The sequence below is a fragment of the Melospiza melodia genome, chromosome 3, assembly GCF_035770615.1.
Source record: "Melospiza melodia melodia isolate bMelMel2 chromosome 3, bMelMel2.pri, whole genome shotgun sequence".
Lineage (NCBI taxonomy): Eukaryota > Metazoa > Chordata > Aves > Passeriformes > Passerellidae > Melospiza > Melospiza melodia.
Window position 1 is genome coordinate 103,450,582 of NC_086196.1, and position 284,074 is coordinate 103,734,655.

A 284,074-nucleotide genomic window follows, 5' to 3' on the forward strand; every position below is an offset into this window, starting at 1 on the left:
TGTCCCGGCTGCGAGGGCCACGGCAGCCGCGAGTTAGCAAGGTCACGGAGGCCTCGGTGAGCCGTGGGACCGCTCCTCAGCACCCACACCTGCCCTCGGCCCCGAGCAAGGAGCCGGTGCCGGTTCACGTGGGCCGATGGGGGCCGGCGTCCAGCGGGTGAGAAGCAGCCGCGGCCTCGGTGCGGCCCCTGCGAGCTCGGTGGGCTGGAGCCCTGTCTGCACAGCTGGCACTGTAGTGCATGCACGTCTGCTTGCTGGCAAATGGTGGGGCTGGGCTGGTTCCTTCCTCAGGGCGATGTTGGTGAAGGTGGCCACAGGAGCCCCTGTCTGTCTGCACAGAATCATGGAACCATGGAACAGCCCGGGCTGGAAGGGAGCTGGCGAGATCATTGGCCCGACTTTTGTGGGAGGAAGACTAGATGGGATTATAGAGCACCCTGGCTGCTTGGAAACCTCCCTAGGGTGGCAGGGACCATACCAGCACATCCCCGTGTTTCAGTCATTGGTTGTTCTCACCATAAGAAAATTTATATTGTGCCTTGTTTTCTCCATGTGGTCCTTTGTGAGGAGAGCCTCCACCCTTTTGTAGCACGCTGGTATATTGAGATTAGCCTCCAGTCTCCAAGCCTTCTCTCCTCCAGGGAGATAAGATGTAACTCCTTCAGCCTTTCCTCACAGGGCAGGTTGTCCTCACCACCCTGTTTATTGGTATCAGCAACCTGGGTGAAGGTGCTTTCAAATCCATCACCCAAATCCTTGTGAAGATAGATAGTGTGGAGCCCAGTGGCAATCTCAGGGAGACCCCACTAGCAACAGGCTGCCACCCTGAGTTATAAAAACATTGGTCACGACCCTCTGAGTGCAGCCTCTTGGCCAATCTTCTACCCATCTTGGCCAATTTTCTACCCAAGCCACCTTGCAAAACACAGTCTGTGTGTTGCCACTTAGTCCAAGAGAAGGAAGGCTTCCTCTTTGGTGGAAGCAGAGTGAGAAGACTTACAGTGTAGTAAGTGGCTTACAGGACTTCCTAGCTGAATTCATTTCTGTGGCTGCCAAAGCCAGAGGGATGTGGAGTGGAGCCCTGCTGGAAGTAGATCAATGGAGAATGGGTATAGGATTGCTTTTTCAGTCGAGCAGCCAAATAAGAGGGAGGGAAATAATTCAGAATACAGCCAAAAAAAATATTATTTTCTTCTTCCTTTGCTGTGTGTGTGGGGAAAAAGTAAACCCTCCCCACTTGTATCAGGTATAACGTTGTTCAATCTGAAATGGTGCTTGTAAGTTTTCTGAGCTAGGAAGGAAAGCAAATGGTGTGCTGTTTACTCATTTTCAGTTATCCTGAAACACAGTAATAAAGGCACTTCTCCAAGAAGTTGGAGGAGGTTCAGTTTCCCATTTCTGCCTGGCGTGATCTGAATTTACATCTCTCAGATAGCTCATCTCATCCTGTCCTCTGCAAGCACATACATCTGATTTAACTCAGCTTGCTGTGTTTCTCACCTTGTTTTCTCTTTGGTCTTTGTTTTTTAGTTTGTATTTTCCTTTCAGTAGTTCTTATACTTGTACCTATTTTTATTTTTAACAAAAAAAACCCAACAAAAAAAAACACAAACCCTTGCAACTCTGAGAGCACACAGCCCACAGGGCTGGAGCTGTGCACACATCTCTTGTGGTTGAAACAGTCAATGAGGAACATGCCATCTGTGAGCACGAAGCTTTCTTTTCTTGGCACTTCTTTCCAAATACACCACTGAAATTTCTGCTATGGACAAAAATGCTTACGTGCCAGATGACATTTCTAGTAAATTAGTTTTGTGTGATAGGGCCCTGGGATTTTAGCAGACAGTTTCACCATAACACTGCAAAAAATAACAGCCTGAGAAATCACAGAATGTACCAGAGTCAGAAAATTGCATTGGAGCACTGCAATAATCAGATTTTCTTGAATAATTAAATTTTCTTTCCTGCGTGTTTTTAGAACTGCTTTTCTGAAAATGAGGAGATGACCTACAGTTTGACCAAATTCTCATTTACTCAGTGTTCCCTGGAACACAGAAAGGTTTCACCTGCTCCTGTGCAGGGCTCCAGTGTCACTGGGCAGCAGATCCTGCTGTGCTGACTTAGTGCAGTGTTCAGTTATCCTGCTGTGGATATGTTAGGATATTTTAAATATTTAAGTTGAAACATTGAGGTTTCCACTCTCAGCTGCTTGGAGCAGACATTCCCTCTGTCTGTGCCTCGAGCACAGCAAAGGAGGGGAGGAATATGGAAATACACCCCAATTATGTAAGTTTGAAACTGAGCAGCAGACTCAGCAGAAGGTTTCACTGTCATGTTGCTTGTCAGACCTGCTTCTTTTGTGTAAAAAGAGAGAGAGAAGAAAGATGCTAAAGCTGCCTGAAATAGATCTTTTCATACAATTTTTATTACCTGGAGCTGATAAACAGAATTCATGCTTTCAGTCCACTACCCTCCAATAAGAATAACAATTAGTGCTATTTGCTTACCACTATGCAGTCAAATACAACCACATAATTGCAGAAAGAGGAGAACAATGACATGAAAAAAATGCCCCAAATCTGGTAGAAATTTAAATCACATGATTATGCTCATAGTTTGGAAGAACATGTTGTTACTAGGACATTTTTATCTCCTCTTCCTTTTGTGCCTGTAATTTAAATTACATTATTAATTCACTGTGGCAGGGAATGTGTCTTTCAACGCTGAAGCATTACACATGCAGAGTTTTTGTTCCTTCTTTGGAATTTAGTCTCAGCAGTTTAAAAAAGCACTGCACTGATCATCCTACCTATTGGAAGGTAACACTGCCTCATTTGCAGAGGGATGCTGAAAACACCAGCATGCCTGGACAAACAATGTGAAAAATGCCAATAATTTGTTTTTAAAATTTTAAAAGTTTAATAGTAATGAAATGGTTGTGAAAACAGTAATAGAATTAGAGTAACAATAATTTGGACAATATGAGACAATAAATACAAAGAGTTACAGACTGGTACCTTTTCCTGGGCAGCCCAAAAAAGGACCCACATTAACAGAGGATTAACCCTTAAAAACAACAACCTGTTGCATATTCATACAGTTCATACATGATACATAAATTCCATTCAAACACAGGATTCTGTCTGGTCAGTGTCAGCTTCTTCCTCTGAATCCTGACAGCACCTTCCAGGCGGGAAGAAGTTCATTTCTTCTGATAAGAGGGCAATAAACTCTCTTTTTCTGAAAGATTTAGGTGTCCTGTGGCTGCTATCTTGCTGCAAGTCCTTTCTTTAAAAAAAGTATCCTACATAGCATAGTTTCTATTTTAGCATTTTTTATAACCTAAAACTATATTTACCACACTACTTAAGAGAATTAATACAGCATAACTTTCTAACAAAACACATATAATATTAATTTCAATATTTGCGAAAAACCAATCATAAAGTGCACATTTTTCACACTGAACTAGAAATTTTTTCTCAGTTTCAATTTTTTTTATTTTATTTTCTTTTCAGTTTGTCCATGCTCTCCTCTAGGTTGGACAGCACTTACTGCTCCTTGCCACTTGGCATCAGACTCCAAATAACTCTGAGTTTAATTCTCTAAGTAAATTTAGTCTAGTGAGTACTTCTGGGGAAAAAAAATTCCTATGATTACAACTGAAAAACATGATTTTTAAATGCTCCCCTGCCAGGGGAAACCCTACTGCAATCAGTCCAAGTACACGATCCATAAATTCCCAAAACCAGAACCGAGTGCCAAATAAAATTGCATTACCTGTGAAATGAGGCCGTAAGCATTCTAAATGGTCCCTAAATAAGCACATGGCTGGGACAGATCTGGCCAAAAGCTGTGTGCACATCGCTGCTCTGCCCCTGCAGCACAGCACGGCAGCTGCTCACCTCACATGCCAGAGCTGCCCTTTCCCCGAGGCAATGAAAAGTACTCAAAAGGAAACAAGGCAGCTCTGCCCGAGGAGGGAAGAGCTGAGGAGCCGCTGGCTGAGTGGGAGGAAAGCAGAGCCTGAGCTCCTCTTTGCTACCTGGGCCCAGCCTGCTCAGCACACCCAGGGAGGCTGAGGCCCCACCAGAAAATGAACCAATGGCTGTAAAATGAAAGTCCTTGTCACACCAAGTGAGGTACGAGGGGACAAAATCAGTCTGCTTTTGCAACTTTCATCTTGGCATTTTCCATTATGTATATTTTTTTACTTTGCATGCTCTGTTCTTTTTCTTTGTTACATACGGGGTGTGTGATTAACCTCTATTAAAAGGATAAAAGGGCAACCTGGCGGGTTATCCTGTGGGATTTTTCAGATGTGAATGCAGCAGAGATACAGCAGCAGATAAGAGCCACTACACTTGTTTGCCCTAGTGCAGCCACAGCAGAGATAAAAGTCCCTCTGTCACAGCTTTACCCAGGTATGGGGCCCCTCGGTGGGGGGTGGCTGGTTTTTATCTTTATGGTTTCTTTGGTTATGGCATTCCTGCTTGGATGGGCAGTGCAACCACTCAGTCTAGTCAGTACTTCCTCTCTCTGGTTTGTGCCACTTCTCTCTGCATAAACACTAGACACCCTTTGTTGCTCAAGACACTGCAATAGCACTTTCACTTCTCCATCCAGGGATGGCTTTGCTTCTTTGGAGCTGTAGAACAGAATTACTGCAGTTCTGAAATGCCTTCCTTTTGCTGGCAGGTAGGTTGCTGAATTGTCAGCATCTTTGGAAGAGTTGGACACCTCCAGTGACATGGATGTGCTGCACACGTTGCCTGTGCCCTCTGCAAGGTCAAGTGCTTGGAAAGGAGCCCAAACAGCTTGCTGGCTCAGGAAATGTGGACACAGAGTGAGCAGGACAATGGGGTGAGGAGAGAAAAGAGGACTGACCCACATGGCCTGCAGGGGTACCTGTCAGTGTAATGGTCTCAGGACTGCTCACACAAAATAACCCTGGGGCACCTTGTCTTGCTGAGGAAGCCAAAATCCTTTTTGTCCCATGGACACAAACCATGCCCTTCACCAGCTCTGACCTTTGCTTACACCCTGAACTGTCATCTGTGGGGACACTTGTATGCAGACACCCAGACTGTCCTCCCTATCTTAAAACAGCTGCTCCATTTTAAAGAGATTTTGGAAACATTTTTTTGTTCCTTAGTGTGGCATCCCCAGAGGAGGAAGGGGTAACAAATCTGTATCTACATTAGGCAACATTATCAGTGCTCAATTATCAGTGCTCAATTAGTGAAGCAGGGGTTGCTTCTCAGAATCACCATTTGGTAAGCATCTGTGAAGAGCTACCTGAAAGGATATGATAGACTAAAATAGTAAATTAATTGATGTCTTTGTCTTTTAATTTTGGTCTTTGATGGTGAAAAGTTAACAAGCGTAAAGCTCAGTGTCAAAGCAAGAGAATTTCTGGGACCCAGATGCTTTCCTATGAGTTTTTCATATTTCTAGTCTTGATTTCCTTTGTCTCTTTCCATTCAGGATGAAGCAGCAGCACTGGACTACTTTGTTTGCTGTGGTAGGAACACAACCTGGTGATGGATTTTGATCTGACTGGTACACAAGGATGTCTACAGGGTGAGGCTGGGTACAATACAGGGGTTTCCCCACTTTTGTGCTGGCTGGAGATGCACCACCACAGAGCACAAACTTGTCTTTGCCTGGGTTCCCAGAATGATTTAATGCACATTACACAGCATGAATCCTTTGTAAGACCAAAGCAGCTCTGCTTACTGATGTCCTTGATGTGCTGCATGAGGATTGGTTCTATTGATTAGCACTAAAATGTTGTCTCTGCCTATTTTTGCCTATACCAAAGAAGGTTCTGCTGACTAAAGCCAAACAAAACATTTTGTACCATTCCACCCAGGTAGCTGCAATAGCCTTGATGTAAATCCCTTGTGATTTCCCTATGGCATTACTTTTGCCATGTTCCTGGACTGCCTGAGCCTGACACTAAGCACAGGGATTTTGACTGTAACAAAAGGGGTGAGTTCACCAAGTATTGCTTCACAAGGAGGAGATAAAAAAATAAAAAAAAAAATAAAATAAAATAAAATAAATTCCCACTTGTGCTTTGCCCTAACTGACAGCATCTAAACCTGTGACAATGACGTGGCTGCTGCTGGCAGCCACAGCTGACAGTGCTCTGGCGGGGGTGGAGCATCAGGCTCAGTGAGTTCATGGCAGGTATCTCTGTGCACTCAGCTTTCTCTTGTGCAATTGCAACGAAATTCACCACCTGAGCTGTGCAGGACTACTCATTCAGCTGGCACAACCTCCCTGCCTGAGGAAGTGCTGTTTATATGAATAAGGGCTGTGGAGCATCTTTGCTGCCCCTTCAGAGCTCCAGTGACTTGGCTAGGAAGTTGCATTTGATGAAGCATGTCCCTAAGGTGCCATTGACACACTTACTTGGGTGACACTTGAGCTTTTCACACTCCAGGAGTATTCAGGCATTGTCCAGCTGTTGCCACGCATTTAGACAGGCTACCTGCCAAAGATAAGTCATTTTAATGATATATGAGAGAGCAAACTTTTGTGATATTTTTTTAATCTTTTGGTGTCTTCTTTGCTGAAGAAGAGTTGCTGCTGAGAAGAAATCCTTACTATGCCAGCAATAATACTTGTCTAGCACAGTTTCTCCAGTAGTGAAAAGTTTTTGCAGCCTTTGTGAATTTTTAATGTAGCTACAGCTTTGCTCTTAATATAACAAAACTTCCTGAAGTACATGTTCTAAGTCACTAGCAGCTCATTGCAAATGCCAAATATCAAATAATTAATAACAAAATTTACTCCCAAATTAAAGAAAAATGTAATGGTCCAGAAATACTCTCATTAATCATTCTGTAGGCCAGAAGAAATCAAAAGTCATGAATCAGCCCTGTCCTGTTCCTCCTCTAAGCCACAGCTTAAGAATCAGAAGTCATATTTTTGTGGTTAAATAATTCTGAATTATTTTGTTCACTTTGTGGTAACTTGAGTCTGTATCTCATAGTTGGATCATGTTTTCAATTATGATTTGAAGTCCCCACAACAGATGAATATTTCCTGTTTAAGGAAAGCCAAGATTCTCCCACACCTGACCCATTGTGGGTAAAGAAATGAATTTTGTTACTTTGCTAAAAGTGCAGGTGTTGGCTGCTGCGAATACAGGTGGTATGTTTCAAAGACAAACAGAATCAAGTAATACACTGGACTGATTGTGAAATTTTATCTTCATGTGCTTTTGAGTTACTTTTTTGTTTCCTAAAGCATTTTGCCAGATAAATACTCTCTTTTCCCCCTTTGCGTTTCAGATTTTGCATCTTAAATATTTTTTCTACCGCTGTGCTTCAGGAAAAATTTAAGTTCTTGTATGCCACAATCCACCAGGACTAAAGATGAAGCTAAAATTTCTGATACAAAAGCAGAAAACAGCCCAAGAGGTTTATGAAAAGGCCATAGGAAACCCAGCTTTAGTTGCAGCAGTATTATTAAATTCAAGCCTCAAGCAGAAGAAACAGGTGGGCATGGCAAAGGGTCCTTTATCCAGCATTACCTGGGGAGGGTGAGGATGCTCGTGTAGCTCCCTGCTGCTTGAGCTCTTTTGGAACACCACTGTGCTTCAGCTGCAAAGCTGTGCAGGCACAAACCTGGGTGTGTGCTGTGCCTAAATTGGGGAGGGGGTGGGGGGCAGATCTGCACATCTACACGTGGGAAGCAAGTTCTTATCACCTGCAGCCTGCAAGCCAAGCACATCCCCCTCACACATGAAGGCCCAGTTTTGCCCTGTGGTTTCCCCAAACACCCCCCTCCCTGCATCTCTGTGTAGCTGTTGCTCAAACAGGAACTGTTTTGCCTTCACAGCCTTTAGCAGATGATGCTTTAATCTCCCTTTGGCATCTCCCTGCCAGTTGCCAATGCAGCCATGTGCACATCTGAGAGCAAATTTTCTAGGACAGCACTGGGAGGTAAAATGCTTTCCCTATTTGTTTTCTGCTTCCATCCTAGCTCCTCCTGCTCCCTTCTCTGACCACTTTTTATACCCTCTCCGCCTTTTGCTGGCCTCTGACTGCAAAAGCAAGCTGGTACTTGTTGCTGGTGCTGGGTGCTTATATAGGTCAGCCCCTGTGAGTCAAGAGTCTGAGCTGCAGTCAGCCTGCAGCTGCTCCGTGATGCAGGAGGGCAATCAGGCTTACCACTTCTTGTGCCACTTGCCCTGCCTCTCTTCTGCTTCCTTGGCAGATCCAGAAGGGCCATGCTGTGCCAGCCCACCTGGCTGCAAGCTGCACAGAAATCCCTGATTTGTCAGTCCAGGAGCCCAAAGACACTGAAAGACCTTTCCAGAGCCACCAGCATGGGGCTTGTCCTACTGCTGGGAAATGCTTCTGCACAGTGTCCTTTCAAGCAGACATCCAGAGCTGCAGTTTGAAATGTCACTCAGAAATGCTCTGTGCCTGCAGATGGAAGGGGGGAGGTGGCATCTGCCAGCTGCTGGTTGCCCTGAAAGGCTGTTTTGTCCACTGTGAGACCTCCTTGCCCTCTCCAGAGATTCAGGTCCATACAGGAGTTGCCTCACCAGAGAGAAAAACGTTGAATGATATAGAGCTGCTCTCCTTGTCACATTCCTTCTTGGCTTGCTTAAACATTTTTGAAACTCCTCTGAGCCCCCCACACAGTGTTTTGTAGGGTCCTTAGCACTGAAAATCAGTCTCAGCATGAGCCTCAGTCCCTCTCCTATCAGCTTTCAGTAACAATAAATTGAAAGCAAATCCAAATCTTTGCCCCATCAGAAACCGCAGCTGCAAAGCTGTCCTATTGTTTCATGAGCTACTTTTATTTTTGAGCCTTCAGACCTGTGGCACATCCTCTGCAAAGGTTAAATTCAAAATTTGCTGCACAGGCATAGTGAGGAAAGTCTGTTTCTCAGCATACTTGAGAGTCCCCAGCCCCCTCCAAAACGAAATGGAAGTGTCTCTGGTTCAAGGCAGCCTCCACGGCAGCGAGCTGCAGGAGCTCTAAGCTATTATTTTAGTTCCCAAGAAAAGTAATTACTATAGCAACCAACAGATCCGAATGGCTCTTTGGCTGCTGCCGAGACACAAACAACTTGCTCACAAAGGCACATCAGAAACATGCTGTGTCAAATGTTCTCGAGTAGCTCTGTGTTTTCCAGAGCTCTGTAAACTGTGCGTAACAGGCTTCTGAGAAATGACTGCCAGAACGACAGCAAGCAATTGTGCCGTGCCACAATCCCAAAATAACCTGATCAATGGCTCAGTATATTTGCCCCTGAAGAGATGAAGCAAAAAAAAAGCAGAGGCTCCATTTTAAGCCTGTGTGCCGGGAAGTTCCCAGCAGAGCTGAAGAAACATTCAACAAACAGACAATAAAATGGTGGGGGAACGTCTCTGCTTTTGTTCTGCCCGCTGATTGCTGATTCCAATTCCCTGCAGGCTTCACGTGCCAGCTCATCCCCTCGAGCTTGTGCAGAGAGTGTTGGAAAAAGGGATTTAATTACAGCCTTGTAATACTGGAGGGTGTGAGAAGCAATGTCTGTGTTCCTCTCTGTGTCTGTGCAGCAACCAGCCCCCACGGATCACATCTCCAGCTGCAGTGCTGGGCACTGCTGCTCTTACTGAACAAGGAAGTTTCTTGAGCAACAGCAAGCTGTAACCATTGGCATTGCTTAAGTATTACAGTGTTTGGAGTGTCCCTGTCACATTCAAATCAAAATGCCACTGGTGTGATAACAGCTGAAGAGCTCCTGGCCTCTGCCTGCAAAGCTGCACCCCTTTGTGGCGCCGAGACAAACACCGTGAGTTCCCCAAAACAAGAGATCTGGTCCAAAAAACCTGGTCTAGGAGAATTGTCAAAGTTTCCTCACAGGACACACACCCTGTCACCTGTCTCAAAGATAGTGAGTGGCATTAACATCCCTCTCCTGTTCCATTGCAGCAGGCAGCTATGATGAAAATGGAGGTTATGGGTCTGGGTAATTCAGAACAGAGTTGGATCCTATAAGTGAGCATAACACATCAGAAACCTGAAATGTCCTTTAAAATTATTTTCTTAGTCAGTTGAGTCCTCAAGTCTCGCTCTGTGTCCAGAATAAACTGAAAATCACAGCTGGATTTAACATAAAGGCAAAATGAAGGAAGGAAATGTAGTGATGTAATTTATTACAGAAGTGCCTGATGACCAAATAAAAAGAGATCTCATAGAGACAGAGTTTCGGTTGACTGTAGCTCTTTAAGCAAAGTTACTTTATTTTGGATTAAAGAAAATCATGGGGGAAGAAAGCAAAGTATTTTGAAAAATATATTGAAAAAATAAACTATTCCTACAAAAATAGCATAAGTATGTATAATATCCAATGCTTCACTTTTGTTGTGCAAAATGGTAGCTGCCCTGCAGGCACCTGGAATTTCCAGGCTTCTGATCCCAGGTAAATAAATTCTCCTCTGTAATTTTTCTCATAACTATTTTGTCATAGGAGTTGACTGTATGTTAAATGGCTCCATTAAAAAAAAAAAAAAAAAAAAAAACCAAAAAAACCCAACACAAACAACAACAATAACAAATTTCCTTTTCACAGTGTACCTTTTTACCAGCTTTGTGGTGGGGGAAAGGCAGGATCACTCACAGGCTGACTTCCCAGCTTGCCTTTTGTAAAAACAGAAATGTCTTGCCTGGTGTAGACGAGCTGGGAGCAGTGGGACCAGGCACATAACCTGCCTTCATGTCACTCTTTTTCTATACCTGCTGTGATAGAGCAGATAAATCCTTGTTCCTCACCAGCATTTTGCATTTTGGCTTGGGAAAGGCTGCTGCATTTCCAAGTGTGAGAGAGGGCAGATAAGGACTGGAGAGCTGATGCACTTCCCAGCTGTTTGTGCAGAGCTGCAAGACAGAGAAGTGAAAGCAAAGTCTGAGAGATGAATAGCGAGCTCTTCTGAGCACTCCCTGGCTGTGGAAGTGCCCTGCTGCCAATGCCAGGTGTGTTCAGCCCCAGTACTGCAGTTTTCTTCTGGAAAGAAAGAGGAGAAAATGAAAGGAGCTTGCATTTGACCATCAGTCTAAGCAAAACTCAGTGTCACAGTGAACAAGGCCCCAAAACCCCACTTTTTTAAAAGTAGGTATGACTAAAAAGAAAATCCAGTGCGGTGAGATGTTGAATACGACTTGCTTGTATCCTGCCCTCCCCCTTGCTCACCTCCCCCAGTCACCAGGGGCAGAGGGGCAGGATGAATGTGAAGGTCAGCCAGGAGAAATCCTCAAAGTCATGAAGCAGGATTCTTGGAATACCTTGCTCAGATCCTGAAGCTGACATTGCTCCTTACTGTTCCCTGCAGGATTCAGGCTTATGCAAGCTGGTTTCAACTTTATCTGCCAGCCTGAAAATCGTGTGACTGGTTCATGAACAGATTGGTCTCTGGTATTTCTTTTGCAAGCACACACTTAGATGGTCACTGGGGCTCGAGTGGTCTTGCATCTGTGAAAGGAGGTAAAAAAATCAGTGTTCATGACTGTTACATCAGACAAAGAGGTGGATCTGGACTTTTTCTGGTGTGAATCAGAGAAGTAAATCAAAATGGCACCTCCTCTTGTGTTAAAACCCTCACAGCTTAATGAAATATTGTCTTTGCAGAGCAGAAATCCTTCCTGTGTCTGGAGAAGTACATTAAGAGAGAGGTGCTGAGGGAGCTGAAGTGCTAAGGAGTGAACTTCTGGGAATACTCTGCACACGAAAACACTCCATGAATAAGTTATAAATGAGACTGACCTCTCATCCATCCGTACATCCATAGCATTCCTCACTTAAAAATTTGGGCTGCTCCCTATCCTGTCTCATATGGGAGGTGCTGTTGATGTGCAGAAAAAAGGTAGGTTTGCTTCAAATGTTGTTTGTGGATAGAGAGCACGGGTTGTGAAGGTGCAGAAGGAAACACAGGAACTGCCTTTGCTAACAAAGAAATGCAGATTTCCAAACCATCTTTGCCCAGCCCCGCGTGGGAGGTTTGGTTGCTGTGTTTGCTTGGAATTTGTAGATGATCTTGTCAAAAGATGATGGCTGTGTTGGAAATTAATATTTAGCAAAATCTGGTTGACCAATGGAGTTTTTTTGGTGGGAGTTATGGGTTCTTTGAACAAATTTTGAAAATGGGCCCTCATAGAAACACAACCATACCAAATTGTAGTGAAGTGTTCTTGTGCCTTGACCACTAGAGAGGTCAAAAATGTGCACATACATCACTTAAATGTTGCTTGGGTTTTCCCCACAGACTGAAAATACCTGCAAAGACAGGCAGAAGCTGGTATTTCAGAAGATGATGGTTTTTAATGGAGTCTGGGTCAGAGCCACAGCTTTGATAATAACAGCAACCCGGCCAGCAAATGCCCTGAGCCTGATTTCCAGCAGCATCAGCAGGCGCTGCCTTGTGCCTCTTGTGGAGGGGCTAAGGGAGGGCACAAGGGGAGGAAACAGCATTTTGTTGTGCCACGCTTTGCACGGGCCGTGAGAGCCGTGCCGGTGTGATGCAAGTGGGAGAGAAAAGCTGCGGGCAGAGATGCTCCGGCCCCCGAATTTGCGAGGTGGCGGCTGGGCTGCCCGGCCTGGCAGCGCCCGCAGCCTCGCTCCCTCCCTCGGCATCCTTCCCTCTGCCCCTCGGCATCCTTCCCTCTGCCCCTCGGCATCCTTCCCTCTGCTCCTGGGCATCCTTCCCTCTGCTCCCGGCATCATTCCCGCTGCCCCCAGCATCCTTCCCGCTGCCCCCAGCATCCTTCTCTCTGCCCCCTGCATCCTTTCCGCTGTCCCCGGCCCCATCCCGCTGGCCGCTGCCCCGCGGTGACCGGCGTTGAGCGGCCACAACCGATCCGCGCTCGGCTCCGCTCCGCCGGACACGGCGCGGCTCCGCCCCGCACGGGAAGCGAGCAAGGATTGTTCTGGCTGCCCTTTGGAGCTGGGAGTGCTCCTCTCCCGCCGCCATTGCTTCTTCGTCCTGAGCGTCCTTCCCGACGAGCAGGGTTGCGGCTCCCGCCGGAGGTGCCGGTCGCCGGCTTTTAGGGAGCGATGACGACGGTGCGGAAAGAGGCGTTCGGGCGGATGCCCCCGGAGGAGGGAGGCGGAGAGGTGGAGAAGTTCGTCCTACAGTCGGACAGCGTGAGAGTGGAGATCCTGTCTTTTGGGTGCATTATCACCAGGCTGGAGACAAAAGACAAGGATGGGCAGTTTTCAGATATTGTCCTAGGATTTGACACTTTAGAAGGTGGGTCTCAATACGTGTCTTTGGAAAAAAAAAATTAAAAACCCACAATCAGGCAGTTTAACTAGCACTTACTGGTTTATTGCCACACTGCCTGACCTGCTTGTAAGGCGCCCTGCGCCTCCAATCATGGGCTGAAGAGATACAATTTCTGCTGCCTCTCCTGGGCTCTGTGGTGGGTGTGGAACAGGGACACTGGTGGCAGTGTTCCACTCTGTTGGGGCAGCTCTGGGTCGTTCCTTAACTGGCAGTGACAGAGACCTTTTCTTCAAATCTGCAGAGAATACAAGGTCCCATCAGGCTGCGTTAATCAAAGATGCTCACGACTAATGAGCTGTGTGTCCTGTGAAACGCTGGGACTGCAGTCACCTATTTGGCACTGGAGACTGCCCATTCTGTTCCAGTGGTTCTGTTTAACCGTGTGCTGTTTCTCTGGCCAGGTTACACGGCGAAGCACCCGTACTTCGGTACTGTCGTGGGCCGTGTTGCCAACAGGATTGCAAACGGGAAGTTCGGTGTGGACGGGAAGCAGTATCAGCTGTTCACTAACAACGGGCCCAACAGCCTGCACGGAGGAGCCAAGGGGTTTGACAAGGTGGGGCTGTGGCAAGATGTGTGATGTCTGCACCCCTGAACCCTGTAGCATTTTCTGTTGGTTATTGAGTTAATCAGCTGAGAAAGTGCTGTGAGTGCAGAAACAGGGGGAAGTGAGACAGATCCTGAGAGCTGCTGGGTTGGCTTGTCTTTGCCTGAGTTTGCAGGACTCACTTATGTCATCCTTGGATGCTGAGCAGAGGGTTGCTGTTCTTCCTCTGTGTGACTGCAGCCCTGAGCTTCATGAGCCCCTGAGTTCTGACAGGGTTGTTCTGAGCAAGTGCTGCTTCTGCATAGCCTAGGTTGGGACATAGCAGTGAGAACCTACCCTCAGGAGCAATGGAGGCTCCCCAGGCACCAGCTGCACCACCTGGAGTACATCATGGAGTTGTGCAAGCGCCCAAAGAAAGTTTCCAGGGGAACAGGGTCTGTCCATGCAGACGCATTTCCACCTGCAGTTTCTCGGCTGTTACCTGCCCATAGCTCCTCCCAGAGTCAGAAGTACCATGAGTCTGTAGAAACTTATCGTTGTTACTTGCCTGTGACAACACTCCCAAGTAAGGTGAGAGCAGGGTGGTGCTGCAGGTTCAGTCACTGCACTGCCCCCTTTGGTGCTGCTTTCATCCTGCAACAGGTCCCCCAGGCTCTCACTGACTCACAGCAGAGGGGGATTAGCTCAGGCCTGCAAAATGCCCCAGGATCCAGGATCACTGTCTCTCCTTCCCAGCCCTCCCCTATGACCTCCTGAGATGAAACAACCTTTCCTGGGCCCCAGGGCACTCAGCTTTTTCTCTGTCCTCCCAAGAGCTGCTGCTCAAGTCAGGTATTTGTGTGCAGATGATAAGAGCAGTGGAGGATCTCTTCTCTTGAAAGCCTTGCTGATAACCCTGCTCCATTGCAGAGCAGGCTCAGAAGTCGCTGCTTTCCTGAAGCCTTGGGTTTTGTTGGATCAAATGCATTTGTAACCAGCAAGTAGATCATCCACCATTTCCCCCAAAGAGCACATGAATGTGCTGGTGCAACTGCTTTCATGGGGTTAATGGGATTTTTTTTTTTTGTGAAAGGAATCCAGGCTGATGAGAAAAAAGCCAGGGTCCCTAAAAAAAAAAATCACAGTGTGAACTGGCATCAGGTTGGGATGAAATGCTCCTCAGCAGCCTTAGGAAAAAGGGAGTACTGGGGATAGCTTGGCTGTTGTACCCCCAAAGAAGACAGTTTGGTTGGTTTAAAGTTTCTTTCTGCGCCCTGCCACCTGTGATCTGCAGCTGAAAGCATGCATTTCCTCACACCCAGGGCTTCCAGGCTGTCTTCTGCAGGCAGGGGATGTGGTCTCTTCTTCTGCTTCTTCACCTTGCTTGCTTGCTTGCTTGCTGAAGTCTCACCAGCTTGCTGGGGACAGGGTAGTGACATCTCCCAGCTGGAGCTTTGTGTCCTCTGGCCCACAGGGCACACTTGGACACCTGCCCAAGACCCCCTCCAGCCAGGAAACAGTCACTGTTCAGAGACAGTGAGCCCTAACTGGTCAACCTCAACAAAGACCACATACTGGCATTTGGCTGTGATTATCTTGGTCATCTTCTGAGCTTTTCCTGATTTTGCAGACATCAGTGCTGCGGTCAGCGTGTGGTCTGATGAGAGCATCTTGCAGCTGCACGTACAGGGCTGCAGTGTGTGACCACACTGCTGGGGGATTTTTGAAAATAACCCTCTTATCCTTGAGAAAAAATAGTGATACCTGTACATTTCCTGGACTTTAATAGCTTTTTTTTCAAAGGACTTAAATAGAAACTCGTACTTAAAACCCGCAGCATCCTTTCTGTAGCCATGGGAGCTGCAGTCAAACTGCACGCTGTGGAGGAGGGCCTACTCTGCAGCCAGGTGTATTTGTCACCTTCAGGTTCTGTGTTTGGTGAAAATGCTGTCTTTTGACCATGCCCCATGTTGGTGATCTCTGTGTGGGACACAAGAGGGATCAACTCAACAGCATTGAGCTGGCCCCAATTACTAACTCTGTCCCCTTTGATTAGACAGTAGCTATTCCTCAGGGAAATGTGAGGCTTCAGAGAGCCTCTTGTTGCACATCCATCCTCCCAGCATGAGGCCCAGGCCAGGGCCAAACAGGCTGTCTGGGCAGCTGTGTACAGTGGGCGGGCTGGCTTCCCTTCCAGCATGTTTGGCTCCAAGCTGAGCACACTGGTGCTGGGTGCTGGCAGGGACAAGAACCAGAGAGGTCCCAGCTCTCTGGATGTGTCTGACAGCATATCTGGTGCTGTTGAACCCAACCCCAGCCCCTGGGCAGGAGCCCCCAGTGTGTTCTTACACTGTCCTAGTGCCAGTGCTGGGTGGCAGCTTGTTGAAGTGGTGTTGCACATGAGAAAATCTATGGAAAGGGGGATAAGTCCAGCTGCAGGGCAAAAATCAAACATGTGGACTCCCAGGCATGGCATAACACAGGCTGGAACAGACCCCCTCAGACTGCCAAATTGCCTCCTTTGTTTGGCTGCTCAGTGGAAAGCTTGTTCCCTGCTGGTGGTCCTGGCTACCAAGTGCTTGTGTTTTCTTGGGAAAGGTGATTGAAAAAGCCTTTGTTTCAGTGTAGCATCCCTTGTGTGCCTTTTGTCCCTGTTTCTAGCCCAGCCTGGGGCAGGAGGGAAGGGCACTGTGCTCCCATTCCTGTCCCACCAAGGGCAGCCTGGGGCAGGAGGGAAGGGCACTGTGCTCCCATTCCTGTCCCACCAAGGCCATGCTCCGTGCAGGTTCTCTGGAGCGCCGAGGTGCTCCCAAATGGCGTCCGCTTCTTCCGGCTCAGCCCCGACGGCGAGGAAGGCTACCCTGGTGACCTCAAAGTCTGGGTCACCTACACCCTTAATGGCAGGGAGCTGGCCATCAACTACCAGGCCCAGACCAGCAAGACAACCCCCATCAGCCTGACAAACCACTCCTACTTCAACCTGGCAGGGCAGGTAAGTGTGGGGAGATGGGCCCTGTGGAGACGCACTGTACAGGGGAAGACAGCCTGGGGACCTGTGGGATGGTCATTGGTACCAGCATGCTGGTCTGGGGACACATCATGGTTTTGGGGACACAACAATGAAGGTTCTCTCTGTGCATCATGGGCTGCATGCAAGAACAGGACTGAATCACGTGGATCTCAGCTGAGGACACATTGTCTCAGGACTTCTTGAACAGACATCCAGCTGAGCATGTCGGTTCTCCTTTTGTGTGTAACTGGGGAATTTTGCTCTCTCCTTGACCCTTGGGAAGACTGAGGAGGTGCAGAGCTGGCATGCCCCAGTGGTGGCCTGGCATTTCTTAGTTGTGTTCTGTTGGCATTTCAGAACAAGAGAGGGTGATGCAGGTTGAAATCAGGGCCTGGAGTGGCAGCACCAAAATACCCAGGTCAAAATGGGCAGAAGAAACATCACAGAGAGGGGGTGTGAGATAGCCAGGATTGCAGACTAGCAAGGTTGCAGCAGCAGGATGCAGAGGGCTCCCACCTGTACAGGGTCATGTCAACCACATGGACAGTGAATTGCAGCTGTGTTTTAATCTCACAGTTTATAACTGGGCTTGGAGAAAAAGGATCTGAGAAATGAAGTGTTGCTGGGCAGAGCCATAGGATAATACAGTGCAGTCACGCTTGGGTGTGAGATAAAAGCCCTTAAAAGTGTTTGTGAGAGACAACTCAGCCCCTCTGAGCAGGAGCCATGCCCAGGCTGCTGCCCTAAGAATGGCTGTGCAGTTTCTGGTGCTGGTGCTCCCAGGGGTGCAGTAATACCAACACTTGCACCGTGCAACCCAGGCGTGTTCCAGGGGAACAGGAGACCTTTGGGCATGAAATTGCTGCTCAGATTAGTTAGTGACCTGAAGGCTCAGATTTGAGCCTGCTCCCCTTCCAGCCCAGCAGGTTCCCTGCCAGCATTCCTGAGGCTGTGGAAGAGGAGGAGGAGCACACCCCTGCAGTGATGCACATGAGACAGGAGGATGGGTTGCATTTCCCCTTGCTTGCTTCCTTCCCCTTCTCCCTGCAGCTGTGTGCTCAGTACCCAGCATGTTCTGGCTAGTCAGTCTGCAGGGTGGTAGCCCTCAGTGAGGTACAAGTACAGATTGATGGCCTCATCCCTGTGGGATTTACAGCTCCTACGGCCCATGAAGGTTTTTGCCCAGGCTAGTACCTTTGTCCTGTGCCCAAGATCAAGATGGAATGAGGGCCACGAGGTGCTCCAGGCACTACCAGATCAGCTGGGGCACCACTGTGGACTCTCACTTCACAACTGTGCTTAGGGGTGCTTGAACAGGAATCCCAGCGTTTCCTATCCTCCTGCAGGGCTCCCGCGATGTCTATGACCACGAGATCTCCATTGAAGCAGATTCCTACCTGCCTGTGGATGACACCCAGATCCCTACTGGTAGGTGGTGCAGCACTTGTGGCACCAGGTGGAAGAAGTGATCTCTCTGAGCAATGTTGGTGGGTGTGGGGAGCAGCTCTGCCTGGCAAGGGGGACACACCAGCAGCCAGGGGACCCCAGGCACAGCTGGGCCCTCAGTTTGGGTGCAGTCCCACTGCACATGAGCTGGGTGGGCAGAGCCAGGTGCTGGCAGCCAGGTAGGTCCAACACCCACTCCAGGGAGCAGGCAGGAGCAGCTGCAAATGGGGCCAGAGGCACGTGGGATGTGAGGCTGTTTTGTGGGTCTATCCAGGAGACAAGCTCCCTGTGGCACCTGCAGGAGTGGATTCTTTGGTCCAGGTGGCTTCTGCTCAGCTTGGTGTGCCATGCTTGTGGACAAATAGGGCAAGAGCTTAAGGCCATACCCAGTCCTGTGCCCCACTTCTCCCTGCTGCTTTCACCATGGAGCTGTTTCACATCTTAGTTGTGGCTAGCTTGCTACCCCTGCCTTTTGCAGTTCCTTCTTGTGTGGGTAGACTTAGTCTTGGGGTGAAAATAAGACTTGTGCAATTATTAAAGACAGACCCCTTGTGTGCAATATCTGCTGTATTTTATGTAAGTGCCTGAACTAGAACAGTTTCTTTTTTTTTTTCAAGGCGTTTATTCTGCCCTCCATGCAAAACCCCTCACCTTTGGGTTGGGGTGACTGTTTTGCAGTGTGCTTAGTATGTCCTGGGGTTGTTTGTGCTGCTTTATCACAGGACACTGTATGCCCACAGCAGTCTTAACAAGGACAAGGGAGAAAATGCTGGGTTTGTACATATACAAACTTCCATGGTTTTCTTGCTCCTTGGCTGTGCTTTGTCCCTGCTAAGCGCAGCAGTGTCCCCAGGAGCTGTCAGCTATGCTGGGGGACAAATAGTCTTTGCTGGCACGTGGCTGAGTGGCTGAGCCTGCTGTTCCCCTTGCTTAGGGGAGGTGGCCGCAGTGCAGGGCACTGGATTTGATCTCCGGCAGCCTGTGGAGCTGGGCAAGCACTTGCAGAAGTTTCACCTGGGTGGCTTTGACCACAACTTCTGCCTGCACCAGGGGCAGGATCGACGCCTTGTGGCCAGGTAGGCTGGGACCTTGGCAGGATCCCCATCCCTGGACCAGGGGGTGCCCATTCAGCCACTCCCGTGTCATCCTCCACTGGCATCTCCGCAGGGTTTTCCACCCGCCCACTGGCAGGACCATGGAGGTTCACACCACCCAGCCTGGCATCCAGTTTTACACTGGGAACTTCCTGGATGGTTCCCTGAAGGGCAAAGGTGGTGCCACATACCCCAAGCACTCGGCTTTCTGCCTGGAAACCCAGAACTGGCCTGATGCTGTGAACAAGGTGAGCTGTCCATTCCCCTCCCATAAGTTACCTGAGTCCTGTGGCAGGGGACATGGCCCCACCACCCTCCGTGTCTCTGGGGCCCTAAATGTAGGAACAGAGTCTGCTTGTCAAGGGAGCACTGCAGACACCAGAAGTGAGGCAGGCACAGGTCACAGTGGCTTTAAACAGGGGTCAGTCAGTGCAGCAGGGACCCGCCCTGTGCAGCCCAGCTTCTCAAAGGTGTGGGGTCATGAGCAGAGGGCCCCACTGGGGCCTTGCCACATCCTTCATATCTGAGTCATTCCTCACAGCCTGGATTCAACCAGCGGTGGGACTCACCCACTCAGCCTGCTGGCAATGGCGGGTGGTTACACACTGCTGCTGGAAATGGCTGGGGGAGCTGTGGGCATATGCCTTGGGAAGAACAGAGGAGTGCAGCCATGCTTGCTGGTCCCACGGAATGTGTTCACAGTCACTGATGTGCTGCTGCTTCTCCCCAGCCTCACTTCCCCAATGCCCTGCTCCATCCGGGTGAGGAATACAACCACACCACGTGGCTCGTGTTCAACACTGCTTGAGGAGAAGGGCTGCTGACTCCCAGCACTAAGAGGGGTAAGTTCCAGCAGCTGAGCCAGAAATCCTGCCAGGTGCCAAACAGAGCTTTCCAACTACCCTGGGTGAATGCATCTGATATGGGAGCCTTTATCCTCCTCTCTGGTTTTCACACGTGGTTTCTGCTGGCTTTATCTCCTGTCACCACCTCTGCTGCTGTCTGGTCTGTGCAAAAGTCTCACACTCTGTCCAGCCTCTGACCCTGGGCTTTGGGTTTTGTTTTGCAATAAAAATGCGCTGAAAACACCTTTAGGGGCATGACATCACAGCTCCAACCACAGCAGGGGAATATCTAGTAATATTCATGTGGAGCATGTGGGAAGGCTGATGCAGTTGTGGTTGTTTGTTACAACATCTGCTCCTTCCATCAAAGTGCTCTTTCCAAGTGGTGTGTGGTGCTCATGCAGGATAGCTTTGAGGAGGACAGTGGATTATCCCAGCTGGCTGGCCTGGATGCTCTGGTTAAACTCCTACGCTCTGTCTTGGTTGCTGAAGTGGCCACACCCATTTAGTCCTGAATATACAACTGCAGGAAAAAGCCCATCATCCTAACACTGTGTTTCCACATGAAATCTCCAAAATCTTTTATCAGGGAACTATGTGATGAAAACCTCCATGTTTCTGAGGGTTCAGAAAAATTGGCACAAGCCAGGGGATGACAGGACTGTCTTGTTAGGGAGCTGATAGCCCACTCCCCAGGGAAACAGGCACAGTCCTTGCATTAGGCACTGTGTGCCACCTTCTCCTGCCATGCTGCTGCACCCAGGGCCTGCAGCACTTCACCAAGCCTCCTCAGCTGCAGATGCAGGAATGCCCTTGCCCCCGGGGGAAGTGCCTGGCCATGGGGCTTGCAAATGTGGCAGGCTGTCACAGTCAGTTCTGCCACCCTGACACCGAAAGAGGGCCCCACTACCGCCCTGCGTGCACAGGTCACATTGCCTATGAGGGCTGGTATCCCTTGCAGAACAAAGCCCACCAACAGGGAACAGCAGGTTGGAAACCAGGGGAACCCCATTTTCCCTGAGAGTGGGGTTTGCCCACTGCACTGGAGACCTCGGATACACTTCCCTTGTCCCCACCCCCAGCCAGCCTGTGTGGGGTGTGCACAGCCTGCCCAGAGGCACAGGGTCACAGCAGCACCTGTCCCACAATGCACCCCTGTGTCAGGGCATCTTTTCCAACTGCTCACAAACACTGCATGGAATTTGTGGTGAAATCCTTCCAAACTCGGGCTAGAGCTCAGTTTTGGACAGCACAGCTGCACAGAAGCACAGATACCATCTTTGTCACAGCTCCCCCTCTGCACCTTACTCAGTGCTGGCTGTCCTTCAGAGTGTGGCTGCCCGCAGCAGCACAGCCCCACTCCCTGCTCAGGTTCTCACGTGTGGCTTTAGAGGAACCCCAGCCCCCCCAGAGAGACCCCAGGCTCTTCTGCTCAGTCTTCCAGTGTCTCTGGGTACTGAAAAACAGGTACCAGTAGCGCTGTTGTGTCAGTCTGCAGGTTTATTGTGGAGCAGGTTTGCCTTGAGAGTACAGAAAAGAAAGGGTGATGAAATTCCAGAGCAGTGGCGTACGTGTGCCTCTCACCAGGTACATAATGCACAACCAGTAAAATATTCCAAACATGTATCACAGGCTTCAGGCATTTGAGCTAAATCACTGCAGGGTAACATTTGTGTCAGCTCTGCCACAGTGGGATTTGGTGAGTATGGCCACAATCCACCTGGAACACCAATGGCCATGGTCAGCCCCAGAGAGGATCCAGGCACAGTGAGGACCAGGAACGAAGGCCAGAGGATGCTGCAGCAGAACAGCACCTTCAGGATCTGGACTGTTGACTCATCCCCCAGAAAAGCTCCATGCAGTCATTAACAGGAAATCTGTTTCTTGAAAACCATGTGTTACCCAATGTGTAACCAAACCATCTTGTAACTTTATTTAAGCTGTTTTGCTGTGGTTTACACAGTGGAAGCAAACTGCTGGTAGAGTTCATTGGAAGCCCTAACAGGCCTGGCTTTCCATTTCTGTGCTTACTTGCTGCTGAAACTGGCCTTTATTTCTGCTAGATAGCCAATCCCAGCAAGAAGAGCACCCCTCTGCCTACCAGCTTTTTGTTCACAGTCCAACATTGTTGCCAGTCCCTTGCTGTGATCTGTGTTGAAGTGCTTTATCATGCAATTCCTTCATACAGAATGAGGACAATTTGACACCCCTATACACAAACAATGACTCCTGCAGGTTGTGTATTTGCTGTAAGAAATTGGGATCACTAAACAAAGCCATCTCCAGGATAAGGGCTGCTTGACAACCATACCAGATTCTGTGAAGCAGGTTAGAACTCCTGAAGGCAGCTGATAATCTTTAATTTTAAAGATCTTCCCTCAAAAAAGGAAAACACGCCTTGAGGTATTTTAAAGCGTTTTCTTTACATCAATAGCCCAAAGAACTAAAATCTGCAACAAGTGAAAGTAGCAATTGTCAAGTTATTAATAATTTCTATTACCTTTAAAGGTTTCTGCAGATGTCATTTGCTTAGAAGATATGTTTTGGAGGAAGGTTTATCCTTAGATTTTTGAGGCATCTGGTATCAACAGTCTAACACCAGAGAATGAGCTTTGCAGAAAAATGAATGCCCACTAAATATCAAGGAATGAAAAGGGCATATGCAAATTTTTATCCATCTGCAGACAGAGATGGTATTTAAATTCCATTTCAAGGAGAACGGGAACTGATCCTTTCACTGAAGACTATTCAACAGTAGGTGTGAAAAGTGGCTACCTTGAGAAGACACCAGCTGGGATAAGTGGTTCCCATTTTAGACATTTTTCATCCACGTTACATGGCACACAGCTAAAATTACCCAAACGTTAACAGAAGCAGCAGGGTTACTACAGAGAAGTTTTAGTTAAAAATACACATTTTATTTCAATGTGCCAATAAAAAAGTCCCACATTTTCATATCACAGGAAGTTAATTCATACAATAAAAAGAGACCTGTGCTAGTCTATTGGTGTGACTAACTCAGAAGACCCAGATCATGCCAAATTTTAGTTGATATACTCTTCTATCTACATTCTTACATTTACAAAGACACCACAAAATCCCTTATAATAATGTAATCAAAATAACTTTCTTCCTAAAAGATTAACTTCATAACTTTAATCCATTCTTTCAGGACTTGCACTTCGTTGAGGGCTTCCTGATGGTGAACGGCTGAAAGGAAAACAATCCACAATTAACATTTCAGTAGAAATGCTTGGGAATCACAAATCCAGGAAAAAGCAACAGGAGTATACGCAGACTGTGGCTCCCTTGAAGCACTTCTTAAATAAAATAACCAATCACTACTGACAAAAATTAACAGGCTGATGATCTGGAGATAACACTTTTTTTTTTAATGTTATTTTTAAAATGAGATCTCTGTAAGGCCATCCAAAGGGTATTACTTATAGTGACCTCCAAAGGGGCAAGATACTTCTTCACTGTTCTGATACAGCAGCTTGTCAAAACCTATCACGGTGATCACTCAGCATTTAGGAGCACTTTTTCATGCCCTTGTGATTGTTTGACACTTAAGTTGTAAAAATGAACTATTAAAGAATTCTAATTAGGGAAAAAATTGCTGCTGATTCCGTCATTCCACATATTCTACACATTACTCTGTGCATATAAACAGAGAGAGAAAACTATTTACTGACTTATGTGAAAGAAAAATATAATCTAACAGCAGTGAACATAACAGGCCTGATCTTCCATTCCTGACTGCTGTACCAGGGTACTCCACTCTACCTTCCCCAATGTCAATGTAGCTTTTAATGAGACTGAAAGTTGATTTCCTACATTTATTCTATGCTTTAAGCTCATCAGTCCCTGTGCAGTAAAACTGTCAGTGAAACAAAAGGAACAGGGGAGCAGGCAACAAGACACTGCTACATAACCCTGAGCATTTATCACCACATGTACATATTACCATACAGACAGCCATTACCACAACATTATTGCTGTGGAAGAGATCTCAGCAAAATACCTTTCCAGTACTTTCCTACAGCAGCAAACTCCTCAGCAGAGATGAGGGCAGACCCTAAAATGCTCTATGGAGTCTATGCTATTGTTAGGAGACCAACATACCTTCTCTTTGGAGATGCTGACCGGGACTTGGACCGGCTGCCAAAACACAACAGCACCAATGCAGCTTCAATGTCAAATCAACTTTTATGTTAAAAAAACCCCCAACCTATCAGAAAGTGAATTACAGGAATCTAGCCAGGTCTTTCCAATGGTAGCTTTCAGATCAACTTTTACTCTGACAGGGATTCTCCATTTATTTAGCATGGAGATGCATTCTAAGCAAGGGGTGGTACTAAGGTGAGGCTTTGAGAAAAGCAACATCACCAGACTGCTGTTTTATGAAAAGCATTAACAGAGCTCAAGGTCTTTATCTGATGGATAGAAAAATGTAACAGAACTGAGCACAAAGGCACAAAAAATTAGTACTGTGTTGGAAACTACCAAGAGTTAATGAAAACCCAGAGACAGGTAAAGAACACATTCCAAAGAGCTGCAGAGGAAATGCTGTAATTTCTGTTGTATCACAGAGATTAGCTGGGACCCATGTTAGGGGGATATTTTTCTAAAGGACCAGGCTCTGTTAATAATGCAAACCTAAATTTGAGATGCTACTGCAGGCTCTGTGTGTGTGCTCACCTCTTAGCTGGCGAGCCAGACTTTGATCTGCCATGAGACCTAGACCTGCAAGAAAAAACACAGCTCAGCAGGGAAACAGAACATGCAGGTTCCCACATTTGGGACAGCAGGATTCACAGCCAGTGGATGAGCACTGTCATGCTGAGTACACAGAATCCTGCAAGTTTCCAGGGTTTTGCCTGCTAAGTTTCCAAAGAAGTCTTTTTACATGGATGCTGCACATGTTGCTCTGTACTTTGGTTTGGTCCCTAGCTGATGACCAGTGTTTGCTGATGCAGGTGGGGGAACACAGGAACAGCCCAAATCCTGACCAGTATTTTCAGAGCTAATAAAAAGCCATGCTCTAAATTTGCAGGTTTTATTAGATTTGAGCAACATCAGCAGACAGCTCATTCCTAGAAGTATCTTCTCTGTGAATTTCATCTTCTATATCCACTTACTTCAAGTATTTTTTTAATGTTTGAACTTAATCCTTATGAAAAAAATATGGAAAATGTGGACACCTTTGAGGCTGCTGCATCACAGGAACACTAATACTGCCAGAAAGCCTCACTGAAATTTTGAGGTCCCCCAACAAGTGTTCCAATTCCACATCCAAGGCTTTCCACAACACTTTCTAGATATGTGTTGTGGCACTGTCAAACCACAAATGTCATGTACTCATTCAGTCAGTCTCCCTCATGAACCCAGAGCCTGTCTCTGTGTGCAATGCATTCCCTGGGCTCTTCTGTAAAGAAATAATCTTTCAATTACATAAGCACAATTCTTCTGCCACTTCTGGCTGGTTGTACATCTGTAACTCCCTATGCCTCAGTCACTTAATCCCTACTCACAAGTGTCACACAACAGTCCAGAAGTGTCACTACAAGTATCCTTAACCCTGCAGAAATCCAGCATGGTACCAAAAGAGAAAATAACGCTGGTAAAATCAATATGTTTTCCTCTTAGAAAGTCTGCAGACTGTGGCTGTTTCTGGCTCATCACTGACAGTGAACAGTGGTGAGCCATGATTAAGTCATGTTGGAAGAACAGTACTAAGATTCAACATGGTTTAGCCACAGGTGTACCCAGCCAGAGAAAGGCACTGCTCTGCTGCCTTGGGCAACCTTCTTCTCTCTTTAGCAGATTCTGGACTACTTGTGCGAGTTTCTGCTCTTAACTAAGCCATGATGATCTGGTCTTCATCTCTCCTTTCCCTTAAAACTCCCATCACTGCTTGCTGTCCATCCTCAGAAAATGCCACTTTCAGCTGTGGGCTTTTCCACCTGCTCCCTTTATTTGAAGCCATCTTCTATTTTCCTGTGTTTCCTTATGGTTGACCGTTCCTTGTTTCCAAGAGCAGCCATTAAAACCAGGACAGCAGGCACAGGGATAGGCTGGGCCACAAGCAACTCCATATCCAGAGCAGAATTTCCATTTATTCTTGTTCTTGTCGAGGACAGCCAGTCAGCCCTGCTGCCAGGACAAGGCTCCATGAAGCACAGGCTGCTCTTACTATCAAGCAAAGTTTAAGGGAACAAATAACATCCTGTGTTCCTTTAGAACCTGACTGTTATTCTTGTGACACATTTATTGGTACAAAATAATTCTGACAGGTGTTTTTCTCAAAGGAAAATCAGCTCCTGCAGACTGACACTGATATTCAACAGAGCTGGAATTGCAGCTGTAACGCTCAGGACACCAGCAAGCCCTTCCAGACTTGCCTGGCTGCAGACAATAAAAAATTAACACACTACTAAAGGGGCATTCTGCCTTCTCAGAAAAATAATGGGAAGAATCCCAATCCTGTGTGTGCTACACAAAGAAAAAGAAACTTTTGATATTAATTCTACATTTGTTAGCTGTTAATACAACCTGATCAAACGTGATCAAGTATTTCTGATGCAAACTGATCAAGTATTTCTGATTACTATGGTGACCTAGTGGTGTGCAAAAGAATAAAAAGAGGGAGAACAATCTTTTGCACTGTTTTTTAAAACTACAGACCTCTAGGTCAGTGAAGGGAAAACACATCTTTTCCTGGAAAAAAACCTTAACAGTTGTTAGAGAGCCTAAAGAGACTTCTAAGCAACTTTTACCAACTACCCATAGTCACATACCTGCTTCGGGGCCATGTAACAGATCTGGATCTAGATCTGGATCTTGATCTAGACCTGAAATTAAAAATTGAGATAAATTAAAAATAAATAAACTCAAGAAGAAGTGATGACAATCACAGTACTATATAAATTAATGTCTACTTGTGAACCTAAGACATACATGATCATAGACCTACATGACCATTAGACATTTTAGCCAAAGAAATTCAATCGTGGTAGATGCCACTGTCTCAACGTAAGGTCGCAAAACTCATTAGCACTCCAGTGAATTTAACTAGGATTATCAGAAACTTTTAAAAGCATGCTGACTTCTACAGGTCACAGCATCTTTTGCAACCTGCTATACAATACCTTTTGGAATCTAATTAAAACAAGAAAACACCAACAAAAATAAATCACACAGTAAAAATTAGCACTAATTACCTTGATCTCTTCAAGGAACCCGACCGGGACCGGCGGGGAGACACGGACCTAGACCTACGAGGAGACACGGACCTGGACCTACGATAGGAAGCTGACCTGGACCTGCAAAGAAAGCAATTCCAAGAGTTGTTCAAGTGAGGCTTTTTCTAGGCTAAAGAAGGCAACAAGAATAAGACAAACTCAAACACACCTCCTACCACGGCTGCGGCTGCGTGACCGGGAATACCTTCTCCCTCGGGACCTCGAGCGGGATCTAGAGCGGGACCTGGGTTTAGGTTAGAAAAAACAAGTATCAGCAGACAGCTGCAGCAACCCACACGTCTGAGGCCCTGCTGAAGTCAAAACTTTTTTCAGACAACTAAAGAACTAGCATCTGCCAGATGGAAAAATGTCTGGGCCTACTTGTCTTGAGCATTTTTACTACCTAGAAAAATGTTAAAAGCTGAATTACATTGCAGAATTACATTAGAATAGAAAACACTGTAATGCGTATTTAAAATAAACCTTGCAAGTTTGCAGGTCGACCCTCTTTGGCCCAAGGTCTAGCAGATCTAGACGATCTAGAAGTATCTATAGGCGAGCGCTGCATCTAGGTAGGTGTTCTCTTCAATCTAACGACGATCAAACTGACAGCCCAATGAGCCAGGGTGAGGCTTGATTGACGCAAGAAGATTTTTCTAGGTGGGAATGTGGTCAATCTGGTGTTCCTCTTTCTAAACCGGAGGGGGGCCCCAATTGAAAGCCAAATTTACTGTTACGGCGGTCACCGTCTCAAATTTTCTGCCCTTAAAGAATAAGGTGAAGCTACGTGTAGATGGCTCGAGGGGATCTGGCCTCTTATGCTGATCACCTCAAGGTCTAGGAGGATCTTAAGTGTCGGATTTGCAAGGCGCCTCAGCATGAAATCTTAAGGCTCGTGACATTCTGAATCAAGGCGACTGACTCAAACGAAGAAACCTGAAAGGTTTTGACCAGGTTGATTATTAAAATAGTAACATTTGATAGAAATAGCAACAAATTGTAATATACACCTAAACATTTATTCTAGCGTTAAAGTTTAAAGCAAACTGGTGTAACATTGTGTTCTTTGCTAACAAGAACTACACAACAGCGAGCTGGCGAAGCAACGCGGCCGCCCCGGGCCCGCACGTACCTGCTCCTCCTTCGCCGGCTATAGCGGTGACAGTCATAGGCATAGTGGCCTTTCTCACCACACTCGTAGCATCTGTCGTTGGGGTCGAAGGGGCGCCGGGCAGGGGGCCGATCGTAGCGGGAGCGGCGCGGCATCCCTGTGGATACTTCCACTCTGACCCTGGAGCCGCAGATCACCCTGCAACGAGTCCACGAAGGGTCTGGGTTAAACCTTTCAGTCCATGACAGAACTACAGAAACACAGGGACCAGCGAGATAAACCCCGCTTCTCTCTCAGTAGCCTCGGCAAACATGCGGAATGGACACCTACTTCCCGTCAAGTCCACGGACAGCATCTTCAGCATCCCGGGGGTCTTCGAACTCCACGAAGGCGAACCCCGGCGGGTTCCTGGCGATCCACACGGTTCTCAGCGGTCCGTAATAGCTGAAGGCTCTCTCCAGCTCGCCTTTGCCGGCGCCCGTGCCCAGGTTGCCCACGTACACCTTGGTCTCTGCGGGGACAAGCGGGCCGGGGCTCAGCGCGGGGCCGGGAGCGGGCTCGGGCTCGGGCTCAGCCCCCGCCCCGCCCTCCCCCGGCCGCCGCCATCTTGTCCGCGCGGCCGCTTCCCGCCTTCACCGCGAGCGCCGCGCGCCCCGCCGCGCGTCCTCCCCCACGGCCGCTGACGCAAAATGGCGGCGGCGACAACGGCGGCGGCGGCCGCATCGCCTTCCTCTCCTCCCCACCGGCGCCCGCCAGTCGTTAAGCTCCCCGCGGCAATCGCCTCTCTCTCAGACACGTCTCGCCTTCCCGCCCGCGCAGCCGCCCGCCGCCCGCGGCCCCCGGGAGCTCTCACCGCCTCCATAGCGGCCGTAACGCGACATCCCGACGGCTCCGCCGCCCGCGCGCACGCGCCGCCGCACGCGCCTGCCCCCTGGCCTGCTCCCCCGCCTCCCCCGCGCCGCGCGGAGGCGCGCATGCGCCAGGGGCGGGCTTTGAATGGGACTTGGGGCCTGAAATAGGAATCGGAGGCGTGAGTGGGAGCGCTTTTTCCTGAGAAAGCGGGGTCCCCGTCCTGCTCCTGGTGCCGCAGGTGACCATCTGCCCGATGGAAGTAAAGCCAGCAGGGCCTTCCTGTCCTGGCATCTCCTGAGTGGGAGCAATCCTTGGACGCATCCAGTATTGGAGGTGATATCCCCATCAGCTGGTGCGTAGCCGCCGCTGGAGTGCAGGCCAGTGCTTATTCTTAGAGTAAAAACTATTAGATTTGTTCTCCCTGCTTTCTAATAAACGAGCTGTGGCTAAAAGAAAGCAGTAGCTGAATGCAGTGGCACAAGCCATTCATACACAATCTCTGTAGTACTGCAGAGGCTGAATTAAGAGCTCCAAAAAGAAAGGAAACAAAAAAAGAAAATAGCTCCTTTAAGCTTCCAAAATATGACTGTCTCATTTTACACCCTTTATATTATTTTGTGTTAGCACTCGCAAAACCATTGCATGTTTATGTTCACAAATTCCTGACAAATCACAGAATCAGTGACTTGGTTCATCCCCAGGAAGCTCTGCCTGAGTGCTGCTGAAATACAGCAGGCGTGGGGTGGGTGTTGGAATCAAGCTTCCCACCTTCACGGCGGCACGGCAAAGCCTGCTAAAAGCAACCCAACAACCAGGCAGCAAAAATACCTTATTTTTATGTAGCAGATGCACAGAGCGTGCATCTACCCCTGTTAACACACACGGACGAGGCACGGCCTGGCATGTGCAAGCTGCAATCTCCCCGCGCCAGCAGGAGCATCCCAGGAGCAAATCCAGCTCCAGAGGGGCAGAAGGCAGCGGCATTGAAGGGCCACACGCCCCCCGGGCTCCTTGTTTTGCGACCCGGCCTGATGCGTGCAAGCCTCTGTGTCGTTTGTGTGCCCTCCGCAGCTGTGAAATCCCTCAAGGCAGCGTTTGGTGCTAACCCGGGCCGGGGGAAGGCGGCGGCGGCGGCGCCAGGAAGCGGCGGCGCCGCCCGGGGCAGCTCCCGGGAGCCCTCGGCGGGAACACGAACGGGAACTGGGGCCGGTGAGCGGGAAAGCGGGATGGGGAGCGGGGCTCTTCCTGCCGGGAAGGCATTCCCCGGGAACAAAGCGCCCTGCAGGCCTTTGTGCTCCCCGAGCCGCGCTGCGCCCATCGCTCTGCGGCCCCGCTCGGGGGGGTGCTGGGGGGAAAGACTGGAACTGCGCTGCTGGTGCTCCAGCGCAGGGGATCAGGAGGAGAGGGTAGGATAGCGCTTGTCCAAGGCGGTGGAAGGCCTCGGGCGCCAGTACACAAAACAAAGCGCCGAACTCTCACCTCCAAGGTTTTATAACAACGCAGAGCAATAGATGGAGTGTTGGATGCAACGGGAACAGTGGGCTTTGAGGCTTTGCTGTGTGCCTTTGAAAACAAGCGGACTCTGTGGGGAATTACAGAAGTGCAGCTTTATGCAAACCACTAGTGTGAATGTCTGCTTTTAACAAAAAGCAAAATTTGCCTATTTTTTTTTTTAAAGACAAATCTTTACATGGAGGCAAACCCAGTCCTGACGTGAAGAGTATGAAAAATGCATATTTTATGATTGGCTTTTCACAGATATTAAAATGAATATGTGTTATGTTAGAAAGTTATGCTGTATTAATTTTCTTAAGTAGTGTGTTAAATATAGTTTTAGGTTATAACATAAGGTTAAAAAAGAAACTATGCTATGTAGGATACTTTTTTCTAAGGAAAGGAGTTGCACCGAGACAACAGCCACAGGACACCTAAATCTTTCAGAGAAAGAGAATTTATTGCCCCATTATCAGAAAAAACGAAATTCTTCCTGCCTCGTTCATCTATGAAGATGCTGTTAGAATTAAGAGGAAGAAGTTGATGAGGCCAGAGAGAATCCTTTGTTTGAATGGAATTTATGCATCATGTATGAGGTGTATGAATATGCAACAGGCTGTTGTTTTTAAGGGTTAATCCTCTGTTAACATGTGTCCTTTTTCCGGGCTTATGCTACCCAGAAAAGGTACCTGGACCTCCATAACTCTTTTGTTTCTATTGTCTTATATTGTCCTAATCCAAATTGTCAAAAAATTTTATTACTCTAATTATATTGCTATTTTTAGAACCATTTTATTACTATTAAACTTTTAAAATTTTAGAAACAAGTGATTGCTGTTTTTCACAAAGACCAAACCAAAAAGATTGACTGCGTCTGCTGACTGATCTGGTTGTTTTCTAGGTCCTGGATGTAGGAAATATGAATGACTGGCAGAGAAAAAGCCCTCTAGACTGGCAAACGTATGTGAACAAATTGGTCAAAGTTGTTGCAGTTGAGAAACATGAATATGAAGGATGGGTTTTAACAGTTGACCCAGTTTCTGCCACGTAAGTACCAATGCTTTTATGTAAAGCAAGATTTTTAGGAGGAGAAAAGATTCCAAGGCTGAAACAAACTTATTTGGAGCAAAAATTGCATGTTATCTTGTTAATTTACAGTTTCTGGTGATGGCTGCAGCCTCCTTGTCTTCTGGTTTGTACTTCCTGCACACTTCATCTCTGGCTGAGCATGGGAAACTAAAAAGCCCTTGATTTAGAGCAAGCACTGCTTAGCAACAACTAAAATATCAGTGTGCTAGGAATGTTATTCTCACTGTAAATTCAAAACCCACCACTGTGCCAGCTTCTAGGAGAATTGCTCAAAAATCAGCTCTCTACCAGCTGAATGCATGTGCTCAAGGTGAAAGTTCAGAGCTTGCAGCCAAGGCTCCAGCAAACCCAGCTACTCATGCTAAGCAAGTAAAGCTAAGTGAACAGCATATTAAATCACACAGTATTATAATTCCAAGTGACTTACTTTAATTTAAAACTTATGTATTAAGCTATACTATTGCCTTTCAAGAATCTTCAACAATGTGTTAAAGATTGCTTTTGGTCATATACGAAACCCTGCTTTACAAAGAGTGCTGGAGTGTTTTCAGTGCTTTAGGTGTTGAAATCCTTAGCCTTTGTCCAGAGTTCTTGCATTGATGCCTGGCTTTCCACTCCAGCCAGACACCCAGGAAGGTGTTGAGGCTTTTTTGGAGAGCAAGCAGGGAAAATCAGGGGCACTGGACAGAAAGTACCACACATCTCTGATATCCCAAGTGAGTAACTTGAAAACAGGGTTTGAAAGGCAAAATGCACCAGGGAATGGGCAGAAATTTGTCTCCTTGCTGCCAGAGCTCTTTCATACCTTATTGGATGTGAGCTTGTCCCACATGAACACAGGCTGGAGGTTGAAAACTAAAACATTCAGCTTCTGATGTGTTTCAGAAGAATTGGTTGCTGCTTCAGCTCTGAAGTAGCTCCAGTAATCTCCTGAAGTTTCCTATCATTTTGGTAAGGAAGGTGCATGGAGCTGTGAGGGATTCTGGTGATGGTCCAGGCTGAAATCAAGGCATATCTCACTGGACACATCCCCCAAAAAAGGTCATTACTTCCACTAATGGTGGCAATAATAGGCTAGTGAAGTATTGGCACCAAGTTCTGGAATTTTGCTTCCCACAAGAGGAAGAAAATGGTTTCTGATGCTCTTTGTTGATATATGAGGGAGAGATCCTAGAAATAGAACCAGCTGCCTTCCTACTTGCATTTTAGGACTTCTGGGATTCAAGTGCCCTTGGGATAACACCAGGCTTCTACAATGTGAGCCTGAGCCTGTTGTTGTGTGTATTTTCATAAATTGGCACCAGTCATTAAAAAAAATTATTTTGGCAATGATCAATAAATATGACTTTCTTCATTACAAGGTTCTGGTGTTGTTAGCTGCCTTCAGCATTCAAAATGCTCTATGTATGAAGGTATCACTGTTTCTGAATGTTGAAATGTTTTAAGTTCTTCAGCAGTGTTGGAAAGCTGCACAAAAATATTTAGATTTCCAGACTTTATTTTTTTTTGAAGAAAAGTGTACATTAATATTCTGCTTGATAGTTAGTGTCTAGAGTAGTTTCAAATTCAAGACTAGCAATTCCCTGCAGAGCCCCACATTTTTAGTATTTTAAGGATATAGCAGCATGCTTTCCAAAGGAAAATGCTGGGGGCTGGGTATTGCATAAATACCTGGGCTAGGCTGATGCTAATGAGCTCTTATCTCCAAAACCTTGGAGGCTGCTTCTCAGTCCTCGCTCAAGAACAGGAACTTATGCAATCTTCTTTCCTTGACAGCATTGTCCTCGCAACATTCCCGGAGAACGAGAAGGGATCTATATCGTTCATTATGGGCCACGCTGTCCAGGAGGTGGAGGTCCTGCAGGAAGGGGACAGTGACATGGAGCAGCGCCTTGCCCGCATCCTCGCGCCCGAGGAAAGCCAAGCCTACAGCGCGGAGGAGCTGGAGAGGAGGAAGAACGCCTTGAAGACGTGGCTGGAGAGCAACCACATCCCCGTGGGCGAGCAGGGGGAGCTGGGCAGGACGCTGTGCGTGGCGGGGGTGCTGAGCATCGAGCCCCCGTACGGCCCCGAGCAGTGCAGCAGCACCAACGAGATCATCCTGGCCCGCGTGCAGGGCCTGCTGCAGGGCTTCCTGCAACAGCAGCGCTGAGCCAGGGCTGCTCCTTTGGACTCCAGGAGCTCTCCTGGTTTAGGAACCAAGCTCTTTTAGGAGCTCTCCTGGGTGTCAATATTCACTATTTGCAGAAACGCTGCATTTTGGGTACTTTCGTCATGATTTTTTTGTATGTAAAAGAAGGAATAATAATAAACTCAAAGCACAAGCATTTTTTCATTTGCTACTTTTATTAGAAGCGAACTGTTGGATAGTGGTGATGTATTAAACTGATCCGTCAGCTTAGAGTTTTTGTAACAGTATTGTAAAAGATGATATATCATACATTTAAATGTTTTCCCTTTAAATGTATTTAAATGTTTTCCCTTTAAAACCAGTTTAATTATCTAGTGCTGAAGGCATGTTTATTTGAACTGCTTGCCAGATTCTTTCCTTTTTTTCTTTAAGAAAGAGAATTATGACACCTGGACTTCCCAAACCAAATTTAAAAAATGTTCAGAAAGCTGTTTTCTTTTGTTTTCCTGGCTGGTTGGTTGGTTGTTTTTCCCATTACTGTTCTCCTAGTTTAGAATATAAACTACAATGTATGTCCAGGTTTGTAGAATTATTAGGGAAGGTTAGTAGGCAAATAGCAGGTTTTAAAACCATTACCTGTCTATATTTGTTATTTTAGAGCAGCAGTGCTTGGAAAACCAGTGTTCTATAGAAGGAAAATGTGTTGCAATACAGTAAGTTTGTGATTTTTAATGCTCTGTTTCTAGTTTATGCCAACACATGATGCAGGAATCATTATGTGATTATTCCTGAGATTATTAATGTACTGAGGAACATTTAGAGCTTTCATTTATCTCAGTGTATTTGTTCTGCCTTATTAGGAGATAAGCTCATTGGTATGCTCAAATACAGCTGGGAAGTCTGTCTAACCCTTGTTCCTAAAAGGCTCTCCTCATTCGTGCTGGGATTTACCTAGAATTACTTTTCATCTGTCAGGTTTGTGTTGATTTTTTAATCAAAAAATGTCTGCTGGCCATCCATTACTGTGTGTGTCTCCCTGGAAAGGTTGGGAGATGCCATCACACAACAGCTCCAGCTGCGTGTCAGATTCGAAGGGCTAAACCAGGGCCCAAACTCCCAAGGCTGCTTGGGATGGACCCGAGGTGTGAGAGAGATTTGGAGCAACTTGGGGATGCCTTGTTCCAAGGAGGGCACCGCTCCTGGCCGTGGAATAAGGACCATGGATGGTGTCAGCTCCTTCACCCTCAGCACAGGCAGCAGCCATGATGGGTCACACAGGAGGGGTGTAAAACACAAGTAGTTCCCGACCGGTCTGCCCCCTCAGAGCCGGACAGGAGCTCTCCCTGGGGCTGCCGGGGTCGAGCGTGTGCCCGGGAGGAGCGGGGGCGGCCCGTGCCCCCTCACGGCCCCTCAGGCCCGCGGGGCCGCCATGGCCGCTGCGCGCGAACCGCCTCTCGCGAGGCCCGCGCGCTCCGAGGCACGGCCCGCCCCGCCCCGCCCCGCCCCCCGCGCGGCGCGCAGGCGCAGCGGCGGTTCCTCTATATAAGGGTCGCGCCTGCCCGGGCTCGCGCTGTCATCGGGAGGATGTCGCGATACGGGCGATACGGTGGGTACGGCGGGGACCCTGGGGCGTCTCACAGTCGCGTCGGGGCTTCCCCTGTGGGCAAGGGGGCGAGGGGAAATGTGGCGGGAGCGGCGGCGTTCGTGCCCCTCCGGCGGTGGGAGAAGGTGATCGTTCCTTGAGGCGGCCGCGGAGAGGGACGATGGCGGAGGGCCGGGGTAGGCTGGCGGCGGCCGCCGCGGCCGCGGGGTCTGTGTGAGGCGGGCGCGGCCCTGCGGGAGCGCTCTAAGATGGACGCGGTGTCAAAGATGGCGGCGGGGAGGGAGCGGGGGAGGGGCGGCCGCGTGCCCGGCGCCGCGCGCGGCACTGACATGGCGGCCGCTTGTCCCCGCAGAGACCAAGGTGTACGTGGGCAACCTGGGCACGGGCGCCGGTAAAGGCGAGCTGGAGAGAGCCTTCAGCTACTATGGACCGCTGAGAACCGTGTGGATCGCCAGGAACCCGCCGGGGTTCGCCTTCGTGGAGTTCGAAGACCCCCGGGATGCCGAAGATGCTGTGCTTGGCCTCGATGGGAAGTACGTGCATGTCTGGAACTCCTTTGAGGCCCGCAGCCCTCGATCTCCGTACGCCACGCTAATCGGGGATTTCTCATGCTCGTTGCTTGAGCGCGTCAGAGGAAAATATTCCTTTCGTTAATATCTGCTGTGTCTTGCAGGATAATATGCGGCTCCAGGGTCAGAGTGGAAGTATCCACAGGGATGCCGCGCCGCTCCCGCTACGACCGACCCCCAGCCCGGCGCCCCTTCGACCCCAACGACAGATGCTACGAGTGTGGTGAGAAAGGCCACTATGCCTATGACTGTCACCGCTATAGCCGGCGAAGGAGGAGCAGGTACGTGCGGGCCCGGGGCGGCCGCGTTGCTTCGCCAGCTCGCTGTTGTGTAGTTCTTGTTAGCAAAGAGCACAATGTTACACCAGTTTTAACTCTTAACTGTCGTAAGTCAACAGGTGTATATCACGATTTTTTTTTTTGCTAATACATATAAAATGTTACTATTTTAATAATCAACCTGGTCAAAACCTTTCAGGTTTCTTCGTTTGAGTCAGTCGCCTTGATTCAGAATGTCACGAGCCTTAAGATTTCATGCTGAGGCGCCTTGCAAATCCGACACTTAAGATCCTCCTAGACCTTGAGGTGATCAGCATAAGAGGCCAGATCCCCTCGAGCCATCTACACGTAGCTTCACCTTATTCTTTAAGGGCAGAAAATTTGAGACGGTGACCGCCGTAACAGTAAATTTGGCTTTCAATTGGGGCCCCCCTCCGGTTTAGAAAGAGGAACACCAGATTGACCACATTCCCACCTAGAAAAATCTTCTTGCGTCAATCAAGCCTCACCCTGGCTCATTGGGCTGTCAGTTTGATCGTCGTTAGATTGAAGAGAACACCTACCTAGATGCAGCGCTCGCCTATAGATACTTCTAGATCGTCTAGATCTGCTAGACCTTGGGCCAAAGAGGGTCGACCTGCAAACTTGCAAGGTTTATTTTAAATACGCATTACAGTGTTTTCTATTCTAATGTAATTCTGCAATGTAATTCAGCTTTTAACATTTTTCTAGGTAGTAAAAATGCTCAAGACAAGTAGGCCCAGACATTTTTCCAACTGACAGATGCTAGTGGTGTGTTTTTGTTGTTTTGTTTGGTTTGGTTTTTTGGTTTTTCTTTTTTTGATTTATTTTTAAATCCTCTTTTTAGTTGTCTGAAAAAAGTTTTGACTTCAGCAGGGCCTCACACGTTTGGGTTGCTGCAGCTGTCTGCTGATACTTGTTTTTTCTAACCTAAACCCAGGTCCCGCTCTAGATCCCGCTCAAGGTCCCGAGGGAGAAGGTATTCCCGGTCACGCAGCCGCAGCCGTGGTAGGAGGTAGGGCTCTGCCTTCTGTGTTTTCATTCCCACTCCTTCCTCTGTGGGCTTCTTCATTTTCTGTATTTGTTATGAAAAGTGCCTTGCAGTGATGGGTTGGTGTTTGCTTTGTTTTGTAGATCCAGGTCAGCTTCCTACCGCCGGTCCCGGTCGATGTCTCCTCGCAGATACAGATCCTTCTCCCCCCGCAGGTCCCGCTCTGGTTCTCTAAGAAGGTCAAGGTATGTGGTTGCTGTTAAACCCACAGCATTGTTGAAGGGCACATAACGTGGAGCTAAAATATCAAGTATCTATATATATTTATAGCATTTATAATGTAATCAGTAAGTTTGTTTTGCAATCTGTATGTTGGTAGGAACCTTTGTGGTGCATAAGAGCTACTCTGAATACTTTGTTTAAAATTTAAGCAATATAATTTTGGAACTGCTCTTTCTGAGATGTTACTTTTTTCTTTTTAACATTTTACCAAAGTTACAGCCTCGCTCTGTGGTTAAGGTTTCCAAATTCACCTACAAGTGTACAGGGTGTAATTGCTTAGTCCAGTAAGACCGTGGAACTCATTTTACCTGCATGGCAGTACTGACCAAAGGTGCTACAGTCTTCTAATAATAAAAATTACTTCTGCCAAACCAAAAGTCCAACAAAGTTCTCAGTCTTCTGGACATTTACAGTAACTGGTTTCTGTCTCACCTGTATGAAGCATGTGGTACTAGAGCTTCCTTTGTTTTCTTTCCAGATCTAGGTCCAGGTCACGCTCCAGGTCCCGGTCTGTTGTATGGCCTCGAAGCAGGTGAGACACTCGTTTTGATTCAAACCAGTGATGGATTTGGTGTGTTGTTTGGTTGTGGTGGTGTGTTGTTCCTTATTTTTTGTTGTTTTGTTATGTTTTTTTCCTTCCCTGGGGGAATTTGTCTGGAAGCACTTAGCAGGCTGTCCAGCAGAGCAATATTTACACTCAGTAATTTATGCCTTTTCACAGGCAAAAGTAGTGGTGTACAATTTAAGGTCTGTGGAGAGAATTTTTTTAAAAGTTAATTCTTAGGTATGTAGTAAATTGAGGATGGTTTTGTGTGCTGTGCTGCCTTAGCAGTGGAGGAGATGGTCATGCTGCTGAGTACCAGTTCTGGGTGGTTGTGAGCATTCCCATCCTCAATAACTGTGACCCAGTAGGAAGTTGCTTGTTACCAGACAGTGGCTCAGGATAGAGACCAGGAAGGTTTCAAAGCAGTGGCACGTAATGTTTTGTTTAACATGTGCCAGCAGTGTCCTTGTAGTATTTTTGTGAGTTAACAGGCCAGGTAAAGGTGAATTTTGATGACCTTTCAAAAACAGTTCTGAGCAGAAATAGAGCAAAAGTATTCTGCTTTTTTTGCCAAGCGTGTTGAATGGCGCATTCTGATGTCCAGTGATAGCTTGAATTCTGACACTCTAGGAAGATGTTTTTTAAGTAACAACAAATATTTGAGTTGATAAAGTAACATAATAAATGTGGGAGGAAAGTTTCACTGTTCAAGTAGATTTTAATTCCTGAGATAAACTGGGAATAGTTTACTCATTAGTAGCCAGATATTGGTGCAAAATCTCTATTATGCTGAATAAAATTGGCATTGGGAACTTGAGCTGAAGAATGCTACAGCCCTTCAGCACACGCACTTACTTGTGTGTGTAAGGCCCTTAATGTGCTGTTAAAATACTTTCTAAGATGATCCTTGAAACTATTCTTGCCTTTCTAGAAGGGATACCTGCAGGTAGGAAGGAGGTGTGGGAGTCTGCTCTGGTGTTTTGTGGAGCTGGCAGCTGAAGCTTTGCTGGGGAGCTTCCTGTGCTTGCACTGGTGCCTTGTGATGAGTGGGGTCTCTGCAGTGGGAGCTGAGGATTCCCCTGGAAGGTCCTGGGGAGGGCCTGCAGCAGCAGAGCCTTCCCTCTGCCTGGTGCTGCTGCCTGGGGTGAATTTGCTGTTGCTGGCGTAGCTAACTCTCCGTGTGTTGCATGCCCACTGGCTGCTTTGCTGAGCTTTATTTTTCTCCTGTTGTAGGTCTGAGTCTCATGGTAGATCTAAATCTGGCTTACCTGCTAAAAGGTGAGCGTTCAAATACAAGTACCACTCAGTTGGTTTTTGTTTTTGGTTGGTGGGGTTTTTTGTGGGGTTCTTCGGTTTTTTCCCTCATCATTCAAAATCTCTGTTTGGACTGGTATTTCAGTTGCAGGGTTGTTTTTTTTACTTTTATAACTGATTTCAAAAGCATTTTTCATACATTATGGTTTTTTTTTGAACAGCTGATTTTTTTGTGGGACAGTAGGCAATTCTTCCAGGATTTTGCATACAGATGTTATACACTCATCATTACAAAAAATATTTTTGGCAAGATTTGGGGCATGTTTTCTCCTACCTTTGCTCTTAATTAAGTGTCTGTAGTTCTCCCTGTCCCTAACTCTGCTCGATTCACTGCTCCTGCTTTGCAGGGTCACTGTGATTACAGCAGCTTTGGAGCTGTGTGTTGCTCCTTTCCTGAGGGCTCCAGCTTCCAGCATTTTTCCTTCTCACCTGCAGCTTCTTGCTTAAAGTACCTGGGTACACTTGATACCAGCAGTGTCAGTGCATTTAACAACACCAAATTGTTCTGGTTTTAAATGGTCAGAAGTGGGTACTGAGAACAGCCAGGTGTGCCAACCACACTGACTGGTCTGTCTGTCTGTCTTTGTTTTTAAACAGCCGCTCAAAGTCCAGATCACCATCTCCAAAGAGAAGGTAGGAATGTCTTAAAACTGGAGTCTGTCCTGGGGTTCAGTGGCACTTGAGCTGGAGCAGTTCCTAGAGAAATTGGACAAGGATAAAAGCTCAGGATTTTTACTTGCCTAAATCTGAACTATGAGAAGATGAATTGTTCACGGGCATTTCCTGCTGCTGGCAGTCAGAATGTCATGATACAGCTAAGCAATAAGAATGCTGCTGCTAAGGAAACCTCTAATGAAATGTTTCTGAGGAATTTAGAATCTAGGGAACAAGTGAGTAATGTAAGGTGTGGAGCAAGCCAATGAAGTGGTGTGGGATTAAATTCCTGCTGGTGACTCCTGCAGGCCCAGGAGTTGCACTTTTGGCTTTGGGCTTTTATCCTTGCCCATTAATGTGCTCCACAAAGGAAAATGTTTTCCTGTGTTACCAGAGAGAAGTATGTGCTGGAATTGAGATTTCTGAGCAGGCTTGATGTCTCAGCTCTCTTACTTAGTCTTCAGCTTTCAAGCTTAAAGCAGTTTTAAAGTGTAAAATACAACACTTCTTTTATTATTTGAGAACTGTAGAATAGGGGCAGAAGTCCAGAGGAAGCCTGGGGTGGCATGCACAGTTTGTTGGTTTTGCTGTAGGAGTTGTTCTTAATGGTTGTCTTTTTTTTTCCTTTCAGTCACTCACCATCAGGAAGCCCTTGAAGGAATGGAAGCCCTAAAAGAATGGGTTCAAATTTAAGAAGTTTAGTAAAAAAGTTATTTTGTTTACATTATAAGGGATTTTGTGATGTAAGGGCTTAGTCCTAGAAGGCTGTTTCTATTGACTAGCAATTGGCATGAACCTCTATCTTCTAAAAGTCTTGTTAGCAGACTAATACAAAACTCTTCTGTTGTGTTTGTGTTCTGTGATCTGAAAATGTTGGGCTTTTTTTTTTATTATTGGTGCATTGAAATAAACTGCATTTCTAACTAAGAAATCAGTTGTGATAAGCCTGCTGTTCACAGTTGGGATGGGGAAGCAGGCACTGTGCCCCTGGGGTGATAAACAGCAGGCAGGGTGGGACAGGCAGCACTGGCTGGGGGAAAAGGTACCAGTCTGTTGTGTGTATACCTTTTTTAGGAAGTTTGAGGGGTTGTGTGGAGATCACAGGTCCTAAGCACAAACCTGCAGTTTGTGTTCAAGCAGCAGGATCTGTGGGGAATGGAGAGCTCCAGTTCCTTGTGTGTGCCTGGTTCCATCCTGGCAGTGAAGTGTACCCTGGGAAGGGCCTTGCTGCTGTGCTATCTGTGGTTGCTGTGGGAAACCAGACTAACCCCATCTCACCAGGCATAGGGTACTGAAATAATAAAATGGTTCAGGATTTTTGCCAATTTGCTTTATCTTTGCAGTTGATAATGGCTGTTACCAGAATAGCAGGGAAATTTTGGAGTATTGGGTAATTTTAGCAATGTTAGGAAGGACAGTTTTCCTGGAGTGGCTGAACACCTGCCTGCCCAAGGGAAGTGGGAAATAAATTCTTTTGCTTTTGTTTTATTAAACTGTATCTCTGTGTGAATTTCTCATATCCCAAGCTTCTCCCTCCTCCCAGTGCCAGCTCATGGAGGTGGGAAAGAAAAGGGAGTGGAGGCAGCTGGGGCTCATCTATCCCAGCAGAGCTGCAGTGGCCATTCTCTGCACAGGGATGTTGGGCTTGATACTGCTGTCATCTTCCTCACAGGAGCCCGTGTTGTGTGAAACTCCTACAAACAATTGTGTATTTTTTTTTAAAACCAAACTCCTAACAATGTCCCTCCCTCCACTCATCATGCCTCAGACTGAAGGTTGTAGATCAGACTGGTGCTGGAGGTAGTGTTCACTCTGGTGACACAAAGGTGACAGCCCAGTCCTGTCACTTAAAGGCATTTTGGTATTTGAGCAGCTTGGCTGCAGCAATGCTCAGCACTGCAATTAAAAGCAAGGCCAAAGGGAGGAAATAATAATTCATTATTGCTACAGCAGCCCAATCCTCAGAGCAGGAGTTTGGCTGAAAGCTTCCAAAAGTGGGACTTCATTCCAGCTGTGCAGGGTGGCAGAAGGATACCCCATCCCAGAATATGTTAGCAATGGCATCTGCCAAGAATTCATATTAATGCACTACAGCAGTCCCATCTCAGCTGTTTTACTTACTCCCAGTGCAGGAAGGGCTGGAACAGCCTCTGTTCAGGGAAAATGTCCACCCTGTCTTGGAGTTTAATCTTGCCACCAGAGTAACCTGCACTGATCCAAAACCACACTGACTGATCCAGTACATCTCCTTACCACAGGACATTGCAGAGCCTCAATGCAAATCTAAAGGTGCTCACTTGTACAAGGGCTTTGGGTTGAACTGTAAACAGGATTCCTGGTCAGCCAAAACTGCCTCAGTAAAGTCTTAGTTAAAATGTAGACTGAGTTTAAACCAATTTGGGAACAGCTCCCTATGCCACATGCTGCTTCCAGCTGTGACTATTACAAGAAACATCTGGATAGCAGGTGTTTGTGTGACCAGAAAACACTACTACCAGGGCACAGTCCCATAAAAAACACCTAGGTTTCTATTCCTTCTGGAAGAGCTGCCATTTTCCCAGAATATAGTGTAAGCCACCTTAACTTCAACAAGCCAACAAACAAAAACCCAAAACTCAACAGTACAGTTGCCAACTTGTTTTTCCAGAGGTCAGTGCCACAGTTTGGACCAATAAATATGTCAGGACACTGATGTTACTTGGTTTGTTCTCAGGCAGCAGCCATGGGTGATCCTTACAGCAAACTGTTCAGATGTCACTGCGTGGTCACAAGCTTGACAATCATCCCGATGATCCGAGAGCCTCGGGGGCACATGCACAAATCCATGCTGGGGTTCTTGATTTTATCCTGCAGCAGCTGGTCCAGCTCGCAGCGCAGCTCCTTCACCAGCTCAGCCACCTGGCACATGGTAAAGCAGAGACAGGGGTAAGGCTCAGCTGCAGCCCAGCCCTGCAGCTCTCCCGGCACGGCCCCTCCTCCTCCTCCTCCTCCTCACCTGGTGAGAGGCAGCCACGAAGCGGATCCAGCCGTCGTCCAGGGAGATGACAAAGTCGCCCTTGAGCAGCTGCATGTGCACCTGGCCGCCGCCCAGCAGCACCAGCGGGTACACGGACACCATGCTGCAGTCCCGGATGAACACGCGGCTCGTCTTGATCTTCTCGTGGTACACCAGGTACGGGCTCTCAAAGTGCCTGGTCTGGGACAGGGACACAGCAGCCTGGTCAGAGTGACACTGCTCTTCCTGCCTCTGCCACATGGGCCAGCTCTGCCTCTTCTGCAGCACTGACAGACCCTCCTGGAGACCCAAAAGAGCTGCTAACAACTGTTGGCTGCAGTTTAACTCTGTGTCCAGGAGCATACTCCTAACTCAGGAATGCACTGTTACTTACAGTCCTAACGCAGGACTGTTCAATCATTAAGATTTTTTATTTTAAACAATAATTGGGATCCTCACTGTAATTTTAAACATTCAAGCAGAAGTGATTTCTTTGATAAAAAGAGAGCATGCTTTGCAGAAAAAAGCATCCTGACCTGATAATTCACAGAAGAAGGATGAATATGAACATAACCATCATTTTTAGTAACAAACTTCAGCTCTTCTGCTTTTGGTTGCATTTTGACTGCTCCTGTACTGGTCTTCTGGTATTTACCCTCTGGCTTTTTCACCTGTATGGTAAGAAAAAAGGTTATAAAAATCTGCTGCACCAGAAAACATTTTAATTTCACATTTTAAATTTTTCAAAATCAGAAATTCTGTAGTAGCAACATGTCAAGTCACTGGAGACACATGCTGTCCAACCCTGACTTCCTTTGTAACCTCAGCCTTCTAAAAAGGTGTAATTTTAAGTAAATTCACATTTCCTGCTGGCTTCTGTGTGACACTGGAATCAGCCTGTAGGAACAGCAGCAGTCAAGCACTACAGACTGGAGCTCTGACACCATAAGCAGCAAACTGGCAACCTAAGCCAGGCTCAAGGCTGCCACACTGAGCCCAAATGAAAGCAGGGTGTGTGGGTATGCTAGATCAAAGAAGGGAAAATGAAAAAACATTCTTTTACCTGGACAACATTGGGATACAGTGCAGCACACAGCATAGCTGAGATCAGCTTGATGTTATCTGCATTTGAATTTGCCTGTGAAATCAACAGGGGATCATTAGGGATCCTATAGTTCAGTCTGTAAAGGTAAAACCCTGCTCCAGGAATGACAGAATTCCTGAAATTAGTTCACTTTTACTGCTGCACTCCTGTGCTTTGTAGAGGAGGACAAGTCACTGCTCCTGCAGCCTCAGGTTGGACCTGAGCTGTGTTTCACCCACTATCAATGGAACAAATTGGCCACCACTGTCCTGGTGCCCAGCTGAATTGTTCTCTGACATCTGGCTACAAAGTGGCTTGCACCCGAGAGAAAGCAAGCACAATCTGTCCCAAAGCACAGGAATCCTACAATACCAAACCCTGATCACCCTGATCATCATGGAACCCCCGGACATGTCTGGCCCCAGTCTTTCTGAAGGCAGCCCACATGAAAACTGCACGGATGAAATGCTGTGAGTTACCTCCTCTCCTGTGGCATCCAACACGCCATCCCCTCCTTGGGACCACCTCTTCTCAATGTCCCTGGCTCTCAATCCCTCCTTCACAAAGCCAATGTCAGAAAGCAGCTCTGCAAACTGCCTCTTCAGACTGGCAATTTCCTGCAACACACAGAGCACTGTGATGGCTGCCACACCCAGCATGAAGAGTCTTCCCCAGTGGCTCATTTCTGTCACTGGGATTCTGCCAGTCCCTGTGCCAGGGACAAACTGGCCTACCTGAAGGACTCTTCCTGACAGGAAGTTCTCCCTGCAGTAGTTGTAGCTTGCTTGAGAGCCCTCTTTGATACTTAAACGCCATCCCTGATTGAGAGGATGGGAGGAAGGCTTTAATAAAACATTTCTGGTTGGATCTCAAACACATCACAAAGCCCCAAGAGAGGCTACTGAGTTTTAACTCACCTTATAGGCCTGGAGAAGTGCCAGGTAGTCACTGTTTCCTACTGCAAACTCCAGCTTCTTTTTGTTTGCTTCTTCCCTTTTATCCCATGGTGACACCTAGACAGGCAGTAACAGGTTAGTGTGTTCTTCCCCTCACCACTTGGATGAGCCATTCTAGAGCTACATGGCACATTCTCTTTGGTATTTTCACAGCAGCTCACAGGTCAGAATGCAAATTTTCCCTGTGGATAACAGAAAATACGAGGCATTCAAAAGAGCACCTGATTCAATAGTCAAAGTGACAATGAAGACACAGACATCCAAACTGACCTCTGCATTCACAGCTCAGATGTGTCAGCTCCATCCATTATCACTATTTCACAATTTATATTACCAGTAGTTTTCACACCAAATTCAGACAAAATGAGTGCACTTCTTAGCTAAAAGAATTATCAAAAATAATATTCACTGTTTCTACTGTATATAAATACCACTCTTGCTGCTACCACATGGTTTTGAACTTCTGCTTATAACTGGATTATTTTAACAAGCACTGCATTAACACATAAACAATTTAGGCTAAAAAGAAGAATTAAAATATCAAGTGTAGCGTGCTGCAAGTCACAATAGCATTTTGCTGCCACACAAAAACACCCTCAGGTTAAGAATACTTACAAAAGGTGACTTAAAGGCCAGGCTGGCTGCTATGGTCAGTGCAGGATCCAGGCAGCGGAAGATGGTGCCAAACAGCATGAGCTTGCCAATCCTGACATCCACAGGCAGCGAGGCCAGGTGGTATCCCAGAGGAGTGAGCTTTTCCTCTGGAGTTAACGCTCCCAGGTCCCGCAGCCGCACCTTCGATGCCTGCAAGGACTCGGTCCTGGGGGGCTCGATCAGCCGTGACAAGACAGAGTGAAGAGACTGCTCAGAAAACATCTCCAGGATCTTAATTCTTAAGAGGAGAGGAGGGAAAGTTAAAAAGACAAAAGAAAGAAAGAAAAAAAGCAGCTTAGTTCCATAAACAGGATAAAAAACCCAAGCTTTTGTAAAAACAGATTGAAGAAAGCAAAGAGAAAGCATGCAATGAAGCACACACTCCCTAGAAGAGGACCTGTAACACAAAGCTGAATCAGGGAGCAATGTGGAGTAGTGAGTCTGTAAGAACAGATTTCTATTTAGCACACTGAGGTTTGAAATAAAGTTTTTACTGCAACTGTAACTGATGCTGCTCTGTTTCCTTTCAGTACAAAGGGGTGCACAGTGTGCAGCAGGGACAGGAAGGCCTCTTCCTTTAATGTTTGCATGATGAGGGTGCTTGCTGTGGGTTGTGGCAGGTGCTCCCTGCAGCCAAGGAAGGACATTCTGCACGCTGGCTTCTTCAGGAAACACAAGAGCTCACCTCAGACAGAGCTGCTCCAGGGGCACTCTCTGTATTTCTGGCAGCTGTTGCTTTACAAGCTGGTGGTTGTAGTGGTGGCTGCTGAAGAGGTGGAAGCAGACGCCCGAGGCCACACGTCCTGCCCGCCCTTTCCTCTGCAGAGCGTTGGCCTTGGACACAAAGGTGTCCTCCAGACTTTCCATTCCTTTGCTTGGGTCGTATCTACAGGAGAGCAAGACAAAGGCTTGTATCCACACAGCCACAGAATGGTTTGGCTTGGAAGGGATCTTAAAGATCATCACATTTCAACTTCCTCTGGGATATGCAGGGACAGTTCCCACTAGACCAGGTTGCTCAGAGTCCTCTCCAACCTCGCCTTGAACCTTCCAGGGATGGGGCAGACACAGCTTCTCTGGAAAACCTGTGCTAGTGCCTCCCCACAGTGAAGAATTTCTTCCTAATATCCAATCTAAACCTGCCCTCTTTCAGTCTGAAGCCATTTCACTCCTTGTCCTGTCACCCACCTTTGTAAAGAGTGCACAGAGAACAGGCTGGAGGCTGAGCAGGCAGATGCTGCCAACTACTGTATGGATACAATTCCCACCCCTGCACTTGGAGCTGAGCTTAGACTGGCTTTCTCCAACTCATAGCAGCTTTCTACAGCCCAAGTTTCCTTCCAGTTTTTCCCAGCTCTTTGGAAAACTCAAGGCTTGACACAGTTTACCAACCCCCAAGGAATGAATGTCAGTACCTTTTCTCTTTCATTTTTCCAGAGTCAATCACATAGACCACGTCATCGATGGTGACAGACGTCTCTGCAATGTTGGTGGAGATGATGATTTTGGTGACTCCTGCAGGAGGCCTGAGGAACACAGACTGCTGTTCTTCACTGGACAGTGAGGAATGAAGTGGATAAACCACACACCTGCAAGGACAACAGGACAAGATGCTCAGGGCATCTCCAGCCTCTTCCTTCTTGGGAACAATCTGCCTGCACACACTTTTGCCTCACTGGATACTGCCCAGAGTGTTACTTCTCCTTGTAACCATCCAAGGCCAAACACAACCACAACTAAATGTAACTCAGCAAACATTCTGAGATTTCAGCAGCCCGGACCATGCAGAGCACAAAATGGAAACCACTCCTCACTAGGGTCTCTGAGAACTTCAACAAGTGACCCTCCTGAGCTGAGGAGAAAAACAAAAGAAGGGAGCCAACAAGATAGAAAAGGATTTACCCTGACTGGAGTCAGCTCACATATTTAATCAAGCTAATTTATCCCTGCAGGCTTTGTGCAGGAAATGACTCTTTATTTATGGGTAAAGACTAACAGTTTTGGAGCTTTTCTGCCTTACCTCTTGCTGTGCCTGTTATTAAAAAGAGCATTAGTCTGAAGCTGCTCATAAAGCATCTTGATTTCTGCTAGGCCAGGCAAAAATATCAACACAGCACCTATGTATGTAGATAAAAAAAATTAAAAATCACTCAACAAAAAGGACAGCACAATATTTTATTAATGTGCAATTATTGTACTAAAAAAGCACACAGGTTGTAACAGTCCTTCACAAAAGACTTCTCAAGGTAGACAATTTTCTCACCTTCCCCCTCCCATGTACATCACAAGCTTTGGAACTCAACTAGCAATTTATTTTTTTCAAAAATAGTTAGTAGCTACAGAACCTCTGCATGAAAATCATTAGCTTTGGGCTGTCCAAGAAACTTCCAAGAATCTTCTTTCATTTATCTCCCAAGGACAATAAAATTACCTGGGGGGTATGAATGTCTGCCAGCAACTATCCATTCCAGCAAGGCTTCAATTAATTCTAGATTAACTTTGTCCAAGTCCATGACAGACATTGTTTTCAACACTGCCTTGCTAACTCCTGGGAAAAAAGAAAAGATGCAGTAAATCCATGCCTTGGAAAAAACATCTGTGGATGCATGGGAGCAGTTACAGCTTTGTTTAAAGAGCTGAAGAGGGCAGATCCATGCTGTGCCTCAAGCAAAGCTGCTTCAGCAAGAACAGATACAGAGAGTAAAGCGGGACTAACAAAGCATCTGAAAAGGGATGGAAAGAGACAGTAGCTGAAAATTGTCCATTTTCAGATGCTAAGAGCTAGTTTCAGCCAAGATCTTTGCTTGTAGTTTAAGAGAACAATGGGTTCTCTTTTATTTTTTTTTAAACTAGAAGGAAGCTTCTCATCTAGAACTTCACAAGAGCAAAACTCTGAATTGGAGATAAGCATTCAGCCTACAGTGATAATATCCCACGTTGTCTGTGTGTCAATTTATTAAATTTAAGAAGGAGTTCACCTTTATATCGTGTAAGGAGCTGCTTCAGAGTTAATTTCTGGTCTGGGTCTGAATCTCTGACCACGGTGTCAGTGCTTTCCAGAAGGCCAGCACGCCTCAGGTCCTCCTCTACTTCTTCAAATGCAGTTCTTTTGTGCCTCCCACTCTGTTCTTGCTTTACCTTCCTCCTGTAGGGACTGCTGTCCTCTAAAACATACCTGGGCAGCAAAAGAACATTTGGTAGTGTGGAAAGAAGCCTAACAGTCTCCTTCTAATAATTAACTACAGAGATAGGGTATCTAAAATATTTTTAAGTCTAATAGGAACTTTGTCCAAATCATAGATAATATGAAGGTCAAGGTGCTTTAGTAGAGCTCCAAGAGTGCAGGTGATGAGGGAGATCTGAGAGGATTTACATTTAAAATAAATGCCCAGAACTAGTGCAGTCTCAAGGTCAAAAGTGTAACCTCAACCTCACCACCCAAATACATCTGAGAATGTGTGAATTTCACACCTTGTCATTGCAATCACATCTTCCAGAAAAAACTGGTCCACAGGAAACGTTCGCCCTGAAAGAAAACACGAGAATAAATCTATCTACACAATAAATCTATCTACACAATAGCATGGAGAAAAGAGGAAAAATACCAAAGATTATTGTAATTTTATACAGGTTATTATGCCATGCACTGGCTGCACAGCTCTCATCTACACTGCACTCCTCAACACAATTTCTGACAAGGACAAACAGTGGGTGTCTTCCAAGCATGGAGTGTTCAAGGCCAGGTTGGATGGGGCTTTGAGCAACCTGGTGTAGAGACAGGACATCCCTGACCATGGCAGGGGTGAAACTCTAAGGGCCCTTCCATCCCAAACCAATCTAGGATTCCAGGGTAACATGCACAATGCACTCACACAGGTAGAGAATGGCAGATACACCTGGGGGAACACACCCATGTTCCCCTCCAGCTCCACACCATAACTCAGCAATTTAAAAGGCACATTGGGCTAAATGTGTACACATCCAGCTGGACCTTCCCACTGATCCTTTTCTCACAAGGATACAGGAGAGTCTTCAGCTGTGGTGAACCTAACCCAGGAAACCATGTCATGCACACACCATATAACGATTGTCTTCTGAGGAGAGAAATTCTGCTGGTATAGAGACAGCACAAAAATGTCAACATTTCCAAGTCCTTTCTCTCCTAAATCTCATCAGTCTCTCCCTCTAAGTCTTCAGCATCAAATTTCTGGCATACATCCTCATCATGAATTGAGAAACACTTTGCAAAAAGAAATGGTGAAATCAAATCTCTAAAATGATGAATGACAATAAAAATGAATGGTTTTCACCTGGTATGTTGATGATTGGACAGGAGTGGAAGTACTGAGAGAAAAGCTCAGCATTCAGGGTGGCACTCATCAGTATAATGCGCAGGTCTGGCCTCTGAACCATTATATCCTTCAAAACCAGCAGCAGGAAGTCACTGAAGAAAGCAGGCACAAGAACACTTGAGTGTCTTCAGCATTAACTTTCAGGTTATTTTTCTCCCATCTGTCCACCTTCCTGGTGTTTTCAAGAGCAAGGCAACACCACCACAGAAGCATGAGCTTGTTGGAATGGCCCAGTGAAAAGCAATCTGCAAATCTGACTCTTTTCTGGTTGTCCCTTACTGGAGTGTCAGGATTACTCAGCAAAACCATTTAAACAAAAAGCTTTATAAATGACTTACATTAATGACAACACAGGAACATCAGATAAGAAATTAACTCAAAGTAACAGATGAGTCCTTTTTGCTCCTCTTCTTCACTGGAAGAGTTACTCAAACTTACCCACTCTTCCCTGCTCACTTTATTTTTCCTCTATATTTATAGCTTTTGTGGCATGACTAGAAGACTGGCTTGAAGTGATTTTAAATGAGAAGGAAGAGGAGTCCTTGAGAGACACAAGCACTTTTAAGTGGCTAAAATACCACTTGAGCTGCAGAATAATGGGTAAGAGACAAAGCCTCTCAGAAACCCATTGCACTGCAGTGTTTGACAAGGAAAACAAAGAAAAGGATGCTTGCCATTTAATTTACAGAGATACTGACAGACATCATCTTTTGCCTGTGATCAGCAGGAAAGTGAGGTAAAACTGCAGGAGGCTAGAGCAGGATAGGATGAGACTGTCTAGTAAAATCTACAGACTGGAAGGAAATGGGAGCATTTGTCCCTTGCTCTGCTGAAGCCTGCATGTGAAGAATTATGGTATTTGATAAAAGTTGAACCAAGGAAACTGTAAGAAACAGCTTTGGTTAAAAAGTTACTTAACCCTCCAGCCCTATCCAAAACCTCTTTGCAACACTGCTGCAATGTGAGGGTGCTTTGGAGGCACAGCAATTTCTGAGAGACATTCTTTCTCACAAGCTGCTGCAGCACAATTTCCTACTGCCCCCAGACTCCTTCCACCATCCCATACCACTGCCACAGGACCAGCTACTGGCACCTTAGCCACCTTTGACTGTGTTTCTTCATTTTGCTTACAGGATAAGAGATTATTTACCTTTCTTCTGTTCTTTCGTGAACTTCATCAACAATAACATGAGTGACTCCCTGCAAAGTCAGATCTCCTTCCAGCCTTCTCAACAGCACACCAGTAGTGCAGTACAAAAGCCTGGTAGCTGAGGACTTGAAGGGTAAGACAAAGCATTCAGTTCACTCTGGGCAAATTAACACAGTGCAAAGAGAATATGTGCTGCTGTAAAGCATTTGGTTTCAGCTCAGGGCCAGGTTTGAATGAGAGAGAACAAGCAAGCCCTGCTGGAGATGGATTTTTATTTCTTGACTGACACTGACAACACCTGCTCATTACCAAGGGACATTGCTACCTATCAAAAAATATGAACTGCTTTTTCTGTGGATACTGTTTTCTGATAAACAGCTCAGATCTCTCTTCCTAGGAAGATTTGGTGAGTCTCTTTTTTAGCACACATCTTGGAAAAAGCAATCAGCTGCAACACAGACAAAACTTCACTTCCAACACAGCAGTTTCTGTCTGGCTGTAGCTGCACCCTCAGTCTCCATTTGGGAGACACATGAGAATGGCAACAGGCAGAAAAGCAGCCAGCAGCCTTCCAAAGGACAGCAGGATTACTCACACTCTCAAACCCCTTCACCTCCTCAACAAAAAGCAAACCCACAAGCCACAGCACTGCACTCTCATTCTGCAAAGTGAACTGTGCAACTTGAGATGAAATAAAATAGAGAACATGTTTCATAGTATTTTATAAATATAGATGATACAAACTTGCTTATCTCACTGCATGGCAGGTTTAGGGCAGAGATTCTGTACACTAAAGAAGCACTAAGCACATTTTAATAGGAGTAAATGAGAACCAGCAAGCAAAGCATACGTACCTTGACACTTTCCAGACGGATCTGATATCCAACAGTGAGTCCAATCCTTTCTGTTCTTTCCTTGGCTACACGTTCAGCCACAGAAATGGCAGAGATCCTGCGAGGCTGAGTGCAGATGATGTTTGCAACTCTGCTTGGAGAGCCTTGCAATGAAGCATCCAGGATAAACTGAGGAATCTGAGTGGTTTTCCCACATCTACACAACAAAATCAGGAGTTAATTAAAACTCCACAAATGCAACACCTTCCACCCACATAAATTGACAGCATTCCACTGGAAATTTGCTTTATTTTATAAGTGTGATCCTTCACATGCAGTTCACCTAGGACTGCTGTCACTGGTTACACTGGTCACAGATGAGCCACCACCCCAACCTTCCCAGAACATGGATCATATTTCATGTTATTCTGTGTATACTTTGATGTATAAAGTCTGTATGTGCAATCACACTCTTACCCTGTCATGCCACTCACAACAAGAACTTGGTGGCTCTCAAGCAAGCCCAGAATGTTTTCTCTCTCTTGCCATGCAGGGAGCTTCTGCCTTTCATACAGCATGGACTGAAAGTGCCTGGAAGACTGATGGACAAAGACAGCACAGCCGTAAGAACACCACTCGGATGGAACAGAACCATCTGAAACAACAGTTTGTCTCTTGTCTCTGTAATATTTATTTCTCTAAAGTAGGAAACAAAACTGTGTTCTGCACACTGTACCTTTTTCTGCCGAAACTGCGCGCAGATTTTGACATTTTCGTTGTACACAGACTTTGCCTGCACATCATACTTTTTGGAAAGCTTCTTTTTCAAGTTCACATAACTCTCATTCTCCACAACAACTTGTTCAGGCTCTTCCTCCTCCTCTTCTGCCACCACCTCTTCTTCCTGAGGCTCTGACACTGTTGAGGCTTGAGTGTACAGTTAAATATTGTTATTACTAAGGAACAGTCAATGAAGGAAAGAGGGACAAGTTCCAGCAGCATTTCCAACAAAGAACCTTGTTAGACTGGGCCTGAGGGTCTGCAGGACTGTTTCTGACATGCATTTAGTTCAACACCCCCAGCAAACCTCCCCTCACTTCACCAAATCACCCACAGCTTCTCCAGACCCATCCCACTTGTCCCCACCCCTGCACCAGGGTCTGGGTGGCCACACATGGTGACGTGGTTTGCCTTCCTGCAAATTCTCCATGTGCCTCAGCTCAATTCTCCAACACACAACCCTTTCTATGCAGTACCAAATGCTTATAAATTAGGGTAGTTTTAATTAATTAAGTGTTAAGTCACTGACTAATACTTTTAAACCAAAGCTGAAACTGGACCAGGTACTTCAGTGCCTTTGCCTATCAACTGAAGCAGGATTTGTTCAGACTGCCAGCCAGCCCTTGAAAATTTTAAGGCTACTTTTACTAAAAAAAAAAAAAAAAAAAAAAAAAAAAAAAAAAAAAAAAAAAAAAAGAGGTATTTTATAACATAAGGAATATTTTATAACTAAAGAAAATTATTTGGGATCTTAGTTTCTGGAACAAAGCTGTCTTTCTGCAGAGGTGTTCAAAAAATGGAACACTTTGTCTTACTGCAGAAAAACCACAGTTTGTCGCTATTTAAGAGCTCTACAACTCAATGCACTTGAACACTGTCTTGAAAAAAGCCTGCCTTAGATAAAAGTAGGTTTGGAATTGAGAGCTGGAAAGTCACCCTGCCACAAGTGACACAGACTCAACTCTCCCCCTGTGAAATCAACCTGCCTGCACCAGCATAAACAGAAAGGGATGATACTTGAACAACACTCTATAACCACTTTCCACATTTGCTCAGCCTTAAATCCACCTTTGTAAGTTAATTTTGAGGAGCTGCTGGTAATTTTAAATAATCTAAAAAAAGAGGTTTCTGAATTGATGAGTCGCAGATGCAGCAAAGCTTGCAAACAACCTTCCCTGTTCCCTTCCAAGCATACTTCTCTGGTCCATTCTGAGTTCACATCCCTCAGTGCTTTCCATTGAGTGTGTGGCAATGGGCATCTCTCACTCTGCCAAACCAAACTGCTCCCAGAACTCAGTTCTGGGCAGCACAAAACCTTCTGCTGCAGCTTGATTACAGAAGGAACTTCCTGAGGCACAGACAGATCATGGATCTGGCTCACCACATGACTTCAATCTCCAGAAATAGATTTGGAACAGATGGCTGAACTGGGGGCTCTGCCTTATCTCTCTTTTTTCCTTTTAAATCTTTCTGACTGTTCTTAGCCCAGAAACCATAAAGGAGATTTGGTGTACCTTCAGCCTGTTGATTTGAAGCAGGTGCACTCTCTGTCTGTGGCTTTACAGGAGGTGCTGCCAGCAGGGGGACAGGAGGAACACTGAACTTGTGGTGAGTATTGCTCAGGAGCTCACTGATCTCGTGTTCATCTTCCAAACAAGTCACCAAGGTGTACACCACTGGCTCATGAGACTCTGCAGCTGCCAAGGCCTTTCCAAAGAGGAACTCAGCAATGTGCAGACGACAAGCAAGAGGCAGATTCTCATCAGTGGAGTAAAAAGCCACAAGAGGTGCTTGAAGAGGATACTTGTTCTCATCAGGAAATCTCACTTCAAGTTCATAGACGGGACCATCATTATGTCTGAGATGAGCATCGTCTACAGAGTTCTTGGATGTGTTTAGTGGATGGTTTGGAGGGAATTCATGTCTAAATCTGCATTTTGAACCAAACCTGCAGCCTCCTTGGAGATAAAATTTACATATTTCCTTTGAAGTCTGTTTTGCTGTGTCCCTTGTACTTTTTTGTTTAGATTTACTGAACCTGTGTGCCAGGTAGTCCAATTCCAAACTGAAAGTCCAAACACGATTTTTAATCCTTTCTACAAATTTTTCTCCATAAATTGACCGGAGGGCAAAAGCTTCTTCTTGTCTCTGCTCTAAACACTCCTCTTGACTGGCTTCAGCTGCTGCTGCAGAAACCTGCATCTTCTCCCCATACCTCTCAGAGAAACACTGCAATAGCAAATCCTCCAGTGATGCCCCAATATTACCATTGCAGGATCTCAGCACCGCCCTGCAGTGCTCACAGTCAAAACCATACCTGCACCAAAACAGAAAACAGGGCAACAAGTGAGTGAGAGGCTTGTGTGAAGCAAAATAACCACAGCAAGGCAGCATGCATGGCACTGCCTCACACCTCAGAATGCAGCATTTCACAGTTTCAGGGTTTGATTTCCCCACTCCACTACAGAAATTAAACTCTTCAGAAAAAGCTGTCACATATAAAATGCTCCCAAAACAAGCAAAAGTACTGAATAACTATTAACATCTGAGCAAAATGGATGATGAACTCAAGGAGAGCTTACAGAGTACTGAGACCAGGGATCTACCTCTTGATGATACAAACTATTCAGTAAAGCATCACCTGGAGAGTTTGTGCACAGCAAATGAAGACACTTCACTGTCCACAATTCTGTGCTCAGCTGGCTCAGCAGACAACCTTGGCATTGCATCAGAAGCTTCCTGTTCTGTTGACCAGCACTGTTCATCATCCAGGTAGTCAGGCTCATCATCATCTTCTCCAGCTACACTGATAAAAAGAGTTATCAAGTTAAAATGAAACAAAATTAAAATGTTGAGTAGACATAAAACTCTGCCTCTGCAGTTTTAAGTCCTTCATTTAAATGGTAGATTTGGCTACTCCTTTCCCAGAGTTAATATTGTAGAATATTAAGAAAGCAGAGTCAAAACCATAGGATTTGAGATATAATTAAAAGTTAAGGGGAAAAATACTGTTTCTAACAGTATGCCTGCTAAAGCATGCTCATGCAGAGAAGCTGGAAGTAGTGCCTCCACGTAAACTAACTCTGATTCAGGTGCCAGCTCCTGCCCTTGCAGCTCTTGAAGGAGTTCTTTCACTCTTCTCTGGTTCTCTGATGTCATGTGTATGGTCTGCAGAGGCATTCTTGCTTCAGGTCTCTGCTTCATCTGCCCTCCTCTTCTGGCAGGGGCACTTGATCTGAAAATTAAAATAGGACACGATCATGAGTTATCTGCTGGCTCAAATGTTCTTGACTCAATTGGGATGTTGGGGCCCAAATTTATAATTCAAAACAGGAAAATCAAAATAAGATAAATCCATCACCTAAGGATTATTCAGCTGGAGTCACTCTTATGTGATCATGATTTGTGAATCTTTATCTGCACACACATGCACATACATGTATTGTATCCTGTGTTGAATCCAAAATTATTTACTGAACACTTTGCTAGTAAAGCTGTTCTTAGACTACAATACAACCACATATTTCTAAGCTAGATGGGTCAGAACATACACAAGATACTAAAATAATTCTAAATTGCTGATTTTCCGTGGCCCACCTTCTGTTTTGTAATATACAAATATTAATATCCTGTGTTTATTAATGTGTTCTGACCAAAAATGTCCTGAAATTACTTTATGACCAAAGAAGAAAATCAGAGGTTATAATCTTTAAAAAATAAAACACTCAGCTAGGTATCAAATTCATAAAACATTAATAAAACAGTCATGTATTCAAACACGTCCAAAAACCAGCCCCAAATGCCTATGGATGTCAACATACAAAAAGTATCTCAAATGGTCCAGAGTATCCCAAACACCTCTATGCCAACCCCCCCAAACCAACAGAAATACCTGGATTCTAGCCTTGGTTCCTCAAAGAGACAAAAATCATCTCCATCATCCCAAATTTTGGTTGAACATTTCCTACTTCCACCAAGCTGAGGCTTGTTTGAATGGCCACTGCCGCCTCCTCGTTTTCCACCACCTCCTTTGCCTCGTCCTCCTCCTCTGTTGGGCTTTCCTTTTTTCCTTGCTAGCCAACTCATGTTTCCTTGGGGAAGAAGAGGAAAAAACAGTCCTTAGTTGTGAAGGTGATTAAGCCCATCACCATGTGGATGTCTAAGCACACATTATTTGTTTTTCGATGTGAGAAGGCACCCTCTCAAACCACTGTTGATTGTCTGCATGTTGGTGTGTCTGTATGCACCTGGAGCAAAAAGTATTCCTCTGGAACATTGTTTAGTGAGTTCTGTGGCTTTAGAAAACAAAAGTAATATTCCTCAGCCATAAGCTGCAATTTTGACAAAACTCTCTGTCAAAAGCATGAGCCTGTCACTCTGATGGAACCCTCTTGGACACGGAAGCCCACAGGACAAACCTTCAAGGGAGAATTCACAGAAGCCTCTGCCCCATCACTTTTGAACTCAGCAGCGTGTGCAGGGCTGAGACTAAAAGGTGGAAGGGGAGCTAAAGCCCAAGATACAATGTTTTTTTCCACATAATCTCACACTGGGCTCCCTTCTGGAGGGAGCTGCCCATGCTGCAGAGCCTGGCCAGGGGAGGGACTGGACTTGTCTTCCCCTTCTCTCAGCAGCGTCTTTCCCAGCGCTGACAGCCCATCAGCACTGCCCAGCATTAATACATCCTCCTGCGGCACCTCCTGCTAATGGGAAGCTATTGCAGGGGACAGTGAGCAGCTGTGGGCAGCCCGGCAGGAATTTATTCCCTGCATCTTTGCACTGGCACCTCCACAGCCAGGACAAGACCGATGTGGTCGCGCACAAGTAACAGCCCAAAGGAGGGCTTGGGAAAGAAGCAAATTCCCCTTTTGTGGCCGCTCTCCTCACTCCAGCTCCACTGGGGCTGCACAGGAGCTCACAGCCAAGCTGACCCGCCCGGGGCAGTTCGGCAGAAGTGAGGAAGGGAGAAGGGAAACCATGGCAGGTGTCCCGAGGGAGGGAGAAGCGAGACCATGGCAGGTGCCCCGAGGGAGGGAGAAGGGAAACCGTGGCAGGTGCCCTGAGGCCTCTGTCACACACGGTTCCGTCTCCTTCCTCTCAGCTCAGAGCACAGAGCCCCGGGCACGGTGCAGCTCCGTCGGCTCGTCCCGCCCTTCCCCACGGCACCTTTCCCCATCCCGGCTGTCTGGGGACATCCATCCTCTCCCAGCCCCGTTCTCCCCGGACCCCATCCCCTGCCCACCTCCCCGCGCAGCCCCTTGCCCTCCACCCCCGCTCTCCGCGGAACCGTGACACCCACAGAGCTTCACCACTCCTTTTCCCCAGCTTTCCCACCTTCCTGCCCGGTACCTCCCGGACTCCCCGATCCGGATCCGCGGTGTTTCCCTTCCGGGCCACGGCGCCTCCGCCCGCCCCGGCCCGCCCCGCTGCTGCCGCCCCGCCCCGCTCCCCTCGCACAAGGCCCGGCGCTGGGAGTTGCGGCTTTGGGCTGGCGTACGTTTGAATATCTCTGTGTGTGGGGCTGGAACAGTGACACCGCTGTTTGTTCCTCAGCAGGCATGCTGGTTTTTAAAGTAGCTCTCGTATTCTCGAGTGAAGACGAGAACGATGCTTGAAAGTCTTGCTAGGTGCTCGCTGCACCAGCCCACAAGTTCCTGAGGGAGCTGAGGGGGCTCGGCCTGGAGAAAAGGAGGCTCAGGGGGTCTTCATCACTCTCTGCAGTTCCCCGACAGGAGCAGCCAGGTGGGGATCAGCCTCTTCCCCCAGGTTACAAGTGACAGAATGAGAGGAAAGGGCTTCAAGTTGTGCCAGGGAAGGTTTAGATTGTATATTAGGAAATGTATTCATAGAAAGGGTGGCCAAGCATTGGGGCAGGCAGCCCAGGGAAGCACCATCCTTGGAAGCATTAACCCCCGAATGTGGCACTTGGGGACGGCCATGGGTTGTTGGTGGGCCTGGCAGTGTTGGTTGATGGGTGTACTCAGTGATCATGGAGGTCTTCTCCAGCCTTCACTGCAAAACCCAGTGTGTGGGACTAAAAGGGAGGAAAGTGATACCAGTTTCAGGGTGAGGGTGACACAAGTGACAAGAGACCTCAAAGCTGTCACTGAGGTGGGGAAGGCCTCGCTGCAGGGCCCTGCACACACAGGGTCACCCATGACAGCTGCCCTGCATCACATCCTGTCAGGTCTTGACTCCATGGATGGAGACTCCACAACCCTCCCAGGCAACCTGTATCAGGTTGGAGTTTAAAGAAAAAAAACTACCACAAAAATAAAAAGAAAATTTACACACTGGTTTGTCTGTTTAAGAACCACCACAGCCCCCAGCCCAGAGACAACACCTGCCATGAGGATGCTTCCTCAGGATCCTTCTGCAGATGGTGGCCACAGCCACCACTCTGATGGTCCGTTTGGGTCTGCTCTGCCCCAGAGAGGCAGAGCATTCCTTCCCCACCACCCCCACATGGGGAAGAATGGATCATAGCAACGCTGCTGACTCATGTTCTCTGCCACCCAAAAGTGCCTGCTCCAGCAGGGCTTGTGTGCTCCATGGACCCACCTCTGGGAGCAGCCTGTCCACAGGAGATGGAGAGTCAGCTCTGGGAGAAGTGGCTCTCTACAAATGCGTTGCATGGTCTCATGAGGTTTTGCCTCTGAACTAGCCTCTGCCTTCTTGTCTTGAAGTGAAAATACTTCTATTCTCATACAGACATACATCATTCTCCTTTTCTAGAGGTAGACTGCAAAAGGACACCTGAGTTTGTGCTTGAGGGGAACAGTTGATTTTGTCATATTTTCTTCATTTTGCTTCTGAACAAAAACAACAACAACAAAAACCAAAAAAAACACCCCAAAACACAACCAAACAAAAAACCACCAAATTAAAAATACTTAAAAAAGAAATACTGTGTCCTCTGTCCCTAGACCTTGACTTCATAGGTAGCAGCATCTGCCAGAGAGCTTCTGTTAATTTAGGAGCCTGTCCTTTCAGCTCCTTTGCTAGGACTCCACATTTATCTCAGCTGCACAGCAATTATACTGATTTAGGCTGTGCAGTTTCACATTTCACATTTTCTGCCTGGAGGGTATCTTTGAAGCAGATCTTTGCCTTTCAGGGAGAAATTAGTCTGCCTTTTGTTACTGTGCCTCCTCCTTTATGTCTCCCTGTTCTTATGCTTCAGAGTAGCTCGGTGGACTGGCCCAAGCACTGCCCTGGCAGCCCTACTTGCATTCTCCACATGCTCCCTTTGGAGCAAAGAGCCCTCCAGTGAAGGGCTGATCCTCCTTAGGGAAGAAACTGAGCAGGTGTGGAGGGGAGGCTGCTGCTCCCTCCAAGCCCTTAATTATTTTTACTCAAAAGAAAGTTTTTCATCATCTAGCAAGAAACAGAAAATACTCAAGTGCTGGTTCGTGTTGCTGCTCCCCTGCCATGGCTACTTTGGCAGCCTTGCCCTTGGCCCCTGCGCCTTCTTGGCCCTGGCATCCCTAGGAAAGCCAGGGTGCCAACAGGCAGGGAGGACCTGGTCCCATTTCCCTGTCCCCAATTGGAAGTTGTCTTTTTTGGGTGCCACAGGAGGTCCTGAGCCTGGCAAAGCAGCAGGGCCACAGCAGCCAGAGCACGGCCCCACATGGCCCCACATGGCCCCGCTGCCGCTGCCGTCACTTCCCAGGGCTCCTCGCCCTCCCTCCCTCCCCAGCCCTGTGCAGTGCTAATTAAAAAGTCAGAAATTCTGCAACGCCTTCCTCCAAGTGCACAGTCCTGGTTTTCGCATGGGCACATGAGGATGTGACCCGAAGATTATATAATTAGAAGGTTTTTGTTATGCTTGCATCTCAAATCAGTGATTAGCATGTGACAGTCCCATCCTGGGAAACGTCAAGCCACCATTGCTCTCTCTCTCTCTCTCTCTCTCTCTCTCTCTCTCTCTCTCTCTCTCTCTCTCTCTCTCCTTTCTTGCTCACTGCTAATTCCCAACTCTAGCAACCACCAGTGCTGAAGGATCTTCAGCTAGCCTGGGGTAAGTTTAAAATATACTCAGCTTGGGATGAAGAGTGGGGTTAGTTATGCCATTTTCATATTATGGATAAAGCTAGAGCCATAACTAATTATATTGTGTGTGCTACACATAAAATGATATTTAAAGTGTTTTGCATCTTCAGTGCCCACAGTTATTTTCAGCTGATTTCTTCATAGATTCTGAATGGAGTTCTAGCTTCTATAGTGAGGTTTCTAAAACAGTTTAAAAAGGCTTTTTTTTCTCTCACCATTTACAAGCTAAATTGAATTATCATGCTGAATTGACTTATTTGGATGACAGCTGCATTGGAGTTAGTTGGACAAAAAGTGCAAGAATGATGAGAGTAAATAACTGATTTTTTGTTCTCTTTAGAGGACTGGGGGTTGTTCTCCAAGTGGGATATTTAAAACAGCCAGCAATCTCAGCCAGCAGCATTGACACAGTCACCAGGAAGATCCCAAGCATTTATTTAGGAAAACTGTGGATGCTTAATAACTGAAGCAGCAAAAGTGCACATGGATTCCTGCACTGCTACCCATGTCATGATTTCAGAAGCAGAATGAGGCAGGAAGCCAGGCAAACAGTAACAGTTCTGCTCCAAGCTAGGCTGTGAATGCTTTACTGAACCCTGCCTGCTTGCATGCTGAAGCTTGGTGTATCCCTCAGTGTTTTTGATCTGTGATCCTCTGCACAGCTGATTCTCTCCCCCAGCTGTGCCATTCCATGTGGGGGGAGTGCTGGCAGGGGGAGCACAGTCACACAGTTGCAGTTCGGGCTGCAGGAGCTGCCTCCCCTCTCTGCACCGTGCATGGCTTGTGCAGGAACCCCACTGCTGTGCTGCCTCAAGGGCACAACTCACTGGGACCTCATCCATCCATCCATCCATCCATCCATCCATCCATCCATCCATCCATCCATCCATCCATCCATCCATCCATCCATCCATCCATCCATCCATCCATCCATCCATCCATCCATCCATCCATCCATCCATCCCTCCGGGATCTCATGGGAAGTGGGTGCTGGCCCAGGCTCTGTTGACAGGCTGGTTGCAGTGCCAGCTGCTCGTGCAAGGCACCAGGGCAGGGATCTTTGCTGGCCACCAGCAGCATGGCAGTCACAAACAGCAGAAGTTCTTTGGTTCCATCAGATTTGGCTGCTGGAGGGGAGATAGAAACAAAAGGGGAAAATACATCTTTTTGCCATGATGGAGGAAATCTGGTGGCTTTAACACCTTCAAACTATTCTCTGGGCTTTACTCTGGAGATATTATTCTGACTAGATGAGAACTGCAGGAGTGTAAATGAGTTTTAGTGCTCAGCTCTGAAGAAACAATCACATCTTTGCCTTTTCTTGTCCCTAAAGCAGGGGACCTGGGCTTGAAAGGGAGGCCAAGACTGCCTGGGAATGGCTCCCTGTGGCTGGGTACTGAGCCTGGCCAGTGGAGAGCTTGCAGAGGAGCCATAACATCTCCTTGTTGATGAGGGAACTACCCTGTGGTGGCTGGCATGTCAGACAAACCTTGGATTTGCCACAGCTGGAGGCCTGGTAGTGGTTTGGGAAAGGAGCTTCATGGAGGGCTTGCACTTGCTGCTGATGTGTACAGGGAATCATGTCTGTGTGTAGAGGGAGGGACTTGCTCAGGACTGAGACAAAAACACAAAGGGTGGGATCCTCTCCAGCTTTTAACTGCCTCAAGGGGGCTGTAAAAGATGGAGTTCAGAATCTTCCCAGAAGTGCACAGTGAAAGGCACTGGGTACAAGCTGCAGCTAAGGGAAACCCTGACTGGATGTAAGGAAAAATATTCTTCTTCAGGGTACTGGAGGGCCCAGAGAGGCTGTGAGGACTCCAGTGTGGGAACTGTCCAGACCAGAGCTGGACTGAGTCCTGAGGAAATTTGACATTACTCTTGATTTGAGCAGGAAGCTGAACTAGAGCCATGCCAGGGCTCCTGCTCCCCTTGATTCTGTTGTGAGTTTGGGACTTGTCCACTGCCAGCAGAGGCATGGTTTGACCAAGCAGCCCCCATCCAGGGTCTTAGGGCCAAATACCAATCCTATTCTCCAACCCATTTTTGCACCCTTTAGGCACAAGCCAGACACTGTTCAGCCAGCTCAGGCTCCCTGAAATCCTGTCCCTGGTGAGGACAATCTTAACAGCTTCCCCAGCCACAGCTGGGGGGAACAGAGGACAAACCTTCACTGCAAACCAGGGCAAGGCTCAGGTTCTGTTCCAGTGATGAGGAAGGACTGATTAGTTTTGCTTCCAATATTCAGCAATTCAGGAGAACCAGGGAGAGAGAGGCAATGTTTACACATTCACCAGGTACAGCAGTGAGCCCTAAATTCTGGAAAGTAGCCAATGTTAATGCAATTATTTAACATAACAAAGAACCAAGGGGTAACTCAGGAAATTGCAGGCTGCAGATAGAGGACACACAAAGACAGTTACTCTGGTAAAACAGATAAGATTTTCTGGACCCACTTAACCAAGGTCAACCTACTTTACAGTGCAGTCAGATAGCAAAACTCCTGGTTTGTCTGGAGCAGGAGGGGATGGTGGCATCCCCAGTGTCCCAGTTTCGAAGACTCACTCCTGAGCTCTGCAGAGGACACAGACTGTGCTTAAACATGTCCTTAACAGAATAGGCAAAAATATGCAAAAATGAAATCAATTAATTTCCAGCAAAATGCTGTTTTCTTTGTTTTCAGTGAAAACAGAGGAGGTTCATGTTTCTTACATATCTGTTTTGTCTTTCCTACTTGTTCCTCTTCCCCCAGCATTGCAAAAGCAATTCTGAATTTTAAAACTAACAGTTTCTGAATTTTTAAACTAACAGAACTTAACAGTTCTCTGTTAAGCACACTGGTCCTAGTTCAACAGCCCAGTCTCAGGAATTTTCTGTGGTGCTGACGAATTTAAATTGGGACCAAAGTTTTAACAACTTTGCTAGTGAAGTTGAACTTGTCAGTCTGTTTTGCTCAGAGACACAGACTTAAATACCTGGTCCTCAAAACTTCTAGAGAGATTTAGCTACTTTAAAAACAACTCGCAATCTTGTCATTCTCTGGAATAACCTAATACCAAAAAACAATGTTTTTTACCATGGGATTGGCTTGGGCACAGCATCATGCCCTGTTGTCCCTGGCTGCCACAGAGGCCACACCTCTGCACGCTGAGGTGCCTTGCAGCACTCCTGTGTCTCCCAGTCAGGGAGGCTGCGGACAGAGAGCGCAGGTCCAGCAGGACAAGTGCCTCCTAAAGTGCTGGCAGAAACTGTGCAGCAGCATTCTGAAGGCAGTATTTCTGTGGCCCAAACACAGGTCTGAAGCAGATTTTGGGTGACTGGTTGCCTAGCAAAAAGCTGACTCTTGGATGCAGAACACCTGTGCAAGGTGTTCATGTGCTGTTCAAACTAGAGCATATTTTGATTCAGTGTTCATACAGGAAGTACTTTGCTGAGAAAACAGTCTCTGTGGGACTACATAGAACCTTTTAGTCACCTGTCCATGGAAGCACAAATGGCCTTGGGCTGGGAGGGAAGTGTTTGTACCAGCATCCACTCTGTGAACCCAAACAGATCTTTAGGATGCTTCATTCTGTTTCAAATCCCTCCTCCTTTCTCTGTTGCCTGAACTTTGAGCAGCTCTGCTCAATAAACCCTTTCTGCGTTTTCTGCACTCAGGGTTCAGATCAGCCCCAGCCCAGGGCTCCCATGTGGGCAGCTGTAAGCCATGGGATGTTCCCAGTGACCAGCCAGAGCCCTCCCGAGTGAGGACACGAGTCCCTGCGAGGACGCACTCCCCATAGCAGCCATGGACACAAACAAACACGAAGGTAAAGCAGCCTCTTATTTCACTTCTTGCTAGAATGAAAGACAGCAAGAGAGAAACATGCTCTCATAGGAGCTGTCTGCTGGCCACCGGCCAGGCCCCTGAGAGCACCTCTCAACCGTGGCAAATGTTCAGTACTTTCAGTTCTTAGAAATATCTGGGGGTTGACATTTTTATTTCTTATTTTAGAACCATTTCCCTCTCCTCTCTGGAAAATACTCCTGTGGCATATGTAATGTCCAATGTGGGAAGTCATCCTTTTCTTGCCTCGTGCCCCACTTCTGCCTTAGGATGTAGAGAGACTTCTGGCTGTCCAAAGCTGTGTTTTACATGAGGGTGCTGTGATGAGGATCTGCTTCTCTCCCCCATGTGCTTTGTAGAGAGGGGTTCTTGTTCATATTGGTGCCACAACACAGATATCTGCACCAATCCCAGTCTTGCAAGCACCAAGATGTATCCAGGCCACATTGCTTGCATGCAATCAGTCCTTGTAAGGCTGGCTGCATTCTAGAAAGTCTGAAAAGCTCAAATCCAAGGTTTTAGTGGTTACTGACTTCTTTCAGAGGAATGTGGTGCTTGCTTTCCACCCCAAACCCCTTGCATTGTGCTTTGCCTTGCCACCTCAGAGGCACTGTGTCTGTATGGTGAGGAACTCTTGGAACTGTGAGCAGGGGGAGCAGCTCTAGGAGTGTCCACAGCTGTCAGCTCAGGAGGGAGACTGGACCACCTCTTTCCCTCTTAAAAGGTGCTTGGTGGTGCCACTATTCATGGCATAGTTATCAGAAAAGTTAATTTCTCTATTATTATGATGATTATTCTAATTTGATGAAATTAGGTCTATGTACCTAGGGCCTTACACTACAGCAGGCTGAAAAGGAAATTATCTCAGGGATTTTTTCCAATTAATTGTTATGCCCTCATGGGCTGCAGATGTTCAGTGCAGAAACTGGGAGATGCACAAAGTCCCTTGTTTCCCACAGTGAGACTGTGAGGAGCTTCCTCTGCTTCAGCTCTTTGCAGTGACTTTATAGAAATTATCTGGGTTTTGACTGGGTACATTCAAAGAGTGCTCATGGCAAAGGTGGAAGTAAAGTCACAGTAGCAGTGGTCCTCTCCCCAATTCTGGTTTCACTCAGGAGCAATTCCTCACTTTTAGTAAATCCAAGGACATTACAGACTGATGCACAATCAAATCCACATGAAAGATCCCTACAGATCTCTGCAGGACATGGCTCAGGCCCTCTGTATCAGATTGAAAGACACCCAAAGAAAATTTGAGAAGGCTCTTCTTTGCTGTGCTATGCTTCTACCTGACACCTCCCGTCCTTCACAGAGCTCTGCACTCAATACACCCACCCATGTTGTAAAAACAGCATCTCCTTGTCCTGCCAGCACCTGGTTTGTGTTGTACTATTAATTCAGAAACTTGTCCTCTTGCTCTCTTTGAGTCAGTCCTTGCTATCCCACAGCAGGAGCCCAACAGACCTGGCATGGGCCTCAGTTTCCATGATTCAGGAGAGTCACTGTAGACACAGCCCCAGCTCCAGGCATCAGGAGAAACTTCTGGCCAAAGGTCAGTTCCTAATTCATGTGGTTGCAGAGAAAATATGAAAAAAAGAACCAGACAGGCCAAAGCTGAAGATGGAAACAACCTGTAATTTAAAAATTGAAATGTGGGACTTGGTGCAGGCTGGCTGATGAGTTCTGACCCCAAACAGCTGGCAGTTTGCCGTCATAGTCACTTCTCCCAGTCAGCCTGCTGCTTCTTGTTTTCCTAGGAGGGAGCATGAGAGGATATTCCCTAGAGGCTCAGTGTCTGACCCAGCAACTCAGCCCCACAGCTGAGAGAGCCATGAACACAGGCAGGAAGTGGCACATGGGCAGAGAGGAGCACACAGCCTCTCTGTCTCTCCCTTCTGCAATTCATGGGGGAATTTGCTCAAGTTCCTCTGAATCAGGACAAATCCTGGAGACCAGAACAGGGCCATTTCATAGGTGTCCTTGCTGGTAACCCACATTCCCCCTCAGGGGTAAAGAAAATCAGAATGGAGCTATGCCTTGTATAGCTCTGACTTCCAGGCTTCAACTTTCCACTGGCTGACTGTGCAGAGTTCTCTCTGCATGCTTCTCCAGCCTCTGCAGGACTGGATTTCCGTGGTCTTAAAGGCCCAGGTTGGAAAAGCACCAAGCATCTGTAGCCAGCATGGAAAGAAGGAGCTTGGCTTCCCCTGGAGTTGGGCATGGGGTTATTGGTCATGTCTGTGACTTAGCAGAGATGAGTGAGGCAAACACTTGGAGGCAAGAGAAAACCCATCTGGTGAAGTGGCATTCCCAAGGGGAATGAGGAACAAGAGTAGCATGGTGTTTTCTGTGAGTGAGATCCAGCCTGATGGAGGGAATAACACCAAGGCCATTGGACTGCAATTGCCTCAAAGGGCAATGGCAGCACAGCCAGAGGTGATTTCTGTTGGACAACTGAAGGTCTCTGCACAAGACAGTTGGACTACATGACCTCTAAAAGGTCCCTTCCAACTCAAATGATTCCATGATTCTAGGATTAATGCCTAGAGATAATGTCTCTGCAGTGTCCAAATACTTCTGCAAAATAGATATAATCTCTTCCATCAGCTAAGTCTGTTTCAGCAATGTTAAGTTTTACAAGATCAGCTGGGAACACCATACCACAAACCCCAGGAATGACAAAACCAATGAAAAGGTGTACTTTTGGGAGGTTAGAAAAGACATCATTACTGCTTGGATTGCATTGTGACAAAATAAAATTTAAAATATATAGATAAGGTATTTTGCCTTTTGTGGAGGTGATAGAAATACGTACAGATATAGTAGAGGACAAATCTGACTGTTTCAGTAGAGAAACAGATCAGTAATGCTTTAGGACAAAAAAAAAAACAAAACCCAAAAATAGTGTTATCAAGGCTGGTACACAGAACTACACTTCACAGTGTAGTTCTGGGAGCAATTTAGTCCTAATTGCACATACAAGCTTTCTCACTTCCTTGCATGGATCAACTCTGGCCAGACAAAGGACAGCAAATAAGGTGAATTTAACATCTGAATTTAGGTGAGTCATTCCCATTTTATAATTGCAGTTTATTTTACAAAAGATATGGTGTTCAGACCTCCTAAAGTGAGACTTGAGTCCTTTAAAACTGATTTGTTCCTCAAGAGGGACTTCAAACCCTCTGTTCCAGTTATTAATAGCAGCCATTATAAGTCATTTTAATTGACTGAAGTTCTTTATTCCCACAGGAGGGACTGAAAGTGTGCCTGTGAGTACCCCTGCAACACAGATTTCCCAGGTAAAGATGAGCAAAATGCCCTAAATAACTCCAAAAGTTTAAAGAGTTACTAATATATAAACAGTAGTTAAAAGCTAAATTAAGTTGAAGGAAAAATGTAGGCATTTACAAGAAACATGGTGACCAAAACGTGCACACTGCATGAATAAATACCATACATCTTGGGCCTCATGTTAAAATACCTTTCAGTAAAATTTCTCTGCTCACAACCAGTTGTATTTAGACAGGTGATTTGTGAGCTCAGCTAATTAAGCAGCTGACATCATTAGCACCAACTAGAGAATGTCAATTCACTGGGCTGGGGGGAGATTTCATGACTGAGCTTTGATGAGCTTTCAGCAAACCTGCTGAACTGTCCCAGGAGCAATGATCTGTTGACTGACATGGGGCAGGGGTGTCTTACGCAGCTGGGGCCAAGTCTTCTGTGGGGCTTTGGGTTATCCTGGCAGCCTCCCAGCTCCTCAGACCATGGAGTGCTCTTGCCTGATAATCCAGAGCAGCCAGAGTGTTGAGTCTTTCTGCATGTCTTTGTCTGGCCTCCCAGCTAGAAACCCTGGTGATCAGTTCCTCCTGAGCTCTGTGCCTTGTCTTTGGGCTAACATTTTTGCTGCAATTGGACACCATAGATGCTGTAAGGTTGTCTATGACCACAGCCCAAGGAATATCCGTCCTGCAAGATGCAGTTTCAGCCTTTCCATAGTGATGTTTCCTACTCATTTCCAGTCTGCAGGAAATGTGACAGAGTTTTAAGCAGTTTAATCCCTGGTCTGGTTCAATATGGAACCGTAATCTGAGAGAGGAAACATACCCCTGAAGTGGAAATCAGACTATTTGAGACCTCTCTTGCCACCATTGCAACATTAATGTCCATAATTGCTTGCAAGTGCACCATGGCAAGTGGAGAAGGCACTGCTTTCCATGAGCTACCCAGCACTTCTGTCATCTCATCCTCTTTTCCCATCCAGAGAGCTCCAGGGGTCCAGCACAGTGCATCCAACATGCACATGGACTGTGTGCTGGAAACACCAAGCACACATGTTGTTTTCCAGCTGACATGTGGATACCTTCCTGAGTCCTTACATGTCAGTCACCAGCTGGCTCCTCCCTTCTGCTTCAGCAAAGGCCCTCTGGAGGATGCAGTTACCAAAAGGGACTGCACAGATGTGGAGCACGGGCTGATGGGTACTTGCAGCTCCCTTTAAGTCATCCTTCTCTTCTGTACTTTGCTGCTCTGACTGTATGCCTACCATCCTTGCCTAGGAATACATATGCTGGATATACTCCTAGGACCAGCTTCTTTACCACTGTAAACCACTGCAGCTCTGCTGCTCTCCTGCTGTAAGGCCCTGCAAGCCTTCCTAATGCTTGGCTGTAGGAGTGCTGCCCTTAAGCACAGGAGTTAGTAGCTGTTCTAAAAATTAGTTGTTTCCTGGTAAAAGCACACATCATGCAACTGTGAAAAATCAGATCCGGGGCTTGTGTCAAACACTGGATTTTGTGCCTGATTGGTTTCATGCAGTGTCCTCAGGCAGCCCTCTTTTGAGATACAATGTCTGTTTACTTCTTCAGAGCAGCCCCAAAAGATGTGCAGTGCTGGACAGTGGATAAGCTGGGGAAGCACCACAGACAGTACTCCTTCATGGCCACAGAAGGTTCTACTCTTTTCAAGGATATATTTATAACAGCAGAATTGTTCTGTGCAGTATTTCTGTATCATGAGCCTGTTTTCTACTGCCTTTGACAGGCTCCAGCTCAAGGTCCCAGACAGCAGGTCCTGTTCTAGTGTAGGACTGAGGCAGCTGCCACGGGTGCAGGTGCAAATGGCCATCCCTGTGGAATCAGGGCCCTGGACAGCCTGGCCAGTGCTGGGAGAACCTGTGGGGACACAGCTGCTCAGAGAAGGCAGGGCTCCCTCCCATCCCTTCAGTGGCAGCCAGGACAGTGGCCCAGCTCATCAAGGCTCTGCTGTCCTCTTTCCATCCCACTCCCTCCTTCCATAAACCATCCCCATCTGCTGTGCAGAACTATCCTCCCTGGGCTGCCTCAAAGCCTGAACAAATCTTTAGGCTGCCTGTTGTTATATTTTACTAATGTCTCAAATTGCTGGCACCCACCAAGAGAGAGAGGGGAGACTCTGCAGTTTTGCTGCCTCGGCTCCAGGACGCAGCATCAGTCCTGCGCACCCTTTGTGAACAGCATGGCTTTTCCACACAGAGCTGAAAATCATCAGGGCAGCAGGTGAAATAGGAGTCATGGGGCCCAAGAAAGACATACCTACAAACACAAGGCACTGGATACCTCACTGCTCTGCTTTGTCAGGTTTGAGGGCCACAGTCCAAAGGCAGATGAAGTCTGTACCTGGTACTAAATTATTTAGATGCCTAAATGCTTTTTTTGAACAGCTGTTGGACAGATTTGAAGGACTCCCTGTGACTATGCAGATTCATTTATCCTCTAGGCATTAGTTCAATTTAAGTTATTGTTTCTTAAATTCCACAACTTAAATGTTAAATTACATCTTTAGTCCCATGAATAAGTGAGCCAGGGCAACACATTATGGTTTAACTGTTGCTGTATTACACAATCTGTCTTTTTTGGTGTGTGTTGCACTTAGAAACTTTGGAAACACAGAGTTGGCTTGACCTCCAGAGGGTCACAAACCTGTGAAGTACCTCTCTGGTCCTGTAGGCATAGGCCATCCCTGTGGAGACAGAGCCCTGTCACTTGGCCAAGACATGGGCAGGGCCTGATACCTCAGTGGCTTCCATCTGTTCTAACAGTTTATGGGATTAAAGGATGGTTTTCTACAGCTTGCTTTTAGAAATGAGCTCTAACTAAAATCCATAGCTACACCATGCTTGGCAAGAGTTTAAAGATAATGTGCTGTTCCTGTATCACTTCACTTGATTTTGGATCAACTCTGCATCCAATGCAACAAGAATGTATTTCCCTCTATGCTAACCCTGACCTGCTCAGGGTTTCAGCTGTGGCTGGTGGTGTTTCTGGCTGCATTCATCCCTCAAGCAGCAACACAAGGATGCATTTCAGTGTCTGAAACAGCCACTGCAAGCTGCATGGGGCTGAGGAAGGATATATGGGGCAGGACAGACTCAGGCTGGGCTCTGGAGCACTGAGATGGACACACAAAGAAACTAAGCTAGCACTGTCACCACAAAAGCAGAGATTGGCCAAAAGCAAATACCAAAATAACAGGTCACTGTCTGCTCTCAGATGCAGAGGATATTTCATCCAGGCTCTAATCCAAGTCCTTCCTTTTATTGGCTGAACTCTGCTTTCATAGAGTGTTTCAGAACACATGGACACCAAATTCTCTGCAGTGGTCCACTTTTGCTGATGCTCTGCAGCTTTTCTTACTCTGAAACCTCAAGATCAGCAATGATTCCCACCCCAATACCCTTCAAAGGATCTGTGTAGTTTACCCCCTTTCTGGAAGCATCTGAGAAGGAGATGGCCAGGCTTGTAGGCAGAAACATTTCATTCTCAGCTTATTCTCCCCAGACCATGTTATCTCCAGGGCCAGCTCTAAGGACTGCTCCACTGCTAGCAAGACTTGGGGCTGTGATACCTCCATCCTGAAGCAGATTTCTAAAATGGATAGCATAGGTTAGAATGGAATAGCATATTCCAGTTGGAAAGGACAGATCTTGCAAATGAACCCTTGTCACTTGGAGGGCAGTGTGTGATGCCCAGCCCTGATGCAGGCTGGCAGACAGACTGTGCCTTGGCCAGGTCAGCTCAGGGGCAAAGTCTGTCCTTAAGCACCTGCGAGCAGGGATGGGAATATTAACATTTTGCACAGTCACAGTACTTTATAACCCTCCCTTCCTCCCCCTTCTCCAGGCACATATGTTAGGATGTCTGATGATGCCACGACCATCTGGGCTGAGATATCAGAAGCAGTGTGGTCATTGTCTGCCCTAAGCAGCCCCTCTGACCCTTCAGACTACATGCACAGGTCACAGGGTTGACACTGTGACCAGGAGGGGAGGGGGAAAGTGTTCAGCCAAGGAGTCTGGAGCTCCAGCTGGCCTGGGGACTCAGGGTTTCATCCTGATGAAGGAAGATGTCCTCAGCCTCCTGCTCCCCTCTGCATGGTCCCAGTGCCTGTGGTTCCTGTCAGTCCCGCTCCTCCTACCCAGGCACTCTGGAAATGTGTGTCCAGGCTCAGAGTGGGGGCTGTGGGGTGAGTGCTGGGGATGGCAGGCAGACATCCTCTGGAAAGACACTGCCAGCCTTGACCAGAGGAGGCTGGTGCGTGCCAGTGCCCCGAGGTATCGGAAGCCATCTCTGCTCCATTTGCAGGACTCAAGCGCCTGAGTTCCCGGGGTGGCTCTCCGCTTACCAGCAGTGCTCCCGTTTTGGACTCAGTTTATAACCAGATGTTAGGCCGCATTTCTGTTGTAAAGGTAAAAACCTCTGTGCCGAAGCGCCTTGGGCCGCGACCTCGCTGAGGGCTTTGTGCAGGCAGCACGAGCCTCGCTCACAGCACTGGGGCAGAGTCAGGCTCACCAGCCCCAGCTGCTCCCAGAGGGAATTCCCTGCTCTGTGCCAGCTGCTGATCCCCCTCACTGCCCACCTCCACACCCGCCTTGTCTGCTTGCTCTGCCAGCCTGGCTTGCCCCGGTCCATCTCCTGCTTCACCCAGCTATCACTGCCTGCCTCCAGCTTAGGTGGTGAGCACAGGGCATCTAGGGACAGAAAACAGAGAGAGTGGGCACAGTGTCACTGTATGCCAGGGGAAAACCTCCTGTTCCCTCCCCAGCACAAGTTAGAGCTGCCTCCTTCCATGGAAAGAGCCCATGGCAAAGGACAGAGCTTCTCCACAGCCCTTGGAGAGCGAGGGGCTAGATCTGTGTGTGGAGAATTCCAGCCCCACGCGTGGGAGGAGGACTTGCTCAAAACCGGACACGTTCTTGATTGCTCAGCTGCTTTGGAGATTAATAATCTGGCTGCTGTTATTGCAAACCTTCTTGGCATGTTTCAGACTGTCCTCTCCTACTACAGGCTGACAGGCTGCAAACTGCCAGGGAGCCTGGAAAAACTCAAAAAAGTTTTTTTTAAAAAAGTCTGAAAAAGGGCACATTGATTGCCCAAGACAAACACTTCCTACTCTGTACCAAAACTGCAGCAGGGGCCAAACCTCTCCCCATGTTTCCCAGCCATGAAAGGAGGAGGAGAAAGAGGACAGCACCTTACAGGATGGGTTACACCCAGCCTTTGTGACCCTCGGGGACACAAACACCTGATCCTGGGAGGAGGGACTGAACCCCCCTGTTTGTGGTTGCTGTAGTTGCAGGCATTGGCCTCTGAGCTGAAGGCTGGTTTCACAGAAGCAATGCAGGAGCTGTCACGCATCCAGCATGGAGAGTATGCCCTGGAGGAGAAGGTCAAGAGCTGCCGCTGTGCCATGGAAGAGAAGGTGGCCGAGATGAAGAACTCCCTCAACACGTTCAAGGTAGGAGTGTGACCTGTGGGGGGCTGCATGCTTTCCACGTGAGCTTGCCTGGCACAGGGAAGCATTCCCCTGCCTCCATCAATGCTCCCTGTTTGCAAAGAAAATGAGTGAGCAATTGTTTTGGATACACCTGGGGTCCTTCCTTTGGCTTTGGGTGTCCCCTCACTGCTCCAACTCACAAGTATCCCACACTCTGGCCCATTTAGCCTTCTTGACTGGCCATGAGGCAGTGCTGAGGGCACAAAGCAGTCTGGGCACAAAGGCTGCACGTGCCATGGATTTATGGCCTGCTCACAGGCTACTGCTGGGCCACTGTCCCGCACCTCTCCTTGGGTCGGGTCTCCTGCATTTCCTGCAGGAACCAAAGCCACTGGGGAGCAGCAAATTAACATAAAACCCTAAAGCTTTTTGAAGTTGCATTTCCACATGGCTGGGAGGAAGTGCAGCCTGGTTTGATCTGGCCCAAGAGGATAAAGACAAAGGGCTGGAGAGACAGCCTAGCAAGAAGGCTTGATGTACACTTTAGACCAGCCAGTGTCTCCATGCAGAAAGTGGATGATGAGGCAGGCAGAGGAACTTGTTTATAGTTTTTATTCCAAATTTTCCCCAGGGGGGTTTGCTGAGTCAATAAAACCTTGTGAAGCTAAAGAGGGCTGCTTACTGACAAAGTCCATTACTAACCCTGTGACAAGGAGACAGATGGCACCAGGCAAGAGGAGCCCTCGGTGCCAGATGAGCAAGGAAAACAACAAAAAGGGCAAGGGCACATGGGAGAGGTCTCAGAGCAACCAGACAGAGGCTTACCCAGGACATTGTCATAGGGGAAAAGGGGATTTAAAATGCAGACACAAAGAATTATGCAAGCAACAGAAGGGGCGAAGGCTGCTCTCCCTCTGCCTCATGCCCATGTTGGCTATTCAAACACTGAGCTCCCACTAAAGTCACCTCCTTGCCTGGGGGAAATCCTTTGGTTTCCATGAAACTCTTGAGTATTTCTCCTCAATCCTGCTGCTCACACTCATGGAACCTGCAGGAACTTCATGCATCAGAGCTCTACATCTGAGTAAGGCTTGGCTGAAACTGCTTGAGGGAGGATGGACAGGGAAGATATGGAGGGCCTCATTTCCTTAGGAAACCAGGCTAAAAGGGCAGATCCATGACCTGATTGGCAAAAGCTTATACATGTGAGTGCTCACACTGGAATCTCAACCAGGTGCAACATGTGAATACACATGCTGGAAAACTGCAGAGGGAAATGTGCTCCCTAAGGCCCACCTCCAAATGTCATTAAGGGCAGGAGTCCTCCCAGTGCTTTCAGCTGGTGGTGGATGAAGCCCTGAGTCTCATGTCCCACCAGTGCCTTGATCATGGGGCTCTATGCTGGCTTGGGTGAGTGGCCTGTAGGATTAAGGATCACCACATTGTGCACAGCAGGTGTTACACATGCTGGCCTTGCAAAGGAGGAGTGTCTAATCACAGAGCCACTCCCCAGAGCACCCTGCAGCACCTTCTGTGCACACCAGCCAGCACTCAGAGCTGTGCCACGTAGGGTTGATGGGAATGCTGTGCTTTTGCCTGTTTCTCAGGAGGAGCTCAGCGATGCAAAATCAATGATTGAAGAAATCAGTGCCAAGCAGGAGGAAATGCAACAGAAAATTGAGCAGCTGCAGCAAGAGAAGCGGCGGGAATCACGGAAAATGAAAGCTAAGTAAGGGCCCAAACTCCAGGGTCCTGAAAATGCTAATTAGCAGTGGTGTCCATTTTGTTCCTTTCTGTAGAGCATAATTTCTTAATTTTTTTTTCCTGGCTGGAAGTGTGTATCAACACTGTTTATGACTAGAAATGCTTCAGTTCACCCCAGACTCCAAGACACACACCCCACAGAGCAAAGACAGAAGGAAAATGCTAACACCTCACTGTGATTCCAACAGAAAAACAGCCCCCAGCAGCTCCCTGGAGAACCAGGGCCTGGCAGAACAGAGACCCACTAAAGACATGCTGGGGCTGTTAAAAGTCAGAAGCCTCCACCATTCAGACAACAGCACTTCAATTTCCCCTTCCAGGCTTGCAGGACTCAATGGGCTCCTGATGGTACAGTGGGAGCAGGACTCAATGGGCTCCTGCTCTGCTTTCCTGTCACCAGCCTTTTCTTCTCTGAGCAGAGTCAGGGAATGTGCTCACACTGATGCTGTGATGAAGCAGACACTTGTCCAGCTTGGTCCTAATTAGCCTTCTTCTGAAAACAGAGTTTTGATCGTGAGTCTATACAGCTGCCTTGATGCAAACACTTTGCAAATCTAGGCTAGCCCCTCAGCTAATTAAGCTATTTAATTAGATGAAATATGCTCTGCAAAATAATAGATCTGAAATAACCTTCTCCTGTAGCCAGTGGAAGTTATTTCCAGAACATTGTTCATGAACTGCCAATTCCATCAAAGCCAGCTCCTTTCCTGGTCTCTGCTAGAGTTGTCCTATTTCTGACACTGTTGGCCACAAATGTAGTGTAGGAGCTTCACCTGTAGCATTCAGACTTTCCAAGCACCTCATTCTTTGTGTTTGTACAGGAGAGCACAGAAGGATGACCACGGGTCACAGACAGTGCCAACACCTCTCCAGGGCAGCCCGTTCCGATCCATCAACCTCCCAGAACCTGTGCTGATCAATGAAGATTTTACAAGTCTTTTACACAATGTCACTTATGAAAAAGGTAAGAAACAGAATAGGCAAATGCAGTGCCTTCCTCAGGAAAATAATTCAGAAAAAGATCACTGGGGTAACCTGGGTTCAGGAAGTATTTGCTTTGCAAACACTGTCTCAACATCCATTTCTTGCTTCCTCCAAGGAGAGGGATACAGGCTGAATCTTCATTCTGTAGTGCCAGTGGCACTGATACAGAACCAAATGGGGGCTCTTGATAAAAATTCTGGTTTTGTTTCTGTGTGAGGGAGCAGGGCACAGGAAGGAGGATCACACCTTGATGAAGAAAACACTGTCAACTGCCAAACACATGGAAGTTGGAATCAAAAGAAAAGGAGATGGACCAGAGCCTTTGGTTCTATAATTAAGCCTGGGGGTCTAAGTTGGTCTATCACTCTCTTGCTGTTCACATAGGAAGACAATAAAAACATATTCATTAAAAATGTCAACAAAGGCAGAGATTAGATGAAAACCATGTGCTGTTTTCTACTCTGTTTCACTCAGAACCTGTCAATCATAGCCCTCCTCTGCCCCATGCTCTGAGGTGGCATGTCAGCCCTCTCCCTCACATCCCTCTTGCACAATCACCTTTCTCACTCACTTCTCCACTGCTCCTTTCTTTCCAGTCTCATCCCTCTGCTCTTCAATTAGCTCCTTTCCACTCAAAACATCAGTCCTGTCTCTTTGTCAGGTCTCCATCCTCTTTGTTCTGTGTATCAGGAGTATCCTCTACCAAGCTGCACCTGCATGCCAGGAGAAGCCAAGACTGCTCACATTCCTCTGCAGTCACACAGCACTGGGCACAGCAGGGACCCCACATTATCTGTCTGCAGGGGCTACACAGACTGAAGCAAGTCTGGGGCTACACAAGTCTGAAACACAGACTTGTGACAAGAGCCCAGCAGAAAAGATCCTCCTTACAGGAGAGTCCAACAGGGATGTTTTCATAGCAAAACTCTGAAAGATTGGAGGATTTTGCCCTACTGACAGGGCTTGGCAGGAAGAAGCAAGCTCTACAGTTGCCTTCTGTTGCTAAAGTTCCCTTTGTTCCTCAACAGTGTCTGACACCAGGATCATGCCCATGGGAGAAGGAGGTGTGAAGGTCATAGCAGGCCCAGGTAATAAAATATCAAGCATCAAAAGACAGCAAGACAATGATTCTATTAGAGTGCTGCCTTTATTGCTCTGAAGAAATGCTTTCAGGGAAGGCATTTCACAGGGATGTCTTTCACTCTGCCCTGTACCTCCATTTTCCTACTTGCAGTTGAGATATGAGGGCAAACCTGTGTCCCTGAAGTGTCTCTGGTGGTCAGTGCCAAGGATTTGGCAGAGAAAGCCTTTCTGCTGTTGCTTTCTCAGATTCTAAGTGCTTTTGCAGAAAGGAAGAATTGAAGCTTCCTGATGTGACAAAGAATAGTGAGAGCACCACTTTTCCCACTTGGGAAGAGAAGGTGTTTCTGCTTCTCTAACATATGTCTAATTTTGGATCTTATTTGGCTTGAAAATAAACGTTGGCAGAGTGCAAACCTTGTTCTGCTGAAGAGCTCACCAACTGCACTTCCTTTGTAAATTAACTCCACAAGGCTACAGCCCTTGTGAAGCACAAAGAATGCTCCAAATTCACCTTCCAGTGCCTCAAATGGATGGGAACACAGCTGCTTGCTGCAGCATAACCTGTCAGAGAGATGCTGAGATGTCAGAGTCCATAGAGCTGTCTGTCATTGCAGGAGCAGCCATAGAGACAGATGACAGCCTCAAGCCTTCCCTGGCAACAGAGGGACAGTCAAAAATGCATCTGCCATCAACAGTGTGGAAGCAGCCCAAGGACACCAAGGACTGGGGAGATGAATACATTTCCAAAGAGCAACCAGAGAGAGGGAAGGACATGGGCCAAAGCAGATACAGCTCAGCAGACAACATAATATTGGAACCCTCTTTGGCTGGTAAGGAGTAGAAAACTCTGGCTAGAGAGGCTCAAAGCTGGTGTGAGCTGGCTGGTGATTAGCATCCATGGAGGAGACACACAGGCCAGTTTCTGCTGCTGGGGGGAATCTCTCACGGCCTCACACTCCAGGACCTCTGGAGTATTTGCTGGGCTGTGTGACTGACAGAACCACTCTGTACCCAGGACAGCCCTTCTCCTTTCCAAGACCTGCCAGGTTCAGAGTACTGATGGGATTGCAGCAGAGTAGCTGCTTAAGTGGGTGAAAAATACTCTCATTCTGCAGGGTTTCTGCAGCATGGGAAACCCTGATATGAGTTGTTTTGCCCTTGATTGCTTGTTTTGTTATTCTTAGAAAATTTTGTATTCATAGGGGGAAATACATCTGCATTGGAGCTTTCTCAGCAAACTGAGGCACTGGTCATGGCTGGGGCATACTGTAGCATCAGGGTGGAGTTTTACATTTTGGGTAAATAACACAGAAAAAGATGAGGCATTGATATAATTTTTAAAAAAGCTTCTCCTTTCATGATCCCCTCACCAGTCTAACATGCAGCTGTCCTTGAGGTCAGTATTTTCTTATTTTAAAACTTAACCCTTGTCTTCTGGAAGCCAAAAGGCAGAACATCGCCTTGGAGCTGCTGGAGTCAGAAAGGAAGTATGTCATCAACCTTTCCCTCATCCTGAAGATCAAGGCCACACTGCAAGGGCCAGATGTGAAAAGAAGCACCAAAGAGAGAAGGTATTTGATGTAATGTGCTCTCTGTCTTTTGGGGAGTTTTCTTCAGTCGATATTACTTCTGCATTATCACCTCACAAACTTTTCTTACATCCACACAGAGATCTTTGAACACTTAGTTTATTTCTAGTTGAAAACTGGAGGCACTGGGAGGTTTTTGCAGTCATTAAAGACATTCCTACCTGTCCCTTGCATCTTGTCCACCATCTTCTTTCTGATTCTGGGTAAAATCAATGTGAAGTGGCAGAAAGGCAGTAGCACATTTTGACCAGCTCTGCACCAGTGGGTTGTCTTGTGAAAGGGCCTGACAAATGAGACAAGACAGAAAGTTGGGGAGCTCTCCTCCAAGCTCTCAGTGCCTCAGGGCCATGGTCCTGCATCATCAGCCACTGCAGTATTGCCTGGGGCTTTTTAGTGCTGCTAATTCTGGTCAGCTACTCAAGGCATTGCAAGGAAAGCCTAAGGAGCTTTAAAAACACTTCATTAATGGCCAGCTGGAGATATGCATGTACATTGCATGTACACAGCAGCCAAAACAAGACCCCCCCAGTGCAGCCAGGGCTCCAGCCACAGGAGTCAGTAACACCTGTGCTATTGTAGCAATAATAGTGCAGTCAATCTTACACGTGCAAGGCTGTGCTGGCCACTCAGAAATGCCCACCCCAGCAGATTTCACTTATTAGGGATGAGGTTTTGCTCTGAGTAACCAGTCTGGTTTGGTCTCCCATCAGCTTTTTCCCCAACTCTTTGCGGTTCCTGGTGCAGCAGCACGTGGATTTACTGCACGCTCTCCAGGAGAGAGTCCTGAGCTGGCCACGACAAGGGATCCTAGGAGACATCTTTCTGAAGCTGACAAATGATGAGGTATGGTAAAGACCTCTCCAGAATCTTCTGTCATGTTTTATGACATTTTATTGAGGTGCAGGTGGACCAAGACACCTTGAAAAGAGGGGCTGTGCTGTGCAGCTGTGGCCTGAAGGGAAAGGCCTTTCAGAAACCCCCTTGGAGGACAGTCCTGGGGCATGGCAGCCCCTCTGGTGTTCAGGGATCCCACATGCCAGACCCACCTGTGGGCCAGCAGCCCCATAGCACAGCTCCATAAGCTACATGAGACCCAGACCTGCTTGCAGGAGCCACACATGAGCCTTGACACCTTGAATGGCTGTATTTCCAGTGAGGGTGTGAAAAGAGGGGGGTTCTGATGCTCCCCTGCCCCAATACACCTTGCTCAGAGTTCTGACAAGCAGGTGGGCAGGCAGAGGCCCACATGATTTCTTGCATTCACTTCTGTTGCCCTGGTGAGCAGCAGGGATGTGTAAAAACTCATATGATACTTTATAAATTTTAACAATCTTAGATAAGAAGAGCTTTTTACTGCCCAGCCTCTCTACCCCTCCCCACCTGCAGTAAAGCTTTACACACTGTGCTCAACAGCTGAACACATTTTATAAAACAGACTTTCCTGAGAAGTTCCAAGCCCTGAAGGAGTGAAACAGCAGCTCTGCTGCACTGGTGGCCTTCCAGCAGTGATAGTGGGGTATTAACTGTTTGGCTGGCTCTGTGAGCAAAAGCCTCTGTTAAATTTGTGTGTTCTTTTTCTTTTTTTTTTTAGAATAATTTTCTGGACTACTACGTTGCTTACCTGAGGGACCTGCCAGAATGCATCTCTCTGATCCACGTGGTGATCCTGAAGGAGGTAAACATCCTGCCTTCTTCCCAGCATGTAATGGCAACATGCAAGCCTGGATCTCTCCTGTTATGCCTGCCCATGATAGGACTCTCCTGCCAATCCACTTGTTGTGTTTCCTGGAGGTTGCCATGGCTGACTGGCACCTACAAAAGGCAGCTTTGACACTTTCCTCACTGTCTGAAACCAAAGCAGCTTTTCTGCTCTGCCAGGAAACAATGTCTCAGATTAAACCTCCCAAAAGCTTGCCTATGAACATGCTATCCAGATCTTTTCCAGGAACTGTCTCCTGGAAAATGGAGGACTCACCCAAACAGAGGGATTGATTCCTTTAGAGAGAAAAGAGTCTTCACTTTCAGCTTCATCTATTTGGGTCTGGATTCTTGATTTAAACTTAGAAAGTTAAATATAAAGGTAGTTTAAAGTGCAGTAACCTAACCCCATTTGCTTGTCTCCAATATATTTTAATTTAGAAGTCAATCCCATTTTGTTCAATTAATTTGAGCCTAAACTAAGAACTTCATTCTGAGCACACTTTTCTTGGAGTTTCACTGAAACTTAACTAATGCACTTTTAACGTGCCCCCCTACTTTACTAGGCTGAGTGTCCCTAGTAGATAATCCCCAGCCTAAATGCTTGGTGTGCCCCTGTGAACTGTTGTAACTCCTTACAGCACAACTACTCATTAAACCACAGAACCATCTGGAAGGAATTGTGTTTTATGGGTGGAAAAGTCTCTTAAGTCACTTTCTCTATTTCAGGTAGAAGAAGAAATCAAGTCTGATCTCTACATTCTGTTCTTTCATATAGTCCAGCGAATCCCTGAATACCTTATTCATCTACAGGTAGGGCCCCAGGATGGAAACTGTGCTGTTGAGCTCTAATCACATCAGATGACTTTTGACTCAGAGCTGGTATTTGGGCCTGTACAGGTACAGAGACCTGACAAACTCAGCAGGTTCTTTGAAGAAAAAAAAAACCAACAAACTTCTGAAGGGAAAGCCAGCTAACAATAGTTTAAGTTTCATCTTTTTCACATGAGGCTTGCTTATATTTGTGAGTTTCTCCAATTGGCCTGACAGAAACAGCTTTTGTCCCCTGGGAAGCCAAAGGCTCTGCTGTCTGCTGCTCTGGGAAAACAGGAGGTCAGAGATGGGACACATCTGAGAGGGCTCCTAGGGCCCAACAACCTGTCCTACAGAGAGATGGCTGATAAAAAGAGTTCTGGTTCACAGAAGGCTTATCTGAATTGTACTGAAACATTTCAGATAAGGCGAATACACAGAAAGCAAACCCTAGAAAATCAAAACATTGGTTTATTCCCCCTAAGCTAAACTCAACCAGTGCATCCCCCACCCATTCTGTGATTAAATTTACAGTGGTTCCTTGTGCAATTGCACTGGGCTAGTGGGAGGCAGGCCCCATCCAAGTCCCTCAGCAACTCATGGTGCCTAGCAAATCTTCCCCAGGGCACTGCCATGAGCACTCCAGAGCCCTAATCCATGGTTCCAGTAGTGCCTTCTCCCCAGAAAGGGTCAGGACAGCCTCCCAACAGCCTGCTCTCCTCTGTGCCTCAGAATGTCCTGAAGTTCACGGAGCAAGAGCACCCTGACTATTACCTGCTGCTGGTGTGCGTGCAGCGCCTCCGCGTTTTCATCTCACACTACAGCCTCCTCTTCCAGTGCAATGAAGACCTGCTGATACAGAAGAGGAAAAAGCTGAAGAAGTAAGCACAACATCTACTCATTGTCTCTGTCACCAGGGAAAGGAGGGGTGGGGAAAGCCTGGCAAATAGGGGGTTTAGGTCCAGGCAAGATCAACAGGCACATTGCTCTGTTGAAATAAAACAAAGCCCTTTGCATCCAAATGCTGGAGAAGAACCACTATTTGCCCTCCAAACTGAGGTCAGACTTGGGGTGGGCCCTTCTGCCTAACTCTGAGAGCAAAAGAAAAACCACTTCTAAGTCCTTCTAAATAAAGCCACATGTTTCATGGAATAACTTTATTCCTTAAGCTGGTGGCAAAGTCACTCCCCAGTGGGAAAACACATGGGAATTTAGCTCTGGCAGCTCCAGGCCCTGGCGAGGGTGAGGACTGTTTCCCTTATGGGCTGAGACTCCAAAAGAATGATGTTATTTTATTTTTCTGGGGAAGGAGGTAGGAGAAATAAAAGTCTCCCATAACCTGTTTAACTGTGATGGAAATTAACTTGAATGTAGATTCTCAAGTTGTAGTTCAGAATAATTCCTTGAAATCAAGGCTTTTAGTAAAAATCAGAATCTGGTTGCCTTTGCTCTTTGTGATGATTACCTGAGGAGTAGAACAAGATCAAATTTCAAGGGAATCTTACAAGTATGGAGGGTGGTAAAGGGCTGGAGCAGATTGCTGGGGAGGGACTGCAATCAGGAGAGGTGTTAAGAACACCACAGAAAGCAGGATGCCCTGCTGGCTGGAGCAGACTAGGTGGAACAGGCTCTTCCTTGGGGTGGGCAGAGGTGAACAGGAATATTAAGGTCCCTCCCAGTCCTGTTTTCTGTGATTCTACACGCTCGTGCTCATTCCCTGCCTTATTTCTTAGCCCGACGATGGATTTCTCCTCCCTCAGGTCATCCCTGGTGAAGCTGTACAAAGGTCTCACCTCCCAGTGCACAAGCCAGGAGGTTTCTCCAACACCCAGTGCAGCATCAATGCGGGACAGTGGCATCCACACTGAAGAGGCCATCCAGTCATTCCCAGCAGCACCTTCCTCTGGCACAACCACCCCGTAAGCCTGTTGTCCTTGTGGGCAGCTTTCAAAGTAGGCTGAAAATTCTCTCCTCACCCACAGCATGCCAGTGACACTGGGCAGCTACAGGCTGTAATTTCCAAAACCACTCCCTGTCCATGGATAGAGAGATGAAGGGCTGGCTCCATCCTGATATCCCCTACTGTGTGGTTTACAAGCAGGGGATGTTTCAGAGCTCTAGCCAGGGCTGCCTGCTAAGGCAGCATGTCAGGGAGGATGTGAATTTGTTTAGGCCTGACAGTGGTGTGCACAATAACACTCTGCAGTATTCACTGTCAACATTACAAGAGCTGGGAAACAGGACCAAAGTCTCAGAGCAGGGAAAATAATACTCTTCCACACAGCACATAACTGAATGATGTGATTTGCTATCACAAGATACAAGTATGAAATGGGTTCAAAAAGACGCAAGACTAAGTCAAGACAGATAAGGGCTACCTGGAAATCTTCACAGAATCACAAAATATTCTGAGTTGGAAAGGACAAGGATCATTGAGTCCAACTCCTGACCCTGCACAGAACCATTCTCAAAAGTCACAGAGTGTGCCTGAGACCTTTGTGCCCTGTCAGGCTGGTGCTGTGACCACTGCCCTGGGGAGCCTGTTCAGTGCCCAACTACCCCCTGGGTGAAGAAACTTTTCCTCATATCCAGCCTAAACCTCCCCTGACACAACTCCAAGCCATTCCCTCAGGTCCTGTCACTGGTCACCAGAGAGAAGAGATCAGTGCCTGCCCCTCTGCTGTCCCTTATGAGGAAGCTGTAACTGCAGTGAGGTCTCTCCTCAGTCTCCTCCAGGCTGAACAGACCAAGTTCCCTCAGCCACTCCTAATACAGTTCCCCTTTGGCCATTTCCAGCCTAACAGGTGCAAAATGAGATGATGATCAGAGAAGCACTCTAGACTTACATTTATTCTTATGCCAGCAACTTGTGGCTATTGTGCTTTCTTATCTCATTTGATACTAACAAGAGTTTGGCTGCATCATTCCCAGTCCCCCTCTGTTAGCAGTGTTACAGATCAGTCCTTAGCCTCCTTCTCCCCAGACTGCCCAAGCCAATCTCCCCCCTCTCACAGACAGATTGCTCCAGCCTCCACCTTGGCAGCCTCAGCTGGCACCACCCCCACATTGCTCCTGAGCTGAAGACTCAGCTGGAATGCATGGAGGGTAGGAGCCCTCCAAGTATACTCCTAACACATTTTGGGGACAGTCACCTTACCCAAGAGAGAAACCCAGTCCACCTGAAAAGACAACCAGACCACAGGAAAGTGAGGCACAGCTCCTACATTACAGAAAGGGAAGGAAAGTTAGAATCTAAAATGCAGATGAGCAGGAGAGAGATGGAGCAGTTGCCTTCTCATCTCAGTTTCTATTCATTTCATGCTGTAGAATACAAAAGTCAGACAAAGCTACTGGATAAGCAGTTCTGTCTCTCCAAGTTTGGTCCTCCTAACAAGCCAGGCCATTTCTGTAAGAGACACCTCTGTTACTGTTCTCCAAGACAGGAGAGTACCTTTTGGCCATAAAATCAACACAACAGGGCTGGGGGAGTGAAGGGGTGGGGGGAATTTGTCATGCTGTCTGTCATCCTTTAGTATTCCACTTCTGTCTGTTTTTTTGTTTTGTTTTGTTTTTTATTTCTAAGGCATTTGATGCCGCAGATGAAGAAACCGCAACCAACAGTGATGGAGAACATCCAGGCTGTAAAATCCCCTGACTGGGAGATGGAAAGCAGAAAACACGAGAGGCCAGAGAACATCCTTGCCTCTTCTCAGCTGACAGAGCAGGAACTCAAGGCCTTGACAGCCCCCTTGCAATCGATCCCCGAAATGGAGTACGAAGCGCCGCCGGCTGACGCGGTGGGGAACACCGAGAGAGCCATCAGAACCTCCGTGGAGCTGCTGCAGGATGCCAGGAACTTTGCACCAAGCTACGAAGAGTTTGACTACCCTGGGGAGGTTTTCACCATGCCAGGCCCCTACGAAGACGACACCTTCCAAAACCTTGCTCTCTTTGAGAACTGCTCCCCGGCCTCTTCCGAGTCCAGCTTAGATATTTGCTTCCTTAGGCCTGTGAACTTCACCTCAGAACCAGAGAGGACAGACCATGCCTTGCAGCCCCTGCCTAAGAGCTGCACTCCCGTGAGCAGCAGCACCTACAAGCGTGAGATGTTCCACAGCAAAGGGAAGCAGCTGAGCAGGTCCCTGAAGGAGCTGCCGCGCAGCGCGGAGGGCGTGAGCACCAGACTCTACAGCACACGGAGCAGCAGTGGGAGCCGTCTGCAGCAGAAGCAGGACAGGAATGTTCAGCCTCACATGATCTCAGCCTCATCCCGAAGCTCCCAAAGGAGCTACTTCCCCCCACAGAGAGGAGCGGGTGAAAAACCGAGCTTTTTGGAAGTAAGGAGGCTTAAATAGGAGGAGGAAAAAAAAGAGGCACATGGTGGTGCAGCAGGAGCAGCAGCAGGAGAAAGATGTGAGATACAGTTAGAGTAGAACATGCCAAAACAGCTTTCAAGCCCACATATTCCAAGACCTCAACTGCTCGTTTTCACACACATATTCCCCTGGGAAAAGCATGGGTTGAGGTGCACAGCTGGCTGAGCTAGAACACCTTTGAGACAAGGTAGCCTCTTGTGTGTCTCCACTGTCACTGAGCTTCCCCCCCCCAAGGTGAATGTTCTGAGCAGGTCACAAAGTTTACATAAAGCTGTTCAAAATTAGTGCTGTGGTTGGCACCCAGTTAAACAGGTGCCTTTCCACCTGCTGTGAGGAGTGCTGGGTAAGTGCTGGATAAGTCCTGCCAGTGTAAACCAGCATGACTTGGCCAAGCTCAGCCCATTTACACCACCACGGATCTGGTCCATAGGTTTTGTTTCACCTGTATTTTTTGCCTGGATTGTACAGACCTATGCCAAACTCTGTGTCCCTCAGGTGGGACATGTCAGAGCTCTGTAACCTTTCAGGGACACCAGGTCCTGCAGGAGCAATGTTTCTGTAGCTTGCAGTGACTGTTCAGAGTCAGCTTTGGGCTGTCACAGCCAAGGAAGAGGAGGCCAAGGGTGCTCTGAGGTGCTTAGATGCAGATGATGATGGGAGATAGGTTCCAACAGCCTGACTGAAAAGGCAGCAAGGAAACTTCAAAAGAAAAGAAAAAAAATAAGCAAAGCCTAGTGAGTGAAGGAGGTGGTAGAAGGTTGAACAGGGGAGATGAGGCAGAGGGGAGAGCCATAGGGACACAGGCACCCCAGGGAAAGGGGCTGATGAGCTCTTTGGCACTCACCTGCACAGAACTAAGGCCCACAGCCCGGTGCAGATGTGGAGCTTGTCCAGAACTGCAGGACATGTTCTCACCCCAGTGCAAAGGAAATCACCATGGCAGTGGTGGGCAGAATTAGAGAAAAGGGTCTTGTCCAGAGTCTTGCTGAGAGGAGCTTGGCACTCTCCCAAAAGAGGGACAGCTCTTTTAGTGGCACATTTACCACAAGGTGCGTGTGCTAATGAAGCCTTTTGCCCCAGAGATATGAAACCATGCAGCAGCAGAGCCAGTAGAAGAGTTTTTCACATTTCACTGCTCCAAAGCCTGATGCCTCCCTGCTCTAGGGGAGAAAGGAGAGGGTGGGAAGTTCTTCCAACTGCCCAAGCTGGCTTGCTCCCTCACTGGCAAAAGAAGCTAATGAGCTTCCTCTAAACAAAAAGCTTAGCAAGAAAGGCTCCAGTTCCCTCTAACAATGCTTATCCTTCTATTTCTCTGTCCCTGCCTCAGCCCTAGAACCAGGAACAAGCTCTCTGCAGAGGTACCAGTGTTGCTTCCCAGCCTTATCAGCACCTCCTCACCCACCAGGTCCCTCCTAGAACAGAAAGAGAGAAATAGAGAGAAGGGAACAAGAATGTGAGGTTGCAAATGCTGGTTAAATTGTCTTTTCCCTTTTAGGAGCTCCATGCAGAAGACAACACCAGGTTCTGCCAGAAGGATGACAATGAGCAAACATCCTTCAGCGACCACAACCCGCGGCACGAGCCCAAGGGGGGGTTCCGGAGCTCCTTCCGCAAGCTCTTCAAAAAGAAATAAGCAGCCCCAAGAGAGGCAGGCCACAGCCAAAGCACAGCAGTGCTTCCCCAGGTCCCCGGGGGTGGAGACAGACAGCAAGGCCCCAGGATCCCCCTGGCTAACACAGAGGGTGGAGGGTGGGGGAGAGGAGACTCTCACAACTGCCTTACAAATGCATCCTGCTCTTCCTAGCACAGGGCAGGGCCAGGCTTTGGGTTGCAGTGGAGCTCAACCAGCAGGTCCAATAAGCACAGGAACTTGCTAGCTTTCATCTCTACCTGACTGAACTTCCCTCAGTTTTGGAAAGCTTTGGCCGAACCCTTATATCTTCTCCTCCCCCTCATCCCCCAAACTGCTTGATTTGCTGTACATCTTTGCTCTTCCAAACTCAAGGCAGGTCTTATCTGGCCTCAACCACAACAGAAAGGTTACCTTTGCAACCCTGGCATTCTGGCCAGAAGTCAAAAATTCCCTTCTTTCCTCTACTTTCCAAAAAAACCTACCATCAAAGATGCATTCCAGGAGGCCAGCTTGCATTACCCAGGTGGTTTGAGAAGGTCTAAGAAGCATCAGCTGAAGCACCTGAGCATTGCACTGCCTAATCAGCAACATCCTTTCTTTTGGACTTCCATCACTCACCAAAATCCTACTTCACCTTTTATGTGAATGCTGTTTTCCTGAATTGTGTCCTGCTGTGGGAATCACTGCTTCTGCTCTCAGAATGACCCATGTCTCCAGGCAGGCTGGGCCCAGGGCCTGCCACAAGAGAGACTCTTCTCCACCTTATCCCCAGTGTGGATCAGTGCAGACACTGGTAGTGCCAAACAGTGTCCTGGCTCCTGGTCTGTAACACACCTGGAATACACTTTGCTCACTCTTTGGCCTGACACCATCATGTGCAGCTTTGGAAAGGTCCTTCCAGCTAAAAATTGAGGCACTAGGGCAGGAAAGTTGACGGTGCACCATGTTCAGAGCCATGGCCCTCCTTCTTGTGCAAGGACAGATCAACGAGGCCAGGCACAGGCCACCCTCCTCACACCTGGATGTGACAAACCCTCAGCTCCTGATCTCTGCAGAGGACTGAGAGAAGCTCTGCTGTGACACCCGTGTCACACACCAGTAGCAAGAGCACCACGGGCTCAGAGGGTTACAGTGCAGTCCTGGTGACCTCTGGTGTCACCCGAAGCTGGGACCTTCTGAGGGCAGTTTCAAGAGCAACTGTGGTTTTATCACATTGTTTTGACACACCTGTGACTCTGGTCTGTCCAAAGGACAGCTTCACCTTAAAAAGTTGTGAATTGTCTCCATGGGGCCAACAGCAATGCCTTGGGGGAAATCCTGTGAGACTGGGGGCTTGGGACTCCCCACATCAGCGCAAGGGTGGTGGGTTTTGGGGCCAAGAGAAGAGCACCCACCATGCTGCAGGGCTCTCCTGGCTGTGGCAGCAGGACAGGGAGCCCAGAGCAGGTGTCTGTGGATGCAGTGGCCAATACCTGCTGCAGATGCAGGGCCCAGAGCTCTCCAGTGCTGACTGACCTGCACTTACCCCCTACTTTTCCTCCTCTGCTGGAGGCAGAGGGGTGTGTGTGAAAAGGGCTCTCCAGACAGACAAAACCCAACCTTTACTGCAATCAAGGTTTTCCCAACATTTCAAGAATGTGACCAAGCAAAACCCCAAAGATTAAAATGTTTTAGCTGGTCACTCTCTCATGGATTTTAATGAAAAAAATATCCACTTCTCCTCCTTACAAAAAGGAAAGAAGTACCATACTTTCCTCCCCTAGCTTTTGGAAACTACTCTGGGAAGATTTTTTTTAATGTAAGGATTTTAATGGCAAAAAAAATCCCCTTCCATCTCCTTCCCTTTCCCTCACATCCTCATAAAATTACAAATTCCATGTCCCTTTCCAGTCAGGACTGCTTCATGCTGACCAGCCACTGATTCACAAAGACAGTTCCTAAGAGCTGGCAGCTTTTAGTCTGATTGTGCAGGGCCAGGATAGAAATTATGCAGGAAGAGCCAGATACTTGTAACTGAAGCATCAGCAAAGCCTGTTTGTTCTGCACAGGAATCAGCCACAGACAGAACTATTTGTTTGTCCATGGAATGAGAACTGTATCATTATGGACAAGTGTCCATTGTAATGCACTGATGCTGTCAAGGGCTCTGATTTTTGTGGTCTCAAGTATGTAATGACACTTCAATCTCACAAAACAAACCTGCTTTTCATATTTGCCAAGCAAAATACCAGGACAGAAACAGGACAAAGGAAAAAACCCTACCTGCTAACATCTCCTTGGTGAGGAAATCCTTCCAAAGTGGCAGACCCTTGCTTGTAAAATGCATATGGATTTCAGCTTCTATTTTAGTGATTTAAGGCACAGTCAGAACTGATGGTTATTTCTTTTTGATTCTCTATGAGTTCTTACTTCCAGGCCTATACTTACCACTTGAGATGTCCTTATACCTGCTGCAAATGTAAATAGTATGAATGAATGATGCTCAGCACCACACACACACACAACCTGTCACAGGGTCCATTTCAAATCCATCTTAGTGTACCTGTGTGCTCTGGATTATTTTTTTTTCCTTTGCCAAATAAACTTTGCCTTTAAATACTGCTGTTGCCTCTTGCACTGAATCAGCCAGAAAGGTGCATCCATTAAGGTGTTTCTCTGGTCCCTTTCTGAGGCAGCATTACTTACACAATCCTCTATCCCTGCAAGTCCAGCCATGCAAGCAGATTGTTCCCTACACAAAGTTCTAAGGCTCTTATTCAGAACCCAGCTGATTCACTCTCAAGGCTTCTGGTCAAGATCCTGTTGTTGGTGTAGCTCACTGTGACACATCTTCATCTCCTTAAGACTCCTCTAGACCACACCTCTCCGTAGCTACACTCCCTGTTTAAGTCAGCCATCCTAGACTCAAAACAAAAAAAGGCTTACTCTGAAACAGATGCAACAAACTTGTCCAAAGCAATTCCAGTACCATGTGCCCTTGATCACCTACCTTTGGTTACCTTATTTTTAAAAATATTACAGATGTTCTCCACATTTGGCAGCTAAATTGTCATACATCTGGCAAAAGGATTGTTATTTTATTTCTCCCTTTCAACTTTTCCGCCACCCAGTACAGGATTTCACACTTGCTGGCTAGAAAATAAGAAAAAAACCTTACTCTTTACTTCATTTCCCTCATAATGCACTATTTTCCACTGAATACAGAAAGTAAATTTGCTCTCAGTGTGCAGAAAAATGTATTTAAGGGTGGTTTGCTTTTTTTTAAAACAGAAAATAAGGAATGGGATTTATAAAATAAGTTAAGAGCATTTTTGTCTTTACACCTCTATTAGGCCACAGGTTTGTCTCCCAAAGAAAGCCTTCACCTATGCACTGTATGGATTTAGAAAAGACAATTCAACAATCTTTTCAATGAAGCACAATAATCTACTGTGTTCAACAGTGGTACCTCCAGTGATATCACTGGGAAAAACTAATTTAAAACACACAAGAAAGAAAATGATTAAATAATCCCACAATGTCACTCTGAAACACGAAGGATCTAAAATCCAGTGTATTAGCCCGCTCTTACTGAGACAGACCTCTCCCTCCCTGATTTAAGAGAGGCATATTAGAGCAGCAGGTAAGCCCACACTGGAAATGGCTTCTTGAGGATGGAGCACTCCAGTGCTTCCATGGCATCAACCCTGAAGGAGGACAATATTCCCCATTAGATAAGTTTGCTGCAGGGGCTGCTGAATGCCATGACAATAACATGCCACCATGGGGTCCCCAGGCAGCACAACAGTGACTTCCCACACAGCAGCTGGACAGAAGCAAATGCTCAGCACCTGCAAAATCACCACAGAATCATGGAACAGTCTGGGTTGGAAAAGGACCTTAAAAGACCATCTAGTCCAATGAGCAGGGACATCTTCACCTAGATAAAGCTGGCTGCTGAGAGCTCTTCCAGCCTGACCCTGAATGTTGCCAGGGATGGGGCATCCTCCACCTCTGGGCTACCTGTTCCAGTGGTTCACCACACCCACTGTGAAAAACTTCCTCCTTACACTTTGTCTAAATCTACCCTCCTTTACTTTAAAGGCATTACTCTCTGTCCTATTGCAAGAGGCCCTGCCAAAAAAAGGTTGTCCCCAACTTTCTTATAAACCTATGCAGTTCTGCTACATAACCCTGCCTACATAGCCTGCAGTGGTTTTGGATGACTTTTAGCCATATATCAGCTCTCTAGAGTAATACAGCAACTCTCCAGGCCTCCACACCAGCGCATTTCATTGTCCAGGTCACACCAGACCAAATCAGGGTCATTTTACCAAGTAGACAAAGAACATAATTAAAATAGTTTCATTTTTATGTGAAAAGTGTTGTCACTAATGCAAACATGATCCAAGTAAGAAGCCACTCCAGATCAGAAATCACTAACACACAGCTGCCATGACACAAACCAGTGGCTTAGCAGTTGTATTCAACCTCTAAATGCTACAGGTTTGATTCTGACCCTGTCCTTCCTGTTTGCAGCTGAGTCAACACCATGATTTGTGCACCGTGACTGACCCCTGGGCTCCAAAGAATGTTTACTTTAGGTTCTAGCATGATGGCCATTGTCACCTGTTGTCCAAGTATATTACCAGGAAAGCACTTTTATCCTCCCCCACAAACAGGGAGCAGCATTCCCCATTTCACAAAGGAAAGCAGAAACCTACTGACATTTAAGAAATCTGCTGATTAGCGGGAGCCATGTGAAGTCCCTCCTGACCACTGGGTGGCCTGCTCTGCCTTGGCTGCCCAACAGCACAGACAAAAATGTGCTGAAGAAGAAACACAGATCACAAAGTCTCAATTTATGGAGTTGTCCTGGTGACCCACTGAGGAACTAACAATTTAGGTAACACTGCCAACAGTATGCTCATCATAGTGTTTTTATCCAAAGAATCCATAACCCAGACTACACCTCCTGAGGCTGGACAGTTTTTATAAAGCTCCCATATAATGTTGTCCTCTGAAGCCAAGGTTTTGAGATCTTCACTTTTTCTTCTGCCAGAAAAAAAATGTTTCAAAACAACATTGTTAAAGACATCTAAAAAGGAACACAACTGACAATTCCAAGATCTGACTTTGGTGAAAACTGCCATTCCTCTTGATGAAATGCTTTCCCAGTGTAATGACCACACCAAAGGATCAAAGGGCCCTGATCAATGGCACTGCTGACAGCATTAAAAAAGGTGATTTCTGCCATCATTCAACTGACACTATCTGAAAGAGACTCAGCTTTCCAAGATGCTGAGATGTGTTCTTCTTCCAAAGAGGCTATGTGAGGGAATTTTACTTGCCCCATGAGCCACGTGAACTGAAGATGAGACACTTGATGCTTCACATACCTACTGTAGGACATTACAGAGCTCCCTTTCTTCAACAACTGCCATCCATTACTGTCCCAGTCTGGTCTGGAGTCGAAGAGCAGCATGCAGGTTTATGGATAAACCATGTCAGAATACTTACAGCATACCTGTTCTGTCATGTGTATTTTGGACACAAAAAGCCACTGTAAAGATTAATAGAAGTTTGATTTTTGCTAACATACCAGTGTCATACAGGATGTGGGAAACATTTCATAAGGTATAATAATTCACTTTGGGAGTAACCCAGCCTCTCAAAATATTACTGAATTATTATTTGTAACATGCCAGAAACACGGCTTTAGTCTCTCATTACTAAAATACATACACTATTAAGAATTAGGAAAAATATGTACCACAAGATGGGCTTTTATCCCCCTCAGTGCTTAACTGAAAAACTAAGTTGAACATTTGTCCATTAATAATTTAACATATGTCAGCCAAACATATCTTTATCTTTATTTCAATTAAATTAAAAACAATCTGCAAGTATATTTATGCAACATTCACTATATACACACGATTTATGCAACTGCAAGGCAATCCTATGTATGCTGATTAATCTATTGTTAGTAAAACATGACAATAGCTATGGAAGTTGACAAGTGACTGTTTTCATGGCATGACTGAAAAAGAATAGCTACTAGCCATGAAATGGATTATCAGTAAACCTTAAAAAGAACATGACATAACCTAGCAGAGATTAACAGTCTTCTAAATGTAGTATATTTGCTTCAGATGATAGTGCTGCTTTTAAAAAAAAATTTGCTGTCACCTTAATGATGTAAGACTTTCATCAGCTCTATCTAAAGAAAGCAATAATTAGACATTATGCTTCCTGGCAAAAATTTATTTTTGAACTGGCACCACAGTATTTCAGAAAATAATAATAAAGTACCTCTTTGGTGAAGCCTAGGTACCCCCTACTACTCATTGTAACAACTTGTAAACAGGACCGCAATACAGTGCTTTGCCTTAATTCTAGCTCGGTTAGGTACCACAGATCTTCCTCACAGTCCTTCTCATAATTTTAGGAAGGTATTTTAAAGCAGGGAGTAAGTAAAGCAAAGGAAAATTAAGAAGGATATAAAGTTCCCTGTTTGAGATTTAAAAAAAGTGCATAATGTTTTCATTCCGAAAACTGTGCCACTGTATGGAACTGATGGATACAAGACTGTTTTTCCTTCCTGTACTGGACATTATTGATCATTACACAAACACAGTCTCTGCTCATTGGCCAAAGAAGTCTCTCCAGACTGTTTTCTGGTACAATCAGCTGTCCAATTACTTTAGAACAAAGTCCTGCATACTAAAACAAGAATAGCAAGTTAACCGGGTTTTCCACTAGAAAGTCTGTTTTTGCAATTCCATTTCTGTACACTACATTTCCAACGCATGGGAGAGTTCTTAGTGTTTGGCATCCACGTCCCAACTCCTTGACACCACCAGGTTCAGTGCATCCATTGCCAGCAACAGACATAGCACCAGGAAAATGCGACTCCCAGCGCGAGGGACAGTTCAGGAGGAGGGGGCGTTCTCCAGCAAGGGCGGCCCATCCCGATGCATCGAGGGGTGCGTGTGCTCCCTTTTGTAAGTTTTTGGAGGAAGCTTTGGGATATGTTGAGAAGTGCTTTGTCGTGGAGGAATGGGTGGTCCAGCAACAGAAGGGAGGTCCACATCCTGCGGTATCAAAGGCGGCGACGGCAGGTGCCTCCGTGCTACATGTGGAGAAGGTGTCTGGGGGGGAGGGGGCGTGAAGGGAGAGGGGCTGTTTGGGAAGAAGGTGTTACCAAGTTCACTTTTTCTGCCCAGGGGTGGAGGCTGGAGGTGTAGTGGTGAGCTAGAGAAAACATCTGGAGTTCGCACAGGTTCCCGTGGCGGTAACTCGGGGGGGTTGGCAGGGGTAACACAGGAGTCAGAGATGCAGGTCCGATCAGGCACCGAGTACCTTGGAGAATACACTTTAGAGGTTGGTTGCCTAGGAGGGATTGCTGGTGGGTTGTCCAGGTGTGCAGAAGTGATCTGAGGTACACAAACACTTCAGTCAGTAAAACTCCAGAGTGGCAGCAAAGCACAGGACCCTGCTGTCAAACAGAAGCCCCCTCCTGCACTGCAGATTGCTCTTAGCAGGGCTGCAGCAGCACATGAATGAACAGGCAAGGATGGACGGAATGAAGATGCACAGAGAGGGACAAAGGCAAGGCAAAGAAAGGCCAAAGGAACAATTTCCATGCTAGTTCCAGGTCTGCTTGCTGGGGAGGTTTGGATATCTTCCACCACCTCCCCAGTAAAAAGCACTTGGAATGGGTTAACATGCCAGGAATTTCTTCAAGAAAACTAAAAAAAGGGAGAGGCTGATGATGCTGAACAGGGAAAAAAATAAACTACGCTCAGGAGATGGAGTTAAGTAGGCAGAATTATGGAAGTGAACAGTTCCCAAGTTGCAGATCATAGTGATATGATAACTGATCTCCAACACTGTATCATGTACACAATGTTTTCAAATACATTTTGGTAGTATTTCAGATACATTTTGGTGATGTGTCACATTCTGCTGACTGGCAAAACAGTTGCCTGTAGTCTGAAAATAACTGCTGAAGAGCCACTTATAAGCTCTCTTCAAAGACATATCTGCTCTGAAGTAATTTTGTGTGGGATTTTCAAATCTGAAGTCACAAACAAGCTTCCACTGAAATCAGGTGAAATTTCACAGTGTCTGCAACAAAGGCTGGATCAGATCCCAGTTGCCAGACAAATGCAAAAGGAAAATGTAGCAATGGCTTAAGCAGGCAGGCAGACAGGATGGGTAAGCAAGCACTCAAGCATCACAGCATCAGGATCAAATATTCTGGTGAAACTTTCCAGAGGACTGAGTTGTGTACAGCACTTTCCATCATTACTGTTCATCAGTTCTTACTTTTATTCATATTTCCTCAATCAATACTCTGAAACAATTAATCCCAGATGGAAACATCTGCCTGAAGCCCCAAGTTCTCACAGGCAATGCAAGGGGCCAGAGCACAGCACATCAGTAGATGAGACATTTCTAACCCTAGTGTAAATTTAGGTCCCATATATTTTCATTTGTTTGAGATCAAGGCATAGTGAGGTAGAGCTCTGAAGGCCTGAAATACATGGCTGCTTTATCTTTCACATACAGTTCTTCAAAAAATAAATGTACTGTCTTTGAGAGTTACTTTTCTATCATACCCTTCCCTTTTCTCCCAGAAAAACATATGACATTTTTTCTGCTTGCTTACTTTTGATGGGGAGGATTCAGCTGGGGCAGATTCTGGCCTTCTTCGTGGAGGAACAGGAGGAGGGACAGGAGCATCATCTGAAGTTTTGGTAAAGTTTATGGATGACACAGAAGCAGATCCTAAGGGACATTAAAAAAAACCATTGATAATGATGAACTTTTGGCTCAATATTGCTGCCAATAGAGGTGCCATAAATAATAAAGCAATTGCTCATAAAAAGCATAATGAATCAAGGAAGTGGCAAATAATGACAATGAAATAAGCCTCTAACTTGCAGCTGCCAGAGAAACTGCTTTTCTGAACTGCAGAGATCTCTGTGGCCATCAGCTCCTGAACTTTCTTAAGTAATCCTTGAGACCAAAACCACACCACAAACTTGTTCTTATGTCACAACAGCACTAAAATAATATCCTGAACCTGCAGTCAATGGACCAACAACAAAGACATCCTTTCTCCAGAGGCTTTCCAAAGACCTGGCTTGGACACTCAGCAATGGCACAGCTCTGCCAAGGAACTTTTGCCTTTAGGAAGTCATTTCACCTCCTTGTGGCAACCAGCTGAACACAGGAGTAACCTCTGAAAACCCTTGCATGTGAAAGGAGCCTATATCCATTATTAAATACTGAGAGCACACCATAAAATATGAGCTTCCTTTTATGTCAGGAAAGACAGAAGAAGAAGAGGTGTGGATAGGTCCTGATGGATTTAAAGCAAGCAAATACTGAGTTTAAGTTCTGCAGGAAAACCATCCATGTACACTGAAATCAGTTCTGAATTGCAGGCAGCAGAATAAGGCACCTACAAACAAATCATTTTTTATTCTCTGTGTTCACCATCAGACACTCGCCAAATACATTCACACAAATACATATGGCACCAAATCCCACAAGTTTGTTTGGGACATACATGGGCCCTAGACATTACCTCTGCCTTCAGTTTTGACAGGTGTTCCAAAGACTTGTAACAGCCCCTACATAACACATCTAATCCTGTTCAGTTCCTCCTTTACAATAAAAACTTCTTAAAGAAAAAGTAAGAAATATTGAAGGTTTTTGATGAAGTAGACAAAAACAATGATTTTTACAGTCACTAGTGAAGGCTAAACCTCATTTCCCCTGCCTGCCTCCACGACATGTGAGTGGCAGGTGCTGTGTGTGAGCACCTACGTGTATGGAAGGGGCTGGAGGGGTCCGAGTCGAAGACGCTGCAGGCGTCGGTGGTGCTGGAGGTGGCGGAGGCGGGCGGCGGCGTCAGCGGCGTCCGCGGCGAGTTGGGCGCCGACGCCGTCGCCTCCGTCTCGCTCTCGGGGATGCGGCTGTAGCTGATCTTCCTGGGCTCCTGCTGCAGGGGCGTGGGATGCCTCATGGTACCTGGCCTTGGGTTAGAGGGACGAACGCCCGGGGACTTGAGAGGGTAGCTGTACTTCTTGGGCTGAAACGACACAAAATAGCAACCAAAATCAAAAGGCTGGGGGATAACCTAAATGTAGCTTTGTAGTTATAAAGTCAGAGATTTGAAATGACTTCTGCCATCTATGAAAGACAAATGTAAGCACTTTTTGAAAAATAAATGCAAAAATTGAATACTAACAAATCTTGGAGGAGGCTTGACATTTCGTGGCTCTATCTCCAGTGACTTGTTGAAGAGATAATCTGTAAATTCTGTCTCCACGCTGTTTCCCATTGGATTCAGGTTTTCAAAAAATCTCTGCAATACATGAAGGCAGACAACTTGTCAGCTAAGATGCTTTTTAATACTGCTTGTTTCTACAGCACAAATGATCCCAGCTGCTCAAGAGAAGAGAGAGAATGTTGGAGTCTGAGGTAACAACAGACTTAAGCCATTAAATGTGCTTGTCACCAGGCCTTTTCTGGACACTGCTATTGCTATGCTTGGCCTGAAAACCAGCTGTGTAAGTACCCTAAATGCTTTTTGCAGTGCAAAGTCAGACCTGGTTTGTCCAAACACTTCCAGAAAAAGCTGCAAACAATCCATCTTTACACTGATGCAGGGAAGACTGCTCTCACAGTGCATTCTGTCAAAGCCTGAGGAGAACAAATCAAGAAAAACCTTGCAGAATCTCTTAAGATAACCTGTCCTGTGACTCTCTGAAAGCTCAAAAAAAAAACATCTCAAAAGATGGTAAAAAAAAAAAAGAAAAAGGGAAGAAAGAAAAGCAACCAGAGAGGACACTGCTTAGACAACACCTCAGACCAAGGAAAACAAGCATCAGGAGGAAGAAAGATCTAAGTATCACCTCCATCAACACATGATGTAAACACAGTGCTATCAGGTAAACATGGAACATAAAGGCGTGTAACAGAGGAGGAAAAGACAGCTGGGCTCACTGGACAAATAATTGCAACTGAGTGAAGAACAATGAGAATCTGCCAGTTTCAGTTCCTGTCTAACACTGATCAATAAGAAGATCTACCAATGTCCCAACAGCTGAGAAAAAATGAAACAAACCCAAGAAACTGCAAGCATTGAGCTTTCTGCCTTTTCTTACACTGAGACCCAAGACAGGTTTTATGACAGGTCCTCTGCTCACCTCTGATTCAGTTAGACCAAATCTATGTGAATTCAGTCTGTCCTTATGGTTTGTCAGCTGACAGAATCACCACAGAAGGAAATTGTGTCACTTACCCTGATGTCAAATTCCACTCTTAAACAATATGGCTGGTTCTGGTACTGCTGGATCTCCCCTGTTATCTCAGCTACCTTCCTTCTCTTGCTGAAGTTGATAAGGTCTTTCCCATGGCGCTTGAGAAATTCAGGATTGCCTTCTTCTGTTTTCAAAATGTTGGTTAAGTAAATCCCTAAACAGCAACAGAAGAGGTTTTCAACAGAGAGTACAAAACAAGGAGGAAGTCATGACTGGAATACAAGGATTTCTTAAAAAATTTAATTTGTGCACTGCAATTATTTAGAAAACCCTTAGGGTCAACAAGAGAATTGCACCTCAGCTTCCAAGAAGGGCAACAATTTAAATATTTTAACATGCCTTGTTGCATCAATGTCCCAAAGTCTGTGCACCTTTCTGTGGTTTAGGAAGCTCACACAACTGAACACTAAGAGGGGACACTGAACAGGAGTGCTTTCTCTTAACTCCTCCATTAGACACCCCAGCTAAAGTCCAAAAATGATTTTCAAGTTTTATCCTGGCTTCATAATTGCATCAAATAATTTGAAGATTAGGAACTAAAAAGTGCTCTCCACTTCACAGATCATGTGTTTGGAATTGTCATTATGACTTGACAGAAATAACTGAAGCTATTCACATGTGATCCTGCTAACCTCTACTCATCTCTGAAGCAGGACAGAAGGTTTCTTAGTTGATCTTATCTTTCTTTGCAGAGGTCTGGAGTATATCTTTCCCCAATCTGTAAAAGGCCAAAAAAGCCATCAACACTATTTTCTTCCAGTTTTGGCCTGAAGCCTATGTTGGACAAGTGCACTGTCCAGACTTGGAACTGATCAGTAGCAAACATTTAAGTGGATGCTTAAGAAAAGGACTGACATGTGCTTAGCATCACAATCTGCTAAATGTCAGCAATCCACTTCAAAGAAGAACTGTTAAATCTGATGATAAAGAGGATTTTGCTTTCCAAACTCTGTTTCTACAGAAATGAGACTCTAGCTGTATTTCTTGGAACACCTGATGAGGAAGAGGATCTTTCTTTTTCTCCCAGTCAATGGCAATAATATTTCTAATGAGACCACCTTCTATTGAGAGTATATCTGGTTGTAACAGTTCAAACCACACTCAAAGTAAAAATCAGCAAAAATGGATATTGCATAAAAGAGAATATTGCAGATATACTTATTTTTACTCCAAATAATATCTTCCATGAATAGTCACTTTAGGGTTTTTTCATATATTCGTGTCTGGGCACCTGAAATTCCAACCCACCTGTCCTGTTAAAATGGACTTTTCTCTCTATTGTTCATACTCTGTTTAGTCCCTTAGCTCAGTAATTTCCAAATCTTAATGTGGGACATGGCTCATCCAAACCACAGGTACTCACCAAAAAAAGGCACACAAGGAGGATTAATGGACCTGAGTTTTGCCAAATATTTCTTATAATGGTCCTCACTCAGCTCATAAGCTTCTTCTAAGATCTTCTTCTGGCGACTTGGAATTTGCTTAAAAGAGAAATCAAACAGATGATTTGGAAAGAGAAGATAAAGGCATGGCCCAGCAACACTACTGAGAGTAACAGTCTCCCACTGGCACTTGAATTAGGGACCATGAGGACACTGCCCCACCATCCTGAGACACCTTTCTTAAGTGGGGATGGATTTCTTGCTTCTGAAACCAAGGACAAACCCTCTCTCTTACACCATGGTTGATTCATTTCTTGGGGGATTTACTTTCCTTTCTGCTTGGAATCAAATGCCTACTGACAAGACAGGCTTTTAGTGCAGCCAAGGTACCCTGCATGACACTGCCATAGCACAAGTAGAAAATATTTCACTGTACCTCAAATGTGTGATCCAACCTATAAACTGCTGCGGAGTTCATAGCACTGACAATCTCAAGGACACCATTAAAGTTGTTTAGCTCTTGAAAAACTTGCAGGATCTCAATTATCCGGCTCACTACAATTACTCTCTCCTCTAGGTTTTCTGTTTCTACAATGCATCTAAATACACAAGAACATTGGGGTTTGTATTAAAGCACTGATGAGGTTTCCAAAGTCAAATATTAACTTGTAACACAAATAAATACGATTTTATCAAATTACTTGAGGTAGTTCTGAAAATGTCTTGGAGATTTGAAAATATTCTAAGAATACAAAGCTTGAGACCACTATGTTAAATTTCTCACAGGGACCAGTTTTAGCATCTAAACACCAAAACAGGAATTCTCCTAGAAGAGAATTTTTCACAGTATACTTGTGAATGGTCTGTAGATGTCCCAATATGCAATAGGTGCAGATTCAGGAAAGTCACTTACTTTTCAAACCACAGAGTTAGGTTAGTTGTATGCCTTATCATTTTGAGAAGGTTGGGAGAATTAATTTCTTTATCTTCCTTTGTCCACACACTTCCAACTAGTTCTGATGGCTGCACAGCTCTGGAAAAGTAGACGTTTTATCAAAAAATGTAACTAAAAGCAGGAAGGTATTATTTTTCCAAACCCTCTTGATTTTCAATGAATTTGGAATTAATATTTAGAAATAAATTCTTAAGGTATTCCTTCTACAACGTTAGGCTGCCCTGATGACTAAATGATATTTCTACGCTTCTTTTTTAGACTGTAGATATTTCTTAATGTATGTCACTCTTAACCACCTCTGTTCATCTAAATGAAGAATGAAATCTCCATTTCATTCACCATAACAAAACGTGAGCTTCCACTACCTGAATAATTTCTTAGCTGATGAGATCTGACACGTTCCTTAATTTGCTACACAAAACAGGATGTGAAGAAAACTGATTTAATAACTGTTCATACATCTCAAAGGTTCATCTACTCAGAAAATACCAAGAGAAAGCTGGAGCACAAGACAATCAACAGTATGCAACAATCACACATACTGGGGACTGGGGAGGATAAAACAAATATTGTATTTTAGAGAGCTTCCTCTGAAAAATGGAAATTAATACACACCACTAGTAAAGTCCCTTAATTTCTGTGGGGCTTCCCATCAGAGGCCCACAGAAACAATTTCAGGCATGGAGAATATTTTGGTTTGTGCCACGTGTTTCTCAGTGGAGCAAAGTTACCTGTAAAAATCTGACTCCAGCAAAGTGAGCTGCCGAGCGATTTCTATGGGATGCAGAGTGAGCAAGTCAAAAGTCTCTGTGTGGCCTGGTTTGCTGATGTGCCACTCAATTGCTGGAGGGGGGCTCTCAAAAGTGATGTTGTGGCTCGGCCCAATGGCTTGTGCCTGCTTTTTCCTGTTGATTATCTTTGTGATGGATTCAACCCACTTCTTCATGGCTTTGCCTGGCACACAGAGAAAATTACTATTTAGTTAATACTGTTTTTCCTAAGACATCAGTATTATTCAGTAATCAGTAACCCAAAACCTAATAAATTAAAGCAATCATATATTCTTAGGATTGGCATTCTCTACACAAATGTAGAAGTATTCAAAGACAGAAAGAATTCCTCAACAGCCAATGCTGAGCACAACTTTGCCCAAGCACAAACGAGAACACCCAAATTAGACTCCTGCCCTGATTTAGGTGCTTTTCTTTCTTTTCTGAGTTTACAGTGAGTTTTTGGGAACAACCTTGTTTTGCCCAAAATGCACTTCTGCAAACACCTTGAACCTTCTAGTTTGGGCAAGAGCACGTGATTCCCTCAGACAACCTAGAAAGTCAAAATAACAAACAGGGAGAAGCTTCTTCCTGTACTGCATTTGCCATCAAAGCTGAGAATAAAATTGAAAGGCCAAAAGGCTTTTTAGCTCTGCATCATAAGAATTTCATGCACCAGTCCATTGAAAATTTACCAGTAACACCCACTGAATTAGCTACCCATTCTCCCCTCTTTTTAGTGGCTAAATAACTACTAAGTGCTTCTCTGACACAGTCTTTTCCTACAAATTGCTCCTGTGTCTGTCTTGGCTTTATTTAAAAGGAAACAGGAAAAGTCTGTACAATCACAACAGCAAGGTGTTCTACAATTCTAATATGCACTGTGAAGTAGCTGGAAACTCTTGTTTCAAAGAAATAATGGTTTCCACCATCCAACTTTACAAAAATTACCCCTGGGTTAAGTTTAAAATGACAATCAAAGCAATTATTCTGTCCTGATCATGACTCAGTTCTTTTTATTTTTCATTATTTCCTCTACAGCAAAATTCATTTATGTAATCAACATATTTAACATTATGTAAATTTAATTCCAGTCCCTCTACAACAAAACTCAATTTATGGAAATAACAATCATTATTCAGAACAAGAGCCAGATTTTGAATAATAGTGTGTGTGGGGGCTTAATGAAAGTCTATTTCACGCTCTTTATGAAGTATTTAATAAGTATTTAATAATAATAGTATTTATTATTTAATAAGTATTTAATAATGTCCTGTTTTTCCTGAAAGCAAAATTGATCACACTCTGTATCTCTGAAATGGGATGCTTTAGGATAAATGTCAGCACTTAAGGAACTGTAAATACCTCTTACTGTTCCAATGAACTCCTCCAAACGTTTCAGAAGGTCAGCATCTCTTTCAAAGTCATAGAAGTGGTGCTCTACCCAGTGTCGACACACATTTAATACTCTGCAAGAGCAAAGAATAAAGAATCACTCCAGAGTCAGTCTGTCTTCCCTTTCAAAGCAGCTGCAAGAAAGGCCACTGGCAGCACCAGGAGCCAGGGCAGCCAACAGGTGGCACTCCAGAAGGAATTCAGGGTGGCTCCCAGGGATGCAGCACTCACCTCAGCTGCACAGGTTGAATGTACTCTTTCCTAAACCTTTTCAGCTCTGCACTGAGGGGCTGGTCTCCGTTTTCCATGGCAATACGGTCGGCTTCCGTGGGCTCAGGCTCTGGAATTTCAAACCTAGCACAGAAGATGGGCGTAAGCACTAGGCCTCTGTTACACCAGTCTTGGGCACAAGCTTCTGGATATAAACTTGTATACATTTTACTGGCAATCCTTGAATTGGACAACTTTTTAAAAAGGTGTTTGAAGTGACTCAAAACCAACTGGAAAGCCAGGATCTTACACACTCCAAGCAAAAAGAAAAAAAAAATGCACTTCATAAGAACAGTATTTTTAAGTGGCATACCTTTCTATTAGCAAACTCAGCAACTCTTGAGGTCTACAGAAGGATCTATATGTTGTGAGAAAAGTCCGAACAAAGTTGGGATCTAAGACAAAGAATAATTTTACACTTATGTCAGCAATTACCTGTTTTTTTTTTTTTTTCTTTTACAATAACTTCAGTTATCTGTTAAAATTAAGGATGTCACCCTATCAACTTACAGAGAAGATGATGTAAACCAAAATGGCTTTGGTAACAGTTCAAAACCTCCTAAAACAGTAATACAAAGTAGAACTTAAAACCAATTTTCATTCTGTTGAAGGTTCACAACAATAACTTCCTCCTCCCCCAATTGTTAAAAGACAGGAGTCTTCTCCAATGACTTTGAAATTAATGAATAGATGGTTTTATTTATGAGTAAACAACTTTACTTTTGACAGTGACTGGGACATGAGAGCTCAAAAAACACATCAAGTCACTCTGCACTGGATAGAAATGGCCTCTTCCAGGGAAGAATACTTCCCCTAAACAGGCACAACTGATAACTACTCATGGTTAAGGCAGCCTAGATATTTTTTCACCTGACAGCTATGTTAGAGGTTATATTTATTTCACTTCTAGAAAATCAACTGATTTCATTTAAATTGACTAATTACATATCAATTAATTTAAAATATGAAAATGTGTCTTAAAAACAATCAAAACAATCAGAAAACCAAAGTGTCTCTCATAATTACAAAAGCAAACCCATTTGTTTTCAAATATGAGGAAATGCAGTGACAGTTCACTGGCACTGCACAGAGCTGACTAGAAACAAGGCTAACACTGTTATCACTGAACAGAATTAATGAGCACATTGCAACAGCTTTGCATATTAAATCCATATCCAGATTTGAAAACCAAACCCCTACTGGTAATTGTCCTAACATAGAGTGGCTGAAGAGGAGCTCACAGGACTTGAAGCAAGAATTACTGTAGGCTATAACATGTAGGATAAAAAGACTGCATTATTTGACCTAATGCTCTACTGGATTTGTTTCCTGCAATATGGATTTTTAAGAGCTGCTTTTAAATCCTCCTTAACTCTTTACCAGGATCTTGGTCATTTGAATGAACATTCCAACTTCCTTAGATCCCACTGAGTTGTTCATTTGGGCAACAGTTTACTGTGATGTGCTGCACACCTTAACTCTGCCATGTAACACAGCATTTCCTTGCAATTTTGTTGCATGATAATTCTCATTCCTTAAACAATTAGCTATTCTGCTTCTCACATGTCCTCCATTACCCCATTTTCCTAATCATAACCCCTTTCCCACCAGTCCTTGAAACTGTACAGTCCAAAATTATTTTCAAAGGCAGAACTCCCATACTTTTTGCACAAAAAAGGTCATCCCTGTTCACATCATCTTCATCATGAAAATACACAAATTCTGCTGTGCTAAAGAAGCACTCATGCTTTCACAGCTTGCAATCTGTACACAGCATGTACTCTAAATAAGAGATTTTGTCTACATGAAAAAAAGATCTTCCATAGCAATTAAGATCTTCAGATCAATGCAAGCTCTGAGTTGCAGCTATTGTTATTTACAGGTAGGGTCAGCAGATAAATCCACAATACACATTGAATTTCAAACCAAGCAGATCAGAAAATCAAATCTAACTTTGTTATCTTACTAGCAACGACTGTGACTCAAAATAGTGTACAATATATGAGTAAGTGTTAAAAAAATACAGACAACACCAGTTAGCCAGGATGTCTGCTCATGTGATAATTCTCTCTTCAATGCAGCCAATTTGAAAGCTAAAAAAGAACAATAACTGTTCTATGAGGATTTATAAATAATCACCCTTGAATTCCTTAAGAAAGGAAACGGACACTATGATGACGCACAAGCACTCTTAACATATCTAAGCTTTAAAAATAGAAGAGTGCTGCCCTATAGATAAAAAAAATGCCATGACTTTAAAATGTTGGTACCACCTAATCCAGCTGCTCTGAATCAAGAATTGGGCAAGAGGAGATAATGAATGCAAAAACACATTAAAACAAGAAAAACCCACCACAATAAGCAAATAGGGTCAGAACCTGAACTTCTAATTGCAGGGCAATTTCTCTCATGTAAAAATACATGGAAAACTGCTTTTGCAGAGATTTCTCTCTTTTTTTGCTGCTCCACCACAGGATAGTTTGGAGAGTCTGCCACACCTTGCGACCAGGTGGCCATCAGGGCTGTCTCCCTGTCTGAGCTGTTGCAGAAGCTGGATGCCTCCCACCCCTGGCAGAATTGTTTCCTTAGAGCTTTCCCTGATGCACAGCAAAGAAATTCTGGCTGAAAAAATGGTTTCTCATTTGTCAAGAGGGTGAGGGATGACAAATAAAAGGTCCAACATCCGTATCTACAAATGAGGTGGACTGCGTGGATCTTCATATATTACAAAAAATTGAGACCTGATTTGACGACAGCAACAACTAAACTGCAACAGTTTGTATGACCTTTGCAAAGCATATCTGTAATTATTTCTTGCACCACTTGACCTACAAAAATACCTAGAGAAAAGCCACAGCTATAGTAAATACTGTCTTTAAACTGGCAGATCAAGGGCTGCCATAACCAGGCACACTGAATTTCAGAAAAACTGACTCAGAAAGGTACACACTTCCTGTTCTGGCATCTGAATATAAAGCCAATAAAGACTTTAAAGATCATAATTACAGATAGACAATTCTGTGTGGGGCAAGAAAAGCATTTCTAGTCTGTAGCTGTTTGGTTACATATCACCAAGGCACTCATCCTCCCAGGTCTCCAAGCAGAGGAGAAGCCTTGCACTCAGCTGATACATGTGTGAAAGAGCTAACCTGGTACCCTGGTACTTCTGGAGAATTGCTGCCCTTCTCACTGCATCTCACAAGATGCAACAAACCCCTCAATGATTTACATCACCAATGGATCGTGTTTCCTGTACAACAGAGTATTTTTGGTTGAGTCACTCTATCTTTTATTTCTTTGCTGCCCTGGAAAAGACTGCACAGAATGGTGAGAACAATGATGTTTTTCCTCACAGATAACCAATTATAAAACAGAAGGTATAGAAGATAAGAGTGTTGAGAAATTATGCACAATGTAGCAATGCAGCATCACATCCACTAAGATGATTAAGGCTACAAAGACAAGCTACATACATTATAAGACAACTATTTTTATCCTTTTGGTCAAAGTCTTTCAGGCCACCTCTCAGAACCTATATTCTCAGTTTTCTCATACAATACTTTTTGCTAATTCTTTTGCAAAGGCAATACTAGATTTAAAAATAATAATAGAAAAGTGTTTCCCTTTCTCTAAGGCTGAGTTGTTTGATTTAACTTTCAAGAGGTACGACATAAATTATGTCATAAATCATGCCTATAAAATACAAAGCCAAGAGCTAGAAGTTTAAAAAGTTACAAGAAAATGAAGACAGCTACAAAACTGCTCAGATAAAAACTGCCAGCACAAAATTGCATTTGGCTTTATAGTAAACATTAGGAAAATTAAAAGAAGAGTAAGAATAGTAATGAAGAGATTAAATATAAGTATTTTAAAAAGTAAACAGAGTACTAAACTATAGAAATTATATTCTGCTTACTGCTCACTTCTTTCAAACAAATATTCCTGATCTATGCAGGGTATCTAGGACTGAGATGCAGAAGAACAATCTACAATTAAGAGTGTAAAAAGGAAGAAAAAAAATTGTTGAATATGAAAAGCACCAATATCAAGATGCATGAAGTTTCAGAATAACTGACATACAGACAGAATCAGGACAAAAAAAATCCAAACCCCAAACACAAGCCTATGCTTTGCAGCACAGCTTATGAAAATCCTGGGCTACCATCAAGAAGAACCCCACACACTGAGGTCAGCCTGGATAACCACATAAATGTCTAAAGACTTCAACACAAACAGAAACCCTAAGTCTAAAGTCCTTAAATCAAATCCTCACTGAAGTTCTGATCAAGGCAAAGCTCTGAGGACAAAGTATGCAAGTGACTGCATCTGTCAAGTTGATATTGGTCCTTCCATGGCAAGCCAGCATGGACACAGCTGATAGAGTACAACCCTGAACTGAATACACTAAGCCCATAATTCTCTCCCACAATGCTGGCCCTTCCTGTGTCACCCAGCTTTAAAAGTCTGGAGGGAAGGCAGTTCTTGTAGGCTGGGCACAAAGGAAAAAGTATTGTCTGGAGCTCAATTGCTGCAGGCTGCAGGCTCCCACCCCCACCCCTGCATGAGAACAATCTCATGCACATGTAATATCCCATGTGAACTGCCAAACATATTCAGTTTTTACTCATTTTATGTATTTTGCTGCATGTATTTAACACAGAGAGAGAAGCATGAACTAGTTACTACCTTGAGTTTTGGCTGCACAAACCAAGTGCCTCACCTGCATACATGTGGTATGTCAGCCTCTCGATGAGCTTCACAACAGTTCCTGCCTTGATGATGGGGATTCCAGATTTGGGCTGCATGTTTTCTTCAAACACAATATTCTCTTCAGAGTCGGGTTCTGCAAATCTATAAAGCTCAGGATTTGGAAATCTCATCTGCTCCTCTTTTTCTTCCTGTAACATTGTTACATCCAACATCCTTTCCAGCGTGCTTCTATATTGCAAAGATATCAATGCTGCCATCCAGTTGTTTTTCTCTTCAGCTGATTTAGCAGCAAAAATAACACTGTTCTCATCTTTTAAGATGATTTCAAAAGCATGTCTATACTCATTAGTGTCATCTTTATCATTGATTTGTACCTTTCGCATGAAGAACTTCTCCTTGAGTCGATATTCTGCATTGCTAGCACCAGGGAGTCTTGGCTGGCCATGATTTGACTTACAGCAAATCATCAAGCCATCAAAGAGGAATATGTGTCTCTCGTGCTTTGCTCCTACACGTGTGAGTGTTCCTTCCATGATGAACTCGTTACAGCACTGTCCAATGTCTTTACCCTCCCAACCATCAATATTTTTCTGGATTTCATTCATTTTCTTAATTGCTAGCTGCTTCCCCTTCATCTGCTGAGTATAGAACCGGCATGCGGATTCACTTCAGTGGAGGATGGGAAAAAGGCAGCCTGTTAGTACACATGTTTTTAAAAAAACACAACCACCACTAACACAAAAACACCAGATCATCCTTCTGAGAAGTAAGGATTGCACTGAGAATGCAATTTCATAATTCAATATCAGCACCATTGCAAAGTTTTGACTAAAGCATCTCATCTGATAAATTTTCTACTTATCTTCAGCAATAGATGTTTTACCTAAACACAAACAACCAGAGGCAGGCAAGCTGTGAGTGCTCCTTAGCCCAACAAGTCACTCACTTCCATAACCAACAGAACAATTCTAGATGGCATTAATATGAAGCAAGTACATTCAGAAAAAAAAAAAGCTGTTAACTGCATTCATGTTCAAGCCTAAAGGTTACCCTTGGCAGCACAAAAATTGTCTGGCAACAAAAATATTGAAACAATTTTAAGAGTAGTTTCAAATTCAAGAACATTACCTTCTAACCACACAGAAAGTTACTTTTAGAATATTTTGAGGTGGATATTTATTATCTGAGCACAATTAACCCACCAAAGCCGCAACTTTCTACTTACCAGTGAATTCTCAGAACGTCTCAACTACCAGTTTGCAAGGACACATAGAAATTAGAACTGTTTTAAAACAATAACAAATTATCTTGGCTTTGATGTCACTTCCTCTGAAAAAGCAGGCTTGTCACAAACTATTTTGTTCATTGTTTACTAAAAGAGGAAACCGGGAGCCCTGGATTTATAGCAAAGCATTAAGAGCAGAGAGCAGAAAAAGCGGAAACGTTTACCTAAGCCTTCGCTTTGCAAGGCTTTTGGAGCATATCCGTTCCATACTGCTTTGAAGATTTAGCAGGGCAGTTATTGCTTGCTTCAAGCACTCCTTATCCTCTTCATCCTCACTTTTTTCTTCCAATTGCTGTGAACATTGAAAGTCAAAGACAGGAAGTGTTACAAACATTCTGGCGCGAGCAAATCCAGAAGTTTGACCCAGGAAGAAGAAATCTAACATTCTGCTGATTTTCCACGCTCCCGCTTGTTATAAAAGTTAATGGTAATAACCAGGTGTGTTACTGACACAGGTGAGAGACAACTCTCTGCTAAGAGCTTAATCTCATTAAAATCCAGCACAGTCACTAAGGTCCCTCAGATACAAACACACTCAGAGATGCAGTATTTATCTCAAACTGGTCTGATTTCCCTTACGGCTCCTTACTGGAACCCATTTCAGGTGTTAAATCCTGAGAACACGAAATTAAGGAGATCCCCATACACACCATACTACAGGACAAGATCAAATCAGTCCCTAACACACAAACATCCTGGAACAGGCAAGCTGGACCTAAAGCTAAGCAGAATTCCTTCATCGCATCTAAAAATAGAAGATTACAAGGACTCTCACCTCATGAATAACAGCCTAATTAATAAATCAGGTGGAAGGGGACCTTGGAAATCATCTCAAGCCAACCTCCAGCACAACTGCAGAGCCAACACAAATCAAGCTGCCCAGAGCCACAATGAACTTTGAATTTAAAAACGAAACTAAAACTGGCTAAGAAGGGTTAACACTTAATATTTTGTGTCTAACTATTGTTATGACAGGTAAATTTTTAAAACAAGATTTGCCATGCTTAAGATTGCTTAAATTGAAGATTTGCATCTCAAATCTTCATTTAAGCACTAAAATGTTTCACGTGAGAGAAAAAATAAGTGACCACAGTTGTGGCTTAGATGTCAAACTGAAACAACATTTGCAGAATTATTAACAGACTAGCATTCTAGATTATCACACACCAAGAATTAACTCCACACAATTGAAGAATTTGTTTTGGTGGTAGAAGTGAAACAAAGGCCAGTATGAACCAGAATAAGACACCATTGCAAAAAGTAAAATTGTGCTGTTTGATTCCAGTGTAAAATATAGGTATTGTCCTTAAAAATCCAACAGAATACAACAGTCATATTTGATATTTTAATGGGTCAGAGAACAGCACTAATTTTTCCCTAACTCGAGTTAATCATCCAATGCAACAGCTGTCAATGCCAAAGACTATTTTATTTGTTTTCAGCCATAAGGATGACTACAAAGTTTATTCTAGGCAGCTTTGATTCATGTAGTGTCATCTCTTGTGCTCTCAACCTAAGCAGCATTAGGTGGGAGAGCCTACTTGAGTAACAACCACTGAAACAGGTCTGAGAATGCACCACAACAAGCATTACTCCCCAAAAGATCTTAGGGACATGACATCATCCAAGAAGGAGCAGACTACCCTCTTCATATTCCTTTACTCTCCAGATTTAGGGAGGCATCATCTCCCCTTTGCTTCAGTTTTGCAGATCTGGGTTCAGAGAGGATTTCAGACCAAGGAGGGAAGTCCACCACTAGCAGAAGTCTTGAAAGAAATCTTTGAAAAAGCTGTAACTACCTCTAAGACTTTGCATCTTTCCTGCACAAGGATTCAGAGAAGGCTCTTTGCCTTGTGTGCTGCCTTTTTACAAACTTCCATCAAAACAGTCTGGCTGGATTTCCTACAATTTCTGGGTTGCTACACTTCAGCAGTGGAAGAGATTGTTTAAGCCAGGTCTCCTTGAAAATACGCCTTACTAGGTCCTACAATATTCTGTACATTCTCTTCAGAAACAAACTAATAAAGAGTAACATTCATTACTGCAAAGCATTCTGCTCTTATGTTGCTTTTTACAGCAACCTCTCTCCAGTTGCAAAAATGTTGGTATTTATCCATGTCCCATAGCAAAACACATATTTACATATAGAGAAAGCAGTTAATACTTAGAAACTAAATAAAAATCCAGTGAGTGTAATTATGCTCCAGGTTTAACATTTAGAAAGTGCTGTGCAAAAATCTGTGCTGTATTCTGTGTAACACAAACACAAATGGCAAATCAAGCAATAATCTGAATCACTATGGAGACACTTCTCTGGACACAGGAATTTGGAAGTTTATATTCCAGCATGGTACTGTACAGTTACCAAAACCAGACTTAACTAGAACTCAGTGTAAATTACAGCAATGATTCCATCTTACATTGTCCCTGGACAGTTCAGAAAAGGTGGAAAGTGAAATGGCATAACTGGAGGGCATCCAGAAAGTTTCTCTGCAAATCTCACTCATTCTTCTATAGCTGTGCAGTGCCCCCTAATGAAGAAACCAGGGAGATGCTAAGTAAGTGGTGAGGGGGTTTTGTTTTGGGGTTGTTTGCTTTTGTTTGTTGTTTTTTACAGAAAGTGCACTATATACTACAAAAAATATTATAATATTATGTGAAGGAAGTGCAGACTTCTGATTATCAGTAGTATTATAGAGATTGTGGGTTTTAACAATCTTATGAGAAAATATTAGCTTATCACTCATGTGATTCACAATACTCCAGGCACAAGACCCTGTTCATTCAAGGGAAAAAACTTGGAAAATAGACTGCTAGGGAAGTCTTTAACAAAAAGAAAGTAGTCTACATTCTAGACCACAATTTCTGAAGAGATACCAAGAAATGGAAGACAAGGTATTTTGTTCTACCTGTTGCATACCACAAGGATTACATATTTATAAATTCCAAAGAGATAGAAAAGAAATCCTTCTCATGCAATGCACAATTAGACTGTGGTAGTTAACCTCTTATCCTGTCAGAGAAGCATCTCTCTGGAAATACAGTGATAGAAAATACAGAGGAGAACCATAGCAGCAGGTGTCATGACAGATAGGAAGTCTTGTACTTCAGGGTTTGCATCACAACCTAGACTTCTGCCTTCCCAGAAGATGAAGTCCAACCACTGAAATTTGTAAACTGCAAGTTCCCCAGTTCCTCTGGGAATCAAGACCACAGCTTCAATACACAGAAGACAGAGCTATTTTGTAATCAACAATAAAACCAACAGGGTTTCTTCTCTGAGCAAGGCAGGCAGGTCTGCTGGCACTTGGACATAAACCAATACTGGAAGGTGGCTCAACAGCACAGATACTTGAGAGCATCCTCTGACTTTCTGTAATTCCTAAAAAAACCAAAAAAACCTCAGCCCAAAGCAGCAGAGTACTGGGGACAAAAGAAAGTGTTCTCATATCTAGAAACTTTGAATTTTTAGAAAGCATCAGGAAATAATCTGGGACAGTAAATGGGGACAACTGCAGGGAACACTATGCACTTCTGGAAAATGCTAGCAGACTAAAAAGCAACTCACACTTGAACCTTGAAGGAACTCCACATGCCATATTCCTGAACATACGTACACAGCTTCAATACACTGAAATTTGAAAAGTCATTTTGTTCTCATATAAACTCAGACAATCTTGAGCACAGTGCAGTAAAAATATTCATACAGTTATGTTTATTTAGGTCTACATTGCAGCAGGAGTGTTGGTTGCACTGACAGTGGAACAGAACTTAGTATCTTACTGAAGCAATGATAAAAACCTTTTCTCTACTCAAAGTTTAATTATGTCTTCTCAGTTTAATTTTTAAAAGTTACATAAAATAGCACATATCAAATATCAAACCTCAGACATCAGACAATTAGCTACAAAAAGCCTTCATGCATTCTCTTGGAAGTACATTTCAAAAGGCCCTCACCTTTCATTTCATGTTATGTTTAACTCATAATATAAAATATGATCAACTCATCAGGAAGCATACTGGACAAGTAAAGCATCAAAACAGAGGAAAACAAAAAGCATTTCAACTTTTAGTACAAGATTCCTTGTTCCTTCACCTCTTTACTATGTGACTGAAAAAAGATCCTAAATATATGTTGAAAATTCAAGTACATCAAATGTCATCTGAGGCCAAAAAAGGTAAAAACATTTGGGCTAAAGAAAGATATGAATTTAAGGAATTGTTACTTTGATTATCCAATGTGAACATTCTCATTTGGGAAGGAGTGTGTGTGTATGTGTAAAATTAAAATAATTATGTTTCAGAATTGAATTACATTACTCTGAAGTGTCATTTTGAAAATCAGGATGGACACTGAGGAGAAGTCAGGAAGACCCATTGAGAACTGTTCACTACACAAGTCTGTCAGCTGATGTTTCACCAACTCAACAGTTCAAAAGGTTTCTTATGTGGCCAATTTGCCATTAGCATTCCCACAAAGGGGTACAGCCTGTCAGAAGATCATATTCCAAATCTGCTACAAGGCTACAGCACCCTACTAAGTGTTTTACCTGGTGTCTCCTCAGCAGGAAGAGGTGCAATTTTGCTCTCAGTTTCTGCAAGTTTGCTCTCAGTTTCTGCAGCTGAGAAGGGATTCAAGTACGCAATCAATGTTAGGTTACACACTCAGCATCTCCTGCACCAAGGAAGGGATAGAAAAGCAAAGTCTTTTTTTCAAATGTCTTCTCTGAGGCTTTCACAAAACTACTTCCTAAACATTCAGAATTTTTATAGGCTACTAGCAGCCATTTATGCATTCCATTACTGGGAATGGCTACTTTGCCCATAGGAGGGCTTGACTTCTCAAAGTACAGAAAACCCATTTGCTCTGCATTTTTCAGAAATATGGGGTTTGGTTTTTTGGTTTTTTTTTTGCATGTGCTGATGTCTCCTCCACAGCAGCATCATTACCTTTCTGCAACAAATGTACAAGTTCACACAGATCCTTCCAGAGAGTTCATGCTCTGAAACTCTCTTCTCTCTTACTGTCACTTTGGTTTGTCTCATCACTATTAGCAGACCTGCAGAACACATTAGAAATTCAAAACTCATAATTTAGTTTATAACATTTAGTTAGATCAGTATTTGAAATCTCATTTACCTACGTGCTTCCACACTTTAAATTGAGGTCTTCCATTTTCTTCCCCCAAATTTTCCATCAAAGTAAAGATAATGCAATTTAAAAACATCTTCCCTTTCTGTTTTGTAATTCCAAAGTGGATTAAAATCCACTTTTTCTGCTTCAAAACAATTCAAGTCTAATCTTTGCCAGAAAATTTTGCAAGGCTGTAAGCAAAACTGGATGACACCTCTATGTTTGGAGAGAAATGTATGAATTTTTGAACAGAAATGTATGAATATTTCGATGCTATGTAAGGTGAATGTACAATTTCAGAGATCATTCTGAGAAGCAAGGGTAAAATCCTGCCGATTTTAAGAGGAACCCTGGTGGTTAAGTAAAAAAAACCAGCAGGTGAAGTGAAATGAAACAGCAAATGACAAGAACAAACCATAAATGGTGTTTGTTGTTCCACTTGTGTTTGTTATTTCCTTCCTGTTTCCCTTGAATATCTTGAAGTATTGACAGAAAACATAAACCTCCACTGTTATAAGAGAAACAAAAAAAGCTGGCAGTGGGATTAAATCCATAGCTCCATATCCAGAAGTATTCCCAGTGAAGAGATGCAAGCATATGGAAGTCTCAACCACTGCACTACCTCTCTCCAAAGATCTGCCTTTTGTACGCAAGGTGGCAGGAGAAGAGGACAGGGAAATACAAGATGGTTTTAAAAAGATTATGCAACAATGCAAGTGTATCAGAGACTGTATCATGACTGCCATAGTCACAAAAACTAGGAGTTGAAAATCCCAGCTAAAATAAGCTTCTTAACATTCAGTCCTTGATGGATTTTGTCAAAACTTTTATTTAGTAGGGAAAAAAAAAGAACAAATTCGTGTAACACCCATCCATTTTCATGGGAGCTTGGCCTTGGGTGTTCAGCACAAGCTGCTGCCATGAAGTTGAAATGCTCTCCACCATCACTAACAGCAGCCACTGAAAAGTGGGAACAAATCAGTTAATACAGCTCTTCTAGCTCCCACAGGACTATAGAGCATTTGCCATGCAGGTGGTTCTGGAAAATTGATTGGAAAACAGGACTTTGGAACACTACGGTAAACACGCAAGTGAAGCTGTAAGTCTGGAGTTCAGGACATGCTTCATTTGACTTCCCAGAGAAGTCTGGCCCTGTGACATCCTACTCCTGCCTCAAGGGATCAAAGTACAGCCTTTGCTGTTACAGGGCCAGCAGGATTGACTGACACAGCTCAGTGCCACTGAGGACTGGAAGGCAAAGGGTCACAAGGAACATTTTATGCTCACTTTTGTTATATTTTATCCAGGTTTTGCAGAAAAGCAATTTTAGAGAGATAATAGAAAAAATATTCACAGAAGTACCTATTTAGAAAGAAGATTATTAGAAATAATTAGAAAATTTCCTGGAAAGAGACATTTGCTTCTCAAAATCCCAGATACACCTGTGTGTAAGGAAAAAACCCTAAGAAGCAAAACATGCAGCCCCATTACACCTCCACAACAGATGACACAAATCACTGACAAATGAAGTGACACCCACGTGCACAGATTCAGCTGATACAAACACAGGAAACACATCAACGAGTGCCACAGCTAGAAAGAGAATTAAGGACCAATTAATTCAATTAACAATAACCAAATTTCTGGGAAAAGTGCACACACATCCACAAATGTGTGACAAAGTTTTATTTTTCCCTATCAGCTTCTCCCTTTTGGCTGATGAACACACAACTGACTTAAGGCATAAACTCACTAGCACTTAAAGGAGAAAAGAAATAGAAATACTGTCAATGAAACCCCACAAGCAAGAAGTAAATACAGAATCTCATTTCCTCATTTCACCTGGCTGTATCAGCTCTGGCTTCTACCACATGACACAACTCCTGTACCTTTACAACATTCCAGCTGTAATACAAGTCTTCTTAGCTTAACAATATGAAGTTTCTTAAATTTTTTACCTACTGTCACATTCTAGGAAACCTCTTCTTAGACTTCAGTCCAAATTTTACATCATCCCAGCTTTTTCTAAGAAACACCTAAATACACCAGGTAGTCCTTATCACACACTAGCAACAGTTTGGTCAAGCTACACTTTCTTTAACACACAGACCTCCATCTGTTACAGAGACCCAGAACTACACATTATTTCCAGTGGGTCTAATAAATCATTCACATCTGCACCTACATACACAAAGATATGTCAAACTTTAATACTTCTGCTTTTTATTTATTTCAAATGGTGCTGTGCATACATGTTACTGTCCTTGGAAAGAAGCACTGAAGAAAAAAAAAGTGATTTCAGAAAGTAAAATCTTGTGCTGATATTAAGTGAATAGATTCTAGAAATAATTCACAGCTAGTTCAAGTCCATGATTTACTGGTTTTAGCAGTAATTAAAGGATACTTTGCAAATTGACTAAAGCAACAGAACCTGATAATCACAGTGCTCATACTGAAGACAAGCAGCCCAGACAGTGTTGTGAGACAATGATCTATAATTGCAGATATTGTAAAACCATTGCAGACTGACAAAGTTCAACTAATTAAGGCTGTGATTCTCCACCCTGGGCTGGGTTACACCACTTAACAGATGGCATTGCAAACCGAATTCACTCAATTTGTTACAGTCTGGAACACGACACTGGTGAAACAAGGCTGAGAAGCAAAGTGAAGTCAAAGCCCAAAATACTTTGGGATGTGCTGCCCAATAAAACACACAGCAAGAAACTCAGGACATCAAACTCAAGATACTCTAGTCCTAAACTAACACTGTACTACCTTGTGCCTCCTTCAGCAACATGTAACAAATTTAATACCAACAGGTTGGGAAATGGAGAGGTTATCATCTTGAAAGACCTTGCCAAACCAGAATTATTATTTTTACCATTAGCATGGTGGAAGAGGAAGACAAAATGTTCAAGTCAGGAGTATTCCTACTTCAGCTGAATTGCCAGTCAGTAAAATCTGAAAAGTTACTTATCATCTAAGAACAAAGTTTGAGAAAAAATAAATAAACATAATAGATGCTGCTGTGAAATGAAAGTATCCTGAGGTTTTTAGTATACTATAGACAGAATTCCAATTAAAATAGAAATATAAAAAAATATTAGCATTAATTTAAAATATTAAAATATATTAGCAAAGAGACGATAGTTACCATTCCTAAGCCATGGGACACAAGTCTGCACTTGGCTTAAAAAAACCCCAACCATACAAAATCCCTACCAAGTTCTCCTGTTGCCCAAAATATATTGTTTTATATAAGCAAAGTTTATATATGCTTTGCAGCATTTCGACCTGGAAAAAGAAGAATTTTAAAGTAATCTATTCACTCAATGAAAGAGTATCATACATACATACATATGTGCAGCATTTGAAACAGTGCCCAATTCAAAGGTCTTGAAAATCTCATTTTTCAATTACTAAATATCATAATAATGATTCTATGCTCATTTATTATCTGAACATCTGCAGAAAAGTGCAGCTTCACACAAAGCTGCTATTTTATGTAGTTCCTATATAAAAGTTTGAGGACTTTCAGGTTGGTTGAAGGAAAACACAGCTCTTAGTCCTACAGTAATTACCCAACAATGTAACAGCAAGAATATTCAGCTAAAAATAGAACATGCATTTGTGCATTCCTGGTACCCTGTCCAACTTCAGGAAGGCTTCAGTTTCTAAATAGGATAACCTTTAGTGAATAGAAATTTACTTTTTTTGGTAGTCTGGATAGTTAGAAGGTAACTGAAATGCATTTTAAATAGATAACTTCAAAATATGCAACATTATAGAACACATCTCAAAGATAAATGCTAACCTCTCTATCCTTAAGTATATCTATATTCAAGAGGAATCAAATGTTTTTCCACATGCTACTTTGCCAACATTTTGTCTCTTCATAACCAGAGGTCCATTATCATAGCATTTTTGACTTGATTATTCATAGACGTGCTTGCAATCACTAACTCAGGCCTCTCATCACACAAGAGAATTCAGTATCTTGTATCAGTGGAACTGTCAGGATGATATAATTGCACAAATATCCTTCTGTGGCAGATAAAAATCAAGCTGGAATCTGTTCAAAGATTCCAGATATAAGGAAGAAAATATTACTGCTAGCAAAGACTATTTGAGGCAGGGATTCATAATGAACTGCATGCTGATGTACTCATTGACAGCTGAAGATGCTGCAACCTGAGATGACACCTCTCTCTTCATGTGCACCTACTATCCCTCCCTGTGTACATGATGTGTGTGCTGAGACCACACTGACAGGTGTCCAACTAAAATGTGACATGAGCAACATGGTGGGAAGAAAACCTGGGAGCTTGTTATCAGATACAGAATAAAATCCAGCACAACAATATCAGACTGACACAGGGTAGAGGACTGTGTTTCTGTGTGTAGAGCATGAATGTGAAAAGAAGAATTTTTCACACAGCAGAGGTGATGAGTTGCAAAAAGACTGATAAACTTTGGAGGAGAGGGGTCAGCTTAGACTCTAGCCTGCCCTAGAAAAGGCAAACACAGGCTGCTCCCTATTCCATAGGCACACGTGTTCTCCTTTCCCCCCCTAAAATGGCCAGTGGCAAGAAGCAAGGCAGTTGCCTGGGTGTCACACAGCACTAATCCTTCATGCTTTGTCCATTAGGTAATACAGTGCCATGTTCGCATGCAAGTATGCAAAGCCCTCAGTACTGCATTTTGACACTGTGAGATAACAGCATGAGCAGAGACACCTTATGTCTGTCTTTATTGTACAAAACACAAACAAGCTGTGTCAAACCTCACTTCCAATGGACTGCCAGGAAAGGAAATGCTTCGTATTTTAAAGATGTCTGAAGTCAGACCAAACCCATGAATGAGACAAACAGATCAGGCATACATCCCAAAATTTTTCAAAAAACACGTTATACAAGACATGCTATGTGACAAAGATGTACATGTAGATCTAAATCACTAAAACTGAAGTTACAACTGTAGACACTTATGCCCAAAGATCAACTACTGGCTCATCCAAAGACAACCAACCAATTCAAGGAAACACAACACATTTCTTAAAAATTGCTTTGGTTTTTTGTTTGCTAGTTTTTTTGTTTACTTCTGATCCAAATTTTCATAAATAGTGCTTTGGAACACTGTATACCTTATGAATTTCCATTAAGCCCAAAAGAAGCTCCTATGGGAACATTTTCCTCAAAATGCTTTACAATCCTTAAGGATCATTATGCAATACTGAGAAGTGACCCAGAGTAACATTCTGCAGCTATTATATGTGTATGTTATTGTTACCCTATCAATGCAAGGTCTAATTACAAAGAGCCCAAGTATAAATATTAACCAAGCCTTCCCTTTGAAGGAAAGATATCACCTTTACAATCCTGTGGGAAGTGCACTCTGCAAGAACACTGAAGCTTTTATTAAAATAAAATGAAGTCTGAAGGGGAATCCTGCTGTGATTTCAAATTTACGAAGTAATAGCTTGACATTTTCTGTTATACAGCCATGTGCCATCACCTCCTAGCACTGTTGAAACAGTCATTCCAAGAATATGAGTGTGTAGATCTCTACTACTTTCTAGACTGATAGATAATTTAACAGAAATAATTATCAGCTGATATTCAGTTAATTATATCATCCACCTGCAGAGCACACAGCCTGCTTTTCTCCCAACACAGCAGTTTAATTATCCACATTCTAGTAAAAGATTTTACACCTGTGTATCCAAAGCTCTCACTTAACACTGAGAGCCATGAAAAAAAACCCCAAATCCCCAAACACATCAGATTTACACAATATTCTTACTTTTAGCAGTTCAAAATAATGAAGACAGTGGTAAACAGGGGCGAGGAGGAGCCGGGGTAGAACATACTGAACAGCTTCTTTAAAGCCTTCACCTATTGACTAGAAACAAAATAAGTTTCAGTCTTAAAGCAATACATGTACTGAAGCAGTAAGACAATGTAATTAACACAGTAATATCAACAACGTGTCTTATTAAAAGGCAAGTTACCTGTAAATAAAATGCTGCTCCTGGCTTTGATAATTGACTTAGAAAATGATCATGAAACCCGGGTCGTAAAATATCTTGTGCATATGATTCATATGGATCAAATGCTAGCTCCTAAAAAGAGACAGAATAATTTTACCATCACAGAATCCCAGAATGGCTTGGGTTGGAAGGGACCTTAAAGTTCTTCTAGTTCCAACCCCCTCTGCCAGGGGCAGGCATGCCATCAGTTTACAAAATGGTTTAACAGATTAGCTTCCATATTTCTTATAGACAATACATATCCTATATAGGAGAGACTTTTCTGCATACTTTTCCCAAAACATCTATAGAGAAGAATCCATACCTTTACGTGCACAGACTCATGGATTAAATCAGCCTAAAAGAGATTTCTGGAAGTCAACTGGTCCAATTCTTTGTTTAAAGCAGTGCCAACCTCAGAGCCAAAGACAGATCCATCATTCAAGCTGGCTGACAATGCTCAGGGTCTCTCATCCTGCTGAGTTCTAACTCTAAGAACAGAGGCATCAAAACCTCTCTGGACAGCCTATCCCAATGTTCAATTATTCTCATTGCAAATTTCCCCCTCTCCTCCCAGTATCTAATCAGGATTAGTCTTCTTGCCATTTTCATGTTCTCTCACTCATCTCACCGTTCACAACTGAGAAGAATCTGCTTTGGTCATCCTCACACCTTCCCTTCAGGTAACTAAAGACAGCAGTAAGGTCTCCTGCTTCATCCTTCTCAAGAATCAACAACCCCAGCAGTCTCAACCCTTTCTGCATCATGGGCCCCAACTCCTTAATCATCCTGCAACCTTCACTACAAGCCTATCTTGCCCATCCTGTACCAGAAAGCCCAAAACCAGACACAGCACACCAGATTTGGTCTCAAGTTCTACACAGAACTGCCAGTGACACATTCCCTGATACAACCCAGGAGCTAGTTAGCCTTCACATCCAATCTCCAAGGATCTCCCAGCCCTGGCAAGCAGTGCTGCTCCTCAGCTGAGACACTGCATGGGGTTCTTTGTTCTCAGGTGCAGAATTTCATGTTTGCCTTTACTCAACTCTAAGAGGCTCCCAGAGGTCCATTTCTCAGCAGCCTGTCAGGTCCCACAAGCAGCAGCTCTGTCCCCCTGTGTGTCTCCCCACAATTTGGCAGCACCTACCAACTAGATAAGGCTTACCTCCTTCTACAACACCAAGATAGACATTAAACAGTATCAAACCCTGAGGAATGCTGGTGACCTTTGTGCTGCTGATAACAATCCTTTAAAAGCCCGAGAGCTCAGCCAACTGCCCATGCTCTACAATCCAGGCTGCAGCTCCCCCATGCTATGACAGACTGTGCTGAAGGCCCTGCTTGGTTCAGATAAGAGATAATAACTGCTCTTCCCTTTGTCCATGGACACAGCCATCACTCTGAAAGCAGTCAGCTGGACAGCCACAGTTTGTCCTTCAGAAATCTGTGCTGGATTCTGCCAACCACCTTTTAGTCCTTCACATGGCTGGATGTGAAGTCCAGGAAGATGTGCTGATCTTCTCAGGCACTGAGAAGAGGCTGACCAGCTTCTAGTTTTACAGGAACCTCCTCATCATCAATGTTGAGTTTTTTTCACCTCCACTCTGAACTTTAAACTGCCACTCTAAAAACTGAGATTTAGAGACTAAAAAGATAAGAGCACTTTAAAAATTGGACAGTCCCTTCATCACAGTGGGGTTGTAAGAAGAGATCTGAAACCAAAGAAAGCCAGATGGAACAGAGATCTAATTACAAGTATTAAAATATGAATAGCAAAAAACCCCACCAAAACAGACAACACCATTCTCTTACCTCTGCCATATCTTCAAAACAGCTGCCTACTAGTGGGTGAGGACTACCTTCATCTGTCATTTCAACAGTGTCCTCTATATGACCCAGTAACTTCACACTAAGTTCATGGATGTCTGATATACGACTAAATATATTTTCCACATCCTGCAACAAAACAAGACAAAAGTCAAACGTGCAAAGCTACTCTGTTCTGATGTGAAAGTCAAGAACTTCCTTAAATAGAACAAGATTTTACAGTAATTTTACAATATAGTGATTTATGTAAGATCATAAAATGTATTTTTAAAATAATGAATATATAAAAATATATCAAATGTACATTATTGAAACATGACAAAGAGCAGTGACAGATACCAAAATTACAGGCCTGTAAGTGAACATAAGTACATGGGAAGGTTTCTTCCACAGTCCTACAAAACCTGCAAGTGCTCTTTTACTATTTCCATATCAGAACTCAAGAAAAGTGCTTTTTCTACTGCTGATACATTAAACTCAACAACAGTTATGTTTGGGAAGTATCCACCTATATTTATAGATATGATAGTAGGTGCCTTTTGTGTCTGTGGTTTGTACAATACTTACATGAGATGAAAACAGTTTGGAGTTGGAGGCATATGGCTCTCTAAAAACTCGGATAATGAGATTCAGTTCCCTTATATACTGTCGAACTTCTGCCATAAATGACTTCACTAGGTCATAATAGGTTTGTTCCCCTGAGGTGGAGGGTTCTTCATCAGATAATGTTAGTGCACTTAAATCTTCTACATCTTGATGGAACATATCCATTAATACCTAGGCCACAAAGAGAGGGAAATCCACAAAATGAGAATCTTCTCAAGATTGACTAGTTAAGTTGCCAATAAAGACAGCCTATTATTCCCATGAAATCAGACTGATAAGCAATAAGATTGATGTATTATCACTCTGCAATCAGGTGAGCATTACAAAACATCCATTGCTATGAATTAGCAAGTCATTATTTGCAGTGGCAATTTCTGAAGACTCCCAGTCACTTAGACCAATCCAGGCATCTCTCCAAGAACATGGTCCTAAAATCAATTGCAATTTTAAAAGGTGAAGTACACAAAACCAATTAGCATTTAGCTGTGTTCTATTGCTCTGAATCAGCAGTACACAATCTAAGTTTCTGAAGACACTGTCTGAAGTTAAAAGTTGTGTGTATTTTGGCTTTTCAGCTTTAGCTTCACCAGGAACTCACACATGATCGTGCTCAGAACCCTGTGATCTACCTGCAGTGAACACTGGCCCAGTTTCTGTCCTTAACTGCTGAGCTCTCTCGTTAAAATGAACCCTTGAGGAAGGGCAGAGCTTCAGAAAGCAGTCCTGTTGCAGAACTACACTCACAACAGGAACTCTAAACACTGTGACTACCAAACGTCCCAATTCATACCCAAGCAAGATTTACCAAGCAATCAGTAACTTAAAGTTCTCAAGAAAAGTGGATCACTGAACACTTCCTCCAAATGTGGGGTGTGAGCCAGGAGTCATTACAATGACTCTCTGCAAGCAGAAAAATGCAGGACACTTTGCACGAAGCCCTGCTCTGAAGCTCTAAGAACAGAAGATGATTCATGTTTCAGAGTCAGTGACTGTACACAGAACTTGGGTTAAAATGAGAATCCTAACTAATTCTGGGGAAGGGGACATTACAGCATCACCACTGTAGGAAATCACATGGAATAATCCAAGTATTCAAGGAGACCCCATCATTTCTAACTTTCCTTCACAGATACAGTTCTAGCACACTGCTAGGAGATTCCAGGCTGTATTCACCAGGCCCATGTCTCACTACTAAGGAAAATTGGGCTGAGATGCTAAGGAGATGGTGGTTTTGTTTGACCCACTGAAACACCACTTTTTACATGCAATGCAGTCTTAAGTTAGGGCTGCTTCACTGTAATTTTTAAAGTATTCACATGTTGTTGACATTAGGCAGGTACAATCAAAAGAAAGAGAGATTTAACATGCACAAGCAGGAGCTTTATAAGCTCAATTAGCTTTCTGGTAGTTTTGTTCCATTACTGGAACCATATTTTATGACATTAATTTCTTCTTAGAAGATATAATATTCTATGTACTCACTAAGAAAAAGACATTGTCTTCTCAAAATTACCTATAGATTTAGTTGTTTGTTAAGTTGACAAACCAGAGTTGCGCTTACCTTATCAGCACACATTGCTACTTTAATATCTTGTTTTGTAATCTCATAATGTCTTATATTCCGCACATAATTCCCAACCAGCTTTAAGATGTCTGCAGAAATGTATTCTAATACTGCTACTATGTAAACAGACACTTGGTGGTCAATTTTGTAGCCTAGAACTTCCTGAAAAGGAAAAAACAAAAAAGCATTCCACTGTTACTCCATTGATGAAACAGACACTGTAGATTACAACTCAAACCAGTCAGTAAGCTTAAGACCCTGCTCAATAAAGATTCCCACATACCCACAGCCTATTTTAGAAATAGAAACACAGGAGTGTGTAGGCCTAGAGAAGAAACAGAAGTGACATTGGAGATGCTGTTCTATTAAATGTGGAAGTGCCAAGAGCCAACTAACTGTTCCAAAAACCTCACTTAAACATTTAGGGCTATTTCCACGAGTTTCTTGTGTGTTTTCTTAGTCATGGAAAATGAAATACAAAAAAATCAAACTTATACAGTGGGTTCTTGGCCTTGTTTGTCCAAGAGAGAATTGAGTGATTTTTAACTCAGAAATAAATATATTCCATTAACTGGAACACTTAGAACTACACAATAAACACAAATATTCTTAAGTCTTTTAGTTCACAGTTCAGGCAGCACACAGACATTATATAAAACAAAGAGGTTGACCTCTAACTGTGTTCTGAATTCAAGATTCCATCACTGCTTACCTTTAACAAGGGATGGATTTTCTCTACCGGAAGAGATAACGGATTCCTTCGTTTCCTCTTCTCAATAGCAGACTGGGCATCAGCTATTGCCCACTTGTCAATAGGATGGGGGAAACTCTTTTGGACACGATCCTTAAGACAAGAAAACATGACCAAGGAGTAAATGCACCATCTGAATGATCTCAGCAATGTAACTGTGTTATCCAACTGCTTTCTATTATTTAACAAAGAAATGGTTGCTAATATTTGTATTTCAACTATAAAAGCTCATACAAAATGTGTAAATGTTATCATTTTGGTACATGCTGCTCACCATGTGCATAAGGCTGTTTCGGGGTATCGTTATCAGAGAACTATCTACTACTCAAAATTTAAGAATTAAGCTGCAACTGAAGGCACAGTTTGCTCCTCTTGTGCCTATGCCTGGTAACTCGGTATTTGAATACATGACTACATACCTGACACTTTATTCCCTGCACAGGATAATCACTGATTGAAATGATAACAGGCTTTTTGTTTTGCCTTTACTGATCAGCACATGGTCCAGTCTGAACACATGCAAACTGCCCTGATGATGACAATGAACATAAGAGGAGAAGAAAATGTCCACATGTTCTAAACCAGTTTCACGCTACAGGTGGGCCAGACATGGCCCAGTTTATTTACTCCTTCCAGCAGTGCCTCAGGACATCTGCACACTCCCATGCATTGAACAGCTCTCCTGCTGGAACTCACACACAGGTCTCTGGAGGTTTGAAAGCATCACCATTCTTTTTGGTAGCCCTAGTACCCACAGATGCCAGAAATTTATTTTCTCACATAACTTTACATTTTGTTTTTTCAGACCACAGTTCCCACTGACTATTTCAGCTGCAAGTTCTCACTTACGTAAATATGGCTTCTGTTTGAGTAACCATGAAATGAGGAAGACGAAGTTAATGACCACTTACAGAGAGCTGGCACAGGAAAAAGTACACAAACAAAAACTTTCTAACAAAAAAAAAAAAGTGACACAATACTATTCTCTAAAGGTAATACCCAACTTTTCAAAGTGCAGGCTTTTTTTTTTTCCTTCACAACACTTTGGCAGAAGGAAAGCAGAGGTCCTACCAAAAAAAAGTCTGATTCACTATCTAATACCAATTCACACTCCTAGTCTGTTGACTGAACAATGAAGGTGTCCCAGGGGAAAAACAAATGTGTTTGACCATATAATTAAAAACAGCATCACTGTGCATGAACAGCAATGGTGGTTGCTTGATTGTCTCTACTTTTCACATTTCTCCTGCCTTCACAGCCATAAGACTTATAATACAACACTTTGTGCCGAGGTTTTTGTCACTGTTGTTTAAAACAGCATTAAACAACCTTCCCCAAAGCTCTTGTCTCTTGAGCTGCCAGACCAGAATGATGTTGCAAAACAGGTCAGCCATTAAAGAGGACGCTGGAACACCACTGGAGGTGTCAGTGTTCAAAAGGGAAGAGGAAGAATGAAATTCATCAATCTTGAGCTCTAAGACAGCCACATTTTTAAGGGTTTTTTGTGAGTGAGGTTTTATTTGCCATTAGTCCACTTTGCTCAGAACGTGAGGAAGTCACTTGGCACAGGCCCTGGCACCAAGGACTGGAAACCAACAGGCACACAGACTCTGTAGCCTGGCACCAAAATCTTTTAGTCATGGTTAAGCACCAAGTGCTACCAAGGTATTCATGGTCCTACATTTTTAAGTGATCCAGGTTCACTAATTTGTTCCTCAGAACAGCTGGAAAAACTCTTCAGCTCAACCTCTCTTCTTAAACATCAATCTGCTCTGCTCAGCAGCAGAGGTTGCAGATCTTTGAAGAGGCAGTGGTAAGAGATGAGGTCTCTGTACAAAGGAAAGAAGTGCTCCTAAACTCTTTCTGAAAAAGTGACTGAACTGTTTTTGTTTTAATTTCTGGGACAGCAGGGGATACATCAGCCTAAATTACCATGCTGAGAAAGCAGCACAGGGCCCCAGACTAAGCAGCTGCAGTTTGCATACAATATCAGTGGGGAAAAAATGGTTTTTTGAAAGGAACCAGTCAGCTTTTTACACAAAACTTACACTTACCATCTACTGAAAAGTAATACAGCACACAGACAGTTTTGCTGTGTATTGAACAATAAATTAAACTGATATGAAAATGAGCTATTAGGGAACTCAGCAGGCTTTATGCAGAAAGCTGTGCTACATAAAGATACATAATTACTGGTTTCCTTTTTGCATTGTGAAATGGTTAATATAGTAGCTTTCATGCAATAGTTCAAATTATTCGCAATAACATTTGTAATAAGTGTTCTCTATACCTCTACATCCAGAAAACTTCTTGGTTGAGCTTGACACAACATATTTAACAACTGAAGAATTAACTCCTCCACATACTGCAATGCATCTTCAGTAGAGGAAAGCTTAGGATGGACTTGCACCTGAACCTAAAGGAAAGAAGAATTCAAGATTTGAGTTTTGTTCTTCCCCAAACCACATGCTTTACTTGCAGAAAAAAAAAGATGACAAAACCCAAGCCAAACAGCCCAGAAAAACAACAATGTAGCTCTGTTAAGGTCCATCAGACAAACCTGAGTGAAACCCTCACACCTGACAGAGATATAAATCTCAAATGCTTTACATACTCAAATCACTATAAATTGCATTTAATGTCAAGAAAATGGTTAATTAATAACTGTGCTTAACAGTGCAATTAGAAAAACTTTTAAAGCCTTTGCATATACTTATCTCTCTCCACTAGCTCTTTAACCACTGTTTTTGCAAGAAGTTTCAGCACTGGGGGTTTTCCCCCTTTGACACAAACCATAACAACAAAATACAGAACATCTTTCACAGAGCACACTACAGAAACAATGATTTCAATAGCATTTATTATTTCAAATTACTGAATCCATTCTCAGTAAGCACTCATAAGATTCACTCAGAAGTTTGTTTCCATAGTGTTTTTTAAAATATGTCTGACTCTACAGTTAAGAGAAAACCACTTCAAAAAGGTCACAGTGTTGTCCTGGCATTAAGTGGCAGCTGAAAGATTTTGAAAACTTGGTCCCAATATGTTTACCTGTCTGTCCAATTTCTTACTGGTGCAAATTCAACAAGGAACAATCCCCCTTCCTCGTTCAATTTTTTTCCCAGACAGTCATGTAACTTCTGAAACCTGAGGTATACTTTTCCTTTGCACTTCTGTAGTTCACAAATTAGCAGTTTTAACCACCCAAAATTTCAGGTACACAAAGCTCAGTGCTTCAGAGCCTAAACAGACAGTTTAATCTCAGTTCCACACCGACGGCAAATATTATGCCAGAGCAAGCTGACTGCTGACTTTCGCAATGCATCTGTCAAGCCCCAATTTCATCATTTTACTGTTCCCCTGCACTCAACTCAAAATGCCTTCAGTTCTCTCAATCACTAACAGGAGAGCCTAACAACTCTGAAGCAAAACCCAACAATCTGCCTCATCCAAATGTTAAATCCATGTCCACATTTAAATAATGCTGCCATAATTACTTAATTTCACACCTGAGACTTAATTCCTGTTTGCAGTTATAGCAAGAACTAAATGTTATGAAGTTCAAACACACAACAGCCTCAAACAGAAATCCACCTGCCTGCTAAGGCACTCATTAGTCTGAAAGCTTCATGTCTGGGCACGGTCCTGGTGCTCACTTAACTGCTGCTGGGATTCAAATGCGCTGGATCACGCGTTTGGCTTCTTGCAGACTGCACACCCTTATTCAGCAGGTCTTAAAAAACACCTCCAGAAGTCACTGCTTTTTAAACTTAAAAGCAGTCTGGCAAAAATAGAACAGAAGAACTTCTCTCCATTTGACTAGCTAACACAACTATTTTGATTATGCCAACAGTTTCACTTTTCCTAAGAACTTCACTATGCACAGCTAGAGTGTGTTTGTGGAGCTACACGAATAACAGCATGCCAGTCCCAAACATTATTTACAATTCAAACACTGACATCTGAAATACTGTACCAGCTTGGAACACCTTAACACCAGAAATTACAGGCTTGCCAAAGTGTTCTCTTAAAGAGCAGAGCTGATCTGAGCTGTCTGGAAGATGCTGCCTTTAGTGTGTGCTTTTTTTAAAGCAGAACTGAACAGATTTGTATTACAGTGTCCCTATATTATACTCCAGCACTCTGTATTTCAAGAAGTGTTAAATTACCAAGTCAATTCAACAAAAATACTCTATAAATACAGGGCATGATGAACTGGAGTGATGAAGAGATTTTCTCCTTTACTTAGAAAACAGACCAGACTTTAATCACCTCATTACAACTCCTTTGGTCTGTAACACACAGCCTACAAGAATAAGAACAAACAAACAAAAATACCACATCAGGCCATAAACTGAAACATTATCCACAGTCAGCCAAAACAGAGCCAACAATGATAACCTACTCCGAGTTCAGGAGATAAAAGTTTCATTTTCCCTAAGCATTTCTGTCTGGGGACAGTGACAACCTCCTTCCCAAAGGCCACTGCCCAGCTCCACTTTAACAGAACATCCACCTTGGCAGAAGAAAACATCATGAGTTGCCAGTGGCTTGCCAACACAGCTTATCTATATTAAGTAGATGGTAAATAACCTTCATTGCTACGTGACAGTATCAGTTAGGGTTCAAAGTCATGCAAGTGAACAAAAGAAAACAACCAGACTAACAAGGAAAAGTACAGCATGGTTTGGTGCACAGTTATCACAGAAATGTGTCATTTCAGTATCTGCACTACTGTAGTACCCAAAGGCTCAGGCTGAGTGACAGAGTGTTATTTGAGGGTACTCAGTGCAAGTCCCAAGTCCATTATCTAAGACATGATGCAAGACCGGGTAAGATGCAAGATTTAGTAAAAGACAAGAAATGGGAACATCTGTTAGCATAAACCATCACATGATTAGTTTCAAAAAAAAAAAGAGAAGATCGAATTACCAGGGGCTTTCCATCTTTCTCATAAAGTCATCTCAGATTTTAAATTAAAAAACCTGGGCCACCCTGCCTTATCACCCTTGAAAAGGGGGAGTATGGCTACAATCCCACCAGATCCTTCAATCCCACTTAGGAAAACACATGATAAAAACAGACTAACAACTTCTGAAGTGTTGTGATGTTTAGATCAGATTCTTATCTAAACATTTAACCTCTCCCTTAAATAATGACAGAACCATTGCCTTCCCTCCTACACACTTATGATAGGGGAAATTACTAAAAAAGCAGTTTCAAAACTTTTAAAAAAAGCTTCAAATCACCCCATAAATTTCAAAGGGCAAATACAACCTACATCAGCTCCAAATCCCTGCCACCATGGCTGCTTTCACTCAACTCATGTATTCACGTTTTCAAATATCCAATCTTCTCAATCTTTCCTAATTCTCCAAAGAGAAATGGCCAGAGTTTTCTTTATTTAAAGATAAGCAGAGCCAGCATTTCTTGAACAGCCTTTCAGGATCTGCTTAAGAGCATCAGCAGAGACAAACAGTGCCTGCTTAAAAAAAATAAATTATAACACTTAAAGAAAATTCTACAATATGAACACGTGGCATTTTTCCCCCCTGCCTTTTTTGTCCTCTTCCCTTAAAATCCACAAAAGCAAAGGACTTCTACAAGGAACAGCAAGACCTTAAAAATTAGGCAGCCATAAATCTAAACTGGCAGAAAAAGTCAATGAAATCAACAAAGAAGGAAGTGATTAATGTATAGTACAACTATAGCTGATCTTTACTTAATAACCCATGGCAGCTTATTTTACATAAAGTCCTCTCAAACCATTTTTTTCAAACTCTCCATAATAAATTAGAATACAAACATTCCCACAAGCCTCACGGGGAGCAGTAGGGACTTTAACCCAAACCCTGAGAAAGGTTTCATTTCAAGGACTGCAGCTCTAACAGCTTCAGGTCAGACAGAGGCTTGGTCTCCCAACAGGTCCAAGACAGTAACTCCTAGGCTGGTCACAAGATGACCCAAACCCCAGCCCAGAGTGACACTCAACAGCTTGTTCTGCACTAGAAAGAGGTGTTTGATAATAGATAAGGAAGCAAGACACAGTGAATTTAACAATCTGAGTGATACATCCTCAGGAACAGCTTTCAGTCACCTCTTCCTCAGTGGCCATGAGTAAAAGCCTAACAGGTTGCTTGTAGCTGAAAAATTTCAAATCACGATGAAAAATCCTGGCTCAAGACTTCTTAAAGCAACTTCACATTACATAAACATCAGGTTTATGCTCCCAAATCATCACTAACAATCAACACAATCAGGTTCACAGGTGTTCTGCTAAGTACAAAACATACCAGGCAAATCCTGCAGCTTCCAGAAACAATATCAGGCCTGAGCCCATCAGGAGCAGCAGAAGCTCCATCAGCAGCTTCAGAAAACAGCATAACAAAAGGAAACAATTCTAAAGGAAATAATTCTAAAGCCACTTAACAAACTGAAATAAAAATGAAGCATTAACTGCAGGTTACAGATAATTTTTTCTAACTGGGCAAGACTACTCCTGTACTGCAAGCCACATTATAACCAAAAAACAACTCCTGCTAAAGAACAACTGCACTCCACTGCTGAGCATGGGCTGTGCTGCCAGTCTGCCCTGGTGGCAGCTGAAGGGCTTGTAAAAAAGGCTCTAAAGGGAAAAAGCATTGTATTTACCACATCATACTGATCATGGAAGGAGTTCTGTAATGAGACAACATGCCAAACCACCCTCCTAAGCATTACCACAGAAGATAACACTTTACTGACTGCAAGCAGTTTTCTAAACTGAAACTTTTCTAAACCTTTGGAAATGGATTATTAGTAGACATAATCCATTGTAGAAACAAATTTGGCAACAGAGGAGCTCATTCTGGCAAGAATTTTCTTCAATTCAGCATCTTTGAAAGTCTTCACTAATGCTGTACCTCTCATTTTCACTCAACACATCCTTTCTTTACTTTCCCTCAATGACTAAAAAACCACTGACAAGCTTACCACTAAACACTCCAGGACAAAGTACTTTATGTACACCTTGCATGGATGAGTGTTTTTATAGAGTCAGCACTCCTTAAAAAGCTTTTTCTTCTATTCTTGTACATCTCTTCTGATATTTGGTAACCCTGACCATGTTTTGTTACCTTGATCAATTAAAAATACAGGAAATTAAATCAAATACAAATGTCTTGGATACACTCTTCAGCAACAATTCACCAGGACTCAGATTTTTGCTAACATTTCTGCTGATATTTCAAAAGAGCAGCAGTAATACACTGCTCCACTGAGCAGGTGAAAAAAGTCATGCAGTGAAGACTTCAGCTGCAGGAGGTTCTTGGTTTTATCCTCCACAGCCATCAGAAGAACAGATGACCCAGAGTGACCAGAAATTAGGAAAGCTCAACATCTTGTGTGAAGCAATGCTAAGAGTGAGAAGTGCCATTCTGAGTAGCAAGTGGCAACTGGTTTGTCACCAATTTGAAGAGCCAGGTATTTAAAAATCAGGTAGAAATATCTTTGTCAACAGAACTCTGTAGTGACTGAAGCAGCTTTTCCCACGTCTCTTGCTCCATGAGAGGTGCACATGACACATGGAGTCCCTGGAAGCAAATCCCTTCAGCTGCCAAGCCACACCAGTCCAATCATTCTGACCACAACAAATTCCAGCAGAACCCCTGGTTAATTGCTCAACTGATTCAAAACAACTTGGGGTATGCAAAGAGCAGAACATTCTTTTGTTTTTCTCCGTGATCAAATGGCTTAAGGTATCCATCAGCAAGGATGACATGCTTCCTACTAAACCACTGGATCAGGAACAAGTGCATCATACACGTGCAGAGAAATTTTGACTCCATGAACAAGTTATACCCATGAGATGAAGTCATGAAGAATGATGTTCAAGAAAAACTATCCAAAAGGTTATGACCAGAATAAAGTGTGTAAATTCACTAGCAGAGGAACACCAGAGCTGGAAGAGGCATCACATGGCAGGTGTCACTCCTGAGTCTGTTTTCCAAGGTGCAATAAAAGCTGTGTGTCTCTGTCTCCAGGTACCTGAGACCTCTGGTGTTTCAAATGTCTTGAATCCTTCATCTTCAGCATCTCCCAGCATCCCACCTTCTGTCCATCCTTGCAATTACAATTTCAGACACCTGTTGTTATTCTTTCTTCCCTCCTTTTCCTGTACCTCATCACCATGATTACTGCCTTTCACCAGCAAACAAAGATCCCTGCAACACTCCTCTTCTGCAGCTTCAAAATAACTGTGACCAGGCAGAGAAGAATCTCAGTTGACATCATTTTCTTCCTAATTGAGTGCACTGGAGTCTATCTTGACAGCATCTGAAGAAGAATCAGAAGAAAAGGGATTACATTAAGATCTCAGTGTTACAAGAGCTGCTCTTTGCAAGTGCAGCTGTTCAAAGCAAATGCAGCTCTACTGCTAAGGTTCATGTCTAATGAAACACAAGGCATGGTCTCCTCTAAGAACTGCCTGATGTAGGAAGGGACTTATTCTTACTCTATATTCTTGGATAAAAAATAGAATCAAAATAATCCACTGGGAAAAAGAAAGCTATTTGCAATGATTCAACAGCACCCATTTTTAAAGAAAGCAATCCTGGGGCTGTAGTTTGAGGACTGCATTAGAAGCCAACTCACAGTTACAAAAGGGCAATGGCATTTTAATGATTCAGTCCACGTGTGGCAGCTTTCCCTGAGAGCTGCAAACACTCCATCCTGGTATATGTGCTCTTACAACCTTAGCTTAAATGCCACTCTCCTCAACGGACCTATTAACTCAACACAGGTCTCCACAAACTGTTAAGTCTAATTTCCAGCTGTGAAATCATCACAATTCTGCTTCTACAAGCACCTGGTTTCAGGTGGAGTTCAGCTGCTGTCACTACCTGAGAATGAGTGTCAGCATCTGGTCAGCTAAGGGAGAAGTGAAGGAAAGGTTCTCCTCCAAACTAGCTCCCAAACATCTGACTCTCCTGAGACTGCAATGCTCTGGCAATTCAGCAAAGTCACAAGGCACCAGCTGCCCTCCAGGACACTCCTGCCCTTTGACCCCACCGGGAATTGCTGCCACCCTCTGCACTTCACCAGTGCCAGCGCTGGCCTGCAGGTGCAGCTCAGGTCTTTGGAGAGCTCCCCGAGGGGTCACTGACTGCAGTGCTGCACCTGCCTTGTGATCAAGGCCTTCTGCCTCTACAAGCACCAGCCTTCACTACTTTAGGAGCCTTTATCAGGGCAAAACACCCTACTCAAAACTATCTGTACCTCCATCACGTCAGGAAAATACACAATGTGGTTTGTCCATTAATGAAAAACACAGTAAGATAATAATTTAAAATTTTCGTCTGTCATTTAGTTTTGTTGTAACTCAAGTATTTGGCTCCTCAGTGAAGCTGGTGAACAATCTGGACAGATTCTTTACTTCCATCTTTACAAAAACAGCAGTAGTAAGCAGCCCGAGAGAAGGTAAGAAACAGGTGGTGATCTCAGGGAAAGCAGAGGTCAAAAGAGCCAACACCTGCCAGACAGTCACAAGTTTCAGTGTGAAGCCTTCAGAACTAACTCCACCTGCCTCCTGTCACCCCTGTACCCACAAAGAGAAACAGAGCAGACAAAATCAAGACAAACTGTACCTTGCAGGGCCAGCTCATCATCCTTTGTAACTTGTCCTGATTGACCTTGTCCTCAGATTGCAGAATTCCTTTTCCCACTGCAGAATTCATCCAACTCCTTCAGGAAGCATCTTTAAAGCAGGGTGACTTCACAAATGGCTTGTCCACTTGGAAGAAATCTGGCACTTCAGATGTCACAAGTTATCCCAAAGTTTTAATGCTTGCTTGCTTTGAATCCTCACACTGTGTATTCCAGTTGTCAGCACTCAGACTCTTTCCAAATCTGCCAAACATTTGCTGCACCATGGAATAAACCATCCTCCAAAGGAACAAGCTCTCTGTGGCTGGGACCTTGGGTAGCTCCAGTTTCCAAGCAGGCTTCAGCTGGATGGGTGTCCAAGGGCTCACAAGCACCACGAGTGTGGTTAGTGCTGAAGTTTCAAGGAAGCAACTCAGCTATCCAGGGATAAGAAATTAACAGCACGGGCTACGGATGAGACAAGCAAAAAGACTTCCAAGAACTAGACAAAGCCACACAACGCTGGAGAGCTCAAAGAGCATGCCCAGAGAAGAGAGGCAGTACACTGCAAGGGGAAATTAGGAAGAAATACTGCATGGGTACAACTGCAGCGCCCGAGACCTCTCAAGCAGCCCAAGGAAGGAGCCTCTCAGGCAAAAGTTGCAGTTAATCGCTGTAATCAAACAGTAACTCAGAAAGTGTTGCCGTGCAGGCATAAACCATGTGAAGTTCTGCAATCTGAAGCCAGCTCAGGTAACAGTGTCAGAAAACTTGTTTCTTAAGCCTCCTACTTTCTGGGTTCAGGATGGAAGAGGAGCCCTCACAATTTTTTCCTCTCTTCCGAATAAATTCTTTCCACGCCACAGGCACAAGCCTCACCGTCCTGAGGGAGCAAGACTTGCTAGTTTGTCCTGATTAAGCCTTCTCAGCAAAAAGGTATTTAAACTACGAGAAGGTTAACTAAAAGCCATTAGACACGAACACTAATTAACAAAAATTCTCTCAGGAGCTGCTCATAACAATCCCCCCCAATTCCCAGTCGTGTCACCAAGGGAGACCAGCAGCAACCCGCAGCAGCAGCACTCGCGTCCCTCCGGCCCGAAGGGGGACAGGGCTCCGCGTCCATCACACGGCTTTTATCCGCACGGCTCCGTCTGTCAGAGCATCGCCCGGGGCGGCTGCCGGGCCCCTCCGCGCCGGGGCACCCACCGAGGCAGCCGCCTGCGCTGCGGGACGGCGCTCACCGACCCCCGGCAGCCCCGGAGCCGCTTCCGGAGCGCGGGGAGCCCCGCGGTCCGCCCGGCGCCCAGCCCGACCCCGCGGCCGGGCCCCCGGGGCGCGGGCACCCGGCCGCCCCTCACCTTCTTGAGGGCGGGCACCAGCAGCCCCCGCCACTTGGGCGCGTTCTCCTCGCTGAAGAACTCGTAGAGCAGCGCCTGCGCCTGCATGGTGCCGCCGGGGCGGGCCGGGCGGGCCGGGAGCCGCGCGGGAGGGCCGGCGGCGCTCAGCGGGAGCCCCGGCGCTCCCCCGCCGCCGGCGGGGGCGGCAGGCCCGCAGCGGCGGGGGGGGGCGGCGGCTGCCGCATTCCCCGCCCCGGCTCGCGGGGGAGGCCGCGGGGGCGGCGGGGGGAGCGCGCGGCGGGACGGGGGTCGCGCGCGGGCCGCGAGGGGCGGGGTCGGAGCGCGAGCGCCGCCGCCTCCCCGGTCCCGTCCTCGCCCGCTCCGTCGGCGGCCGCGGCGCATGCGCGGAGCGGCGGCGCCCCGCGCCCCCTGCGCCTGCGCCCCGCCACGCGCGGCCGAGGCCTTCCTGGCGGAAGTGACGCCAGGGGCGGGCCGGCCGCGCGCGCCCCCTGCCGGCGGGAGGGCGAATGGGCGATCCTGGAACCGCTGGTGGCCGGGACGGGCGGGGATGGATCGGGCTGGGACACACGGGGATGGATTAGATGTGTGATACGCGGGGATGGATTAGATGTGTGATACACGGGGATGGATTAGATGTGTGATACGCGGGGATGGATTAGATGTGTGATACGCGGGGATGGATCGATGTGGGACACACGGGGATGGATCGGGCTGGGACACACGGGAATGGATTAGGTGTGTGATACGCGGGGATGGATCGATGTGGGACACACGGGGATGGATCGGGCTGGGACACACGGGAATGGATTAGGTGTGTGATACGCGGGGATGGATCGGCGCGGGATACACGGGGATGGATCGGTGTGGGATACATTGGGGGTGGATCGGGCTGGGACACGCGGGGATGGATCGGGCTGGGATACGCGGGGCTGGATTCGTCCGGACAGGCGGGGATGGATCAGTGTGCTGGGACACGAGGGGATGGATTCGGCTGAGACAAGAAATTGGACAAATGTTCCAGAAGGCCTTGTGTGGATAGACAAGGAGCTCTTGGACAAGCTCAGACACCAAAAGTGCACAAGCCTATGGAGCGTGAGAGCTGGAGCTGAAACCTGGCAGGAATACAGAGAGGATGTCCCATCAGCCAGGGATCACGTTAGCGGAGGTAAAGCTCTGAGAGAATTAAACATGGCCAGGGACATCAAGGAGAAGAAGAAAAGCTTCTGCAGGTGTGTGGGTGATAAAAGGAACACTAGGAAAAATGAGGACCCTCTGGAAGGAAAGGGGAGTTGTGATTACCTGAGACGTGGCAAAGGCTGAGGTGCTCAATGGCTTTTTCCCCGTCTCCACCAGGATGTGCTCCAGCCACACTGCCCGAGCTGCAGAAGGGAAAGGCGGGGACTGGGGGACTGAAGTCACCTGCTGGAGAAGATTGGATCCAGAGCTATCTAAAGCACCTGAAGGTGTACAGGCCCACGGGACCTGATGAGATGTATCCACACATCCTAAAGGAACTGGTGTCTGGAACTGGTGACACAGGCCTTCATGTATTTTAGGTGTGTTTCCTTGGAGAGAAGCAAGAGGTTTGGACACATTCCCTATTTTTACCAGCTATTTTTCCCATGCAATCCTTCAAAACCCGACAGGGCTACTGCCAAAGCTGAACCCTGTGGGGTGTAAGGAATGTCCCCTGCCTGGGGGACACATCCACCCCCACAAGTGCTCATGGCATTGCTGGGCTCCCCCAGCCCCACTGCAAGCTCCCCATGGCAAAGCTGCAGGCAGCAGGCACCGTGCTTCACCCTGCACAGCCCTTGCTATCAGTCAGGGGCTGTGGGATGCAGAATTTGAATCTGAACCCACTCTTTTTTATGCCACCACATCCAGTTTCTGACACAGGCAGCATTGCATGGACAGATGGGCAAGAAAAAGATAAAAGCAGTGTTCATTGCCCTGTGATCCCAGCTTCCAGGAGCACTTGTGTAACACACACAGTGCCACTGCTTCCTTTGTTCCCTGTAAAGAGGCTCAGTTTGGGCCAAGGCCCAAGCTCAGCCCCTGCACTGATCAGATTTGGCTGCCAGCCTGGTGAGTGCCTATACTGTGGTCACATCAACCCTCCTGCCTGCCAGCAGCTCCTTGCAGTTGCTAGGAGCCAGCGTGGAAGGGACCAGGAGGGGGAAAAGGGAAGCACAGAGGTGGTTGGAGGAGCTGTGTCCATCATCCATGGCAGAGGCCTTGCTGTAACCTCATGGTGTCTGTGATGGGGTTTCCTGGCTCTGACTGGACTCCCATCAGTCAGCTACACACTGATCCCAATCCTACACCAGGACTCCCATCAGTCAGCCACACACTGATCCCAATCCTACACCAGGATTCCAGTCATGAGCTCCTACCAGGCATGGCTCAGCAGAACTTTAGTTCCAGGCAGCTTTAGGTCTAGTGAAGGCGACCTTTTGATTTACCAGACACCCAGGCTCCTGGGCTCAGCTGTCAGCAGAGTAGGCAAGCAGCTTGAGATGTGGGAAAGGCAGTTTTGTAGCACAAACCCCAAATCCTGCAACAGGACAATTCCTCAAAAAAGCAGGAACTCTTCTTATCTTCAAGGCTGAAGAGCAGCATGGGAAAAGCAAAGCTGTTCTGGTTATACCAATAGACTGGAAACATGCCCTAGCACAATGCTCCCTTTTTCCTATGTGCTGCTGCTCTGTCCTCTATCTTTAGCCCTTCCAGCTGCATCCCTGCATGCATGCTCGTACCAAAAATGCCCAAGCAGAGTAAAAACCAGTAGCCCTTAGCCTCTGGTGGCTATAATTCAGCAATGGCCTGGGGAACCTGGCCCCAGCTGCTGCAGGACCCCCCCAGGAGGAAGCACATTCACAGCACATCAGCTGTAGTGCACTTTGCTAAATCTGAGTGACTTTCTGCATGTCCAAGTGAGGAACAGTCCACAGGAGGCAGGATGGAAATTGCCCTTGGGGATTTCACAAGGGTGCTGTGAAACACACACAACTTCTCAGCTTTTCTGAGAACTCAGCTGCTCAGCAGTGAAGCTTGTGCCACCACGTCTTCCCCCACAGGGTGAGGTGACACTCAGGACAAGGAACAGCCATGATGGGGCTGGCAGAAGCAGTGAGCTTGAGGCCCACAAGCACAAAAATAAACCTGCTGAAAAAAAAAAAAAAGAAAAACATCAGTTTTGCAAGTGGAACAGCAGGAAATGGAGGGAAGAAACCACACAAGGTGGAATTTGGAAAGACTTAGCTCAAATCTAAATGTCTCTACATTTTGCCCAAAGGTCAAAAGGGTATTGATGCCAACCCAAACTGAGTGGAGCTCCAGCAACCTCTGTTCATACATTCAGAGACGCCAGGCTTCTGTGTTTGGCACGACCATTTAATAGCAGAATTGAAAACTCAGTATGTTCCATTTTAGTCTTATGTGGAAAATCAGTGCAGGTGATAATCTAATTGTACAACAACATGTTAAAAAAATTTATTTTACATTATATACATTAGGGAACATATTTCAAAGCATTACCCATCACAACAATAACGCAGGCCATAAATCACTTTTAATTTAGTTTGGTTTTAGTGTATATTATCACAATAAAATATAAAGAACATATACAAAAAAAAGGAGTCAAATGTGTGCATTTTGCTTAAAACTTGGCATTTACACACTCCATTGGAAAATAGCAATCAAAAATACTTCTGATCAAAACTAAGTTCCCGTGATGCGTAGTAACCATTGTATTGTTTCAATGAGGTAGTAACTAAATTTTGGCCATGTGTTAACATCCTAAAATCAAGAAAAGTGTGAAAATGGTTATAAGGCCAAAAAAAAAAAAAGTCAAAATGGCAACATCTCTGAGCCATTTCCACAATGTGGAATGTTGCTCCTTTTCATTGTGATATGAAACTATTTAGTAAGACAAACAGTAATAACTACTTTTTATCATTGTATACACTAATAATTCAAACACCTATTGCAGAATTACAGCCAGGTACCACTAGTCTGGGACTGACACCCATCCATAAGGTATTGTTTTCAAGCATAGAGAAGTAATCATAAGGAAAGTTTTAATTAAATATAAAAATACAGGTGTTTAACTGGTTTGTTTCACAAAGGAATCTACCCAAATAAAAAAAAAAAAGGAACTTTGAAGCCCAAGTCATATCCACAAAGTCACAGCTTACCTTTGTGACTAAATACATCACATCTCAATACATTGTGCAAACATGAACACCAGTGTGTTGTATTGAAATTAAAACAAGATTGTAATCTGATTACAGCCTTGGTTACAATTTCTAAAAGTTAATATTTATTTGTATTAGTAAATTACATATAATAAAATACAATAGTGTTGCTAAATGTACTACATTTGTTGCTAGAATCCCACTTTATAATAAACACATGAGACGTCCTTATAATAGTACCCCGATTTAATTTCTGCATCCTCAGTGACTTTTACATCTGTACAGGTAAGACACTTGTACTTAACAGGAGGACCTCTATCTACAGAAAGTCAGTGTAGGGCTTCAGCAAGAAGTTTCACTGAAAAATACTGCATATGTACAAAGATTACATAACAGTAAATTAAGCACTTCTGTGGTATCATAATGCTTCTGTGTCCATACCACAAACAATTCTCATCTTCCTCTCATGCCACAATAAATTACAAAGTAACTGAAGTGGGGTTACTGCAGCTTTTGTGCAATTCCAGCCAGTCACGAGTGCTGCTGCAGCAGGAGTGTTCTCCTCACAGTGAGCTGTGCCACGTGCTGCTCTCAGTAGCTGTTCTCATGCCCTGCCAGGATGTACAAATTGCTGTTGGCTGTCGGGTTGTCCGTCGGCCTGCTCTCCAGCACCACCACCCTAACATGGAAATTTAAAAAGCCACAGTGTCAAGCGATCCTTCATTTAAAAACAACCCTGGGTTTAATTAAAAATTCTTTCCTAGGATCCATCTGATTGGTTGTTATTTCTCTTTCCCTGGATGCCTTTAGTCCAAAAGCCCCTCAAACCAATGCCAACCTCAAAGCAAGCTCCCAGTCTTATCCAGACAAGGTCTCCAAGGATCTCCCAGAGCCTCTCGGGGCTCCTGCTACAGTGTTAAACCATCCTCACCAACCATGTTTATCCCTTTTATGCAGCTGGAAATTCCCTTGCTGCAATGTATCCCTGTTGCCTTTCATCCTTTTAGTGAGGGTCCATCACTCCCCTACTGGGCTTGTGCTTTCCTGGAACTTTGCAAAGCAAACTCATTCATCAGACTCCAGTTCTGAGAGCTGTTTTTCTGCTTGATTCTTGCCACAGGAATCACAGATGAACAAAGCTGTTTGTTCTGTGAGCACCTCTAGTTAATCTCTGAGGCTGTATAACCTAATCCACAGAAACTTCCTCCAGCTCTGAAAGTTGTAGAAACAAAAATTTGCAGGCAAAGAGAATCCTCAAGGAAATGACTACTATGTGAAGAGTCTTTACTCTTACTTTTTCTTGCCACCCACTTTTGGCCATCACTGGATACAAGAGACTGGGTTACATGGGCCTGCAACTGCAAAGATCATCAGGGGTGTCCTAGACCAGACCTTTCTCTTCAAAGAAGATAAATTAGTTTGTTCCACAAACTATTTATTTTTTTTTTTCATCAGGCAAGAACTGCTAAAACTGCTAAACAGACCAAGATGTTCATGATTGACTTCTCCTCCACAAACACCCTGAAGTGAAGGCAGATTGTGGAAAACTCAAATCCCTCTTGTGGATTCAGACAGGAAAGTTTGCTTGCTGCAAAACTAAAAAACCTGAAAAAAACCTGACCTCTACTCAATGTGCTCCACAAAGGGAATGACACCTCACAAAATGAGGCAATTCCCTGACCGTGAGGAGAAGGCAACACACAAGCTTTTATTAGACTGCCTTCAGGGCTTTTGCTTCTCAGAACACCAGCTCCTATGAGCTGCCTAGGACAGGATTCCTGTTACTGGAAAAAGGCTTCACACTCAACACAAAACAGGACAGAGCTCCAAGGAAAAGTGTATATGAAGAAACTGGAATTAATGTTTGCTGCAGAGTAAACTCTTTAAACATTATCTTACACCTGAAAACTATCAGAGCAAGCCAGAAATAGATGGAAGCATATTTGGGGAAGAGGACATTCTTACAAGGCAATTTTTTGCAATGTCATTCTAAGATGCCACATGGGTTTACTGCAAGCAGTGTAAACAGAGGCAATTCTCAAAAGAAAAGTTAAAGCCTGTCTTTGCAGTTCTTGTGAATTCATTACTGGTGAAACGGTCAGATCAGCATGCACTCCCCTGAAGACAAAACAGCTGCTGCTTCTGTGGCTCTTACAGAAGTACAAAGTTCACCATCAGGGCAGAGAAAGTTGAGGAAGTCAGTGACACTCCTAAAACAGCACTTGGGTCACATAGACAGGTCCCAAAAGCAGATGCCAGAGAACAGCTACACCAGGAGCTATCAAGAGCTCCTACAAGACCTGAACTGTCATGTTGGGAGAAGAACTGGTAAATTTCCTTTCTGGGGTGAAAGTGAGATATTTAAATTTTTAAGTATTTTTTCCACACTTATCTCCAGAAGCAGATTTTGATGAACTACTGCTACAGAACATCTGAAAGCAAAGATTTCACCATGCTAAACAAAAGAATTACAATACAAAAACGAAAACACTTCTGGAGATTGTGACAGCAGCCAAGGAAAAGCTTCTTGCCTGGCTGAGTACTTCTAGCAGTTCACAAACACTTTTAAAGGTTTTTATTTTTTTAAATTTAAGAAAGAGAAAAGTAAAAGAAATGAAGAACTGGAAGGGAGACGTATACAAAGAAATGTCTAAGATGACTAAAAAAGAATTTGCAAGAAACATGCAAAAATAACTTTTACAAGGTAGGAGAACACATATTATTTATTTATTTTAGTATGTCCTGTTTACTTCTCATCTTACCTGTCAGAACCCAGAAGCCTGAATATCCTTGTATTATCAGAAATTTCTTGTGTGATCTAGACAATAAAAAGAAATATTTACATGTTAAGAGAACAAGTGTTTTCATTTTGTTTTTAGCATTAGTCGAGAGAAAAGAATTGACTGTGACTGATGTTAACAAATGACTGCCAATTAAAATCCAACAGATTATAATGCAACTGTCATTTTTAACTAAGATATAAAAGTTTTCTGTAATTCCTCTCACATTACATGAATTCCTCTGGTAGCCACTGCAAGCAGAACAGCAAGGCTCGCTTGGTACTTGAGTTACCAGTGTCACTCTAGAGTGTGTATCCAAAAATGGGTCAGGCAAATCACAAAAAACACATTTTGTTGAAATGCTGAATTATAGTAAGAATGCATTGAATTCATATTCTGAAAATCTCAGCAGAGAAATAATCTAATCTGTGGTACTTATGCCCACTGCAAAAAGAAAACTTTATCTTCTGACATTTCAGATGAGTGCAACAGACCCGTGTGTTCTGTTGGTGAACCGTCCTTGTGTGATACACCTTTATGATCACATGAATATCAAAGCACCCAGAAAATCACCCTGTTCCTTAATGAAGTCAACCAAAGCCTGGTGCATACTCCAAAGGTATTTAGTCACTTTGTGATCAGGCAGCACTGTTTACAAAGCTCCTCTTCTACAAAGCCAGATTTCACACTCTTGGGGAAAGCAGACACTCTTATCTCCTTCCCAGACCCTAGTAATGTTAGTTGACTTAGTGAATTCACTTCTGGTGCAGAGAACTTGCAAGAGAATTTTAACTCACAGCAATGAAATTCTTCACTTTTCTAAGAAAATTAATTTCTACTTTCTGTGAAGCTAAGGCTGTACAATCTTTGCCCAAATTTTGAACTTCTTGTGTCAGAATTCACAGTTCCCTCTTTCATTTTTCACACTTGATCAAACCATGGTGGAAGGTCACAGCTGTGGAAGGAAATAACTTTGCAAGCAGCCCAAGTCATCCCCAATTGGGCCAACTGTATTAGAATAGGGAGTCTGAACTAATTATGCCCTCAAAGAAAGAAATGCTGCAAGTTAAGTCAGTCAGCTTTTTGTCCCATGCTGTGGGACAACAACTTCCTACTTACTATGTAGCACAAAATTTCCCCCAAAGTAACAAATATGGTCAAGACCTGAGCCTGGCACTGAAGGCTTTCCATATTACAGCAGAAAATACATTTATTTCTTTTAGCTGCAGCAAGTGGGACAGCTAGTAGAGATAAGGAATTTTAAAAGGCCCAGAAGCTTACCCTAGATGTGTTATACAGAAATGAAGTTCTAGGTGGCTTGCTTTTCCGTCAACAGCCCAGTTCTGCTTTCAGTTCTTTATTTAGGTTCTGGCTTTGGCTTGACAGCAACAAAGCAAGCCAGTGTCCCTGACATAAACAACAAAATGCATCCATTTGGGCTACAGCACACTGGGACATGGCCTCTCCCAGCTGGAGCAGAGCCACTGAGTGCTCTATCAATGGGCAGAGCAATGCACAAATGCCACAATAAACATCTGCACCTTGGAAATAAGAAGCAGTCTGACTCCAGCCTTTGGTTCACACAGAGCAGGCTCACTGTTAGCACAGACTGGATGTGTGTCTCACAACTGAGGCTTTGTGCAATTCAGTGTAGTGCTGGAACAACATGAGATATCTAAGCCTGGTGTGGTGTGACTGCAGGTGTACCTTAAAATACAATTAGTCATACTGAGCTCAATTTCTCAGCCAATGAAACACTGATGGAACAACTGGTAATATTTGTAAATATTTATTAATAACCAAATGAATTAAATTCCTACAAAGTACAGCATTTTCACCAACAGGTACACAACATTTGCAGCAAGGAAAAATAAAAACTATTGTGGAAGGTAGTTATAATGGTTAAACTCTGTCGAAAAATCACATCAAATGGGCTAAAAAAGTGACTACAAGGAGATTTTAGGAAAAAAACCAAACCAACCATCTTTAGGTCAATTTGGTATTCTTCTACTGAAGATGGAAAAATATTCCTTGTGAAAGCTGGGCAATTCTTTAAAGTATTTGTAAGCCAAGTGAACATGGAAGAGACTAAAAAACATCAGGCAACTCATTTGACACTGTGACAAAAAGTTGAAGTTTAGCAGTGGAACCACTGGCAAAGCCCAGATTTTTGCATCCATATGTGAGAGGCTAAGGAACTGACAGTGGTCTTCAAAGCAATTTAAGGTGAATATTAATATCACCAAGAATTAGACTTGGATATTTTCTGTGGCATCCTGGCCTGGTCCCTTGTTTCTGCTTTGCTTGTCAGATGTGAGGGGGTTCTTGTACAGCTCCATCAATGCCTTATAGCTTATGAAACAAGCTTAGAATGAGAATCCAGCTCCTAGGTCTAACCTAGGAAGTTAGTGAAATGATTGACCCTTTTTAAGACAACAGCATTGTGCATTACTCCTCCATATGGCTTACATTAGAGCCAGAATTTGAAGCAAAATGTAGTACTCACCTCATTTGATCTAAAGCTCCTTCCTTGCATGCCATGCTTCCAGAATGCTAACACACTGTCTTGTAGACAGACTGGTAAGAAAGAACACTGGCATCAGTTTTGAGGCATAAACTCTACCCTTGCTTTTAAGGTCAAAAGCACAAGACTATAGTTTTGAAATCTGTACATGTATGTTCCATTGTATGACATCCACCCACTCAGACACCAGAATGTCTCCCAGAAATCACTGACTCTGCCTCAAAAGTAGCTGCATTTATACATTTATTTGTTTAACGAGCAGGGTTATAAACATTTCCACCTAAGCAGAAAATATTCTAAATGTCTAGTCCTAAATGTGTCATTTTCTTTGAACAGGAAGTCCCTTTAATACTTGTAGACAATATATATGGAATTTTAACACAAAAGTTCCAGGAGTGTCTTTGGAGACACTGCCAGGACAGGAAAGGCCACTGGAAGCTCATTTTGTGATAAGCAGGGTGAGGACCACAGTGCATGCAGAGGTCCAGAGTGTCAAGCTTCCAGTACATTGAATCCTTCCTTGCCCCCATTCCCAATCATCAAAAGCCATAGAAGTAATAATTTCAGCGGCCACGTTTTCTCTTCCTCTTCTCTGTGGGAGGTTATCTTTGGACAGCTTGAAACTTTAAAGGTTCTCCTCAGAAATAAACTCCCTGCAACTTCTGATGATTTTAGAACTCATTGCTCCTCCTCTTCTGCTGCTACCCTTCATGTATGCACACATTCCTCCTACCCCTCTTTCAACAGCAGGTGGTGCAATCCAGGTATGTAACTACTGGAGAATTGCCAAAATAATCTATTCTTTTTGTTTCACAAATTTAACTTATTTAAATTCTACACGAGGAAACAAAATTTATGCAACCTGTGACATATCATATAATTTAGTCTTTGAGCTGCTTTACAAAAATGGACTGCACAAACACCCATGCAAAATGAATTAGGCATGTATGATTCAGAGTTTATGTAGGTTGTGTTAAGGTATTCCCTTGGAGGCTAGAAGTCTTCATCATGCTTCCAAGATATTTAGCTTAATCTAAGACGACTCCAAGATTATTACTCCATTCCAATTGCTTCTAGGAAAGCACATGTTGAACCTTTCAATGAATCTTCTCATACAAAATGAAATGAGTGAGGTAGTGCTCCAAATGCCAAAGACTGGACAAGTAGCATACCTAATTCTTCATTGTAATATCAAACAAGTTATTCATAGAAGATCTCAAGTTGGAAGGGACTCATAAGGATCACTTAGAACATCATCCAGATGTTGCATGAGCTCTAACAGGCTTGGTCCTGCAACCACTTCTCTGGGGAGCTCAGTCTAGTGATCAATCACCCTGAGTGAAATGTATTCTCCTAATATCCAACCTGAGTTTTCTCATATGCAACTTCATATAATTTCCATGTCCTTACTGCTGGTCATGGCCTTTGGCTGCCAGAGCACACTGCTGACTCATCTTCAGCTTGCTATCAATCCCAACCCCCAGATCTCTTTCTGCAGAGCTGCTCTCCAGCCTGTCATCCCCATTTGTATGCATAACTGGGACTACCTATCCCAGATGCAGAATCCACCACTTGCTCTTGTTAAATTTCATCCAGATGGTGATTGCCCAACTCTCTGACCTACAGGGATATTCAAGACTAATAATGAAACCCAGCTTACCTATTGATTCAATCTGAAAGTCAAACGTGAGCTCTGACGACAGTTTGCGGCTGGATTTTAACCTGCCTTGCAGATTCACTATTTTTATGCAGCCTAGACAATAAACAAGGATATGTTAACCAAGCATTATCATCAATACAGAACATAATTTGAAGACAGACAGTATGCATGTATATGTGGGCATATTTAGTTGATATTAAACTTACAATCTAAACACACCAAAATGGTGTCTCTCTCCAGCTGTGTTACATGGACAACACTCGTATCCGTAGTGTCTGTAAAAAAATTACAGCCTTAGTTAATAACAGACAGTATGAAATTTGAAATTCAAGTTCTAGAGACTGAGACATTTTGATGGATTAGTGTGTTTTATCTACTTAAAATCATCATCTTACCAGTGACATTACTCTTCTCTTAGAGATGCATGTCTACTTATCCAACATGTTGGCTGTGACAGGAAAACTGAAGCTACAATACTGAAGTACAAACTTTATTCAGACTTTTCTGAGCCATGCCACAAAAGAAAACTGACATTTACATTGTTCTCCATTTATTCTCTCTTGGTGCAATTGAATATTGCAGTGCAAAAAGCCATATATATGTGACTGTCCACACTATGCTGTTTCACTGCACTTTTCTTCTGTCTTTATTTCTAAATCCTGATAGGGACTTATATACTATTACATAATTCTTACTGCTATTTGCAGATGTTCCATCCCCAGATATTCCAAAACCAGGGGCTTATTTCCTTCTCCAAAACCTCAAAAGAAGGGCTATTTTTTCCTCTTCTGGGTTACAGCTGCAGCAGTCTCCATCACAGCAAATGGGAATTTGACCCACGGGTGATTAGTGGACATGCCAGCTCAAAAGAGAAGTGTAATTTTGGTCCATTTGTTTGTTAACATTAAAGTTACATACAAAGCAACTCTTACTAATTCAACATTACTGCCAGATTCTGTAGGCATCTTTCATATAGCAAAAAGAAACTCAATAAGTCCATTACACATGAGAAATTAGAGCACATCACCTAGAACACAAAAGCAGCTTCCAGTTAAAATTATGAAAAAAAAAAAGAAATCTGTTTGCATCATTGCTCTCCTGCCAGCAGGGGACAGGAATAAGCTGATGCAACAAAAGGGTTTAAATTTGATCTACAAAAATAGGAGGAAACAACAACACAGACACAACATAAGAACACACAAGTAATTTAATGAAATTGTAACCAAGTGTGGAAGGCATAACGCAAAAAAAGAACAGAGAACGGATTAGTACTCTTGTATTCATGCACCAATACAGACAATGTTAAGAGAGAAATGAGAACAGAACATTTCTCTTCAGGGTTCTTCCTTTATGGGCTGTGCTATAAATTCACAGAGTTACAGGTAGGAAGAATGAGAATAAAATGCTTTGTCTGAAGTAGTAAAGTGTGTTAATTGGCCATTCACTGATCACTTTGTTATTCTAACTATGCTTTAAACTGTGTCAAAATCTGATGCATTTTTCAGCAGCAGCAAGATCAGTGGGTCTCTTCCTGGAGGGAACTGTTCTTCCTTGTGAATTCCACAGTACACACTCATTTGGACTCATGCACATGTGTATGCCAGCACAGAGCTATGTATAAATTCACCATGAACCAACAAGGGATCTGTGACAGGCAAAACCAAAGCTATTTAGTGTGCTGAACCTGCCAGCTATGACTAGCAATGGTTCCTTACTGCATCTAGGTTCAGGGGGCAACCCTGTAAGTCTAAAAAAGTAATACTTAGCACACTTCCATGAGAGAATTTCTGCTGTTGCTCAGATGGTGGCCATCTCACTGACAGTGCCCACACTGGTGATGGGCAGGCACTCGGTTTCCTGCTACCAGTGGTCCTAATCCCTTTTGCTTTCCATAAACACCAGAAAAATGCTCTATCTCAGCAAGAGGTGACAACACCATTTTTAACCATAGTGACACAGTAGGAGAGCCAAACACATCTTCCAGAGATGTCAAAAGGAATTGCTCAGAATGCAATTTTACTAAAATCTATTAAATTAACAGAAGTCATGGTGCCAGGGTAGAGCACAAAGCAGCACAGGGAATAATAAAGTGCTGCCTAATTTATGGAAATGCAAGAAACCATAACTCCATCCTCTTAGACCAAAAATCTCAAGGAATCCAATCAGTTCAACAAAGAAACATTAAAAAAAGAAGTGCATGTGCAAACAGGTTCAACCAGATACTCCTTTAAGCAGAGAACTTGCAATTATCACTCAGCCTTAATGATTTAACAATTTGCCTCCTTAGAGAAGCCAGCCTTTTAGTGCTTCAGCTATAACAGAAGAGCAAAGAACATTTTGGAATGCAATGACAGCAGCACACAAACCTGTTTCTGTAAACCACGAAGAGGTAGAATTTGGGTTGACAGTCTCAAACTTCACCACCTGGTTGAAGTCTCTTCCTCTACTGACACCAACACAAACTAAAGGGAATTCCTGCTCGGGGACTACCAGCATTTCAAACAATCTCAGTGGACAAGGTACAGGAAAATCTATGTGCTAGATGAATAAGCAAAAATAGATATTAGAAGGGAACAGATGTAGTCTGAGTTGCTATTAGGTATTCAAACTGCATGGTAAATTTTGTTACATACTTTGTAATGTTAGGTTTACTTCTTCAGGTAACAGGAATTGGTAAACACAAAAGGCCCGAGTTAAGAAGCTTGGAGCATCTCATGCCAATTCAGTCACAATAAAATAGCATGTCTTTTATCATGTGTGTCCTTTGCAGCTGCCCACAGACAAGAGTGCTCACCACTGCTCTCCCTCGCTACTGAGCCTCTAAGCCTCCTCTTCCAGGCTGATAAAGTTATAGCAGCTGCCTTTTTATAAACATGAGCCCACCCTGGCTCTGTCTTCAGGTGGTGTCAGATGGGGAGATAACAAGCATTTCTGGGCACCTCAGTGTCAAAAACCATAGAATAAATGGTCACCTTCTCTCTACTACAGGAGCAAGACCACTGTTAACCCATGTCTCAGCCTGCCAGCCTCAGTTTTCTATTGTGCAACTGAAGGGCAATCTTCATAGAGAAAAGGGCCTGGTTATCTAACTAAAGTGTACCCCAAAACCATGAACATTTATTTTCAGTCAGTTAATATGTGACACATTTAAATAGTTATTTTCACTATAATATAATAGAAACCAAGAGAAAAGTCTAATAAATCAAGAAATGGCTAATACTTATTCTTAACAAGCCACTACAAGATAACTAGAAGACAACGTGAGAGTAATTGTAACTTTACCTTGATTAACATAAATTTTTGCATTGGTTCAACCCATTCTAACAAAACAATGCTAGACTGTAGTGCTCCACAAAGATACTTGTGGCCTGTGTAGGGATTTCTCACTGCCAAGAAAGGATAGAGAATATTAGTGTACTAAGCACATGCAAATTATAAACAATTTCCAACTATGTAACAGTCCCTTTACTTTTGGAAAATACTCACCACCCCCACTCTAATTTTTTATATATTTAAAAAATAGCTGATTGCATACACATTTGGAGTGCTTTGGGTCTCCTGTGATTGTTTGCCTAGGCTATCTCAAAATCACCACAAGCAAGCTGTTAAAGAATGGCTTTTTCTACAACACACAGTTACCGAGCAGGCAGTGAACAGCTCAGCTGCCTTTCAAGACTGTCACAGCCAGTGTGAAATCCAGGAGCTCTGTAATTCTAATTAACAATTCTAGACCATCAGGAAATCCAGTTGAAACTGAGAAACAATAGAAAAGCAGGAAGTGTTGCTCTTCCATTGTCAGAACTCGATTAAAAACTGGCAGAGAACAATACAGTTGCAAAATTGGGCCCTGTGAAGTTTCACAACTTCAATTCTACAATACTGACAGAATTTCACTCCTTAAGCGCTGCCAACATTTCCTTTAAGACAAACAAGTGTTATTTTGCACTTTGTACAAGTACATCTAAAGACCAGATTTTACTGTGCAATAAAGTGACTGTGGGACATCAGGCAATAAACAACACAGCTTAGATAACAAGCTTCTACAATCCAGAACTATCACAGAAGTGAAATATGCTCACACTACCTCATTGCCACAGAAACTCATCAGCAATCCCTTGGCACCTTAAACATCAGTGCTTTATTTCATTAATCCAATTTCTCACTCAACATCAGACTGACTGCAAAGTGCAGCAAATAACGCTTGGTGTGATCCTGAGTAAGGCTGAACTCAGCAGCAGAAACCAAAAAACAATCACCAACACCTGTAAGGTGCAGAAAGAAGACCAGAAGTTCTTGTCTTTTTCTGCCTCCTGTGGCACTCCTGCTGCCCCAAGGCCAAAAGCAGATTTATGTGCCAGCAGGAATGGAGGCTCAAGTCACAAAAAGTAGAATCTTAGAGCCACCCTTGCTGTGTTCACAAATTATCACTCACACCTATCATGCACAAAGGGCTCCAGGCTTAGGAGGTTGAGCGATTTCTGGATGTGAAGACTCCCCTTGTAATGTCAAGTACCACAGCATCCCTGTTAAATTCTGTGCCTGGCAGGACAGCAATCACAGAATCACAGAGGAGCACACCACAAGGTTTAATTTATGAACCTAGAAACATAGGCACTTCTAAAATTAACTTTTCTGTCAGAAAGTCAGAGTATTTACATACTCTGACCCCTATCACTTCACCTCTGTCATCCCATGAGTGTTCCCTGCAGCATTCATTACCAGTCTCAGTGGTTTGGGGTTTTTTTTAACCTATCTGCCTCCCTTTTAGAACATGTCTTAACACACTGCAACTTTGAGACTCTGGTAGCTGGCACATTATTAAACACATTATAAAGGCTTCAGAGACAACACTGTCCTCAAAGAATTAAAAATACTTCTTTGCTTTTTACCACCCAAATCGATAACTGAATCTTCTGCTAAGAATGAAAGTGGCTTAATCATGAGGGCAACTTCCCTAAGTTTCTCCATCCAGGGAGATTAGGTTCTTCTTGAGAACTGGTTTGAATTTTGACATCACCCTGGTTCTCTGCATTTCTTGTAAATTCTCTCCAAATATAAAGAGCTAAACAGGAAAGTTTCTACTGCTTAAACCCAAGGACTAAGCTGAATGAGCTCACCATCTGCAAACTCACAGCTTCACAATAATGACAAAAGTCTCTTCTCCCTTTACTATCTACACTTGACTCAATAATCTTAATATTGCCACCATTTGTGCTGCCCCTTCACATTTATTCTCCAGACCTCCACTTACCAACACAACACTTTTGACACCATTTAGTGTCAGGAATTTTCGTAGATACAGCAAACTTCCTACAAAAGATAAACACAAAATTACCGATCGACTAAAACAACTGAGTGAATTTTCTTTTTAGACATACACTGATAGAAAAACATCTGCCACACAAAAAACCTAAAAAAATACAAGTTTGTATACTTGTTGTGAAAGCATGGAAACAATAATGTGAAAATTTATCAGATAAGCCAAAATGTTATTTGCTGGCAGCAGGACTCAGAGTTTCTACATGCATCAGAAGACAACAGGCACTATTGAGACTGGCCACAGTACTCTTAACAATAAAAATAAGTAATCTGATGCTGTAGAAAAGATGGGAATAAATAGACTGCTAGACAGATGCTGCACTCAAGGGTATGAATTGAGAAAACAGTTGTGTAACATTTCAAATGGAACAATCCAGAAGTGACTGATAATGCAAAAGGACTGAACAGCATGAAAACTGAGTACTGGCCACAAATTTTCGTTGGAACAAGTCATGGGAGGTTTGAAAGGAACTGCTCAAGGACACTATAGGAAAGAAGCTGGAAAGGAGACTTATCCCAGACATATTTTCTGCTACTGAATGTCTGCTCACCAAGTATTATAAATTGAGGTTAGAACATTTTGCAAATGAATATACAAACCTCACAAATTACTTCAAATCCAATTTTGCTTTGTCTTTTCTCTACCAAAACCTCTGCTTTTTCCATTTTATATGTAGCACTCATCATCACAGTATCCAGAAATGTTTAAGAACACTTTATGGTCTGGCAGGAAAAATTATGTTCTCCTACATACTTCAAATGTCTGTCTTCTGCCTGGCTAAATGTGTCTACCCTGACACCCTACAACCAGAGGTAAAACAGGAAAACAGATTATTTAAATTAATCTTTCCTGCCTTTGAATGACTGGCTTGGCATGCACATTCGGGTTGTGCTGCATTTTTCCTGGGAAGTTACATGACTGGACAAGAAATTTTCTGAGTCCTCTGCAACTTAGTAAGGTACCATTCCAGGAAGAATCTAGTATGGTTTTCCTAGCATGATCCTTAAGGTAATTATGGTTATTAGTCCACTGCTGATTCAGTCCTCAAGCCAAAGTCACCCACCAAAGTCAAATTTGGAAGAGAGAAGCAGAACAATAGTGCACGTACACAGAAGGCAATAATTCAAAGCACAAATTTTCTCTTAGTTATTTAGAATTTACCCTCTAGGAAGAAAATAATTTTCAGACAAGTGTTACGCCATTATGTTTGCAGGTAATTGAACAAGAAGAAGCCTTTCCTGAACCCAAGCATTACATGTTAATAGGCCTTTAATAGAACCAAAGATAGCAGAGAATCAAATTTTCTATAATACAATTTCCTGACAGAAATCCTATTCTATTAGAAGAACCAGTGTGTCCCTAGGCACTTTAAAAATCAAAGGTTTTTTTGCAAACTAGATTGGTGTTACTACCTTCTTCTGCTGGGATTTGAATGGGCTACTGCTAAGGCTTGTTTGGCAGTGTCCTGGTTCTGGCCAGGACAGGGTTGCTTTCTGCAGCAGCCAGGAGGGGCATGGCTTTTGTTCAGCATCAAGTACAAGCAGCATCTACCACACTAGACTATACCTGAAAAGAGCTATGCCCAGAAACAAGAAACCTTCATAACCAGAAGGTAAGGTGTACCAAAATCCATTTCTCTAACAAGAGTAATTCACATCCTGATGCGTGTAAATGTAGGGCTCAACCCCTCTGATCAATGCACGAGAGTCATTCACTGCAATCTGAACAGAGCCCCCCACTATCTGGTGTTCCCAGAGCTTCACAAGCATCTCCTGAACTCCCAGAGTTAAGATATTCTGATATATCCGATGATGTGCATTTACCTGGGAAGTATTCGGTCAGGGAGTTTATGTGCTGGAATAGCAACGGGTAACTTTTGCATTTGCCTTGCATAATCAAAGAGTCCTGGTAGATTATGGGAATAAAGCTGAGAAGCTTTACCTGGCAATTAGAAAACAAACCACACTTCAAATACGAAACCAAGTGTTTACCAGTGCTACCACTGAAAGATAGCACAGTAACTTACCAGATATTGATAACAAACAATTGTTCATGACATATAACCAGGTACATCTTCGAGGAAATAGCTGATAAATGGAAGGAAGAACAAAGAAGTAGCATTGAATTTGATATACACAAGACAACTATCAATTAGTATCTGCTTAGATGACAGGATAAAGCTAATATTGACTTGCTTTTTGCAGCAGAAGTAAGTTTAAGCCAAGTAATGTTTACCTGGATTCCAGAGTTAATTCAGAGTAAATCTTAGCATACACACTATATTTAATACATCAATTAACATGTAGACAATTAGCACATTTTATACTCATGTCTTCAGGTATATTATATTCCACAAGATGTCATTATAAAGATCAATCTTTTCCCAAAAAAATCAAAAACCACTGAATTTTCTCCTTCAAAGAAGAAAAGCTCAACAACAAACTTCAGTAAACCAAGTGTGGCCAACAAACCCCGTTCTAAACAAACCACACTGTCCTAAAGCCTGTGACAGTCCAAATCTCTTGAAACAATTAAAACTGGCACTTTGAAGGGATTCTTCACCTTCACCTGCATGATTACATATTTCCCTTAAATAATGAATGAGTGCAACAAATTTTCAAGGTGGAGCTGTTTTTTGTCAAATCTCGCAATTCCTAAAGAGAAGGGGTTGAAAGCAACAAGACATCCTTTAAAAAAACCCAGAAAACCCACAAATACTTTTTTTCCCCCTCTCTCACCTAACTTCTCGAACTTATTGACAGAAGGTGGCATGGAGGTGGGAAAGTACCAACACAAACAAGGGATTAGACCTACTCATGTTCAAGAGGTCCAAAAGGGGACAAAAAATAGGCAGGGATCCTCTAACATGCCTGATTCAATGACTCTAGTGGAGACCAAGCTCATTGACACTTCCCACTGCCACTTCAGGAAAGAGACTACTGGGCTAGATTGACCACTCAGGAGGACAACTGTTTTGTTCTTAAAAAAACCCAACAAAACAACCACAAAAGAAAACAAAACACAACTCTTCCAAAAAAAGAATAAAATATTAACCTTTAAGCTATTCTAACTCCTGGAAATGTATATTATGTCTCCTTTGTCCACTGGTGAAGTGAAATACAGAGAAAAATAATCAAGGACAGTACTTTTGCTTTTATGCTGAGTTGTATCAGAGTGAGAGTAAACAATGACATAAAACACAAAACTTGGAACTGCTATTAAAGCCCTACTGACTGTTATCATAAATAATGATGCAATAAATGGTTAGCACAGACGGTGCACTTCTATTCCTCAAGTCTTCTCACAACGTAAACACACTGTAAGAAACACCTATAGTACCAATCTACCACACTGCTTGTATCAAAATTTAACATGCAAGGTTGATTGACCTTCTGAAGGTACATGAGCATATTGTTACTCAGTAGGTTGGAATCTGAGGATTAAAGAATAGCAATTATTCAAATTAGCTGGTTAATTTACCTGTCAGTCATTCCTTGCTCCACACATGACTGGCTGTGTTAGCAAGCATTTCTTGTCTCTAAGTGCTTATTAAAACATTTCCCTGAAAGTTCACTAGGCAACATACTACATGATTTTCATCACAGCTCTCCTTCCTTGCCAGTAAACCAAACCAAAACCAAACCCCAAACAGTAAAGGAAAAATCCAAACCTTTCCTTGGTCTACCTGGACTATAAAAATTATTATTACATTAGTGATAGTTCTCAGGGTAATTGTTCCAACTGCAGTGCAGCAGCAGAGCGGTACCTGAGCTAAGTTTAAATCAGGTAACTTGAGTGCCAGTATGATTATGGGTTACACTGAGCTCAGTTCAACCAGGCCTCCCTCTCAACAAAACAGACACCTCTAAAATGTCTGGGCCCATGGAGGATGAACAAACACCAGTGCCTCCAGCTTAGAGTGTGAAGGCTGTCCTTGCAAATTTCTCCATCCTGATGGCAGGTGCACAGCTCCCTATGGCAGGGAGAAGGCAAGAAAGAAACAAGTCTTTTAGAGAGTAACAAAAGAGATGGAGAATACAGAAAGGCCTGCACTTGCATCTTCCCCTCCCCAGCATCCCTTCAAAAAAAATACTAATTGTAAGACTTTGCAAGGACAGAGCTTGAGGTGGAATTCAGTAAGCTGAGTTTCATCAGCAAAGCTGCTTTGAAGACCACAAGAATGGACTCCTGTGAATAAAGGATCTCCTTGTTCCCTGCAGCTGAATCACAATGTTTGTTGTAAAAATTCTGCATTGTAATGAAGTTTTAAGGAAAGTACAAACTTTCATCCAAATGCACCAGGGAAATTCCATACTATTTACCTAATCATTTAACTGCAGAACAACACACTATGTTGAAGTTCAAAACACAGATCGATGAAGATCTCCTATATAAACACGGTTCAGCCTACAAACACAAACATGACTAAAAAGTATCCTCAACAGCAAATATTTAAGGTAACTCTCAGTGTAGCCAGTGCCCAGGTAAATATAGTAAGAACCATTTTTACATGGATTATAAAACATTTATCTGAGGGGTTAAAAATGTGACGTATTTTTTTTAAACCAGAAATATACCTGCTCCATTGACGTTTCATGAAGCTCATTGAGGTTCAGTGTGTAAATACCTTCTTCTGCTCCAAATATCAAGTACTGATCTGCAAACAAACAAAAAGAGGTAGAAACCTTGATTCAGGAAGGTATGTACACCTTCACCAAAAAGCAATGTCTTCACACACAGAAACAAATCAAACTATAATAGTTATGGTGTTTGAAAGCATTGAAAATTAATCCTTATAAGGAAGCTTTAAATTATGAATGGGCTGTTTTAAATCATTAGGAAAGCTCAGGGGGTTTTTTGAGTAATAATTTAAATTAAAAACAAAAAGCAATTCAAGCACAAGCAGGAGATCATGTGAATAATTTCAGCATATCTTACTTAGACATTTCCATATATTATAGAAATATCCATTGCCCTCTTTGAGAGTACTTCTACAGCAGTAGTGACTTGAACCTTTTCTCAGTAGCCTGTGGGTGTCTCACCTCTTGAACATAATCAAATCCCAGTACTGTACACAGGCATGCAAACAAGGCAGACATCTTCTATGAGATGATGTCAACTCCTAAGGATTTACCCTTCCCTAATTCCAGTTTCTAAAAAAACCCCAATATTTTCTTGCTGACCAGCTCACTAGTATGTCTACATAGCTTATAATCAAAGGGTGTAATAGCAGGCAAAGTGAGTACAATAGTACCAATTACCCCTTTATATCAGGCTAGATATTAAAGCACTAAAATTTATGCAAAAAACAGCTGCAGAATCCTGCATGGCCAGAAAGATCTCAGCTAAGAAATCAATCTCAGCTCAGACCTCCAAAAGTCAGATTTTTTACAGAAAAATTAGGATTGTCTCCTTTTGGACTAAAATGTTGTGAAGAGTCTTTAACTTCAATATGTAATTTATTCTTTTTAATCAAACCAAAAACTTCATCCAATATATCTTAAAAACAACACACCTTTAGATACCAGTGGCTTAATTAAAGAACGACTCCTGCTTATATGAATATATGTCTGTTTTAAAAGGAATAGTCCAGCTCTTCTAAGCACTCTTGAAATTCAAGGAGAGGATAAAATGGGTAAAATACTCATCATATAGTACCTCTTGTATCTGGATTTATCCAAGATGTTGCACAATGAATTTTTAATGGACAGCCATTGAAAACCTTTGAAAAGCAAGCACCCATCTGTAGAAGTAAAAATATTAAAAACATACATATGAAAAATTAAAAGGTGACCTTCCCAAAAGGATTATTTTTACTTCAAGTAGTAACAAAAAGTTAAGAGTCATACCACTGGCTTAGCATTGCTAAGTCATATAAAGTTTTTAAGTAAAAAAGCAAATACTACAAACATTAAAAAAATGTGCTTTTTCAACCCACCCCCAACATGCATTTGTGAGACTCAGCAATACTCACATGTACTTTAGGTGTGGGAGGAAGGCCATTACTAATTGGTTTCTAGAAAATGAAATTTAAAAGTATGTTTACACTCACACTATGCTTGAATATGTATATTCCCTCCCCACACATAGCATAACCACAAACACTTAGCATAATTTTCTTTTCATTAAAATCTCCACTGTGATTCCCTAATACCTCCTCATTGAATGTTTGCACAGTCTTGTGCAACATTTTCACACTACAGTGGTGCCTGTAAGAATGCCATTTCCAGTACCAGAGAATTTAAGCAATACTGTAACGATTGCTCAACCCTTCAGTATTACAGCATTAAATGTTACCACTCAGTGCTACATGCACTTTCCTGTATCAGTATCAATTTCTCCTAGCACAAATAAGCTTCTGATCAAACCTCTTTCACAGGTAAACTTCAAACACAATTTCAAATGACAAGTTCAAAGCTGTCCAGGTAATCCCACTTTTTGAAGTATTGCCAGTATTACTGGCACTTTCTTAAAACAAAACAAAGACTCATTTCCTCTTCACTTCTCACAAAAAAATTACATTTCCAGCCTCACACTTGGAAGGAGCTCTCAAAGAGGGCAGTCTCATGTTATGTTTAATCAAGTCTAACTACAGCATTTTCCATTCCCTCATTTCCCCATTTGCTTAAACAGTCCAAGCCCTTTTGTACAATTGCTTAGTACAGCCCAAGACATGGCTCTCATTATCTCTCTCAGGTGTGTGAAAGACCAAGAAAATTGCATATATTTGTGATTGTCTGTTTCTAAGGAAAATTAAACACAGACAACTTCAGACTAAGGCTGTTTCACAGCTAGACAATCAAGGAAAACTGTTTCGATTCAAAGTAAGCAAGATGTCATCCAGCGTTAACTTCCTTGGTAAAGAGCACACCTGCTCCTTTTCCTTGCACATGTAGAAAAGTCATGACAACTCTAAAAGGACACCCAGAAGCTTAAATACCTACCAGCATTTCCTTCTTTTCTTTCATTGAAAAGTTAGTGTCTCTAGCTTCATTCTGTTGATATGGCAGTTCCTCTCTTTCACCATTTAATTGCACTGAAGTGACTCCATTACCTAGAAAGACTCATAGTTAAGAATGTGCTCCTCTGCCTTCACCTCAAAGAGTAATCTAGCCTAAGAACTCTTAAGTGGGACAGAACTTCCAATTAAGTCAGAACATATACTATATACAATATAGTGTAAAATACCCTAATTTATTTCTGAAGCATACATGTTCTTACATCTGCACATATCCATCAAGCCACATTCAATCTCAGTCCATGACTTTTGGTATTTAATGTAACAATCCTAACATAATAAATCTAACAACTCTAACAGGAGCACAGAAAGGAATGCAGTCACAGTTATGAGGGAAAAATGTGTTAACTATACCTAAAGAAATACTTGCCAATAGCTAACACTTCAATTACTGATTCATTAGAAACACAGCCTTGTTAGAGTCAAATCTTTAACAAATCAACAGCAGTACTAAGTATGAAGCAAGGAAAAGCTACCAAAGTAACAGCTGAGAGGCAGACATTGAGCTTACTTAAGAGAAGCCAGCCCAAGACAGCTCTCAAGGCATCAGACTGACAAAGGCATAAAATGAACAGTCTGAGCAGGCAGTAAACAAACACAATTACCTCCTATACTACCCAGCCCAGTTCATTACTTACAAAAGCAAACTTTGAAAGCAGAACTCTGTTCTTGACATGACAAATAACAACAGCTGACACACTCAACCTGAAACCTACAAACATACTTCCTTACCAATCTTGATACTCTACATTATAAGCCTGTTGCTTAGGAAAGCAATTGTGTCACCAATGGCATCAGCAGGAATTGTGTCAGTGACTGACAGAAGGTACAACTGACCCTTTTAAGAGTTAAAGCATATTTTTTCCATGAATTTTGGCTTTCATGCACTTTTTGTTACTTGCTCACCATAGAAAAATTGCCTCAATATCTTTTAATGTGTGCACAGCTAAGAACACAGAAATAAAATCCCATTAGATTATTTAAGAAATACTTGTATACTCCCTGGGGTCATGTTTATTACCCAAAGGATTAGATTTCTGTGGAGGTAACCGAGGAGGTGGTGGTCTGGGTGGAACATGAGATGTAGATTTTGCTGGACTCTCTGATGTTGGGCATCTCTTGATTGTCCCTTGGTTTTCATTTTCAGAAGAGTAAGTTTCTTGGGGGATAAATATGGATTTAGGCTGAAAGAGACATAATAATAATCAAAACATAATAAAAAAAGATTCAAAGCACCCATGCCACTTATCAGTGACGAAAAAGACACACATGCAGCATTTTGATTCTGAAATTTTCACAAGTAAAGAGCCACCAATACAGTAATTTAAATATTCTCCATTTATTTGTTTATTTAAAGTGTATTTTTCTGCTGAGCAACCAAATCCCCCTCACTTACCTTTGGTGGTAAGGGAGGCGGCACTTTAGGTTTCATAGTAGCACTATAAAGAAAAGAAACAAAACAAAACAGAGAAAACTCAAATAGCAGTCTTCAAGAAGAGACAGGGTTTTATAAATGCCATACAAATAAATACCATTAACTTGTCAAGAGCAATTATTATATTATTATATCCAAGTAACTGCATCACAAATACTTTCAAACATTTTGTTATACCTCAGATAATATGAAAACAATGATCACATGTTTCCCCCCAGAGAGCAGAGAGTGTCATGAACTGATTTGTTGAAGATGCACAAATTTGTGCAGAACAAAGTAGGAAGAAACAGAACAGGCCTGACATTTGCTCTGTTGAGAGGAGAAAGTTAAGGCTATCAGTGAGCTGAAGGGGAGTAACAAGAAAACTAATGAAAACCACTCCCTGGAAAATTTACACTGATGACTTAAAACAGTCTTACACATAACAATAAAATCCATCTGCAGCAGACAGCTACCCTCATGTTTAGGTTAGTTGGTTGATTTTTGGTTGATGAGTCTCTTTTTTTACGGAAATCTTGGGAAACACAACTTTCCATGCTAGAGCAGTTTGGTCCAACAGTACAAGATATTATCAGAAAACAACATAGCTGAAGCATCACAAACACTCTTTCCCTCCTGGCTCTGTGGTTTAAAAAATATGCTGCATTTAAAAAGACAACACTAAACCCTGAAATTTTACATGTTTTGAAAACCAATTAAAAATTGGTTCCACTGTCCTGTTTCCTAATCTTTCAGGAACAGAAAATTATTTCCACTAATAGGAAACTTGACATTCTCCCACAGTATTTTCCTTATTTTTAAATTATGTTCAAGGTAGTAAGATATCTGCCTGTTTGTTTACAGGCCAACAACCTGTCTGCTTGGCTTCATTCTTTCCAAGAGTTTCTGTCCTGGCATCTTATCTGTTGTTTGTATTTCAGAGAAGCTGGAAGGGGATTTTGAGAACAAGTTCCCCTGTGTCAAGCATTACAGCTGCTTTGGTGGAAGAAATTATCTTCTCTTAGTAATATGGGGTCAAGTTTAAGTCCTCAGTCATGAAGGTTCAAGCTCCATTTCCATTTCTTTTGTGTTCTTCCTGCATTTCAGACAACCAATGTTACTGGGCAGCCAAAGAAAGCAAAAAGGCAACAATCTGGCATGCATGTGACAGATGTGTGTACAAAGGACCGTGTGCCCTTGTCTCAGCAAGAGGGTTTAGGTGCAGTTTGTCACTGCAATTCATGCAGGGCAGTGCCCCAGTAATTGCTGCTTTCCATAACCCAGAAATTCAAGTATTAGCAGCCTTGCTGCACATGAGAGAAACAGCAAAACATCAAAATTATTAAAATGAAGAGTGATAATTTTATACTGTTCTCCGAAACATGGATTCTCTGCTGGTACTATCACTCGATTTCATGCAGTGGCACCAGTTTGGGCTGGAAGAGGTACACTGGATTCACTGGTTTTGTTCTGGATCTGAAGGGAGAAGTAAATGATGTCACATGTGCTCCTCAACTGCAGCTCCACCTCACAGAATATAAATCAAACCAAAGCCTTGAATCTTCAGTGGATTCCACAGAAAGATATTCAAGACCAGGCAGATGAACCAATAATTGCAGCAGATCTTTGGGCTCCAGCAGATACCAAGAGAAAGGCACAGATGCAGAATCTGTCTGACCCAAGGTTGAGGGATTCAAGCTTTTTACACACTGTCAGGCCCCCTCTGTAGGGCAAAAGTACTTAGGATGATTTAGCAGAAGAAACAAACAGTACCAAGACAACTCTGGAAGACAATCAGTGACTACTGGTCCCCAGGGTCAGATGAATTAGAACCTCTCCAAAGCTATCACAGGTTCTTTCTTGCCTAACCTAAAAAAGAAAATCTACAGAAACACAACAGCCACACAGCAGCTGAACCCAATGCTGTTTGAAAGTTCTGATGGAGCTTGTGCATGGAACAAGGATCTCAAAGCTCTCAAAGAAATCAGTGCTAGCACTTCAAGACAGCAGGGATCAAGAGGTTCCAAGTGCTGGAACATTACTGAATTGATGGTTCTGGCTGCAAACAGAGCAAGAAGTTTGGGGGGGAAAGGAAACATTAAACAAAAATGAACAGAGAGCTGGACACAAAAAACCATCCAGAGGTTCATATGGATGGAGGAACCAAGCTGAGGTGGTTCACAAAAGCAGTAAAATGACTCAAAGAAAAAAACAAAGAGAGGCTATAGTTTGGTTCTCTGCAAGAGAGAGATGCCAGCAATAGATAACACATGCTTTAAAGGTTTCTTGTATGAAGCAACAGCTTTCCAAATTACCCATTAACAGAAAGCAAACAAAAATTATGTCTCAATGACATCATTCCTTTTGGTCTTTACACCAGATTTCTTTAGGAATGCAAATCTATATGCACTGGTTTTGCTTTTAAAATTGTTTCAGCTCTCATCCATCAATCAAATAGAGCCCAAGAATATTTAGGCCAGTGGGATTTACTATGAACTCATTAATTTGACACATGCCTTTGCAGTCACATGTGCTCTCTCTGTCACATTTGCTCTCTCTGAGTAAAGGAAGTCAGCTCTATTCCAAAAACCAAGCACCCATAGAAGCTTCCTCCTAGTTGAGAACACATACAGAACAAACTCAATCATCTAAAGAAGCCTGTAATATATATATTTCATCTACTTTTCATGAGCTTTATTTTGATATATAGTTATCAGTTGTAAAGAAGGCACACTAGGACTGTAGTTGGACATATTACTGGCTCAGCATAATGATGCCAAAATTTTGTTCCATAATAGAAAATAAAAAGAAAACTGTATCACTCAAGGAACAAGATTTCCCCCTCCTCCCAATTTATAACAATCAGCAGAATGAGATAACTTATAGTGATGTAATCTAGCAACAACATTAAAATACCTATATTTAAGAATGCCACAGCAAAAAGAATCCTGAGTTGTTACAGAATGTGATTAAACCTTTTTTTTTTTAAATACTCATCTATTCAAGAATCTGACTTTATTTATTTTTACAAGAAGGACTTACTGTTTAGAATCATCGTCTGCATCATCATCATCTTCTAAATGTGCCACATGCCCCCTAAGAAAATGAACAAAGTACTGTGGTTGAGTGAGTTGTATTAAAATTACCTTGACTGTTGTGAAAGATTCTGAGCTCAAAATCTACCTCTTGTATAGAATTTTACTGTCTTTTTAAAAATCGTTATTGTTCTTTAAAGTACAGCTGCAATCTAGACAACTATGCCTCTCTCACAGGCTCTCAGCAAGCACAGGGACAAACAAGAAGCAGTTGGGACAGACAAAAAAAATCAATGCATTAATTACTTTTGAAACACACGAGAGGAAAAAAGAAACAGAATTACCGCTGATGTAGTTCTTCTTCAACTGATTTTAAGAGACTCCTTCAGCATTAAATAAGAACAAGAACATGATTTAATTGTGGTACACAAGCATGATTATCAAAAGCACAAAAGCAACTATGATTCTTTCAGTAAATAATTCAAAGTATGTTATTTCAGCTGGCTTTCAGAATATTCATCCAGTATCCATACAAAAACCAACACAGCTGCAAATTTTTAAAATTTATTGTTCACACAACACCCTTCTATGTGTGTTTATTAATGTATTGCCATTAAGTGCAATGGTCCCTTTTCCTCTTACTGTAAAACAAGGACTGTTACTTTAATCCAATTTCAAAGAAATCTATAAGAAAATCATAATACTAAACATAATAAACAGACTGTCAAGTATGAAACTACTTTTGGGACAAATTAATTCTTCCCCGGTTAATTTTTTGTAACATTCTGGACTTCATACTCATGTTTTTGTCTGAAAACACAGAGAAGAATCACAGGACTAAGGAACAAGAGGATTTCAAAAATTATCAGTACTGATTTTTTCCCATTAAAGACTATGCAAAAATAGCATGCTCTATGCTTAGGTTTTCTGCATTTTTAGTATGATTAAATTTAGCAAATCAAAAGTAGGCATCCTAATTTTGGCATGCATAAATGTAATTAAGTAATTGTGTGCAAAGGGAAAATTACATGGAGAATTATTTCATATGATTAATACATCAAGATGATTGAAGGTATAAGCATGAAGTTTAAGGGCTTGCTAAGAAAAGTAAGTTTTATTTTTTAAAGCATCTATAACTGCATGTTCTAGTGGCCTTCAAGATAAAGAAGGGCATGAAGTAATGTCAAAGAGCAGCACTGGCAGTTCCCAGATGGGGTAAAATTGTGCTCTGTGGGGCCTATCATGCAGAATATTCCATAAACAAGACACCAAGATAACAGCTCTTAAAAGGAAGCCTATACCACCACAAAGACATTATGGTCAATACAGCCTCACATACTGCAAAGTGCTGCAATTCTGTATCATTAGAGTTACTATTATTTTAGAAATAAATAAAATGATTTTGGAATTTTAACTGATAGAAACAAGTTTGACTTATTTTACTACATCCATTTCAGCTAATGAGTCTTTATATTAAAATAGTCTTGAAAGAATTGAAGACAGAAAATGCAGTTGCTTACTCACTTATTTGCACCCAAAAAGTAGCCACACTGAGGACCATGACCATATTCTAGCTGTAGATCCTAAAACATAAGAGAATGAATCTTTTAAGATAAACAGGTGAGCAACCAACACACACCCTCCTGTGCCATGCTGCTGTTATCCCCTCTGCAACACCTGAGATACCAAATAAGCTGAATTCTCTGGCCTTCCTGCCCCCTAACACCACTTTCAGGCCCACTGCACCCAAAAATCTCCTCTCTGCCAGTTTGCTCCACCTGTAATTACTTTTAACTCTGACCTTTGCCCCTTCCTTGCACACAAGAGATTCTCTGCTCAAATAAAGTCAGCTGCATAAAAGTGAAAAAAAAAAAAAACAAAACCCAACAAAACTAACATAACAGTAAGAGAAAAAAAAATTCAGGACTTTGCAATCTACCAAATTCCATAGGAAACCCAGCTACCCCTCACTGGAACATTTAGTAGTCATTTCAGAAGGGGAGTCGCTCTGGCAGGGAGCCTGAAATCCTTTAGCACATGAAAACATTTAAAAAATAAGCAGAGAGGACAGTAAGTGTTTTCATTACTCTGGTTATACCAATATGTGTATATGTTAGGAAGACCTTTTCTTTGGAAAAAAAAGCCAAAACAGAATTAACAAAGTCAAATGCTCCAGCAGTCATGGAGTGCAGGCTACACAGAAAAAGATGTGCTAATAGGCCTTCAACACTATTTTTAAATAAAAACCATAATGGTATAAATATTTAATGCATTAATGGAATACAGGAACCCCACTGAAGCACAATCAAATCTATAACTGCTGGGAGAATACTGCTATAATTGCAGTCTATTTTTTTCTTCAGGTGGATCACAACAGGAGAAATATGAGCATAAATTTGCTCCCAAAATAGTGAGTGTATTCACCAGGAGAAACAAGTTATTGATCACCTAAATTAGTGATAAATGGAGCTACACTCTTCCTTCTCAGGAAACATTTTAAAGGTCTCCCAAACACCTTCTGTTGAAAAGGCCCCTTTCAGCTGCAACCCATATCAAAAAGTGTCACCTGTCAGCAAGAGGCCCAGATATCCAAGCTTTAAGAATAAATCTGGATTAGATGGGGCTAATCTTTCAAAAGGGCATTTTTAAAAATCAGAGGAAAAGTCTCACACCAGATTTGCCAGTCTTCCAAGCTGATGAAGTAGAAACCACTGCAGCCCTCAGTTCCAGGCTGAAGGGCAATCACATTAATACAAAGCTGTAAATATTGTTTTTTGCTTGCCAAGGAGTTTCAGGTTGTTTCCTGCACCCTTTAGTCTGCCCTGCAAAGCTAAGTAGTAGTTTGCACATGGGTGTGTCTACCACAGCTGTCAGTAGCATTTGGTTGCTTCAGTGACTTTGTGTATTTTCCCAACACAAATGAAATACTGTGGAAAAAACACTATGTAACTGATAATTACTTGAGGTAAAAGAATGTATAGATCAGAGGGCTGAATAAAAATTGCAAATGCAAGCCTGGTGCTGGCATTTCCTGACCATGGAGAGACTGACTTTTCAATCTCTGAATCAACTTTATTATACATCTTGATTCTACAATTAAATGATCCCCCCACACCACCAAACTCCATCTATGTCTATTGATCTGACTCCTCACCACCAGTGGATATTCTACAATCCACCAGCAAGAAACAGATTCAACTTTCTTTGCTCCAAGTACTTCTATTACTTCCAAGCAATCTCAGGAACTTCCACCTGCAAGCACAGATATTTTGAGGATTCAGGCTCTAGAGCAGAAAAACACAGGACTGGAAACATAAGGAGTCACCAGAGTCATGAGCAAATAGGTTACACAGGTTGTGTGAGTCCCTGTAAGAGAACAAAGACTGGGAAACTGTTGAGAAAAGTAACCCTGGAACAGTGGGGTTACTGAGAGGTGACAGAAATCAGAGATTTTCACCTTGAAGAGACAAGCCCTCAGTGTTGCAAAATGCTGGGCAGACCCAAAATCTCTGTCCATCTGAATTTACACACAGTAAATGTATGGATACAGATAGACAGATACACTGTACAGCAATGACAAGGAAAATATTACGAGAAAATAAATAAATTCACCTAAAACAAAAGGAGCCCTCCTCTGCTGTCAGACCTTTTAAGAGTTACTAGAATTTTCCTTATCAAAGATGACATCTGCCAGAATTATTTATGTCTAAATGCTTTAAAGGGCAAAATCTATCTTTTGGTTCCATTTACTGTTGTATAGCATAAATTTGACTATGATTTTAATTGGACATGTATACTCTTCCTAATCCCTTTAAATACTCCTGGTTTTCTCTCTAAAGCTAGGGTCAAGTATTTCATTACCAGGGAAATTTCTCCTTTTGATCTCTTGATAAATACTGAGAGCTGGAGAGGTTTTAAAAATAAAATACATTTTTCTTCTACCTTCTATTTCAAATACACACAGAATTTATAATTATATATTAACTAAAACTGTTCTAGCTACATATTTGATACAGAAGCATTCATAAAACTGCATGTATCCAGCAAAGCCTCCAGTGAGCTGTTACACTGCACCAGGACACGCAGTAGAAATAGATTTCTTTAAAGCCACACATAAAGATATCAAATCTTCTAAGTTATGGATTTCTACTGGGAAGAACACATTAGCATTAATTACTAATTTATGCAAAGTTACCCATCACCTTCATCAATCTACATTAATATTGTCACTTAACACACATACATAAATGCTGGTTAGTTAACTCAAATTCTCTGATTTTAGATCAGACAAAATTGACACTGAATAAATCTGAGTGACTAGACAGATATATTCCAATAGATCTTGAGATCTACAGCCAGCAGCAATGAGAAGAGGTCTATGATCTTGGTATTGAATCAAAGATGCAACCCAGGTTACCAACAGCTCATTCCTGAAACAACTCACCCACGTGCAAGACCAGAGTGCTCTTTGCTGGCAGGGATTGCTTTGGAAAAAAGGTAATACAGGGAATAATCACCAGTTCTCCTCAACAGCTTAGGTAACATTAAAGGAAGCTGCCATGTAGAAAGCCACATCATACCCTTAGATAAATCACATGTGCAAAGTAAGCAATGACTAAAAAGAGTATTAAAAACAGTACAGAGATTTCCACAAAATATTTGATGGTAAGGCCATGTCATGAAAAAAAATCCCAAGGAATAATCAAATCTACAATAGCTTCTGTGGCTTAAGTTTAAAAACCTGCTATTTAATGTCTGCAGAATTTCACTGTAAGCTAACTGCTACTGTATCTTTAACAGTCTTATCATCCTAATTTGTTCTATAGGGCTGGGCTGTCCTGGAAATCTGTTTTTCAGTGTTCAGGCCTTCAAAAACAAAATGTATACAGCAAACCAGGAATTCACAGTTACTTCCTATATTTGCTGTTCTTGAAATCTAACAAGACCAATCAAAGTGGCAAAATTAAGACTTGAAATATACAAAATGCTGTGGGAGTAACCCTGAATTTCAAAGAATACAAATCACCTTTGGACTACTAATATATTAAGTAAGAAGGCACATACACATCTCTATCTCAGTAAAATGACAAAGCAATTCCTATCTCATTGCTTCATCAAAGAGGAAGTTAATTTTTAAAAGAGCCTAGCACTACCTAAGGCATATTCTATATTTTAATGTCTTTTTATAAAGTGCATTCTTGAATTTTTCTGGATAGCCTAATGCATCAGAAAAACCAAACTGAATGTATTTTTTTTTTTGAACAGGCTAAATATAATTCTTCCCTGGTGGCTGAGTGAGGTTTTACTGTGCATTACTGCTACACAACCACTGTTCCCCTCTTCCTTTGTATTTCAGTTCTCCATGCATTTTGTCTGTGAACATCCCCTTGCCTCCTAGCAGTAAAACTGAGCATCTCATTTTCTTAATTACTTTTTTCCAAGCAGAAAATACCCAAAACACACAGGGGAGGAAATCAAAAAGTGCAAAAACCACTGGTACTTTTCCAGCATTTCCACTTACTTTCTTCTGATCCAAGAAGCATGCTCCATTTCACTACCTAAAGCTGGAAAAGGTATGAAGACTCTTTGAAATCCAATACTGCTAGCTGCAATATGTTTTTAGAGCTAGGTTAGCTAAAGTAGGACAGGAGTCTTCATGGCTTGCAGCAAAGAAAAAGCATATGTATGTATGTGTAGTGAGGAGAAAAATTACTTAAATTAAAGAAAAATGCTCCTGGGTAAGGTTCTCTGTTATCTATGTCAATCTCTTTAGTTCAGTCATTTCCTACCAATATTTTTGCTTTTCTGCCACAACTAATTAAAAATCACTATGAGAAACAGTAAAAATAGCTATGAGAAACATTACATTCCTAAAAGTAACTGCTACCAACATGATCACAAATTATTAAACCCAGAGCATATCTACGAGGCAAAAGAAAACAAAAAACAACTGTGACAGAAGTATTTACATAGGACCAAATGTGTAAATGCACCTGGCGAGGACAACAGTGCAGACAGCAGGGGAGCTGCAAACCTCTGAATTCTTTGCTAAAGGAGTCCTAAATGAATGTTACACTTGTAACAACTGAAAACAATTACAGGTTGGAACCTGAGATAGCAAAGCCAAGTTTTATTCAACTTCTCTGTCACTTTAACAGTAGAATTGCACACTTTTTACTGTGTGTTATATCCTTCAGGTTAAATTACTCCAGGCCCCTGGTTTAAACAGAAGTCAGCCAGAGATCACCAAGGGTTCCTTTCCACTTCATCTTTTTTTGGGAAATTCTCTGATGGTATTTCTCACCTCAATTGTGCAGAACAGTTCTCCATATATGAACCAGAATTATTTTTCAGCTCACTACAAATGGGAAGAAAAATGCTTTGCCACAGAATTTCACTGTAGACCAGGATAAGCTAAATGAAAATATTTTCATTTGGTTCAATGTGACATTTTGTTTCGAGTCAGAAAAACAATAAGCTTTTGTGACTTGGGTTCAATAGCATGGGTTAAAAATGTCCCAGAAAAAGGAGCACATATTTTTAAAGGTGACTTGGATTTAGACCATTTCCTGAGCTCACTGCAAATGCAATGCTCAGCTCTGCAACTTATTTGAGCTAGGATCCAAACAATTGCTTTTAAAATATACAGAAAGATGGTGAAAAGATCTACCTTATGAAAAGTCTAATGTGCACATAAGACCAAGAAGACAAAATAGGAACATGAAGAACTCTAAATGACAGGAAGTAGCATGTGCAAAAAAATCTCAAAAGATGGAAGGTACCCAAGAAAGTTTCTGAGAAACTTGTTGCCTAGTTGCAGAAGAACGAAAAATATCTATCCTGAAAGAGAGAAGAGCCTGTATCTAGAGTAAAATAGTCTGTTATTTATTCAGCTATGAATCAAAGGAGTATATTTGTGTAAGATGAAAGAGAAGCACTATCCCGTCCTTTCTGATTGCAATTTGCATTAAGGGATACTGGGGATTGGATCCAAAATGTTCCCTGCAAACAAGACCTGTACTCAATTTCTCCATTCTTTTGGCAGATCCAGGTAGGTGCCTCAGAAAAGCACAGGCAGAAGGAGGGGAAGAAGAAAAAGAGAGAAATTATTTTTAAGGGTAGCCACATCATAGGCATCAAATGTTTGAAATGTAATATGCACAAACTGCCATATGATCAATCCAGCTGTACAAAATCCTGTACAACTTTGCTTTCAACATCAACTGTATGTGGCCCAAAATACACCTCCATCTATGGGAATTTTTTTAAATTATCTTAGCTCTGCAACGGACTTGTTACTTAGAAGGTATTTTATAAAACCAGTACAACAGCAGAGAAAGAGCCCCACAGTAGTAGGTGATACATCATGCTTCTGAAAAAGTGTAATTGTTTCCTCTTGATAACATTTGAAAAACTCACATACCAGTTCTCAATGAACATATCTGAAACCAATACTGTCAGAGCAGGAGTGGGGGAAGGAGACAGAGAGAGAATCTCTGATTAATGCATCCTACAGAAGAATGAACCAACTAGTAATTATCTCCTCTAAGGGTTAGATCTTACTGAAGAATTTCACAAATAGGTGATGCACTACCATCAACTTTAAATTCTCCACTTTGATTCAAAATGAGCACAGGAGGATGTGAAGAAAGCAGTGAAACAGAGAAAGTGCTGTTGAGTGACTTTAAAAACACACCTCACGATTGTGACAACAACATTACTTGGTAAGTTTTAGAATAGTCACAAATTTTGAAGAGAATATTGAGCAGTATGGAGTAGAAGAAGGAGGGCAAAGGACAGTCCACTTATGAGACATGTTCTTATTCTGCTCTTAGACCCACAGATACCAGACTAGCAAGATATGTGACAACACTGAAAATAGCCTTAAACAAAAAAAGAAAATTAAGAAGTGTTAAACTGCAAAGAGTAAACCAAAAGCAAACCAATCTGAAAAGCCAAAACCACTCTCAAAACAAGAGGAACTGCACAGGATGGGAGTGTTGCCACCAGGTAGGGAAATCTAAGTTACTCATCTCAAAACAATTTGTGAAACATTCTTATAAGGAAGCAATACACAAATTTCTTTCCAAGAAAGGCAAAGACAGTCTAAGCTTTCACTAACTATGTTTCTGGCAGATTCAAGTCACACCAGGCCAAGAGATGCTGTAACAAACAAACAAAAAACCCCAAGAACAAAAAACATCACAAAAACCCCAAGACATTCTCAAATACCCCAGCCTCCCATCCTCCTCTCAGTGCACTTATATTAAACATCTCACAAATCCAAGAAAGTTAGCAGATTATGCTCTTAATTTACTACAGAATGTTTCTTCCTTTTTCTCAACAGTCTGTGTTTAATTACACAAAGAGCAGAGAAATAAGAAAACTTACTTCCTAGAGTAATTTCCACAGTGTGATGCTAACAAACCAAATTTTTTAGCAGTGCAACAACAGAAAATTTGGACAATTTTATCAGACTTTAAATGATGTCAAATGCCATGGAAAACAGTTATGAGGCCAGTTTCTGTTATTTCTATTAAGTGTATATTCATTTTGTAACACAATTACCATCTGGAGAATTTACAGATTTACATAATTTTATAGTCTTGCATGGATCATTAAAAAAAACAACCCTACCAGACAGAAATAAAAAGAAAATGTTTCTTCTATGTTCAATTAACCTCCAAAAAACTAACAAATTACACACAGTATGGCAGTAAAGAAATTACAATGAATGCATGAATGCATAACACTGAGCCCCTTCTAACAGAGTGATTCAAGTAAATATGAGTACAGGCTAAATACTGTCAATGCTGCAGATAATAAGAATTTCTTTCTGCACTACAGAAATACACATACAGACTAATAGTTACATTTAATGATTTTTACAGATGAAAACAGCATTACTACAACAACAGGACAAAACATGAACTTTGAAAAAGGAAAACAAAGACAAAACTAACACTGACAAAGAAAGGTATAAGACGAAAAATACCAGGTTAGATCTCGCAGTGTAGTATATGTCTTCTGAATTGTCCAAAAAATCGCTACTGTCAGGCTGTTCATTAGATAGAGATCAAGAAAAGCAAATTATTTATATTGTGACTGAAAGCCAGATGCACATAAAGGTAATTTTTCTTGCTAAAAAAAAAGAGATACTGAAAGTTAGTTGGTTGAAATTCAAAACCATGTTAAGACAGTTCTCGCAATGGAGGTAAAACACAGCTAAGGAATGGTCACATCATCAAATACCAAAATGATGAATTACTGTTCATCAGCTGAGCTGTGGTAATATGTGACAAACTGTCCCAGCAAGAGTCCAGTTCAACATCTCAGTGCAGCACTGACAGTAACTTCTCATGCTGCAGGGGTCCAGGGCTTTGTGCACTCACACACCTAAGTAACTGAGTGTAAGTTTAAGCCTGCTTAGTGAGACAGAAGCAAAAGCATCAAAACTGCTTTAGTGAAAACAGATCCACGCTGTTACTGCTGGAGGAAGAGACAGTAATCTCCTGCTCCCATTTCCATTTCAAAGATTTCCTCTGCCAGAGTGGGCAGATTGTTACAAACTTCTCCCATGGGCTGGTTTGTGCTGAGGCCCTTAGCTAAAGCTTTCATTCTTTGAATAGGTCAATTGCAATTTGCCATGCCAATTTAAATTGTCCACTAGTTCTTCAGCTAATCAATAAATTATGTTTTTAATTTGGCCTCTGGACCCAACATCACATTGATATCAGGTCTGCAATCTTCTTTCTGACATAAAGCATGCAGCAGTAAATTTTCCTCTTCAGAAAGATTCAAACTAACAGTTACAGGTGTTCTGCATAGACAGGGAGATGAGGCAAGTTCCTTGGACAGGCTTCACATGTGCAACATCTGACCAGAACAAACAACGCTAAGACATTTTCTTATCGCAGAATTCATCTGGATGGTTCCAGTCCCTTCACCAAGCAGCAAGAACTTCTGAGATTCCAAAGTACAAAGGTCCTGATTCCTAACACACAGTGTAGGAAAAGGCTCAATTCCTCCCTTCCAACAACACCTGTCAAACAACTGCTCTCAAAAGCTGTGCTTTCTACCCCTTAGAAAATCTCTCTTCAGTTTAGCAAGTCAAATTCCTAAGGTGCAATAAAAGCATCACTGCTCCATGGAGTTATCCACTGTATCATCAGTGACTGATAAAAAGAAAGAAATGGGAAAAGTATTTTTAAAACTTCAAGCGCTCCACTAACATCTTTCTACAATTATAACTCTGTATGTGTATAAATAAAACTCTTAATGAGCAAAACCATGACAGTTTCAACTATACAATGCTTCCAATTGTATTTTCTTTACAACAGGGAAGCAAAGACAAAACACCTTGGAATCAGTTCAAAAATAATTTTGAGTTAAATGATGGGTTTCTAGTGGAAGCTCTGCCTTCATTATCATACTTAATAAAAACTTACATAACCAGGGCTCCTAAATAATGCTGCTCTGCAGTTATGCCAAGGTTTAAGTAACACATCTGAAATACTTGTCTAAATCCGATGTCATTTGGTAAGTTGCTCTCCTCCATCTCAAACAGGCACTAGAAACTAAGGCTCCCTGTCCAGCCAGTTCTGAGGACAAGCAAGATTAAATACAACCTCTTACACCCAGAGTCTGCTGACCCACTACCAAAGGGCAAAGCACTTGGAAGGATTATGTCAGTACAACCACAGAGCACCACAAGGAAGTCTGTGTCAGAAATCCAACTCACATGTGGTTTGTAGACTACAGAAGTACATTCCTAAGTACACACCCTTCCAAAAACCAACTCTGAGCAAAGTCAGTGTCCCTCCCACATATTTACTAAGTCAACTTTTTCTCCTTAACACCTGCCTTAGAAAAACAGAGAGAACACATAAGTCTGCAGTGAGGAAGCAAAGGAATGTCTTTTTATCTTGAAGAAATTGCCCAAGTGCACAAATGTGGAAAGCAACAGTCTCCATAGAAGAGAGGAAGCTACTGCAATTGTGAGACTGCACAGACACCTCTTCCCTCACAGCCTGAGTTCTCACACCCCTTGTACTGATGGGTCCACAGGAGAAAACCATTGGCAACACACCTTGACAGAAAATAGCTGCCACACTCAGCATGGCTCAGCTGCAATGCAGGGCCACAGAAAGATTATTCACAGAGGAAAGTCTTTTAAAATGCATCATATCTCCTCCCCAAGCTCTCAATTTTATTATTTCCATTGTCAATACAAGAACAAAGGGGAGAAAGAGATGAGTACACAGAGGAATTCTACAATTAAAAAAATAACTCTGCTAATAAAATAGAATGGTATACTGGGCAGTGAGGGATAAAGGATAGAGGAAAGCTGCAATACAGCTTAGCACATAAAGCACACCTGGCAGAAACTACAAATAAGGATGCTTGCTACCTATAGTGAATGCAATGGCACAAAAATCCCACTATGTTAGAACTTGTCAGTAAAATCACTAAGTTCAGTACTACCAAGGAAACATGCTACACATCTTGGATTTCTCCTCCCCCACAGTTATTTGCAGGGATTAATGCGCAGTGCACAGCCCATGCTGCTTGTTACTCACAAATTCATGATGTGGCTCTGTCTCTTTCCTCAGTGGTGGATCAAACTTTACTTGGCCAACTAAAGAGGAGAAAAGGAAAACAAGAAGTTGGACTCCAGTTAGAAAAGACTTAGCTCCAAACGCTAACAAAAAGAAAAATTCAGTTTAATGAATGCATCACATCCCCACTGACAGAAACTTGTGACACATGGACATACCAAACTTGTGACTGCTAGAAAACCTAATGGGCACAGAAAGTACTCTTTTATCACAAAGGCAGCCCAATCAGCATTTGCCTCACCTTCTCATTAGAAGGAACAGGAAAACCACTGAGCAAAGTGTCCTCTTCAGAGGGGCAATACAGCTGTACTTTACAGAAAAAACTATCCACGATGTGAATTCACTGTTGGATCTGTTCTTCTGAGAGACTCCCTAGCACTAAACAGTGCTGAATGAAGCTGGGTGAAAATTAACCACATCCTCCAGGACAACTCTTTGGCGGGACTTGCTGAACACTCCTACTCTCGATTTTACCTCAAGAAAAGACAGCTAAAGCTCTAAGTATTTAATTCAAGCAAAATAATTACTACAACCTGGGGAATGGAGTCTGCTTTTAATGTCCAATGATCAACATCCTCATCCTCCCTTCCTGACCTCTGTGTGATTGCTTAAGTTCAAAAGCAAATCCAAGATGCTAAATTAAGGAAAAAAGAATAATCCTTTGCCATTCTGTTACCCAGCTGAATCTGGCATTGGTCTGAATATCTTTCCTGGAGTAACATATAAAACAATGTCAATCAGCTCTCACAAGAGCTCAGGCTGTGTCTTGTTCAGTTAAGATGAAACAATAATGAATTCTGCTGAAGTGCTGACAAAAGGTATAAAAATATTTTACACATCTTACATCCTTAAGTGAAACAGTCTAAGCTTTTATTTTCACTAAAAATGTTTCTATGTATGTCAGATACCCAAAACACCAGCTGAAATAATATCAATGATTATATACATCATATTGTCACATTACACATGCTTACAGTTTATTTCAGAGCGTGTCTTTTCTTCTCTCCCATTTCTACTTGTTGAATGAATTCTGTGAGGCACAACGAGAGGCTAGAAGGGAAAAATTAAATATTTAATACCAAAATATATTCACTTATTCACTTGAAACCTTGTATTGTGTAACATTTTTTAGCAGGTTTCTTTAGCATAACATAAAAAAAAATCAAGTGAAAGCTAAATGTAAAGATTGTATGCATTTTTTAATATATTAAGTTAGAATTATTTAGAGACATTTTAACTGTTGAGTGCTTTCAGTATAAGGGATTTTAGAACACTGCATTTGAGCAAGTAAAGCTAATGCTGGCCAACTTTTCTCTTTGCTCACATAGCATTTTCTGTTTTCACCATTCAGTTTAAGGGTATTGGTAGTTTTTAAAATAAGCAGTAAGACAACATCTGACTTACTGGCAGATCGCAGATCTCATTCCATGAGATACTTAAATAATTTTCCCAGCTTTTAACATAAACTGATTTCTAAAATGTCATCAGTTAGGTTATTTAAGCAGATGAGAAATCTACCACAGGTTTTCAAAGCTGACTAGAAAGGAGTATTTCTGGTACTCCAGTGCTGAGTGGCAAGAGATAGCAAAATTTCTACAAATTCACCTTCATATTTATATTCCACTTCTATTTTTTCCCTGAACTTCTATTTACTTCTCTACAGGATTAAGCGTTCTGCACTTTAAGACCTGGCTTTCTTTCTTTGCCTCTGTTGGATTTTCCCTCTTCTTTCTACATTCACCACTGCAAGCTCCCTTAGAAATGTGGGGGCATTCTGCACCCTTGGTCACTGCCTCAGGCTCCATGGTGAGCATCTTTGCATGTGAATCACCCTTTTGTTGCTAATACTATTGTTGCTGTACTTTCACAGAGTCATGAATAGCTCAGAGACTCTATTTATTCCCAAAATACAATCTGCAAACATGATTTCCTTTCTCATCACACACTACTTCCTTGATTCCTGTTAGGAGGCAACACATGTACATGGTGTTTCACCTCCCATTTTTGTTCACTTTGCTCTTCCTTGAAACTGCAGAGATTTACAGACTGTGGATGTGTATTTTCTCCACTCTCACCAGCAGTTTTTTGGTTTTTTTTTTTTTTTTTTTGTTGTTTGTTTGTTTTTTTTTTGTTTCTCACAGCTTGTGTCAATCTTTCCACAGTTCCATTTTGTCTATTGTGTACTCTTTGGGCTTTGAAAATGGTCAGCTACAGCGTGTCAAGGTTTGATCTGATACCATGTCCTGAAAGGTTGCTCATTTATAATCTTTCATTAAGAGGCACTGTCTGGTCATGTCTGATGTGTGTGCATCTGCAATTCCAGTGCCAGGAGCCCAGCTGAAGCAGGGCTAGGAGGGCTAGGAGGTATTTTCACCTTTGCAGCAATACTGTGTGAGCACTTGCACCCTGACACAGATGCCTGTGTTGCACTACAGACAGAGCCTGTCCTCCTATCATCTTCTCCATGACCACAGAATTACATTCAGGATCAAATCTTCATCCCTCAGTCATGAGGACAAAGTCCTCAAGTCACCTTGAAATACCTGCACTGACAACAGGCTGATACAAACACCTGACATCTGAGCTGTGCAGGAGAACAAAGGAATGTAGGTTAACTTCCTGACACAGATGCCATTTGGGCACAATTTTCATCATGGCACAGATCTCAAAAGCATTTTATCCCCAAAATTTGTAGTGTGCTAGGCATAAAACATAAGCACCTTCCTTTTTGCAACCTTTTTAGCTAATATCACATTCATCCTGGGAATCACGGTCATAGAAATAGGGAGAACAGGCAATTGCCAACATCTCCTAGGCCCAGAGTCCCAAAGCAGCAATCCTGCCCATGGCTGAATGGGAAATTAGGGAAGCCCTCCATGACCTGGGGTAGGGAAAAATACTGGAAATGCCAGTTTCAGATACAGTTGCTAAATGAACAACAGCTGCATGAACAGAAGAACCTTTTTAATTATACCCAAATAATGGGATGGGCTTTAGTTTTCACACATTAAACACTTCACCTTTGAGTTTCGAATTATTTAAAAATGTAGCATGATACTCCTCAAAGTGGTGGCAAATTCAGATGTACTTCACAGCTCTGCAGACTATCCTAGCAGTAACAGATTGCATCACCCTAAAAGCAGCACAGGCCAAGTAAAGACCTGTCACCACAGTGGGCAGCAGACCTGCCTTCAAAGACCACTGACAGACAGAAAAGCTCTCTCATCTCCAAAAAAGAAAAAACAAATCACCAAAAAACTTCAAAACATAAACACCACCACCCAAAAAAATCCATAGCTGTAAACAAATTGGGGAGTAGGTTTGAAGCTTTCAATTCTCAACAGTGTTTTGGATATGTTACGCTGTACCACATTTTGTCACTTTTGAATTTTGATGGATGCGTTCAGGCAATTGTGACAAGCAAAGGACTGGCCAATCCCTAAATTAACAGCTCCAGCTGTCTCTGTGAGCAGGTGAGTTTTGAAGAATGGTAAATTGTGCATAAAAGATGCATATACACTTCTTACTTCATTTGTTTTTATTACCAGAAAGACCACAATGCCAAAATTGTCCCGCCTATCATCTGAAATACAAAACTTGCTGAGCTTCTCCTCAGAAAAGGCACAGCTTTTCTCCTGATACCACACTTCATTATGGGATAGTTGATAAATCATACAGCAAACAACAGAAGAGTCTACTTTATGCTAACTCACAAGAGACATATGAGAGTGAACACTAATTTTTAAGCTAAGAAACACCTTTTAAAGGGCCTCACAGCTCTCACTCATCACTGAGCAGAGAGAGAACTAAAGGACAGTAAAGAGCTTATGGCGAGAAGATCCAAGTTACTCAGTCAAACTCCATGGGGAATCAGACACCTTTCTCTTAAGCGACCTGAAAGTCAACCACATTATGGAGTTCTTGTTTGTTTGACTTTTAATTTTTTTTAATCATAAAAACTACTAAATTTTTCTCCCACTCCCACCATGTACATTTGCTTTTGGAAGTACTGACAATTATTTCATCCTTACGTCTTCATCTCTTTCCTCTTTGGAAAATGTGTAAGCACTGCACTCCATAACACAAAAAATTATCTATTTCACTTTGGCTTCTTCCCACACTTTTTATTTTAGCTTTTAAGAAAGACTTGGTGAAAGTCAGCTGGTCTTTGCTGTTCAAGTGGGTAAAAGCTCATTTAACTTGTAAAATCTGAAAATTAGTCCCTTAAAGTAGTTGCCTCTTTTAAGCTTCTTTTCAACTGAAGGCATTTTTAGATTAGTTTACCCATTAAAGAGAACCAAAAATATGTAATTAAAGAATCAATGGCATTTGTGTTAAAAGGATTACATTTTTTCTTTAAAAGCAAAGGCCATCAGGGAACTGTAAACATTTGAAAAGTATTCACTAATGTGCAGGGAAGTATGAAGACAGGATGGAGTAAGAGAATATCTATCTCTTTTATTTATTAAACACTTCAGTCCTGTGCTGTTTATCATCTTACATAAGCAGACTACTTTTTCCCAGCTGTTTGAGCAGAAAATCAGAAACTCTTTGATAAAACTGTAGGTGAAATCAAGTTTCAGAGTATTCTAAGATGGAAAAATACAATCTGCAAAATATACACATCAAACTATTGAACAAAATCAACTACAGGATGATTCACTTTTACACAGGTTAATGACTCAGTTTTATGAATGCTTTCTTTGCAGATGGAAACATAACTTCACAAAGAAACATACAGCAGAATGCATGACAGAACTCAGGACTGGAGAAGCATATCACATAAATGCTTCAAAATTTTGTTCATTGCTGTTCTTCAACAATTTTGAAACAGTAAAATCTCTTTTTCTTCAATCTTCCCTTCCCAAAAATATAATTATTTTTTCTAAGTGCCTCTATGAGTGAAAGAGCAGCACAACTAAAAGTAAAAGCAACCCCTGAGACAATTCCCAGATCACAAAAAGTTCTGGGGCTCAATAAATCACAATAATTTAGTTTTGCTGGCAAACAAAAACGTATTCTGATTCTATGATTAGAAGATATTCCTACCTCAGGATCATCATCATCAAAATCATGGTAAGTGGAATGATCAGGATTATTCATTTTATCCAGAAGTTCAATGGCAAGACTTCGATTTAATGGCTGGGTAACAAAGGGATGCTGAAAGACAGAGGGAAACACAGAGATTAAAATTCCAGCCACTCACACTAAGCATATTTTAATTTTATAACTTTAGAAAAGACCCCTTATACATGAATTTATACCTGTAGCAACTTTTCAGCTGTAGGTCTTTTTTTAGGATTTTTTGTAAGTGCCATTTTCACAAAATGATGGAAACTATTGGACCTGTAAAATGAAGTGCTAAACATTAAAATCAATTTCCAAGTACAGTACATTCACTATCTACTGAAACAAAAAAGCACTTACCATTTCATTTTGTCCTTTAATTTAGGAGGTTGGAAGTTGCTTTTTGTCATTAGAAAAAGTGCTCTGAAAAAAAAGAACAACACCATTTCTGTGGGTATGCTGTAATACATGAGATAAATTATTAAACACTTTATTTAATGGGCAAGAAGAAGCCACATCAGTTTGAGAGACTCAACCAGGACTTTATACATTTATGCACCAGAAGGAGTTGCTACAATTTCTGTCCAATTTCTGTTCGCTCAGAACACTCACGGCCCAGTGCCCTTACAGTACACCCAAAACCCACAAGCACACACAGACATTTCTTCAAATGGATTACTTAATTACCTGCATTTACCCACCAAGCTCTAACCCTTCACTAACCTCATTGGATGTAGGTCAAACATTGGAGGCTGAAGTTCAGCAAGCTCTATTGCAGTTATTCCAACTGCCCACAGATCACACAGTTGGTTATAGCCACCTTTCCTTTCTACTGCAGCAACTTCTGGTGCCATCCTGAACAGTAAGAGATATTTCTAGGTAAACTTCTCACCACAAATCAAACATTCTTTGTACACATAGTATTCTCTTCCTTAAATCTCTCAATTGATAAGGTCACAGTATATTATAGATATACACACACAAGTGAGTGTCTAAAAAAATATGGAATGTACACCTAAAGTTTCCCTCAGTTATCTTCTAATGACTAATAGGCAGTTTCTACAATGGCCATTCAGGAGTAAGTGGATGAAATCAATCTGTCTCAGACTAAATACTACTCAACAACCAAAGAGCTGAAGTATAATTATTCAACTACAATAAAACCCACATAATACTCAAATTTACATATTGCCCAGAAAGTGATCCACTGACTTTGAAGAGAAGAATTCTAACAAGAGGAAAAGCAATAAAATATCAGCTTTCTTGTACCCTGAAAACATAAGACTCATTGTCACCTCTGTATACAGCACTCCCTGTTTGTAAAGTCTGTCTCACTCATGTCAGGTAATCTCTTTATGTCAACAAAGTGGTTTCACATTCTCAGGTGGCAAAAATGAACAAACATAACTGGCACATAAATAGGAATACTTAAAGGAAATTATTCACTTGGAATTGTCACATGTTTTTAATGGCCAAAGTGAATTATGAATTTGATTGTCCTATGTAGCCCTACAAGGTGGCCAACATGTTAGTATTTCTTAGCTTTAAGCTTTATCAGTCCTGATCACCTGCAAAGTAGCACTAAGTAACTCATAAATGTAACACAGATGAAGTCACTTCGAGAGTGCTCCAGGAGATCATCAAGCAGCATCTCAACTGAAGCACTATTGAAATACAGATATCCTGTGGTCACAGCACCGAGCCTGCCAGAGCTCAAAAAGTGTTTGGACAATGCTCTCCCACACATGGTGTGACACCTGGGGATGTCCTGTGCAGGGCTAAGAGTTGGACTCAATGACCCTTGTGGGCCCTTTCCACTCCTTATCTGTAGATCTGAAAGCATCAGCAGGTTTGGTGGTAGAACTCACTTCATGTTTGTATAACTAAACTATATTTAGACCTTTCTTCCAGAGTTCATTAAAATCCCCATCACTCTAAATCAAAAATGAGGGAGTTACCACAGGAGAAGGGGAACATGAGTTAAACATTTAAATGGAAGGGTTACTAACACTGAAGTTCACCTGCTTTGAGACACATGTAGATCTAATGACCACTAAAACCTTCACATGGCCTGTTTCGACTGAATTTTCTTCTCTGCAATCTCAAAAATTTTGCTTCCTTGATTCTGCTCTCAAATCTCTCAGAAGCTTTGCAAAGAACAACGAATGCTTTTCATCAGCATTTAACCTATGTAATACCTGCAAAGTTATTATTTAAGGTCATCTGAGAAGCCTGGCAGGATTTGAAAGTTACAGGACTTTCAAGCACTGAGGTCACCCAGACTTCTTGGGAAAGAGACACAAACCAATCACATAATCATGACTGATGGGTGTTTGTGCTATTCTGAAAGGGAAGTGAAGCCTTGGTGAGAAGAAAAATGCTAAAAATATTATGCTTGGCTATTTCTAGTCAATACTTGAACATAGGGTTTTTTCATTATATGTATTTTTATCTTGCACCTACTATGCTGTCAGACTACAGAATTTTAGTATTTGTCTGTGAAACATATTACAAAAGTGCTGATTTACAGAAGAGAATATATCTGATGTAGTTCAAGGTGAAAGGGGACAATCACTTTCAGCAGGAAAATGATTAAATGAAAGGCAGAACTTCAGATAAGAAAAATTACACACACTAGTTTAATGGGGAAGAATAGAGATGCAGCAGAGGTAGAACTGTATCACAGAATTCAATCAGTTTAGGTAAAAAAGGGAGAAAATGGCTTAGAGAAACAGTCCACAAGTGGCAAAAGTCTGTGGATCTGCGAGGACAAAGCAAACTCATCAAGTAGAAAAGCTGTATCTAGGCTGGAGGGGAAATAACATAAAATACCAAAATGAAAAATCAGGGAATAAAAAATACGTAAAATTAAAAGCAAGATTAAACTTGCTTTAAGTTAAAAGCAAGCAAAATTGCTGTTAGTTTTTAGGTTTTACGAAATGAAGATAAATTAGTCAACAGTGGTGGCACTACAAGGCCTTTCAACTTTTCAGAGCATTAAAGCCTTTTCTCTGACACTCAGCTAATTCAGGGTTTGGAATAAGTAACACAGATATGATCACCAGAAGTCTGACACAGCCTTTAGAGGTTAGTCTACCCAGGAATGACAGAGCATGCCTTTATCACAATTTTTCAACAGCATTATATATGTTACCATTATATTAATGGTCAGGTAAAAAACAATTACCAATATGGGGTGCCAATGAAGGATTTCCTTTTGGCAAGTGTAGCTGTTATCTGTGCAGATACTCCAAAATCAGCTATTAAAAAAAAAGCAAAAACAAAATGACAGTTAACAAATGATTTGATGTAATTAATTGTTAATGAACACAAGTCTGGTTTCCCCACTGTTAAGAGGTCCTTAAATATACTAGAAATATTTAACAAAAAATAAAAAACAAAAGCAAATAACAGAAACCTGGTCTGTCTCAGATACCATTGGTCACCTCCCCTCAGTCACTTGCCAGATATGCACACCAATGTCCCTCATACACACAAGGAAGAGCAGGCTGACACAAAAGAACTAACAGGTACATAAAAGGTTTTGATAAGACAGAGCACCTCATTTTGTGTTACCAAAGAGATTCTTTCAGCTAAGCTTTCAAGGTAGATTTCACATTTAAGGACTCTGGATGGTAGATTTTATTAAAAATTTATAAACCCCTGTGATTTGACTTTTTTTTCCTTTACAATAGCAGGTCTTTTACCTCACTGTTGCAAAATTACTCCAACTAATCCTCAGATACTAACTCGATGGTTTAGTTAGATACCACCAGCAAGATAAAAAGAATTCTGAAATTCAGTAATTCCTTGCATGAACCATCACCTCATTAAACAAAACAGAGCATGCTGCTTCTTAGAGCACATAAAAAGATTAATTTTTAAGCACTAAGGTATATTAACTCACCTAATTTTACATGTCCATTATCCGTTAAAAGAATGTTTGCTCCCTTTAAAAAAAGAAAAGTTTACTTGAATTAAAACATGCCAATTCCTCCAATCCAATATTAAAAAAGTATATATGTGGGATCTTACAGCAAATTAGGGGCTGAAGACAAAGCAAGAATTGCATTCAATAAACCTGTAGCCTTATCAAGGAAATGTTTGTGAAATTATCAAGCTGCCAGTCTGTTATTAAAAAATCTCCTTGTACATGCAATGTTTTTCATTAATTTTTAGTTAAGTCTATAGTACTACAGAGTTTGCATTGCACACAAACCCCTCAATAAACAGTATTTGCCTGTGCTGATTAATTCTTACTTTTTTCTATTTACAATGACTCAAAGGAAACAGGAACTCAAAAGGTCAAAGTGGAAACAATTTCATTTTCTTTTCATAAGTAGGAGCTCATTTTGTCTTGTTTGAGAGCCATGCTTATAATTACAGCCTTAAGGACCTGCCTCAATAATCAAGCATTTAGCAAAGCTACTTCCGTCCTTATGCAACAGAGATTCTGTTCCTGCTGGACTTGGAGAGGTCATTTTTGTGTGGCTGTGTGTTCCACTCAGCTCAATAACCAAAATTAACCCAAAGCAGAAGCTTGCATTACAAAATTTCAAGATAAAAGGACTGAGAAAAACCTGATTTGAAGACTGAATCCAGGTACAGATTGAGCTGAGTGAAGATTAGAGCTGGTTAAACACAGTTCCAAACATCAGCACCGCACTGCCCATCAGGCAGATGGAAAGGCAGCAGAGATGAACATCCCAAGACGTGTGGTTTTACAGATTATGGCTTTTCCCAGAGCAGGAAAAGTCAGGCCTGCAATAAAATGCAGCTAACTTGGCCCACGCTGCACAAGCACAGTTAATGAGCTTGGCAAACAGTGTAACAGCCCTGCTTACATGCTCTTGACCTTGTTCACCTTTCAAGCTAACAGGACAGGTACTCTAAACATGGAATTTAGCTACTGGGGGAAGCAAACACAGTTCAGCAGTCAGGCAATCTGCAGATGAAGACAGTACTTTTCCATGCTCATGAGAACAGATTAAAAAAAAACTCTTTACAATGTAAGCACTGTAAGCATTTATTGGCACAGTTCTGCTCAGAAAAAGTATCTATGGACTGTGTCCTTACAAGCATTCTATAAAGTATAATGGAAAACATTTAATTTTGGTGCCTGAAGTAATCTTTCATTCAGAAATTACTTTTGTGATTGCTCAAAACCCAAATTACTTTTGTGATTGCTCAAAACCCACATATTCTTCTGCAGTCATTGAGAACAACTTGGAATCAGGCTGCATGAAGGCAACTACAGTTAAGGCTGCTGGGGAAAAAAAGAAACCAAAACCAGCCAAAAAACCAGCACACAACACCACAAAAGAATATGATGATTTACTGTCAGATTTCAGGAGGAAGCTTGCCAGGTTTGGAAGGGCTTTGGAAAGACTAGGTAGCAAAACTTCAGGAACAAAAGTCAACAGGAAGCACCAGAAGGAAACTATAACAGAATATAAGAGTCTGAACAAGCCACTTTTGATGTAGCTTTGCTGAGATGGAGATTTAAGTCAGTCAGTACTAATAGCCTGATTTGCAGCACCCTCTCTATTTTTAGCATGCGAGGGAGGGGACAGAAGCAGTCTCCAAGAACCGCACAGAACAGCAGCCTCTGCCCTGCAATCTGCTCACCACCATGCAAGAAGCCAAAGCAAGAGCTCTGCTCACTAGCTAGTTCAAAAAGAAAGATATATGGAGCTCCCTGGAAAAGCAGTGGGAAGAGCAAACTTCTCTTCTGCACAGAGCACACAGCCTGAAGCCATCTGAACACATACTGCTCCGGACACCAGCTTGTGGCTAAATTCCAAAGCCCTGGTCCACATAAACAGTTTGTGTGGTTCCAAGAAAAAGAACAAACTATTTCCTTGCATATATTTTAAAGAAAGATTTTTTTTTTGCCTTGGGCAGAAACTTTTATTTCATTCTAATAGATTAAAAATCCCTACATATTCAGAAATGTACTGAAAACTGATACATAACAGTAAAGACCACTGGAGGTGATGTAACCTATTTTTAAAGCACCAAAGAAACCTTCAGTTATTACTTACCTTTATATCTCTGTGCATTTTTCCTTTACTGTGAAGGTAATATAGTCCCTGCATAAAATATTTAAATAGTAATTTAGTCCAACATTTTTCATTTGACATACAGTTCTTATTTCATTACCACATATATTGAGGATCCAATTTAATCATCTAAATGACTCACTGACTGAAGAACATTTTTATACTTCAGTGTAATATTCTGTAAATTTGCAGATTCAACAGATATAGCAGCATATCTAATATATTTATACAAAGCAGCATTCCTAAGCATCTTTGTATAAAGATATTTAGATATTTATCTAAAACACAGGATAGATGGAAGTAATACCAGTCACCACACCTACTGGAAGAAGAATATTCCCCAAACGAGTTTTTCTCTGGACATGGTAACTGTCACCTTTTTAGACCAAAGTAATTACTGGCAAATGGCCTAGGAGTCTTCTACTCAGCAGTCAGATCACTGGACCACTAGTAAAGCTACCTCCTGTATCATTACATCTTTCAATCAAGTCTAGAAATGCTGGCAGGCAGTGCTTTGGGTTCAACTCTATTTCATGGATTTTTGCAAAAGCATTTGGCCCCTGGGTCTCATACCTAAACATTTTAAGACTTAACACAAGTTAGAAACTAAGTTTAAATTCTGGAAGAATTCTGTAGAACCAAATCCCTGCATGGCAAATCAGAGACTGTGTCACTTTGGACACTCCAGGCTTATCTCTAAAATTCTCTTCCAGAAGTAAAATCACACACAAACATCTTCCTTGCTCTGTGAGCATGAACCTTCACAAGGCTCCATGTTCATGAGAAATACCCATGTGAAAACTCGTTATTTTTTACCAGTTCATGCAAGACATCAAGAGATTTGACTGCAAAATTTAAATTGTAATTAATCAAAGCATCCATCCAACCACTGCAACAACTGGCATTAGGCAGAGTCCCATGTACACTCCTTAAATCTCTGGATGCTACTGGCGTACAAAGGCCATTAATTCACACACTTTTAGTACTGCCCTGGAACAATGTGAAGCCACCATTTTCAAAACTGAATGTCTGGAGACAGTTACTTTAAAGGTCATATTTAAAAGACCCATCTTTTCAGAATCAAATCTCACAGATTCCAGCAAAATGGACAGCAGGTATATTTTGAAAATGGAGGATTCAATGGACTTCTAAATACAGAAACTGAATGTTAACATCAGCATCCAAGTGAGACTCTGGATTCATGGACACTGGTGGCAAAATTAATGTTGGAAAAATTACTTCTGTGGATGGACAACAGCCTATATTCTCAGACTTCTTACTTGAGAAAATGGTGTTCCATTATAAGCTGCAACAAGATATCTGAAACTACATGCATTATATTTGGTCAGAGTATTATAAACATATATTTACATACAATTTAAAATATAGAAAAATGGGTCAATGAATAACATTTAGAAAACACAAAACAGTAAGCTTTTTTCTCACATACAATTTATACATATTAACCAAGATATCTTCCCATACAAATAAATGGCTTCATAAATTCCATTCCAGACTACTCACTCCTCCATATCTAACAAGATTATGGAATTGACTGATGGACTATTTGGTGGGTAATGAATTGCTAAATGATTGTATCCAGAGAGCAGTGGTAAACAAGCTCAATGTCCACAGTGACAAGTGGTGTCCCTCAGGGTCCCACACTAGACTTTTTAGTATCTCCACTGCTGATACAGACAGTGGGATCAAGAGCATCTCAGCCGATGTGCAGAGGTCTCATAAGAAAGATGGGGAGAAATTTTTTAGCAGGAGCTCTTGTGACAGGACATGATGTAATGGTTTTCAAGTAAAGGAGGGTAGATTCAGATTACCTATAAGGAAGAATTCTTTTATTGTGATGCTGATGAACTACTGGAAGAGGCTGCAGAGAGAGGTGGCGGATGCCCCATCTCTGGAAACATTCAGGGTCAGGTTGGACAGGGCTCTGAGCAACATCCTCTAGTTAAAGATGTCCCTGCTCATTGCAGGGGGGTCTCTAAAGGCCCCTTTTAATGCAAACCATTCTACAAGTGACTAAGAACAAAAGGGTTTAAAGACTCAGAGCCCTTAACGCTCTGTCACACAAGCCTGATCTATAAGTGAAAAAAAGTGCCACATCCTGCAAGTGAGAAGGCAGCAGTGTCTGGCATAGCACAGGGAGATGCTAAGTGACAACCAAGGGACATGGCTTGGAACAGAGCCATCCTCAAAGAGTGAGAGGCAGCAGATCAGCTGATGGCATTCAACAGGTTTGCCTTCACTACAATTCAAGAACTGCTCTCTCAGAGGGAAGTAAGACATCCATCAAAAAAGCAGTCTCTGGTTAAGTTTTACTGCTGTATTGAACCTGTAACTTAGGAAAGAAAAATGAAAGCTAGCAAACCCACAAGGAGAGGCTAATGACTTCAACCTCTCAAGCACACAGGCATTTTTTTTCCTATTGGCACAGATCAATTATTAGATATGCAAAATGGAGTGTTGTAATTTTCCTTCAAACATGCAGTATCTAATTTATACCATAAATATAGATTAAGAAAACATGCTGCTTCCCCCCTTTAAAAAAAAATAAAATTAACAGCAGAAAGATGACAAGAGCTTTCTTCAAATGATCCAGGGTAATTGAGGTTATGCAATTATGTAAATTTCTAGGCTTTAATATGGGACCTCCTCAAAAGCCCGAGAAAAGTGCTGTGTCATCCAGTTACCAGATCTCCAAGGCATCACATATTATTTGTAGCTTTTATTCTTAACTTTTAATACTTTTACATTAAAAGGCAACCACAAGAACCTGAGGAGACACTACCTGTAGTGTTTCTCTGCTAACATAGGCAATCTGTTGCTCTGATAGTGGTCCAGTCACTGAAATAGAAGGGAAAAAGAAAAAAAATCTCAAAATTGGGTAAGATACTGCCCATTCAAAATTCATACCTCAATTACTTCCATTCAAACTGACAGGACCTTACACTACTAGTCTCTAAGTTAATGTGCTTAGTCTTTATCCCAGACTGAGCACCCTAAAGATCACAGCATTTTTTAAAGTCAAAAATGTTCAGTACGGTTAGAATGGAAACTACTAATTCTTCTGTATTTAAATCTCCCAGTACTTAGGTAAAAGAAGCACAAGTAATGATTTAAGCCTAACTCTTTCCCCTGAACAAACCCATTGTGTTGTACTATAGAGGGCTGGACTTTCAACTCAGTGACTCAGAGCTGCAGCCAACTCTGTTCAGTCCCCTTTGAGCCCTGGGCAGTTCTTTGTACCATTTGTGACCTGATCTCTCCTTCCATCCTCCCCACTTCCAGAGAAACTGTTCCCTCCAGCTTCTCAGTCCTTCTCTGAAATCAGCTGGCAGCACTGCTGCTCCTGGACCTGCCACACCAAGCACCTTCTCAAACTCCCCCTGTAAGCAGGTTCAGCACTTTCCCAAGGGAAGGAGGAATCTTCTTTGATTCCGTTGAGGGTCCAACTTCACTCAAGTCTCTTAGAGGAAAACAATTAAATTCTGAACAAACACGCAAACAAAACAGCGAGAGGCATGCAAGGAATGGTCTGTGACTCGTTCCAGTCACTGGACTTTGATCCTGAAATTAAAGGGGTTTAAGACCAGGAAATGCAGTCCTGACTGTAAGCTTTTCAGGTTTTGCACTGAAAACAAAGAGAAGGTGGATGGAGTTTCTCAGAGGACACTGCAGGAGTAGAAAGTTAAGAACAAATCTAGATTAAAGAATCTACCTGTTTAGCTTCTACAATATTAGTATCGTGCAACATTATCTTCAAAGTAAGTCTACACCCAACTTCTCTTTTCTGAAAGAAAAGCTCCAAACCCACACAGAACTATATATACTGGCACCCACAGCAGGCAGATCTAGGCACCTATTTCTGCTTTGAGAAATTGCATTCTGATTAACTCAAATGACTCAAGATTACAGAGGCCTATAGTTCAACTGGAATAGGACTCTCTAAAACATAATAAAGAGCAGAAAAGAACCTTCCATTCTAACTACCAGCAGAGAAGCCAAAAATCAGCTGCAACGGGAAGCCACTCCTGTAGACATCTGCTCAGGCATTCATGTGGCATGAGCTCATTTCCTACTCTACAGGTGTTCCACAAAACAAAGCCTATTAAACATGATGCTTTTCTCAAAATTAGCAAAGAGTTAAAGGATCACCAAGGCCACACTCAAATGACTACGACAGGAACATGGCAGGAACTCGTGAATTGGTGCTGCTTTTAATTGCACCCAAGGTAAACATAAAAAGCTGCTTACGCACAAGAGACCCTCACACGTAAAATCTTCACAAGTTAGAATATAGATAGACTTCCTCAATAAAAAACATCACCTGAGAACTCCAAAGCCATTACTCACTTACTGCATACTCCTTTCCTACAAAGGTCTTAATTCCAGGGCAATAAAGTCCTTCAAAACTGATTCTGTCTCTTGAAAAATAGCAAGCAGTTGATTGATCCTGTCTTTATCCAACAGATTCACAGACAGCCCTTGTTTCTTTGACTGCTCACTGAAGCCAAGCCTAAAGCAAATATAGAGACCACCTTTGCTTTTCACATGTCACACATCCAGTCTAAAAAAACCCTGAAAAAATTTAAAAATACCCTCATGGAATAAAATACTGGTTTGCAAACATCCAAACAGTTTACAAAGGACAAGAGCATCCATTCTAATCAATCCACATACCTAGGTTTCTGTAGGAAGTGGTATAGACTACACTAAAATAAACATCAAAAGCTCAGAACAAAATGGCTATGAAGCAAGACAACACATCAAGACAACATTTTATTCTTTTTACAATGTAAGATTGTAAAATATTTTGCAATTATTGTCAAAAATTTTACAGCCTTTGAAAAGCAGTGAGGGGCATATGAGTCCCTGAAGGACGGAAATAACTTCTGCTGTACACCCCCATGCCCCACCCCACTAATGTTATTTACAAAACCCAAAGCAATTAAGTAAAAGATAAGCTAAAATTGACCTTCAATAAATTATTATGGATACTAAAATTCCTCCTCTAATTCCAACACACTTCAATCATTTCAATTTTTGAAACTAAGCTGTACTTAGATTTTAAGGAATAAAGTCTTGACATACCATGATAAATATCCTGTAGAGAGCCACCTCCACAGAACTCCATGCAGATCCATAGCTTGTCTCGTCTAAAGAGTGAATAAAACCATTCATTAGCTGTCAGATTAGCAGAGCACTTGTAAAAGATAAGTCAGAGGACTCAAACACTATAAAGCACAACACAACATGCTCTGTATTATAGAAAGTACAAGTCAAATAATGAGTGTAATTTAGTCCTTATGTGACACTTCACTGTCTAAACAGTAACTAATGAAAAAGTCAAAAATATTCTACTTTAATGAAGCAATAAAAACAGTATTAGTGAAACATTCACACTGATTTTTGTTGAAATACATTTTTTTGAGAGTAGAGACAAAACAGACGTGGGTTCTTATTTCTTCCTTATTTTCACTTCTCCACTTTTTTTCATAGCATAGGAGTTAACACAAACAAGAAAAAAATACAAAACAAAAAGCCCAAGGAGTCTCTCAATTAAATTTCTTTCACAGCAAATTAAGTGAAACTGTAGTGCTTTAGTCAAAGCTAGGCAGCGCACAGCCCATGCTGTGGGTAAGTACCTGCTCAGATAAAGACTTTTTCTTCAAAAAAACCCATGGATATTTTTGGTGGCAGGGTCAGAAGGGAAGTTATTTAGCTCTTCATCCCTTACTAAGGGAATCAATTCAGTGTGATTCACTGTACCTCCACAAAAGGTGTTTTCCAAGAATAGACAACAGGCTGAAGGATTTAAAGCTATCTTCTATCATGGCCATTAACTCTATTTTCACTCAGTAATTTTCATTGGTGAGATGTGGCCACAAAAAGGCACTGTGCAGAGTAAAAAATCTGGGACTTGCCTAGTCATTCCTGGCCAACAAAATACTCAGGTGGAAAAAAAGAATTCCATACATCCACCTCAGAGCAGACAGTAACACAGGAGAACCAAAGGAAGGCCTGATGGTTGTTCTGCAGCTCCCTGATGACCTGGCCTTGCATGTCTTACACACATAAGGCTCTGTTAGAACAGCTGAGACATTTGTGTCAGGGTTTTTGCAAGGCCATGGTGGAAGTGCTGAGCTTATCTCCTGAGCTGCAAACTGCAAGTGCTCTCAGCAGCAGGTGACAGCTAGAATAACTGCTGCTCCAGGGAGAATTCTGTCTGTCTTGGATTTCCTCCCCTTTTATGCCCAGAGTGCACATGGTCCTCACAGCTACATTCCCAGCTGCTTCCTCTAGGGGTGGGAAAGGTATTGTCCAAGCATTACAGGAGTTTTAAGCAGCAGAATTCCCTGGCTGTTAACTCCATACATTTCAAGGGCTCAATTAAAGCCTTGCTTGAAATAATATTAAAACTTTCCACTGAAATAGCTGACCAAAGCCAGGCACAGAAGCACTGTGACAACCCATGGAAGAAAGCTGAGTAAGAAATAATCACCGAAGAGACATCTGCAAGTCCCTTCTTTGCTCCCCACAATGATGCAGGACTCAAGATAGGGACCCTTTTGGGGGCATCATGGGTCCATGTGACTGCGTCCTGTTTGCTGACAAAAGTAGCAGCACTGTGGAAGTGGGAAGAAGCCAGAACTCGCCCAGCAAAGTAAGAGGCATGAAGCACTAAAGTGTTGCAAATTCTCACTTGCTTACTGGGCATTCACTTCCCAGTGTGAAAAAGCCCTACAGAAAACAGAAAAAGAACACAAGAGGATCAGAAGAGGTGACTACATTTCTTAGTTTCAATCTAGCCTTTGATCACTGTGCCTAAGCACTTTGAGACAGGAGAAGATCCCTGTACCAACCAAGAGTAACAGTGCAGAGTCTTTCTACAGAGCATATGGCCTGAGCAGCAAGCAAAACAGAGAGAGACAGGACCAACAGTACCATCGAGGGTCTGCAACTTAACACCCAGGCCAACAGGAAGGCAGAAATGTCACTGTCTGAAAAATCCCTACACAAACAGAAGAAATCCTTGGGGAACAATATGCTGATGACGAGCAATATTGGACAATGGTATTTTTTCTTATCTTCTTAGCATTGAAATATGCTTGGAAAACAAAAGGTCAGGCAGCAAAACATCTGAAAGACAGTGACTTGATTGCCCAGACAAAAAAAAGAAGCACTCTCACCTCCAGCTTGAGCACAGAAGAGGGAGTTTTTCAATAAAAAAATGGTCAAGAAAGTTGAGTGCAACAATAGTAGTTGTTTCTGCATTGTTTTCATATGAAATTTAAAATATCACCAGAAGCAGCTTTTTATTAGTTATGCTAAGCAATCTGTTCCCACTACAACTGGTTAAAAGAAGTAGCTGGTAAGACAACTGAGTACATTTGTCAATGTTTCTACAATGCAAATAACCTCACCTCCAGAAACAAACACAAAACCTTCACATTCTGGTCAGAAGTTCACAAGTTGGAAAAACAGACATTCTACTGAAACAGATTTAAAAGATACTCTATACACAGAAACTTCAGACTTGACATACTTCTGCTTAATTTTCCACTTATATATTAGATTCAAAGCTTTTAAGCATCAACTTATTTGCAAGAAAACATGACTATGTGGTCACTGAACAATTTTACTGGAAGAAAGATTATTTAGAGAGAGACTGTAGTAAATAGAAGAGATTTGAAGGTGAATGAAAAAAAATACACAAGTGGATAATACTTGGTAAATTATATTTTGCCTTGTAAATTATATGTCACCTTATAGATTTGTCCTTTACAAGGGGACAGGGACACATTTTTAAGTGAACAAAAGAAACAAACTGTACCTGAGATAGCTGCCAAAATAAGCAACAATGTTCGGATGTTTACAGTCTTTCATCATAATGATTTCCTGCTGCACAACAGCAAAATCTTCTCCTGAAATGCAGTAGAACAAGTATTTTCTTTGGCCTGGGTTATAGTCACATCTTAACTTTCAGCACATGTTTATAAAATAAACATTCTTAGCAATTAAGACTAATTATCTGCAAGTTTCACAGACATAAATCAGCTGTAAATCAGTATTTATTAGCAAGGGCTTAGCAGTAAGTAACGATATTCTGAAGTTTCATTCTGGGACAGATGGACCTCACATCTGCTGACAGCTCTTACAATACTGGCCACAGCTCTTTCTCAAGTCCTTATTTTCCCTGAGACCCCACTGTGTCCATCTGCATAAGCCCTGCCAATAGCCTGGGTTCCTAAAAACACAACAAAACTTTGCTATTTTTGGTCACATGCCCATTCTCGTTAGCTCATCTTCCTAAACAAAAAAACCCCAAAAACAAACCAACAACCCAAAACCAGTCACTAGTAGACTGCTGCTGCAACATTTCAGCAGACTCCATAAGAATGTAAATTTATGGACTGTAATTTACATCCAAAAAACATTGACACAGGGGTGACATTTACCTGAATCTCACCATTTGCAACCTTGGCTGTCCCAGTCTTTCTATTAAAGGTTCTTACAGATGTGTATACTGAGAAAATCATGTGTGAAACTTAACACACAGCTGAGATGTTTTTCTTTTGGGAATGTTTTATGTTTTTCCCAGAACATTAACATACTGATGACCTATCCATTGAGTTATTTATAACCAGAAACATGATACTCCCATGTATTTTATTTAACTGACAGCAAATTTCAAATCATAAGCTGCAAGTTAACATCTATCTGTGGTGTGTTGCTGATGGCTTCCTGGCTAGACTTTTAAACACACAGACACTAAAGAACAGAGGAATTTATTTTCACATGTGGACCTCCCTGAAAGGACACAATTCCTCCAGTGTGTGATCAGCATTTTCACTGCATTCAAAATAAAAGCAGCATAAAGCCTTAAAACAAGTCCCTAAACATTGCTAACCCCCATTCTGCACACTGTACACTGATCTGCAAAACTTCCAAAACTGGGCAGCTGAAGTCTACTCTCTGAGCACCACTCAGATGTCCAAAGGCTGCCAAAAAATACTGAAGTGCAAGATGCCAATTGTTCACCCATCACCAGAGCATGGGGACAGGTTTCCCCAGGGCATCCCCATGCTCTGCCCACAGCACACCCAGCTGGATTGGTAACTCATATCATGCACAGCCAAGGACTCCAGCAATGGGAACTGACATAAGAAAAACAAAGAAGTAGAACCAGACAGGAGCATGAGATCACACTTTCAGTGTGAGGAAAAGAAGTGGGATTAACACACACTTTTTGAACTACTTAGTAACATACTGTCCTGTCTTGAACTTTTAAATGTGTATGTACTGTGAAAACACAATATTTATAACCCCATCCAGAATGGTAAGGGGAAAAATGGAAAAAACTTAATACCTTCTTTCCCAAACAGACCTTAAGGATCAAACCAGGTAGTTAAAATATTACACACACCCCAACATTAAATCTGGAAATGGAACACCAGCAGTTAGCAAAAAAGTCTGGATGTTTTATTCCCCAGATAAATCCTATTGAACAGGCCTGCTCTTATTAATAGAACAGACTGCAGGCTGAGAACTGATCTGTAGGGCACATGTGCTTTGTGAAATCACCATAGAAGCACAGTGCAAGCATAAATCTAGCAGTGAAGTCCTAATCAGACTCTCCAAAAGATTTTCAGGAAATGTACTCAATCTCCCAGATACTAATGTTCAGCTATTATTTCATCCTTCTTTTTAGTTCTTCCTCTACTCTTTAACAGGCAAGTTTTTTGCCTTGCTGTCTTCTTGTGTTCCAGAAATTTTTATAACACATGGGTCAAACACAGGACAAAAAACCCCACAATTTGCAATGAAATTTTAATCAGCTTTCACTTAACTGTTCTCCAATTACATTTTATCTCTTACATCTTGTTTGCCATGATTTTTTTAGAACAGCATACTTTTTCCTACACCTTCTTTCAATAAGTGGACTTGATTGATTTTGTACAATTGTCATCTTAACTTCAAGAATATTTAGTTTCTGTGTCCTACTTAAGTTAAGAAACCACTTACCTGGTTCTAGTTTTATTACTTTAATTGCTGCAAGCTCACCCGTGTTGACATTTCTAGCCTATAAAAAAACAAAAAAGGAGTATTTAGAGATCAGAATGCAGCACCCACCTCTGCATTCCTGACTTGATGTTCTCTGACAGCAGTAGTCAAAGAGCAACTGAGGCACACAAGGGTTTAACACAGTGGAACCACTTGTTGGAGAACACTAAACAGCTGATTTATACTGAGAGCTGAAGCTTTAAGTCTGCTCAGGAAACTACAATGCCACACAACACTTGAATTATGCAAGCTCTCAACCATGCAGTGCTTAGGTGTGAAAACCCATAAACAAACCAACCACTGAGAGTCTGAAAAGCAGCTGTAACACCGTGGGTCTGTCAGCAGCCAAGGGATGCAGGGCACACCAAGGCCTGTGCTCTGCAGCATGTGGGACCACTTGCAAGTCTCCCAGATGAGCAATGCAACGCTTCTTCTTCATTTTGCTATGTGCAAGACCCCTTGAACCTTCTTCCCCAAAAACAACAGCCTCCCCTGGCTGCAGAGGGTTGAACAAAGCAAGGCAGCAATGAAGGAGTTAGGGAGCATTCCCCTCAAAACATTCCCTTTAGACACACAGCAGCCAACTGCAGCAGCAATGACTCAGGAGCTTCACTGCATTTTCACACATGGAATGTTCTGAACTGGAAGGGATCAAGTCCAAGGAACAAGGATCAAGTCCAGCTCCTAAGTGAATGGTCCATAGGGGGATCAGACCCACAAACCTGATGCCATCAGCACCATGCTCTGACCAACACAGCTCTGTCCTGCTAAGGCCTTGGTTCTACTGAGCAACCAAGGAAGGTACATTTTTGAAAAGCCATTAAGAAGCAACATAAATTACTATAAAAACTATTTATCTTCTACAACTGTACCATTGGACTTTAACTGAAAGCCAAGAAGCAATTTGCCCAGGGCTTTCAGAGCATTTCTGTGCCCCTGCACCCAGCCATGGAGAAAAGGCAGCAAAGTTGCTTCCCACCACTAAAGCAGCAGCAGCAGCTCCCAAAGGATGCCCAGCTACAGCCTCTTCTCTCCCCAGGGGAGGCTTGCTACCTGTAGCAGTACAGAGTGCCCAGGCAATCAGGGCTCAGAGCCTGCTTTTGCAAAGGCCAGAATTACAGAACCTAACACATGGAGCCAGGGATCCACCTTGTAAGCTGCTAATAGTCTCATTTAAGTCACTTCAGGAAGTCAGGACTCAGAGCCTTTATGGACTCACCAAGTATGTGCAAGGTTTGTTACATGGCAGCTTGGGACCTAGTTGTGGAAGCAAAAGTGGAGGGGAAAATATCCCTAAGACTATAAAAAGTAAACCAGAATAAAGTCTGGAAATAACTGCAGAGGGTATTTCTGTGTTTAGAGATTTACTCAGCTCACGCCTTGGACAGCTATCTCAAGCTTCTCACTATTCTTTGGCAGGGCAACATTGTTGCAATGCTGGGAGCCCTGGCATTTGCAAATCATTTGCAGGCAGAGAGATTCTGAGACCAGTGGGAATCCTATGAAATTCAAGGAGTAGTCCCAACCTGATTGACTGTGGAAAAAAACAGTTAACAAATAAATTTTCTCTGGCAGCCTTCCCTGTAAGTCAGTATTTATCCACCCCACCAATGGCAGCAATAGCCCCAACCCTCAATGGTGGAAAAGATGCATAGACATTTAGAACAGCAAAAACATGAGTTCCTTTCATCTGTACCAGAGAATAAAGGCAACACATGAGAAAGTGCCACCACTGAAGCATGAGCTAGGATTTTTACTCCTTACTTCTTTTCCTAACATACTCTGTTCACAGCAAGAAACAAACAGAAGCAAAATGTTCATTAATCAAACATCAGCATTTTTTAACCTCCAAGACAAACAAGAAAAGTTACTGAAGCTTTAACAAAGCTGACCAGCGATCATCAGGGGGGCTTGTTAACACTTACAGACTTGTTTTAGGGCAAACTTGTACTAACAGTATGATCAATGAGATACAACTGTAGTGGATACAAGTGAGAATATCCTGAAGTTACACACTCTGCACAAGCCAGGATGAAAACACTTCACAGGCCTCAGAACCCCTGCTCATGATTTTTTCGTTTTATTTATTTTTGACAATACTATGTCCAGCTGTCAGGAGCTTGTGTCACTAACTATGGCTCCATAGGTCCCTATGGAGACACTGGGACAGAAAGTTTTCCTGGGCTTATGAAAGCCAGAAAGGAGGAAGAAAATCTGATTTAATGCAGGCCACCAACACCTTCAGCAACAGCAGGCTGCCCTGTGCTTAAGGGCATAGATTAAAAAACATGACTCCAAGTTGAGAACCTGTATAAGTTATAATTTTGCATCTTGTTCCATTTGGGTTATCAGCATTGATGGTGTTATCAACAGCAGGAATATGAATTGTCTTTGTTAATCTGAGTAATAAAAAGATTATTCTGATTGTAGTGACACAAGAGCTTCTTGTAAAGGCTAGGGATGGGAATAAGATACCCCTGACAGGTTTTACTAGATCCCAAACACCTTTCAAATAATCAGCTGTGAAGCAATTCCTCCTCCAAGCTCACTTGAATGAGAGACTGAGAATGACTGAAGCACTGTATGCTTTTCACCACCTGTTGGAGCTGGCTGTGACCCTGAATTTGGGGGTGCCTAAGTATGTACCACACAGCACCTCAGAAGGTGGAGGACACTGTCTTAGACTTTTATTTAGGAAAATCCCACTGAAATTGCCAGTTCCTTATGGATTTTGAGACTGGAAAAATCAGTAAGCAGTAGAGTGGGTGAAGAATGATTTCAAACAAGTATTTCTGAGCTGACAAAATGAAACTAAAATTTTTAAGAGGCTCAGGTAAGAAAACCCTGGCTCATTTTTTGTTACCACTCACACTCTTACCTGCTCTAATTCCCAGACTTTCTGATGCTGGGGTTTACAGCACCACCCATTTCCATGAGCAGCATCCTTCAAATGCACATTTCACTGTGTCAATGGAAATTTTTTCCAGAGGCAAAGATAGGCCTAGAATGTCTTCATCTACATGCAGACACTTTACCAAATGTATACAGCATTTACAGAATGTCTGCTCTAGAAAACTATAGATTACCAAATGTATACAGCATTTATAGAATGTCTGTTCTATAGAAACTATAATTCTATCAGCAGCTGAAACATCTTCCAGAGATCTAGACTGCCATCTGAGCAGGAGTTTCAACTGCTAGGTCAAGCTGAAGGAGCACTACCTAATTAAACAGGAAATAATTACGAGTGTACTCTCTAACAACAGCAGGATATCAGAAAAAACTTTTATATAAAAAATCACCACCAACTAGGAAAAAAAGCTAAAAACTGTCAGGCTTTGATTATCCTTCAAATGGAAACTGATAATATAAAGCATATAATGCCGCAACAAAGCCGAAAAAGCAAAAGTCTAAGACAGAGGCTTCTGGTTTTGACCACTTCCTGTGTGAACTATTGAAAAAAATGATTTCTAAACAGGTTACTACTCCATGGGAAAACTGGTCCCAGTGCACAAAGAGGCTTCCTGAGCCTGATTAGCTCCACTCTACAGGAAAATGTACCCAAGCAACTCCCCAGCCCTTAGAGCCCTTCTCTTCAGCCTCTCTCAAACCCTCACACCTCCCCCAGCTAAAAATAATTAGCTTCCACATTCTGGTAGAAAGTGTAATACCACAACCCAACAGAGTGACAATTTTAGACAGCAATGCTTTGATAAAGCTGATGCTAAACAAAAACCTCTGTGCAAGGCACAGATTACTGGTTAAGGAAACCACAGTCCCAGAAATGAAGCCCCATAGCACTTATTCAGTGCAGTAAAAACAGAATGGCAAAACATCCACCTCCTTCTCTGCCTACCTGACAAGCTTCAAACACCAATTAAAGCTGAACAGAAAGATGTCAAAACACAGACATTTATTCCTAACAAAGTGAAGAAGCTTTCAAGAGCTGTAATGTCAATCAGGAAGAATGGAAGACCAAAATGCCTATCAAAAAGCATCGTTTCAACATTTCAGAAGCAGCAAACTGAAGCAGAACTTATGCCCTAGTGGATCACCCCGAGAAAGAAGAGCAAGGGCACACACATGTAGAGAAGAGGACACCAAAAATTTGAAGTTCATCAAAATTCAGGTTCATCTGATCTGGACGTTCTCCTCCAGCAACACACAGAAGCTCCATCAGCAACCAGAAACCCCAAAATATGGATGGCAGCAGAAAGCAGTAACAGTCACCAGCTGCTCCCCAGAGATACCCACAGAACCTGAAGTTTTCAGCATGAGGGAGTTAAGCTGGTGGATACACGACTTCCCTCACCAAAACCAACCTCCCTGCCCAAGGGCTGGTGAACAAAAACCAGGCTTGCCTTCTTGAAAAATGAGATGTGCACCCCAATGAGTTGTGTTGTCTTCATTTGTTATCTGGCTGAAGCCATAAATGCCAAAAAGAACTGAAAGAAGACAAACACAGTATAATATACAACCTCTGCAGGAACAATAATCTCACTAATTATCACAACTGTCCAAAATTCAGCAAAATAAGGGCCTTTTTTGTAGTAAGTTGCTGAAAACCTTTGGAAGGGTTCACCTGCACTAGACAAATGACCTGTGAGATGACAAATGAAGTTCAGCCTTTATTAAACCAAAGTGATGATTTTTTTAAAAAAAGATATGCTGTGATATGAATGAATGACACGAACAAAATGGACCTACGATCACCTCAGCAAATACTTCCAATCTCTGTGCAGTTACTACCAAAATAAAACATACAGGGATAGGGACAAACAGGAAACCTAACAACACAGTCTCTGTCAGAAAACCCTGGGAAAGCTTTTGTGATCCAAACATTAAAATAAAGGCACAACTTACAGAGTATCTGGGACTAGAGATTGTTGGAATGCCAATTTCATAGCAAGAGACAGAAAAGTCTTCCTAAATGTGAGATGGAGAAATGCAGAGCAAACAAAATTAAGCAACTACCTCATCTCACTTTAGGAATATTTCCTGAAACTGAGCAGGACAGGACATTATCTCTGATTCACAATCAATAAACCCTAATTCTTCTCTTACACTTTGCTGACCACTGTATACAACTAAACTCTTTGCAAAAGTTAAATATAGAAATACAAAAACCAGAAACGACCCACACAAGGAATACATGAAGAACTAAGCAATTCCCATACACATCATCTCTTACAACAAATTTGCACTGCTGCTAGCTAGAATATACACATTACTGTTGACTGTGAACATTTGATAGAGAGCTAATGGCAGGACATGCTACCCATTACCTTTCTTGCAATGAATCCATTATGATTTGCTCCAAGGCCCTTTTGAAAGCTGAATTTCGGTGGGAGTGCAGACAACTGTAAAATATTGGCTTGAGCCAAAAATCTGCACTGACAGTGCACTGACATGCCCCTTTCCAGATACCAGCCTAGAGAGCAGGAATCACAGCAGCAAGATTGTATCCATCTGACCACATCCTCCTTTCCTTCCAACCCTTGTAGTTCAGTCCCCACCATCAGCTCTCAGGTCAAATTCAATAAACTCCAAAACAGCAACCAAGCCTCTCTTTAATATATATTTTTTTTTCCTAAAAAGCAAACATTTAATCCATGGCCTGCTATAGCTCAGCTCAACTAGAACAGAGTAAGAGAAGTAGATATCAGCCTGCTCTGCATTCAGCTCCTGAATGCTTTGCCAGGAAATAAGGTTGCAGAAAGTCAGCATTTACCAAGACTCAACATAACAAGACTGTCAGCTTATATTAGGTAATAATCCCTGCTTGCTAACAGCAGAAACACTTTCCTGCGTGGCTCTCTCTGCTAAGGGGGCAAAACCACAAATTACAGCTTGGAGCTGCCCAAGCACTCTGCTGAAACCCCACCACTGATGAGCACTGCTGGCACACAGCTGATTTCAGCTCCACACAATTATTTCATCCACCTCAAAGTTCACCTACAGGTGACAGGTGAAGGCAAAAGAAAGGAGCTTTATGAAACCACTCACAAACAGAAGATAAGGCATTAGTAAGCTCACATGTGGATGACATTTCAGACAATATTACTACTTGCCACAAGTAACTGGCTTTCATTGTTGTTTTTGGGCTACTTTTATGCTTCACTTTGAAGACACCTTGGGCAAGACCTCGGCTCAGAATGAAATAGGCAATAACCCACACAACAGCCAAGCACCTCTCATCTTCCCTACAGGGTCCACAATCTAATCAGAAAACACTTACTTCTCAGCTAGAAGAAATAATTATAATACCAGCCTAGTGCATCCTGGTCCTGCTCTATCACCGTCTATCTCAGCTGGTACAGGCACACTGTAAGCATCAACAAATCCACTCTGTGCCTCGAACAAGAAAAAGTCACAAGCAGTGCCAAACTGAAGGTTACTGCCATCTAAGTGTGATAAACATCAAGGAAACCTTCACAAATCTTTAACAGGTTTCACATGCACAGTGGCATTGCATATGTAAATATTCCAAACTCTGTGGTTGAAGGTAATGTCCTTAAAATGAAACCAAAAAGACAGATGAGTTGGTGAATTCACATCCTTCAGTCACATACAGAACATTGAAAAAAATTCAATTGATAAGGTATCAGGGTCAATATCCCAGCTAAAAACTGCAGCAGAAAGATACACACACAACATAGAACAGTTTGCAGAAAAACAAAAACCCAGAGCATACGGCAAGCAGACCTGGACAAGTAAAAGGTCAGCACATTACACAAATACTCAAAGAAAGCAAGCAAGATGGAGCAAACAACACAAAACACCCTTTCAATTAAACAATTAATAAAGCAGGGAGTTAGCACACCAAGAGTACAGTAGCAAGAGGATTTAGGTCCTGAAACTTCCATGACATTTAAGAGATGAGATTAAACCAAAATCAGCCCAACTCCAACAAGACTTCATTCTAGGCACACTCACATAAAGTGAAAGGCAGCATTAGCACCAGTTCTGCGCACTCAAACTGTGGAATGGCTCTGCATGTTTTCTTACAGTCCTGCCTCCCAAAGCAAGTTTCCTCACACAAACCCTATGATGACTAAAACAGGCCAAGAAGATGCTTGGAAAGTACACAGCTCAAACAATGCTTCCACCAGGCTGCACACGACAAACTTCAGCTCTCCCCTCTGCTCCAAGAGCAGGTTACAACCAGTGTCATCCTATCCCAGGGAGAGCCTGCCACATCCCAACAGCCACAAATAACAACATACACTGGCAGAGCAGAGAAAAACTACAAAATGCATCATACAGCCCCTCCAAAAAAAAAAAGAAAAAACAACCCAAATTATGTTTAGCTGCTTTAGCTTTGATTCTCCTACGTTTGCTGAAAGACTCTCATCCAAATGACAACAGTTCGCCCTCCGCAGGGTCACACTCCCGTCTCCCACCGACACAAACACAATACACCGGCATTCCCACACAAGACGGCGACGGGAGCAGCGACCGGGACTAATACGATGACATTTGGGCTGGAACGGAGCTAGTAAGCTGCCCACATCCCTACAGCCCCCGGCTCGCCCTGGAGGAGACCCGACCCCCAGCTCCGCCCGTGGCAGAGCCGCCCGAGCCGGCACCCAGCAGCAGCGGCCACAGCCGGCCGCCGGGGCGGCTCCACGGCCGCCGGAAGCCGGGACGGGGCCGGTCCCGCGGGTGGCCCCCTCGCCCGGCTCTGCCGCCGGGGGACGCGGCGGGGCGGGGGCGGCAGGGCCGGGCGCCCCCCGGGGCCGTGCCGGTGCGGCGGCGCAGACCCCGCCGGAGCGGGGCGGCCTCGCTGCCCTCGGGAGGGCCAGGGCACGCCGGCGGCCGACGGAAGCCCTCCCAGATTTTGGAGGACCGCGGGCCTGACAGCGGAGAGGGGGACACAGGCGACTACCCCGCCGGGTCGCGGTGCAGCGCCCACCTTGTAAACCTCGCCGTAGGTGCCGCTACCGATGCGCTGGATGAGCTCGAAGTCCTCCTGGGGGTTGCGCCGCGACAGGTCGCACACCCGCCCGCCTCCGCCGCCGCTCATGGTGCCAGGGGAGGCCCCGCTCGGCCGCGACCCCCCGGGCCCCGGGCGGAGACGGGGAGCGAACGCGGCGGCCCCGAGCGCTCACCGCCACCGCGCAGCCCGCCCCGCCAACATGGCGCCCTCCGCCGCACCGCGCAGGCGCGGGGCAGCGCCCGCCCCCCCCTCCTTCTCGGGGCGACGCGTCCTGCGCGTGCGCGCGGCCGGCCCGGGCTGTGGCGGAGCCGGTCCCGTCACGGCGCCGCGGGCCCGCCCGCAACGGGGAGCGGCACCGCGGGCCCGGGACCGCCCGCGCCCCGCCCCAGCAACCCAGCGCGCCCTCCCGCTAAGGCGGAGCCCGAGCGTGCCGCCGCCGCCCCCCCCCCGCAGCCGCGCTCATGGGGCGGGAGCCTGCGGGTGCAGCTGAGGACTCGCAAATTCACCAACCCCCGTGCCCCGGAGCACAACGACACCGCGGTGCTGACCCCGTGCTCCAGGGACCGCCCTCCCTGTTCCCTGGTATCCATCCAGCTTGGGACAGGGCATTTGCCTGCAGCTGGGAGTGAGGGAACCCAGCGCTCCTTGTCCTAGCGCACACCATTGAAATCCCAGCGTTGTCCAGTTGCCCACATCCTCCTGCCCAGGTGGATCCCGCGGGAGATCCAGAGGCCCTTGCTGGCTTTTGGGAGGTATCCGCTTTTCCCCAGTGGAATATGGGAGGCACACGTTACAGATATCCCCACATCTGTGCACGTGCCAGGTCCCTGCCACAGGCTCTTGGACACCCATCCCATGCCCTCAGTCTGGGCGACATCATCCTCTCGTCCATGGGATGGCTTCCTCTGGTTTTGTGACTTTTTGGAGCACTGTGCATGTCCCCATGGGATACAGCATGGGCCCCCTCTCCTCTCAAAGTAGTGATGCCACTGTAAGATTTTCACTCTTGCCTGATTCACTGGCACAGAGCCCAAGAGGTGCCCTAGCACCCACTCACCACACAACTTCAGGGGCTGCACATCTGGGGACAAGGGTTCCCACAGCTGTCTGCGCTCCCGACCCCCTCTGTGTGGAGAACAAGCAGCAGATAGCTGTGGGAACCCTTGTCCCCAGATGTGCAGCCCCTGAAGTTGTGTGGTGAGTGGGTGCTAGGGCACCTCTTGGGCTCTGTGCCAGTGAATGAGGCACAGCTTTTCTCACCACGCTTCTGCTGCCAGTGACTGATGGGTGAAATAAACAGAGAGGGATGAGGGGGAACATTGGACAATACACCATCTGCTCTCTGCCCCTGCTGCCTTGCCAAAGACACTGGTGTGGGGTCTTCCCTCTCTGCTGAAAAGGATTGGGACAGGGGCCTGGGATTGGCCTCATTTCCATGTGTGATTATCAGAGCAGAAACAAAACTGTGAAGAGAGGAGCTTGAGCTCTGGCAGGTGATGCCTGTGAAATTGCATATTGTCTGTCGCTGTGTTTGTCCTTCCAACCACCCTAGGCCATGCATTACTGTCCTTGGCTTGGTTTTATGACCTTTGCTCTCACAAGCAAAATGGTCTCAAACCTGCCAGATTCAGATTCAGGGGTCAGTAATTTTTCCTGGCACGTCACCGAGGTTTTTGCGGCACACTTTGCTGCTTTCTGCAGCGGAAGCACCAGGATAGGCACAGATTAGCTGTGCAGGGCTGCCACAGATGCTCTGAGAGACAGTCCAAGGGGACTGGGCTCTGTGACAAGTTCAGAAGTAGCAGGAGCTCTGACCGAATTACAGAAGGAAATGCCAGGGAATTTGAGCTCCATCCAGAAAGGCTGACAGATATCCTGCTGGGGAAAGCCGATAACCTTGTCACCCTTCTGCTCTTGCCTCTCAGTCTTCATTTTTATCCCATTAGAGGGGAACTGGCTTATAGTTATTCCCATATTATGTTCTTGCCAAGTTCTGCTTTGGTAGAAATGGTTATGAATGAAGAAAGCAGGATTATTTTCCCTCTTAAATCCTGCTTTCTATCCATGGCAGCTGCCTGTTCTTCTCTGCTCTTGTAAAAACACCCACAGGTTTCTCTGGGAGTGTCTGTGTCCCTTCTCTTCAGTAAAAGAGACAGATGGAGCTGAGAGGTGTGTCCTCCACTGCCTTTGGAAACAGGTCAGATCAAATTAGTATCAGGCGTCATTTGCTTTCCCACACTTTGGGAAGACTTCTCCTGCTTTCTCTTTTTCCTCCTATTCCTTGGATGTGGCTGTGGTAGGATAGTCAAGCCATATGCTGCAGAGAGGCAGGCTGGGCTCCTCTTCAATAGCTTTGAGGAAAGTCAAATGAACTCAACAGAACTGCATTTAGGTATTGGACATTATCGTGAGAGTTCAGTCTCTGCCCAGAGCTTGAGGAGTTTTGGTGCCTTTGGGGACCCCAGCTGCACTCAGTGGCATGGCACCCCACAGCCACAGAAAATACCCTGCTGGATGCCTTGTTGTTTCCAGCTGTGCTCACAATCCATCCATCCTGCTGCTGCTGCTCCTGCTTTGATCTGAAATGCTGGTTTGTGCTCTACAGCCCCAGGTCCTGGCCACTGCTTCTAGTGGGAGCTCTGGTTCTTTCACCAGCATGCATTGGCAGACTCCACCTGGCTCCAGCCAGGTGACACCAATGCAATTTGTCACAGTTGAAAGCCTCTTTGCAACTCTCTGGCATCTTTCCATGCCAGACTAAAGGGCAAGGCACTGCATCTGATGGTGCTGCAGAGGGAAAGTGGCCACTGGCCTGCCTGTTCCTTTTGTTTATGGGACTGGAGCTGCTGTGAGAGGGAAGGTGTCCTTAAAGGGTCCTGTTTGAGCCAGGTGGGATCAGACATTGAGGCTAGAAAGTTATTTCTGGAATGCTGAAGGTTGTCTTGGTCAGGAGAAGAACTGCATTTTAGTTAGTGCCAGGGCAGATGGGTTAAAAAAGTGTAGGAAAGAATCAATGTAGAGGAGGGAAGGGAAGGGAAGGGAAGGGAAGGGAAGGGAAGGGAAGGGAAGGGAAGGGAAGGGAAGGGAAGGGAAGGGAAGGGAAGGGAAGGGAAGGGAAGGGAAGGGAAGGGAAGGGAAGGGAAGGGAAGGGAAGGGAAGGGAAGGGAAGGGAAGGGATGAAGGGGGAAGATGGATGTATACAAGTCCTATACTGATATAATCCTGTTGCAGTCACTCCTGATATCCGGAGGGAAGAGCTAAGCCTCACACTCTCAGGGATGACTCTAAGACTGTAAAAAAGCAACAGTACAGCCTGGTAATTTCCCCCCTCTCCTCAAACAAGAGACTTTTATGTTGTACTTCATAGAAAAAAGACAATAAATCTTTCCAGCATGATGCCAACAGTCAGAATATTTGGCTTCTTCTATGCTCTTTTCCTGTTTTAACAGTTCCCAGAGCAGTGTCTGACCCCCAGCCCTTCCTGACCTCAGACAGCATCTCCTCAGTACCTTTTCCTTGCAGCATCCCTTGTCCACTCCCATCTGCTCCCAAATGCCTTTTGCTGGTTGCTTCCAATTCATCTGAGCAAGCTCAGCTCCACTCCCAAAGCACCCAGCACCCTTGCTCCAGGAGGGGCACCCTGCAGGATGGCACCCTTTGCACTGAGTACCTGCTTCATGTGTGAAGTGACTGCACAGCCTTTTAAGAGCCTTTTAAAGAAGCCACCTCCATGGTGTCAAGCTAAGGAGCGAGGTGCCAGCAGTGAGAGCTTATGCTAGCATTTGTTCTGCCAAGAACACGGAGGGCAAAAATGGCTTTTTTGAGGTAAATGGCGCCCCAGGGCAGCAATGGCTGCAGGGACAAGGTAGGTGACATCTCTGTGGCATTTGCCAGATGGTGGCCCTTCGGGGATACCAGCTGGCGGTGCAGCGTGTGGCAGCTGGAATCCAGCCAGACCCCCTGCATCACTTTTCCCTTCTTTTTTTCTTACTCTGTCCTGCTTCCCCTCTTGTAAAAATAAAGCCTGCATGAGGTCCAGCTTGATCCCTGCCTCCTCTCTCTGCTGCAAGTTCATGTTTCAGCCAGCACTGCCAGTGGCCAGCATGGGCTGCTGGAGGGAAGTTAGCAATAGCCAGTTCCCAGCAGGCAGAGCTCCTGCACACGATTTTGCATTAGCCAGAGCCTTGTTTCTCCTGCTGCAGCACAAGCCTTTTCTAGGAAGGTTTTTCTTTACCAGGAGGGGCATAAGTATAGTGTGAGAGGAAACACACTGATCATTTTTGCCCAGAAGCCCAGTAGTAAGCATTTTCCCATGTTTTTACATTTCTGGAAAACACTGGTTTGTGTATTTCAGAGAGAAGCAGTATCCTTTTGGAAAGGACAAGGGGAAGGGAAGAAATCCAGCTCCCATGTAATAGGTTATGTTTTATGAGTGCTGCTGGCCATCTGTGCACTGGCCATTGCTGCTGGTGGATCCAGGGTAACAGCTTGAAGCCCCACATTCTGATTTCCCTGGGAAGGGTCCAGCAGGAGCTATGTCAGAAACTGACAGCAGAAGCCCCATGCTAAAAATAATTATGGCAGGACCTGTCTGTATGGAAACTCCACAGAATTTAGAAACTGGAGCATTTCTTTCCATCCAAACAACTTTAGATTTGGACTCTATAAGGAAAGAGAGAACAAGGAGTGTATCACTGCACAAAACCATGCTGCACCCACATCCTGAAGGTCATATGGCTGAAGCTGTATGATTATGTGGTTCATATGATAGTGGGAAGTTCAGAGCATAACTACAAAACTGCTGGTTTGTAGGAGCATTGCTGCAGCAGCAGCTTCTACTTACAGGTACTCACTCATAGGTGTGGGATCATTCTTACTGCAGGTCAGCCTGGCACTGGCCAGCTGCCCTCATGGCTATTTCTAGATGTTCCTCCACTTCCTCCTGCTTGTCTGCCCACTCTTAATTTCTTGGGTTTGGTAGAAACAGACTGGATAAGGATCATGGCTGGATTTCTGGGCTGCAGCTGTTCTTTGCAGGTGTGTTCTGGCAGCCAACAGCTTCTTTTGAAGCAAATCCTCATCCAGCATGTGGCAGGTCTGCTCTTCCTGACTGTGGTGTTTCTTCTCCTCCTCCTCCTCTAGGCCACTCTAAGATCTCAAGAACTCCCATTAGACTTTGTGTAATATGTTGGACAGTATCCCATGGACCACACCAGGAGCTCTTGATGGCAAAGGTGGAGCTGCACTGACTGTACTAGGAACATCTACTGCCTGACCAAGGTAGGGAGTGTGAGCAGGATAATCAGTCATCCCCTTACAGACTTGGGATATTACTTATCTGAGTTGTTGCCCAAGTGGAGTGGTACAATTTTTGATGGGCTTCAGAAAATTCCATTAACTGCCAACCTGGATTGTGGCCAGGATGGAAATTTGCCAAACTAAAGCAAATCACCTTGTGATCCTATAAACATCAGTCCTAAGTGAGACTCTTTGAGCTGAAAACCCTGCCCCTGCCATGCTGTGGGTGGTATGGAATCAAACAGTTGGTATGGTTAGAAGAAAAAAGGAATAGGGAGGTAAGAACTTCAGTGTTTAGTGTTTAATGTCACCATGTCACAGCTGGAGGATGTGGTTTCCAGCATAAAGCCCCTGGAAGTTCAGGGGCTCTTCCCTCAGAAGCAGAGAGGTGAGGGAGTGTGAGACCTCAGCAATATTGACTTCTTTCAGACAAAAAGAGTTTTTCCAGGTTGTTTTTCCCCCCATTCCCTATTATTTGTTTGTCTGGAGGAGGGAGTTTTTAAACTACAGAGACTCGTTTGCCATATGGCCCAGAGTGGGAACAGTGCCATCCCTTATTTGGGGACAAACTGGAAATACCTTTTCTGCATTTGTGGGTTGAGGCTGAACCATTTACCTTTGTATCTTGTGGTTATTGCTGTTTTCTTTTAGTAAATTGTTATTTTTTCATTTCATATCTCTTTGCACTTGTCTTATTGGTAGAAGGGAGAGAGGTTAAAAACTGTCAGGAGGCAACTTAGTTTGGAGTCTCCACTCCATAAATTGTCTCAAAATGAGACAACAGTGGTAGAGACTCCACTCCTTTTTTCATTACCCAGGACAGGATGTCTCTCAGAGCGAGCAAATCCTCATGTGAAGCTGATAGTAGGACCAAAATCCTTGAGGTTCAGCCCTGGCTCATTGAGAAATGCCAAACATTTCACTGAACACGAGGGGAGGAGATTCTGTCAGAATTCACCCAAGGTTACAATCCCCCTGCCCCCCCCTCCTCCTCCATCACACAAGCACCAGTGTTGCCCATGATGCACAGCAGCCACACATTCATTGCTGGAGCAGTGTTTCACACCTATGGAACACAGGGAAAGAGTAGGACAGGCTCCTGGAAGGTGCCCTGGGCTGCCCTGCAGAGGGCATGAGCTCTGTCAGGAATGGAGCAGGCTCTGTTGATGGAACAGAGAAGTCCATTGAGCAGTAAGGGTGGATGGTACAAGGTGAACATGAAAGGGAATGGCAGAGGAAAAGGGTCAGGTACAGATCACTGTGAGCATAGGACTGGGAAGAAAAGAAGGGAGATGTGAGAGAAAGGTTGGTTGAAGGACAAAGGGGTGGGAGAAGAAAGAAGGGGAGGTGAGAGGCAAGGGTGTTGGAACACTAAAATATTGCCTTAATGCAATAACCATCAATTAAATGGTTATTAGACAACAGCAGAATAAGTCACTGCCAAATGAGGCTAGGAAGCACTACCATACAAAGCAGACTAAAACCCAACAGATCAATTAATTGATCTGGGAACAATCAAGATGCCTGGAAGCAATGGTAGGAGAAACCAGCAACAGCACTAAGCAGAGCTTTGTGGTCAGCCTTCCCTGGACTTCTGTGCTTGGCTTTACCACTGAGCACTGAGCAATATCTTTCAGCAAACAGGTAGGTCCTGTTGGAGTCATCTCATTCCTGTTTATGAGGTTGTCTTGTCCTACTCAGATCAAGACAGAAATACTCCCTCCAGGGGGTTTATAGATTCAGATCAACATGAAGTTTTATCTTGGTTCTACTTTAGGTGAAGAGCACAAACAGCCACGGGTGATATTAAACTGGGAGGGTGGCCACCTAACAAATGGCTGCCCAGAGGGGCCTCAGTCAACATGAGAAGTAGCACCCTGTGGTGTCCAAGGAGGAGAGGAGCAGAGCTCTGCACAAGGGGTGACACAACTCTGTGCATTCAGCCAGGCTGGAAGATTCAAGCTGCTCAACAGCCCTTCTGAGAAGGACTTGGGGTTTCAGCAGACAACAGGCTGACCATTAACCAGAAATATGTTCCCATCACAGATGAGATAAACAGGCTGCACTAGCAGCCACATGTCTAGCACAGCCAGAAGAGTGATTTCTACCCACTCTGTCCAGAGCTGGTGAGGCCTCTCCAGGATTCATCTCCAGCGTTAGGTCCTCCAGTTCAGAAGGGAAGTGGCAAAAGAGTAGAGGAGCCAGCTGAGACTACAAAAATGGTGACAGACCTGGAACACAGTGCCTCTGAGGAGAGAGGGCTGGTCTTGTGTAGTTTGGTGAGAAGAAGGCAGAGGAGACATCTTCCAGGAGCCTGTGACTGCTGGAAAGGCAGTGACAGACATGAGAGCAAAACTCCTGCAGCATCAGGCAATGCAGCAGGGATCACAACCATAGAATGCAGCTTGGGAGGTCCAGAAGTAGATCTCAACAACAGGAAGTTTTAGTCTCCTGAAATACAATTAGCCTTTAAAGTCTCTTCACTTACCCACCCAAAGCACCTTGCCAGAATCAAGGGAAAAAACAAACAAAAGAAAGCAACAAAAACCCAAACAGCCCAAGCCCCAAAACCACTACGAATTGTATCTCCATCCTAATCATAGCAGAGGAACACAGTGCATGAGTCCATCTCAGCTTGCCAAGTTGCAAATGCTTATCCAATGTAGCATCTGAAAGCAATTTGCAGTAATTTTCTATTAAAATACTTCACTGTCAGACCAACAGCAATAGGAAAGCCTTGAATTAGACCACCCCCCTCCTACCCCACAAATACCTTTTGTATAGACAGAAAGAACTGCTAAGAGCTCTCTCTTTTTGGTAGAATTTTTCCAAGTGTTTCTTTGGAGGTAGACATAATTCTTAGTTGTTCATCCACTTGGCAAGTTTTCTGTCTTCCACACTGTGCCCTTGGAGTAACATTACCAAGTGAGGAAAAACATTCTTTTTGCTAGAAGTCTCTTCACATGAAAAAGCTAAAGTATACCCAGTAGACACATGCAAGTGCTGCAAAAAAATAACACAGAAAATAGTTTATTTTCCACTCCAGGAGATCTCAATAACCACATCTCAAACTCACCAGAAATAAGCTTTAAAGTAATGCTGCAAAACACATGGGAAAACATACATCCAGCTCTCAAAAAGAGCAGGAAACTGCATCAGGCTAGATGTGCTTCTAAAAACATTGCTGAAGGTGAAAATACATCTACCTTTAATATTACCACATTTGGTTTTGCAGTTTCATGGAATAATTTTGGTTGGAAAAAAAATATTAAGACCATCCAGCCCAACCATTAATCTAACACTGTCAAGTCCACCACTAAAACATGTTCTTATGTGCCACATCTACACATCTTTTAAACACCCCAGGGCTGGTGACCCAACCACTTCCCTGAGCAGCCTGCTCCAATGCTTGACAAACCTTTTGGCAAAGTCTTTCTTTACCAAAGAATCTCCTCTCAATACCAAGAGGCTTTGACTAAACAAGGATTTTGGGACTCTTATCACATAACACTATTTTACAATACAAAGAATTTAAAGACTTTTAGGCATCTTCCACCTCTCCTTAAAATGAAAGAGAGAAAAGCAGTAGCTTAAGACACCCAAAAAAAGTGAGGTGAGCTAACAAACGGCACATGATTTGTTCCAATCAGCAGGGTTTCACTGGATCACTGGATACTGCTTTTCAAGTGTATCAGGATTTACATTATGAAGGTTAGGTGTTCAGCCTGTTCTGTGTGGCACTGACACTTCAGATGCCAGCTGCAAATAATAAAACACCTAAGCATGTTAAGCATCATGGCTCTACTCAGTAGCCTGAATCTCCAAATGGAATTTAAACTCACCAACTTCATAACTTCCTAAATGGCATAAATGGGCCCTAACCTAACTCCCCAACATTTCTAACCTAAGGAGTTCTTTACATTAGTTTAGCAAGGAATATGGATCCAGCTTTTCCAGCCTTGGTATTCTTCCATGGATCAAAGGCAATATGATACATGGAAGATGGATCACAAAAACCCCATTTTTGGGTTGCTTGAGCCTCCCGCCAGTCTGCAAATTAAAACCCTTCCCACAGCAGAAAAAACTTCTCAGGTTGAAAAGGCAATTCTGAAGCGAGCTTTTCCTTTGGAAACTTTAAAAGGTCTGTCCTTTCCCTGTTCCACTGATTCTTAATGGCTTTCAAACTCAGAAAATGGGAAAATTGACCATTTTTTGCAATCCACTCTTCCTAGTATATGAGGAAGGATTACACTTGGCTTTGAAAGAGGGGAATGAAAAGAAGAGTAGCCTGGCTCAGTTCATGACAAGTGGATTGAACAGTCTTACTGGTGGTACCAGCTATTCATGGTGATGAATTCCCTTCCTCACCTCCAACTTCACAAGGAAATATTTTGCTTAGGATGGCCCAACAGAGTAAATAAGATCAGAAAAGGATGGGCCAAGGGAAGGATGATAAGTGCAAACTGACATAAGATTCTCCTGCCATTCTGTGGGGCTGCCTCACCTTCACCATACTGCCATCACATTCCTGCACTGGGTGAGATTGATCAACACTTACTGAAGACCAGTCCTACAGAAGGGGCTCCTCTTCAGCCAAGAAATGAAATAAAGGAGCAGATGGTTTGAAGTGCCCAATTGAAGCAGCCCACTATTAGCTTGGCTCAACTCTGAGGCAAAATGACAGAGTGAGGGCTGAAAGGAAACACCTAAAAGCAGATCAGGTGGTGAGCTGGATATTCCAAAATACAGGAACAGAAAGGAAAATGCAGACTGCTGTTTTCTGGTCTGAGATCCTTCCTGCCAATGGGGGTTGGTGAAAGCCTGCTAGTAAATCTGCAAGGAAGACCTCTGTAGACCTCAGCCAAGAAAGATTATTGCTTTATTTTCCTGGCCATGCTTTAAGCTTGCCTATGTCATCCTTCCCTCTTTCTCCTTTCTGTTGTTACCTTGCCCTGTAAAGAATATTTGTGAGCGTAGCCCATGCAACAAGCTCATTTCTTGTTACTTTGCACTGCCACTTCCACAGATTGCAAGACAAGCCACAACAACCTCCACGGGACAAGTAAAGGATTCAGACTTCCCCAGCCTGCATAGGATCAGACCATAGAAGCAGAGAATCTTTGGAATAAAGCAAACCTGAAGATGATGAACGTTACAGACCATCATGGCATTTACACAAAACCCCAAGCATGTGAAAGGTGACACTTAATTCTCCATTTCCTGGACAATATGCAGTAGGAGCTGTATGTCTTTTGTGATCTTCAGCTTCTTCCCAATAGAACATTCAAAGTCACAGAGCCAAAGCTTTCTGAAGGCAATGACAATGCTGCAGAATAAAGGCAGGTCTTTACCTGTGACACCCTGAGAAACCAGCAGCAGCTGTGCCCCTGCTCACCTTGCAAAACTGCCTGCCAGCTCTTCCATGGGTTATACAGCCAGGTTCACGTTCCTGTACTTATTCTCACAAACAGCACTATAAAGCAACAAACCCAATGCAGACTGGGAAGTGGAAAATGCATTGAGTGTGGTTTAGCTTGCAGGTTCCCTGTTATTAGTGCTATGAGTATGATTCCTAACAGCGGGCTGCATGGTTGCAAATTAATTGCTGCATTTAGTACATCTTTGCAAGCAAAATGCAAAATGAAGAGCTAATCTTCAGAGCACTTAGCACAGATGTTCAGATACACACTGACAAATGCCTAGGAACTCCATGTTAATTTCTCTTCATCCCCTTTTTCTCCTTCCAAGGATCTGTCTACAGCCCAAATCACTTGGCATCTGCCAGAGCCAGAGTCTCTGATGTATTTCCCAGGAGCTTCTGCATCCTGGGAACTGTCAGTTCTCTTGACAATGGTGCTACACTGCACCCTTGTGATGAGGAAGGCCAGTCACACGCTAGGCTGTACTGGCCAGAGTGTAACCAGCAAGGGAAAGGGCAAGATTAAAGGTGCTGCATCCCTCTGGGTGCTCAAAACTGACTGGACAAGGCCCTGAGCAACCTGATGTAGCTTTGGAGTCAGCCTCACTCCCAGATGACAGGATGAAAAATCTCCAGCAGTCCCTTCTCACCTAAACCCCAATGGGATTCTCTGCCTGCCTTTCCAGAACTAGAGATGCTTCTTGGATCAACACTCGCAACACAACAATTTTATCCACAAGAGGAAGGGCAAATAACCTACAGTTCTTCTCAAAACATACGAAAATAACAGCTTCTGACCAGTGATAGAGACACCAAGTATTTGTTGCATATTAGAAAAGCTTGACATTAAAGTAACTCTCATGATCCTTGACACCAAAGCAAATCACATCTCTAAAGTAAGAAATCAAGTTACACATATTATTATTGTTATTAATAGGATTAATAGGATCCTATTGTTATTAATAGGAAATAATATTTCTTACCATTCCTATAAAAAAATAAATATTGCAACATAGCAAAAAACCCCCCACATACTTCATCATCCATGCACATGAGAAAAACACCTTGCTTTTGTCTGAATTTTGTGAATTTCCTATATAGGACTCACCTAGACACAGGCTTTAAGGTCCAGAATGAGGTAATAAAATGATTTCCTTAAACCCAGCTCATGAAGGAAAAGAGATTCCACCTTTAGGAGAAATGTCTCTTCACTTAAAGTATTCTTACTGCAAAACATCAACAGTTCAACACTGAGCTTTATGAGCTCATGTGGTACATTTAAGTTACAAGCAACATTTTATCTGGGTTTGCCTCGTGTGTGGTCTCATTAGACAGAAAAAAACCCTCTCATTATATGTATTTTTGTGATATTTACAAGTTTACCATTATGGTCTAGGATGAGCGTAAAGCCACACTCAAGATAACTTTAAGTTAATTAACCCCATGAAAACTGAAAGACACAAAATGGGATCACATACCTCACCATTTTACTTGTTCCCCCACAAAGCTGTTAAAATGTCATTCAGAGCCCTCATCTTTCAGCGATGGGTCTTAACCAATGACAACTTCAGCCTATTTACATGGTGAATTTTATGTGAATTTGATTTGGAAATAACTGCTTTTGATACAAACAAGCCAATAAAATAAAATAAAGATTTTGCTTAAAATTAAATAGTGGTTTAAGGTTTTTTTCCAATTCATGGTGGTGTCTGATAAAAAAATTACATTGATTTATCCTCTTAAGTACAGGTGCAAGTTTGCAGTAGTTCCTTTTGCATCTGTGTTTGTGGGTTGAGTGTTAGAAGCCCGTTTATAGCACTTCTCTTGGCCTTCCTGGGAATTTCAAGGAATGGACACCTCTTCATTTCTCCCTTTGTGTCTTTGTGCAAGAGTTGACAGATGCACCCTCAGTCTGAGAGTCTGTGCTTTGAATCAGCTCTGCCTTATGGCAGCTGCTTTGCTCAGCTGCCCAGCGAGGTGGGTGAGGCAGATGCATTTTTGCCACTCTTTTTGCTCTTCCATGCTGGGGCTCCAAAAATAAAAGCAATGTTAACTATCAAAATACATTCATTGACACCAGATTTGACTATATATTATTGCATTTTCCCCAAAAGCTTCTATTAGAAGTCCATACAAAACAACAATTTAATGGAATCATGGGATACAGCCTATGGGGTAATGCACAGGAAATGAATGTTGTTATTTTGACTTAATGTGAACAGGACTCTAGTGAAAATAGGATCATGACTAAAGTAACAGTAATGATAGTTTTTCTCACAGAAATTACTTACCACAGGTAATGAAGATGTTTGCTTAAATTATTTTTATCATAGCTCAAGAAAACCTTATCAGAGACACAGTTCCTGTCTCTTGTGGTGTGAAAGCTGTTTTGGGGTAAAACCTTCCCAGTGTGAGGATGGAGAACATATTGCACTATCTGTACATAACTGTGCTCTGCTGGGGAAGATCTTCAATATTAGAAGAAAGTACTATGATAGTGTTTTTACATTTTCAATATTTCAGAAAATCTTAATCAGAGAACACTTTTTTTGAGGATACTTATTTTGCCACAGCTGTTCTACCTTTTTGTATATAAAAAGTAAGCAATCACAACGTTATGCAATATCACGAAAAAAATATTTTGTGCCCCATCATGGAACTGAGGAAAGATTTAGAAGAAAAACCTGAAATTGCCAAGTTCCATTGGTGCTCCAGCTGCGTTTTTTAAAGGGTGTGTGTAGGTGCCATATTCCCGTTATGTCAATATATCATCCATCTTTCTCCTCAGAACACCATCCAGCACTGTAGCCAAATGTTTCAAGTAATTTTCCTTTGGTACCTTGAGGTAGTTTATTCCCCTGCCACCTGAACCGGGATGAGGAAAGACACGATCCGTTTGCAGTCACAGGCAGAGGGGATTACAGCAAAACCTCTTCGTGTCCTTCCCAGAATTGCAGATCCAATTGCAGACGCTTGGTAGAGCAGGATATTTACAAGTTGCAATGAACACTTAGTTCTGCGTGTGCATAACGAACAGCTCACATTGCTGTTGGAAAAACCATATTTTTTCACTACAACCTCTTGTTTCTCTGCCTGCTCGCTGCATAAAGGATGGTAAGAGGACAATGGTACAGGGAGTTCATGTAGCCTTCAGTTCCGTTCTCGCCCTCAGCTGAAGAAAGGAAACCTGCATATGCAGTAGCGCTGCCTTTAAAATGAACCAAAAGAGTAGGTTTAAACTAGATATTCAGGAAAAACCTCTTCATTGTGAGGGTGGTGAGGTGCTGGAACACCGCTGTCAGGACTTCTGGTTACTTCTCCCATAGGAATTGCTTTGGGTTTTTATTTGTTTCTTTCTTTCTTTCGTTCAGCGGGACGGAGCGGCCGCGAGTTCCGGCGGCTCCGCAGCAGCAGCGCTTCTCTCGATCGGTTTTCCCCTTGACTTTTCGGTCGCTCTCCGTCCCCTTCTCCGTCTAACAATCCCTCCACTCCCGTCCCGTCCCGTCTCGTCCCGTTCCGTCCGTGTTCCGCCTTTCCCAGCCCGGCTCATGCCGCGTCCCGCAAGGCGCCCGTGGGTGGCTCTGGCCCCTGCCCGCCCCTGCCCGGCCCTGCCCGGCCCGCCGCGCTCTCGCCTCCGCCAGGCTCCCTCTGGCCTGGCCGTGGCGCCTCTGCACGAGTCTGTGGAAGAATTCCTCCATCTGGTTCTGCTGGGGCAGCACCGTCCTCTGGCTCCGCCTGGTGCGGGCTCTGGCCCGGCCCGGGCTATGAACGAAGCCCCTCCCGCAGCTCCGCCCGCAGCCGCCCCGCGGCCGCCCGGCTCCCGCCCCGTCCCCGGGAGCTGCCCCCGGAGCTTTCCCGATCCGAGCTCCGCCGCCCGTCAGTTCGGCCGCCGGCCCCGAGCCGCCGGTGTCCGGGCCGTTCGTGCGGCCCGGTCAGAATGGCGAGAGCGCGGTGCCGCCCGCTCGGGCGGAGTGGCCTCCCCTGGAGCAGCTGTACCGGCAGGGCCCGCTGCTGGGCAGCGTTTACTCCAGGACCCGACTCGCCGACGGTGTCCCGGTAAGAGACGGGGCCGGGTCGGAGGGGGGCGGCGGGAGACAGGAGTGGGCGGCGAGCTCCGAGCTCAGCGCGCCGCTCGCCTTGGCTCGCAGGGGGCCATCAAGCGAGTGTGCCGGGAGCGCATCTCGGAGTGGGCGCGGCTGGTGAGTGAGCGGGGCCAGCGGGAGCAGCCGGCTGGGCTCAGCCCGGGGGGGCTGAGGCGAGGCCCGGCACGGTGGGAGCCGGGGCGCTGCGAGGGGAGCGGGCGTGGGGTGAGCGGGGACCGCGCAGCGTCCCGGGCCGGGCAGGGGGTGCCGAGGGCGCGGCGCAGCAGCGCCCCCGCTGACGGCATCGCGGTCCCCCCGCAGCACAAGGGCGCCCTTGTGCCCCTGGAGCTGGCGCTGCTGTGGATGGTGTCGTGGCCTGGCTTCCGCGGCGTCGTGCGGCTCCTGGACTGGCTCGAGGTGCCCGAGGGCTTCGCGCTGGTCATGGAGCGTCCGGAGCGCTGTCAGGAGCTCTGGTACTTCCTGCACGAGCGGGGGTTCCTGACGGAGCCCGTGGCGCGGGGGCAGTTCGGCCAGGTGCTGGAGGCGGGGCGGCACTCACTGCAGCAGCCGCCGCGTCCTGCACCGCCACATCAAGGCCGAGAACGTCCTCGTCCACCTGGCCACCGGCGAGGCGAAGCCCATCGACTTCGGGTGCGGCACGATCCTCCAGGACACGTTCTACACCCGGATGCCAGGTGAGCCCAGAGCCAGGGCTGAGCCGGGCAGCGGAGGTTCCCCCCTTTGCTGGCAGAGGAGGAAGAGGGAGGGAAAGACGGGGAATCGTCCTTCAGCCGGCTGCAGCCAAGTTGCTTTTCGGCAGGGCAGGATCTGGCTGTTGTGGAACGGGAGCTGGCAGGGAGGGAGCAGCATAGGCCTGATGAGCTGCACCCGTGTCCCATAGGAATGCCAGAGTACAGCCCCCCGGAGTGGATCCTCTTTGGCTGCTACCATGGCCAGCCAGCCACCATCTGGTCCTTGGGCATCCTGCTGTATGAGCTGGTCTGCGGGCACCTTCCTTTCCACCCCAGTGGGGACATCATCTGGGGCCAGCTCTCCTTCCCGCCCCGGATGTCTCAAGGTGGGGATGTGCCTTCAATGCATGGGAGGAAGAACAGGACTGGGAAAGGGCAGCTGGCACATAAGCATCCTGCCCTTGCAGCTAGTGAGGAGGTTGGTCTCCTGGGCTTAGCTGGAGGACGTGGCACGTGTGCCTCTGTGCTGCTCTCTTCCGAAAGGGAGGACTGATGGGAAGCTTTGTGTGCAGCCCCGAGCCCTCCTAGTGTGGCCTGGGCACCACTGAATCCAGGAGAGCATGGACAGGAGCCTTGTCCGGCTGACCAGTGGTTTCTGGTTTGTCTGTGCAGAATGCCAGCACCTCATCAGGTGGTGTTTATCCATGGATCCCACAGACAGACCATCCTTGGAAGACCTTTTTGAGCATTCTTAACTACAGGACCCCCATGTGGCCCAGGAGACAGCAGAGATCCATCCCTCTGCACAGTAGGATCCAGCAAGTACCAGCTGCATGTATCTCGTGGCCCTGGATGAAAACCCCAGAGCATTTCCCTGTGGCTGTGGCACAGAGGAGAGAGTGCAGCCTAGGAGATGCTTCCACTGGTCCCTGGCAAGGTGTGGAGGGAGCTCAGTGCTCCCTGTCCTGTTGGAGAATTGGTGGCAGAGCGGTGAAGTTGCCACAGACTGGAAAAGGGGAAACATCCCCCTGCAGCTCAATGGCATCGTGATGTCCCCACAAGCCGAGGCACAGCTGATGTGTTCTTCTGGAGCGTGATGTGGAGCTGGGAACACCATCCTGGAGCTGGCTGCTGGCAGGGCAGAGCCGATTGTCTTTGGCTGCGGCCCCTGCCTGGAGGACACGCTCTGCACCCCGATGGAAGCAAGATGAGTCCCCAGCCGGTGCAGGGACGGGGGATGCTCGTGCTTCCAGGCATGGCAGGGCTCGGCTGGACCAGGTGCTGGAGGTTCCCTGCTCAGTGGCGGTGGGGAATATTAATTTTTCTGCTGGTCCCCAAGCTGCTTTTTGTCAGGACAGGGGATTGGATGTTGTGGAAGGGGAACTGGCTCGTGGCCTTGCTGACAGCTTCTGCCAGCCAGCCTGGGGCAGGGGCAGCCAGCCTGACAAAAGCATCCATCCATGTTGATGGGGGACAGCAGAGGGGGACGGGTTCCGAAGCCATGCCCCAGCTGGTCTGCTTTGCAGGCCCTTGAGGAAGGGGTGGGTTTATGGGAGGGAAAGGTGGGGTTTTTCTCCACCCATGAAGAGGTTTAATTCTCACATGGAGTGGTTAGACCTTCCTAGGCCTGTGATACAGTGATAACCTTTGACAGATTTTCTTGTTTCCAGGTCTTGTTTTGAATTGATTGTCACACAATTGTTCTTTTTTTCTTTTCCAGGAAGATTGCACCTGGTGACCAGACCAGACAGGGAAGCAGCTGAACTGTCCGTGGAGCATGTCCCGTGCCAGCGCTGCCCTTGTGGGGCACATCCCCTTCAAGAAGGACAAGGATGTCCTGCAGGATCAGCTCCTCTCCTGGCAGCAGGTCTCCAGACGTGGGTACCTGGCTCCACAGCTGGGCTGGCAGAAGAGCTCCTGGCAGACGGCAGCGGGCACACGGGCATCATCCCACTCTTGCAGCTGCTCTTGCAGCTGAGGAGGTTGCTGTGCTGTGCTGAAGTGGAGCAGGTGGAACGTGGAATGCCACGCTGCTCTTCTCTAAAAACAGAGAATGGGTTGGGAGATGTGGGCTCTGAGCACAGCCAGCAGCCTGGCCTGGGAACAGGCTGTGGTGGGAGAGGGGGGACAGGAGCCTTCTGTGACTGATCATGGCTCTCTGTTTTCTCTTTCCAGGCTGCCAGCACCTCATGCCATGGATACAGCACTGCTTGGGCTGCTGGTCTTGGGGGGCAGGAGGGCAGCGGGTGTTCATTTGCTGTCCAAAATAAATCGTGTTGTTGTCATCATTAGTGCATTTCTTTACCTTTTCTGAGCTTTTGCCTCCTTTCAGGGTAATCCTTTTGTGTTCTTTCTCAGCCATAAATAGCATTTTGCAGGGGGGTAAAGTAACCTAAAAAATTCAATTACAGCTCCTGTGGCAGACCCCTGGACACGAATGCTGGCTCTTTTCTATGGGAAACAAAACTCACACCCCGGTTTCCTGCTGTCATTTTGCAGGAGGCATTTGGCACTGCCAGGGCAGCCCGAGCTGTAGGTGGTGGTAGGTGGGGTCTGGGACACATTCTGTGCTGTTGGGAATTTGAGGAGGTGGTAGCCCACTCGGTGCCAAAGGCCCCTGGATACAAATGCTGGCCCTTTGCGGTTTTAAAATAACCACATCCCCCAGTGTGTTGATGCCAGTTTGGAGGAGGCATTTGGCACTCTGAGGGCACCCTGAGTTCTTGGTGGTGGCAGCATTGGTCTGGGAGAGATCCTGCACCATTAGGAATTTTAGCAGGCAGAAGGCCACTCGGGGCCACAGGCCACTGGGCAGGGCGCAGGCCCCTGAACATGAACCCCAGCCCTTTTCCATGGGAAACAAAACTCACCACCCCAGTTTCCTGCTGTCAGTTTGCAGGAGGCATTTGGCACTGCCAGGGCAGCCTGAGTTGTAGGTGGTGGCAGGTTGGTTCTGGGAGACATCCTGTGCTGTTGGGAATTTGGGGAGTACACCTGGCTCCTTCTCTCCTCATTGTGTCTGGCACACACAGGAACCCAGAGCTCCTGCAGAAACCATCCCAGCACTCAGTGGGAGCAACTCGTGTCCAGTGCTCACACAGAGCTCTGGTGTCCAGCACTGCACCTCATAGGGATGAGGAACTGTTGCAGCCCTCTCTGAAGGAGCTAAGGTGTTGGAGAATTTTGCTCAGACATGGCTTGAAGGAAAAAAGGCCATGAAAATATACAGCTGATGGAAAAGTAAAAGGCAGCTGTAAGCAGCTAATTCTCAAGCCTGTTTCTCAGGCACGTCTCTGTAAACAGCAAGAGTTCTCAAGCCTGTCTTCAATAACAAGTAAATATTCTGTCCTTGGCTGGTATGGGCAAGCAAAAATAACAAACCACAGGTATTGAAAAGAAAAAGAGGGGTTGGTGTTTGATCTGTGACCAATGATGAGCTCGGGTTTTGCAATATGCATGAACTTAATTAACACGATTATAAAAATGTGCATGGTTGATCAATAACTGAGAGTTCGATGCCGATTCAAAGGATGGGTTGTCTCCCTTCGCTTTCAACACTAAGGAGTTTGACCTTCAGATCAGCTCCTTCCCAGCTCTTGATTTGCTGGCCTGGGGGAGCTGCTGCTTGTGGCAACACTTGTTTCACAGCTGACAGCCCTGCTCTGCTGGCCAGCAGCCATTGCAGGAGCTTGTGCTGGTGACATTGAAGCTTTTGGATCTTCCTAAGGAAAGCTCAGGGCAGAACTTGTCAGAAGAGCACTGCCTGGGCGATGGCTGTGACATTAAATCATTCCTCTGTGCTCTGTGCCACACACAGTAAATATTTGAGTGCTGCTCCAAAAATTCCTCAAATCAGTCAGTTAAACCATAACAGAACATGATCTGGGATGTGTAATCTCACTTTAATTCATTGAGCAGAAAGCTGCAGGAGCACTGCTTGTGAGCTGTGTGTCTAACCTAAGTGACCTTGCCACCAAGAACGTAAAAAAGAGGGGAGAGATGGAATCAGCAGCACAAGGATCTGCATTGTGATACTCCCACAGGCCTGAGGACAGGGCCCACTTCCACTGGGCCTTGGCTTTTTAGCCTCCATCAAAACTTGGTGCTTCAGACTGTGGTGGTGAATGTCCCCGGCCTTGTGCGGCCCCAGGGTGATCTGGGAAACGCTTGTCAGGCCTGGGCCTTGCTGAACAGCCCCTGGGCTCAGCTCCTGCTGAGCTTAGCAGGGACACGGAGCGCTCCCAGGAGCTTGTGCTGTCTAACGAGCTCCTGGGGTGTCTGGGAACAGCCTTGGAAACCACTTTTCTTGCCTGAATGGCATGGCATCCTTCTCCTCCCACTTTCCAAGACAGGCTGCTGACCCGCAGTGCGGCCATGAGGAAGCATTTTACGGCTGAGGCCCACTCTCTTGTGGCCCATGAAGAGCGCTGCAAAGGAGGCCCTTGGAGCTCTCCTGGAGCACAGTGGCTGCCAGCAGCAACCTCCCTCTGAGTGGGGCCTCTCAGGGGCAGCGAGCTCTCAAGTTTGCTGCACTGGCAGGATCACTGATCAGCAATGGATCCTGGGCCAAGAGCCCCACTCCTGGAGGCTCCAGTTCAACCACTGTTAAGCTGGAGTGCTGTTAAGCTTTTAGGCCATATTCCTTTTTAGCCTTGTCCTTGCTGTCCCTTTGTCAAAAGCACCTAAAGACACAGACACAGACACAAACACTACTCAGAATGTTTCTCGTTTGATTGACTGAAATTTGTTTGTTGCTATTGCTATTTTTTTCCTTCTTGTACTTTAAATGACCTGTAAGCAATATTGTGAATGTTGCAAATGACTTTTCCAGAGAGTATCTCGGATCCAACTTCATCTCTGTGTGAGGTTCAGCCATGTTCACCTATTGCTTAATATTCAATCTGGCTTTTACTGAACCTTGCCTGGGAATTTTTAAGCAATCTCAGATACTTGTTTGTAGCAAGCCTTGGGAGCATGAGGGGTAGGGATGATAGTGGAAAGCAGGACAGTGACTCCAAAGGGATGAATTTAACTGTCCATTGTATTACTCTTCTATTTCTTTCACTCTAATAAGCCCAGCCAAGCTTTTCTTGGAGGCAGAATGTGTGTGGGATGCACTACAGCATTGTCCCATAGCTCTGGGATGAATGGCACCCAGGCTGGAGTGTAAATAGATTTGAGGAATCCTTGTCACTTCTCATTGGTCTCAAAGTCCACTCATCCTTCTGCAAACAAGTTGCAAACAACAGAGCTGGACTGCTGTCCTGGGTAAATGTACATACAGATGGCTTTTCCAAAGCAGTGCATCATTTCCTAGTGATATACACAACTTCTTCTTGCTTATGAAATTGTGGCTGAAGACACCTGAGAGCCAGATCTGTGTGAGATTGCAAAGGAGCAAAGCTTTGCCATTTGGGCACACTTCTCTTTGTTTCTTTGCTCAGACCTTTGGTGAGCACAGAGCACATCTAGGTAGAAAACTTCTGACTAGACAGGATCCTTTGTATCCATTGTGCCCCAAACATGTCAATGTGTGACCCTGTTACAACGGCAAGTTAAACCAACAGCAAAAATGACCCAAAGAAAACGTGGCAAAAGAGGAAGAGGAGATGCGCAGTGAGGAAAGGATGTGGTTAGACAGTGGCACTTCGAGTGAGCTGCACTCCCATAATCTCAAGGCCAGCCCGTCATGGTTGCACATTCTCATTTTGGTTTATTTCAAGTTAATTTCTTTATTTTTTTTTTAATCATCAAAAGAAAATATATGCAATTAAAAAGATGTCATCAGAATTTGAAGATACAATCAAAACATTTTTTCAAAACTACATCTAAATATCAGAATACTAATCCATCTGCAATTCTGAAGCCTAACACATAAATCCTATTCTTCAAACACTTCCGACATGCAGCAGCTTCTTCCTGAGATTGGAGGATAGAGAGCTCTTCTGGATGGGAGACAAGGAAAACATTGTAAGGGTCCAGAGAAAACTTCTTGATAATACTGTACTCAGTCAGATCTGCAAAGGGGAGGCACAAAGGATAACAGAGGCTGCAAAGCAAACCTAAAGTATCTGAAGCTCCATATTTCATGGCCCAGATTCCTTGGAAACTTCTAAAGAGCTGCACAGGGAAATATGCTCCTGCTGGCAGACACTTGATGCAGGCCAGGGGAAAACCCTGAGCCACTTCCCCAGAGCTGCCACAGGCACAGCCTGGCCTCTGGGCTGCCCTAGGACAGCAGGGAGCCCAGAGCCCTGTGCTCTCCAGCAATGGCTCAGCTGCACATGATGCTTTAGCTGCTCAGTTGCTTTAGGTTTGCATTGCAGGCTATGATCCATTTTGTGTCTCCACTTTGCAGGCCTGACTGGCTATCCTCTTGCCAAGAGGTTTTTCCTGGCCCGTCCATCTGTGCTCCTTCCCTCCAAGCCATTGCTGCCTATCCCCAAGAGCTCTCTTTCTCCCATGGTAAGCAAGATATGCAGTGGAGAACAGGAGAGTGGGAAACCCAGCATCGGCTGGGATGAGGAGATAGAAGGAAAGAGCTCACTTCAGAGGGAAAAGTATATAAGGTAAGGAGAGCAAGTTAAGTCCGGTGCGGTAAATTTTCAGTTTATGTGCTCTTGGCAGAGCTCTGAGACTTTTTGCCCTGACAGGAACTGACCCTTTCAGTCAAGTTAGAACAGCTCCTGATTTGGCTCTTCAGCTGGGCCAGAAATGATGGGATACTAACGGTGAGTGTGCATCTACCCCAGTGCCTCCAGCCCCATTCCTGGCCATGGCATGGGGGCCCTGGAGCAGCTTGGGCAGGCAGAGAGCTTGCAGAGAGCAGCAGGGCAGGGAGCTCTGCTGAACTTGCTAAATGCCAGTGAGCCTGAGCTGATGGATGTGTGGGAGCTGGAGAGCAGCGAGCATGCCAAGAGCTCAGCAGCATCTGGGCTCAAAGGCTGCTGGGGAACAGTAGGAGGGAAGGGCAGCAGCAGAAGAAATGAGGGCCTTGAGAAAAGCAGGTTTTGGCATCCTGCAGAATGGCTTTGTGGGGCCATGGCTGGAGATCAGCAGTGGCTGTGAGCCACCTTAGGGGCAGGGAGAGAACAGGGATCTAAAGCCACTGCCATGCCATCCCAAAGGGCAGTGGAGGCAGTGGCACCCCAGACATGTGGATGGCAGCTATACATGTAGCCACATTTCCAGGGAAATTAGTGCTCAGAAATGTGGGACATGGTCTCTCCCTCACCAGTTCCCTTTGCATTCTGCTTCCTTTCCCAATCAGCTCCATCATTTTGACTTGTTTATTCCTGCCAGGTGCCAGTTGAGGGCATATCTAAATGTCTTGAGGCATGAATGAGGGCAAGGCAGGATGCTTGATCTGTGCACTGTGTTTTCTTCTTTCCAGACCTCCTTGAGTTATTCCAGCGGTGGGGAAATGAAGAAGGGGTCATTTGGAAAATCTTTGATCCCCGTAATTTGAGCTGCAATCTGTAGAAATTTAGCAAAAGATCTTGGACATTCAGAGCATAAAAGTAGAAAAAAATGCTTTTGAAGGAGTTTTCCTTGCTAGTGAGTGAGTTTCTACCGTCAACCAATCCAAAAGTGCCACCATCACGGCAGAAGATGGAGGCCCAGAAGAAGGAGGAGAAAGGCTGGAAATGCCCAGATTCCTCCATCTTGCCTCCTGAATCCCCATTCTAAAAACTTCAAAAATCTATTTTTCTCTCCGTGATAAATTCACTATCATTCTACTTAAACTTTCATGGCTTGGAAATCCTCATACAAGGGTGGTAATTTTTTCCATGGGTCAAAATCAAAGGCACAGGGGGTCTTGGGCAATATGCCGAGGTCGCGGAGTCCCCTGGGCAGGGTCTCGAGTCCTCCAGGGCAGCCAGAGGAATTTCCTGGCTTCCAACAGGTCACTGGGTGAGCCCCAGACAGGGCTCAGCCCTGGGCATGGTCAGCACAAAAGTGTTTCTGAAGATCCCCATGGGCTGAGGGGAGCTCTGTGCTGCCACATCCTCTATCCATGTGCAGTGGGGGAAAGGCGGGTTGGTCATGGCCAAGATTCAGTGACCACCCACAGGAAAATTATCAAAGATTAGGAACAGGCCTGACTTTAGCAGGCCACAGCTGTAAGCAAGGAGAAGAAGAGGGCTATAAAGGAGTGGGATGGCTGGGTGAGAAGGGCACTGGAGTCAGTTGGCTGCTTTGTGAAGAAGAAAGAGTCAGTGCTCTGAGGAGTTGCCCAGGAGACAACCCCAGGAAGGTATGGACCTTTTGTGATAAGGGGACAGCAGTATGGAGCTCCTGCAATAAGATGACAACACAGGTAAGGTTTGGCTTTGGAGCTCCTCCTGGGGCAACTCAGGGAACTACTCCGATGGGTTCAGCTCCAGAACAAGCAGGGTTGATGCCAGCTCGCCTGTTGCTGGACCGTTTGGTGGGCAGAGTAGGCAGATAAGGTGTCCAAAAAAGTAACAATTGGCTCAGCTGCCACCATCAACTCTGAGAGCTTTGGCTGTCCTGCTCTCCCTGCCCCACTCCTGCTGTGTGGGCTCCTTGCTGCTTCTTCCACCAGGCCCTTGGGAATGAGGGACAGCTGAGGTTGCTGGATGGCTCACATGTCCTTGCTGGTGTTACCCAGGAGAGGAATTCATGTTGACAAAAACATGCTCTCTCAGTGCTCTCAAATGCATCCTGCAGCAATGGCAGCATCATTGCAACACTGCAGGCCTCCTCACAGCCACTGAGTTATCTTCAGGTTGAATTGTATAGTGGGCTTTTCTGTGATCCATTTGTTTTAATGGAATATTCCTTGGGTGTGCTTCAATTTTCCCCCTAGCCTAGTCCCAAGACAGGGCTTCAGTCTTCTAATGAGGTCAAGAAGCTACTGTGAGATTCAGAGCAAATGGGAAAAAAGAGACCCTGGTGACAGGTCACTGACAATTGTAAAGAGCAAGAGCCATCCCTCCCTGGCAGGCTGCCCTTTTCTCCCTGTGTTCTGTCCCACCAAGAGGATGGGAGATAACGCAGTGGCAGATCCCTGCCCTGAACTGATGAAAGGGGACTTAATTTACCAGTGTGGTCTTGACACTGCAGAACAGCATGAGAGTGATGACTTCCCTCCTGCTCAATGCACTTCCAAACCTTAGTGATAAACTTGAAAAAAAAAAGGACCTGAGGATTCATTATCCTTTGGATGAAAAAGAAGACAAACAGCACCTATGTCTCAAAGTTTCCCTTGTTTAATACCCACAAATAGTTTGTCTGATGCACTATCTTCCATCAAATAAAAAAAAAAGTAATTTTCTTGAGGTTAGTCTCCTGTTTTCAGAGGAAAAGTAAAAGGAAATGATCACCTCTGTAGATGGGAAAGCAGAGGCAGAAGAAGGGCAAGAGAACTGTTCTGCAGAGCTGGAAAAGCATCACATCACTGATTATGACAGTAGTAATTTTACCCCAAGTCCTGTAACTTTGGGGGCAGACTAGCTACTGATTCAATGAGCAGGGGAGATATCCATATTGCTGCTCGAAATGTGCTGGACAAATCTGTCACTCATTTTGTTATGTATCTGTGTACCTACAGCAGGAGTCAAGTTTAGAAAATCCTTTTTGTCTACCCATAATTCTTTGCATTAAAAGAAAGAAAACAAGACACCTTCACAGGCTCTTTCCCTTAGCCTCAGGATTCAGGGCAGTAAAGGATGGACTTAGTCATCATTAGCACAGGAAAAAAAAAATGTTTTAGATTTATTCCCTGAAAGAAAGCATTTGGCTCTTTATTTAAGGCCATTTATTTATTTATTTAAGGCCCTTCTTTTTGATGAGATTCTCCTTAAAATCTCTGGCATTCTTTGCCCAGAGTTAGCCACGCTTGCTGGAGGCATTGAGCTCTCAGCAGTAATTCCATCCATGAGTGTTGTGTCATTTAGTTGTAAACAGGAAAGGCAGGAGACAGTGCCTACCAGAAGGAGCAAGTCTTGGGAAAAGCCTTTGGAAATGGATACATAAAAAACCCCAAAGACCTGAAACCCCCATCACAGGATCCATGTGTTGTTTTTTATTTTTTTTGTTTGTTTGTTTGTTTGTTTTGGTTTTTTGTTTTGTTTTGTTTTGGTTTTTTTTACAATTTATTTTATTGGTTTTTCATTTATTTATTTTATTATTTAAATTAAATGTTCCTAAGTTACACAATGTACCAAAGTTACGGTTTTTCAGGCAATTCACATAATTTTGGACATTTTGGTAATTTATGTTTGATGAGTCCTGACTGTTAATTTAGGGTTGAGTGAAGGGAGGAAGACATTGTACTTGGATGTTTGAGCAGACTAAAGCAAACTTACCCCATTAGGTACTAAATCTTCTTAGCCCTGAACCCTGAGCTAGAAATTCAGCTACCAACAGTGAGATGAAGAAAAAAGTCTGAGAAGACAGCACAAAGAAACATTGGGAAAGATTCACTCCTGTTATGGGCTAAAGCACACAAATGAGATAGCCCAGCAACTGATTTCTGGAAAGCAGCTGGCCAAGGTGGGATATCAACAGGCTGGAAATCTCATTTCTATCTTTTCAAGCAGATGCTAGCTCATCTCCCTATCCCAGCAAAGAAAGGTTATTTGTAGGCCCTGCTCATTTCTGAGAGCTGGAGATGGCACTGACAGCTTTGTGCCATACCAAGGCTGTCCAGAAATGCCATTTTGGGAAGCACTAGGCTTTATAATTAGTTAAGCTCTGTGATCCCCACTGGGGATCCCAAGGCAATGAGAATGTGCCAGTGATACTTATTTCTGCCTCATGAGAACTGAGAAGTCAAGCAGGAGTGCTCCAGAAACTATTCAAGAAATCTGTTGCAAGCCTAAATAAAAGCTAAACTCTCCCTATGAAATCATTAGATAAGATCTTCATCCTCCTGAGAGGAAAAGCACAGGAGAAGGTGTCCCATGGGAGAAGCTCAAGGCACATTGCCGGCAGGGAGGGTTGATACCTTAGATCATTACTTCTCTCTCATCAGCAGATCCATTCAGCAGGGACGAAAACCCCATTTTGTGACGGCAGTCCTTTGTCACACTCTGCCATGAAGAGGAAGGGCTGTAAGCAGCCTGCTTAGGACAGTGCCTGCTGTGAAGTGACCCCAAGAGACAGCCCTGGCTGGGAAATCCACAAACCACATCGTTCCCATTAACTTTTCTGTAGTGAGAGTCCTATGTTTTGGATAAGTGGGTCCCAGCTATTCTAAATGACTTATAGCTGAGAAGTCCTAAGTTGTGCAGAAGATGTGGCTCATGAAGGTAGCTGGGATAAAAGGGGTGATCGAGAGCCCAGGAGGGGCTTCTGAGAAACCATGAGGAACTACACTCCATGGAAGAGAGAAAAGCTACGTGGTAGAAAACCACCAAGAATGCATGGACGTTAAAAATAAAATAACAACAGGATAGGACTCTAGAAATATGAAATACAACAGTTGGTGACCCTAGTGTGATGGAGTTAGGCAGCCTGAGAGGAGCTGTGAAAGAAAAAAAGTGGTAGCTCCAAGGTAGAGAAGGCAGCCAGAGGGAGAGAGAGCTGGGGAGGAAGGGGAGAAAAGCACCAAAACCCCAACAAGTGAGTGTGTGGCTGTTGGCTTTAGGTGCAGGGCAGGCAAGACACCCCGAGGGAGAGAGGAGCTGGGGAGGAAGGGGAAAAAAGCACCAAAACCACAGCAAGTGAGTGTGTGCCTGGTGGGTTTAGCTGCAGGGCAGCCCAAAGGAGAGAGGAGCTGAGGAGGAAGGGCAAAAGTCCCAAAAACCATAAGAAGTGAGTGAGTGGCTGGTAGGTTTAGGTGCAAGGCAGCCCAAAGGAGAGAGGAGCTGGGGAGGAAGGGGAAAAAAGCACCAAAATCACAAAAAGTGAGTGTGTGGAAGTGAGTGTGTGCCTGGTGGGTTTAGCTGCAGGGCAGCCTGAGGGAGAGAGGAGCTGGGGAGGAAGGGGAAAAAAGCACCACAATTACAACACGTGAGTGTGTGGCTGGTGGCTTTAGGTGCAGGGTCAGGGCAAGCAGGACACTCGGAAGGAAAGAGGACCTGTGAAGGAAGTCGAGAGAAGCGCCAAAATTCTAACACATCATTGTGTGACTCATGTCTTTAGGTGCAGTGGCAGACAAGAGACCTGAGGGAGAGAGGAGCTGGGGAGGAAGGGGAAAAAAGCACCAAAACCTTAACAAGTAAGTGGCTGGTGGCTTTAGGTGCAGGCCAGGCAAGACACCCCGAGGGAGAGAGGAGCTGGGGAAAAATTGGAGTAAAGGACCAAAATCCCAACAAGTGAGTGAGTGGCTGGTGGGTTTACCTGCAGGGCAGCGCGAGGGAGAGAAGAGCTGGGGAGAAAGGGGAAAAAAGCACTAAAACCCCAACAAGAGAGTGTGTGGCTGGTGGCTTTAGCTGCAGGGCAGGCAAGACACCCCGAGGGAGAGAGGAGCTGGGGAGGAAGGGGAAAAAAGCAGCAAAACTCCAACACGTGAGTGTGTGGCTGGTGGCTTTAGGTGCAGGGTCAGGGCAGGCAGGACACTCGGAAGGAAAGAGGACCTGTGAAGGAAGTCGAGAGAAGAACCAAAACTCCAACACGTGAGTGTGTGGCTGGTGTCTTTAGGTGCAGAGGCAGACAAGAGACCTGAGGGAGAGAGGAGCTGGGGAAGAATTGGAGAAAAGCACCAAAACCCCAACAAGTGAGTGAGTGGCTGGTGCGTTTTTAGCTGCAAGGCAGGCAGGGCAGCCCAAAGGCGAGAGGAGCTGGGGAGGAAGGGGAAAAAAGCACCAAAACCTTTACAAGTGAGTAAGTGGCTGGTGGCTTTAGGTGCAGCCCAGGCAAGACACCCCGAGGGAGAGAGGAGCTGGGGAAAAATTGGAGTAAAGCACCAAAACCCCAACAAGTGAGTGAGTGGCTGGTGGGTTTACCTGCAGGGCAGCCCGAGGGAGAGAAGAGCTGGGGAGGAAGGGGAAAAAAGCACCAAAACCCCAACAAGTGAGTGAGTGGCTGGTGGGTTTAGCTGCAGGGCAGGAAGGGCAGCCCGAGGGAGAGAGCAGCTGGGGAGGAAGGGGAAAAAAGCACCAAAACCCCAACAAGTGAGTGTGTGGAAGTGGGTGTGTGCCTGGTGGGTTTAGTTGCAGGGCAGCCCGAGGGAGAGAGGAGCTGGGGAGGAAGGGGAAAAAAGCACCAAAATTCCAAGAAGTGAGTGTGTGGCTGTTGGTTTAGGTGCAGGGCAGGCAAGACACCCCGAGGGAGAGAGGAGCTGAGGAGGAAGGGGAAAAAAGCACCAAAACTCCAATACGTGAGTGTGTGGCTGGTGGCTTTAGGTACAGTGGCAGACAAGAGACCTCAGGGAGAGGGGAGCTGGGGAAGAATTGGAGCAAAGCACCAAAACCCCAACAAGTGAGTGAGTGGCTGGTGTGTTTAGCTGCAGGGCAGCCCGAGGGAGAGAGGAGCTGGGGAGGAAGGGGAAAAAAGGACCAAAACTATAACACGCCAGTGTGTGGCTGGTGGCTTTAGCTGTAGGGTCAGGGCAGGCAGGACACTCGGAAGGAAAGAGGACCTGTGAAGGAAGTTGAGAGAAGCACCAAAACTCTAACACATCATTGTGTGACTGGTGTCTTTAGGTGCAGTGGCAGACAAGAGACCTGAGGGAGAGAGGAGCTGGGGAAGAATTGGAGAAAAGCACCAAAACCACAACAAGTGAGTGAGTGGCTGGTGGGTTTAGATGCAGGGCAGGCAGGGCAGCCCAAAAGAGAGAGGAGCTGGGGAGGGAGGGCAAAAGTCCCAAAAACCACAAGAAGTGAGTGAGTGGCTCGTGGGTTCTTAGCTGCAAGGCAGGCAGGGCAGCCCAAAAGAGGGAGGAGCTGGGGAGGGAGGGGAAAAAAGCACCAAAACCTTAACAAGTGAGTAAATGGATGCTGGCTTTAGGTGCAGGCCAGGCAAGACACCCTGAGGGAGAGAGGAGCAGGGGAGGGAGGGGAAAAAAGCACCAAAACCTTAATAAGTGAGTAAGTGGCTGGTGGCTTTAGGTGCAGGCCAGGCAAGACACCCCGAGGGAGAGAGGAGCTGGGGAAAAATTGGAGTAAAGGAACAAAACCCCAACAAGTGAGTGAGTGGCTGGTGGGTTTAGCTGCAGGGTAGCCCGAGGGAGAGAAGAGCTGGGGAGGAAGGGGAAAAAAGCACCAAAACCCCAACAAGTGAGTGTGTGGAAGTGGGTGTGTGCCTGGTGGGTTTAGCTGCAGGGCAGCCCGAGGGAGAGAGGAGCTGGGAGGAAGGGGAAAAAAGCACCAAAACTATAACACGCCAGTGTGTGGCTGGTGGCTTTAGGTGTAGGGTCAGGGCAGGCAGGACACTCGGAAGGAAAGGGGACCTGTGAAGGAAGTTGAGAGAAGCACCAAAACTCTAACACATCATTGTGTGACTGGTGTCTTTAGGTGCAGTGGCAGACAAGAGACCTGAGGGAGAGAGGAGCTGGGGAAGAACTGGAGAAAAGCACCAAAACCCCAACAAGTGAGTGAGTGGCTGGTGGGTTTACCTGCAGGGCAGCCCGAGGGAGAGAAGAGCTGGCGAGAAAGGGGAAAAAAGCACCAAAACCCCAACAAGTGAGTGAGTGGCTGGTGGCTTTAGCTGCAGGGCAGGCAGGGCAGCCCAAGGGAGAGAGGAGGTGGGGAGGAAGGGGAAAAAAGCACCAAAACTCCAAGAAGTGAGTGTGTGGCTGTTCGTTTAGGTGCAGGGCAGGCAAGACACCCCGAGGGAGAGAGGAGATGGGGAGGAAGGGGAAAAAAGCACCAAAACTCCAATACGTGAGTGTGTGGCTGGTGGCTTTAGGTACAGTGGCAGACAAGAGACCTCAGGGAGAGGGGAGCTGGGGAAGAATTGGAGCAAAGCACCAAAACCCCAAGAAGTGAGTGAGTGGCTGGTAGGTTTAGGTGCAGGGCAGCCCAAAGGAGAGAGGAGTTGGGGAGGAAGGGGAAAAAAGCACCAAAACCTTAACAAGTGAGTAAATGGATGCTGGCTTTAGGTGCAGGCCAGGCAAGAAACCCCGAGGGAGAGAGGAGCAGGGGAGGAAGGGGAAAAAAGCACCAAAACCTTAATAAGTGAGTAAGTGGCTGGTGGCTTTAGGTGCAGGCCAGGCAAGACACCCCGAGGGAGAGAGGAGCTGGGGAAAAATTGGAGTAAAGGACCAAAATCCCAACAAGTGAGTGAGTGGCTGGTGGGTTTACCTGCAGGGCAGCCCGAGGGAGAGAAGAGCTGGGGAGGAAGGGGAAAAAAGCACCAAAACCCCAACAAGTGAGTGAGTGGCTGGTGGGTTTAGCTGCAGGGCAGGAAGGGCAGCCCGAGGGAGAGAGGAGCTGGGGAGGAAGGGGAAAAAAGGACCAAAACTCCAAGAAGTGAGTGTGTGGCTGTTGGTTTAGGTGCAGGGCAGGCAAGACACCCCGAGGGAGAGAGGAGCTGGGGAGGAAGGGGAAAAAAGCACCAAAACCCCAACAAGTGAGTGTGTGGAAGTGGGTGTGTGCCTGCTGGGTTTAGCTGCAGGGCAGCCCGAGGGAGAGAGGAGCTGGGAGGAAGGGGAAAAAAGCACCAAAACTATAACACGCCAGTGTGTGGCTGGTGGATTTAGGTGTAGGTTCAGGGCAGGCAGGACACTCGGAAGGAAAGAGGACCTGTGAAGGAAGTTGAGAGAAGCACCAAAACTCTAACACATCATTGTGTGACTGGTGTCTTTAGGTGCAGTGGCAGACAAGAGACCTGAGGGAGAGAGGAGCTGGGGAAGAATTGGAGAAAAGCACCAAAACCACAACAAGTGAGTGAGTGGCTGGTGGGTTTAGCTGCAGGGCAGGCAGGGCAGCCCGAGGGAGAGAGGAGCTGGGGAGGAAGGGGAAAAAAGCACCAAAATTCCAAGAAGTGAGTGTGTGGCTGTTGGTTTAGGTGCAGGGCAGGCAAGACACCCCGAGGGAGAGAGGAGCTGAGGAGGAAGGGGAAAAAAGCACCAAAACTCCAATACGTGAGTGTGTGGCTGGTGGCTTTAGGTACAGTGGCAGACAAGAGACCTCAGGGAGAGGGGAGCTGGGGAAGAATTGGAGCAAAGCACCAAAACCCCAACAAGTGAGTGAGTGGCTGGTGTGTTTAGCTGCAGGGCAGCCCGAGGGAGAGAGGAGCTGGGGAGGAAGGGGAAAAAAGGACCAAAACTATAACACGCCAGTGTGTGGCTGGTGGATTTAGCTGTAGGGTCAGGGCAGGCAGGACACTCGGAAGGAAAGAGGACCTGTGAAGGAAGTTGAGAGAAGCACCAAAACTCTAACACATCATTGTGTGACTGGTGTCTTTAGGTGCAGTGGCAGACAAGAGACCTGAGGGAGAGAGGAGCTGGGGAAGAATTGGAGAAAAGCACCAAAACCACAACAAGTGAGTGAGTGGCTGGTGGGTTTAGATGCAGGGCAGGCAGGGCAGCCCAAAAGAGAGAGGAGCTGGGGAGGGAGGGCAAAAGTCCCAAAAACCACAAGAAGTGAGTGAGTGGCTCGTGGGTTCTTAGCTGCAAGGCAGGCAGGGCAGCCCAAAAGAGGGAGGAGCTGGGGAGGGAGGGGAAAAAAGCACCAAAACCTTAACAAGTGAGTAAATGGATGCTGGCTTTAGGTGCAGGCCAGGCAAGACACCCTGAGGGAGAGAGGAGCAGGGGAGGGAGGGGAAAAAAGCACCAAAACCTTAATAAGTGAGTAAGGGGCTGGTGGCTTTAGGTGCAGGCCAGGCAAGACACCCCGAGGGAGAGAGGAGCTGGGGAAAAATTGGAGTAAAGGAACAAAACCCCAACAAGTGAGTGAGTGGCTGGTGGGTTTAGCTGCAGGGTAGCCCGAGGGAGAGAAGAGCTGGGGAGGAAGGGGAAAAAAGCACCAAAACCCCAACAAGTGAGTGTGTGGAAGTGGGTGTGTGCCTGGTGCGTTTAGCTGCAGGGCAGCCCGAGGGAGAGAGGAGCTGGGAGGAAGGGGAAAAAAGCACCAAAACTATAACATGCCAGTGTGTGGCTGGTGGCTTTAGGTGTAGGGTCAGGGCAGGCAGGACACTCGGAAGGAAAGGGGACCTGTGAAGGAAGTTGAGAGAAGCACCAAAACTCTAACACATCATTGTGTGACTGGTGTCTTTAGGTGCAGTGGCAGACAAGAGACCTGAGGGAGAGAGGAGCTGGGGAAGAACTGGAGAAAAGCACCAAAACCCCAACAAGTGAGTGAGTGGCTGGTGGGTTTACCTGCAGGGCAGCCCGAGGGAGAGAAGAGCTGGCGAGAAAGGGGAAAAAAGCACCAAAACCCCAACAAGTGAGTGAGTGGCTGGTGGCTTTAGCTGCAGGGCAGGCAGGGCAGCCCAAGGGAGAGAGGAGGTGGGGAGGAAGGGGAAAAAAGCACCAAAACTCCAAGAAGTGAGTGTGTGGCTGTTGGTTTAGGTGCAGGGCAGGCAAGACACCCCGAGGGAGAGAGGAGATGGGGAGGAAGGGGAAAAAAGCACCAAAACTCCAATACGTGAGTGTGTGGCTGGTGGCTTTAGGTACAGTGGCAGACAAGAGACCTCAGGGAGAGGGGAGCTGGGGAAGAATTGGAGCAAAGCACCAAAACCCCAAGAAGTGAGTGAGTGGCTGGTAGGTTTAGGTGCAGGGCAGCCCAAAGGAGAGAGGAGTTGGGGAGGAAGGGGAAAAAAGCACCAAAACCTTAACAAGTGAGTAAATGGATGCTGGCTTTAGGTGCAGGCCAGGCAAGAAACCCCGAGGGAGAGAGGAGCAGGGGAGGAAGGGGAAAAAAGCACCAAAACCTTAATAAGTGAGTAAGTGGCTGGTGGCTTTAGGTGCAGGCCAGGCAAGACACCCCGAGGGAGAGAGGAGCTGGGGAAAAATTGGAGTAAAGGACCAAAATCCCAACAAGTGAGTGAGTGGCTGGTGGGTTTACCTGCAGGGCAGCCCGAGGGAGAGAAGAGCTGGGGAGGAAGGGGAAAAAAGCACCAAAACCCCAACAAGTGAGTGAGTGGCTGGTGAGTTTAGCTGGAGGGCAGGCAGGGCAGCCCGAGGGAGAGAGGAGCTGGAGAGGAAGGGGAAAAAAGCACCAAAACTATAACACGCCAGTGTGTGGCTGGTGGCTTTAGGTGTAGGGTCAGGGCAGGCAGGACACTCGGAAGGAAAGGGGACCTGTGAAGGAAGTTGAGAGAAGCACCAAAACTCTAACACATCATTGTGTGACTGCTGTCTTTAGGTGCAGTGGCAGACAAGAGACCTGAGGGAGAGAGGAGCTGGGGAAGAATTGGAGAAAAGCACCAAAACCACAACAAGTGAGTGAGTGGCTGGTGGGTTTAGATGCAGGGCAGGCAGGGCAGCCAAAGGAGAGAGGAGCTGGGGAGGGAGGGCAAAAGTCCCAAAAACCACAAGAAGTGAGTGAGTGGCTCGTGGGTTCTTAGCTGCAAGGCAGGCAGGGCAGCCCAAAGGAGGGAGGAGCTGGGGAGGAAGGGGAAAAAAGCACCAAAACCTTAACAAGTGAGTAAGTGGCTGCTGGCTTTAGGTGCAGGCCAGGCAAGACACCCCGAGGGAGAGAGGAGCTGGGGAAAAATTGGAGTAAAGGAACAAAACCCCAACAAGTGAGTGAGTGGCTGGTGGGTTTACCTGCAGGGCAGCCCGAGGGAGAGAAGAGCTGGGGAGGAAGGGGAAAAAAGCAGCAAAACCCCAACAAGTGAGTGAGTGGCTGGTGAGTTTAGCTGCAGGGCAGGCAGGGCAGCCCGAGGGAGAGAGGAGCTGGGGAGGAAGGGGAAAAAAGCAGCAAAACTCCAAGAAGTGTGTGGCTGTTGGTTTAGGTGCAGGGCAGCCAAGACACCCCGAGGGAGAGAGGAGTTGGGAGGAAGGGGAAAAGTCCCAAAAACCACAAGAAGTGAGTGACATGCTGGTAGCTTTAGGTGCAGGGCAGCCCGAGGGAGAGAGGAGCTGGGGAGGAATTGGAGGAAAGCACCAAAACCACAACAAGTGAGTGTGTGGAAGTGGGTGTGTGCCTGGTGGTTTAGCTGCGGGGAGCCCGAGGGAGAGAGGAGCTGGGAAGGAAGGGGAAAAAAGCACTAAAACCCCAACAAGTGAGTGAGTGGCTGGTGGCTTTAGGTGCAGGCCAGGAGAGACACCCCGAGGTAGAGAGGAGCTGGGGAAAAATTGGAGTAAAGCACCAAAACCCCAACAAGTGAGTGCGTGACTTCTGGGTTTACCATCAGGGCAGCCCGAGGGAGAGAAGAGCTGGGGAGAAAGGGAAAAAAAGCACTAAAACCCCAACAATTGAGTGTGTATGGTGGCTTTAGCTGCAGGCAGACCGAGGGAGAGAGGAGGTGGGGAGGAATTGGAGAAAAGCACCAAAACCCCAACAAGTGAGTGAGTGGCTGGTGAGTTTAGCTGCAGGGCAGGCAGGGCAGCCTAAAGGAGAGAGGAGCTGGGGAGGAAGGGGAAAAGTCCCAAAAACCCCAAGAAGCGAGTGAGTGGCTGCTAGGTTTAGGTGTAGGGCAGCCCAATAGAGAGAGGAGCTGGGGAGGGAGGGGAAAAAAGCACCAAAACCTTTATAAGTGAGTGAGTGGCTGTTGCTTTAGGTGCAGGTCAGGCAAGACACCCCGAGGGAGAGAGGAGCTGGGGAAAAATTGGAGTAAAGCACCAAAACCCATCCAAGTGAGTGAGTGCCTGGTGAGTTTACCTGCAGGGCAGCCCAAGGGAGAGAGGAGCTGGGGAGGAAGGGGAAAAAAGCACCAAAACTCCAACACGTGAGTGTGTGGCTGGTGGCTTTAGGTACAGTGGCAGAAAAGAGACCTGAGGGTGAGGGGAGCTGGGGAAGAATTGGAGCAAAGCACCAAAACCCCAACAAGTGAGTGAGTGGCTGGTGAGTTTAGCTGCAGGGTAGGCAGGGCAGCCCAAAGGAGAGAGGAGCTGAGGAGGAAGAGGAAAAGTCCCAAAAACCCCAAGAAGTGAGTGAGTGGCTGGTAGGGTCAGGGCAGGCAGGACACTCGGAAGGAAAGAGGACCTGTGAAGGAAGTTGAGAGAAGCACCAAAACTCTAACACATCATTGTGTGACTGCTGTCTTTAGGTGCAGTGGCAGACAAGAGACCCGAGGGAGAGAGGAGGTGGGGAGGAATTGGAGAAAAGCACCAAAACCACAACAAGTGAGTGAGTGGCTGGTGGGTTTAGCTGCAGGGCAGGCAGGGCAGCACAAAGGAGAGAGGAGCTGGGGAGGAAGGGGAAAAAAAGCACCAAAATCTTAACAAGTGACTAAGTGGCTGGTGGCTTTAGGTGCAGGCCAGGCAAGACACCCCGAGGGAGAGAGGAGCTGGGGAAAAATTGGAGTTAAACACCAAAACCCATCAAAGTGAGTGAGTGGCTGGTGGGTTTACCTGCAGGGCAGCCCGAGGGAGAGAAGAGCTGGGGAGGAAGGGGAAAAAAGCACCAAAACCCCAACAAGTGAGTGAGTGGCTGGTGGGTTTAGCTGCAGGGCAGGAAGGGCAGCCCGAGGGAGAGAGCAGCTGGGGAGGAAGGGGAAAAAAGCACCAAAACCCCAACAAGTGAGTGTGTGGAAGTGGGTGTGTGCCTGGTGGGTTTAGTTGCAGGGCAGCCCGAGGGAGAGAGGAGCTGGGGAGGAAGGGGAAAAAAGCACCAAAATTCCAAGAAGTGAGTGTGTGGCTGTTGGTTTAGGTGCAGGGCAGGCAAGACACCCCGAGGGAGAGAGGAGCTGAGGAGGAAGGGGAAAAAAGCACCAAAACTCCAATACGTGAGTGTGTGGCTGGTGGCTTTAGGTACAGTGGCAGACAAGAGACCTCAGGGAGAGGGGAGCTGGGGAAGAATTGGAGCAAAGCACCAAAACCCCAACAAGTGAGTGAGTGGCTGGTGTGTTTAGCTGCAGGGCAGCCCGAGGGAGAGAGGAGCTGGGGAGGAAGGGGAAAAAAGGACCAAAACTATAACACGCCAGTGTGTGGCTGGTGGCTTTAGCTGTAGGGTCAGGGCAGGCAGGACACTCGGAAGGAAAGAGGACCTGTGAAGGAAGTTGAGAGAAGCACCAAAACTCTAACACATCATTGTGTGACTGGTGTCTTTAGGTGCAGTGGCAGACAAGAGACCTGAGGGAGAGAGGAGCTGGGGAAGAATTGGAGAAAAGCACCAAAACCACAACAAGTGAGTGAGTGGCTGGTGGGTTTAGATGCAGGGCAGGCAGGGCAGCCCAAAAGAGAGAGGAGCTGGGGAGGGAGGGCAAAAGTCCCAAAAACCACAAGAAGTGAGTGAGTGGCTCGTGGGTTCTTAGCTGCAAGGCAGGCAGGGCAGCCCAAAAGAGGGAGGAGCTGGGGAGGGAGGGGAAAAAAGCACCAAAACCTTAACAAGTGAGTAAATGGATGCTGGCTTTAGGTGCAGGCCAGGCAAGACACCCTGAGGGAGAGAGGAGCAGGGGAGGGAGGGGAAAAAAGCACCAAAACCTTAATAAGTGAGTAAGTGGCTGGTGGCTTTAGGTGCAGGCCAGGCAAGACACCCCGAGGGAGAGAGGAGCTGGGGAAAAATTGGAGTAAAGGAACAAAACCCCAACAAGTGAGTGAGTGGCTGGTGGGTTTAGCTGCAGGGTAGCCCGAGGGAGAGAAGAGCTGGGGAGGAAGGGGAAAAAAGCACCAAAACCCCAACAAGTGAGTGTGTGGAAGTGGGTGTGTGCCTGGTGGGTTTAGCTGCAGGGCAGCCCGAGGGAGAGAGGAGCTGGGAGGAAGGGGAAAAAAGCACCAAAACTATAACACGCCAGTGTGTGGCTGGTGGCTTTAGGTGTAGGGTCAGGGCAGGCAGGACACTCGGAAGGAAAGGGGACCTGTGAAGGAAGTTGAGAGAAGCACCAAAACTCTAACACATCATTGTGTGACTGGTGTCTTTAGGTGCAGTGGCAGACAAGAGACCTGAGGGAGAGAGGAGCTGGGGAAGAACTGGAGAAAAGCACCAAAACCCCAACAAGTGAGTGAGTGGCTGGTGGGTTTACCTGCAGGGCAGCCCGAGGGAGAGAAGAGCTGGCGAGAAAGGGGAAAAAAGCACCAAAACCCCAACAAGTGAGTGAGTGGCTGGTGGCTTTAGCTGCAGGGCAGGCAGGGCAGCCCAAGGGAGAGAGGAGGTGGGGAGGAAGGGGAAAAAAGCACCAAAACTCCAAGAAGTGAGTGTGTGGCTGTTCGTTTAGGTGCAGGGCAGGCAAGACACCCCGAGGGAGAGAGGAGATGGGGAGGAAGGGGAAAAAAGCACCAAAACTCCAATACGTGAGTGTGTGGCTGGTGGCTTTAGGTACAGTGGCAGACAAGAGACCTCAGGGAGAGGGGAGCTGGGGAAGAATTGGAGCAAAGCACCAAAACCCCAAGAAGTGAGTGAGTGGCTGGTAGGTTTAGGTGCAGGGCAGCCCAAAGGAGAGAGGAGTTGGGGAGGAAGGGGAAAAAAGCACCAAAACCTTAACAAGTGAGTAAATGGATGCTGGCTTTAGGTGCAGGCCAGGCAAGAAACCCCGAGGGAGAGAGGAGCAGGGGAGGAAGGGGAAAAAAGCACCAAAACCTTAATAAGTGAGTAAGTGGCTGGTGGCTTTAGGTGCAGGCCAGGCAAGACACCCCGAGGGAGAGAGGAGCTGGGGAAAAATTGGAGTAAAGGACCAAAATCCCAACAAGTGAGTGAGTGGCTGGTGGGTTTACCTGCAGGGCAGCCCGAGGGAGAGAAGAGCTGGGGAGGAAGGGGAAAAAAGCACCAAAACCCCAACAAGTGAGTGAGTGGCTGGTGGGTTTAGCTGCAGGGCAGGAAGGGCAGCCCGAGGGAGAGAGGAGCTGGGGAGGAAGGGGAAAAAAGGACCAAAACTCCAAGAAGTGAGTGTGTGGCTGTTGGTTTAGGTGCAGGGCAGGCAAGACACCCCGAGGGAGAGAGGAGCTGGGGAGGAAGGGGAAAAAAGCACCAAAACCCCAACAAGTGAGTGTGTGGAAGTGGGTGTGTGCCTGCTGGGTTTAGCTGCAGGGCAGCCCGAGGGAGAGAGGAGCTGGGAGGAAGGGGAAAAAAGCACCAAAACTATAACACGCCAGTGTGTGGCTGGTGGATTTAGGTGTAGGTTCAGGGCAGGCAGGACACTCGGAAGGAAAGAGGACCTGTGAAGGAAGTTGAGAGAAGCACCAAAACTCTAACACATCATTGTGTGACTGGTGTCTTTAGGTGCAGTGGCAGACAAGAGACCTGAGGGAGAGAGGAGCTGGGGAAGAATTGGAGAAAAGCACCAAAACCACAACAAGTGAGTGAGTGGCTGGTGGGTTTAGCTGCAGGGCAGGCAGGGCAGCCCGAGGGAGAGAGGAGCTGGGGAGGAAGGGGAAAAAAGCACCAAAATTCCAAGAAGTGAGTGTGTGGCTGTTGGTTTAGGTGCAGGGCAGGCAAGACACCCCGAGGGAGAGAGGAGCTGAGGAGGAAGGGGAAAAAAGCACCAAAACTCCAATACGTGAGTGTGTGGCTGGTGGCTTTAGGTACAGTGGCAGACAAGAGACCTCAGGGAGAGGGGAGCTGGGGAAGAATTGGAGCAAAGCACCAAAACCCCAACAAGTGAGTGAGTGGCTGGTGGCTTTAGCTGCAGGGCAGGCAAGACACCCCGAGGGAGAGAGGAGCTGGGGAGGAAGGGGAAAAAAGCAGCAAAACTCCAACACGTGAGTGTGTGGCTGGTGGCTTTAGGTGCAGGGTCAGGGCAGGCAGGACACTCGGAAGGAAAGAGGACCTGTGAAGGAAGTCGAGAGAAGAACCAAAACTCCAACACGTGAGTGTGTGGCTGGTGTCTTTAGGTGCAGAGGCAGACAAGAGACCTGAGGGAGAGAGGAGCTGGGGAAGAATTGGAGAAAAGCACCAAAACCCCAACAAGTGAGTGAGTGGCTGGTGCGTTTTTAGCTGCAAGGCAGGCAGGGCAGCCCAAAGGCGAGAGGAGCTGGGGAGGAAGGGGAAAAAAGCACCAAAACCTTTACAAGTGAGTAAGTGGCTGGTGGCTTTAGGTGCAGCCCAGGCAAGACACCCCGAGGGAGAGAGGAGCTGGGGAAAAATTGGAGTAAAGCACCAAAACCCCAACAAGTGAGTGAGTGGCTGGTGGGTTTACCTGCAGGGCAGCCCGAGGGAGAGAAGAGCTGGGGAGGAAGGGGAAAAAAGCACCAAAACCCCAACAAGTGAGTGAGTGGCTGGTGGGTTTAGCTGCAGGGCAGGAAGGGCAGCCCGAGGGAGAGAGCAGCTGGGGAGGAAGGGGAAAAAAGCACCAAAACCCCAACAAGTGAGTGTGTGGAAGTGGGTGTGTGCCTGGTGGGTTTAGTTGCAGGGCAGCCCGAGGGAGAGAGGAGCTGGGGAGGAAGGGGAAAAAAGCACCAAAATTCCAAGAAGTGAGTGTGTGGCTGTTGGTTTAGGTGCAGGGCAGGCAAGACACCCCGAGGGAGAGAGGAGCTGAGGAGGAAGGGGAAAAAAGCACCAAAACTCCAATACGTGAGTGTGTGGCTGGTGGCTTTAGGTACAGTGGCAGACAAGAGACCTCAGGGAGAGGGGAGCTGGGGAAGAATTGGAGCAAAGCACCAAAACCCCAACAAGTGAGTGAGTGGCTGGTGTGTTTAGCTGCAGGGCAGCCCGAGGGAGAGAGGAGCTGGGGAGGAAGGGGAAAAAAGGACCAAAACTATAACACGCCAGTGTGTGGCTGGTGGCTTTAGCTGTAGGGTCAGGGCAGGCAGGACACTCGGAAGGAAAGAGGACCTGTGAAGGAAGTTGAGAGAAGCACCAAAACTCTAACACATCATTGTGTGACTGGTGTCTTTAGGTGCAGTGGCAGACAAGAGACCTGAGGGAGAGAGGAGCTGGGGAAGAATTGGAGAAAAGCACCAAAACCACAACAAGTGAGTGAGTGGCTGGTGGGTTTAGATGCAGGGCAGGCAGGGCAGCCCAAAAGAGAGAGGAGCTGGGGAGGGAGGGCAAAAGTCCCAAAAACCACAAGAAGTGAGTGAGTGGCTCGTGGGTTCTTAGCTGCAAGGCAGGCAGGGCAGCCCAAAAGAGGGAGGAGCTGGGGAGGGAGGGGAAAAAAGCACCAAAACCTTAACAAGTGAGTAAATGGATGCTGGCTTTAGGTGCAGGCCAGGCAAGACACCCTGAGGGAGAGAGGAGCAGGGGAGGGAGGGGAAAAAAGCACCAAAACCTTAATAAGTGAGTAAGTGGCTGGTGGCTTTAGGTGCAGGCCAGGCAAGACACCCCGAGGGAGAGAGGAGCTGGGGAAAAATTGGAGTAAAGGAACAAAACCCCAACAAGTGAGTGAGTGGCTGGTGGGTTTAGCTGCAGGGTAGCCCGAGGGAGAGAAGAGCTGGGGAGGAAGGGGAAAAAAGCACCAAAACCCCAACAAGTGAGTGTGTGGAAGTGGGTGTGTGCCTGGTGGGTTTAGCTGCAGGGCAGCCCGAGGGAGAGAGGAGCTGGGAGGAAGGGGAAAAAAGCACCAAAACTATAACACGCCAGTGTGTGGCTGGTGGCTTTAGGTGTAGGGTCAGGGCAGGCAGGACACTCGGAAGGAAAGGGGACCTGTGAAGGAAGTTGAGAGAAGCACCAAAACTCTAACACATCATTGTGTGACTGGTGTCTTTAGGTGCAGTGGCAGACAAGAGACCTGAGGGAGAGAGGAGCTGGGGAAGAACTGGAGAAAAGCACCAAAACCCCAACAAGTGAGTGAGTGGCTGGTGGGTTTACCTGCAGGGCAGCCCGAGGGAGAGAAGAGCTGGCGAGAAAGGGGAAAAAAGCACCAAAACCCCAACAAGTGAGTGAGTGGCTGGTGGCTTTAGCTGCAGGGCAGGCAGGGCAGCCCAAGGGAGAGAGGAGGTGGGGAGGAAGGGGAAAAAAGCACCAAAACTCCAAGAAGTGAGTGTGTGGCTGTTCGTTTAGGTGCAGGGCAGGCAAGACACCCCGAGGGAGAGAGGAGATGGGGAGGAAGGGGAAAAAAGCACCAAAACTCCAATACGTGAGTGTGTGGCTGGTGGCTTTAGGTACAGTGGCAGACAAGAGACCTCAGGGAGAGGGGAGCTGGGGAAGAATTGGAGCAAAGCACCAAAACCCCAACAAGTGAGTGAGTGGCTGGTAGGTTTAGGTGCAGGGCAGCCCAAAGGAGAGAGGAGTTGGGGAGGAAGGGGAAAAAAGCACCAAAACCTTAACAAGTGAGTAAATGGATGCTGGCTTTAGGTGCAGGCCAGGCAAGAAACCCCGAGGGAGAGAGGAGCAGGGGAGGAAGGGGAAAAAAGCACCAAAACCTTAATAAGTGAGTAAGTGGCTGGTGGCTTTAGGTGCAGGCCAGGCAAGACACCCCGAGGGAGAGAGGAGCTGGGGAAAAATTGGAGTAAAGGACCAAAATCCCAACAAGTGAGTGAGTGGCTGGTGGGTTTACCTGCAGGGCAGCCCGAGGGAGAGAAGAGCTGGGGAGGAAGGGGAAAAAAGCACCAAAACCCCAACAAGTGAGTGAGTGGCTGGTGGGTTTAGCTGCAGGGCAGGAAGGGCAGCCCGAGGGAGAGAGGAGCTGGGGAGGAAGGGGAAAAAAGGACCAAAACTCCAAGAAGTGAGTGTGTGGCTGTTGGTTTAGGTGCAGGGCAGGCAAGACACCCCGAGGGAGAGAGGAGCTGGGGAGGAAGGGGAAAAAAGCACCAAAACCCCAACAAGTGAGTGTGTGGAAGTGGGTGTGTGCCTGCTGGGTTTAGCTGCAGGGCAGCCCGAGGGAGAGAGGAGCTGGGAGGAAGGGGAAAAAAGCACCAAAACTATAACACGCCAGTGTGTGGCTGGTGGATTTAGGTGTAGGTTCAGGGCAGGCAGGACACTCGGAAGGAAAGAGGACCTGTGAAGGAAGTTGAGAGAAGCACCAAAACTCTAACACATCATTGTGTGACTGGTGTCTTTAGGTGCAGTGGCAGACAAGAGACCTGAGGGAGAGAGGAGCTGGGGAAGAATTGGAGAAAAGCACCAAAACCACAACAAGTGAGTGAGTGGCTGGTGGGTTTAGCTGCAGGGCAGGCAGGGCAGCCCGAGGGAGAGAGGAGCTGGGGAGGAAGGGGAAAAAAGCACCAAAATTCCAAGAAGTGAGTGTGTGGCTGTTGGTTTAGGTGCAGGGCAGGCAAGACACCCCGAGGGAGAGAGGAGCTGAGGAGGAAGGGGAAAAAAGCACCAAAACTCCAATACGTGAGTGTGTGGCTGGTGGCTTTAGGTACAGTGGCAGACAAGAGACCTCAGGGAGAGGGGAGCTGGGGAAGAATTGGAGCAAAGCACCAAAACCCCAACAAGTGAGTGAGTGGCTGGTGTGTTTAGCTGCAGGGCAGCCCGAGGGAGAGAGGAGCTGGGGAGGAAGGGGAAAAAAGGACCAAAACTATAACACGCCAGTGTGTGGCTGGTGGCTTTAGCTGTAGGGTCAGGGCAGGCAGGACACTCGGAAGGAAAGAGGACCTGTGAAGGAAGTTGAGAGAAGCACCAAAACTCTAACACATCATTGTGTGACTGGTGTCTTTAGGTGCAGTGGCAGACAAGAGACCTGAGGGAGAGAGGAGCTGGGGAAGAATTGGAGAAAAGCACCAAAACCACAACAAGTGAGTGAGTGGCTGGTGGGTTTAGATGCAGGGCAGGCAGGGCAGCCCAAAAGAGAGAGGAGCTGGGGAGGGAGGGCAAAAGTCCCAAAAACCACAAGAAGTGAGTGAGTGGCTCGTGGGTTCTTAGCTGCAAGGCAGGCAGGGCAGCCCAAAAGAGGGAGGAGCTGGGGAGGGAGGGGAAAAAAGCACCAAAACCTTAACAAGTGAGTAAATGGATGCTGGCTTTAGGTGCAGGCCAGGCAAGACACCCTGAGGGAGAGAGGAGCAGGGGAGGGAGGGGAAAAAAGCACCAAAACCTTAATAAGTGAGTAAGTGGCTGGTGGCTTTAGGTGCAGGCCAGGCAAGACACCCCGAGGGAGAGAGGAGCTGGGGAAAAATTGGAGTAAAGGAACAAAACCCCAACAAGTGAGTGAGTGGCTGGTGGGTTTAGCTGCAGGGTAGCCCGAGGGAGAGAAGAGCTGGGGAGGAAGGGGAAAAAAGCACCAAAACCCCAACAAGTGAGTGTGTGGAAGTGGGTGTGTGCCTGGTGCGTTTAGCTGCAGGGCAGCCCGAGGGAGAGAGGAGCTGGGAGGAAGGGGAAAAAAGCACCAAAACTATAACATGCCAGTGTGTGGCTGGTGGCTTTAGGTGTAGGGTCAGGGCAGGCAGGACACTCGGAAGGAAAGGGGACCTGTGAAGGAAGTTGAGAGAAGCACCAAAACTCTAACACATCATTGTGTGACTGGTGTCTTTAGGTGCAGTGGCAGACAAGAGACCTGAGGGAGAGAGGAGCTGGGGAAGAACTGGAGAAAAGCACCAAAACCCCAACAAGTGAGTGAGTGGCTGGTGGGTTTACCTGCAGGGCAGCCCGAGGGAGAGAAGAGCTGGCGAGAAAGGGGAAAAAAGCACCAAAACCCCAACAAGTGAGTGAGTGGCTGGTGGCTTTAGCTGCAGGGCAGGCAGGGCAGCCCAAGGGAGAGAGGAGGTGGGGAGGAAGGGGAAAAAAGCACCAAAACTCCAAGAAGTGAGTGTGTGGCTGTTGGTTTAGGTGCAGGGCAGGCAAGACACCCCGAGGGAGAGAGGAGATGGGGAGGAAGGGGAAAAAAGCACCAAAACTCCAATACGTGAGTGTGTGGCTGGTGGCTTTAGGTACAGTGGCAGACAAGAGACCTCAGGGAGAGGGGAGCTGGGGAAGAATTGGAGCAAAGCACCAAAACCCCAAGAAGTGAGTGAGTGGCTGGTAGGTTTAGGTGCAGGGCAGCCCAAAGGAGAGAGGAGTTGGGGAGGAAGGGGAAAAAAGCACCAAAACCTTAACAAGTGAGTAAATGGATGCTGGCTTTAGGTGCAGGCCAGGCAAGAAACCCCGAGGGAGAGAGGAGCAGGGGAGGAAGGGGAAAAAAGCACCAAAACCTTAATAAGTGAGTAAGTGGCTGGTGGCTTTAGGTGCAGGCCAGGCAAGACACCCCGAGGGAGAGAGGAGCTGGGGAAAAATTGGAGTAAAGGACCAAAATCCCAACAAGTGAGTGAGTGGCTGGTGGGTTTACCTGCAGGGCAGCCCGAGGGAGAGAAGAGCTGGGGAGGAAGGGGAAAAAAGCACCAAAACCCCAACAAGTGAGTGAGTGGCTGGTGAGTTTAGCTGGAGGGCAGGCAGGGCAGCCCGAGGGAGAGAGGAGCTGGAGAGGAAGGGGAAAAAAGCACCAAAACTATAACACGCCAGTGTGTGGCTGGTGGCTTTAGGTGTAGGGTCAGGGCAGGCAGGACACTCGGAAGGAAAGGGGACCTGTGAAGGAAGTTGAGAGAAGCACCAAAACTCTAACACATCATTGTGTGACTGCTGTCTTTAGGTGCAGTGGCAGACAAGAGACCTGAGGGAGAGAGGAGCTGGGGAAGAATTGGAGAAAAGCACCAAAACCACAACAAGTGAGTGAGTGGCTGGTGGGTTTAGATGCAGGGCAGGCAGGGCAGCCAAAGGAGAGAGGAGCTGGGGAGGGAGGGCAAAAGTCCCAAAAACCACAAGAAGTGAGTGAGTGGCTCGTGGGTTCTTAGCTGCAAGGCAGGCAGGGCAGCCCAAAGGAGGGAGGAGCTGGGGAGGAAGGGGAAAAAAGCACCAAAACCTTAACAAGTGAGTAAGTGGCTGCTGGCTTTAGGTGCAGGCCAGGCAAGACACCCCGAGGGAGAGAGGAGCTGGGGAAAAATTGGAGTAAAGGAACAAAACCCCAACAAGTGAGTGAGTGGCTGGTGGGTTTACCTGCAGGGCAGCCCGAGGGAGAGAAGAGCTGGGGAGGAAGGGGAAAAAAGCAGCAAAACCCCAACAAGTGAGTGAGTGGCTGGTGAGTTTAGCTGCAGGGCAGGCAGGGCAGCCCGAGGGAGAGAGGAGCTGGGGAGGAAGGGGAAAAAAGCAGCAAAACTCCAAGAAGTGTGTGGCTGTTGGTTTAGGTGCAGGGCAGCCAAGACACCCCGAGGGAGAGAGGAGTTGGGAGGAAGGGGAAAAGTCCCAAAAACCACAAGAAGTGAGTGACATGCTGGTAGCTTTAGGTGCAGGGCAGCCCGAGGGAGAGAGGAGCTGGGGAGGAATTGGAGGAAAGCACCAAAACCACAACAAGTGAGTGTGTGGAAGTGGGTGTGTGCCTGGTGGTTTAGCTGCGGGGAGCCCGAGGGAGAGAGGAGCTGGGAAGGAAGGGGAAAAAAGCACTAAAACCCCAACAAGTGAGTGAGTGGCTGGTGGCTTTAGGTGCAGGCCAGGAGAGACACCCCGAGGTAGAGAGGAGCTGGGGAAAAATTGGAGTAAAGCACCAAAACCCCAACAAGTGAGTGCGTGACTTCTGGGTTTACCATCAGGGCAGCCCGAGGGAGAGAAGAGCTGGGGAGAAAGGGAAAAAAAGCACTAAAACCCCAACAATTGAGTGTGTATGGTGGCTTTAGCTGCAGGCAGACCGAGGGAGAGAGGAGGTGGGGAGGAATTGGAGAAAAGCACCAAAACCCCAACAAGTGAGTGAGTGGCTGGTGAGTTTAGCTGCAGGGCAGGCAGGGCAGCCTAAAGGAGAGAGGAGCTGGGGAGGAAGGGGAAAAGTCCCAAAAACCCCAAGAAGCGAGTGAGTGGCTGCTAGGTTTAGGTGTAGGGCAGCCCAATAGAGAGAGGAGCTGGGGAGGGAGGGGAAAAAAGCACCAAAACCTTTATAAGTGAGTGAGTGGCTGTTGCTTTAGGTGCAGGTCAGGCAAGACACCCCGAGGGAGAGAGGAGCTGGGGAAAAATTGGAGTAAAGCACCAAAACCCATCCAAGTGAGTGAGTGCCTGGTGAGTTTACCTGCAGGGCAGCCCAAGGGAGAGAGGAGCTGGGGAGGAAGGGGAAAAAAGCACCAAAACTCCAACACGTGAGTGTGTGGCTGGTGGCTTTAGGTACAGTGGCAGAAAAGAGACCTGAGGGTGAGGGGAGCTGGGGAAGAATTGGAGCAAAGCACCAAAACCCCAACAAGTGAGTGAGTGGCTGGTGAGTTTAGCTGCAGGGTAGGCAGGGCAGCCCAAAGGAGAGAGGAGCTGAGGAGGAAGAGGAAAAGTCCCAAAAACCCCAAGAAGTGAGTGAGTGGCTGGTAGGGTCAGGGCAGGCAGGACACTCGGAAGGAAAGAGGACCTGTGAAGGAAGTTGAGAGAAGCACCAAAACTCTAACACATCATTGTGTGACTGCTGTCTTTAGGTGCAGTGGCAGACAAGAGACCCGAGGGAGAGAGGAGGTGGGGAGGAATTGGAGAAAAGCACCAAAACCACAACAAGTGAGTGAGTGGCTGGTGGGTTTAGCTGCAGGGCAGGCAGGGCAGCACAAAGGAGAGAGGAGCTGGGGAGGAAGGGGAAAAAAAGCACCAAAATCTTAACAAGTGACTAAGTGGCTGGTGGCTTTAGGTGCAGGCCAGGCAAGACACCCCGAGGGAGAGAGGAGCTGGGGAAAAATTGGAGTTAAACACCAAAACCCATCAAAGTGAGTGAGTGGCTGGTGGGCTTACCTGCAGGGCAGCCCGAGGGAGAGAGGAGCTGGGGAGGAAGGGGAAAAAAGCACCAAAACCTTAATAAGTGAATGAGTGGCTGGTGGGTTTAGCTGCAGGGCAGGCAGGGCAGCCCGAGGGAGAGAGGAGCTGGGGAGGAAGGGGAAAAAAGGACCAAAACTCCAAGAAGTGAGTGTGTGGCTGTTGCCTTTAGGTGCAGTGCAGGCAAGACACCCCGAGGGAGAGAGGAGCTGGGGAGGAAGGGGGAAAAAGCACCAAAACCCCAACACGTGAGTGTGTGGCTGGTGTCTTTAGGTGCAGTGTCAGACAAGAGACCTGAGGGAGAGGGGGGCTGGGGATGAATTGGAGAAAAGCACCAAAACCCCAACAAGTGAGTGAGTGGCTGGTGAGTTTAGCTGCAGGGCAGGCAGGGCAGCCCAAAGGAGAGAGGAGCTGAGGAGGAAGGGGAAAAGTCCCAAAAACCCCAAGAAGTGAGTGAGTGGCTGGTAGGGTCAGGACAGGCAGGACACGGAAGGAAAGAGGACCTGTGAAGGAAGTCGAGAGAAGCACCAAAACTCTAACACATCATTGTGTGACTGCTGTCTTTAGGTGCAGTGGCAGACAAGAGACCTGAGGGAGAGAGGAGCTGGGGAAGAATTGGAGAAAAGCACCAAAACCACAACAAGTGAGTGAGTGGCTGGTGGGTTTAGATTCAGGGCAGGCAGGGCAGCCCAAAGGAGAGAGGAGCTGGGGAGGGAGGGCAAAAGTCCCAAAAACCACAAGAAGTGAGTGAGTGGCTCGTGGGTTCTTAGCTGCAAGGCAGGCAGGGCAGCCCAAAGGAGGGAGGAGCAGGGGAGGAAGGGGAAAAAAGCACCAAAACCCCAACAAGTGAGTGAGTGGAAGTGGGTGTGTGCCTGGTGGGTTTAGCTGTGGGGCAGCTCGAGGGAGAGAGGAGCTGGGGAGCAAGAGGAAAAAAGCACCAAAACTCCAACACGTGAGTGTGTGGCTGGTGGCTTTAGGTGTAGGGTCAGGGCAGGCAGGACACTCGGAAGGATAGAGGACCTGTGAAGGAAGTCGAGAGAAGCACCAAAACTCTAACACATCATTGTGTGACTGCTGTCTTTAGGTGCAGTGGCAGACAAGAGACCCGAGTGAGAGAGGAGCTGGGGAAGAATTGGAGAAAAGCACCAAAACCCCAACAAGTGAGTGAGTGGCTGGTGGGTTTTTAGGTGCAAGGCAGGCAGGGCAGCCCAAAGGAGAGAGGAGCTGGGGAGGAAGGGGAAAAAAGCACCAAAACCTTAACAAGTGAGTAAGTGGCTGCTGGCTTTAGGTGCAGGCCAGGCAAGACATCCTGAGGGAGAGAGGAGCTGGGGAAAAATTGGAGTAAAGCACCAAACCCCAACAAGTGAGTGAGTGGCTGGTGGGTTTACCTGCACGGCAGCCCGAGGGAGAGAAGAGCTGGGGAGAAAGGGGAAAAAAGCACTAAAACCCCAGCAAGTGAGTGTGTGGCTGGTGGCTTTAGCTGCAGGGCAGCCCGAGGGAGAGAGGAGCTGGGGAGGAATTGGAGAAAAGCACCAAAACCCCAACAAGTGAGTGAGTAGCTGGTGGGTTTAGCTGCAGGGCAGGCAGGGCAGTCTGAGGGAGAAGAGGCTAGGCAAGTTAGGCCTGTAGTGGTGCCTGACTATTTGTTGGTCACTTGGTGGCTCCCGACGTAGCTGAGGTTTTTGATTGCTCACTTGCTGGCTCTAGGGATGCCTGAGATTTTTACTACTTCACTTTGGGGCTCTAGGTGTGGCATGCTTTTTACGTATTCACTTTGGGGCTCCAGGGCTGGCTGGCTTTTTACTTGTTCACTTGTTGGGTCTAGGGGTGGCTGGCTTTTTACTTGTTCACTTTCTGGCTCCAGGGCTGGCTGGCTTTTTACTTGTTCACTTTCTGGCTCCAGGGCTGGCTGGCTTTTTACTTGTTCACTTTCTGGCTCTAGGGCTGGCTGGCTTTTTACTTGTTCACTTTCTGGCTCCAGGGGTCGCTGGCTTTTTACTTGTTCACTTGTTGGGTCTAGGGGTGGCTGGCTTTTTACTTGTTCACTTGCTGTCTCTAGGGCTGACTGAGGTTTTTACTTGCTCACTTGCTGTCTCTAGGAATGGCTGCGGTTTCTACTTCATCACTTTGGGGCTCTAGGGATGCCTGGCTTTCTCCTTGTTCACTTTCTGGCTGCAGGGCTGGCTTGCTTTTTACTTGTTCTAATTCTGGCTCTAGATCAGTATTTGATGTCATGACATGCTGGCTCTTTGCAGCCTCTAGTGGTGCCTGGCTATTTGCTTGGTCACTTTCTGGGTCTAGGGGTGCCTGAGGTTTTTACTTCTTCCCTCTCTGGCTCTTTGGGTGGCTGATGTTTTTACTTGTTCATTTGGTGGTTCTAGGAGTGGCTGATGTTTTTACTTGTTCACTTGGGGGGCTCTAGGGGTGGCTGAGGTTTCAATTCTTCACTTGGTATCTCTAGGGGTGACTGGGGTTTTTACTTGTTCACTTTCTGGCTCTAGGGCTGGCTGGCTTTTTACTTGTTCACTTGGTTAGTGTCGTGGAGTGACAGCCTTTATCCCAATATCGTGTGTTGTGTCTGGCAGCTGTGTCTTTTCTCTCTTCCCTCCCCCCGGCCGTCTTGCTGCGGTGGGGCGGGGAAGAAAGGAGGGAGTGTGACCGGGCACTTTCGCTTTTGGCTTTTGGCTGCTTGGCTTGGCTAGCCGCTTGCTTGCTTGTTTTCTGCTTTTTGCGCTGTTTTTTTTTTTCCTTTTCTTTTGTTCCCTCTTTCTTACCCTCCCCTGAAGATACTGGACCGGCTCCGGACCTGACCTGAGACGTCCAGGACACCTGGAGCTTGCGAGAGAAGCTTGGCGCCCTTCACAACACAGCCTGGTTTCTTTTCTTTTCTTGTGTTGGGGAGTGTTCTTTTGTTACTTGTAAATAAATAGGTTTTGTTTTCCACTTTGCTCCTCCGAGAAATTCCTTCCCGAACCCGGTATTGGGGGAGGGGTGGTTGGAGGTTTGTTTTGTTTTGGGGGGCTCCCTTTTGGAGATTTCCCCTAATTTGTTCTAAACCAGGACAGTATATCTTTTGGTGCGTTGGCCAGGAAACGGAGGCCAAAAACAGTGGAAAAAAAAACCTATATCAATAATATTTTTAATAATATTTTGGTTTTGGTTGTTTTGTGGGCATATTGGTGATTCATAATGTCATTTGGAGTGGAAGCTTGGTGGTATTTCTGGTCCCTAGGGGTTTTTGAAGTTTTAATATCTTTGTGGTCCCTAGGGTTATTTCCTTACCCAAAAATAGCTCTGGTGTTGTCCCTAATAAGTAGCTTTTGTAAGCGGGGGGGCTACTAACCAGAGTAGTCATTGTGCTGGTCTTATGTGTGATGATGTGTCAGATAAAAATGCTGGACTTTGTTTCAGGAATGTATGGATTGTTGTTATGGCTGTGTACTCAGTTTGTTTGGGGAGAAGAAGGGGAAGGGGCTTTTCAGCCTTTGTCTTCCTTCTTCTCCTCCAAATTGTTGACATCTCTATTAGAAAATACTGAATTTCCCCTGAGTTTGAAAGAGACCATCTTTCTGGCATTTAATTTATTAAGCCTTTTCTATACTGTCTGGAGTGTATATAAAATGAAAGCTGAGATTTCTAGAGGGGTTAGAGAGACTCCTGATTCAGGAGTAAAACAAAGCAGGAAAAATCTTGACTGGAGTGGGAAATGGGAGGATATGGGCCAGATTTTAAAGGAATTTTCTGATCCTATAGACTGGGACTTTCCATCTGATCAAATTCAGAATCCAGTCGAGGTGGCAAAGTATTTGAGGGAGAAGTGCCATGGTAATACTAAGGAAGAAAGGATTACTGCAGTGAGCTGCGCCTTGGCGTTTGTTTACTGTACTCTGCTAGATACTGTGGAGCAGCAGATAGCAGAAAGGGAACAGGGAGATAAGTTAGTTACTATCCCAGTGACCCAGGCTGCAGCTAACATCCCAGGCTCCGGGCTAGCAGCTGAATCAGACAATAGGCCCCAAAGCATGGCTGTTGCAGCTAATACAAGAGGTGGAAAGTGTAAAGGCAAGACCGATTGAAAGGTGGAGGATGATGAGGATGATGCGACCGATCGAAAGGTGGAGGATGATGATGATGATGCAGGAGAAGGACCCTCACCAAAATCAGAGGCCACATCAAGGGGCACAGAATCTGGAGCTAATATTGACTCCTTTTCTCTGAAGGACCTCAGAGGCCTAAGAAAGGATTACAGACGACAACCTGATGAATCTATAATTAGTTGGTTAGTCCGCCTTTGGGATGCTGCAGGGGAGGTTACGATTTTGGATGGTACTGAAGCGAGGCATTTGGGATCCCTGTCACATGATCCTGTCATCAATCAAGGTATGATGAGGGGGGCTAACCCTCACAGCCTCTGGGAACGGGTCCTAAGAAGCGTAGCAGAACGATACCTGTGTGCGGATGATCTCTATATGCAGCAGACACGGTGGAAGACCATAGAACAGGGGATCCAACGCCTGAGAGAGATGGCGGTGGCAGAGCTCATTTTCTCAGATGATACAACAACTAGGAATCCGGACCTGGTACCATGCACACCTGTAATGTGGAGGAAACTTGTGCGACTTGGGCCACCTGAATACGCTTCTGCCCTAGCAATAATGAAGCGGGATGATACATATGAGACTGTGCTCGATATGGCAAAAAAGCTTCGAGCGTATGCAGATGCTGTGCATGGCCCAACTCATGCCAGAATTGCAGCAGTGGAAACTCGACTGCAGAAACTAGAGGACAAAATAAAGGAGAATCATAAGAAACTCCAGGAAGAGATTAAGGAGGACCTTATTCAAATCTCAGCTGCACAAATTAGAGGCCCTGGTGTCCAACGCTGGCGCTCCTTTGATGGGGAGAGAAGGTACATCCCACGGGCTGAGTTATGGGTTTTTCTGCGTGAGTCTGGAGAAGACACGAGGAGATGGGATGGAAAACCCACCGCTGCTTTGGCACAATGGGTGCGTGATTTGAAGGAAAGAGGAAGTATCACCAAAAAGAGAGCAGCTCCGGTCGCTCGTAGCCGAGATGTTAAGTATGATGATGACGATGACATGTCCGATCCCCTTGAAGGAACTTCTAAGGCATACGCCCAAGGAAAGAAGGACAATCTGGCTTAGAGGGGCCCTGCCTCCAGCCAGGAAGAGGCACGGGAGAACCGGGTTTTTTGGAAGGTGTGGATCAGATGGCCTGGCACATCAGAGCCACAAGACTATGAAGCATTGGTTGACACTGGATCACAGTGTACCTTAATGCCATCGGAACACGTGGGGACAGAACCTGTTTCCATTGCTGGAGTGACGGGGGGATCGCAACTGTTGACTTTGTTGGAAGCTGAGGTGAGCTTGACTGGGAAGGAGTGGCAGGAACATCCGATTGTGACTGGTCCAGAGGCTCTGTGTATTTTGGGCATAGACTTCCTCCGGAATGGCTATTACAAAGGTCCTAAGGGATTCAGGTGGGCTTTTGGAATAGCTGCAGTGGAGATAGAGGGTATTAAACAATTGAATACCTTGTCTGGACTATCAGAGAACCCATCCGCAGTAGGACTCTTGAAGGTAGAGGAGCAACGAGTGCCAATTGCCACCTCAACAGTGCACCGCAGGCAATACCGGACGAATCGAGATGCCGTGATCCCCATCCACAAAATGATCCGAGAGCTGGAGAGCCAGGGGGTGGTCAGTAAAACCCACTCACCCTTCAACAGCCCTATCTGGCCCATGCGAAAATCTGATGGAGAATGGAGATTGACTGTGGACTATCGTGCCTTGAATGAAGTGACTCCACCACTGAGTGCGGCTGTACTGGCCATACTGGAACTGCAGTACGAGCTGGAGTCCAAGGCAGCAAAGTGGTACGCGACCATCGATATTGCTAACGCGTTTTTCTCCATCCCTCTGGCAGCAGAATGCAGGCCTCAGTTTGCTTTTACATGGAGGGGAGTGCAGTATACCTGGAACCGACTGCCCCAGGGGTGGAAACACAGTCCTACCATCTGTCATGGACTGATCCAGGCTGCACTAGAAGAGGGTGAGGCTCCAGAACATTTACAATATATTGATGATATAATTGTTTGGGGGAACACGGCAATAGAAGTGTTCGAGAAAGGAGAGAAGATAATTCATATTCTCCTGAAAGCCAGATTTGCCATTAAGAAGAGCAAAGTCAAGGGACCTGCCCGAGAAATTCAGTTCTTGGGGGTGAAGTGGCAAGACGGACGGCGTCAGATTCCTGCGGATGTTATTAACAAAATCACTGCTATGTCCCCACCAACTGATAAGAAGGAAACGCAAGCTTTCTTAGGTGTTATAGGTTTCTGGAGGATGCACATCCCTGAGTATAGTCAGATTGTGAGACCCCTTTATCTGGTTACCCGCAAGAAGAACGACTTCCATTGGGCCCTGAGCAACAGCAAGCTTTCGTCCAGATCAAGCAGGAGATCGCTCATGCTGTAGCCCTTGGTCCAGTCAGGACGGGACCAGATGTGAAGAACGTGCTCTACTCTGCAGCCGGGAGCCATGGTCTGTCCTGGAGCCTTTGGCAGAAGGTGCCTGGCGAGACCCGAGGCCGACCATTGGGATTTTGGAGTTGGAGCTACAGGGGGTCTGAAGATAACTATACTCCAACATAAAAGGAAATCTTGGCCGCCTATGAAGAAGTCCAAGCCGCCTCGGAGGTGATTGGTACAGAGGCACAACTCCTTCTGGCACCCCAACTACCGGTGCTGGGATGGATGTTCAGAGGAAAGGTTCCCTCTACCCACCATGCCACCAGTGCTACTTGGAGTAAGTGGATTGCCCTCATTATGCAGCACGCTCGAATTAGGAAGTTAAATCGCCCTGGGATTCTGGAAATAATTACAAATTGGCCCGACGGTGAAAGCTTTAGTGTCGCGGATGAGGAACAAGAGCCAGTGACCCGGGTTGAGGAAGCTCTGCCATACAATCAGTTGCCAGTAGAAGAAACATGTTACGCTCTATTCACCGATGGTTCTTGTCGCGTCATAGGGATGAAACGGAGGTGGAAAGCAGCTGTATGGAGTCCCACTCGACGGGTTGCAGAGGCTACTGAAGGAGAGGGTGAATCCAGTCAATTTGCTGAAATCAAAGCTATTCAACTGGCCCTAGGTATTGCAGAGAGAGAGAAGTGGCCAAGGCTCTATTTGTATACCGATTCTTGGATGGCAGCCAACGCTCTATGGGGATGGCTGAAGAGATGGAAAGAGGCCAACTGGCAGCGCAGAGGAAAACCAATTTGGGCTGCGGAAGAGTGGAAAGATATCGCTACTCGGTTAGAGAAGTTACCTGTGAAGGTTCGCCATGTAGATGCCCATGTCCCCAGAAGTAGAGCTAATGAAGAGCAGCAAAACAACCAGCAAGTACATCAGGCTGCAAAGATAGGGGAGTTGAAGATAGATCTCGACTGGGAGCATAAGGGAGAGTTATTCTTAGCATGATGGGCCCATGATGCCTCAGGCCACCAGGGTAGAGATGCCACCTATAAGTGGGCACAAGACCGAGGGGTGGATCTAACCATGGACAGTATCTCTCAGGTTATTCGTGACTGTGAGACGTGCGCTGCCATCAAGCAGGCCAAGCGGGTGAAGCCCCTCTGGTATGGGGGGCGGTGGTCTAAGTACAAATACGGGGAGGCCTGGCAGATTGATTACATCACACTGCCTCAAACCCGCCAGGGCAAGCGCTATGTACTAACCATGGTAGAGGCCACCACGGGATGGTTGGAAACCTACCCTGTGTCTCATGCTATAGCCCGTAACACTATCTTGGGCCTTGAAAAGCAGGTCCTTTGGAGGCACGGTACTCCCGAGAGAATTGAGTTGGATAATGGAACTAATTTTAAAAACAATCTTATTAATACTTGGGCTAGGGAACATGGCATTGAGTGGGTATACCATATCCCCTATCATGCACCAGCTGCAGGGAAAGTGGAAAGGTACAATGGATTGTTAAAAACCACCTTAAAAGCATTGGGTGGGGGGTCTTTAAAAAACTGGGAGCAGCATTTGGCAAAGGCTACCTGGTTAGTTAACACTCGAGGTTCCACCAACCGAGCGGGTCCTGCTCAGTCTGAGCTCCTTAATATAGTAGATGGGGATAAAGCCCCAGTGGTCCATGTCAGAGGTTTGCTGGGAAAGACAGTATGGATCAACCCTGCCTCGAGTACAGACAAACCCATCCGTGGGATTGTCTTTGCTCAAGGACCTGGTTATACATGGTGGATAATGCAGAAAGATGGAACAACACGGTGTGTACCTCAGGGAGACCTGATTGTGGGATGAGACTCATATATGAATGTCATTGTTTGTTGAATGTGAGACAGAAGGAAACTCTAAGTGTCAAAGGTCTGAGCAAGTAAGATGAAAAGAATGCATAAGTGTCAAAGGTGTGAGTAAGTGAAATGAAAGTTTTTTATTGTATGCTCACGATATGGGATAAGGGGTGGAGTGTCGTGGGGTGACAGCCTTTATCCCAATATCGTGTGTTGTGTCTGGCAGCTGTGCCTTTTCTCTCTTCCCTCCCCCCCGGCCGTCTTGCTGTGGTAGGGCGGGGAAGAAAGGAGGGAGTGTGACCGGGCACTTTTGCTTTTGGCTTTTGGCTGCTTGGCTTGGCTAGCTGCTTGCTTGCTTGCTTTCTGCTTTTTGCGCTGTTTTTTTTTTTCCTTTTCTTTTGTTCCCTCTTTCTTACCCTCCCCTGAAGATACTGGACCGGCTCCGGACCTGACCTGAGACGTCCAGGACACCTGGAGCTTGCGAGAGAAGCTTGGCGCCCTTCACAACACAGCCTGGTTTCTTTTCTTTTCTTGTGTTGGGGAGTGTTCTTTTGTTACTTGTAAATAAATAGGTTTTGTTTTCCACTTTGCTCCTCCGAGAAATTCCTTCCCAAACCCGGTATTGGGGGAGGGGTGGTTGGAGGTTTGTTTTGTTTTGGGGGGCTCCCTTTTGGAGATTTCCCCTAATTTGTTCTAAACCAGGACAGTTAGTCTAGGGATGGCTGGTGTTTTTAGTTGTTCACTTTCTGGTTCTCGGGTGGCTGGCTTTTTTCCTTCTTCACCTGCTGGCTCTAGAGCTGGCTGACTTTTACTTCTTATCTTAGAGAGTGCAGCGGTGGCTGTGCTCTTTACTTCTTCACTTGGTAGTTCTAGGGGTGGCTGAGGTTTTTACTTCTTCACTTGTTGTCTCTAGTGGTGGCTGAAGTTTTTCTACTCTTTGTGGCTCTAGGGCTTGATGGCTTTTTACTTGTTCACTTGAGGAGGTTTTGAGTCATTTTGTACCAACGCAGGGATAAATTTTTACAATACGTAGATGACTTGTTGGTTGCAGGTCCTAGGGAGGAAGTTGTAAGGGTCAGCACCACTGAGCTTTTGAAATTTTTAGGGGAAAAGTGGTTGAAGGTGTCAAAGTCGAAGCTGCAAATCACACAGCCCGGGGTCAAGTACACGGGACAGTGGTTAACCAAAGGTAAAAAAAAAAAAATCGATCCAGAAAGGGTGGCAGGGATTATTTCCTTACCACCCTGGCAAACAAAAATGGGAGGTCAGGCAGCTTTTGGGGTTGTTGGGATATTGCCAGCAGTGGATTGAGGGGTACAGCGAGAAGGTGAAGTTTCTATATGAGAAACTCTTGACAGACCAGATCAAATGGACAGAAAAGGACGAAGAAGAATTCAGGGGAGTCAAGGAAGCACTCACAGCGGCCCCAATGCTGAGCATCCCTGATGTGAAGAAACCCTTTCAGTTGTTTATGGATGTGAGCAGACACACAGCACATGAGGTGCTGACACAGGACTGGGCAGGGATCAGAAACCTGTGGGTTACTTGTTGAGGCTTTTGGACCCGGTCAGCAGGGGCTGGCCCACCTGCTTGCAGGCAATTGTTGCTGTAGCGTTACTGGTGGAGGAAGCTAAGAAGGTAACCTTTGGCACACCGTTGGTAGTATTTGCATTGCACAATGTATGGGGCATACTACAGCAGAAGTCAGATGAATGGCTCACTGATGCAAGGTTGCTGAAGTATGAGGCCATTTTGATTCACTCACAGGATTTGGAATTGCGGACAACAACCGCGCAAAACCCTATGCAGTTTTTGTTTGGGGAAGCTTCAGAGGAGCTTTTTCACGATTGCTTGGAGGTGTGTGAATTGCAAACAAAGATCAGAGAGGATTTAGAAGAGGAAGAGTTAGATGAAGGAGAAAAATGGTTTGTAGATGGATCGAGCAGGGTGGTTGATTGGAAAAGGAAATCAGGATACACAGTTGTAGATGGACGAACGGGAAAAGTGATTGAAGCAGGTCCCCTGAGCACAAGTTGGTCGGCACAGGCTTGCGAACTGTACGTGGTTCTGAGAGTCTTGAGGGGACTGAAAGGGAAAAGGAGAACAATTTTTACAGATTCTAGGTATGCCTTTGGAGTGGTTCACACCTTTGGGAAAATCTGGGAAGAAAGGGGGTTGATCAACACCGGGGGAAGGGACTGATGCATGGGGAATTGATCCAGCAAATCTTGGAAGCTCTAAGGGGGCTGGAGGAAATTGTGGTGGTCCATGTGAAGGGACACCAGGCAGGGATTCAGTTCCGAACCTGGGGAAACAATTTGGCAGACCAGGAAGCCAAAACAGCAGCACTGACGACAGTAAGTACCCCAGTGATTGAAGGGATTGAGATCCCAGATGATCCGCCCCAGCCCTCTCAAAAGGAGATCGAATGCTATGAGAAGATTGAGGGGAAATTGGAAGAAGGTAAGTGGAAATTACCTGATGGGAGAAAACTAGTTTCTAATTGTTTTACCAGGAGAATTTTGCGGAAGCTGCACCAGCAAACACATTGGGGGGCACAAGCCCTGGCAGAACAATTTCTGAAATGTTTTGGGTGCAGAGGAATTTACGAATTGGCCAAACAGGAGGTACAAGGATGCCTGATTTGTCAGAAAGTTAATGAAACACAGGCAAGACAGGTCATCCTGGGGAGTTGCCCCATTGCTTACTGACCATTTGAAAGAATTCAAGTTGATTTCACGGAGTTGCCCAAAGTGGGGAGATTCAAATGTGTGCTTGTGATTGTGGACAAATTGACTCATTGGATGGAGGCTTTTCCTAGCCCACAGGAAACGGCTCAGATGGTGTCCAGAAAATTACTGGAGGAAATTGTACCCTGATATGGGGTGGTGAATTACATTGATTCGGACCAAGGAACACATTTTACATCAAAGATTAAGCAGATGGCTGATGCGCTAGGCATCCGGTGGGAATACCACACTGCGTGGCATCCCCAGAGCTCAGGGCAAGTGGAAAGGATGAATCAGACCTTGAAAGCACAATTATCTAAATTGATTTTAGAAACTCAGATGTCTTGGTTGAAATGCCTGCCTTTAGTGTTGCTTAATATCAGAATGATGCCTCATTCAGAGGTGGGGCTCTCACTGTTTGAATTGCAATATGGGACGCCTTATAGACATGGAATGCTGGTGGGACACCCCAGGCTTGAGGACTGTCAGGATACAACCATATTTGGTTGCAATCAACAAAAATTTGCAAGAAATTGGGAAACAAGGGATAGTATCTCAGAGTGCTCCTCTGGGATTCACTATCCACAAAATCCAACTGGGTGACAGAGTGTTTATGAAAGTGTGGAAAGATGTACCCCTCTCTCCTCACTGGGAAGGTCCCTTTCTTGTGCTCCTGACAACAGACGGTGGAGAAAGGTTGGACACACGCCTCCACGGTGAAGAAAGTCGAACATCAGGAGGGAGCGCCCGAGTGGAGGGTCACTTCTTCCCCAGGCGACCTGAAACTCAGACTCCAACGCCCTTGTAAATGACCGATGGCGAGCGGATAGGTTGTATACTGTCTGACTGTGTATGCTATCTGTTTGTACACTTCAAGTGTGAATATTGTCGGGGGTGTTTGTTGTACACTGTAGAAGGGGACAGAGGCCGAAGGGGTTGTGGACTTGGTGTCTTTAGGAGGAGCTTGAGCTGACTGACCGAATCCTAACCCTAGCCACAAATCTAGGAATCATTGAATTAGATTCACAGGAGTGGTTTCAGATTTTTCAGAACGGGGTGCGTGGAAAGCTTAGATCAAAAGCAGAGATTCTGGATGTGGAGTGCTGGAAGTCCATCAAAGTACCATGCAGCTCCGATGCTGTCAGAATTTCACGGTGGGGCGCCTTTAAAAGGAGGTATGCAGCTAGGTCCGAGAATGTGTTCCCTGAAGAATACTCCTGCTGCCGCGAAGATGGTCTTCCTCGCCGCTGGTGGCACCCCAGGGGGCAGAGGCAAAGGCAGAGGAGTACGCCTGGTGGGAATCGTGACTGGCCTGAGCCTAGCTGTGTGTGGGATGTAGAGACTGCACACTGAGGTCCCAATGAGAGGCCGAAACGAGACCTCCGCAGATGAGTGTGGAAATTTCACTCAGGTGGTCCCCGTTGTGCAAGGGGACGAGGGAGCCTCAGCATACCAAGCCCCTGGAAGGATGTCTCAAGGAGTGTGGCAGGTACTGTTGGAAAAATGGCACGAGGGTCAAATTTGTGAATTGGAAACAGGGATTTGGTGTATCAGTCCCGAGGCAGGGCTAAGGAACGGGCAGTCAGATGAGCACAAACATCAGATACGGAAATGAAATGCAGAAATAATGTCAATTCCCATTTGTAACTAATGCAACTGAACCATGTGGGTTGGGGGAAAGATGGAATCGATTTTTGTCATGTATCACCGGGTGAATCCATTGTGTTACAACAGTGCAAAGCTGGGGATATGCATGATGAACGGGAAAATGCATTGGATGGGGAGAAATGTTAAATTTGATAACAAATTTACCTTGAACAGAGACCCAATCATATTGGATTTGGCACAGGTGAATGATGACAGGGTGTGCCTGCAATATGACCGGGTTGTCTGCTTCACGAGAAATAAAGATGGTGAGGATCCTGAGGGAAGAATGAGAGAAATAACTCAGGAACTGAAGCGAAGGGAGTCAGAAATGAGGAGAAAGCGAGTTGAACAGGAAGCATTAAGAACTCTGGGAGAAGAGTATGAATTACTGGAGAAGCAATATGCTGATGGGGAACTACCTTTCTCGGACAGGAATCTATTCATTGACCATTGATGCATGAAATGGCAACCGAACTAGGATTGTCAAATTGCTGGATTTGTGGGGGGCTGAAGTCAGCAGAGAAAAGGCCTTGGAAAGGGGAAGGTTTGGCTCCAGAACAGCTTCTGTAATGGGACAATCCAAGGGTCTCAAAATTGGCACAGAGACCTGAGGGATGAGGGCGATTGGAACCATCTGCATCAGTCGAGAAGGAAAGGAGTACACCGAAATGGTGGGATACACTCCGTGTGTGTCCACCCTGACGGTGAACTCAAACACCAAAAGCAAGGTCTGGCAACCAGAACCCCCTTTGGGGTACTGGAGCCGGAAGAATGTGACAAATTGTGAATGGAACAAAAGGATAGGACTGTGTTGGGTCAAAAATCCTGGAGCAAACTCTTTTCAATCCTTGGAGGGCCTGAGAGAATACTGGGGAGACCCAGGGAGAATAAACATCAGATGGAAAGCCCCGGATGGAATTTATTGGATTTGTGGGAAGAGGGCATACAGTGAATTACCCCCAAGGTGGAAAGGATCATGCACTTTAGGCATGATCCGGCCAGTGTTCTTCACCCTCCCTCAAACAAAGAGTAACCTATTAGGGGCTGCACTGTACAAGACCCTGAGAAGGGAGAGGAGAAGCTTGAAAAAGATGATACCGGTGATAAGAGGTAAACAAACCTGGGGGGACGAAGTGTGGCTGGTGGCAAGAATAATTGATTATTATGGACCGGCCATGTGGGCCCAGGATGGAAACTACAGGTATAGGACTCCGATTTACCTACTGAACAGGCTGATTTGGCTGCAGGCAGTGGTGGAAATTGTATCGAATCACACCTCTGAGGCCCTGGATTTACTTAGTCGGCAGCACACCCAGGTACAGGCATTTGTGTACCAAAATCGAATAGCGTTAGACTGTTTGCTGGCCGAAGAAGGGAGAGCGTGTGGAAAGTTCAGTGAATCATAATGTTGTACTGAGATTGATGATTATGGGGAGACCATAAGAGGATTGGCAGCCGAAATCAAGAAGGTGGCCCATGTCCCTGTTCAAAAATGGAATTCGTTACAATCTTCATGGTGGGACACATTGTTCGATGGGGCCTGGTGGAAGAAAGTAATGTTTCTTGTACTGTGTTCAGTAGCCGGAATCCTATTCCTGTAATGGGTTAAAACTTTAAGTTTGTTCATCAAAGCTGACAAAGTTATTCCAGTAAGACTGTTGCACCACCTCTAGTTGTTTGCTTAAGTAAATTTCCAGACTTAAAAGGATAAGGAAGGTGAAACTAAAGACAATGGGTTTCACAAACATTTGTTTATCTGTTTAGTAAACTGTTAATATGGGTGGGGGGTGTGCTATGATTGATAGCACAGTATCAGCTTATCCGCTCAGAAAACCTAAGATTCCAGGAACTCAGCAGATTGAGCCTAAAATTCCAGGAATCAGACAAAGGAAAATACCAATCTTCATCTTCAGACCTCTGGGGGGTGGACTATGACCACCTAGACACAAAAGAAGAATACGCAGAGTACTACACATCAACCCAGAAACAGGACTGTATAAGAACTCCATGAAATATCAGAAGAGTGCGGCAGTGTTAGAGTGGGGACTCTCCTGTCGCCCAGCGCGCCCGGGGCGCTGACTTTGCCTATTATTGCTTGCTGTATCAATTAATAAGTTTCATTTTATTTGGACTTATTAGTCGGTGATTAATTCCCCACCGCCACTAACCTATAACATTCTTGCCCTGTCTAATTCTTTGTTTTATTAGACTGATCCATTCTGTGGTCCAGGGGATGCAGATAGCAATAGTACCCGTGGACCCAGAGGTGGCTTCCGGAGGTAACACATCTAAGATCATGAGATTGGAAGAAAGGAAGTATGCCAGCAACGCTGCTGAAGTATTGGCAAAATTTGAGAGACAAGATAAAATGAATGTAAATAATATGGAATATCAGGATGTTCTACAAGGAGAGTACAGGATAGTGTAATAAAGTTACTCTTTTTGTGAAAGACCCTTAATGATGGCAGGCAGAAGTAGAAATAAAAGGAATTTAGCAATTTGGGTTATAAAAGAAGCATGAATTAAATTAGTGATATAAATGGGGAAGGATTGTAATATATGGTAGGGATAATTCATGCTATTAATATTTGGTATAAAATATTGTGAAATGCAAACAATGTCTTTTGACTACCCTGGCTGGGAGCAGCTGTCTTATTTAGATTCAACTAGTTCCCGGACTCACTTTAAGATAACCATTGACGCCTTAATGTAACAATAGAAGCTTCCAGGGCGATGATCGTTGGTTTCCCGAGTTGTGGAGAGCCACCCAAAAGCGATTATCGCCTTGCCAATTGCATCTATCGAGATAGTCAGCAGCACCACCCTGATACATCTGAATACACGGCTTCTCGGGAGCCGATTGACACCAATGGCACACCTGGACGAGGCTTTTGTCCACCTCTGCACGTGGAAAGAAACAGCGATGCATGTGAGGAGACACAAAGAAAATTCAGTCATCTCTGCCTTGGGCAGAATAAACTGTATAAAACCTCGCCTGCTCGAAGCCACAAGCAGGAAGAGGAGAGACTCTGACACTCAGAGGTCAGATCCGTGTTCACCCAGTGCCAGTCCTGGCCTTGATGCTGTCTCTTTGGCTGTGGTGGTTTCGAAGACCGAACTTCTGTCTCGCAGACAAATTAAAAATCTTTGCTAAATTTCTGATAATTTTGGCTCATGATTTGATCATTTATAAGAGCAGTGGAGGATGGACTTAGTCATCATTAGCACAGGAAAAAAAATATATGTTTTAGATTTATTCCCTGAAAGAAAGCAATTGGCTCTTTATTTAAGGCCATTTGTTTATTTATTTATTTATTTAAGGCCCTTCTTTTTGATGAGATTCTCCTTAAAATCTCTGGCATTCTTTGCCCAGAGTTAGCCACGCCTGCTGGAAGCATTGAGCTCTCAGCAGTAATTCCATCCATGAATGTTGTGTCATTTAGTTGTAAACAGGAAAGGCAGGAGACAGTGCCTACCAGAAGGAGCAAGTCTTGGGAAAAGCCTTTGGAAATGGATACATAAAAACCCCCAAAGACCTGAAACCCCCATCACAGGATCCATGGGTGTTTTATTATCATTTAAAAATTGTTTTTTATTTCTTTTATTTTTAAAATTTTATTATATTTTTTCATTTATTTGATTTTTAACGTCTTTTTTAACGTCCTTTTAATGTCTTTTTTTAACTACTTTTTTTACTACTTTTTACACATAACTTGCATCCACAGTTCAACACTGAGCTTTATGAGCTCATGTGGTATATTTAAGTTACAAGCAACATTTTATCTGGGTTTGCCTTGTGTGTGATCCCATTAGACAGAAAAAACCCCTCTCATTACATGCATTTTTGTGATATTTACAAGTTTACCATTATGGTCTAGGATGAGCGTAAAGCCACACTCAAGATAACTTTAGGTTAATTAACTCCATGAAAACTGAAAGACACAAAATGGGATCACATACCTCACCGTTTTACTTGTTCCCCCACATAGCTGTTAAAATGTCACTCAGCGCCCTCATCTTTCAGCAAAGGGTCTTAACCGGGATGAGGAAAGACACGATCCGTTTGCAGTCACAGGCAGAGGGGATTACAGCAAAACCTCTTCGTGTCCTTCCCAGAATTGCAGATCCAATTACAGACGCTTGGTAGAGCAGGATATTTGCAAGTTGCAATGAACACTTAGTTCTGCGTGTGCATAACGAACAGCTCACATTGCTGTTGGAAAAACCATATTTTTTCACTACAACCACTTGTTTCTCTGCCTGCTCGCTGCATAAAGGATGGTAAGAGGACAATGGTACAGGGAGCTCATGTAGCCTTCAGTTCCGTTCTCGCCCTCAGCTGAAGAAAGGAAACCTGCATATGCAGTAGCGCTGCCTTTAAAATGAACCAAAAGAGTAGGTTTAAACTAGATATTCAGAAAAAACCTCTTCATTGTGAGGGTGGTGAGGTGCTGGAACACCGCTGTCAGGACCTCTGGTTATTTCTGCCATAGGAATTGCTTTGGGTTTTTATTTGTTTCTTTCTTTCTTTCGTTCAGCGGGACGGAGCGGCCGCGAGTTCCGGCGGCTCCGCAGCAGCAGCGCTTCTCTCGATCGGTTTTCCGCTTGACTTTTCGGTCGCTCTCCGTCCCCTTCTCCGTCTAACAATCCCTCCACTCCCGTCCCGTCCCGTCTCGTCCCGTTCCGTCCGTGTTCCGCCTTTCCCAGCCCGGCTCATGCCGCGTCCCGCAAGGCGCCCGTGGGTGGCTCTGGCCCCTGCCCGGCCCTGCCCGGCCCGCCGCGCTCTCGCCTCCGCCAGGCTCCCTCCGGACTGACCGTGGCGCCTCTGCACGAGTCTGTGGAGGAATTCCTCCATCTGGTTCTGCTGGGGCAGCACCGTCCTCTGGCTCCGCCTGGTGCGGGCTCTTTCCCGGCCCCGAACGAAGCCCCTCCCGCAGCTCCGCCCGCAGCCGCCCCGCGGCCGCCCGGCTCCCGCCCCGTCCCCGGGAGCTGCCCCCGGAGCTTTCCCGATCCGAGCTCCGCCGCCCGTCAGTTCGGCCGCCGGCCCCGAGCCGCCGGTGTCCGGGCCGTTCGTGCGGCCCGGTCAGAATGGCGAGAGCGCGGTGCCGCCCGCTCGGGCGGAGTGGCCTCCCCTGGAGCAGCTGTACCGGCAGGGCCCGCTGCTGGGCAGCGTTTACTCCAGGACCCGACTCGCCGACGGTGTCCCGGTAAGAGACGGGGCCGGGTCGGAGGGGGGCGGCGGGAGACAGGAGTGGGCGGCGAGCTCCGAGCTCAGCGCGCCGCTCGCCTTGGCTCGCAGGGGGCCATCAAGCGAGTGTGCCGGGAGCGCATCTCGGAGTGGGCGCGGCTGGTGAGTGAGCGGGGCCAGCGGGAGCAGCCGGCTGGGCTCAGCCCGGGGGGGCTGAGGCGAGGCCCGGCACGGTGGGAGCCGGGGCGCTGCGAGGGGAGCGGGCGTGGGGTGAGCGGGGACCGCGCAGCGTCCCGGGCCGGGCAGGGGGTGCCGAGGGCGCGGCGCAGCAGCGGCCCCGCTGACGGCATCGCGGTCCCCCCGCAGCACAAGGGCGCCCTTGTGCCCCTGGAGCTGGCGCTGCTGTGGATGGTGTCGTGGCCTGGCTTCCGCGGCGTCGTGCGGCTCCTGGACTGGCTCGAGGTGCCCGAGGGCTTCGCGCTGGTCATGGAGCGTCCGGAGCGCTGTCAGGAGCTCTGGTACTTCCTGCACGAGCGGGGGTTCCTGACGGAGCCCGTGGCGCGGGGGCAGTTCGGCCAGGTGCTGGAGGCGGGGCGGCACTCACTGCAGCAGCCGCCGCGTCCTGCACCGCCACATCAAGGCCGAGAACGTCCTCGTCGACCTGGCCACCGGCGAGGCGAAGCCCATCGACTTCGGGTGCGGCACGATCCTCCAGGACACGTTCTACACCCGGATGCCAGGTGAGCCCAGAGCCAGGGCTGAGCCGGGCACCGGAGGTTCCCCCCTTTGCTGGCAGAGGAGGAAGAGGGAGGGAAAGACGGGAATCGTCCTTCAGCCGGCTGCAGCCAAGTTGCTTTTCGGCGGGGCCAGGGGCTGGCTATTGTGGAACGGGAGCTGGCAGGGAGGGAGCAGCATGGGCCTGATGAGCTGCACCCGTGTCCTATAGGAATGCCAGAGTACAGCCCACCGGAGTGGATCCTCTTTGGCTGCTACCATGGCCAGCCAGCCACCATCTGGTCCTTGGGCATCCTGCTGTATGAGCTGGTCTGCGGGCACCTTCCTTTCCACCCCAGTGAGGACATCATCTGGGGCCAGCTCTCCTTCCTGCCCCGGATGTCTCAAGGTGGGGATGTGCCTTCAATGCATGGGAGGAAGAACAGGATTGGGAGAGGGCAGCTGGCACATAAGTGTCCTGCCCTTGCAGCTAGTGAGGAGGTTGGTCTCTTGGGCTTAGCTGGAGGACGTGGCACGTGTGCCTCTGTGCTGCTCTCTTCCGAAAGGGAGGACTGATGGGAAGCTTTGTGTGCAGCCCCGAGCCCTCCTAGTGTGGCCTGGGCACCACTGAATCCAGGAGAGCATGGACAGGAGCCTTGTCCCGCTGACCAGTCGTTTCTGGTTTGTCTGTGCAGAGTGCCAGCACCTCATCAGGTGGTGTTTATCCATGGATCCCACAGACAGACCATCCTTGGAAGACCTTTTTGAGCATTCTTAACTACAGGACCCCCATGTGGCCCAGGAGACAGCAGAGATCCATCCCTCTGCACAGTAGGATCCAGCAAGTACCAGCTGCCTGTGTCTCGTGGCCCTGGATGAAAACCCCAGAGCATTTCCCTGTGGCTGTGGCACAGAGGAGAGAGTGCAGCCTAGGAGATGCTTCCACTGGTCCCTGGCAAGGTGTGGAGGGAGCTCAGTGCTCCCTGTCCTGTTGGAGAATTGGTGGCAGAGCGGTGAAGTTGCCACAGACTGGAAAAGGGGAAACATCCCCCTGCAGCTCAATGGCATCGTGATGTCCCCACAAGCCGAGGCGCAGCTGACGTGTTCTTCTGGAGCGCGACGTGGAGCTGGGAACACCATCCTGGAGCTGGCTGCTGGCAGGGCAGAGCCGATTGTCTTTGGCTGCGGCCCCTGCCTGGAGGACACGCTCTGCACCCTGATGGAATCAAGATGAGTCCCCAGCCGGTGCAGGGACGGGGGATGCTCGTGCTTCCAGGCATGGCAGGCTCGGCTGGACCAGGTGCTGGAGGTTCCCTGCTCAGTGGCGGTGGGGAATATTAATTTTTCTGCTGGTCCCCAAGCTGCTTTTTGTCAGGACAGGGGATTGGATGTTGTGGAAGGGGAACTGGCTCCTGGCCTTGCTGACAGCTTCTGCCAGCCAGCCTGGGGCAGGGGCAGCTAGCCTGACAAAAGCATCCATCCTTGTGGATGGGGGACAGCAGAGGGGGATGGGTTCCGAAGCCATGTCCCAGCTGGTCTGCTTTGTAGGCCCTTGAAGATGGGGTGGGTTTATGGGAGGGAAAGGTGGGGTTTTTCTCCACCCATGAAGAGGTTTAATTCTCACATGGAGTGGTCAGACCTTCCTAGGCCTGTGATACAGTGATAACCTTTGACAGATTTTCTTGTTTCCAGGTCTTGTTTTGAATTGATTGTCACACAATTGTTCTTTTTTTCTTTTCCAGGAAGATTGCACCTGGTGACCAGACCAGATGGGGAAGCAGCTGAACTGTCTGTGGAGCACGTCCAGTGCCAGCGCTGCCCCTGTGGGGCGCATCCCCTTTAAGAAGGACAAGGATGTCCTGCAGGATCAGCTCCTCTCCTGGCAGCAGGTCTCCAGACATGGGTACCAGGCTCCACAGCTGGGCTGGCAGAAGAGCTCCTGGCAGACGGCTGCGGGCACACGGGCATCATCCCACTCTTGCAGCTGCTCTAGCAGCTGAGGAGGTTGCCGTGCTGCGCTGAATCGGAGCGTGTGGAACATGGAATGCCACACTGCTCTCCTCTAAAAACAGAGAATGGGTTGGGAGGTGTGGGCTCTGAGCACAGCCAGCAGCCTGGCCTGGGAACAGGCTGTGGTGGGAGAGGTGGTGTTGGAATAAGGCTCCCAATATGAGCAGTTATATTGTGCCTGGGCCAGTCTGACACTCGCTGCTGGGCCAAAGGCAGCAACTGCAGTGTATCACCCCAGAGATACCTTGGCTTGCTGGAGATTGCAGCTGGGCACTGAACAAGTCCAGGCTTGTTAGGAACTCCGTTTACCTCAGGAGGAATGGCTTCAGGCGATGGTGAAGAGAAAAGGGAGATGATTCTGCTGAAGGGTTTAATATCCAGAGGTTTATTCCATGGTTACAGAGGTGAGCAACTGCTCCAACAGAATCCCGGCTGCATGGTCTGATTCACCTTTTAAGCTCAGGGACAGGGGGAGGGGAGGTACAGGTAAGCCACCAACCAGGTGAGAGGGGCAGAGTCTCAGGGGAAGATGACACCTAGACAGGCCAATGACCTCTGGGCATAGGGGCATCCTTTAAACTTGACCAACCACACGATGCCTTGCTGGAATGTTAAGCTTGATTGACAGGACTCACTCAGCATGGGGGCAAGGGGGAAGGGAGAGAGGTATAGGCACACCTGGGGGAATGACCTGGAAGTCCAAAATGGGACATTACAGCACACCACAACAAGGGGGGACAGGAGCCTTCTGTGACTGATCATGGCTCTCTGGTTTCTCTTTCCAGGCTGCCAGCACCTCATGTGATGGATACAGCACTGCTTGGCCTGCTGGTCTGGGAGGGCTGGAGGGCAGCGGGTTTTCATTTGCTGTCCAAAATAAATCATTGTGTTGTTGTCATCATTGGAGTGTTTCTTTCATCTTTTTCTGAGCTTTTTCCTCATTTCAGGGTAATCCTTTTGTGTTCTTTCTCAGCCATAAATAGCATTTTGCAGGGGGGATAAAATAGCCTAAAAAATTCAATTACAACTCCTGTGGCAGGTCCCTGGACACGAATGCTGGCCCTTTTCTATGGGAAACAAAACTCACACCCTGGTTTCTTGCTGTCAGTTTGCAGGAGGCATTTGGCACTGCCAGGGCAGCCCGAGCTGTAGGTGGTGGTAGGTGGGGTCTGGGAGACATTCTGTGCTGTTGGGAATTTGAGGAGGTGGAAGCCCACTCGGTGCCAAAGGCCCCTGGATACAAATGCTGGCCCTTTGCGGTGTTAAAACAACCATATCCCCCAGTGTGTTGATGCCAGCTTGGAGGCATTTGGCACTCTGAGGGCAGCCTGAGTTCTGGGTGGTGGCAGTATTGGTCTGGGAGATATCCTGCGCCATTCTGAATTTTAGCAGGCAGAAGGCCACTCGGGGCCACAGGCCGCTGGGCAGGGCGCAGGCCCCTGAACATGAACACCAGCCCTTTTCCACGGGAAACAAAACTCACCACACCAGTTTCTTGCTCTCATTTTGCAGGAGGCATTTTGCACTGCCAGGGCAGCCTGAATTGTAGGTAGTGGCAGGTTGAGTCTGGGAGAGAGCCGGGCCATTTGGAATTTGAGGAGTGCACTTGGCTCCTTTTCTCCTCATTGTGTCTGGCACTCACAGGAGCCCAGAGCTCCTGCAGGAACCATCCCAGCACTCAGTGGGAGCAACTTGTGTCCAGTGCTCACACAGAGCTGTGGTGTCCAGCACTGCAGCTCATTGGAATGAGGAACTGTTCCAGCCCTCTTGGAAGGAGCTAAGGAGCTCTGGCCTTCAGATCGGCTCCTTCCCAGCTCTTGATTTGCTGGCCTGGGGGAGCTGCTGCTTGTGGCAACACTTGTTTCACAGCTGACAGCCCTGCTTTGCTGGCCAGCAGCCATTGCAGGAGCTTGTGATGGTGACATTGAAGCTTTTGGATCTTCCTAAGGAAAGCTCAGGGCAGAACTTGTCAAAAGAGCATTGCCTGGGCGATGGCTTTGACATTAAATCTTTCTTCTGTGCTCTGTGCCACACACAGTAAATATTTGAGGAAGCAAGTTTGCTGTTCCAGAAATTCCTCAAATCAGTCAGTTAAACCGTAACAGAACATGATCTGGGATGTGTGATCTCACTTTAATTCATTGAGCAGAAAGCTGCAGGAGCACTGCTTGTGAGCTGTGTGTCTAACCTAAGTGACCTTGCCGCCAAGAACTTAGAAAAGAGGGGAGAGATGGAATCAGCAGCACAAGGATCTGCATTGTGATACTCCCACAGGCCTGAGGACAGGGCCCACTTCCACTGGGCCTTGGCTTTTTAGCCTCCATCAAAACTTGGTGCTTCAGACTGTGGTGGTGAATGGGCCCGGCCTTGTGCGGCCCCAGGGTGATCTGGGAAACGCTTGTCAGGCCTGGGCCTTGCTGAACAGCCCCTGGGCTCAGCTCCTGCTGAGCTTAGCAGGGACACGGAGCGCTCCCAGGAGCTTGTGCTGTCTATCGAGCTCCTGGGGTGTCTGGGAACAGCCTTGGAAACCACTTTTCTTGCCTGAATGGCATGGCATCCTTCTCCTCCCACTTTCCAAGACAGGCTGCTGACCTGCAGTGCGGCCATGAGGAAGCATTTTACGGCTGAGGCCCACTCTCTTGTGGCCCATGAAGAGCGCTGCAAAGGAGGCCCTTGGAGCTGTCCTGGAGCACAGTGGCTGCCAGCAGCAACCTCCCTCTGAGTGGGGCCTCTCAGGGGCAGCGAGCTCTCAAGTTTGCTGCACTGGCAGGATCACTGATCAGCAATGGATCCTGGGCCAAGAGCCCCACTCCTGGAGGCTCCAGTTCAACCACTGTTAAGCTGGAGTGCTGTTAAGCTTTTAGGCCGTATTCCTTTTTAGCCTTGTCCTTGCTGTCCCTTTGTCAAAAGCACCTAAAGACACACACACACACACACAGAGACACACAGACACACACACACACACTTCTCAGAATGTTTCTCGTTTGATTGACTGAATTTTGTTTGTTGCTATTTTTTTCCTTCTTGTTCCTGAACCGACTAGTAAGCAATAGTGTGAATGTTGCCAATGAATTTTCTTGAGCTGTTGCTTAATATTCAATCTGATTTTTACTGAACCTTGCCTGGGAATTTTTAAGCAATCTCAGATACTTGTTCATAACAAGCCTTGGGAGCATGAGGTGCAGGATTGACAGTGAAAAGCAGGAGAATAATTCCAAAGGGACAAGTTTAACTGTCCATTGTATTACTCTTCTATTTCTTTCACTCTGATAAGCCAAGCCAAGCTTTTCTTGGAGGCAGAATGTGTGTGGGGTGCACTACGGTATTGTCCCATAGCTCTGGGCTGAATAGCAGCCAGGCTGGAGTGTAAACAGATTTGAGGAACCCTTGTCACTTGTCACTGGCCTCACAGTCCACTCATCCTTCTGCAAACAACACAGCTGGACTGCTGTCCTGGATACATATACATACAGATGACTTTTCCAAAGCAGTGCACCATTTCCTAGTGAAATACACAACCTCTTCTTACCCATGAAATTGTGACTGAAGACACCTGAGAGCCAGATCTGTGTGAGATTGCAAAGGAGCAAAGCTTGGCCATTTGGGCACACTTCTCTTTGTTTTTTTTCTCAGGCCTTTGGTGAGCACAGAACACATCTAGAAAGAAAACTTTTGACTAGACAGGATCCTTTGGATCTATTGTCCCCCAAACATGTCAATGTGTGACCCTGTTACAAAGACAAGTTGAAATAGCAGCACAAATGGCACAAAGGAAACATGGCAAAAGAGGAAGAGGAGAGGCCCAGTGAGGAAAGGATGTGGTGAGACACTGGCACATCGAGTGAGCGGCGCTCCCATAACCTTGAGGCTAGCAGGCCCTGATCTCACATTCTCCTTTGGTTTACGTAAATTGATATATTTTTTAGGTTTTTAAATCATCAAAATAAAATATATACAATAAAAAGATGTCATCATAATTTAAGGATATAATCATAACATATTTATTCAAAACTATCAGACCATATATACATCTCTAACTATGAAACCGAAACATAAATCCTATTCTTCAAACACTCTACGGACAGCCAGCAGCTTCTTCCTGAGCTTGGGGGATAGAGAGCTCTTCTGGATGGGACGCAAGGAGAACATTGGAAGTGTCCAGAGAAAACTTCTTGGTAAGACTGCAGGCAGTGAGATCTGCAAAGGGGAGACACAAAATGTGACAGAGGCTTGAATGCAAACCTAAAGCACCTGAAGCTCCATATTTCATGATACACATTCCTTGGAAACTTCTTAACTGCTGCACAGGGAAACATGCTCCTGCTGGCAGAGACTTGAGGCAGGCCAGGGGAAAAGCCTGAGCCACTTCCCCAGAGCTGCCACAGGCACAGCCTGGCCTCTGGGCTGCCCTGGGACAGCAGGGAGCCCAGAGCCCTGTGCTCTCCAGCAATGGCTCAGCTGCACATGCACCCTGCTGCTCCTCTCCCTGCCCCACAGCTCAGCAGCCCTACAGCTCCAGGGCCACTGGCAGCAGCACAGCTCCTTGCAGGGGGCACATGCAGGGCACAGCTGTTCCCTGCCAATGTGCACAGCCTCTCTGCGCTGCCACAAGAGCCTTCCTCCCACCAGAGAGCAGCTCAGATACAACCTCACCTCTGTGTGAGGCTGAGCCATGTTCACCTAACACTCTTCCTTAGGCATCCACAGCTCCTCTGGGCAACTTGTTCCCAGTGCCTCACCGGCCTCACTTTTGAGAATTTCTTCCTAGAAGATTGCAAAGAGGATAAAAATGTTTCTGTAAATACATCAGCAATGAATGGAGGTCTAAGGAGAAGCTCTGTCTTCTCCTGGACATGGGGGGAAACAGAGAACAAAGGCTGAGGGAAAGACTGAAGAACTGAATGCACTCTTCCCTGGATAAAAACTGTCAGGATGGCTGGGCCCAGGGAGTGGTGGAATTCAGTGGAATTAAATCCAGCTGGCACCTGGTCACAAGTGGCGTTCCCCAGGTTTCAGCACTGGGACCAGCTGTGATTCACATCTTTGTCAATGATGTGGAGGGGAGGATCAAGGGCACCTCAGGCAGTTTACAGACAATGCCAGGCTGGGTGGCAATGTTGATCTGCTGGAGGGCAGGAAGTCTCTGCAGAGAGATCAGGACAGGCTGGATCATGGGCTGAGGCCACTTGCATGAGGTTCAACAAGGTGAAGTGCCCTGTCCTGCCCTTGGGCCACAGCAGCCCCATGGAAGGCCACGGGCTGGGGGCAGAGTGGCTGGAAAGGCACCCAGTAGAGGAGGACCTCGGGGTGCTGGATGGCAGTGGCTGAAGGTGAGCCAGGTGTGCCCAGGTGGCCAAGAAGGCCAATCCTGTCCTGGGTGATGCTTCAGTGGTGGCCTTGGCAGTGTCAGGGGTCTCAGGTTATTGGAAGGACTCGATGACCTTAAAGGACTTTCCAATGGAAACAGTCCTGCATTTCTAAACCTCCATTTGTGCTTTTGAAGGATGCAGTCCCAAACAGACCTGCATGTGTGTTTTTAAGGGATTTAACATTCACCTCTCCTTGAAAGTAATAGAAATCAGGTGTTAAATGCCCTCAAAACACTTTTATTCCTTGATCTTATGCTGTGTGTTTGAATTGAGGTGCTTTTGTTGGACCATGGGATAAATGCAGGCAATTCAGCTGCAAGGGCACTTGTTTAATCTACTTTTCTCTTTCCTTTCCCCAGTGGTGGCAGATTTGGGAGTATTTGTCTTGTGCTTTGACTTCTGGCTCAGACTTGCTCATGGAGGTGTTGTAAAACCCTTTGTAGTGAAAATTGCTTGCGGACTGCTGGGAATTGGTAGAGACAAGGCTTACAAAGCAGTCCCCAGTATGATTAGTCCAGTGTCCCTGCTTAAATCCAGGTATGCTTGTATTAAAAAGGAACTGAGTATTCCAACTCCCCTATCCCCTGCTCTTTTTAAAAAAATTTTGTAGCTCTTGGGGCAAGTCCTGTGTGCCATTCCAACTCTTTGCTATCAAATGTGTGAAGTGATGCTGCTGCTGTAGCAGCAGGTTCAGTGGGAACAAGCCCAAAGCGCTGGGTCCCACAGCAGTGGGCACGGTGGGAGACTTGCCTCTGCTGCCGTGGCCATCCAGCCATGGGCAGAGCAGCTGCTGGGGCTTCCCCCATTCTGCCAACAGCAGTCTGCCTCCAACATGTGGCCATGGTTTTGCCAGAATGTGGAAAACACATTGTTTGAATGTATTTTGATGTGTTCTGATGTGACAGTTTTCACAGGGGTTCTTGGATGAGGGAAGAGACAAGAATGTTGACTCCATGTTCAGAAGGCTTGATTTCTTATTTTTTGAGATATATATATATATATATATTACATTATAAGTATACTAAGAAGAAATAGAAGGAAAGGTTTTCTCTCAGAAGGTAGCTAAGCTAAGAATAGAAAAGAAAAGAATGAATAACAAAGATCTGTGGCTCGGACAGAGAGAGAGCCAGCTCTGCTGTGAGTGGTCACTAAATCAAAACATCCACGCAAGACCAATCACAGAGCCACCTGTTGCATTCCCCAGCAGCAGATAATCATTGTTTACATTTTGTCTCTGAGGCCTCTTAGCGTCTCAGAAGGAAAAATCCTAAAGAAAAGGATTCTCACACAAAGATGTCTGTGACATTCTGACATCACCTGAGTGGAGCAGTTTGGTGGGCAGGATGCCCTGTGTGCAAGGGTCCTGGCAGGGATCGGTGGCTGGCACAGGCACTGGCAGTGTTATTTTCCCAGGCAGGCTCCTGATCCAGCTGTGGGGGAAGGCAGCAGCAGCTGGATCAGCCCAGCAGCAGCAGCACACGGAGGAGACGCTCATCTGCACAGAGCCCGTCAGCCCCATGGCTCCCCCCATGGCAGCGAGGGATGATCCCGCCGCAGGGGAAGGGCTGCGGCAGCCTGGAGACTCCTTCAGCCAGGACTTGTTGCAATCTCCTTCCTGCAGCTGTGCCTGGAGCATGCTGGCCTGCAGTGGTGCTGCAGGGTCCCAGCAATGCTGCTGGGCTCAGGGGGCTGAGTGTGTACAAAAGCTGATTATATCAGCCCACTGAACACTGGGGGCATCTGATGCAGAGTGCAAAGCCTCTTTGAACAGAGAGGAGAGATGAGACTTGAAGAAATAAGTTTGCAGATGCAGAAAAAGGGATCAGACCCACAGGTCCCATGGCTCAGGCTTAGTTCATCCAAATCAAGGATGATTAGATTGATCTGCTCTGTTGAGGAGCGATTTAGAATGACCTGCCCCGTGCTATTTCCATTAAGAAAATTTGGAATTGTCAGGAACTGCCAGGATCAGAAATGTTTTGAGGCAGATCATGTTTATGGGTGTCTCTGCAATAAAGAAAGAAGAGAATAAAGCCCTGGAACAATGAACAATGAAGTGGATCAAAAAGGAACATACAGCTCTTGGCCAACTGAGTTTTGGGGCCATCCACCAGGGAGTTCAAAGCTGCTTCTACTTCCACTGCCCGGTGCCATTGTTTGTGTTCCTCCTCTTTGTTTGATGTGAAGAGAATGAAACAAAATCCCACACCAACAAGCTGCAACCCAGAACTGAGTGGGAAGTACAGAATGAAAGGCCTTGCAAAGTAACTTTGGAAAGGGTCTACATCCCAGACAGTGTGAAAGCCTCAGGCCTGGCCAGGCTGGGCTTAGGGCTGGCTGGCCTTGGGAAGGGAATGGAAGGGGATGGAGTTGGGGTGGGGTTTTGCAGCCATGGAAACGAGGGAAGCATGGGCAGCGTGTCACAAAGGGGCAGCCCCAGGCTGGGCTGGTGCAGGTTGTGCTGGACACGGCCCCAGCGGCAGCAGACGCGTCTGGCTCTGCCTCTGTGTGCCGAGCGCCGGCGATTGGAGTCACCCGGCCTTGTTCTGAGGCTGGGTACCCAGCTCCCGTCGCTGCCAACTCCGAGAGCCATCCCAGATTCAGACCCTGACACTTCTGCCTGGCAGAAGCACGGGTTTGAAGATGGATTCAACTAGAAAAGGAAAGATCATTGAAGGAAAAGGTGAGGATAGAAGGGATCTAAAAGGCTGGAGTAAATGGAAAGAAGGGCCCCCCAGATTCCAGGGAAAACTGGTCCATGGTGTCAGTGGTGGCTCTGTGTCAGAGTAGGTGTCTGACAGCTACAGATGATCCTGCAAGGACACCCATGGCATCCCAACATTGTCTCATTAGTTTATACTGCTTTCTCCTTTTTGACAGAGTCCAAATGACTCCTTCTGTCAGCCAGGACAGGGTCTGTGGCCACAGCTGACTCCAAATTGGACATGGTCATGAGATGCAAATCCTGTTGCTTTCTCTCCCATCAATGTCTGGTCTCACTATAGATAAATGTTGTGTTCTTCCTCTGCTTGCTAATCGGGTCTCACATTGAGGATGGTATTAAGGTGTTACAGAAACATCAATAAGGCCTGCCTGCTTGCAGAGAGGTCTTTGTGGTTTTCAGAGCTAGCAGTCACAGCTCTGTGGGTTTCTCTTGTGGATTCAGACAAGGCCAACCTCAAGAAGGAATCTTTTTTCCCCTCTTGCCATTGGAGCCTTCCATCTTTCCTTTCAAACTTGCTAACTGAATATAGTTCAGAGGAATTAGACACAGGCTAGTTCTGGGAAAAATAAAACCAAAGAAATTGTCTCAAAAATGAAGAAAACCCCTTGACTGTCTCACCCATTAGAGATGTTGATGAAAAAGTGGGAGTTCACTGAACTCATTTCTTGCCTTGTGAGCATGGCTCAGCCTCACACAGAAGGTGAGGCTCCTGTGTCCTCCCTGCTGTCCCAGGGCAGCCCAGAGGCCAGGCTGTTCCTGTGGTAGCTCTGGGCAAGTGGCTCAGGGTTTTCCCCTGGCCTGATTAAAGGGTCTGCTGGCAATGACCATGTTTCTCTGTGCAGCTGTTTAGAAGCTTCCAAAGAATCTGTCCCATGAAATACGGAGCTTCCGATGCTTTAGTTTTGCATTGCAGGCTCTGATACCTTTTGTGTCTCCACTTTGCAGGCCTGACTGGCTATCCTCTTGCCAAGAGGTTTTCTCTGGCCAGTCCGTCCATGCTCCTTCCCTCCAAGCCGTTGCCTCCCATCTCCAAGAGCTCTCCTTCTATCAAGGCAAGCAAGATGTGCCACGGAGAGCAGGAGAGTGGGAAACCCAGCACCGGCTTGGATGAGGAGAGTAGAATGAAAAAGGTGATCACTTCAGAGGAAAAAGAATGTAAGGTAAGGAGAGCCAGTTAAGTCCAGTGTGGTAATTTTTCAGTTTATGTGCTGTTGGCAGAGCTCTGAGACTTATTGCCCTGACAGGAACTGACCCTTTCAGTCAAGTTAGAACAGCTCCTGGTATGGCTCTTCAGCTGGGCCAGAAATGATGGAATAGCTGAGATGGGTGTGCATCTGCCCCTGTGCCTCCAGCCCCATTCCTGGCCATGGCATGGGGGCCCTGGAGCAGCTTGGGCAGGCAGAGAGCTTGCAGAGAGCAGCAGGGCAGGGAGCTCTGCTGAACTTGCTAAATGCCAGTGAGCCTGAGCTGATGGATGTGTGGGAGCTGGAGAGCAGCGAGCATGCCGAGAGCTCAGCAGCATCTGGGCTCAAAGGCTGCTGGGGAACTGTAGGAGGGAAGGGCAGCAGCAGAAGAAATGAGGGCCTTGAGAAAAGCAGGTTTTGGCATCCTGCAGAATGGCTTTGTGGGGACGTGGCTGGAGATCAGCACTGGCTGTGAGCCACCTTAGGGGCAGGGAGAGAACAGTGATCTAAAGCCACTGCCATGCCATCCAAAAGGGCAGTGGAGGCAGTGGCACCCCAGAACATCATGATGTCAATGGGAATGTAGGCACACTTGCAGAGGAGAGGGCAGGAGGGAAGAGGTGTTGAATGTGGGACATGATCTCTCCCTCACCACGTCCCTTTGCATTCCTCGTGCTGGGCCAATCTGCTCCATCAGTTTGACTTGTTTATTCCAGGTCCCAGTTGAGGGCAAATGTAAATGTCCTGAGGGAGGACTGGGGGCAAGGCTGGATGCTTCATCTGAGCACTGTGTTCTACTTTTCCAGGCTTCCTTGCCATATGCCAGTGGTGGGGAAATGAAGAAGGCATCATTTGGACTGCCTTTGATCCCCCCAATTCACAAGACAGGAAGTCTCAATGTTGGCAGTGCTGCGGGATCTGTCCAAAGCTCTCCCCAGGTGGATTTGCAGGCGTCCTGGGAGATGAGGTAAGCCAAGGTGTCTGCTGCTCCAGTGTGCTGTTCACCTCACTCTTCCGTTCTCCTGTGGACATTTTGCACAGTCTCCCATTCAGGCAAGCCTCTGTGTATTCAGCATTTTGCCCATCCAATGTCAAACTCAACAGCAATGCCCCAAGAGCACAGGTGGTGTTGGGGAAGAGCAGGCAGGGCTTCAAAGCACCTCCAGAAGGGTCTCCTGCTGGATTTGGCTCTTGATTACCTCTGTAATTTTTGTGGGGTCATTTGGGAACTGTTTTGCATGGGCCTGGATCCTGCAGAACTTTGGATGCTGAGATCCTTGACTGTTAAATTCTGCAGCCAGGAGAATATGCATGGGCAAATATTGGCTCCTGGAGAGGTGTCTGCAAATTCAGGTGCTGCTTCTGTAATCATCTGCTGTAATTTCTCTGTGCCTGGGCCTCCACTGTGAAATGAGATCCCTGATAACTTTTGGGATGCAGATGTATAATCTGATTGATGTTTAATGTTGAGATCTAGGCTTAAGATCAAAGAGGGCAAGGTGATAGAGAAGAGTTAAGAGACTGTACCTGATGGAAAGATATTGGCTTGGATATGTGTGATAAAATGTAGCTGTGACGCTTTTCTGAGGGATAACCATAAAGAGGGAGCCACAGAAGTATCATTCCAATAGAAAATCTTTGGCAGGG

The 284,074-nt window shown here is 45.3% G+C and overlaps 9 protein-coding genes, 2 long non-coding RNA genes and 1 pseudogene across 26 annotated transcripts; 8 read left to right on the forward strand and 4 right to left on the reverse strand.

Moving 5' to 3' along the window:
- Window positions 1–4,008: 4,008 nt before the first annotated feature.
- On the forward strand, window positions 4,009–7,525 carry LOC134416807 (uncharacterized). Its single transcript, XR_010027406.1, has 5 exons — window positions 4,009–4,142; window positions 4,320–4,424; window positions 4,699–4,863; window positions 5,488–5,583; window positions 7,305–7,525. It is a non-coding gene; the product is annotated as an uncharacterized LOC134416807 (long non-coding RNA).
- Window positions 7,526–12,926: 5,401 nt separating this feature from the next.
- On the forward strand, window positions 12,927–27,958 carry GALM (galactose mutarotase). Of its 2 annotated transcripts, none has more exons than XM_063152404.1 (8): window positions 12,927–13,256; window positions 13,694–13,848; window positions 16,604–16,810; window positions 18,175–18,256; window positions 19,209–19,350; window positions 19,442–19,616; window positions 20,099–20,210; window positions 27,452–27,958. In XM_063152404.1, the coding sequence occupies exons 1-7, from the start codon at window positions 13,061–13,063 to the stop codon at window positions 20,174–20,176; spliced, it is 1,035 nt and encodes a 344-aa protein (XP_063008474.1). In that variant the 5' UTR covers window positions 12,927–13,060; the 3' UTR covers window positions 20,177–20,210; window positions 27,452–27,958. The 2 variants fall into 2 exon arrangements, with proteins under 2 accessions (XP_063008474.1, XP_063008473.1); XM_063152403.1 differs by lacking the exon at window positions 27,452–27,958 and adding an exon at window positions 23,386–23,829 and having other exon boundaries at window positions 12,928–13,256.
- Window positions 23,110–29,489, reverse strand: LOC134416127 (serine/arginine-rich splicing factor 7). Its single transcript, XM_063152405.1, has 9 exons — window positions 29,422–29,489; window positions 28,899–29,079; window positions 28,590–28,766; window positions 27,627–27,701; window positions 27,437–27,538; window positions 27,014–27,067; window positions 24,915–24,959; window positions 24,339–24,374; window positions 23,110–23,423 (listed from the first exon to the last, which is right to left on the reverse strand). The coding sequence occupies exons 1-9, from the start codon at window positions 29,447–29,449 to the stop codon at window positions 23,369–23,371; spliced, it is 753 nt and encodes a 250-aa protein (XP_063008475.1). The 5' UTR covers window positions 29,450–29,489; the 3' UTR covers window positions 23,110–23,368.
- A 57-nt stretch (window positions 29,490–29,546) lies between these two features.
- Window positions 29,547–35,042, forward strand: GEMIN6 (gem nuclear organelle associated protein 6). 3 transcript variants are annotated; one of them, XM_063152407.1, is made up of 3 exons: window positions 29,547–29,797; window positions 31,816–31,961; window positions 33,780–35,042. In XM_063152407.1, exons 2-3 carry the CDS (start codon window positions 31,834–31,836, stop codon window positions 34,153–34,155), a joined length of 504 nt encoding a protein of 167 aa, XP_063008477.1. In that variant the 5' UTR covers window positions 29,547–29,797; window positions 31,816–31,833; the 3' UTR covers window positions 34,156–35,042. The 3 variants fall into 3 exon arrangements, with proteins under 3 accessions (XP_063008477.1, XP_063008476.1, XP_063008478.1); XM_063152406.1 differs by having other exon boundaries at window positions 29,548–29,772; XM_063152408.1 differs by lacking the exon at window positions 29,547–29,797 and adding an exon at window positions 29,804–30,629.
- Window positions 35,043–35,641: 599 nt separating this feature from the next.
- Window positions 35,642–41,321, forward strand: LOC134416132 (serine/arginine-rich splicing factor 7-like). 2 transcript variants are annotated; one of them, XM_063152415.1, is made up of 9 exons: window positions 35,642–35,740; window positions 36,090–36,270; window positions 36,411–36,587; window positions 37,546–37,620; window positions 37,740–37,841; window positions 38,357–38,410; window positions 39,656–39,700; window positions 40,334–40,369; window positions 41,022–41,321. In XM_063152415.1, the coding sequence occupies exons 1-9, from the start codon at window positions 35,719–35,721 to the stop codon at window positions 41,044–41,046; spliced, it is 717 nt and encodes a 238-aa protein (XP_063008485.1). In that variant the 5' UTR covers window positions 35,642–35,718; the 3' UTR covers window positions 41,047–41,321. The 2 variants fall into 2 exon arrangements, with proteins under 2 accessions (XP_063008485.1, XP_063008486.1); XM_063152416.1 differs by lacking the exon at window positions 39,656–39,700.
- Window positions 41,322–42,900: 1,579 nt separating this feature from the next.
- Window positions 42,901–66,554, reverse strand: DHX57 (DExH-box helicase 57). Of its 4 annotated transcripts, none has more exons than XM_063152409.1 (24): window positions 66,534–66,554; window positions 57,087–57,285; window positions 56,277–56,429; window positions 55,836–56,000; window positions 54,709–55,511; window positions 53,151–53,341; window positions 52,892–53,013; window positions 52,436–52,631; window positions 51,582–51,706; window positions 50,390–50,523; window positions 49,551–49,605; window positions 49,058–49,254; window positions 48,511–48,627; window positions 48,100–48,196; window positions 47,495–47,668; window positions 46,765–46,965; window positions 46,041–46,317; window positions 45,387–45,482; window positions 45,204–45,287; window positions 44,949–45,086; window positions 44,449–44,523; window positions 43,922–44,056; window positions 43,386–43,586; window positions 42,901–43,288 (listed from the first exon to the last, which is right to left on the reverse strand). In XM_063152409.1, the coding sequence occupies exons 1-24, from the start codon at window positions 66,538–66,540 to the stop codon at window positions 43,145–43,147; spliced, it is 4,086 nt and encodes a 1,361-aa protein (XP_063008479.1). In that variant the 5' UTR covers window positions 66,541–66,554; the 3' UTR covers window positions 42,901–43,144. The 4 variants fall into 4 exon arrangements, with proteins under 4 accessions (XP_063008479.1, XP_063008480.1, XP_063008481.1 ...); XM_063152410.1 differs by lacking the exon at window positions 66,534–66,554 and adding an exon at window positions 58,529–58,591; XM_063152411.1 differs by lacking the exon at window positions 66,534–66,554 and adding an exon at window positions 58,544–58,563.
- Window positions 65,031–87,838, forward strand: ARHGEF33 (Rho guanine nucleotide exchange factor 33). The gene is made up of 15 exons (XM_063152414.1): window positions 65,031–65,052; window positions 68,319–68,368; window positions 73,680–73,844; window positions 75,431–75,552; window positions 76,409–76,551; window positions 77,600–77,659; window positions 78,269–78,484; window positions 79,096–79,225; window positions 79,954–80,086; window positions 80,835–80,918; window positions 81,671–81,754; window positions 82,487–82,635; window positions 83,488–83,673; window positions 85,338–86,091; window positions 87,626–87,838. Exons 1-15 carry the CDS (start codon window positions 65,031–65,033, stop codon window positions 87,761–87,763), a joined length of 2,436 nt encoding a protein of 811 aa, XP_063008484.1. The 3' UTR covers window positions 87,764–87,838.
- Window positions 87,839–93,595: 5,757 nt separating this feature from the next.
- Window positions 93,596–136,850, reverse strand: SOS1 (SOS Ras/Rac guanine nucleotide exchange factor 1). Of its 4 annotated transcripts, XM_063152419.1 has the most exons (23): window positions 135,391–136,505; window positions 133,793–134,080; window positions 128,058–128,183; window positions 125,729–125,860; window positions 125,014–125,178; window positions 123,414–123,623; window positions 122,832–122,975; window positions 120,999–121,109; window positions 120,791–120,889; window positions 110,016–110,143; window positions 108,577–109,232; window positions 104,170–104,251; window positions 103,818–103,940; window positions 103,557–103,660; window positions 102,153–102,375; window positions 101,380–101,499; window positions 100,903–101,065; window positions 100,448–100,565; window positions 99,066–99,238; window positions 98,010–98,126; window positions 97,586–97,850; window positions 96,420–96,538; window positions 93,596–95,181 (listed from the first exon to the last, which is right to left on the reverse strand). In XM_063152419.1, exons 2-23 carry the CDS (start codon window positions 133,838–133,840, stop codon window positions 94,678–94,680), a joined length of 3,930 nt encoding a protein of 1,309 aa, XP_063008489.1. In that variant the 5' UTR covers window positions 133,841–134,080; window positions 135,391–136,505; the 3' UTR covers window positions 93,596–94,677. The 4 variants fall into 4 exon arrangements, with proteins under 4 accessions (XP_063008489.1, XP_063008488.1, XP_063008487.1 ...); XM_063152418.1 differs by lacking the exons at window positions 133,793–134,080; window positions 135,391–136,505 and adding an exon at window positions 136,750–136,850; XM_063152417.1 differs by lacking the exon at window positions 133,793–134,080.
- Window positions 136,851–137,243: 393 nt separating this feature from the next.
- Window positions 137,244–140,482, forward strand: LOC134416136 (uncharacterized). 2 transcript variants are annotated; one of them, XR_010027188.1, is made up of 3 exons: window positions 137,244–137,484; window positions 137,771–137,914; window positions 138,103–140,482. It is a non-coding gene; the product is annotated as an uncharacterized LOC134416136 (long non-coding RNA). The 2 variants fall into 2 exon arrangements; XR_010027187.1 differs by lacking the exon at window positions 137,244–137,484 and adding an exon at window positions 137,497–137,560.
- On the reverse strand, window positions 140,125–205,596 carry MAP4K3 (mitogen-activated protein kinase kinase kinase kinase 3). Of its 5 annotated transcripts, none has more exons than XM_063152422.1 (34): window positions 205,442–205,596; window positions 197,488–197,545; window positions 195,296–195,386; window positions 192,553–192,617; window positions 190,250–190,305; window positions 187,429–187,476; window positions 185,292–185,334; window positions 184,572–184,644; window positions 182,108–182,239; window positions 181,745–181,807; window positions 181,582–181,663; window positions 181,367–181,477; window positions 177,292–177,367; window positions 176,279–176,337; window positions 173,695–173,757; window positions 166,224–166,282; window positions 165,044–165,082; window positions 164,707–164,760; window positions 161,647–161,689; window positions 161,272–161,434; window positions 160,177–160,286; window positions 159,207–159,248; window positions 158,891–158,975; window positions 157,810–157,889; window positions 155,259–155,319; window positions 155,056–155,167; window positions 153,164–153,222; window positions 151,195–151,298; window positions 150,279–150,450; window positions 148,119–148,187; window positions 147,913–148,005; window positions 146,235–146,305; window positions 143,711–143,766; window positions 140,125–141,627 (listed from the first exon to the last, which is right to left on the reverse strand). In XM_063152422.1, exons 1-34 carry the CDS (start codon window positions 205,550–205,552, stop codon window positions 141,540–141,542), a joined length of 2,691 nt encoding a protein of 896 aa, XP_063008492.1. In that variant the 5' UTR covers window positions 205,553–205,596; the 3' UTR covers window positions 140,125–141,539. The 5 variants fall into 5 exon arrangements, with proteins under 5 accessions (XP_063008492.1, XP_063008491.1, XP_063008494.1 ...); XM_063152421.1 differs by having other exon boundaries at window positions 155,056–155,173; XM_063152424.1 differs by lacking the exon at window positions 173,695–173,757 and having other exon boundaries at window positions 155,056–155,173.
- Window positions 205,597–211,075: 5,479 nt separating this feature from the next.
- LOC134416596 (serine/threonine-protein kinase pim-3-like) lies at window positions 211,076–222,381 on the forward strand. The gene is given in 8 exon segments (XM_063153357.1): window positions 211,076–211,151; window positions 219,554–219,611; window positions 219,723–219,858; window positions 219,969–220,238; window positions 220,586–220,816; window positions 220,818–220,959; window positions 221,166–221,342; window positions 221,629–222,381. Coding segments are annotated over 8 exon segments (1,173 nt in total). The 3' UTR covers window positions 221,712–222,381.
- Window positions 222,382–267,970: 45,589 nt separating this feature from the next.
- LOC134416597 (serine/threonine-protein kinase pim-1-like) lies at window positions 267,971–274,050 on the forward strand (annotated as a pseudogene).
- The last annotated feature ends 10,024 nt before the right edge of the window (window positions 274,051–284,074 follow it).

Coding starts and splice junctions, on each gene's coding strand:
- GEMIN6 (XM_063152407.1), top strand. CDS start 31,834: ATGAATGACTGGCAGAGAAAAAGCCCTCTAGACTGGCAAACGTATGTG. Junction 31,962..33,779: donor GTTGACCCAGTTTCTGCCAC/GTAAGTACCAAT, acceptor TTTCCTTGACAG/CATTGTCCTCGCAACATTCC.
- LOC134416132 (XM_063152415.1), top strand. CDS start 35,719: ATGTCGCGATACGGGCGATACG. Junction 36,271..36,410: donor GTGCTTGGCCTCGATGGGAA/GTACGTGCATGT, acceptor TGTGTCTTGCAG/GATAATATGCGGCTCCAGGG. Junction 36,588..37,545: donor AGCCGGCGAAGGAGGAGCAG/GTACGTGCGGGC, acceptor ACCTAAACCCAG/GTCCCGCTCTAGATCCCGCT.
- ARHGEF33 (XM_063152414.1), top strand. CDS start 65,031: ATGGACACAAACAAACACGAAG. Junction 65,053..68,318: donor GGACACAAACAAACACGAAG/GTAAAGCAGCCT, acceptor TTATTCCCACAG/GAGGGACTGAAAGTGTGCCT. Junction 79,226..79,953: donor AGAAGCACCAAAGAGAGAAG/GTATTTGATGTA, acceptor GTCTCCCATCAG/CTTTTTCCCCAACTCTTTGC.
- SOS1 (XM_063152417.1), bottom strand. CDS start 135,480: ATGAATTCTGCAGTGGGAAAAGGAATTCTGCAATCTGAGGACAAGGTC. Junction 122,976..123,413: donor CCAAACTGTTTTCATCTCAT/GTAAGTATTGTA, acceptor GTTTTGTTGCAG/GATGTGGAAAATATATTTAG. Junction 96,539..97,585: donor CTCCAGCCCCTTCCATACAC/GTAGGTGCTCAC, acceptor AATGTCCCTTAG/GATCTGCTTCTGTGTCATCC.
- GALM (XM_063152404.1), top strand. CDS start 13,061: ATGACGACGGTGCGGAAAGAGGCGTTCGGGCGGATGCCCCCGGAGGAG. Junction 13,849..16,603: donor GAGCCAAGGGGTTTGACAAG/GTGGGGCTGTGG, acceptor TGCTCCGTGCAG/GTTCTCTGGAGCGCCGAGGT. Junction 19,617..20,098: donor GGCCTGATGCTGTGAACAAG/GTGAGCTGTCCA, acceptor GCTTCTCCCCAG/CCTCACTTCCCCAATGCCCT.
- MAP4K3 (XM_063152421.1), bottom strand. CDS start 205,552: ATGAGCGGCGGCGGAGGCGGGCGGGTGTGCGACCTGTCGCGGCGCAAC. Junction 181,478..181,581: donor CAGCTGAAAAGTTGCTACAG/GTATAAATTCAT, acceptor TCTGTCTTTCAG/CATCCCTTTGTTACCCAGCC. Junction 159,249..160,176: donor AAGAAAAGAAGGAAATGCTG/GTAGGTATTTAA, acceptor TTCATTTTCTAG/AAACCAATTAGTAATGGCCT.
- DHX57 (XM_063152409.1), bottom strand. Junction 48,197..48,510: donor CAGACATTCATACCCCCCAG/GTAATTTTATTG, acceptor CTACATACATAG/GTGCTGTGTTGATATTTTTG. Junction 45,087..45,203: donor TGTCAGGAAGAGTCCTTCAG/GTAGGCCAGTTT, acceptor TGTGTGTTGCAG/GAAATTGCCAGTCTGAAGAG.
- LOC134416127 (XM_063152405.1), bottom strand. CDS start 29,449: ATGTCGCGTTACGGCCGCTATGGAGGCG. Junction 24,960..27,013: donor GTTACATGGCCCCGAAGCAG/GTATGTGACTAT, acceptor TTTTTCTTGCAG/GTCTAGGTCTCATGGCAGAT. Junction 23,424..24,338: donor TCAGCATCTCCAAAGAGAAG/GTATGTTGGTCT, acceptor TTTTCCTTTCAG/CCGTTCACCATCAGGAAGCC.